At 38.4% G+C, this 288,358-nt stretch overlaps 1 protein-coding gene and 1 non-coding gene across 11 annotated transcripts; one reads left to right on the top strand and one right to left on the bottom strand.

Moving 5' to 3' along the window:
* Positions 1 to 95,691: 95,691 nt before the first annotated feature.
* Positions 95,692 to 228,344, bottom strand: HACE1 (HECT domain and ankyrin repeat containing E3 ubiquitin protein ligase 1). Of its 10 annotated transcripts, none has more exons than XM_003824349.7 (24): positions 227,623 to 228,344; positions 220,333 to 220,387; positions 218,925 to 219,014; positions 217,154 to 217,258; positions 211,229 to 211,304; positions 201,033 to 201,164; positions 179,295 to 179,377; positions 164,894 to 164,990; positions 164,620 to 164,721; positions 163,549 to 163,655; positions 158,782 to 158,932; positions 152,266 to 152,600; positions 151,697 to 151,765; positions 151,366 to 151,453; positions 144,490 to 144,601; positions 144,297 to 144,394; positions 144,025 to 144,112; positions 139,501 to 139,650; positions 138,770 to 138,966; positions 117,946 to 118,077; positions 112,116 to 112,214; positions 111,764 to 111,834; positions 97,880 to 97,993; positions 95,692 to 97,359 (listed from the first exon to the last, which is right to left on the bottom strand). In XM_003824349.7, exons 1-24 carry the CDS (start codon positions 227,696 to 227,698, stop codon positions 97,257 to 97,259), a joined length of 2,730 nt encoding a protein of 909 aa, XP_003824397.1. In that variant the 5' UTR covers positions 227,699 to 228,344; the 3' UTR covers positions 95,692 to 97,256. The 10 variants fall into 10 exon arrangements, 9 of the variants coding, with proteins under 9 accessions (XP_003824397.1, XP_034818498.3, XP_034818499.3 ...); XM_034962607.3 differs by having other exon boundaries at positions 97,880 to 98,007; XM_034962608.4 differs by lacking the exon at positions 227,623 to 228,344 and adding an exon at positions 227,435 to 227,591 and having other exon boundaries at positions 97,880 to 98,007.
* On the top strand, positions 134,402 to 134,510 carry LOC112440226 (U6 spliceosomal RNA). The gene has a single exon (XR_003028402.1). It is a non-coding gene; the product is annotated as a U6 spliceosomal RNA (small nuclear RNA).
* Positions 228,345 to 288,358: the final 60,014 nt, after the last annotated feature.

Consider the following 288,358-nt stretch of genomic DNA (forward strand, 5'->3'; position numbering starts at 1 on the left):
CCATCTCAAAAAAAAGAAAAGAAAAGGAACAAAAAGAAAAAGAAAGCCAGCTGGCTTAATCAGAATCACCTGGAGCACTGTGGCTAATACAGATCCCAGGTCCCTCATCCCTAGAAATTCCAATTCACATGGCTAAAAAATTAATAATATGTATATTATTTAAATACATAACACATATATATTTATAATACATATTTTTAAAAGTGGTACCTTAAGTGACTTTATATGTAATTCTGAGGCATAGCCAAGTTTGGGAAGCACTGATATAGAACAAGAAACAAAGCTTCTGACCATATTGATTTAGGGAAAGTGATGAAGGCTAGGCCTAGGGAATTTGGACTGGCCTGACCTGAAAGGTAGGCAGAGAGGCTGCTCAATTTAAGTCAAAATATAAGGTCCAACTGACATCTGGAAATGTTTGTAGGGACTTTGACCCCTAAAACTACATTACTTTTATATTGCTATGCTCAATGTTTGGACGGGGAGGCGGGGTGTGGTTTATTGTGTAAGGACTCTAAATGAATCTAAAAACTACCTTTGCACATCTTGGTTCCATCTGTTTTTTTTTGCTACACCCATCCCATAAGGAGAAGGCAAGTTCCACAAAGGCAGAGAACTTGCTGCCTGTTGTATTGCAGCCCCTACAGTGGTGTTGGCACAGACTAAGCAAGCAATTTCCTTTTTAATGAATGAATAAAAATCAGTCTTTTCAATCACTGAAAAAAAAGCAGCTGCCATTCATGGATCCTTGGGAACCATGTCTAAAGCTTCCATTCCCCAGGCAAAAACTAGAAAGATTCAGTGACGTCCACCATGGATTCTGAATACTTTTGTATACTCTAGAGGGTTCCAAAATAGAGAAGTGATCTGGGAGAAACTTTAAAGAAAACAACGAGGCAAAACACGGAGGCAGCAAGAGTAGCAAAATCTTTGTGGTGACCCAATTTCAGCCTGATTATAATGCATCTGCCATCTGCCAACAACATGCCTTTCTGAGGGCTTTTACCTCCTAAAGTCTACAAGAGAATTTCTGAGTCATAAAGGAATTCCTTCTCTTCCTGTATTAGTCCCTTCTCATACTGCTAATAAAGACATGCTGGAGACTGCGTAATTTATAGAGGAAAGAGGTTTAATTGACTCACAGTTCAGCATGGCTGGGGAAGCCTCAGGAAACTTACAATCATGGCAGAAGGGGAAGCCAACATGTCCTTCTTCACTTGGCAGCAGAAAGGTGAAGTGCTGAGCAAAGGGGGGAAAGCCCCTTATAACACTATCAGATCTCATGAGAACTCACTCACTATAATGAGAACAGCATGAGGGTAACGCCTCCACGATTAAATTACCTCCCACCAGGTCCCTCCCATAACAGGTGGGGATTATGAGAACTACAATTCAAAATGAGATTTGGGTGAGGACACAGCCAAACCATATCACTTCCCATTTAAGAGTTTAAGAAATCTGACAGACCATCTTCAAATGCCAAGAGTTTAGTATGTGAGAATTGGTAGGCCTTATGTATTTATTTTTCTGAAAATGGATAAGGCTGTAATGGCTATATAATCAATTATTCCTTCAATCTAGATTTTTTTAAATTATCTTAATTGGCATAATCAGTTGGATTGACCATGTTGTTAAAGAATCTGGCTATTTCCTTCTCTGAATACCTTTAAGTACATCAGCCTAACTTTAAAAGAGGGAAACTAAGACCCAGAGATCTAATGCCACGCCCTAGGTCAGTAAGGTCTTTGCATTCGAGAGTAAATCCTACTATATAATGCTGCCTCTTTTATTTTATTTAATTAATTAATTTATATGAGATGGGGTTTCACTGTGTCATCCAGCTGGAGTGCAATGGCACAATCACAGCTCACTGCAGCCTCGAACTCCCAGGCTCAAGTGATCCTCCCACTTCAGCCTCCCAAGTAGCTGGGACTACAGGTTCACACAACCACACCAAGCTAATTTTTTTTATTTTTAATTTTTTAATTTTTTGTAGAGACAGTATTGCCATGGTGCTCAGGCGGGTCTCGAACTCTTGGCTCAAGCAATCCTCCTACCTCAGCCTCCCAAAGTGTTAGGATTACAGACCTGAGCCACTGTGCCAGCCCTGCCTCTTTGAACAACAACAACAACAAAAAAGCCTAAGCTTTAATGAAGTTCAAGCCTAGTGCTTTTTATTACATCAGTTCTTTTTCCTTCAGAAAAGTAATCAAGGAGAGACACAACAAAATAACGAACTGGGTTTAGATTTGCGTGGCTAAGATTCCTAATTTTAAATAATTCCATTTTACCAAGTAAGAGAAACTAAATTGTCCTTAACATAGGTTAGAAAGGGAAAGCATAAAATGCAAAAATAAAGTATGCTGAATTTCTCCAACGCAAGTTTCTAATAGAGAGCCATTTGTCGGGAGGGGGCATCTGCCCCTGAAGGTAGGAATATTTTTATACTGGCATTGTTTAGAATCACTGGAGCATGATGACAATAAAAAGCAGACCAACCTGGTTTTATTATTGTTTTTAAATTTTCTGCAGACAATGCACCCGCTAACTGACTGTACCGGAGGCCAACAGCTCCCACCACTGCCCTTGGTGGGCCACTTTCGGGGGCCAACATGGGAGATGTACTTAAAAATAATCCTATGACACAAATCACTGCCACAAATAGTGTCACTGGAGGTAGAAATAATACTGGAGAAACATAGGAAAACATTTGAGGTCTTAGCAAGGGATACAAAAATGGGTAGCAATGAATGAAAAGCAGTTCAAAGTATTTCTGAGTGATATGGTTGGCCGAGGGAGCCCTGAGTAGATGGTACATGGAAGTCCCACAGAATGAAGAGAAGACTTTTCTGGGGGCAGCTCTTCAACCTCCTCAGACCAAAGAAATCGGCCATCAGCTTCTCCATTAGGATCAGGCCCCGGTTTGCCCTCACCATTCCTTCTTTTATGCATTAATCATCAGTTGATAGGTCAATATAAAAAATTGATACAATGTAAATACTACAGAATAAATTCTATGAAACTGAAAGGACAGCGCAAACTGTAACATGGAGGAAGGGTCCCCTTCCACCTCACCCAGCCTCTTCCATTCCTGACTTTGTGCTATTCAGAATACCTGTCTGTATCATCCATGTGTATCATCCTATGAATAGGGAAAACACTTTGGGGTCCAGGCTAGGGGTGCTGGCTTAATAGGCAGATGTCCCTTTCCTCACTCATAATTCAGGTTTTACCCTCCTCTGAGGGAGACAATGACCTTCACAAATAGGAAAATTGGTTTTGGGTAATACATTCCTCCATCCTACGGTCAAGGATTCCATTGTGCAGAGTTTCATATGTTCAAAACACTTATGGCAATGCTAAGTACCATATCTCCTTCTCAGAGAGTCAAAATGTACCCCAGTCATACTGTAGGCTCTAAGAAATGATATGTTAGAGAAACATGTTTACCTTACCTTAGTTTTTACCAGGTATTTTTGCAAAATCAGTACAGCACAGAACCCTTTTTCCTGTTAGTATCGATATACCTGGGAACCAGTATTCTGCATTCAGAATCAAGTGGAATTAGGTAATTCATCCTCCTCTGAAACATATTTCCTAGAAAAAGAATAGTCTTATACACAGCAGGGACTCACGTGTTATTGTATAAATGAAGGAATGACTTGAAATACAGAATTCCAAAACATAAAGACCAGGCTAAATGATGGCCAAACTTGAAAGTAAAAAATGTTTGTTCATGCCTGGTGTTCATGTATATGCTACATTTAATCATAGTAGGACAATGTTGTAATATTTACTTGATTGTATGTACTCAACATTCACATGGATACACAAAGCCTTTGAGTGTTCAGTGGTTCAACTCAACTTTTTTTCACCCAAGAATTCTCTTTTTATTGTCATAAAGTATCAAAAGGTTAAAAAGTGAGTTTTACTTTAATTACCAACTTAAGTCAATGGAGACTTAAGAATACAGACAGGTATTCTGAACAGCACAAAGTCAGGAATGGAGAGTTTTTTATTGTATTTGAATTTAGGGTGTCTCCATTTTACAAAAAAGGGAAAAAAAAGGCCAGGCACGGTGGCTCATGCCTGTAATCCCAGCACTTTGGAAGGCTGAGGCAGACGGATCACTTAAGGTTGGGAGTTTGATACCAGCCTGACCAATATGGTGAAGCCCCATCTCTACTATACCAAAATTAGTCAGACATGGTGGCACATGCCTGTAGTCCCAGCCACTTGGGAGAATGAGGCAGGAGAATTGCTTAAACACAGGAGGCAGAGGTTGCAGTGAACCGAGATCACTGCTGGGCAACAGAGCAAAATTCCATCTCAAAAAAAAAAAGCCATGGATTTATTCAAATGTATGCAATCATTTATTTAATAGTAAGTTTTAAAATTTTGAAAATGTATGGGCACCAATTTAAGTAGTGTACTATTTAACACATTTCTAACCACCTGTTATTCTGATACTACATTTAGTGGAAGTTACCTCCAAGGCCAATTAGGCTTTTCATCTGAGAAGGGTCTGGAAGGTGATAGATTATTGTTGCCATGTAAGACGAAAACTTACATTCATTACTATCAATTTACAACCAATTTTTTTTTTGGCACCTCTGAATGTTTTTTTGTCATATTCATTCCTTTCCCTTTAAAACAACATCCTTTAGTGGACTTTCTCTCCTTGGGGCTATTTACAAGATGCCCTGAATCAGATGTCATTAGCTGATACAACATTCATCTTCTTTCAGGACTAGAAAAATCACCAAATAATGATTAGAGGCAGCGGCTTTTAAAATATCCTAACCATAGATCTCAATTTGATATTGATTTAAGTGATTAATTTTTCTATGAGGGTACAGCATCCTGACCAATCAAATAGAATGTTTACAGGGTGCATTAATCATGGTTTACAGTTTTCTTATAGGTATGATGGATAGTGAACAGTTGATGAATCAATAAACTAGCAAAAAAAAAAAGTATTCAGGACCAGAGATATGGGAGCAGAGAAAAGACCAGCTTGATTTTTATGTTTTTAAAATTCCGGCAGTCTTTTAATTATAAACTCCATTTAGTTTAGTTTATATTTAAGGGTTTATCAGCTTGTTTTTACCATTATGATACACTGAAAAATAAGTTCAAAATGTGGAGCTTTTTCTGCACTTTAATGTGATGTCAAACTGCAAATAATGGCTAGTAGTGTGATTTATCCAGAGAAAACAATATTTTAAGTAGAACTGTATAAAATGATCTGTATGTTTCATTTCCTCAGAAAGCAGCCAAGATTTACAGATTAAACCTAAAGTACAGTAGAAAGAAATAGATCAAGATTTTGCTAAGCAGAACAGATACTGTGACAATAAAGATTTTTTCTTCCCTTCCTCAATTCTGAATTGTCATATTTCTTTTTGATGTTTTCACTCTTCAGCCTAATTCACACATATACCATTATCTTATGGCTAATCGGTTGATTTTTATTACGTCATTCTGTTTTTTGCCTCTTTCTTCTTGCATACCTTAGATCCATTTTTTTAATCCTTTCTATTAGAACCCAGGAGTTACATAGTCAGTTTCAGAAGATCTTCCAAACTCTCAGTTTAACCCCATTTCTCATATAAGGAAAATTGCCCCCACAGTTCCAATGGCTGCTCCTTCCCTGCAGAACATTTTCCAAAGGCAGAATTTTGAGTAGCAGTTCTTTCATGTTGGCATGTGCTGGACTGGAGCTTCTAACCATGCAGTGTCTGGAAAGAGGGTCTCAAGGAAAACACAGGTTCATATGTGTTTTCCCACACCCCCTAGATGGCACTGATACAAAAAAAAAAAAGCATATTATGTGAGAAAGAACATCAAGACAAAAAGTGATATATGGCGGGTCTCATATTCATGACAGTGTAGCTGCTGAGTTCCCGAAAGCCCAGGCTGATCTGCTTAGTGGGCAAGGTGGGAAACAACCTCCTCTGCCTGTCTGCAGAGAGTACGCATCTTGACGTCTCATCTAGTATCCAAGGACCAACCCTTAGACAGTATGCTTCATCTTAGGAAATAGACTCTTGGAGATTTATTTGAATTCAAAAATTACTTTTCTGAGTTGTACATTTAACTAGTTTCCTTTCAGAGTTTTAACCAAGAAATACTTCAGTTTAATCAGAAGACAGCCCAGTGCTTGAGAAAGAAGAATCTGAAAATTCTCTGATGCTCCCAATGATATTCTAAATATGTGATTCATCTAGGATACAGGATTAATGTTAGAGACAGTAACTTGAAAACACTATTTGATGACACCCTTTCATTTCTTTATTCAACAGACATGTACCTGTTATGTAACAGGCATTTGCTTTACCCTGGGCATTGATTTTTAAAAAGGATAAGACACAGTTCCCGCTCTCAAGGAGCCCAGAGACCAGTGGTGGTGGGAGTGGGGGGTGGTCCAGGGAGTAGACAAGAAAACAGATACTTTGAAATAGAAGCAATAAATGCTGTGACTCAAAAAAAAAAAAAAATTAGAAAACTGTAAGTATTTAAGATCTGAGTAACTATTATGCCTGAGGAAGTCAGAGAAGACCCCAGAGATGAACTGAATTTGAACTGAGTGCCAAAGAATTGTTAGTCTTCCAGGAGATGAGGAAATACGTTCCAAGAAGGAACAGCATGTACAACAGCACAGTCATACAAGAACCCGGTTATCTTAGGAACAATCAAAAAAGAGTCCTTGAAACAATCATGTGAAATGTTTGAGGATTAAAATACTGGCAGGAAATGAAAGTGAAGGGCAGGAAGGGGCAGATGTAAGGCCCCTGACAGTAAACATATGTTGTCTGCCCATTGTTAATTTTTTTGAAGAAGCACTCCCCTACTCCTCCTAGTTGAGGAGGCTGATAACACCCTGCTTTCAGCTTCAGCTGTGGGCAAGTGAGCCAGGCCTGGCCAATCTGAGTGCTCCATATACACTTAGATCAAATAAAAGGATCACGCATAGACGCATGACCCAAACTGGGACAATCAGAATCCCCATCAGGATTATCAGCTGGTCCAGCTTCATGCATGTGACCTGTTAGTTGCAAAGCCCCTGTGCTTAGAAGAGTCTTGCACTTGGTTCACTGCTCAGCTGATGCCATTTTGAAATTCTCAATAATTTCAGCTTGGATCTTATGTTTTGTAAGTGATGTCCAATGGGACAATAGGGAATGCACATGAGCAAAGAAATACACACCTCACTTGCAATATAGCATTTATGACACCCTGTGAGCACAGCAGTCCAGTAGACTCACTTTGCATGGAAGTACCACAAGACGTGAAGTGAGTGCAAATAAATAAGTTATATTTAAAACTGAATAAATGGTGGTGCTGACAGCCCCAAGAGGGTCATGTCTTCCATTCAAACCAGAACTTGCTTCCAATGCAGAAGACAAGCAATGGTGTTTTAAGAAACAACTACAAATAACTTTATCATATCCTTTTCTCACTTGTGTTACTTCTCTTTATTAGACAACCTCACTGAAAATGATGGCATAGAAGAAGAGAGAAAGATAGGGCCACCCATAGTTCCTTTCCCTTTCAGTCCTTCCTTACTCATCAGTAAGCTGAAGAGCACTGGTAGATGTAAGTGCATCAGGAAGTGAAACATAAACAGTTAAGTTAGTTTTGCAATCATTTCCACTGTTCTAGTAAGAACAAAATACATATGCCAAATATAAATTGTGTAACTTCAGTGATTCCATATATGAATTAAAGGCTCTTATATTTGCATTGGAAACTGGCACCACACAATATAAATGGTAAGATTCATGTTCATAATTTAAATTTTTAATTTTTCTTTACATAGATATTCAATGGGAAATTTTTTAAACACCATGACAAACTAAAAGAATACAGGAGAAAAGAAAAAACTTTCCAGTTTAGTATATTTAGTACACTTTTTTCCTGCTTTTTGAACATGGGACCCCACAACTTATGTTGCTAGCCCTGGCTATCAGGAAAGATCCTTTATTTACTTCTAGGACCCCGAGTTATAAGAATAATGTGAGCTGGAGCTGCATGTGACTATCTTGCCTGGCCAGATGGATTAAGTTATCTGTAGTAAGAGAAATCAAAGCCAGCATGCAAAGAGAAACATAGCTGAGAGAAAAAAAAGAGAGAACTAACGTTGTTGAGCTCCTGAGTGTGGCCAGACCCAAAATTGACTGCACACCTGTCCTTCTTTGTTATGTAAGTCAACAATTTCTCCTTTTCTTCTTTTTTTCTTTGAGTTGGCGGAGAGCTTAAATAATTTGAGTTGGATTTCTGTCACTTGCAACCAGAGTACTGACTGGTAGAGCCTCATATGCTAGGCATATGTGGATTAATAAGGAAGTTTTTAAATTCATACTTCTGGAGGCTGGTGAACAGAGGCTTCAGAGAGCCAAGAAGAAAAGCAATCTGGATTATTTCTAAAATCATTTTCATAATTTTAAATTATAAAATATTTTTTATTTTAAAATATGTGTAAAAGATATAAATAATATTTGTGAAATGTAGAAAAGTACCAGTAAAATGAATGTGTATACTTACTATCTGATAGAGTTTGGACATTTCTCCCCTCCAGATCTCATACTGAATTTTAATCTCCAACATTGGAGGTGGGGCCTGGCGGAAGGGATTTGGATCATGGGAACAGATTCCTCATGAATGGCTTGGGCCATCCGCTTGGTGCAAGTAAAGCTCTCGCTCTGAGTTCACACAAGATCTGGTCATTTAAAGGTGTGCAGCACCTCCCCTCCCACCCTCTCTTGCTCCTGATTTCGCCATGTGACATAGAAGCTCCCAACGCACCTTCTGCCATAAGTAAAAGCTTCCTGAAGCCTTACCAGAAGCCATGTTTCCTAGACAGCCTGCAGAACCACGAATCAGTTAAGCCTCTTTTCTTTATAAATTACCCAGTCTCAGGTATTTCTTCATAGCAACCCAAGAACAGCCTAATACGCCACCCAATTTTAAAAAATCTACCAGTGCCTCTGATGTCCCCATAAGACTTCCCCAAATTCTACAACTGCCCACACTCACTCACCTACCCCAAAGTAACCACTATTCTGAACTTTATGATTGTTTTTCCATATCATTTGGTAGCTTTTCCTGGTGGACTGTGGAAGAAGATTTGAAGGGGGCCAGGAGACCAGCTAGGAAACACAGGATAAGTCTGAGTTTGGCTGATTATCATTAATAAGTGCTTTGTGTAGCCACCAGATCATGTTTCATTAAATAAAATGTTGGCAACAGGTAAGTTTATAAAATGGCCTTTTCATCACAGTTTTTTTTTTTTTTTTCAGTGCCTTTGCCTCTTTTTTTAAATCATGGGCAACTATTCAATCAGGGCAAGAATCAAAAGCCTCACCATAACAAGACCCAATAAATAGGTCACAGAAATGAGCTTTGAATTAGGGCTAGAGGACCCAGAAGGTAGCAGATTTGCTACCTGCCTCAGCATTACAGCCAGAAGAGAAGTAGAAGAGTGGGAAACAGGAAGGAAAGAAAAGGGCGAACAATCCATATCTCCTGCTACATTATCTTCTCCCAACATGTGAAAAAGCTAATAAACACACAGTACGGTGATTCTTTTTTTTTTTTTTTGCCAAGTTTCTTTATTTATATATATATATATATTTTTTTTATTATACTTTAAGTTCTAGGGTACATGTGCACAACGTGCAGGTTTGTTACATATATATACATGTGCCATGTTGGTGTGCTGCACCCATTAACTCATCATTTACATTAGGTATATCTCCTAATGCTATCCCTCCCACCTCCCCCCACCCCACAACAGGCCCCAGTGTGTGATGTTCCCCTTCCTGTGTCCATGTGTTCTCATTGTTCAATTCCCACCCATGAGTGAGAACATGCGGTGTTTGGTTTTTTTTCCCTGTGACAGTTTGCTGAGAATGATAGTTTCCAGCTTCATCCATGTCCCTACAAAGGACATGAACTCATCCTTTTTTATGGCTGCATAGTATTCCATGGTGTATATGTGCCACATTTTCTTAATCCAGTCTATCATTGTTGGACATTTGGGTTGGTTCCAAGTCTTTGCTATGTGGAAGACAGGGTGGTGATTCCTCAAGGATCTAGAACTAGAAATATCATTTGACCCAGCCTTCCCATTACTGGGTATATACCCAAAGGAATATAAATCATGCTGCTATAAAGACACATGCACACGTATGTTTATTGTGGCACTACTCACAATAGCACAGTATGGTGATTCTCACTCTATCTGTGACTGCCCTTCTCTCCATTAATTCATGTTAAATGGATCACAAGGATAAAAATGGGAATATTTAGCCCAAAGGTATTCATGTCTAAATGTAAAACTTTGTGCAGTGTGGCACTTAGTTTGGAGGTAAGTAGTTGAGTTTCCTAGAATGTAAGGGGAAACTTCCTTTCACATTCTTACATTGCTGCTGGCTCAGAAGCTAAGAACTTCTGCTCTGACAGAAAGATTACATGGACACTGTGACTACCTGGATCCTCCTTCTCACAGGAGGAGCAATTTTTCTGTGTTGTGCTGAGAGTCTGACATCCATTGTTCCAGTTTTCTCTGTTGGGTGAATTAGGGGGCTCATGATTGTTATCCACAAATGGCCTCTCACTTAGGTTCTCTGAGCACAATGGGTGTAGGTCAGGCCATAGTCCTTCAAGAAGATGGCGAGAGGAATATCACTCTGCAGGCCCAACCCATCTCCCACGAGGATCCCACCAACTAAACTTATGGAGAAGGGGAATAGGAAGCCCATTTTGGCCCCATATCAAAGCCACATTCTTCAGTTTTAGTCATCATAAAATTCCTATGTCTATTTCTGTGTTCTAGTCTCAGTGTCTATTTCCTGTGTCAATTGGTTCAGAACTCAGAGGAAAGATGGAATGGACTAACTGGCCCCTCAAAATCCCCAAACCCAACATCCCTTAAACTATGTAATTTAGTTAACTTTTTATGAGACTGCCTTGTAAATCATAGAAAAATCTCTCTCCTTATGAAGCAAGTTAAATGGTACAGTCTGTAACACCATTCTGAGGGGAAGAAAAAAATAGGTATGTAAACTTGTACTATGAAAGTCAATTTTCTCCCTAACTTATAAAGTCTTTGATAAAACAATATAATTTTTGACTGTCCTGTTTTTCTATAAACCATAGCCTCCTCGACTACAGACTTAGCATTTGTAGTACTCTCCAGACTCCATGTAACAATCTCCAAATACTTAAATCAGCAAAACAAATTTACCCAGGAGCAACCTGGGCACTGCCAGCATCAATTAAAAATAAGTGATGTAAAACAAATTGATGAAGGATAATTTTGATGCAACACCATTTTGGCTATATATAATGCCTTCCATACCAAAAAATAAGCAGATCTGAAAAACAACAATAAAAAAATTATCTAAGAAACAAACAAACATTTGTTCCATTCAATAAAAACAAATTGCTTTTCTCTTATCTGAAAGGGGTCAGTCAAATACAAATACTGGCATTGAGCCACAACATTTGAATACTTTGGCACAAGTGTTTTTAAACCATTCCTTTGCATGATTTAATAAAAACTGTACTACCATTGGAAAAACAATGAAACAGAAAACTTTGCAACATACAATTGAATGATAATTAAGCTTCATTATAGTATGAATCGTTTATATGGGATTTATTCCTTAATGCCCTTGAGATTATATATTTGAAAAAGATTGGTTTTAAAATAACATGACTACAAAAGCTAGAAAATTTTCTACTTTAAAATTGTTGTCTCCAAATAAACAAGAAAAATCTGCTTCTAAATAAGTCATCTGAAATCCTTAGGTACTCAGTACTCTTCAGTACTCAGTTCCTTCCACCTCCACCACTGCCCCCATGTTTTTCTTTTCATTAGTTCCTATTCTGATTGTTCCAACTCTTTTTCATATTGCTCAGACCTCAGTGCTGTCTCCCACCTAACTTGCAGTGATTAGCTCATTTTACTGCCACTAACAGGCTTTCATTTTCCATTCTCTCCTCCCCAAAATCTATTTATGTCTTCATACATTCTCTTCTCCTTCCCCAGTTGTGGGTCCTTCCTGTTCCAGACTAACCTTGAGAGGCTTTTCTTTTATTCCATCTTCCACTCTGCCTATTCCCTGCCATCCTACAAAGGTGATCAGGACTTCTCCTTTCCCTTTCTGACAAACCACCTAACAGCTATTTGGATCAAGTCCAAGTCCCAAATTCATTTGCCTACCGAGGCCAGGGAGGTCGTGCAAGTGAGAGAAGTGAACTGGGTTTAAAGGATAACTTCCGGACATGGAGACTGTGTGATGAGTGGGGAGCAAGGATGTCATTCCTAAGGTGGACAACTAATTCCCTCTGGTGCCAAGAGGGGACAAAGTCCTAGTGTTGTCAGATCTCCCAGTTTTTCAAGAGAAATCAGAAATTATGTTTTATATAAAACCTCCCAATTTGTAAATGTTGATAACTAATTTTTTAAAAATCTTTGAACACTCTGTGGACCTCAATCAAAGCACATCTCTGAGGCCCGTGGTCAACCTGTCTGTTGCCGCTGCCTACCCTTGCTACCTCCGTGTCCTCAGAGTCCTACTCCTTACTTGCTTTGGAGTCCAGCTTCCAATCACACCCCCATACTGAAACCCACTGCAACCCTCTCTGGCTCCTTCTCAGTCCTTACCATCCCCAAATTGCCATAGCATTTCACATCAGTGACTGACACTCCTAAAAGTCCCCTCTCTTGGGTTCCATGACATGGTGTTTTCCTGTTTGTCTTCTTCCCTCGGAAAATGAACTCCACAGGGGAAACTTTTCAGAGGACAATGTTGTTTAAGATAAGCATCAACTGTACTTTGCCTGCAAAGGAAGAGATGTAGCAGTGTTTCTGATCCTTGGATGCGCAATAAAATCATCTGGGAAGGGGGTTGGGTTTTAATTGGTCTGAGCTATATCCTAGCCTCAGGATTTTTTAAAAGCCCCTCGGGTGACTCTTAACATGAAGCAAAGTTGAGCACCACTGGTGTAGATGGTGGCTAAGTGACTACTCAAAATTGATGAGTTCCACCTAATGCAAATTGCTGCTTTCCAGGTCTGCCAGCCAGGGCAGCTCCACTGACTCATTCAACAGTATTGTTGAGTGCTCTGATGTATCCTTGCCATGGGACTACAGGAAGGCAAGGGAACTGGCCAAGCCAGCACAGGTTGCTGAACTTCCTCTCTCAGATTGTATCTTGGATCATTTAAATAAACTCTTCCATGAAAGTAAAGTGTTTATTTCACTGTAGTATAACGTGAAAACTTTCTACCACCAAGACTCTTCTTATGGCTTCTAAATGGAAACCTTGCAAATCGGTTTCCTATCTCCCTAACTCTGCATACCCTACGAACTTTACTTCTGTGTGTCCAACTGCCCTCAATTTTCCATTACTGTATAATAATGTTTTCATTCTCCCACTCATTAAAGTGGGAAATCCTGACACAGTCCTTGACTCCTCCCTCTAGTTTCTCCTTTACAGATAATACTGGGTCTTCGCTCTCACACTCTTTCTGCCATCTGCCTGTGCCTTCCTATGTCCACTACCACCTTCCAACTTAAGACATTGCTGCTCCATGCCTAGCCCATGGCAGTGGTCCTCAGCAATCTCCCTGCTCCCAGCCTTTTCCTCAATCAGTTCATTGTACTCTGTGATTGTGTGTCTTCCTTCTTACAAACCTTTCTTGCACCCTGCAGGAATAGACTTAGAGACCTACAGCCTGAGTCTGCTGAGGTACCTCACTCCATCACCCAGTGTCTCCATTAAAGACTCAGGGATGTGCTGAGCTTGTTTTGCAATAGTTTCTTGCACCTGGTAAGCAGGTGGGGCTAGAGCCAGAGTCTTCTAAACAGTCAGGCAGGTGGCCAGGAGGCTATAAAATCCCCTGAGAATGCAAGGGTAAGCTTCTACCTCCTGGCCGAATTCTCACCCACAGAAGCAGACACTGCTGCTGTTGAATCTACTTCTGTGAGTGAGAATTCAGCCAGGAGAATCCAAAGTGCCCTTCGTATGAACTTTGGGAGACCCATGCCTCCACCTGGGCAACACACCAAACAGTCTCCAGCTTTCATAGCTATCATCGGCCCTCTGTACCCAGGATGCAGAACCTACAGATCCAACCAACCATGGATCAAACATAATAATTTTTTAAAATTAAAAATAATACCAATTTTAAACTACAGTATAACATCTATGTACATAGTATTTACATTGTATTAGGTATTATAAGTAATTTAGAGATGATTTGAAGTATATGAGAGAATGTTGGTAGGTTATATGCAAATACTATGCCATTTTATGCAAGGGACTTGTACATCTGTGGATTTTGGAGTCTGCAGGGGTCCTAGAACCAATCCCCTGTGGATACTGAGGGAGAACTATACTTCCAGATGGATATGTTTGTGGATCCTTTGCCTCTGAAGGACTTTTTATCATCTCGTCACATCTGCTGTCATCTTTCTATATGGTACAACACTCTCCCAAAGTGACGGCCCCATAGATCTGCAGTACCCAACAATTAAGACCCATACTCCTTTGGGTTGGCATTCCAGGCCTTTCCAGTTTGGCTTCATAAGTCCTTCTGGCCTTGTCTCCCTCTATACCTGTATACCTACCTGATATGGTTTGGCTGTGTCCCCACCTAAATTTCATTTTGAATTCTAGCTCCTATAATTCCCATGTGTCATGGGAGGGACCTGGTGAGAGGTAACTGAATCATGGGGACAGGTCTTTCTCATGCTGTTCTCATGATAGTGATTAAGTCTCACAAGATCTAACAGTTTTACAAAGGGAAGTTCCCCTACACAAGCTCTCATGCCTACCACCATGTAAGATGTGCCTTTGCTTCTCCTTTGCCTTCCACCATGTGAGGCCTCCCCAGCCATGTGGAACTGTGAGTCCATTAAACCTCTTTCCTTTATAAATTGCCCAGTCTCCAGTATGTCTTTATTAGCAGCATGAGAACAGACTAATACACTACCATATGCTCTAATCCTAATGGGCTGCTTGCAACATTTATTAAGACCAAGAAGAATCTGAATCACTGAGATACCCCATCCAAAAAAAAAAGAGTATGGCTTTTCTTATTTTCCACTTATTGAATTATAAAAACACAACATTTCTGAAGTTAGAACTCCAGTATGATGTACAATGTTGGAAGCTTTAAGGAAAATTATTCCTGTTGAGTTGAATAAGCCTGCCCATTTCTTACTTTAACATTATGATTATAATTTTACATAACACTTCATAGCACTTGACAAAGTGCTTTGCTTATATTAGCTCTTTAATCCATACAACAATCCTGTGAACATTTGCAAATTAGGAAATTGATGCCCAAGGATATTATTTTGACTTTCCCAAGGTCACACACATCATACAGTAAAAACTAAATCTCTTTCAACTCTTTTGCACAAATACAGATGGTTTTCAGTCCCAGATCTTCTGATTTTGAAATCCCATTAACATTTTACTACTCAGTCATGCTTTATTTACTAATGTAAACCTCCACATTGTTCACCAAAACTCACAATGAAAATTAATAAAATAAACTACCCATCTTTGAGGATTTCAGTGCAAAAGCTATGCTTCCTTGGTGATATCATTCTCTTTTAGAGCTATAATAAGGAGCATATGCCTCTCTGTAGATCAGTGTTATTATAAACTTGATATACCAAGACTATTTGAAGATGGAGAAATGAAAGCTTGTAAAAGGCACTGGAACTGAACAAAAATGATAGTAATGAAAAGGTAGGAAGACAAACAGCATTTCAGCAATTACAATGTTCTGCACAGAAAGCTGTCCTACATCAAACATTGGCCTCTTTATGTTGTCATGCAAAAATCTAACTGCACTATTTACTTTCTATAATGCTGAAGAGAGGACCAAAAAAGCCAAGCGTTGTTTCTTTATTATTGTCATTTGCCATGGATTCCAACACTAGAAGGAAGAAGTAGAGATTATAAAGCCATAAGTATCTGCTCTGTTCTGATATTGGTAAGGATAAAGTGTGTCCCTGGAAAAACCCTTGGCATCCAGATGGAATGTGGGGCTCGGTCAGCTGCAGTGAATGAAGGAGGCATAGGAGGAACTCTCAGGACCCCTCTCATGGCACACTTCTGGGAGGGCTCAAACAGCTCAATTTAAAAGTAGTCAAATTTGAAAACCTTTCACAGAAAATATGTACTCACTTTTTAAAAGGAACACTTCCCAAGGCTTTCACTCAGCTATAAGAATTTAACCCAAAAAGGAAATACACAGACACAGACACACACACACACACACACACACACACAGAGACTCACACACAGAATAACAATAGTTGAGACTGAGAAGAGCAGCAGAGGGGGCTAATAGTCAAAGAAGAGTTGAAAAAGATTTAATTTTTACTGTATTCTTTTGTACATTCAGGGTTTTTGTCCAATAAATGTGCATTACATATTCAAGAAGTCAATAAATATGAATTGCAGTTTTTTTAACCTATGCTTCAAATATGCATACCCTGTAACCCAGATATTTCTCTTTTAAATGTATGTACAAATAAATGCCAACAAGTTTATATAAGGATATTTGGTGCAGTAACGTCTGTAATACAAAAAATTAGATGGGATCTAATTTCTCTCCAATAGGAGAATGGTTCGATAAATTCTAGCACATCCATTCAATGTAAAACTCTGCAACCATGATAAAGAATACTATAGCCACAAACAAAATACTCAGCAAGATAAACTGTTTTACAAAAAAATTAAAATATATATATAGCATGTTACCACTTTTTGCAAAATGTGTATGTGCTTAGATGGATGGATGGATGGATAGATAGATAGATAGATAGATAGATAGATAGATAGATAGATAGACAGATAGACAGATAGATAGCTATAGATAGATAGGCAGGAAGACAGACAAGATAATGTATATTTATCTACTTAGAGATATTCCAGAAGACAAAGGAAACTAGTAACAGTGGTTTAGTTGGATTTCTGAGAAACTGGTAATTTTGCATAAGACAAAAATTTACTTTTTATTATATATCCTTTTTAATTTTAGTTTTTTAAATCTTGGTTCATATTAATTTTTTAATTATAGAAAGATTTTTTTAGGCCAGGTATGGTGGCTCATATATGTAATCTCAACACTTTGGGAGGTTGAGGCAGAAGGATAACTGGAAGCCAGGAGTCTGAGACCAGCCTGGGCAATATAGTGAGACCCCATCTCCACAATAAAGTAAAATAAAAATTAGTCAGGCATGGTGGCACATGTCTGTGGCCCCAACTACTTGGAAGGCTGAAACAAGAGCATGCTTGAGCCCAGGCATTTGAAGTTACAGTGAGCTATGATTGCACCACTGCACTCCAGCCTTGGCAACAGAGCAAAACCTTGTCTCTAAAAATTTTTTTTAATTTAATATTTTTTTTTAAATCAGTGTCTCATCACAGTGATAAAGAAAACTCACATCAGCTACCTATACTGATCAGCTTTGCTCTTTATCCATAAATCTGAACGATCAAGCATTAATAGTGTCTGTGGAGCATCAACAATCCAAAAGAAAAGGACCAACATGAGCAAGGAAAACAATTTACCCAATATGAAAGAAGACTACTTAACATTCCCAGTGATATTTGAGATGATAGATGATATCACACTCTCCAAAAAACTAAGGAAACAGAAAACTAAGTGTTCTTGGAAAGTAAAAATATGTTTAATAAATACATACATATTACAGAATCAAAACAAAAAGATATCAAAAATATGAAAGAAAAGTTGAAACACAGGAGATAAATCCTCAAGAACACACATTCATCAAATAAAAGTTCTGAAAAGAAAGACCAAAAAAAGAAATGGAGATGAAATAATCAAATAAATGACTGAAGAATATCTCCCAGAACTGAAGAAAGATCTCGGTCGTCATACTGAGAGCCCCAGGGAGAACCACACAGAAGACACAAACAAATCCTTGTGAAATTAAACATCCCAAAGACAAGCAAAAGTTCCAAAAGGCCTTCCTTGGGATAAAACAAGCCAACAAAAAACAGGTTTCTTACACAAGAATGAGACCCACAGTGGCATCAGATCCATTTTCTATTGCACTCAACACTAAAAGATAGCCAGCAACAGCCTCAAATTTGGAGGAATTAATTTTAAATCTGATATCCAATACTAAGGAATCCTACCAAATGTGGGGGGAAGACAGAGATATTTTCAGACATAAAACAACTGAGAAAGCTTATTTCCCCTGTACCCTCATATGTACCTAATATGGTTAGCGTACATTAAAGAAATATTGTGATTAAGCAGCTGGATACCCTTAAGATATGATATCTTTCTCATGTTAAAAAAAAAGAAAGAAAAGAAAAAGAATTAGAAATAGCAGGAGAAAAAAATGTAGAAAAATTTGTTGACCAAAGAAACAGTGGCATGATTTTCAAAAATTGATTCGATTTTTAAAAATTAAAATCTACTTGGGTTATATACTTAGAATGGTTTTTTTTGAACGACACAAGCTTTGCCACATTAAGATTTTATCTTCTCTACAGGTTCAATCATACAATTTGGTACTGCAGAGAATATTTATATAATCATAACATTATAAAAATTCTTTATTGATTTTCCATTTTCAGAATCAACCTATAAAAGAGAGAAGACATAAATAGAATTACCAGACAGAATATAAATCTGACATACCTTGACAATAGAAAAGTAATAACATAGCTAATGATAGTTGGGAATTGGTTGTAGGGGAAGGGGAATTGGAAAGAAGAATTTCCTCTGAGTATAGTGGGGAGAGAGGCTTTTGCCTAATGTTTGACACAGAAATAGGTAAGACAGACAAAGAAATATGTAAATAATTAAAAGCTACAAAAGTAATCAATTGAAAAGCTAAAATATAACAGCCCAAATGGGTATGGATATGTATAAGCAGGTGACATTCACCAATTTTTATGGCATGAAGTCAACTGACACTAGCCATAAAAAATCTTGATGTTTAAAGTTGATAAATGATCTCAATGAATGTTGGCACATACTTTGCATAAAAATTAACCTTAAAACACGTTTTAGTGGCTTCCTCTGGGAAGTGAGGTTAAGTTTGTAGGGCAACAAAGTCTTTTCATTTTTATTTTATTCACATTCATACTGCCTGAATTTTTACTTCAATGTTTGTATGCATTTTTAGAATTTAAAAAGAAATGTGCTTCTTGTATAGGTGGGCTGCTTCATAAATTCTAATCAAGATATTTATGTAAGTATTCTTATTATTAATTATAACAGTAACAATGAATAATGGCTACATTTTACTGAGGGCTTTTTATGTGCTAAAGGCTTATTGAGCACTCCCATTGAATTGTCACAACGATTATGATGTAGATACTATTATCTCCTACATTTTATGCATGAGGACATTGAGACTTAGAGATTAAGTAATTTCCTAAGGTAACATAGTTAGTAAGAAGTAGGGACACTAAGGCCCAAACCTAGGTCTGTCTGACTCCAAAGGTCATGTCCACAACCACCAAACTCTACTGCCTGTTCTATCCTGTGATTTTGAACCTGCATTATGAAGACTCTTGTCTCCATCGACTATGTCAGCTCTGACAGATCTTTAGTTGAATTCACAGGTAGCTCCTTTGACCAAAGACAATTTCGAAGACAGGCCATATATATTTATATACATATCAGTTGCACTAAATGCTAGAAGATAGCAAAACAATGGCCTCAAATTCAGAGAGAAGGCCAGGCGTGGTGGCTCGTGTCTGTAATCCCAGCACTTTGGGAGGCCAGGTGGGTAGATCACCTGAGCTCAGGAGTTCGAGACCAGCCTGGCCAACATGGTGAAACCTCGTCTCCACTCAAAATACAAAAATTAGCCTGGCATGGTAACATGCACCTGTAATCCAAGCTACTCGGGAGGCTGAGGCAGGAGAATCGCTTGAACTTGGTAGGCTGAGGTTGCGGTGAGCAGAGATCGCGCCACTGAGCTCCAGTCTGGGCAATGAAGCAAGACTCCATCTCAAACAAAACAAAACAAAACAAAACAAAACCTGCATGAAGTTTATGCCAGAAAGGGGGGAAATGGGGCTGTCTACACAATTGGGTCTCTCAAGTTGAAAAAAAAAATCTGTCATTCCTCTTTTAGGAAGTTCACAATTAGGAAAACGAAGATTAGCACTCATTTCTTCATGTAGCAAGTTACTAAGTGTCTACTTTTGGCAAATATGAATGGATTCTGATAATTCTGTCATTCAGCAAGTGTTTAGACAATACAACTGAATCACACTGCTTAGCACTGGGGATAAGAAGGCTGACACAGACCCTGCCTTTCAGGAGCTCACCATAAGCTAAGGTGTAGTTTGAGGGGTGCTTTAAACCCCAATCTCAACTAACCCCATACCTACCCTCTCTAGCATTATTTTGATTTTTCATAATTATTTTAGCATTGGGAAAACAAAACTTCAAGCCTGTACACACCCCTCCCCTTCAAATGGATTGCTGTCCCAAGCCCATCCTATATAAAAATTCAGAAACTATCATTAGAGCTTAGAGTTTGGTGGGGATGGAAAAGCAATTAAGCAAAATTATGTAATTCATTATACATGAGTGGGCAGTGAAGTCAAGAGTTCTATCAGATTATTTATGTTATTGTTATATTAAGTGGAAGAACAAGAATTATGGGCCAAGCCATGCAATACAGTTTCAAAGTAAAGGGTAAAAAGCATCAGTCACATTTCTTGTCTTCAATATACTTTCATAAGTAATGAGCTATATTTTTACACTTCAGAAGTATTTAAAATTTCCACATTTCTCATATAAGTATGTACACCAAAATCTCTTTTGGAAATACATATTTCTATTTACCAACTTCAAACGAGCCTCAGGATAGTATGTATTATTAAGATAAGACCAAACACATCATTTTTTCTAAATCCTTTTCATAAACTCCATGGCCAGATATTTTGCAGAAGGCTTTGCAGCTTAAAATAGAAAATATCTTCTAGAGACAACTAAAGAAAGATTTTGAGATGAACAAGGTTAACCGCTCTTTTGTGGGTCATAGCACTGATGTGCTTCAGCCTCAGAGCACAGCTGAACTTTAAAAAATCACTGACTGAATCAGTTCCAATTTCTTTCTTTCCATCAGTGTCTTTAAGCTGAGTTCATTTGAGAACATTAACTTGTAGGCCCATATGGCCAATTCATTTGATAGTTCTTCCTAATTCCTTCATACCAAATATTTGTTTTGTTAGAGATGAGAAAAATGAAGTTACCCATAATAGAAGAGACACTACTAACCCAAAATCCATTCTCTCTTCCCCCTTGCTAAGAGTGCCTGTGCTGTTTGGATGTCCCCCCTCTTCTATATATCCCGGTGCTCAGGAGATGGGGGGCACACTTCCCACGCCCTGATTTCCTGTTCCTACTGCCAAGGATTTGTTCGGATGTGGGCATGTAATTTAATTCTGGATACTGTGTAGGAGATATAAGAAAGGCTCTTCTTATCAACAGAAAAAAAAAGGATAATTGAAGATAAATATCCTCTGCTGCTGGATGTCATTGTGCCCATGACGATTCCCAGAGTTGTGGCAGCCATCTTGCAACCATGTGGGGAAACTAAGTCAACAAGTCTAGGATAGCAAAACAGAAAAATGCAAAGAATTTAGGGGTCTGCTAGTAATGAGCAACTGAATCAATCTGGGGCTGTTCCACATTCAGACTTTCTGTTGTGTTCGATAATAAATCTTCCTCATTGCTGAAGTTATTCTGAGTCAGGGCTTCCTGTCACTAAGCTAAACTCATCCAAACTGATACATATAGATTAGTTCTCTGTGTCACCCCTTTCTTCTTCTACCCAACCAACATTTTAAATATTCTTAACATAATTTCATTGTCACTGACTTTTTTTAATAGAGAGAGGTTAGCTTTCCTCAGTGGTAGATGTAAATTTATCTTCATGTTTTACATTTTACCTTGGGAATCTACTATAAGAAAGTGTCCTTATCAAAGATACGTGGTTACTATACCTATAGGGAACAAATTATATTTTTAAGGCCATAGAAAAATCAGTATGAGACTATAGTGTTTTATGATAGCCAAACACGTTCATTTTAACCAAAGATCCTTTTTCCCTATTTAAAATAAAGAGAAAGAAAAAAATGAGTTATAGGTGGAAGCTTTCTAATTCTTATCTCAATTTTTTTTCATAAACTTTCATTACAGCAACTCCTTGAAGCCTGACTGTTTGGCTTTCACAGTTTAATTTCTTAGCTTTGAGTTAACATTATTCCCTTAATCTCACTAATCCCCTAAGGAAGATGAACATAACGGTGAACTTCATATAAAAACATTCTATTAAATTTTCAAATGATTAAATTGTATACATAAAAATAAATAGGAATGACATTGAATTTATATAACTTCCTGCCAAAATTTCTAAATTTTATGCCATCTTTTCATCAATACCACTTCCGAATGTCTCTGTGTGTGAACTTTATGAAGACAAATATCAGAATTCATAAAATCAACTAGAGTAATTGAAAGGCCTGTGTTAATTACAAATCATAACACAAGTCAAGGTTAATTACAATTAGACTTTATATATTTTGCTTGAGGACGCTAGGCTTATTTAGGCTGGATCATATTAAAATAAAAATGAAATGCTTAAGTATGAAATATATAACAGTATATTATAGTTGCAGGGGGTTTAGGGGGCACCACTACCTAACACTATTTAAACATTACATATTCATCTCAAAAGTAACAAAAATAAGCAGTTCAAATATAAATTATTCTAAGGACTTTTTTGCTCTTAAATGAAAAAGTAAAGGCAATAATCTCTTAAGCATCCCTGGGCAATAGCTATTTTTAAAAATTCGAACTGCGAAAAAGCTGAGATGTCAACATTCATTTCTGAAGTTTAGAGCCAATTTTGTCACACAAGTGCCTTACTGATTTTTTTGTCCCTGTGTTATGCTCTAAGGGGAGTTCTCCAGAACAAAACCTTAAGTTAAGTTCAAAAGCAAATTATTCAGAACCCACCCTCTCATGTTTTTAGTGTCTTTCTAGCTCCTTGTAATGAAGAATTTGGGAGATGAGATTAGGACTTTTAGAGATAACTATGAAGATATGATAAAGAACAGTCTTACACAGGCTAGAAAGTGGCCATGAGATCTCTAAAGTACAAAATTAGCAGACAGCCTAATATGAAACTGAATGGAGCTATTCCTTAAGTTAAAAAAGAAACTATTTTCTTTAAGGACAATTTGAATGAATTTTGATAACTGTACTTCAGCTATGCAAAATGTAAACATCTGGAGGATCCAGGTGGAGGGTACCTAAACAGTAATAAAAAACAGAAAAAGCCCAGGACCAGATAGATTCACAGCCAAATTCTACCAGATGTATAAGGAAGAGCTGGTATCATTCCTATTGAAACTATTTCAAAAAACTGAGGAGGAGGCACTCCTTCCTAACTCACTATATGAGGCCAGCATCATCCTGATACCAAAATCTGGCAGAGACACAACAAAACAAGAAAACTTCAGGCCAACATCCTTGACGAACAGCAATGCAAAAATTCTCAACAAAATAGCAAACTGGCTAGGCACAGTAGCTCATGCCTGTAATCCCAGCACTTTGGGAGGCCAAGGCAGGAGGATTGCTTGAGCCCAGGATTTTGAGACCAGCCTGTGCAACATGGCTAAACACTGTCTTTACAAAAAATAGAAAAATTAGCTGGGTGTGATGGTGTGTGCCGGTAGTCCCAGCTACTCAGGAGGCTGAGAGAGAAAGATTGCCTGAGCCTGGGGTGAGCCATGATCATACCACTGCACTCCAGCCTGGGTGACAGAGTGAGACCCTGTCCCCAAAAAACAAAACAACAACAAAAAATGCTAGCAAACCAAGTTCAGCAGAACAGCTACTTTGCCAGAACGTGACCAGACTGCTTCTCTAAGTGGGACCCGGGTTCATTTCTCCTCACTGAGCAGGACCTCCCAGCCCTGACCTCCAGCCACTGCCCCACCTGTATTCTATGGACAGAGCTCTGATCTCTCCCTGGGAGGAGTGCAGGAGGAGGAGCAGGCTGCTACCTTGGTTGTTTGGAGGACTCAGCCTTCCCAGTCTGCAGGATTTGGAGAGTCCAAGCCAACAGAGGCAGAGGCAGTTCCCCAGCATGACACAGCTGTTTTGTTAAGGTGTGGCCAGACTGCTTCTTTGAGTGGGACTCCGATCCACTCCTCCTCACAGAGCAGGTCCTCCCAATCAGGGCCTCCAGCCACCTCCACCCATGTTCTATGGCCAACAGAGGTCTAATTTCTCCCTGGGATGGAGTGCCCGGAAAGCAGGGCAGGCCACTACCTTAGCTGTTTGAGCACCTCAGCCAGTCCAACCTGTGGGCATTGGAGAACCCAAACTGATCAAGGGCTGAACAGACCCTGAAAACAGCACATTTGCTCTTTCTAAAAGCAGCCAGACTGCTTCTTTGGGCAGGTCCCTAATCCAGTTCCTCCTGACTGGATGAGACCTCCCAAGGTCTCCAGATACCTCCTACAGGTGTGTGGGCCAGCAACAGGTCAGTACCCCCCTGGGACAGAGCTTCCAGAGGAAGTGGCAGGCTGCCATATTTGCTGTTTCACAGCCTTCGCTGGTGATACCTCCAGGTATGGGAAAAGACAAGGTGACTACAGTCTGGAGCGGACCCCCAGCAAACCACAGCAGCCCTACAGAAGAGTGGCCAGACTGTTAAAAGAAAAGCAAACAAACAGAAAACAGCAACAAAACACACACACACAAAAAAAAACTCCATCCAAAGGTCAGCAACTTCAAAGATCAAAACTAGATGATAAGGCTGCAAAAGAATCAACTCAAAAACTTGAAAACTCAAAAAGCCAGAGTGCCCCCTTTCCCCCAAATGACTGCAATACCTCTCCAGCGGGCTCAGAACTAGGCTGAAATGACAGAAGTAGGCTTTGGAATGTGGACAAAAATGAACTTTTCTGAGCTAAAGGAACACGTTGTAACCCAATGCAAAGAAGCTAAGAATTATGATAAATAATGCAGGAGCTGACAGCCAAATGCCAGTTTAGATAGGAAAAGAACTGACCTGATAGAGCTGAAAAACACACAAGAACTTTTCAATGCAATCACAAGTATTAATAGCAGAATAGACCAAGCAGAGGAAAGAACCTCAGAGCTTGAAGACTATCTTTCTGAAATAAGACAGGCAGACAACTATAGGCAAAAAAGAATGAAAAGAGGCCGGGCGTTGTGGCTCACACCTGTAATCCCAGCACTTTGGGAGGCCGAGGCAGGTGGATCACAAGGTCAGGAGATCGAGAACATCCTGGCTAACATGGTGAAACCCCATCTCTACTAAAAATACAAAAAAATTAGCCAGGCATGGTGGCAGGCACCTGTAGTCCCAGCTACTCGGGAGGCTGAGGCAGGAGAATGGCGGGAACCCAGGAGGCAGAGCTTGCAGTAAGCCGAGATTGTGCCACTGCACTCCAGCCTGGGTGACAGAGCGAGACTTCAGCCTGGGCGACAGAGCGAGACTCCGTCTCAAAAAAAAAAAAAAAAAGAATGAAAATAAGTGAACAAAACCTCCAAGAAATATGGGATCATGTAAAGAGACTGAATCTATGACTGATTGGAGTACCTAAAAGAGACAGGAAGAATGGAACCAAGTTGTAAAACATACTTCAGGATATCATCCAGGATAACTTCCCCAACCTAGCAAAACAGGCCAACATTCAAATTTACGAAATGCAGAGAACCCCAGTAAGATGCTCTACAAGATCATTCCCAAGACACATAATCATCACATTCTCCAAGGTCAAAATGAAAGAAAAACTGTTAAGGGCAGCCACAGAGAAAGGCCAGGTCACCCTCAAAGGGAAGCCCATCAGACTAACAGTGTACCTCTCAGCAGAAACCCTACAAGCCAGAAGAGATTGAGGGCCAATATTCAACATTCTTAAAGAAAACAATTTCCAACCTAGAATTTCATATCTGGCCAACCTAAGCTTCATAAGCAAAGGAGAAACAAGATCCTTTTCAGACAAGCAAATGCTGAGGGAATTCATTACCACTAGACCTGCCTTACAAGAGCTCCTGAAGGAAGCACTAAATATGGGAGGGAAAAATCATTCCCAACCACTACAAAAACACAATGAAGTACACAGACCAGTGACACTATGAAGCAACCACATAAACAAGTTTGCAAAATAACCAGCTAGCATCGTGATGACAGGATCAAAACCACACATAACAATTCTAATCTTAAATCTAAATGGGTTTAATCCCCCAATTAAAAGACACAGAATGGAAGGAATCATAGCCAGAAAAATGGCAGATAGGAGACAGGACTAACCTGCAGCTCCCGCTTGGACAGACAGAACTGTGGAGGGGCATGTGGAGACTCACATTGTGAACTTTTGCTCCAAGAACCACTGCAGGAACATACCAGAGAAACTGAAAAAATTCACAGCCCCTTTGAAAGCAGTGGCTTGCTGCTGCAAACTCCGTTAGCCAAAAAACTGTGAGTTCCCAAAGTAGAAGAGGGGAAATGGCTGCCTCCAAATATAATCCCCACTGGGGAACCTAAAAATCCAGATCACGAGAGAAGAATTTAACCTTACCTAGAGCTGACATGGATTTAGGGAGCCAAGCGAAATATAAAAGTAGAAGAAGCAGTGGAAAGAGGCCTGCAGGCAGTCCTGGTCCCCAGCTCGAACCCAGTGAAACCATCCCTTGCCTTATCTCACAGGGACCCTCAGGAAAGGCCACCAGTAGAATTGGGGAGGGGCCACAGGGTGAAGGAAGCTCCTAGCTGAACTTTGTAATAATTTCAACTAAGCATGAATTTTTCTGAGCAGGACCCAGGAGGCAAACTGGAAGTGCAGATATGAGCACAGAAGCCACAGCCAAAGGTGCAGGCAGGTGGAGAAGGGTGGGGCCTAAGAGCCCTGCTTCCTTTCTCAGCTGGAAGGCTTATAATCTAGGGCAAGATCTCAGCCATGCTGACCAGCTGCCCAGGTATGAACTTGGTGCTGTTCGTAGGGCATGGTGAGACTGAGACTGGCCTTGCTGGTTTCATGGCAGCTGAGAAAGGCCTCTCACTGCCAGCTTTCCCCTACTTCTCTGGTAACCTGCATGACATAGCAGAGCCAGCCATAATCCTGTGGAAACATAACTCCACTGGCCTGAAAACCACCTCCCATCCCCCACAGTGGCCACAGCAAGCCCTACCTAAGGAGAGTCAGAGCTCAGACCTGCCTAACTCTGATCCCACTATGGTTTTTTGCTACCAATCCTGGTAGCCAAAGACAAAAGACATAAACTCTTGGGAGCTCTATGGCCCCACCCATCACCTGAGAAACCCAGGTACTTAACCTGGTTAATGAAGGGCAAGAAGATATCCCCCTTCTACTACTGCAGCTGGTGTTGTCCTGAAAGCACCAACTCCTGGCTGGAGGTCAACAAACTCAGGCCATTACAGCAACTCATAACAGAACAACCCTGCTCCAAAGGAGAAAACAAGAGCTAATTCCACCACCTGCAACACCCTGACTAACCAGAGGTCCTGAATCTGTCCATGTGACAACTTCACTGCTAGCATAACCAGCATTTGAGAAAACCAGGGCACTAAACAAAACTACAACCGAGGACTCCCACAGAGTCCACTTCACTCCCCTACCACCCCCACTGGAGCAGGTGCTGGTATCCGTGGCTGAATGACCTGAAGACAGATCACATCACAGGATTCTTTGCATACATTCCCTGGCACCAGCCTGGAGCCCAGTAGCCCCGATGAATGGCTAGACCCAGAAGGGCAAAAGCAAACTCCCTCACTGAAGTCTGGCTCTCAGGAAGCCTTATCTCTGGGGGAAGGGGGAGAGCACCCCATCAAAGGATCACTCTGTGGGACAAAAGAATCTGAACAGCAGCCCTTGAGTTCCATATCTTTCCCCTGAAACAGTCTACCCAAGTGAGATGGAACCAGAAAAGTAATTCTGGTAATATGAGAAAACAAGGTTCTATGACACCCGCAAAAGATCATACTAGCTCTCCAGCAATGGATCTGAACCAATAAGAAATCTCTGAATTGCCAGATAAAAAATTCAGAAGGTTGACTATTAAGCTATTCAAGGAGGTACCAGAGAAAGAAGAAAAACAACTTAAAGAAATTTTTAAAACAATACAAGATATGCATTAAAAAGTCTCCGGAGAAATAAATGTCATAAAGAAGACAACCACAAGTTCTAGAAATGAAAGACAAACTTAGAGAAATGCAAAATACACTGGAAAGTTAATAGAATCAAATAAATAGAAGAAAGAACTTCCTAGCTGAAACACAAGGCTTTCGAATTAACCCAACCTGACAAAGACAAAGAAAAAAGAATTTAAAAAATGAACAAAGCCTCCAAGAAATTTGGGATTATGTTAAATTACCAAACATAAGAATAATTGGTGTTCCTGAGGAAGAAGAGAAATATAAACGTTTGGAAAAATTATTTGAGGGACTACTCAAGGAAAAATTTTCTGGTCTGGCTAGAGATCTAGACATCCAAACACAAGATGCTCAAAGAACACCCAGGAAATTCATTGCAAAAATATCATCACCTAGGCACATAATCGTTAGGTTATCTAAAGTCAAGATGAAGGAAAGAATCTTAAGAGCTATGGGGCAAATGCAACAGGTAACCTATAAAGGAAAACCTATCAGATTAACAGCAGATTTCTCAGCAAAACCCTACAAGCCAGAAGGGATTGGGGTCCTATCTTTAGCCTCCTGAAACAAAATAATTACCAGCCAAGAATTTTCTATCCAATGTAACTAAGCTTCATAAATGAAGGAGAGATAAAAAATACTTTTCAGACAAACAAATGCTGACAGAATTCTTGACTACCAAGCCAGCACTACAAGAAATGCTAAAAGGGGTTTTAAATATTGAAACAAAACCTTGAAATACACCAAATTCGAACCTCCTCAAAGCATAAATCTCACAGGGCCTATAAAACAACAACACAAGATTAAAAAACAACAACAACAAGGTATTCAACTAGCATGATGAATAGAACAGTACATCACACCTCAATACTAATATTGAATGTAAATGACCTAATTGCTCCACTTAAAAGATACAGAATGGCAGAATGGATAAAAACCCACCAACCAAGTATCTGCGTTCTTCAAGAGACTCACCTAACACATAAGGACACACATAAATTTAAGGTAAAGGGGTTAAAAAAAGATAGAAAATACAGTATATGCAAATAGAAACCTAAAGTGAGCGGATGTAGCTATTCTTATGTCAGACAAAACAGACTTCAAAGCAACAACAGTTTAAAAAGACAAAGAGGGATGTTATATAATGATAAAAGGATTAGTCCAACAGGAAAATATCACAATCCTAAATATACGTATAACTAATACTGGAGCTCCCAAATTCATAAAACAATTACTGCTAGAACTAAGAAACAAGATAGACAGCACCACAATAATATTGGTGGACCTCAATACTTCACTGACAACATTGAGAGGTCATCAAAACAGAAAGTCAACAAAGAAACTATGAACTTAAACTATACCCTAGAACAAATGGACTTAACAGATATTTATAGAACATTCTATCCAGCAAGTGCAGAATATATGTTATTTTCATCAGCACATGGGATACTCGCCAAGACAGACCATATGATAGGCCACAAAACAAGGCAATAAATTTTAAAAAATTGAAATTATATCAAGTACTCTCTCAGATCATAGTGGAATAAAATTGGAAATTAACTCCAAAAGGAATCCTCAAAACTATACAAATACATGGGAATTAAATAATCTGCTCCTGAATGAACTTTGGGTCAACAATGAAATCAAGATGGCAATTTAAAAATCATTTGAGATGAATGATAATAGTGACACAACCTATCAAAACCACTGGGATACAGTAAAAGCAATACTAAAAGGAAAGTTCATAGCATTAAATGCCTATATCAAAAAGTCTTAAAGAGCACAAACAGACAATCTAAGTTCCAACCTCAAGGAACTAGAGAAACAAGAACAAATAAAATCCAAACCCAGCAAAAGAAAAGAAATAACCAAGGCCAGAGCAGAATTAAATGAAATTGAAAAAAGTATATAAAAGATAAATGAAACAAAAAGCTGATTCTTTGAAAAGATAAACAAATCATAGACCAAAAGAAGAGAAAAGGTCCAATTAACCTCAATTAGAAATGAAACAGGAGATATTACAGCCAATACCACAGAAATACAAAATATCATTCAAAGCTACTACAAACACCTTTATGTGCACAAATGAGAAAACCTAGAGGAGATGGATAAATTCATGGAAGTATACAACCCTTCTAGATTAAACCAGGAAGAAACAGAAACCCCTGAACAGGCCAATGACAAGTAGCAAGATTGAAACAGTAATTTTAAAATTGCCAACAAAAAAATATCCAGGACCAGATGGATTCAAAGCTGAATTCTACCAGACATTCAAAGAAGAATTGGTTCCAATCCTACTGATACTATTCCAAAAGATATAGAAATAAGGAATCCTCCTAAATCATTCTATGAAGCCCATATTACCATAATATCGAAAACAAGAAAGGACATAACAAATAAAAGAAAACTATAGGCCAATTTCCCTGATAAACATAGATGCAAAAATCCTTAGCAAAACACTAGCTAACCGAATCCAAAATCATATCAAAAAGATAATACACCATGATCAAATAGATTTCCTATCAAGGATTCAGGGTCGGTTTAACATATCCAAGTCAATAAATATGATACATCACATAAACAGAATTAAAAAACAAAAATTACATTATCATCTTAATATATGTAGGAAAAGCATTTGACAAAATCCAACATCTTTATGATTAAAACCCTCAGCTAAATTGGCATAGAAGGGACATACCTTGAGGTAATAAAAGCTATCTATGACAAACACACAGCCAACATTATACTGAAAGGGGAAAAGTTGAAAGCATTCCCCCTGAGAACTGGAACAAGCCAAGGATGCCCACTTTCACCATTTCTATTCAACATAGTACTGGAAGTCCTAGCCAGAGCAATCAGACAAGAGAAAGAAACAAAGGGCATTAAATCAGTAAAAAGGAAGTCAAACTGTCGCTGCTCACTGATAATATGATTGTATACCTAGAAAACGCTAAAGCTCCTAGATCTGAAAAATAAATTCAGTAAAGTTTGAGGATACAAAGTCAATGTACACAAACCAGTAGTATTGCTATACTCTAACAGTGACCAAGCTGAGAATCAAATCAAGAACTCAACCCCTTTTACAACAGCTGCAAAAAATAATAATAATAAAATACTTAGGAATATAGCTAACCAAGGAGGTGAAAGACCTCTACAAGAACTACAAAATGCTGCTGAAATAAATCATAGAAGACACAAACAAATGAAAACACATCCCATGCTCATGCTCATGCTCATGGATGGGTAGAATCAATTGGGAAAATGACCATATTGCCAAAAGCAATCTATAATTTCAATGCAATTTTCAACAAAATAACATCATCATTCTTCACAGAACTACAAAAATCAATCCTAAAATTCATATGGAACAAAAAAAGAGCCCACATATCCAAAACAAGACTGAGAAAAAAAGTACAAATCTGGAGGCATCACATTACCAGACTTCAAACTATACTACAAGGTTATAGTTATCAAAACAGCATGGTGCTTGTATGAAAACAGGCATGTAGACCAATGGACCAGATTAGAGAACACAGAAATAGAGCCAAATACAGTTAACTGATCTTTGACAAGGCAAATAAAAACCATAAAGTGGGGAAAGGGCACCCTACTCAACAAATGGTGCTAAGATAATTGGCAAGGCACATAGAGAAGAATGAAACTGGATTCTCATCTCTCACCTTATAAAAACATCAACTCAAGATGGATCAAAAACTTACATCTAACCTGAAATCATAAAAATTCTAGAAGATAACGTCAGAAAAACTCTTGTACACATTGATTTAGGCAAAGAGTTTATGACCAAGAACCCAAAAGCAAATGCCACAAAAACAAAGATAAATATTAATAGATGGGACTTAATTAATCTAAAAAGCTTCTGCACAGCAAAAGAAATAATCAGCGGAGTAAACAGACAACCCAAAGAGAGGGAGAAAATATTCACAAACTATGCATCCAAACAAGGACTATATCTAGAATCTCAAGGAACTCAAACAAATCAGCAAGGAAAAAAAACAGAAAATCCCATCAAAAAGTGGACTAAGACATGAATAGACAATTCTCAAAAGAAGATATACAAATGGCAAACAAACATGAAAAAATACACAACATCACTAATTATCAGGGAAATGCAAATCAAAACCACAATGTAAAACCACCTTACTCTTACAAGAATGGCCATAATTAGAAAATCAAAAAATAATAGCTGTTGGTGTGAATGTGGTGAAAAGAGAACACTTTTACACTGCTGCTGGGAATATAAACTAGTACAACCACTATGGAAAACAGTATGGAAATTCCTTAAAGAATTAAAAGTAGGACTATCATTTGATCCAGCAGTCCCACTACTGGGTATCTACCCAGAGGAAAAGAAGTCATTATATGAAAAAGAAACTTGTACATGCATATTTATAGCAGCACAATTTGCCATTGCAAAACTATGGAACCAGCTTTAATATCCGTCAACCAAGGAGTGGATAAAGAACGTGGCATATATACACCATGGAATACTACTCAGACACTAAAAAAGCAATGAAATAATGGCATTAGCAGCAACCTGGATGGTGGTGGAGACCATTATTCTAAGTGAAGTAACTCAAAAATGGAAAACCAAACATCCTATGTTCTCACTTATAAGTGGGAGCTAAGCTATGAGAACACAAAGGCATAAGAATAATATAATGGACTCTGGGGACTCGGGGGGAAGTGTGGGAGGGGGAGAGGAATAAAAGACTACACATTAAGTGCAATGTACCATGCTCAAGTGATAAGCACACCAAAATCTCAAAAATCACCACTAAAAAACTTATCCATGTAAAACAAACACCACCTCTTCCCGAAAAACTATTGAAATAATAAGATAAAAAATTTTAAAAGACACAGAATGGCAAGCTGGATAAAGAGCCAAGGCCCACTGTTATGTTGTCTTCAAGTGACCCATCTCACATGCAAAGGCACACATAGGTTCAAAATAAAGAAAAGGAGGAAAATATACCAAGCAAACTAAAAACAAAAAAACCAGGGGTTGCAATCCTAGTTTCTGACAAAACAGACTTTAAACCAACAAAGATCAAAAAAGACAAAGGGCATTACATAATGACAAAGGGTTCAATTCAATAAGAAGAGCTAACTATAATAAATATGTATTAACCCAACACAGGAGCACCCAAATTCATAAAGCAAGTGCTTAGAGACCTACAAACAGACTTAGACTCCCACACAATAATAGTGGGAGACTTTAACACCCCACTGACAATATTAGACAGATCATTGAGACAGAAAATTAACAAAGATATTCTAGACCTGAACTCAGTGCTGGATCAAGTGGACCTGATAGATATCTACCGAACTCTCTACTCAAATTCAACAGAATATGTATTCTTCTCATCACTAAATGGCATTTATTCAAAAATTGATCACATAATCGGAAGTAAAACACTCCTCAGCAAATGCAAAATAACTGAAGTCATAACAGTTCTCAGACCACAGCAAGCAAATTAGAACTCAAGATTAAGAAATTCACTCAAAACCATACAACCACATGGAAATTGAACAACCTGCTCCTGAATGACTTTTAGGTAAGTAATAAAATTAAGGCAGAAATCAATAAGTTATTTTAAACTAATGAGAACAAAGATACAATGTTTCAGAATCTGGGACACAGCCAAAGCAGCATTAAGAGGGAAATTTATAGTATTAAATGCCCACATCAAAAAGTTAGAATGACCTCAAATGAACAATCTAACATCATAATTAAAAGAACCAGAGAACCAAGAGCAAACAAACCCCAAAGCTAACAGAAGACAAGAAATAGCCAAGATCAGAGCTGAACTGAAGGAGGTAAGGACATGAAAAACCCACCAAAAAATCAACAAATCCAGGAGCTGGACTTTTGAAAAAAATAATAAAATAGATAGACTGCTAGCTAGACCAATATAGAAGAACAAAGAGAAGATTCAAACAAACACAATCAAAAATGATAAGGGGGTTATCACCACTGACCCCACAGAAATACAAACAACCATCAGAGAATAATATAAGCAACTCTGTGCACATAAAGTAGAAAACCTAGAAGAAATGAATAAATTCCTGGACACATACACCATCTCAAGGCTGAATCAGGAAGAAATCATATTCCTCAATAGGCCAACAACAGTTCTGAAATGAGGCAGTAATAAATAGCCTACCAACCAAAAAAAGCCCAGGACCAGATGAATTCACAGCTGAATTCTACCAGAGGTACAAAGAAAAGCTGCTACCATTTCTACTGAAACTACTCCAAAAAATCAAGGAGGAGGGTCTCCTCCTTCACTCAATCTATGAGGCCAGCATCACCCTGATTCTGAAACCTGGCAGAGATACAACAAAAAAAAGAAAACTACAGGCCAATATCCTTGATTGTACATTGACGCAAAAATCCTCAACAAAATACTGGCGAACCGAATCCAGCAGCACATCAAAAAGCTTATCCACCACGATCAAGTAGGCTTCATCCCTGGAATGCAAGTCTGATTCAACATATGCAAATCAATAAATGTGATTCATCACACAAACAGAACTAAAGACAAAAACCACATGATTATCTCAATACACATAGAAAAGCCCTTTGATAAAATTCAACATCCCTTCATGTTAACAACTCTCAATAAACTAGGTATTGAAGGAACATACCTCAAAATTATAAGAGCCATCTGTGACAAACCCATAGCCAATATCATACTGAATGGGCAAAAGCTGGAAGCACTCCCCTTGAAAACCAGCACAAAACAAGGATCCCCTCTCTCACCACTCCTATCCAACATAGTATTGGAAGTTCTAGCCAGGGCAATTAGACAAGAGAAAGAAATAAAGGGTATTCAAATAGGAAGAGAGGAAGTCAAAATATCTTTGTTTGCAGATGACATGATGCTGTATCTGGAAAACCCCATCAACTCAGCCCAAAAGCTTCTTAAATTGATAAGCAACTTCAGCAAAGTCTCAGCAACTTCAATAAAGTCTCAGGGTACAAAATCAATGTGCAAAAATCACTAGCATTCCTATACACCAACAACAGGCAAATCAAGAGTCAAATGACAAATGAACTCCCATTCACAAAAAGAATAAGATATGTAGGAATTCAGCTAACAAGGGAAGTGAAGGACCTCTTCAAGAAGAATGGCAAACCCCTGCTCGAAGAAATCAGAGAGGACACAAACAAACAGAAAAGCATTCCATGCTCATGGATAGGAAGAATCAATATCAATGAAAATGGCCATAATGCTCAAAGCAGTTTATAGACTCAATGCTGTTCCCATTAAAGTACCATTGACATTCTTCACAGAATTAGAAAAAAACTATTTTAAAATTCATATGTGTGGTGGTTAATATTGAATGTCAACTTTATTGGATTGAAGGATGAAATGTATTGTCCCTGGGTGTGTCTGTGAGGGTGTTGCCAAAGGAGATTAACATTTGAGTCAGTGCACTAGGAGAGGCAGACTCACCCTCAATCTGGGTGGGCACCATCTAATCAGCTGCCAGTGCAGATAGGATAAAAGCAAGCAGAGGAACATGGAAGGGCTAGACTGGCTAAGTCTTCTGGCCTCCATCTTTCTCCATTACTGGATGCTACCTGCCCTCGAACATCGGACTCCAAGTCTTCAGCTTTTGGACTCTTGGACCTACACCAGGGGCTCTCAGACCTTCAGCCACAGACTAAAGGCTGCACTGTCAGCTTCCCTATTTTTGAGGTTTTGGGACTCAAACTGGCTTCCTTGCTCATCAGCTTGCAGACAGCTTACTGTGGAACTTCACCTTCTGATCATGTGAGTCAATATTCCTTAATAAACTCCATTTCATATATATTATATATATAATTATTTATATATAATTTATATATAAATTATATAATTTATATATATAAATTATATAATTTATATATATAATTTATATAATTTATATATAAATTATATATGATATATATAATATTATTATATATTATATTATATATATGAATTATATATAGATATATGTATATCCTATTAGTCCTATCCGTCTAGAGAACCCTGACTAATACAATATGGAACCAAAAAAGAGCTTGAATATCCAAGGCAACCCTAAGCAAAAAGAACAAAGCTGGAAACATCACGCTACCCGACTTTGAACTATACTACAGGGCTACAGTCACCAAAACTCCATGGTCCACATACAAAAGCAGACATATAGGCCAATTGAACAGAATAGAGAACCCAGAAATATGACTGCACACCTACAACCATCTGATCTTCAACAAACCTGACAAAAACAAGCAATGGGGAAAGGATTCCCTATCTAATAAATGGTGCTGGGAGAACTGGCTAGGCATATACAGAAAATTGAAACTGGACTCCTTCCTTATACCATATACAAAAATTAACTTAAGATGGATTAAAGAATTAAATGCAAAACCCAAAACTATAAAAACCCTAGAGGAAAACCTAGGCAATAACATTCAGGACATAGGCATGGGCAAAGATTTCATGACAAAGACACCAAAAGCAATTGCAACAAAAGCAAAACTTGACAAATGAGATCTAAGTAAACTAAAGAGCTTCTGCACAGCAAAAGAAACTATCAACAGAGTAAATAGACCTACAGAATGGGAGAAAATCCTAGAGAATGGGAGAAAAATTTTGCAATCTCTCCATCTGACAAAGGTCTAATAGCCAGCATTTATAAGGAACTTAAACAAATTTACAAGAAAAAAACAAATGACTCCACTAAAAAGTGGGCAAAGGACAAGAATAGACACTTCTCAAAAGAAGACATATACGTACCTAACAAACATATGAAAAAAAGCTCAAGATCACTGATCATTCAAGAAATGCAAATCAAAATCACAATGAGATACCATCTCACATCAGTCAGAATGGGTATTATTAAAAAGTCAAAAAACAACAGGTGCTGGCAAGGCTGTGGAGAAAAATGAATGCTTTTACACGTTGGTATGAGTGTAAATCTGTTCAACCATTGAGGACGTCAGCGTGGTGATTCCTCAAAGATTTAGAACGAGAAATACCATTTGACCCAACAATTCCATTGCTGGGTATACATCCAAAGGAATAAAAATCATTCTATTATAAAGATATATGCACACATATGTTCATTGCTGCATTAGTCACAATAGCAAAGACATGGAATGAACCTAAATGCCTATCAATATTAGACTGGATAATGAAAACGCAGTATATGTACACTATGGAATACTATGCAGCCATAAAAAGGAATGAGATCATGTCCTTTGCAGAGACATGGATGGACTTAGAGGCCATTATCCTAAGCAAATGAATGCAGGAACAGAAAACCAAATACCATGTGTTCTCCCTTATACCATGTGTTCTCCCTTATGAATGATGAGAACACATGGACACGTGGCGGGGAACAACACACAGTGGGGCTTGTCAGAGGGTTGTGTGTGGGAGGGAGAGCATCAGTATGAATAGCTAATGAATGCTGGGCTTAATACCTGGGTAATGGGATGATCTGTGCAGCAAACCACCATGGCACACATTTACTTATATAACAAATCTGCACATCCTGCACAGGTACCCCTGAACTTAAAAGTTGGACTTTTAAGAAAAAAAAAAGAGACAGAAAGAGAGAGAGAGAGAAAATTTCTAGCTAAAAAAAAAAAAATTACTATTTTGACATGAGAAATCAATTCAATTACCTAAAAAAAAAAATTTATTTTCTCAACAGGGTCATAGTATAGTTAAAATGGTTACTGTGCTGGAAAAAAAGCTTCCGCAAGTGGTCAGTGGCCTCAATTATCTTCTTGGTTCTCCATAGTCTTTAAAGATATCAATAAATAGATATATTTTTATTTTCATATAGCTGAGTTCCACGTAAAATAAATATTTAAAAATCCCATGGAGATAAGCCTGAGTTTGGTTATTTGAAATCTTATTTAATACATTGCTCTTTTACTTGGTAGTTTATCAATTCCTGTCAAATTACTGCATAACATTTCAACATCTGTGATTCCTTAAAAATGATTACAGACTGGAGCAGTGACTCTTGCCTGTAATTCTAACACTTCAGGAGGCCGAGGTGGGCAGATCACTTGAGCCTGGGAGTTCAAGACCAGCCTGGCAACATGGTGAGACCCTATCTCTGTGAAAAAAAAAAAAAAAAATTGCTAGGTATAGTGGTATGACCTGTAGTCCCAGTTTCCCAGGAGGCTGAGGTAGGAGGATCACCACCTGAGCCTGAAAACTTGAGGCTGCAATGAGCCATGATTGTGCCACTGCACTTCAGCCTGGGCAAAGGAATGAGATTCTGTCTAAATAAATAAACAAATAAATAAATGGGGGATTCCCGGGCAAGATGGCCAAATAGGAACAGCTCCAGTCTGCAGCTCCCAGCGAGACCAACACAGAAGGCAGGTGATTTCTGCATTTCCAACTGAGGTACCCAGCTCATCACATTGGGACTGGTTAGACAGTGGGTGCAGCCCACAGAGGGCGAGCAGAAGCAGGGTGGGGCGTTGCCTCACCCAGGAAGTGCAAGGGGTTGGGGAACTCCCTCCCCAACCCAAGGGAAGCCATGAGGGACTGTGCCATCAGGAATGGTGCACCCCGGCCCAGTTACTACGCTTTTCGCATGGTCTTTGAAACCCACCGACCAGGAGATTCCCTTGGGTGCCTACACCACCAGGGCCCTGGGTTTCAAGCACAAAACTGGGCGACAGTTTGGGCAAACACTGAGTTAGCTGCAGTTTTTTTTTCGTACCCCAGTGACGCCTGGAACACCAGCAAGACAGAGCCATTCACTCCCCTGGAAAGGGGGTGAAGCCAGGGACCTAACTGGTCTGGCTCAGCAGATCTGACCCCCATGGAGCCCAGCAAGCTAAGATCCACTGGCTTGAAATTCTCGCTGCCAGCACAGCAGTCTGAAGTCGACCTGGAACGCTTGAGATTGGTGGGGAGAGGGGCGTTCACCATTACTGAGGCTTGATTAGGCAGTTTTCTCCTCACAGTGTAAACAAAGCCGTCAGGAAGCTCAGACTGGGCGGAGCCCACCACAGCTCCACAAAGCTGCTGTAGCCAGACTGCCTCTCTAGATTCCACCTCTCTGGGCAGGACATCTCTGAAAGAAAGGCAGCAGCCCCAGTCAAGGGCTTAAAGATAAAACTCCCATCTCACTGGGACAGAGCACCTGGGGTAAGGGGCAGCTGTGGGTGTAGCTTCAGCAGACTTAAACATTCCTGCCTGCTGGCTCTGAAGAGAGCAGCAGATCTCCCAGCACAGCACTCAAGCTCCGCTAAGGGACAGACTGCCTCGTCAAGTGGGTCCCTGACCCCTATGCCTCCTGATGGGGAGACACCTCCCAGCGGGGGTCGACAGACACATCATACAGGGGAGTTCCCACTGGCATCTAGCAGGACAAAGCTCCCAGACAAAGTAGCAGGCAGCAATCTTTGATGTTCTGCAGGCTCTGCTGGTGATACCCAGGTAAACAGGGTCTGGAGTGGACACCCAGCAATCTCCAGCAGACCTGCAGGAGAAGGGCCTGACTGTTGGAAGGAAAACTAACAAACAGAAAGCAATAGCATCAACATTGACAAAAAGGATGACCACAAAGACACCATCCAAATGTCACCAACAGCAAAGACCAAAGGTAATTAAATCCATGAAGATGAGGAAAAACCAGCACGAAAACTGAAAATTCAAAAACCAGAATGCCTCTTCTCCTCCAAAGGATCACAACTCATTGCCAGCAAGGGAAAAAAACTGGTTGGAGAATGAGTTTGATGAATTGATAGAAGTAGGCTTCAGAAGGTGGGTAATAACAAACTGCTCCAAGGTAAAGGAGTATATTCTAACCCAATGCAAGGAAGCTAAGAACCTTGATAAAAGGTTAGAGTGATTGCTAACTAGAATAAACAGTTTAGAGAAAAACATAAATGACCTGATGGAGCTGAAAAACACAGCACAAGAACTTTGTGAAGCATACACAAGTATCAATAACCAAATCGATCAAGCAGAAGGAAGGATATCAGAGATTGAAGATCAACTTAATGAAATAAAGCATGAAGACAAGATTAGAGAAAAAAGAATGAAAAGGAACGAACACAGCCTCCAAGAAACATAGGACTATGTGAAAAGACCAAACATACATTTGATTGGTATACCTGAAAATGACGGGGAGAATGGAACCAAGTTGGAAAACACTCTTCAGGGTATTACCCAGGAGAACTTCCCCAACCTAGCAAGACAGGCCAACATTCAAATTCAGGAAATACACAGAACACCACAAAGATACTCCTCAAGAAGAGCAACCCCAAGACACATAATTGTCAGATTCACCAAGGTTGAAATGAAGGAAAAAATGTTAAGGTCAGCCAGAGAGAAAAATCAGGTAACCCACAAAGGGAAGCCCATCAGACTAACAGCAAATCTCTCTGCAGGAATCCTACAAGCCAGAAGAGAGTGGCGGCCAATATTCAATATTCTTTAAAAAAAGAATTTTCAACCCAGAATTTCATATCCAGCCAAACTAAGCTTCATAAGTGAAAGAGAAATAAAATTCTTCACAGACAAGCAAATGCTGAGGGATTTTGTCACCACCAGGCATGCCTTACAAGAGCTCCTGAAGGAAGCACTAAATATGGAAAGGAAAAAGTGGTACCAGCCACTGTAAAAACCAACCAAAACGCAAAGACCATTGACGCTATGAAAAAACTGCATCAACTAATGGGCAAAATAACCAGCTAACATCATAATGACAGGATCTAATTCACACATAACAATATTAACCTTAAATGTAAATGGGCTAAATGCCCAACTTAAAAGGCACAGACTGGCAAATTGGATGAAGAGTCAAGACCTATCTGTGTGCTGTATTCAGGAGACCCATCTCACATGCAAAGACACTCATAGAATCAAAATAAAGGGACAGATGAAGATTTACCAAGCAAATGGAAAGCAGGAAAAAAGCAGGGGTTGCAATCCTAGTCTCTGATAAAACAGACTTTAGACCAACAAAGATCAAAACAGACAAAGAAGGGCATTACATAATGGTAAAGGGATCAATGCAACAAGAAGAGCTATCTTAAATATATATGCACCCAATACAGGGGCATCCAGATTCATAAAGCAAGTTCTTAGAGACCTACAAAGAGACATAGACTCCCACACAATAATAGTGGGAGACTTTAACACCCCACTGTCAATATTAGACAGAATAATGAGACAGAAAATTAACAAAGATATTCAGGACTCAAACTCAGCTCTGGACCAAGCACACCTAATAAACATCTACAGAACTCTCCACCCCAAATCAACAGAATATACATTGTTCTCAGCACCACACTGCGCTTATTCTAAAATCAACCACATAACTGGAAGTAAAACACTCCTCAGCAAATGCAAAAGAATGGAAATCATAACAAACAGTCTCTCAGAACACAGTGTGATGAAATTAAAACTCAGGATTAAGAAACTCACTCAGAACCACACAACTACATAGAAACTGAACAACCTGCTCCTGAATGACTACTGGGTAAATAATAAAATTAAGGCAGAATTACGTAAGTTCTTTGAAACCAATGAGAACAAAGACACAGCGTACCAGGATCTCTGGGAAACAGCTAAGGCAATGTTTAGAGGGAAATTTATAGCACTAAATGCCCACAGGAGAAAGTGGGAAAGATCTAAAATCAACACCCTAACATCACAATTAAAAGAACTAGAGAAGCAAGAGCAAACAAATTCAAAAGCTAGCAGAAGACAAGAAATAACTAAGATCAGAGCAGAACTGAAGGAGAGAGGGACATGAAAAACCCTCCAAAAAATCTGTGAATCCAGGAGCTGGTTTTTTGAAAAGATAAACAAAATAGATAGACCACTAGCCACACTAATAAAGAAAAAAAGATAGAAAAATTAAATAGACACAATAAAAAAATGATAAAGGGGATATCACCACTGATCCCACAGAAATACAAACTATCATCAGAGAATACTATAAACACCTCTATGCAAATAAACTAGAAAATCTAGAAGAAATGGATAAATTCCTGGACACATACACCCTCCCAAGACTAAACTGGAAAGAAGTCAAATCACTGAATAGACCAATAACAAGTTCTGAAATTGAGGCAGTAATTAATAGCCTACCAACCAAAAAAAGCCCAGAACCAGATGGATTCACAGCCAATTTCTACCAGAGGTACAAAGACGAGCTGGTACTATTTCTTCTGAAATTATTCCAAACAAAGGAAAAAGAGGGACCCTCCCTAACTCATTTTATGAGGCCAGCATCATCCTGATACCAAAACCTGGCAGAGATACAACAACAACAACAACAACAACAACCTTTTAGGCCGATATCCCTGATGAACATCGATACGAAAATCCTCAATAAAATACCGGCAAACCAAATTCAGCAGCATATTAAAAAGTGTATCCACCACAATAAAATAGGCTTCATCCCTAGGATGCAAGGCTAGTTCAACATATGCAAATCAATAAACATAATCCATCATATAAACAGAACCAATGAGAAAAACCACATGATTATCTCAATAGATGCAGGAAGGGCCTTTGATAAAATTCAATATACCTTCATGCTAAAAACACTCAATAAACTAGGTATTGATAGAACATATCTCAAAATAATAACAGCTATTATAACAAACCCACAGCCAATATCATATTGAATGGGCAAAAGCTGGAAGCATTCCCTTTGAAAACCAGCACAAGACAAGGATGCCCTCTCTCACCACTCCTATTCAACATAGTATTGGAAGTTCTGGCCAGGGCAATCAGGTAGGAGAAAGAAATAAAGGGTATTCAAATAGGAAGAGAGGAAGTCAAATTATCTCTGTTTGCAGATGACATGAATGTATATTTAGAAAACCCCATCGTCTCAGCCAAAAAGCTGCTTAAGCTGATAAGCAACTTCAGCAAAGTCTCAGCATACAAAATCAATGTCCAAAAATCACAAGCATTCCTGTGCACCAATAATAGACAAATAGAGAGCCAAATCATGAGCAAACTCCCACTCACAATTGCTACAAAGAGAATAAAATAACTAGGAATACAACTTACAAGGGATGTGAAGGACCTCTTCAACGAGAACTACAAACCACTGCTCAAGGAAATAAGAGAGGACACAAATGGAAAAATATTCCATGCTCATGGATAGGAAGAATCAATATCGTGAAAATGTCCATACTGCCCAAAGTAATCTATAGATTCAATGCTATCCCTGTCCAGCTACCATTGACTTTCTTCACAGAATTAGAAAAAACTACTTTAAATTTCATGTGGAACCAAAAAAGAGCTTGTCTAGCCAAGACAATCCTAAGCAAGAAGAACAAAACTGGAGGCATCACACTACCTGACTTCAAACTATACTACAAAGCTAAAGTAATCAAAACAGCATGGTACTGGTACCAAAACAGATATATACACCAATGGAAGAGAACAGGCATCAGAAATAACACCACACATCTACAACCATCTGATCTTTGACAAATCTGAAAAAAAACAAGCAATAGGGAAAGGATTCCCTATTTAATAAATGGTGTTGGGAAAACTGGCTAGCATATGCAGAAAACTGAAACTGGATCCCTTCCTTACACCTTATACAAAAATTAACTCAAGATGGATTAATGATTTAAACGTAAGACCTAAAACCATAAAAAAACCCTAGGAAAAAAACCTAGGACATAGGCATGGGCAAAGACTTCATCACTAAAACAGCAAAAGCAGTGGCAACAAAAGCCAAAATTGACAAATAGGATCTAATTAAACTAAAGAGCTTCTGCACAGCAAAAGAAGCTATCATCAGAGTGAACAGACAACCTACAGACTGGGAGAAAAATTTTGCAATCTATCCTTCTGACAAAGGGCCAATATCCAGAATCTACAAGGAACTTAAACAAATTCACAAGAAAAAAACAAACAACCCCATCAAAAAGTAGGCAAAGGATATGAACAGATGCTTTTCAAAAGAATACATTTATGCAGCCAACAAACACATGAAAAAAAACTCATCATCACTGGTCATTAGAGAAATACACATCAAAATCACAATGAGATACCACCCCACACCAGTTAGAATGGCAATCATTAAAAAGTCAGGAAACAACAGATGCTGGAGAGGATGTGGAGAAATAGGAATGCTTTTACACTGTTTGTGGGATTGTAAATTAGTTCAACCATTGTGGAAGACAGTGTGGCGATTCCTCAGGGATCTAGAACTAGAAATACCATTTGACCCAGCAATCCCATTACTGGGCATATACCCAAAGGATTATAAATCATTCTACTATAAAGACACGTGCACACATATGTTTATTGCAGTACTACTAGCAATAGCAAAGACTTGGAACCAACCCAAATGCCCATCAATGTTAGACTGGCTAAAGAAAATGTGGCACATATATACCACAGAATACTATGCAGCCATGAAGAAGAATGAGTTCGTGTCCTTTGCAGGGACATGGATGAAGCTGGAAACCATCATTCTCAGCAAACTAACACAGGAACAGAAAACCAAACACTGCATGTTCTCACTTACATGTCGGAGTTGAACAACGAGAACATATGGGCACAGGGAGAGGACTATCACACACTGGGGCCTGGCAGGGGGTAGGGGGCAAGGGGAGGGATAGCATTAGGAGAAATACCTAATGTAGATGACCGTTTGATGGGTGCAGCAAACCACCATGGCACATGTATACTTATGTAACAAACCTGCACGTTCCGCACATGTAACCCAGAACTTAAAGTATAATTTAAAAAGAAAAGAAAAGAAAAATAAATAAATAAAATAAATCACAAAAGCTGCCACAGTGGCTCCTGCCTGTAATCCCAACACTCTGGGAGGCTGAGGTGGGAGTTTTGCTTGAGGCCAGGAGTTTGAGATCAGCCTAGGCAAATATAGCCAGACCTGGTCTCTACAAAACATTTTTTTATATTAGCCAGGCATGGTGATCCATGTCTGTAGTCCCAACTACTTGTGAGTCTAAGGAAGGAGTATTCCTTGGGCCCAGGAGTTTGAGGTTGCAGTGAGCTCCTATCAAACCATTGCACTTCAGAGCAACAGAGCAAGCCTCTGTCTCTAACAAAAAAATAAATAAAATCACAACATTATAGAACTAAAATGGCCTATAATTATAGACTCATAGACTCTCAGAGCTCAAAATGACACTAGAGATCATCCTATACTACCAGGAATGTGAAATGACTTACATAAGGCTACACAGCACAGCCAACATATCATACCACCCAACACATCACACCACACAACACAACACACTTGCCAACTGCAATGTGGGAATTTAGGACAGATTACAAAAAAAGATATTATTGTAACAATTGAAAAAAATTAAATATGGAATGTCTACTACATGATATTACATCATTATGATTAATTTCTTAGGTATAGTAAAGTATTTCCATCATATTTATTCTTAGATGATGCATGTTCAATTATATGGGACTTTACAACTCATTACTAATTTTCACATGGCACAGCACATGTGTATGTGTGTACTAATATATGCAAGGGAGACATGAAAATATGACAGGACATTAACAATTTTTTTTAGATGGAAGACACATGGATATTCAAATTTTCTATATGTTTGAATATACACAGTAGCACTGTACTTCTCTAAAAGCCACAATAGCTCTCACAAAGATTGTACGAGGGGCTTTGTTTTGAACCTAATTGACTCTTTGTAAACATACAGTTCTTAATGAAGTTTTTTCTGTTTTTCTAGAGTACAACAGATTAGAAGCAGAAAAATAAGAAAAGATAAATGGATGTTGGAGACAATCACAATTCATTCAACAAACAAGTATAAAGTGTCTGCTGGACTGGGGAAACATCAACAGCCAAAATACGATCCTAGCCTTGAAGGAGTCCACAGTGCAGATGGTGGCAGCAACACCCAAACAACCATAATGATAACTAAACACCTAATTGAGAGACAGAAGAATAAGCAGTTGATACAACTGTATTAACATCCAATACGATAAAGCTTACAGGGATGGTCCTAAGTCATAAGGAAAAGGTCAAGTTTTGTTTCATAAACTTTTGGAAAGTTAAGGAAATTAACATATTTTATAAGTATTAGCTAAAATATTGTTATATTTAAAGGTTTAAAGCTTACAGAGAAATATTTTTACACATTAAAAAACTTATCTGAATAGGAATACTCAATATTGTTAAAATGTTAGTTCTTCCTAACATACATTCAGCACAATCCCAATCAAAATCCCAACAACTTATTTTGTGTATCGACAAACATGTAAATTAAAGTTTAAATGAAAAGACAAAAGACTACAAAAGCCAATACTGAAAAAGAACAAAGTTGGAGGACTGACACTACCTGACTCTGAGACTTACTATAAAGCTACAATAATCAAAACAGTGTGGTATTTGTACAAGAACAGACAAATAGATCATGGGAACAGAACACAGACCCCAAAAATAGACCCACACAAATAGAGTCAACTGATATTAAACTAAATAGCAAAAGATAATTCAATGGAGAAAGGATAGTCTTTTCAATAAATGGTGCTGTAACAACTGGACATCCACATGCATAAAAAAAATGAAGCCAGACACAGACCTTACACCCTCACAAAAATTAACTTAGAATGGATCATAGAGCTAAATGTAAAATTCAAAACTATAAAACTCTTAGAAATAAAAATTGGAGAAACTCTAGATGATATTTTGTATGGTAATAATTTTTTAGATAAACGCCAAAAGCATAATCAATGAAATAAAAAATTGGTAAGTTGGGCTTCATGAAAATTAAAAACTCTGCTCTACAAAAGAAACTATTGAGAGAATGAAAAACAAGCCACAGATTGAGAGAAAATATTTGCAAAACATATCCAATAAGAGACTTGTATCCAAAATCTACAAAGAACTCAATACTCAACAAGAAAACAAACAACTTTATTACAAAATGGCCAATATATCTGAACAGAGCACCTCACTAAAAAAGATATACATATGGTAAATAAATATATGCAAAGATGTTCAACATGATATGTTACTAGGGAGTTGTAAATTAAAATAACAGTGGGATAGGCCGGGTGTGGTGGCTCACGCCTGTAATCCCAGCACTTTGGGAGGCCGAGGTGGGTGGATCATGAGGTCAGGAGTTCAAGACCAGGCTGGCCAAGATGGTGAAACCCTGTCGCCACAAAAATTAGCCAGGTGCAGTGGCAGGCACCTGTAATCCCAACTACTCAGGAGGCTGAGGCAGGAGAATCACTTGAACTTGGTGGGCGGAGGTTGCAGTAAGCCAAGATCACACCACTGCACTCCAGCCTGGGTGACACAGTGAGACTCTGTCTCAAAAAAAAAATAAAATAAAATAAAATAAAATAAAATAAAAAATAACAGTAGGATACTACCACATACCTATTAGAATGGTGAAAATCCAAAAAAACTAACAGTATCAAATGCTGGCAGGGATGTGGAACAATATCTCATTCATTGATGGTGGGAATGCAAAATGGTACAGCCACTTTGGAAGATAGCTTGGCAGTTTCTTAACAAAGCTGAAACCTCATCTTACCAATACAATTCAGCAATTGCACAACTAGGTATTTACCCAAGTAAGTTGAAAACTCAAGTCCACACAAAAACCTGCCCACAAATGTTTATAGTAGCTTTACTCATAATTGCAAAAAAACTGAAAGCAACTAAGATGTCCTTCAAAAGGCAAATGGATAAACAAACTGTGGTATATCCATAAAATGGAGTATTATTCAGCAATAAAAAGAAATGAGCTATCAAGCCACTTAAAGACATAAAGTAATCTTAAACTCATGTTGCCTAGTGAAAAGAAACCATCTGAAAAGGCTACCAAACTATACATATACTATACTATATGATTCAACTATAGAAGATGTTGGGGTTCAATCAGGCTGGTGGGAAAAATATTAAATACAGTTATAGTAGTAGTCAAAAACTCTCAGGCCTTTAAAGATAGTTACAGTAATAGTCAAAAACTCTCAGGCCTTCCAAGAGAGTTTTTGACTATTACTACAACTATCTTTAATATTTTTCCCACCAACCTAATTGAACCCCAACAAGAAGACACTCTGAAATAGCCAAAAGGATAGTGACAATGAAAAGATCAATGGTTGCCAAAACTTTGGAACAGCGGAGTGGGTAAGAGATGAATAAGTGGAGCACAGGGGATTCTTAGAGCACTGGAACTATTCTGTAGGGCACTGTAATGGTGGATACAGAACAGTGTACATTTGTCAAAACCCATAGAATGTACAGCACAAAGAGTAAAACCCTAAACTCTGAACTTCATTTAATAATAAGGTATCAGTATCAGTTTGATACTAACAAGTATTAGTGTACAACAGTAACAAGTGTACCCAGGGAAACTGAGACGTAGGTGAGAGGAAATATGTGGGAACTCTCTGTACTACCTGCTCAAATTCCTGTAAACCTAAAACTGCTCTAAAAAAATAAAGTATTAATTTAAAGAAATTATCTTATGTATAATGCTCATTTTCCCCAAATGCCAAACAACAAGGCTCTACTGGAATAAGCAGCTGTTGCTCACTGTTAAGGCTTTATCTACACTAAACTGGCTTTTATAAATTGTCAGTCACTTTCAGATACGCTCAAATAATGAGCCCATAAATTATGGGTAGGCTCTGGGCAGGGTTTTTAAAAGTGTGGTCCTCAAACCACCTACACCAAAATCATTTGGATGCTTGTTAAAAATCATATCCCTACTAAATCAAAACCTCAAAAGGCAACCAATCTGCATTTTTAACAAGTTCACTGGGGATCATGATGCACAATGCGTGTGAGAAGCACTGCATTAATAACATATAAGGATACTTAAGGAATACTCCTTTTATTTTACTGCTTATAAAAAGTAAACAATTAAAACATACCAGCTGCCCAGTAATTGAGAACAGGTTTTTCTTCATCTCCTTCACACAAAATGACAGTCAGTGACTTATTTGGCAATTTCAGGAATCTCAGCCATAAGGACTAAATTCTCCAGAAGCCCTTTATTATCTCACACTATGTTAAAGAAATGCTGTTTTTTCAAGAAAGAAATAACTGGATGGTGAAGACAAGAATGATGCTTATGGCCCTTTTGTATCTTTTTTCATTGAAGTCTTATGAATCACACTTTTAATAAAAGATTAAAGAAGACATTTCTGATGGTTTATCATTTACTATTACCTAAATTGAATAAACATTTTTCAATAAAATTTTCACATGACATTGTCAATTCCTTTTTCCCTCTAAGAAAATTAATTTCTATGAAATCGTTTTGGTCTTGACCTTTTCAAGAAGATATAATTTTCCTGCATTTCTATCAAAGAAGGTCACAGTGTCAGAACACAGGGCAGCCTCACAGCAATGCCCTAGAACAATCACAGAATGGACCTGAACAATCCCAGTTATCATCATTTCTTTCAGACTCTCCACCTTGTCCTTTTGTGATCATGGCAATTTAACTTTAAGCTGTATGGTATTGCTATTAGCTCAATTTATCTCACGGTCAAACTTCAAGCAATCTTTACTATTCAGTACATAGCAGACATGTGTCTTTCAAATTGTTGGCTCATATTCCTGCCTCCTTTCCCTCCAACCATCACATTTATAGGCCTTCCTTAGTGAAAATGATCTAGTATTCATCATTTATACTATAATCTAAGGCAGTGCTGCTCACATTTGAGTGTGCATCAGAATCACCTGGAGGGCTTGTTAAACTGTAGATTGCCGGGCCCACCTCCAGAGTTTCTGATTCAATGGGTCTGGGATGGGGCCTGAGAATTTGCATTTCTAATGTGTTCCCAGATGATGATGATGATGGTGGTCCAGGGACCACACTTTAAGAACCACTGATATAAGTAATTTGCCATCTTTCTTCTGATGCTTTTTCCAGATAATGTTGTGTGTTTTAATTTATATAAATTGCTCCGTGACTCATCAGAGTGAAAATCCTAATTATTAATAACAACTTCTAGACGGTGTATTAGAAACTATGCAAACTGACAACTGATGCAAATTGACAACTGCTTTTGACAGCAGCAGGGCCGCCACACAATTTATTTTCTATTTTCCCACAGAAGACTATGAAACAAAAATTTCAAGTGAGCATGTGAGAACCCTAGCCTTTTACTAACCAAATCTTAACCAGTTGAGTCACTCATCTGTCTCTGGCTTAAGCACTTCCACTCAATTTCTACTTGCCTGCCTTGTCGTCTCAGCTGATCTGTTGGATTTGGTCCCAGTCCATGAAGACCTGCCTCTTTCCACCAGGAGCCCGTGCTCCCTACCACTCTGCAGAAGCTGACCCGCCTTTCTAGGGTCGAGTCATGGGTCGTCTCCATCTTGGCTCCCTGAGGATGAGGCGCTTCTGCCTAACTTCTTCCAGGGCTCCCAGACTTCTCTTCCTCTTGGCTGCCTCCCCTGGTGTGTTCTGGAGAAGAATATTCACTTTCTTGCCAAAGGAATTTAAAGAGTGCCAGAGCTGAGGGGGGCCAGGGCCACATTGGGAACTGAGTACTTGAAAGTGCCCCCTCGGCGGATGGCAGGAAAAGGGGAGCATTCACACACAGGGGTATACTGTTGAAGAAATGCCAAGTCCTGCTTTCTTTGATTCTCTTTGAGTGTTTCTTCAAATAAGGTGCCCAGCAGAATGGCTTCTTACCTTCGTATAAGAATGGCACATTCTGCTGAAAGATGTTGCGCCAGCAAGATGGAGATAAAATCCTGAGCAAACCAAGCAACGAGAAAGCCAGGCAACTTCACCAGCAGAGGGCGCCAGACCACCAGCGGCGCCTCACAGGAAGTCCGGGTCTGTAACCACTGGTAACTCTGGGGACAATGAAGGGAGGGGACACTGGATTATTATTATTGTTCCCATGTTATTTATTAAACCTCATGGCCAGAACACTAACAAGCATTGTATAAAAAAAGAGCACAGGACTTGGAGTCTGAAAAGCCAGATTCTAGCATTTTGTAGCTTTTTGGCTTGGCCAAACACCCAGAGCCTCCATTTATTTTCTTACCTATGAAATCGAAGGAAAAAATAATAATCGTAGCAATGGTGTGTGGCTTATCAACTTCACAGGTTTGCTATGAAGGCTGATAAATAAAGGGGAAAAAAAGATCTATAAGCACAAACCTTAGTTATTTCTGGGGTTGTGAACTCAAAAAAAGTATATTAATCTTAAAGGGCAACTCACTCCTCATGCCACAGAATCCGGATGCCTTATCACGTACTTCGGAAAGATACTTATGTTGCAGCCTGCACAGATAGTGGGGATTTGTGGAGTAGGGAGTCCATTCAGAGAGGCACCAAATCCCACTGGGTAATTAATGGTACACGCCATTCCACCCCAATCTCGGGTACTTAAGTGAGGCTGGCAACAGAGAAGATTCTTCACAGTGTGAAGAATCCAGGGGGAAAGATCTAATAGAAAAACCAAATCCAGGGCTGTCCTTCTAAAACAATTACTGGAAAATTGCAGAACCAGTCTGCCCCAGGGAACCTCAGGGAAAATATTACTTCGATTGTGTGATTGCATCTTTCACAGAGCATGCAAGAGCACTGCCGGGCACTGCAAGGCAGAAGCTAAGAGCTCCAGTAGTTATATTATGCCTTTGTGGGATTGCTATGCTTAGCTTATATTGAAAGCAGCACAAAATTAAAATGCCAAAGTTAAAAATCACAAATTCTGAACTCAACTACAGGACAGAGTTCCAAGTGATTTCATTCTATTTTCATGTGACGGGCTATTAATTGCAATCACTGCACAGAATTTTTATTTAGGACAGCTAAGGTTTCTCTTGCCTCCAAGCCCCAACCAACGTAGTCCTCTCTGCTGGAGAAATTTCTCTAACCAATCTTCCTGTCATTTGCCTCGTGGGCTCGTTCAAATTGACACCTGAGAGTTAATTTACACCTTCCTGTTTTACAAAAACAATCTAGAAGGTACCTAGCGATCTATCTCATTTGAATTAAAACACTAAATTTCAGTTTTCAGTCTTATATGGATTATATAAATGGGAACCCTTGGGGAGAAGCCCAGATGAACTAGGAAAATTTTTCTGTCCTTTCAATTATTTTTTCAACACATCTGTGCTGGTTACTTTTAAATCTACCTCTATCTCTTCTTTAAAATCCAGCTAACAAACAAGTCATTATAAATAGTACCTTTTTAGAGAAGGAAAACATGTCACCTCTCAATTCTGCTACAAGGAAGTCGTTAATGTAGGTTACTGAATTAGAACAATCTCTGGAGTAGTCATGTCTTTTCTGGAATGGGTCTAGGGAACTCTTTAAATTGTAACTATTATGTATTGCAATTTTTTAAAGCTAACATGTATTTATTTTAAGATCAACATAGCTTTATTTTGGATCTACATAGTAGTGTGCCAAGTAGTGTGACATTGCTTGTTCCCTCCCTTCTGGGGATATGGCAGTACCCTGTGAAGTTGGGCAGGGCCAAGTGAAATGCTTTAGACAAGGACATGAGAGAGGAAGTCCATGTGTCACTTCCCATCAGAAGCCTTGGAAAGCCCATGCCTGATTGACCCTGTTGCCTCACCCTGTCACAGGGTCTGGCAATGTACCATATGTTGGAGGCTCCAACAGCCTGATCCTAGGGAAATCCTGAATCAGAGACACCTCCAAGTTGGACACGCAGTTTAGACAAATGACAAGCAATAAGTCTTTGCTATCTCAAGCCACTGAGATATTAGGGTTGCTTATACCACAGCATAATCCAGCCTACCCTACTGATGCCACATCAGAAATTCTTGCCTCAACAATGTTCCATGACCCAGACCTCTGTAACTGGTAGAGGTCAGGGAAGGGGCCAAGGGGCAGAGCTGTAAAGGGATATATGACCCAGATCATAGGTCAGAAGGGATATAGTTTTTGAAATATGGTGGGAAATTGTAGAAAGAGCCAGGCTTTCAGAGCAAACACAGCTCAGCATTCAAAATTTGGCTCTGAAACCACCCTTAATTACACAGACAAGTTCCTTAAACTCTCTCAATCTCAGTTTCCTCCACCATAAAATAGGAATAATAATACCTTTCTTAAATGAGCACCTACAAGCAAAATACCTTTCACATAATTTCTCAAACTGTAGCTGCTATTTTTATCATCCATTCTTATAGAAGAGAATCTGATAATGGGCAGCACAAAAGCAGAATAAACATTTTCACTTGTTCACCTTGGAAAAAGGTTATGCTAAGCCTTGCCACTTATATTTTTTGGTTAAACAACAAGCCCTGGTACAGGAAATACAAATTTTATTAATAGCAGTACTGGCATCTTACGAATGCAGAAAGTAATAAACATATAGATGTTAAGTATACAGAAAGTCAATGATAGAGAGGGATTTATTTATTTACTCAATTTATGAAATCGTGACCTTGAAACTCTTATGCAAAAAAAAGCCGTTAATCCCAATTTGTAGAGTATATGAAACTAGCAACAGGAGTTGTAATATAGATAAAAGACAACACAAGAAGAATTAGAATTGCTTTTAAAGCAACATTTGTCTGCTCCTTTCTCATTAAGCCTGTTTTAAAAGGTGAGGCATATTCCCGACCCTAAGAATTAAAATTCCTCACCCCAATCAATCTGGTTTTGTACATTGAGATATATTGCCTTTCTCACAAGCTCTAAAAGATTTTATAAACCCTGAGGTAAGCAGAGATGAATTTCTTAATAAAAATTCAATTTGTAGGGTTTAGATATTATTTACTTCTTGATTGTAGAGTAATTTGTGAGCCTTACCCAACGTGGCTACATAACTTCTTCCTCTGGCAATGGGAGTGAAATTGATTGGATCTTTTCACAGAATAACATGAGTTGACCCAAATTTTTTTCTCTCAAGTCACATATATTACCCTGCTATTTACTTTCTGTCAAAATAATCCTAGCATGCCAGCCACCAGGCAAAACATCGATGTTTATCTAAGAATTTTCATCTTTGCTTAGTAAATGATTCTGTTGGGTGACAGATTCCTCTGCTCACCAAATCTATTAAAAAAAAAAAAGTAACTCAGGCTTGTCCATTTGTTTCACCTTTGTCAAAAATTTCCTGAAACAAGTCCTTGCTTTTCATTTGTGCTAAAGACTCCTTTCTTATTTGCGCTTCCAGAGCTATTAGTTTTCTGTAGTCATCACTCAGGACTTAATTATACCCTTAAAGCCATAAAACTTCCATACACCAGCCACACCACGTGCCTGCCTCCTGGTACACAGGCCAGTTGGAGGACCCAGCTCTTTGGACTCAGCTGCATTTCATGGAGCACTGGCAAGGCAAGATGGTCCATATGGACACTGCAGTGCAGGACTTTCAGACCCCAGAGAAAAATAAATCCCATTATGTTCTCCCTGACTTGATCCGTTGAGATCATAAATACATGGACAGAGCCCCTCTTTCCAGGGAGGAAGTCATTGCTGGAATGGGAAGCTGAACACGTGAGGATCTGCAATGGAATTCCCAGTGAGTTGTGCCTCCTGAATGACCTCTCTAACCAACTGTTAATCATTCAGCCAAACTTCAATTGGGGAAAAAGTAGTAATAAAATTAAATCACTCAAATCACATAGCACATTTTAGGATAATTTCAAGCAGAACCCACAAGCCCAATAACATGCAAAGGATATTTCAAAGTCGAAAACCATATTTAATTCTCTCTGGGGCCAAGGCAGGGACACAGTAAAGGAGACATCTAACTGAAACTGCACAGAAGCCTCCAGTGCTTCAGGCTGGAAGTCACCAAACACTATATTTGAAGCTGGCTGGGGAGTCTGCATTTCCTGAGGGCCACATGCTGGGAGTCTGGTTGTAATCATCATTATTATTGATCAGAACTGAACCTTGGTTGATGGTGTATGAAGTAGTATAATGATGTGAGCTTTTGGTGTGCAAACATACACAGTTCATTGACTTTACTCGCAAATCTCCAGAGTGCTCATCAAACAGTATAGGAGCTGCCCCAGAAAGGAGTATCCATCCAAAATAGTCAGTTACAAGATAAACCAAAAAGAGAGTGGCCAGAGAAAGGAATTCCAAAATGACAGATATTTGTTACAAGTTCAGAAAAGCAGAGAAAATAAGAAACAGAAGCATAAAGCTGAGGTTAAAAAGGCTTCTCTCTCGAAGGCCTTTCCCACAAAGCAGTTGCTCAGAAAGCACAAAGTGCCATAAAGGCAGCTTCTAAGAAGACAGTCAACAAGAAGGCTTTACTCAAAATGCTGAAGACCAGAGCTGCAGGCATTTTGGGACCCAGCCTAGATTATAGGTCAGAAAGACCAGGCTGAGAAGCCTCTGGTAAGAAATAATAAAAGTTTTTGATAACATGCCATCCAGATAAAATTGTGCCTCCTCCTGCTTGAGGACCAGCTGCACTCCAGAGCTACTTTTAAAAATAAACAAAAGCCTAACCCTGGATCGTTATTAAAGATTTCCATGAAGGGGGGCTGGTTAGGCAGCAGCAGAGGTATAGATTATAATACAAAACACACAGTAAAACTTTCTAACATCCTCCTGACTTCTCTCTGCCCCCACCCTGCCCCTCCCACCCCAGAGTCCTCCCTCTTGGCACAGCTGCACCTATTCTCATTCTCTGTCTCTGAAAATATTCTGGCATCACCTGGCTGGATGTCTCACTAACCTGTCAGCATCTTCCTTTAGGCCTCAGATAGTTTCAGGCTGTTTCTTAAGTGCAATCACCAGTCCTCCGTGGCTTCTTCAGTTTTTGTCTTCAACCATTTCCCTAACTGAATACAGGCATCCTGCGAGGAAGAATCCCCACTCCTGATAAGACAGAAGAGAGGAAAAGTTTATACCAATTGCCCTTTGAATATTACTTTTCCTTTGTACACAGACACACACACACACGTGTACACCTACAGACACATACATCACAATAGGCTATATGAAGAAGACAAAGTCATTAAAGTATTCAGTATGAACTGACACTCCTCATGACAAGATTCATTCACTCCTGTGCTCTCATCAGAACTTTGGTCACTGTTTGACAGTATTAGTTTCATATTGTTGCTGAGACAAACTAGACAAACCTAGTGGCCTAAGGCAACGCAAATTTATTATCTTACAGTTCTGAAGGTCAGAAGTCTGAAAAGAATTCTAGGGCTAAGATGAAGGTATTGGCAGAGTTTGTTCTTTCTGAAAGTTCCAGGAGAGAATCTGTTCCTTGTTTCTTCTAACTTCTAGAGGCTGTGGGCTTTTCCCGGCTGATGAGAAATTCCAGTCTCTTCTGATCTCTCATTTCAATCTCTTGCTTTTATGAACACATCTCCTACTACTCATTCTGATCTCCTGTCCCCCTCTTCTAAGAATCTTTGTGTTACATCAGACCCATCTGGATAATCCAGGATAAGATCCTTAAGATCTCAAGATCATTAATTTAATCATATCTGCAAAGTCCCCTTTGTCTATAAGGTAACATTCACCAGTTCCAGGAACTAGAACATGGACATGATTGGGGGACAATTATTTCAGTTTACTACACTGGCTCTCACATGCCACAAACTTCATTTGAAAAAATCAGTACAAATTCATGCAACAAAATTGCAATGTGAAATTGCCAAACTTGCAAAAGATGAATGAATTCATAAAGTTGACCAAAGTTATGGTTGAGAGCTGCTGGAATTATGAGCAAAGCCATTGACAAATGAGGCTCCTGCAGAGACAGAACTCTTCAATCCAGCAAAGCAAGTGTTACTGAAATTCCTCCTGATGAAGAGAGACCCTTAGGAAAACTAATGAAGTGCTCAACTTTTTCCTTATGATGCAAAAATGTGAAATAAATATATATAATCATACAATTATCTTTGAAACATTTTTTACCAAAAATGAATCAATCATGATTCATTCTCTGTTCACTCTAAACTTATAATTATTGTGTTAATTTTATCCCCAAAACAGAACTTATTTTTATAAATTTTAGTTTTATTTTCCAAGATAACCAATAACCAATTAAGACATTTTTCACTATTTACTATAAAGTTTTAGTCCCTATTCTAAGTGGATTCATTTTAAATGGCTGTTTTCTAATAAAAATTAGCCCTAGAGAAAGGGTGGGGGAGCAGGGGAAAGCCTCCAATGAAGACCCCCAAAAAGCATCCTAAAGGGGCAGACAGGATGTCTTAGCACAGCTGAGTGGGGAAGCTGTGGAGAGCAAGGCCACGTGCTACCTTAAGCATAGCTTAGGTGGCCTAAAGATTATTTCCCTCTGTGGCCTAAAGATTATCCCCTTATTATGTAGCCTGAAACTTCATCTGTGAGGGAAAATCACCAGCATGGTAAGCTTAACATCACAAAGATATCACTAAGATCAGTGTCACATGGGAAAATAATTTAACGCCTTTCTCAAGGGGTCTGGGGAACATACCATTGATTGAGTGCTTCCAAGTGCCAAGTATTAGGTAGGGCATAGTCTCTTAATCCTCTGTAAATTAAATACTGTCTAAGAAAGAGTTTCTGGAAGGTCTCACAGATAGGAAATAGCAAAGTCATGAAGGAAACTGGGATCTTGCTAGGCACAAAGCCCACGCTATTTTGCCACCCCATGCTGGTTTGCCTGACTGCATGCCACAACAGGTGTGTCACTGGTTTCCAGGAGCTGCCTCTCCCTGTCATAAGGGCATAGATGAGACTGAGTAGATGGAAGATCAAGTATATAAGGGAGACCATCTGGGCCTAGGCCCTCTCCAAGGCTTGTCAGTTTTGTGAACTTGAGGAATAAGAAATGTTTTGAACCTCTCAGAAGATTTCTGCTGCCTCTGTAAAATGAGAATATTATTAATGCTTGTCCTCATATAGTTGTTGACTTCAAGAAAACTCATCTTAAAATTCAGAGGAATAACTAGTAAGACTCAATATTAAATTAAACATGTCCATTCAAAGCTATCTCAATAAAGGCACCAACAGGAATATTTAGAATGAAACCAGCTGATTCTAAGATTAATATGGAAAAATGAACTCTAAGGTTAATATGGAAAAATGAACAGTCAAGAATATTCTGAGAAAAGTGAGTAATGAGAAGGTAAGTCCAAGTAGAGAGCAAAAGATATTATAAAGCTATGCTAATTAAAACAATATGGTATTATGCCTGGAAGAACAGAACAATAGAGCACAACAGGGAGTCCTGGAATGGACTCAGATACATGCAGGAATTTAAGATATGATCAAAGTGTCATTTCAAATCAGTAGGTAAAAGATGGATTGTCCAATAACTGTCAGAACAACTGAACAGCCATCTGAGGGAAATATATTTTGACTTTTGGCCTTTCACAAAAAATAAATTATTGATGGATAGATTTCAACATACAAAATGAAGCCATTAAAATTGCTAAAAGGAAATATGGGATAAATTTTTACAACTTCAGAATCAGTTGGTCTTGAAACTATGTAGAATCTGCTGTAATATTAAAAAAATGAATTTGACTATACAATATTTTTAATTTCTACATGTAAAGAAACCACAACATGGAGAAAAATTGCCCCATGGTTCTTTCTTTTCTTCTTGTATGCCTCAAGATATTTTCATTTGCTATTCCTTCTGCCTGAAAATGCTCTTTCTCCAGCTTACATATAACAAAAAGAAAAAATTATTTGCAATATATAAAATATTCCAACAAATCATTAAGAAAATATCAACAATACAAAAGAAAAAAATGGGTAAAAATAGTAACTCACAAAAATGAAATACAAATGGCTTTCCAGCATATTAGAAAGTAGTCAATCTTACTCAAAATAAGTGAAATTCAAATAACACTATAAGATCCCATTTTTAACTATCACATTGGTGAAAAACAAAAATGTGATGACATATTAGAAAAGTGAAACAAGGGCTCTTATACAGTGTTGGTGGGAAGGTGATTAGAACAATCTTTATACAAGGAAATTTGGGAATATCTGTCAAAAATATAAATGTACATATTTTTGACCCACAAATTCTACTTACATCAAAATTAAATATCTGTGAAACCTTTACATATACATATTCTGATCCTAGTATATCTAATAAAAATATTTTCACAGTATACAAAAAAGGGAAATTAATGCAATATTTTTTGGTAATAGAAAATAATGCAAATCAAGTGTCTTTCAGTTGGAGACTGATTAAATAAGTGATAGCACTTACATGCAATGAAATATTCTTGGCCAGGCATGGTGGCCTGTAATCCCAGAACTTTGGGAGCCCAATGCGTAGTTCAAGACCAGCATGGGCAAAAAAATAAGACCCCATGTCTACAAAATATTTAAAGAGTTGCCAGGTGGGGTGGTGCATGCTTGTAGTCCCAGCACTTTAGGAGGCCAAGGCAGGAGGATCTCTTGAGCGCAGGAGTTTGAGGGGGCAGTGAGCTATAATCACACCTAGCACTCCAACCTAGGTGACAGAACAAGACCCTGTCTTGAGAGAAGAGAAGAGAAGAGAGGAAGGGAAAAAAGGGAAGGGAGGGAGGAAGGAAGGAAGGGAGGGAGGGAGGGAAGGAGGAAGAGCAGGAGTGGAAGGAAGGGAGGAAGGGAGGAAGGGGAAGGGAAGGGAAGGGGGGAAGGGGTAGAAGGAGGGTAAGGAAGGGAAGGAAAGAAAGGAGGAAGCTAGGAAGGGAGGGAGAAAAGGAAGGAAGGAAGGGGGGAGGGAGGAAAGGAGGGAGGAAGGAGGGAGGGAAGAAAGAAAGAAAGAAAAAGATTCTACAGTTGTTAATAGGAGTGAGATAGCTCTAGGTGCGCTGAATGAGCTCCAAGTTATACTGTTATGTGAAACAAATCAAGGTATAGAACAGAACATACAGTATTCTACCATTTGTGTATGTATTAGATGTATATGTATACAGCTATATATGTACATTGTAGGATCAAGGATGGAGGAAAACTTGTATTTTTTTAAATTTTTTATCATGTTCACATATTATCTATCAAAAAATTAAGAAAGAAAAAATGTTAAGCAAGGCCTTGAAATATTCGGGCAGATTATCCATTGTCAGCACCACTGAGCCTTGTTGACACAAGTAATGAAGAATTTTGCGCTGAAATTCAGTAGGCACTAGCATGATACACTGCATATGCACAGCAGGTATTTGGAGTGAGAAGATGTGCTTTAGTTCCCAGTTCCATGTCTTAAAAGCTGTGTGATCTTGAAAAGGGCACTTACACTTTTGAACCTCGAGTTTCTCAACTATCAATAGGGACAAATAAGACAGGGGTTTCTTTTGAGGTTGCAACTGGGTAATATAGCTGAAAGTATTATATAAACTTAAAGTGACATAAACGTGCTAGTTAACATCTAATTAATTTCTAAGAATTTAATGCCATGTAAACTTAAAGTGACATAAACAAGCTAGTTCATATCTAATTAATTTTTAGGAAGTTAGAAACTCAGTGGCCTGGGTGGAAGAAAATAATCTGGAAAATCTTAGTGAAGGCCATATGACAATGAAGATTAAATAGACCCCTCAGCTGCAGCAGACAAAGATGCTCAATGTGTCCAAGTAGAGGGCACTGTTCACACATCTGTCCAAAGAGTGGTGTGTGTGTGTGTGTGTGTGCACGTGCGCGCGTGCTGGGGTGGGGGTAGAACGCATACATTTTTTTCTTTTCAGTTTTAACCCCGATAAAGAAGTTATTCTTTCTCTTTGAGTAATTCAATGAATTCAACCCCTCCCTCTATACTGGCAGATGTTAAACACAAAGGGACACAGCCCAGAGGCAGCTGGCCATGGAGCAGAGAACTCAGTGAAAGGCAGAAAACTCTGACAAGCCTTTTCCAGGTAGGTGGGAAGCATTTTGTCAAGGAAATTAGAAAGTCATATTCCCATAAAGTTGTTAAAGGCTTGCTATTTAACGAATTTCATATGAAAACTAAAAAAAAATTCTGCAGATTAGTACTAAGGACCCTAATAAAGTCATCCCTCTGTCTTCTCGAGGGATTGGATCCAGGAACTGCCAAGGATATTGAAATCCACAGATGCTCAAATCCCTGGTATAAAATGGCATAGTGTTTGCATATAATCTATGCACATTCTCTAAATTAGGTATAATACCTGGAACAATGTAAAGGCCATGTAAATGGTTGTTGTATTGTTTTTGATTTGTATTATTTTTATTGGTATATCAGTTTTTTTTTTCTTTCCCAAATACTTTCCATCAGTAGTTGTTTGTATCAGAGGATGTGGAATCTGAGGATATAGAACCCGCAGATACAGAAGACGCTGGCTGTATGAGGAAACGGTAAGCCACAGGCAGCAAGAATTAATGTAAAACAGAGAATGATCAGCAGAACACAGAAAAGTGAGGTGGCGTCACAGGAAACTGGATGTGAAGACTGTAATACATCTCTGCAAAATATTCAATACTCCTGTCTGCAAAAGGCAAGTTCTCTTCATATTCTGTTGGTGAGACTGTAAATTAGCACAAGGACTATAGAGAACAATTTGGAGGTTCCGCAAACTAAAGATAGAGCTACCATCTAATCCAGCAATCCCACTGCTAGCTATATACCCCAAAGAAAGGAAATCAGTATATCGAAGAGATATCTGCATGCCCATGTTTGTAGCAGCTCTGTTTACAATAGCCAAGATTTGGAAGCAACCTAAGTGTCCATCAACAAATGAATGGATGGAGAGAATGTGGTACATATACACAATGGAGTACTATTCAGCCACAAAAAAAAAAAGATTCTGTCATTTGCAACAACATGAATGGAACTGGAGGTCATTATGTTGAGTGGAGTAAGACAGACACAGAGAGATGAACTTCACATTTTCTCATTTATTTGTGGGAGCTAAAAAGTAAAATAATTCAATGCATGGAGATAGGGAGTAGAATGATGGTTACCAGAGGCTGGGAAGGGTAATAGGGTAGTGGGAAGTGGGGATGGTTAACAGATTCAAAAAAATAGAAAGAATAAAAAAGATCTAGTATTTGATAGCACAACAGGGTGACAATAGTCAATAATAACTTAATTTCACACTTTAAATAACTAAACAATTGAATTGTTTGTAATACAAAGGATAAATGCTTGAGGTGATGGATGCCCCATTTACTCTGAGGTGATTATTACACATTGTATACCTGTCTCAAAATATCTCATGTACCCTATAAATGTATATACCTACTATGTATCCACAAAAATTAAATTTTTTTAAATGTAGGTTCTACATCCCTTCCCCCTTGAATCTGACTTAACTTTAGTGACCAATAAAGTATGGTTAGAGTGACACCATATGACTTTCATAGGCATGAGACCTATGAAATCATAGAGGCCCGCATGCTCAAAGAGCCCTGCACTTGGTATAATGCTCTGCTGTTGCAGTCTTGAGCTTCTTGATAATTTTTGAACAAGGGGCCCACATTTTCACCTTGCCTTGGGCCCACGAAGTATAGAATCAGTTCTGCTTCTGAGGCTAGGTCATAAACGGTGATGCAGCTTCCTCCTTGTTCTCTGGAACACTCATGTCGGAAAGTTAAAGCCACCCTAGGAGCACTCACATTCCAAGAGCCCAGATGGAGAAGTGCTGAGACTCCAGCCATAGTTTGACTGCAAGCACCTGAGAAACCCAGAGCCAGACCTACCCACCTGAACCCTTCCCAAGTCCTGATCAGCAGGATAATAAAACGGTTGCCATGTTCTAAGCCTTAAAGTTTTAGGCTGATTTTTTACAAAACAATAGTGATTTGGAACATGGGATTATGTCAGACCAGATTTGATTTTTTAAACCATGAGTTCTTAATCTTTTGCATGTAATAAACAAGAGAGGCGCAAGTAAGGACAGGTGGAAACACTTCTTTAGTCCATTTTCTCCAGCTATTAGCTGTTAAGCAAGAAAGGGAGATAGTTTAGGAGAGCACATAGCCCTGGGACCCAGGAAAGGAGCACATCTTGACAAGTCACTTCCTAGGGTGGAGCCTGAACCTGAAGCCAGATGAACCAATGGTGCATCAATGTGAAGAGCCTAATTGAATGAGGCACAGAGTGTGAAGAGAAACAGAACCTTATTCACCTAATTCATCTTCATTCGGTTTGTATGTGTCCTGGGATCAACCTTCAGACTGCTGAATCCTTTTGCATTTCTTTTTTTGAGATGGAGTCTCGCTCTGTTGCTCAGGCTGGAGTGCAGTGGTGCAATCTTGGCTCACTGCAACCTCTGCCTCTTAAGTAGCTGGGATTACAGGTGCCCACCACCATGCCTGGCTAATTTTTGTATTTTTAGTAGAGATGGTGTTTCACCATCTCTAACATGGTCTCTAAATACTGACTTCAAGTGATCCACCCACCTTGGCCTCCCAAAGTGCTGGGATTACAGGCATGCCATTCTCCTGCCTCAGCCTCCCGAGTAGCTGGGACTACAGGCGCCCGCCACCACACCCGGGTAATTTTTTTGTATTTTTATTAGAGACGGGGTTCCACCATGTTAGCAAGGATGGTCTCGATCTCCTGACCTCGTGATCCGACCACCTCAGCCTCCCAAAGCACCGGGATTACAGGCGTGAGCCACCGTGCCTGGCCCTCCTTTTGCATTTCTAACCTCTGATAGAGTTTGCAGGGCTAAGGAATAATGGCCACCATTCATCAAGGGCTCATCGTGAGCCAGACTCCTCACCTACACTAGCTTGAATCTCACATACAGCCCCATGGTGGGGGCGGGGGGGGGGGAGTTGTATTATGCCCAGTTTAAAAGTTAGGAAGGGAAGCTTAGAATAATGAAGTAGCTTTATAAAGGTAACATCTATTGAGTGCTGACTGTGTGCAAGCTCTGCTGCGTGTTCCATATGCATTACCCCACTGAATGCTCACAGTCATGCTCTGAAGGAGGGGATCACACCATCCCCATTGACAACAGATTATACTCTCCTTCAGAGAGGTTAGGTAATTTGCCCAAGGTCACAGAATAGCAGAGCAGGGATGCTGATCCAAAACTATACACAGAGTCTGTCTCCTAGGGCAACTCCAAAGCCCAGGCTCAGCCCAAGGGACACTCTATTGCCTCCTTGAAAAGCTCCTCCTGCAGAAGAGGAAAGGGGAAGGATTTACCCCAATGTCAGCAGTTTGGTCTTTGGAGGTCATAGGGGGACATCTCCCTCAACTCCCATCACTGTTATTAGATTATTGAAATACATGGACTTTACAGTTTGGGGGATACATGAGGCCTATTTTATAAGAGATGTCATTAAAAAAAAAACTTCAGTGAGTTTATTTTGTGCCCCATAAGGCCTCCCATCAGAGGACTGTGCCATTCTGATTAGCTACTAGCCTAAGATTTGGCAGTGACATGGCAAAAGCTCTCTGGAAACATATAGGGTCCGCTTGCCCCTACTTGCACAAAATGTCTTTATTTGTCTCTAGACCTGGCTGTCATTTGGTTCCACTTCTATCAGGCAAGAAAGGTAGACTCACTTAAAACAAACGCAGTCAACTGCACGTTCCAGGCTGGGCCATATCTTTTATGAGGGTGATGTGGATCAACACACAATCTGAACTTTTCTGTTTCTTTGGCTTATGTTCACAGGGTTTTGTGTGTGTTTGTCTTTTTGATAACTTTCAGAGCTGATTTTGCCGGCGGTTTCTAAGGTTAGCAACATCACCCCATCAGACACTTGTTTTCCTTCTCCTAGATGAGATCTTACACCATCTATTCCCAATCATGTTTTCTTGCTTATTGCGTAAATTGCATTCATCACTCTAAAAGGACTTGAAACACCTTGACTGCTTCCTCTTATGTGGAACTTGAAATGCATCGATTTCCGTTGCTACAGCCCTAGCTATATATTTATTATCTGTCAGTTCTAGTTTACTTAGAAGTTGCCTGTACAGAACCCAGCAGTCTGAAACTAGCTCACCAAAAAAGGGAATCAAAAGCCATAGTTCATCCACATGTTGACACTTGCCATCCACCCTTGCAGTTCTACTCAGTATCTTTCTCTACTGGGAAGGCCCCTGACATCTGAGGGCTCTCTCTCCTTCAGTGGCCATCAGAAAAGCCCTCTAAATGCCTCCAGCTGCTAGAAGAGAACAAAGTTGTCACTTCTAGTGATCGAATTCAGAACACCCTGTTATTGCTGCCACCATCATGAATGTATGTCACACAGCAAAGTTATGTGAGCCTCAGTTCCCAGGAATACCATAAAAGGAATATTCCTAAGTTAGGTCCTAGGGAACTACCTCAGAGGAATGACTGGTCTAGAGGACAGAGAGTGAGCTTTATTTATTTATTTTATTTTTTATGTTTATTTTTTCTTTGAGGCGGAGTTTCACTCTTGTCGTCCAGGCTGGAGCACAACGGCATGATCTTGGCTCAGTGCAACCTCCGTCTCCCGAGTTAAAGCGATTCTCCTGCCTCAGCCTCCAGAGTGGCTGGGATTACAAGCACCTGCCACCACACCCTAGTAGAGACAGGGTTCCACCATGTTGACCAGGCTGGTCTTGAACTCCTGACCTCAGGTGATCCCTCCCAAAGTGCTGAGATTACAGGCGTGATCCACCACACCTGGCCAGAGAGTGAGCTTTACAGCAAGATAGATGTAGTATTAGAAAAGTAATTTAACTTCTCTTAGGGGTAGTTTTTGTCTCTGTAAATGTTGATGATAATAATTCACTTCCAGGGTCATATAAAACTTACAAATAATGTCTGAAAAAAGTTTGTCTCCATGCCTGACAGAATGTCTTCAGTAAAGAGTAATTATTATTATGAAAAGCAAGAAACTATTAATAGCATTCTTGAAAATAATCTATTGTTAATGAAGTTATACATGCATATAGTTTAAATGGTCAAATTAGGCTGTCGGTCTTGTTATGATAGCACTATTCCTTATGTTATGCCTACTTTCCACTCCACAGGCAACGAAAAACTGTTTTCCAAATTAGTTGGAGTCCCTTAACACTCCCATGGGTCTGTGAGCTCTTGGATTCTGGAAATGCATAACCTTAAATTTAGGGTATTTTAAATTATATTTAAATTATTTTTGGTTTACATTCTGGCTGATTTCTTTAATTTTATCCTCCTTTCTTTGTTGAAACTAAACCTGGATCTTAATCATGTTATAAGCTAACAATAAACTTGGATTCTCCCCCAAGCTGGCAAAAGACTCATGAATTTGTATTGTATTTGGAGAAAATAATAAAAGGAAAAAATATATGTGAATGTCACAAACAAGTTTCCTAAGTAATGAAATCAGAATGACTGGATCAGATCAATGGCTTCCCCAGCTTAGAACTGCATCTGATGATGACATCAAGAACCATGTTGAAGAAGGGAGCAGTTACGCCCTTGACATCTGTTTCAAAGTTAGAAATTTAACATGCCTCAGCACTACTCTCCCATAGCCTATTACAGAAAAACAATTAATGGACTTACCTAAAGTGTTTTTATATGTTTGTTTTTGTAGAGATGGAGTCTTGCTATTTTGTCCAGGCTGGTCTCGAACTCCTGGCCTCAAGCAATTCTCCCACCTCGGCCTCCCAAAGTACTAGGATTACAGGTGTGAGCCACTGCCCCCAGCCTTAACATGTTTTTTTTTAATATTGTTATCTTTTTTCAGTAGATATGAACTCTTGGAAGATATAACCTCCAAAAGTTTGAATTTGAAGCATATCTTATTTATTTGTCCATAACTACATGTCTTGAATATCAGGAAATGCCCCTAGTGGTATTATTTAGACTTAGTTCAACAAACCCTTATCATTCATTTCCTAGACACATAATACTATGTTAATGTTCTTGGGGGGAATACAAAATTTATTTTAATATTTATGGTCTAGAATATAATAAAATACAGATAACTCTAAAGTCTTTTTTCAGTGATTCAGAGGGCACCTTAGGATTTTGCAATATCCCAGAGTTACCATTGTGGAGATCAGTTACTATTCTATATGGACATGTTTGTTACAGAAATGCTGAATAAAGTCTATAAGATACAAAATGTTGGCCAAATAGTGAGTTGCTGTCTTCTCTGTGCTCTCACAGCACTCTGTTTTGTATGGAACTTGGAGATTGGCAGTACAGTAACCCACATGCGGAGAGGTTGCCCTGCTGATTCTGAAGCATTCAGTGGTCAGGTCTGCATTCTGTCCATTTTTTCATCCTCAGTCCCTACACTCAGGTGAGGCACGCAATGTACCCTCAGTAACGGGAGAGTTGAATGGTTGGATGAAGGGATAGATGGCTAGATCTCTATCTCAGCCTTTTCCTTTCTATTTATTGCCCTAGAAAATAGACAGTGGTAAAGTTGATATTAAAGACATTCTACTAGCACATGGAAGCTGCGCATTAGCATTGTACATAGTGATGCTACCATTTCTACAGCAGTAGGCGTGAGTATGAATAAAGGGTTAACATCAGGTCTCCCTCGGCTGAGGCAGGCCTGCTTGAGAATGACCTCAGCTTGCATGGCCCTGTTTCCTTGGAAACAGTAGAGCTGAGATAAATGAGGGTCTCTCCCTCCTTATTGTGTGGGAAAAAAAAAAAACCCAGGTCGAGGGATCTGCGAGCTGGCATGCAGACCTCGGGCTTGATGAAAACCATACACAACATTGGTGAGGCAAAGGGACTGGCCTCTCTGTGACAAGGTTACCCCACACACCTTGGCTGTCACACCTTGGCCATGTGTGGGAGAAAAGACAGAAAAAAAAAAGAAAGCTGTCACTGGTGTAGCTGGTGGGCCTCCCCATGATGACGATCCTGAATCTTTTTGCTGTGTCTCCTGCCTTGTTTCCTTCCAGAAAGCTGAATAAAAGTGGTGTTAGATTAAAGCCTATTGTGTCTCCTGGGCCTGATTTGCCAACTCAAACTCATAACCACTACTGAACTGTCGCAGTTGGTAATCTTCATACCTGTTTCTCTTGTTCCCAAATGTCACTCAGCACAGAGAAGAGGGAGTTAAAAAAGAAAAAAAGAAAAAAAGAGAGAGAAACTAAAATCTTCCATACTGCATTCCCAAGGATGGAAAACGAAATGTTTGTAAATATTTTGGGTTGCTGTGAACCTCAGGCAAAACCCAGACTGGCTCCCAAGAGGGCAGTGCCCTTGATGGTCAGGTCCCAGCCAAGTCAGAGTGGAGGATTAAAGTTAATCCAGGTGGCCATGTCTGAAGTAGGCGCTGCACAATTTAAACCACACCACCAAAGAAAGGCTATTTGGGAAAGGAAGTGCAAAAGAGAAAAAGCAGGATGAGGGTAATTGCATGACTAGGAAAAGGTCAAAGGGGCATATTCGCTGAGGGTCCCTCTGGATCAGTGAAACAAGAGGAAAGAAAAGCATATGCATGTTCATTGAAATTAAAAACGTTTTTAGGTCGTCCTCTGCTGAATTCTAAGGCTTAGAAATGATTTTAAATTCCTGAAAGCAACTCCTTCCCCTCTGAGTGAATGTTTAGCCACTTTAATGTGCTTTACCTGGGAGTTTGGTATGTGCCTGCAAGCCAGGAAAATAGTTTTAACAGGGCCTAATGTTCCCTGCAGGCTTATGTGTTTTCTCAAGCACCAAACGAAGTGGACAAGCTAATGAAGCCTAAAGAGGTCACACAGCTGACATCAGACAGGGCAGCACCCAAAGAATCTGGCCTGGAGTCCTTAGAACTCATGTCCACCAGGCTGTTCATTTTCACTATTATTCAGTCATACCATTCCTGCTTTCCATGTATTGAGAGCTCACAGTGAGCAAATGAAATGAACCCCACATTTCTCTTATTTCAATTATTCCACACGTTTGGTTCCAAGAACAAATGCACTACAGGTTAGTTATTCTCCAGATATTTTTTAAAAAGTAAACAACCTTCAGTGGATCAATTCCAATAACTACTAATGGTTTCAGTCACATCATCATAAAATTAAGGTAGATGTCTGTGAAATTATGCATCTTCCCCTAAGAAAATCCTAAATGCAATACATTTAAAGTAGTTTATACATACTAATAATATTTTAAGTAACACTGTTTATATTCCTATAGCCCTTTCTGTGTCTAAATATTTTGCAGAAATCATTTCATTTGATATTCTCAGTAACTGTGTGATGTGGTAAGATAGGTAATATTATTACCCTTCAGCTCTCTTGGAAATAGAAAGTGGTTTAAAAATTACCGTAAGAACCCAGAAAGTTGTTAACTGACCTAGTACTACAATCTAGATATTCTGACTTCCGGCAAAATACTCTATTACAGAACTTAAATTAATGAAAAACATTTTCAGTTCATTTCTACAAAATTTCAAAGTCAGTAAAAACAAGCAGAAGTTGTTAAACATTTCTCTTTCCCTCAGTAATAAGGTAACTAGGCTATTAACTTAAAATTTCTAGCTTTTGAAAAACATATGGCCGTTATTGTGAAGCCACTGGGTGAGGACCTCATTCTATTTCTTTTTTATTTTCCAGACAAATATCAAGTTAAAAAATTCACATAGCTCAAGAGCAAGTTTAAAAATTTAATTCCAGCAATATAAATGCGTTCATTTCCTGGGAATCAAACTCAAAATTTGGACCCACTTCCTTTAGCACTTATTTCTAACAGTTCACTAAGCTCCAAATTTTGTTTCAGAACATATATAGTGAGCGTTTCAATCTATTAAGGTAATCTTCAGATTTACTTGAGGTTGTTCTGGAAGATTCGTACTTTTCTAGTTGGAAAAGGAAATTAATGACTTCTGTCAAGGATAGAAAAAAATATTTATAATGGGACTTAGGGGCAGGAGCTTTGCAATTAAAAATACCATTTAAACATTTTACTTAAATCCAACCAAACTGAAGTGTCAGCACAATTCTATTCGTTAATTTTGACATGATTTACTGAATATAATCCCCTTAAGTCAGAGGCTGACCTCCACAGCATCCAAGCTTCCTGTGGGATCAAAAGGAATAATAAGAAACATGTTACTACTGTAAAATAAGCAAGACTGGTGTTGTGAGCAGGTTTGTTCCTGTGTTGTCAAATGGACAAGCTTGCAGCAAATACTCAGCAATAACAAAATAGATGTCCAGGGACCTTTTTCCAACCGACAAGCAGACAACTCAGCAACTTCAAACAGATTTTTTTTTCTTTAGGAGCCAATTCACTTGCAGCGTAGGCTGATAAAGCAGTATTAATCTCCTGCCTTAAATCAAGTTTCTGTCACTGGGCTCCATTAATCTCCCCCCTGTTATCAAGTGTCTCCATGGCAGGAAATTATATTTCTAAATTGAATTTTGTTCTGTTTCGATGTAGTAAGAAATATTTTCCAGACTACTAATAGGACGCATAAAGATTGTGACTCTGACAATACCGTTAGATAAATAAAAGCTATAAATTAAAACCACCTTCATTCACTAGCTAGCATAATAGCAAAATAGAAAGCATTGATTACCTGGAAAGAGTAATCAAATAAAAGATTTTAAATGAAAAGTGAGGTAGCAGATGGTTAACTTTTTAATTTACCTTTTTATAGCAATTGCCCATAAAGGTAAAAAGAAAAAAAAATCAATCCAATGAGTCTCTTGGTGCTAATAAAACACATATTGATTCTTAGTGCATACGCTTACTCTACAAAATGGTCAAACTTGGGTCTACCACAGCTAATGGAGGCAGATACTGTTTATGAGCACTTCTGTGGAGGCAAATTTACAGTAAAGAAATGTCTTTGGGCTAGATTTATTATGAAAGAACGAAAACTTATAACCACAGTAAGGAAGAGATTTCATTTTAGGGGCAGAGATTCACTCACAGTAAAGCCACAGCAATTCAGCCAAGTGGCAGCGCAGTCTCTAGTAGAAGCCTTCAAAATACAGTCTACCTTTTTGTTGGTGAACAATACAGTGATTGCAATAAAGTTTAGATATTTTTTTCATTGATATAAATTGCTCTGTCCTCTCTTTTTTAACATAGGGTTCTCTTTGACAGTAGCAATTTGGGGAAAGTCTCTTCAAAGTGTAATTGAAAGCATGGCCCCAAATGTCCATTAAAACTTCCTATATTTAAAGAAACATTGCATGAAAGCAGCTTTTCATACTGCATCAGTGTAAGGAGTTGTAGAATACATGATTAATGCTACCAGTGTATCAAGATGCTTGAAGGACAAGTAGGATTTGACAAATGTACAACAGGATAGGGTTAGAAGTTTTCCAGACAGAAGAGAGACGAAAAAACACCTCTACTCCTTTCCCATTCTAACTTCTAACCTACAGCCCTTGGACTGAAGAGGTGAGATATATGGATCAAATCATTACACTCTACTTAACTTCACATTCAGAACATCTCAAAGTTAGAATTCATGGTAAACAAGCCATACTAGCTTCATCAATTTAAGTATTTTGATGCTCCAGTAAATTAAACACTTAAAAGATATTTACAACGGGCCGGGCGCGGTGGCTCATGCTTGTAGTCCCAGCACTTTGGGAGGTCCAGGTGGGCAGATCACTCACGGCCAGGAGTTCGAGACCAACATGGCAAAGCCCTGTCTCTACGAAAAATACAAAAATTACCCAGGCATGGTGGTGCACACCTGTAATCCCAGCTACTCGGGAGTCTGAGGCACAAGAATCACTTGAACCTGGGAGGCAGAGATTGCAGTGAGCCAAGATTGCACCACTATCTTCCAGCCTGGGTGACAGAGCAAGACTGTCTCAAAAAAAAAAAAAAAGGTATTTATAATGGGTAAATGAATAATAATTTGAAGTCACAGATCTCAACGTTTACGAAAATAAAACTAAGACTTCAAAATAATAAATATTCACCAGAACTGGAAAGCAAAATGAAGTGGAGTAAGTGACTTTCAGAAAAAGAGGAAATACAACATGTTCTTTGATATAAATACAAGCAGGTAATAAAAGAAAGTCGGCATTGGAAAAACATACATCCTCCTCCTTTACCCTGTGAGCAGACCTTACTTATATACGTGAGAAAGAAAGAAACTGCAGCATCCAGAAGTAGAGGTCATAAGTCACATTCCTTAAGAGCAACCAACTGAGAAAGATAAGTTTGGAAAACTATGAAGCATATTTTTTATTTTTACTGTTTAACATAATTTTGACAGGAGAGCAGACAAAAACACACTCCTGGGAGGAATGGCGGCAAAAGAGAATGACAATTATTATTTTTCTATATGCTGCAATGTGACAATGTATTTTGCAAAAACAACCACACCAGATGTCTAGCCTCTGGACTCACTTTTTACTAGGATGGCCAGCCATCTCATCAAGTGCAATGTACACATCGAGGATTTACACCATGCTCCGTTTAATGCCTAAAGGTTTGGTGGGGTTCCACATGGAATTAACTTGATTCTGAAATTGGGACTATTCACGGCAGTCCCAATTTTAAGCTGAGTCCATCTGCCAAAATGTTGCTTCAGATGTGAAATGTACTTGCTGGTGGCTAATTTTCAATAGCATCTCATAGTCACTTACTGGTATGTAAAATGTACAGCTCAATTGCTATTCATTAAGAGCGAAAAAATCAACATTGCCTAAATGGATTAAAAACAGAAGTCACAGACAAGGATGTAAAAGCACTTTGATTTTTCAATAGAGAGATTTTTATACATTCATTGGCATTCTCCAGCATCAGCCATCTCCCAGGCTGAATGTTCAAGATTTTCATTTTCACCATTAAATGGTCCCTGTTTAAATGGATCTCCTTACTTGGCAAAACATATTTACACATCCAGTTGTGCCAGCTCTAAGGCTTCTAGTTCTAAACGTCTATAGGGAAAAAAGAGAAGTGTTAGGAGGTGACTTCACCTTGCCTTTCCCTGAGATCTGATAAAAACTGCTCAACCACACACAAGAACAGCAGGATGTGGTCAGAGGCGTCATTCCTCCTCTGTGAGACAGAGTTTCCTCAGGAAGGAAATCTTAAGAAAGGTATCAGGAAACTATGGACTATGCCAGTCAGCTGTAAAGGGCTCAAAAACTCTTAAGAGAGCAAAATGTTCAACCACGCTCTTTTTCTGAATAGAGAAATCAAATCCCGAGATCAGCCAGCGAGAAAAAGAAAAAGATCAAAAGGGATATTCTGTCTCTAGCTCCAAAACAAATAGCACTCGTTTTCAGTTTTTAAAATGTGTGTGTCTTTAGTCATTTCCCAGGATGGCTTTAAACATGTTGACAGCTTTGCCTCGAACAATGGTGCTGGACTCACCATGGGCATGTTTTCCAAGCCATTTTCTTTGAATGTCAAATTGCCCAGGATGCTTCTTTATGGACACCTCACTTCCAGAAGACACCAATCCTTAAAGCTTGAGCGGAATAGGAGAACAGATGCTTAATTTTAAAGTATCACTTCAATTTCTAGCTGAGTAGAAGGGACAACTCCCAGGGCTAATATAAAGTGTCTTTGAAGATCCAACTTCATAAATGACTAGTTAATCAAGTGTAAAAGTTTAAGGAGGGAAGAAAGTTCACTCACATAGCTTCTTAATACCCATCTGGTTCCAAATAGCCTATATTTATATTAAAGGGCTGAAGATAATAACTTTTTTTTGTTTATGTCATTCTTAAGATACAGCAGGACCTATAATCTCCTAGAATTCCTTAAACTAAACTCTTCAGGAACATTACCAATCCATTGCGTGCTGAGGACAAAACAGGATACAAATAAACTAAAAGAACAGGGTCCTTGACGTTAGCAGAGTTTTAAGAGTTTTTAATTCATTGCTTTCATTTAAAAATTTGGAGGTTTCCCACGAATATCCAGATTTATGTTTGTTTGTTTGTTTTAATGAGAAGATCCAGCCACAGTAGGTTCTCATTCCCATCTGGCAACAACTGACTGGTACTGAGTGGCTGCTGCTTAATCCTGGATAACCTCTAAAATCCTTCCAGAAACAAAATCCTGGGTGTCTAAATATGATGCAGCAAGTTTGTTGTTAAACTTTGAATTCAAATGGCATGAACAAAATAGACTTCCCAAGCATGAAACTTAGAATACATCTATGAAGTAAAGTGAATTTCTGAATTGTGATAATTTAAAATAAAAAGGCTGGAGTCAGTAGTGCTACACGAGATTGGGCAAAGACACCAAAGAAACACACACAGACATTGAAATGTACTTCATTGGACCCCTTGATTTGATTAGATGTAGGAATGTGAGATCAAAATTGTGTCCTGAAGGACAGAGAAGAGGATGGCATAACTGGGGGATAAAAGGAAGGAGTAAACAATCCTTATGAGCATGGTAGAGAGAAAAGGGGGAGGTTACATCCTGGGAAGACCAAGAAATGAGAAGAAATGCCTTCAGGAATTTTTGTTTAATTCCTGTATTAAAGCAAACTCTACACATAAAAGTCCTATAGATAAATTACTACTGTAACTTTTGTGTAGACTGACAAAGAAAAAAAAAAGACTCAAATTACCAAAATCAGGAAAAAAAGAAAGATCACTATCAATCTTACAGAAATAAAAAGCATTACAAAGGAATACTATGAAAAACCATATACCAATAAATTAGATAACTTAGATGAAATGGAAAAACTCCTAGAAAATGCAAACACAAAACAAGACTCAAGAAGAAATAGAAAATCTGAGTAAATCTATAACAGATAAAAAGCTTAAGTTACTAATTTTAAATTTACCATGAAGAAAATCTCAGGACCAGACAGCTTCTCTGAGTGAATTCTACCACTCATTTAAACAATACCAATTCTTTGCAGTTTTCTAAAAAAAAAAAAACAGAACAAGGGAACACTTCCCAACTCATTCTATGAGGCCAGTATTATTGTGATACTAGAACCAGGCAAAAGCATCACAAAAAAGAAAACTATAAGCCAAGGTTCCTTGTAAATATAAGTTAGAAAATCTTCTACAAAATACTAGCAAACTTACCCAGCAACATATAAAAGGGATTATACACCATGACCAAGTGGGATTTATCCAAGTAATGCAAGTTTACAAAGTTTGTTTACAAACAAAAATCAGTGTAATAAACCATATAAACAGAATAAATGACAAAGACCTCATGATCATTTCAATAGACACAGTAAAAGTATTGTATCTAACAAAGTCCAACAACCCTTCTGGATAAAACCACTTACCAAACTGGGAATGGAATAGAAGATGCCTTAGTCTATTTGTGCTGCTATAATAAAATACCATAGACTGGGTAATTTATAAACAATAAAAATTTATTTCTCACAGGTCTGGAGGCTGGGAAGGCCTCATTCTGTGTCTGTGAAGGCCTCCTTGCTGCATCCTGACATGGCAGAAGAGGTGAACGCTGTATCCTCAAATGGTAGAAGGTAGAAAGGCAAAAAGGTCTGCTGAGCTAGATCCCCCCAACCCTTCTATAAGGCACTAATCCACTGATGAGGGCAAGGCCCTCATGACCTAACCACTTTCCAAAAGGCTTCATCTCTTAATACCATTACAATGGAAATTAAGTTTCAACATGAATTTGGGAGGGGACGCATTCAACCCATGGCAGAAGGTGTCTCCCTCAACTTGAAAAACAGCATTTATGAAAACCTACAGTTAATATTACACTTAATGATGAAAGACTGAATGCTTTCCCCATAAGAGCAAGAACGGATGAGGATGTCCATCCAAGAATAGGATGTTCACTCTCACCACTTCTATTCAACATCATAATGGAGGTTCTAGCTAGGGCAATTAGGCAAGAAAAATAAATAAGACATTCATATTGGAAAAGAAGAAGTAAACTATCTCTCTTCACAGATAATACGATCTTGTGCATATAAAATCCTAAGGAATTTACAAAAAGCTATTGGAAATAACAAATGAGTTCAACAAGTTTGCAAGACTTGAGATGAATATACAAAAATTGGTTGTATTTATTTCTATGTACTAGCAGTAAGCATTCTGAAAGTAAAATTAAGGAAAAATTCCATTTAAAATAGAACCGAAAAGAATAAAGTACTTAAGAATAAACTTAACAAAAGAAATGCAACACTTGTACACTGAAAACTACAAAACATTGTTAAAATAAAGAAGACCTAAATAAATGGAAAGACATCCTGTATTTGTGGGTCTCTAGAAGATTTGTTATTGTTAAGATGGCAATAGTCCTCAAATTTATCTACAAATTCAATGCAATCCGTGTCAAATCTCAACTATATTTTTGACAAAAATTGACAAGATAATGCTAAAATTCATATAAAAATGCAAGGGACCTAGAATAGCCAAAACAAACTTCACAAAGAAGAGCAATTTTGATGAACTCACACTTCCTGATTTCAAAATTTTCCACAATGCTACAGTAATCAAGACAGTACAAGACTGGAATAGGATAAGAATGTAGATCAATGGAATAGAATTGAGAGTCCAGAAATAAACTCATACATCTATGGCCAATTGATTTTTCAACAAAGGTGCCAAGATGATTCTATGGGGAAAGAATAGTCTGTTCAACAAATGGTCCTGGGACAAGTGGATATCCACATGAAAAGCAAAAGAAGTTGTACTCCTTCCTTAAACCACACACAAAAATTAACTCAAAGTGAATTATAGGCCTAGATGTAAGAGCTAAAACTATAAAATTCAGAAGAACACTTAGATATAAATCTCTGTCCTTGGTTGACAATGTTTTCTTAGATACAATGCCAAAAGCATAAGTAACAGAAAAAGATATAGATAAATTGGACTACACCAAATTTTAAAACTTTTATGCTGAAACCAATATCTTCAAGATAGTGAAAAGACAACCACAGAATGATAGAAAATACTTGCAAATCATGTATCTGATAAAAGGACTGGTATTGAAGATATATAAAGAGCTCTTTCAACTCAATAATAAAAACGACTCAGCTTTAAAATGGGTAAAGGATTTGAATAGAAATTTCTCCAAAAGAAGAGATATAAAATGGCCAAAAAGTACATGAAAAGATGTTCATCCAATGATATAGTTTGAATGTTTGTCCCCTCCAAATCTCGTGTTGAAATGTGATCCCCAGTGTTGGAGGTGGGGCCTGATGTGTGATATTGGGTCATGAGGGTGGATTTGTCATGAATGGCTTGGTACCTTCCCTGCAGTAATGAGTGGTGATGAGTTCACATGAGATCTTGTTGCTTAAAAGAGCATGGCACCTTCCCACCCCAACTCCAACCCCCTGCTTCCTGTCTCTTGCCATGTGACACGCTGGCTCTCCTTTGCTTTCTGCCATGATTGTAAGATTCATGAGGCCCTCACCAGAAGTAGATGCCAGCACTATGCTTCAGGTACAGCCTGCAGAACCTTGAGCCAAATAAACCTCTTTTCTTTGTAAATTATCCAGTCTCAGTTATTCCTTTATAGCGATGCAAATGGACTAATACAACCAACCTCATCGGCCACGAGAGAAATGCAAATCAAAACCACTGTGAGATAACATTTCATACCCACTAGGATGGCTATAATCAAAAAGACAGATAATAATAAGTTGGCAAAAAATGTGAAGAAATTGGAACTCTCATACATGTAAAATGCTCTAGCCCTTTGGAAAGCAGTTGGTCATTGCTCAAAAAAGTTAAATATAGGGTTACTACTAATATATGACCAGCAGTTACATTCTTAGGGATATACCCAAGATAAATGAAAACAAACTTCTACCAAAAAAAATGTATATGAGTGTTCATTGCACCATTATCCATAGTAGCCAAATAATACAAATTTTTATTAGCTGATAAGTAGATAAATAAAATGTTCTCTAATTCATACAATTAATATATAATTATTCAGCAACAGAAATGAAGTACTGCTACATTGCTAAACATGGATGAGTTATCAGAACATTATGCTAAGTAAAAGAAACTTGTATCAAAAGGGCACATCTTATATTATATTATTCCACTCAAATGAAATGTACACAATAAGCAAATCTATGGAGGCAGAAAGTAGATTAGTCGCTGCCTAGGACTGGGGAAAGGGGGATGGGAGTGACTACTAATGGATACCTGGGTTTCTTCTGGATGATTAAAATGTTCTAAACTTAGATAATCATGATGGTTGCATAACTCCATGAATATACTAACAGATGGAAAGGGTAGCAATGCTCTTCGTTGTGAGGATAATGGACACCAAATTTACTACAATTAAAATTCTGTATAACCAATGCTTTCTGTAGGCTTGGTCCATGTAAGGATTACACTCTTAGGGGATCTTATACTAAGGGGAGAGGAGCCCAACAAACCCGGCTTCTCATCTTCTTCACTTTGAGCATCCCAGTTAGCCTCTACAGTCACAGAGATCAAGAAACATAAACATAAAAGAAGGCTGTGATGAAAGTGAGGCTATGTATGAAATCTTGCTCATACTAGTTTCAAAACTCTATTTATTTGCTGATCCACCACAGATAAGTTGGATGTCAGCTTAATGTCATCTCAGCTTCCATTTCTTCTACAGCTCATGCAGGCTGTAGGAATGTAATTTCAGGCATTAGGCTTAAATTTCACTTAAACTGGATGTTCCACTCAGCTTTTTAAAACAGGAATTGGATTTTAGCATACTACTATTTCATTCCCCTTGATGCTATTGTTTCTTCTATTAAATTCCCGAGTCCATTCAGAAAGAGGAAAGAGAGAGATGCCTAGATTCCAAAATACCTTTCATTGTTCTTCCCAGAAGACAAATCTTTTCTATCCAGATTCTACTGGTGGTCAATGTTACATGAACGCAGAGCAGAGTGGTACCTCAAACATTGTTATTGACTTAGCAGTACATTGGGCACAGATCAAGTTGCTATTAAAAGCAATGTACTCCTGCCTCCTTCACATATGCCTGGGGTCACTTGTGTTTGGCACCTATGTGTCCTTATGTTATTACAAAACCATACCCTGGAGTCTTGCTAACTCAGTTTTTTTCTTCACTACATTCGATGTAATTTTCACATCAAGGTGTTTCTATAGACTAGACAGAGTTAGAGTTCAGCTTCTTCCACCCAAAGTGTTTAAATTTGACTAGACAGCAGCAATTGCTTTTTAATCTAAGCAAACTGATCTGTCAAAGACAATCAACTCAGGGAAGTTATTCCAGGAGGATCCTAATAATCCCAATGAGTCACGCTGCCCTATGTGAAACTCAGCCACTGAACTCTTGACATAGCGTGTCACAAGTACTTAGTGGAATAAGTACATACAGCTGAACTCTGTGTTGACACACACACTCTAGCCTCTCGTGCATAAGTTAATGATCACTGCATTTAGTCTGGTAGAGGAGCACACTCTTGTGTGTGGTGATGTCAATTCATGTTTAATGATGTTGCAGCAAGTGGGCTTCAAGTTGCATAACCCACTGTCCTCACAAGCACTGATCAACAGTATGCTTGATTCTCCTAGATGAAAATAAAGGGTTGTGGTTGTTGTTTATAATGACCTCCTATTTTTTTATTTATGTATTTATTTTGAGGCAGGGTCTCGCTCTGTTGCCCAGGCTGGAGTGCTGTGGTGCGAGCATAGTCTACTCCAGCCTCAAACTCCTGGGTTCAAGCAATCCTCCTGCCTCAGCTTCTTGTGTAGGTAAGATCACTGGCATGGGCCACCACCCCTGGCTAATTTACTTATTTTTTTTATAGAGACTGGGGTCTTGCTATGTTGCTGAGGCTAGTCTCAAACTCCTGGCCTCAAGTGATCCTCCTGCCTCATCCTCCCAAAATGCTGAGATTATAGATGTGAACTACCAAGCCCAGCCTCACCTCCTATCTTTTAAACAGGGTCTCCAACCTCTTAATAATACCTGTATCAATGTAGGGCTTTGCAGTTACCAAGAACTTTAAGAACTCTACCTTGTTTAATTATCACAACAACACTGAGAGGTGAGTAGATGGTTACATCATTTACATTATTAGTAAGTGACAGAACTAAGACTCAAACTTCGATCCGATGGTTTCAGGTTTTAAGGTCTTTCCAATACTTTAAATCATATTATTAGAGTTTTTGTTCTATTGTTAGGGTTATTGGGTAGTAAGATTTGACGTTTGTCCCCCCCAAAACACATGCTGGAAACTTAATCACCTATGCAACAGTGTTGGGGGTTGGAGGTCTAATGTTTAAGTCATGAGGGCTCTGCCTTTGTGAGTGAATTAATGCTGCAATAAAAGGGCTTTTGGCTGGGCACGGTGGCTCACACTCATAATCCCAGCACACTGGGAGGCTGAGGCAGGTGGATCATGAGGTCAGGAGTTCGAAACCAGCCTGGCCAAAATGGTGAAATCCTGTCTGTACTAAAAATACAACAATTAGCTAGGCGTCATGGTGGGTGCCTGTAATCCCAGCTACTTGGGAGGCTGAGGAAGGAGAATTGGTTGAACCCGCGAGGCGGAGGTTGCAGTGAGCCGAGATCACGCCACTGCACTCTAGCCTGGGCGACAGAGCAAGACTCGGTCTCAAAAAAAAAAAAAAGGCTTTTGAGGGTGAATTCATCCCCTTCTGCTCTTCTGCCATGTAAGGAACAGCATTTCCCCACTGGTGGAGGACACAGCATTCAAGGTGTCACCTTGGAAGCTGAGACCAGGACCTTACCAGACATCAAACTTGCCAGCTCCTTGATCTTGAGCTCCCTGCCCCTGTAACTGTGAGAAATAAATTTATATTTTTTATAAATTATCCAGACTCAGGTATTCTGTTATAGCAGCACAAAACAGGCTAGGACAATGAGGTAGGGAACAAGTAAAGGGATAGAGTGGGATAGCAGTGTTGAGAGTCCTGTGCCTGACTGGGGTCTGGTTGCTGGGGTCCCTCTGCTCCCACAGACAACCCTATCAAACATTAGATAAGGAAACGAAGACAGCAAATGGGGAAGCAGCTTGCTGAGTGGTGTCTGGTTGGGGGCAGGGTTGAAAATTCTCCCTAAGAGATGGGCTAGGTGTTATTTGAGAATGACCTCCTCTTATTAACAGTTGGAGGATTGTTTTAAGAGAAATAATAATATACACTTAGTTCAATCAAAGGGCAATGAAAGAGTAGATTGGCTCAAAGGTAACCTTGAAAGAATAATAATAATTATACTAGCTAATATATATTGAGCACTTAATATTTTCCATAAATCTGGATGCTTTATATATATTAATTTATTAAATGCTTATCACAAGCCTATGAAGTAGGTACTATTGTTCTGCTGAGAAAACCAAGACAATTGGAGGTTGATTAACTTACCTGTGACCGCACAGTTAGTAAATATTAGAGCCAAGTTTCCATCCTAGGCAAACTGATTAGCCAACCTGTGCTCTGATAATGGCGTGATGCTAATAATGAATTTGAGATGGCCTTCTGAATTACAGGAAATTTCATTCGTTTTCTGACAATACAATAATGAATATTTTCATTTCAGGCAGTATTACAACCTAGTCTGATTGACCCTTCCACTAAAAACACCCAAAACTGATGCATAAAATTAAAAGAAAAAAACTTTTTAAGATGTGCTGATAAGCTGGCAGGAGGTAAGGAACACTGAGATGCCTAAAATTACATGAAAATGTGGACCTAGAGAGGCATGCTCAACACCAAAGTCAGTTTTCACTCTAATGATATGCACTGATCCTTGATGACCCTGGCTTTTGTTTTTCATAAGGTCATAGGATACGGGGATACAAGGCAAAGTCTAGGGCCTGCCCAAGCCGGGGAGTCTAATAAGAGACCTCAATGTAAAGAATTCATAACAACAAAACAGACTTTCATTTGGGTTTCTAATCCAAATTCCACCAAAAATTTCAGGTTAAGAATGTGGTTTAAAATCGTTCTTTGTTGGAAATGCACTCAGATGTGTGAAAGTTGTCAATATCAAGATGGAATCGCTTGTGTCAAACCCAAATAAAATAGGAGGTTAAGAAAAGAGCCTCACATACACAAGCCTATGATAAGACTGAGTGAGGGCCCTCATGCACATATGCCTGTAACAAAAACTTTTGCCAAGGACTTTCAAAATTGCAGCTTGCTATACGTGTCACAAGGACAGAGAGCAGGATGCAAAAGAACACTTACCTGACACACCATCTCCACTAAAGAACTGACTTCGACTCTTGAAATAAGCCCCAGTAACCAATGTTCTCTTTGTTTCAAAACAAAAACAAATTACCTGTACTTCTCTCTTTTACGTTTAAAACCTTCCCCTTGCCTTAACCACTTTGGATATGACTCTGGTCCCCATAGTCCACATACCCCACACTTGCAAATCCCCTGTACATTCCCAAATAAACTGATTGTCTTTGGAGAATCTCTCTCTGCCTATTATTAGGTTGACAGACACTTGGCAGAATCAAAAAGCAAATCCACTGGAAAGGAGTCAAACTTAAAATCAGTCATCAAACAATTCCCACAGATAAACCAGCAAAGAATAAAAGCTTAGAGCAGAATAAGCTCCAATAAAACACAAATAAACAAAGCACCATGAGTGTAGAGCCAATAGAAATTATAATCATAAGAATCAAACCCCAAAAGACATCAAGTAGTGCAATTATACTATAGAGAATGAGGGGCATAACCTGGTAGTGCTTTGCACTTATTTCTTGCTCTGTCCCTGCACTTCTCTGATATCAGTTAGGAAGCCTTCAGAAATAATTTTGCACTCATACCTGTATTATCTGGAAGCACAGGGACGTTGTCATCCCTGGGGTAATCTTTGATTGATGGGATATGAAAGCTAATACGTAAGTCCCATCTTTCACTCTTGGTGGACAATTCTGAGATGTCAGCTCTTCAAAAGGTACTGATGAAATTAAGCCCCACTTGCCCATAGTGGACAATATCTAAGGCACTCTCGTGTTGGCTTTCTCTTCTTCCTTGTTTCACTTTTTCCAGTCCCCTACTCCTGTCCCCTGGGATTACTTCAAGAAACTACCTGCTTGAGAATTTAAAATATGAATAAGGAACGAGAGACTATAAAACACAAACAGAAGTATCTGGAAAATATAACCAAATAGAACTTCTAGAAATAAAAAAATCATTTTCATTTAAAATTTAAAGGGTGGTTAAACAAAAGAATAGATAGAGTATAAGAAAGAATTAATGAACTGGAAGACAAATAAAAGTATTTTGCACAATGCAGAACAGAGACATAAGCATATGTAAAATATGAAAAAGGTGGTAGAGTGCAAATATCTACAAAAGTCAAACTGGAATTCCTGAAGGACAGAATAAGGAAATTTTGAGGAAACAATATTCAAAGGAGTAATGGATGAATTTTCCCGATTGAATGACTCAAATCAGATTGACATATCCTAAATTGCTAAAGAAAACACACAGAAAAGCTGAACAAATAAAGAAGATATGGAATATAATAAACTAAGATATGGAAATAAATATAAATGTACAATAAATAAATGCAAATGGGAAAATAAACCTATTTAAAAGTTAAAATTATCAGATTGAATAAAAAATTTTAAATCCACCATTGAGGTATGTTAAAAAGAAGGCTGTGACATAAGGATAACAAATGGTTGAAATTAGAAGGATGAAAATATATACATATTTTAGAGAGAATCAGAAGAAAATAACTATTGGGTACTAAGCTTAGCACCTGGGTGATGAAATAATCTGTACAACAGACCCCTATGACATGAGTTTATCTATATAACAAACCCACAAATGTAACCCTGAACCTAAAATAAAAGTTGTTTAAAAATATATATATATTTAAAATACGAACAATCAGAGTGCAGCTGATATTACTATATTAATATCAAACAAAATAGACTTTAAGGCAAAAGACAATGAAACTAAATAATGAAAAAAGGTTAAATTCACCAGCCAGATATAAAAATTCCAAACTAAGTTCTAAATAATATAGCTTGAAGCCATAGAAAGTAAAACTTAAAAGAATTACAAGCAAAAATATATACGTACCAGTAAAGCTGAAGATTTTAACACGCCTCAGTGGTTGAAAGCTCACTCAATAAAGCAGAAAAATATCAGTAAGGATATAGAAGATTTGAACAAAACAGTTAGCAAGCTTTACGTGTTGACGTATATAGAACATTTTACTCAAAGAGTGGAGAAGCATTTCAAGCTGAAACAGTAATTTATAAAAATTGAACACATTCGGCCAGGTGCAGTGGCTCACACCTGTAATCCCCACACTTTGGGAGGCCGAGGCGGGCGGATCACAAGGTCAGGAATTCGAGACCAGCCTGGCTAACATGGTGAGACCCCGTCTCTACTAAAAATACAAAAGTTAGCTGGTTGTGGTGGTGGGCATCTGTAATCCCAGCTACTCAGGAAGCTGAGGTAGGAGAATTGCTTGAACTCGGGAGGCAGAGGTTGCAGTGAGCTGAGATCACGCCACTGCACTCCAGCCTGGGCAACAGAGCAAGACTCCGTATCGAGGAAAAAAAAAAATTGAACACATTCTGGGCCGTGAAACGAAATTCAACTAATTTTAAAGGATTGATATCATACAGGTTATATTTTTTGCCACAAAGCACTTCATAGAATGAAGCACAAATGGCCAGTAAATTATAAAAATGCTGCTTAACTTTTTAATAATTGGGAAAATGAAAATTAAAATATACAGCGATACCATTTGACACCAACTGTATTGGCAAGATTTTGTAAATCTGACAGTCTCAAGTGCTGGCAAGAATCTAGCAAAACCACATCTCTTAGACACTGCTAGAGAGTATCACCCCTTTGGAAAACAATTGGGATCATCTATTAAAGTTGGAGATGTACATTAACTATGACTCAGCAATTCCACCAGAAAAACTCTGGCACGTATATAGATGTAAAAGAATATTCAAAGCAATATTGGGTTTTTTTTTGTGGTTTGTTTGTTTGTTTGTTGAGACAGAATTTCACCCTTGTTGCCCAGGCTGGAGTGCAGTGGTGTGATCTCGGCTCACTGCAACCTCCACCTCCCGGGTTCAAGCGATTCTCCTGCCTCAGCCTCCCAAGTAACTGAGATTACAGGCATGTGCCACTACACCTGGCTAATTTTGTATTTTTAGTAGAGATGGGGTTTCTCCATGTTGGTCAGGCTGGTCTTGAACTCCCAACCTCAGGTGATCCACCTTCCTCGGCCTCCCAAAGTGCTGGGATTACAGTCGTGAGCCACTGCGCACGGCCAGCAATATTAATAGTAAAAACTGGAGGCAATCTAAATGTTTACCATAAATAAGACCACAATAAACAAATAATAGTGTCCCCCTATGAACATGTGTAAAATTCCTCTGGGAAATATGAAGCATGAGATGCTGGGTCATAGGTACATACATACTGAATTTCACTAAACTTTTTCAGAATTCTTTCCAGAATGGCCCTACCAGTTAACACTCTAGACAGCCTGGTTCAAGAGTTCTCATTGTGCTATATCCTCACTAAAATTTGGTATTTTCTATTTTCTAATACTGTATTTGCTATTCTGATATGGAATCTAATTTTTATTTTAAACTTGCCTTCTTTGATTTGCATCTTTTCATATACTTGTTAGCTAGTCAGACTTATCTTTCTATAAAATGTATAGCCATATCCTTTGTCCATTTGCCTATCGAGTTTCCTGTCTTTCTTATCACTATGCAAGATTTGTTCATATATTCTGTATGTTAACCCCTCATTGGATTTAGACATTATGGATATCTTTCCCGATCTGCCATCTTCTGTTAACTTTGTGATATCCTTCAAGTGAGAAAAAAAAAAACCCTTAATTTTGTAGTAATCAATTTTCATCCTAAGGTTTGTGCTTTTGGAGTCTTATTTATGTTTTTCCCCACTCTCAGGCCATAATTCCTTTAAGTAGTTTCAAGGTTTTATCTGTAGATTTTTTTGTGTGTGTTCTTTGAAAAGTTATTTCTTAGAAACTTTACAGCTTTAGCCCCTATTATAGGTAGCATCTAATTTCCAATTACATTTTCTGCTTGGTTACTGCTGATAAAGATGAATGCTATCATTCTTATCTCCCAACAGTTCCAACAGTCTGCTCATTCCACATATTTCTTATATATATAAAATCATAACATCTGCAAAGAATTTCAATTTCATCTCTTCGTTTCCAATCCTGATAACTCTTAATTCTTTTTCTCACATCATAGCATTGGTCAAACCTTCAGTATTATGTCAATTAGTAACAATCTTAAAGAGATCTTAATGAGAAGGGCAGTTTCCCCATTAACAAGATATTTGCTGAAGAATTTGTGATATATTGTCTTTATAAAATCAAGGAAATGCCTTTATATTTTGAATTTTATTATAGTTTTTATTAACAAGAGGGGCTGAAGTTTTATCAAGTGTTTATTTCTACAGCAATTGATGTAATCATAGGATTTCTCCCTATTCCAAAAATGTATCAATAACAGACTACACTGATTCTCCAATGCTGAACCATCACATACTTCTGAACTCAAACCTAATTCATCATTGTTGGATTCAATTAGCCAATATTTCACTAGAATTTTCATAAGCATATCTGTAAGTCTAATAAGCATGTAGTTTTTAAAAATTATCCTATTGGAATTTGAATCAGAATTGCCCTAGCCTCATAAAATGAGTCACCACTTTTCTACATCCCCTCTTTTATGGAATAACTTGAATTGGCTGTTCGTTAAATGTTTTGTAAGTCTCAGTGTAAAACAGGATCATTTGTGCAATTTTGCAAGCTGACTCTAAAATTTCTATGGAAACGCAAGAAGTCAAGAAGATCCCAAAAAGAAAAAGAAGACAAGAGTATTTGCACTACTAGATATCTAGACTTACTTATGGAGCTATAGTAATTAAGAGACTATACAAGGACAATAGACCAAGGCAGCACAATAGAAACAGACTCATGCACAGATGGACACTAAATAGATGACAGGTCAATCAATCAACAGACAGGAAACATGCTCCTACCTCACAAAAGATATAAAAATACCTATTCCAGGTGGATTATAGATCTAAATGGGAAAACCAAAAATGTTTGAGAAGATAATATTGGAAAACATTTTCATGACTAAATGTTTTAAAAAAGATTTCTGCCATAGGACAAAAAAAGCACTAACACGGGTGAGGGGTATGTGGAAATCATGGTCAAACGGTATAAAGTTTCATTTATGCAAGATAAATAAGTTCTGGAGATCTACTAGACAATGTAGTGTCTATAGCTAACAGTATCCTATGTATACTTATATTTAGTAAGAGGGTAGAACTTAGGATAAGTGTTCTTACCACAAAAAATAAAAGTAATAATAAAGAGACGGCAGGAAACTTTGGGAGGTAATGAACATGTTTAAAATCAATTGATTATATGTGTGTAGGTCTCATTTCTTAAAGAGATTGCTTTACTTAATAATTTTATTAACAAGGTGTTAATATTTTATGCACAGAAATCCTGTCAGACAGATGTAACAAACTTCCTTTTCTAGCTTATGGCTCATGTTTTCCCTCTGTATACCTCTGAAACTTCCAGGCCTTTTCTGTGAATTGAGTAGATAGATTTTTCTTTTCTTTTCTTTTCTTTTTCTTTTTTTTTTTTTTTTTTTTTTGCTTGAAGTGTAATTTATAGAAATCAACTTTACTTTTTTTTTTTTTTTTTTTTTTTTTTGACGGAGTCTCTCACTCTGTTGCCCAGGCTGGAGTGCAGTGGGGCGATCTCGGCTCACTGCAAGCTCTGTCTCCCAGGTTCACACCATTCTCCTGCCTCAGCCTCCCGAGTAGCTGGGACTACAGGCATGCGCCACCACGCCCAGCTAATTTTTTGTATCTTTAGTAGAGACGGGGTTTCACCGTATTAGCCAGGATGGTCTCAATCTCCTGACATCGTGATCCACCCGCCTCAGCCTCCCAAAGTGCTGGGATTACAGGCGTGAAGCCACTGCGCCTGGCCAGAAATAAACTTTACCTTTTTAAAGTTTAGTTTGATGTCTTTTTACAAAGGCACACAGCCATGTGACCAGTACTACGATCCAGATACAGAACATTTTCATCATTCTAGAAAGTCCCCTGTGTCCTTTTGTAAAGTACTCCCCTAATCTTGAGCCCCTGATGACAACTGATCTGGTTTTTGTTCCAGTAATTTGGCCTTTTCTAAAATGTCATACAATATGCTGTCTTTCGTGTCTTGCTTTTGAGGTTCTTTTATGTTGTTGCCTGTATCTTTATATTGCTGAATAGTATTCTATTACACTCGGTATCTGTGGGGGATTGGTTCTAGGACCCCCAAGGATCTCAAAATCTGTGAATACTCGAGTTCTGCCGTGGGCCCTGTGGAACCTGCGGATATGGACTTGGTGCGCAGCAAATGCACTGCAGTCTTTGGAGTGAGCTGCAGTCAAACTCTGAAATTCCCGGGCAGCCACGCTCTTCCCCGCCCCCCTCCCCCCCCCCGCCCCGCCCAGACGGAGTTTTGCTTTTGTTGCCCAAACTGGAGTGTAATGGCGAGATCTCGGCTCACTGCAACCTCCGCCTCCCGGGTTCAAATGATTCTCCTGCCTCGGCCTCCCAAGTAGCTGGGATTACAAGCGTGTGCCACCACGCCCAGCTAATTTTTTTTTTTTTTTTTAGTGGAAACGGGGTTTCACCATGTTAGCCAGGCTCATCTAGAACTTCTGCCCTCAGGTGATCCGCCTGCCTCGGCCTCCCAAAGTGCTGGGATTACAGGCCTGAGCCACCGCGCCCGGCCCAGCGACTCTCTTATACAAACATATTTGCATTACTAGCCCAGGCACCTTCATTCCTAAGTCTCTTTACCTGAGGCCTTGGGCAAAGATCTTCTTGTCAAAGCCTCCCTAAGAAGGGAAACCTTGGACCGGGCGCGGTGGTTCACGCCTGTAATCCCAGCACTTTGGGAGGCCAAGGAGGCAGATCACCTGAGGTCGGGAGTTTGAGACCAGCCTGGCCAACATGGTGACACCTGGTCTCTACTAAAAATGAAAAATTAGCCAAGTGTGGTGGCACGCGCCTGTAATCCCAGCTACTCCAGAGGCTGAGGCAGGAGAAACTCTCGAACCCGGAAGGCAGAGGTTGCAGTGAGCCGAGATCACCCCACTGCACTCCAGCCTGGGCAATAGAGCAGGACTCCTTCTCAAACAAAAGGGGAGGAGAGGGGAGTGATGGTGGGGAGGCTTGAAAACACGTTTCCCCACTTTGACTCAGTCCCCAGTAGTTTTCAACTCCCAGCTCTCCCCCCTTCACCCTCCTCCCCAACTTCTCATTCACTGTACTCAACCCGAGTCCATAAAACCACAGGGGTTCCTTCAGCAATGAGATGATCCCACGTCTGTACTTATCTGCCTAATCCTCAATCAGTGCACAGTTCCTTGGGGGACATCGAACAGGAAGTTGGTGCCTTCTCCCCTTTTAGCCTCTTGCTTATCCCATCACAGCGATTTAAGACTTAACTCTTTCATTTTTGGCTTGTTTTAATTGGCTACTCCAACACCTAACAGCTCATCTCTCTCCCAGCTCAGCTGAGCCCTTGACAACAGCTAATAGAGTCAAAGCCGGAGTTCAAATCCAGGTAGTCTAGCCCCTCAGTCTGTGCTCCTAGCCACAGCGCTATATTGCCCTCTTTTGTGTTAGACTATTGCAGTCTGAGAAACTGAAGGTGGGTGGCTTGGACAAGGGTAATAAAAGTTGGCTAATTTAAAATATATACTAGACAGGTAAGTTCAACAAGACTTGGTGATGGGTTGGATATACTAGATGAGAGGAAGAGAAGATGTCATCATCTCAGGTTTTGGCTGGAGCAATTAAGTGGTACCCATTTGCTGAGACAGGAAAGACTGGGATGGGGTGACAGATGGCAGCTGACCACAGGGAAACAAGAGCTCCTCTCTGGACATATTTAAAGTTTGAGATTCCTAAAAAAACATCCAAGTGAAGATGTAAAGTAGGCCACTGTATATAGAATCTTGGAATTTGAATACCAATTTATTTTTTCTCTATTCCTAGATACTAGGAAAACAGAAATATTATATAAAGGAACACTGTACACATACCATTTTAATTAATCCTCCCCACTCCTACAATAAGCTTCTTTCAAGAAGCCAATCTTCTGAGAAAAATGTAGAGCCATCTCCAAATATGATTGCTATATGAACACATAACAGTCTCCAAATCATGAAAACCACCAGGATATCGAATTCTCAAGGAATGCCCAGAAGCTGGAACTGAGCAAGCTAATAATTCACCAGTGAAAAATTTGAGAACAATTTAATGAATGACTGCCACGCATTAGCCTTATTTTACTATGGTTAGCATTTTTTATCCTTTTCAGTTATTTGCTCAATCAACAGGTTGGTCAACTTACTTGTCTCTAAATCTAGAGAATAATGTAGTAATTCACTTAAGCCAGATACCTGAAGCTGCACTGGACACAGAGCTTACATCAAGCCGCCGCGCCAATGTTTCTGTAGCTGGTTTTTTACACCTAAACATATGCTATACTGCACAGTTTTTAAAACTGTTTCAAATGTACTTTTCACCTACCCAGGTGAATTTTATTTCCTTTAAGGGTAAATACTGGGTCATAGTCCCTAAACCACGGTTAAGTACATGGGAGGCAGTCAATGGAATTTGTTGATTTGAAAAGTTTTCTGCACTAACTATATATCCAGCGCCCGCTCAGGACCACTTTCCTCTATTTCAGTCAAACAGACTCGATTCACTCACACAAGTACTACATATAGTAATAGTCATTAGATTCTCAGTTTATAGTTCAATGGTTTTGCAACATTAGATGCACAATATATTTTGAAGCACCAAGTATGCTTGAAATTGAACATTTTTATAAAGATAATAAAAGTTAATGACTACCCATGATCTATGATCTGACAATACATCTAATTTTGAGATGATAAAATACCCACACTAGCTTGTTGTGGCACAGTGAGAGAGAAGAAATACAGTCCTATTAATCACTCTTAAGTATCAGCTTATTAAGTTATAGTTTCTCAACAGGCTTGTCATACATGACTATTAATAGGCTGCAGGTGTTTCTCTAAAAGTCTTTTTATAATGCAGTTATGTCATAAAAAGACAGCATGGAATAACAGAAACCCTAGTGGACTAAGAATCAGAAAGTCTAAGTTTTAAATTCTCATTTGGTTAACAAGTATCCCAGAAACCTTGCACAAGCCACCACCTCTCTGGGTCTCCAATTTTCTCACCTGTAAAGTGAAGGGACTAATTATAAATGGAAGAAATAAGTATGTGCCAATTTACACCATACCGGTAGGCAGGTTACAATAACTCAGTACCTAAGACTTTTACCAAGGACATTCTAACAGAAATCTGCTCACATTAAAATAGCTTAAAACAAACCATAACATTGGAATTTCTGTTGCTATTGTTAACCTTAAAAGTGAATTTTGTTGTCTAAGAACTGTGGAAGTGCAGGAGAACAGAGAAACATGTTTCACATGAAAAAATCTTGACTGCTGATACACACTGACGTACCTTAAATTGTGGTAAAAATAACCAAATTTTTATATTTTTTTATTTTACAGAGACAGGGGTCTCACTATGTTGCCCAGGCTGCTCTCGAACTCCTGGCCTTCAGCAATCCTCCTGCCTTGGTTTCCCAAAATGCCAGGATTACAGGAGTGAGCCACTGTATCTGGCCTCAAAATTTCATTATTAGCTAAGCACCTATTCATAAAGACAACTATTACACACTCTGCAATTGACAAAAGGGTTGCACTCCAAAAGCTTGTAAGTCTAAGTTTTGGAAACGTTATAAATGAAGGCTAAGTTCCTAGTTCAGCTCACAAGAGCATAAATGATCCTTGACATAGCTGAACTATACAATATATTATAATAGCAAGTGCTCAAATGCTGAGTCCTGTGAATGGGGCTTGTGTCATAAAGATGAGTTTCCTCCCCTGTTCTTGGGTAGGAGACAGGAGGTTGGCAATGATTAAAATAATTTACTTTCATCACACAGCTTTGGCTCCCTTTATAACTTTTTACACTCTGGTAGGGCGCTTAGCCCTAACTGTGCTGCTGTCCTACCTACCAAAGGGTTCCTCCTTCCAACACCCCTTTCTTGAGCCTTCAAGCAGTAATTCTATGACCACAGAGCAATTGATGGACATTTCAACAAATAACCCAGACAATATTATCCATCCTAGACTATAAGCAGTTTTTAAGAGGCTACCTGTTATTTATAAAAGCAACAATATTAGAAATCTAAATGTTAATTTTAAAGACATGGTCAAGTAAATTAATGATGAATCCATACAACAAAACATTATGCCACCATTCCACAAAATGTTTACAAACAAGCCAGGCACAATAGCATGCAGCTGCAGTCCCAGCCACTGGGAAGGCTGATGTGGGGGGATCGCTTGAGTCCAGGAGTTCGATCGAGTCCAGCCTGGGCAACATATACAGAGAGACCTCCATCTCTAGATAACGCATTTTTTTAATTAAAAAAGTTTTAATGACATGAAAAATGTTTAAAACAAAATGCTAAGTAAATAAAGAAGATACTACGTGCTATATTCTTTATGAACTCAACTGTGTAAAAAATGAATTGCTATAGAAGAAAATATAACACAATTGTTGGGTAGTAGAATTATAATTTATTGCTTTTTACCAGTTCATACACTAATCTACGCTTTGCAGATGTTCCCATATTAAGTACCCCTTTTGTTATTTAAAAAAGTTAAGGGAGAGAAATGTTCATAAATCTCTAATTGGTAGAATTATAGAGAGCTAAAAACAGTGCTAATTATCAGGCAACGTGGAAACAACTTTGTGGGCAAGAGAGCATTCCTTTTTTTTTTTTTTAACTGTTTACAAAGAGTTCAATTAAACTTGTTTTAAATTAAACACACTAAACAAAATTATAAGTTTTGTGATTATGAAAATACTGTTTATCACTACATAAAATACTGTTTATGGCACTTTATAGATTCAAAAAACCTATTAATGATACTTCTTTTCTGGATTAAAGATAGTGGATGTTTATATATATGTGTGTGTATATATATACACACACACACATATATGTAAATGTATCATACAGAAAATAACATAGGCATATGATTTGGAGAAACAGGGAAAAAAAAGTTACAAAGTGGGAGAAGTCCATCCCACTATACAACTCATTCCCAGATACAGCAATAGTCTCTTATTCACCTCCTCAGAAATTTTTGTTGCACGTAATCCCATATATATTCTATTTCACATTAGTCATTCTTCTATACACTTTATTTCACTAACACCTTAGAAACATTTACATATCAGTATGTATTGATACATTTCATTCTTTATACATACTAATTAGTATTCTATTCTAGGGTTGTAACACATTATTAGTCAGCCCCCTACTGATAGACACTGAAGTTATTCTGTTTTCCTCTATCACGAACAAGGCTTCAGTGAATATCATTGGACAAATATCCTTATATACATGAACAAGTGGATGCCTAAGATATAAATTCTTAGAATTTTTGTGTCAAAGACTATGCGTACATTGAAAAAATCTGGTGGTGCTACCAAATTGCCTTCCAAAGAATCTGTACCAATTTACAATCTAAGGGAACATTTCTGATCAACATAGACTCTTTAAAGCAGACTCCAATGCTTTCAATGGCCAGGAAGATAACATAGAGTAGTGAAGCATGCTGGGCTAAGAAAATGGCGAACTGGTCCGATGTGGTGACATAATCCCAGCACTTTGGGGAGGCTGAGGCGGGTGGATCACTTGAGGTCCCTAGGGGTTCAAGACCAGCCTGACCAACAAGATGAAACCCCGTCTTTATTAAAAATACAAAAATTAGTCGGGTGTGATGGTGCATGCCTAAAATCCCAGCTACTCGGGAGGCTGAGGAGCAGAATCACTTGAACCCAGGAGGTGGAGGTTGCAGTGAGCCGAGATCATGCCACTGCACTCCAGCCTGGGCAACAGAGTTAAAAAAAAAAAAAAAAAAAAAGAGGGTAGAAAAAAGAGGGGGGAGGGAGGGGGGAGAGAGAGAGAGAGGAGGAAATGGCAAACTGGAGAGGGCATTTAGTTATTCAAAGCAGCAGCATTTACTCAATTCCAGAGTAATAATAATGCTTTGCAGGAATATGCACCCATGCACCCAAATTGTCAGATTGTCTCACTGCTCAAAAGGACCCAAAACTCCTGACTTCCGCATGAAATCTTCAGGTTTTGTAAAATGTTGGTAACTCATTCAAAATTTTAGAAACAGTATGACAAACAAAACATGTGAGTAGGAATCATCTCCTGGGCCTCCAACTTGTGAGCTATCCTTTAAAGCTTGCGTTTCCCGATACCCAAAAGACTGCCTGAATAGTAGAGACTGTGTTCAGTAGATTATTTCCAAGCTGGGATTTCCTTCTATTACATTTTGTTTTGGGGTTAACTTGAAAATGGATTTTATTAACTACGTGGTTAATAACTATCTCCTCAAACTATTTGGATAACTTAATCTACTCTGCCCAGATAGTTTCATTAATCAGTTTCCTATAATACATTCCCTTGCTTTATATTCGAGTGTTTTATTTCTGTTTTCTTCCTTATATGAAACTACCATGTTTTAAGAATTGAGTCATTTTCCTATTAATATAATCTTTTTCCCAAAGGGGAAAATCTAACCATTTTTCTATACTACCTTGCATTCAACATATCCATCTACATATAGAAGAAATTGTGGGAATGGAGTAAATTAGAAAGATGCTACCTCTAAATAGTATTTTTAATCTTTGTAAAATCTCTTTATATTAACTACACTCTTATTTTAAAAATGTGAAAAAATAAATCCTAAAATAACCAGATCTATATTTTAAAATATTCAAATTCATGGTTAAAATACTATTTTATATACATGCATATGGGTGTGTGTGTATATATATGTATATGGGTATATATATGTATATGGGTATATATATACACATATATGTATATGAATATATACACATACATATGTATATGAATATATATACACATGTATGTATATGAATACACATGTATGTATATGAATATATATACACATGTATGTATATGAATATATATACACATATGTATATGAATATATACACATATATGTGGATATGGATATATGCACACATATATGGATATGGATATATGCACACATATGTATATGGATATATATACACATATATGTATATGGATATACATACACATATATGTATATGGATATATATACACATATATGTATATGGATATACATACACATATATGTATATGTATATACACATATGTGTATACACATATGTATATACACATATATATGTATATACACATATATGTATATGAATATATATACATATATGTATATGAATATATATACATATATGTATATGAATATATACATATATATATTTTTTGAGACAAAGTCTCACAGGCTGGAGTGCAGTCACATGATCATGGCTCATTACAGCCTCAATCTCCTGGACTCAAGCGATCTCGCACCTAGCCTTCCGACCACAGGCACATGCCACCATGCCCAGCTTATTTTTATTTTTTTGTAGAGATGGGGTCTGCCTATGTTGTCTAGGCTGGTCTTGACTTCTGGGCTTAAGCAATTCTCCCACCTCAGCCTCTCAAAATGCTGAGATTACAGACAGAAGCCACCACACTCAGTTATTTAATATTTTATTGTCTATCTCTTTTACATAACTACTTGCAAAAAAAACTAATATGACAAAGCCAATGTATTGTATGGTTATAAACAGAAACATATCTGTAAACATTAGTATTATAAGCAGTGTAATATTAAAGGTGGTTATCTATTTGAAAACTCAGAAGGCAGTGACTTCTACAATTAAATTTCAAAAATTCAAAACATAAAACATTATTAGCTTCAGTTACTATAAATAAAGCATCTGAATCTTAATTTTAGAGCTAATGGTAACTTTTAAATAATTCCTAAATTTCATGTAATCTGTTAAGATATATTTTGTTAACATTTAGAAAAGACAAGAGAACAAGAGAACCAAAACCAATGAATTAAAGGAGCTTTATAATTTAGCAAAACTTTCAACTTACATGTCTCTCAAACATTACTGGCAAACATAATGACTGCTTATAAGAAAATCTGCATATGTCATTCTACAAACAGTAATGTCATTAATATTCTATTTTTAGTTTCCAAGGGAAGATCCTAAACATTACAAATCCTTCCGTTAGCATTTCTTCGTGTATGCATGTTCCTACTTCCTGTTCAAACATATGCTGTAACTTTTCAAGTACGTCTTTTCAAAATAAAACTGATTAACCACCCAAAAATTCAAAAACCCACCAACATCCAAGTGATATTAGGCACATATCACTTGAACTTGACATTTTAATGATGAAAAGCAAATTTAAGAAGCAAAAAAATTAACATATTTAAATTATAATTTGCACATCAGATTACTTTTTCAGATGTGTCAGAGCTCACAGATAAAAGTAATGAAAAGAAATGTGGTAAAATACATTTTAATTTTACCTTCATTATAAATTAAAATGAGGCATAAGAAAAACATTGAGACCATAATATATACATATGGAAAACTGGCCACTGAAAGATGCAAGTAATTCATACAATATAGTGTAAGCTTTAATATATAAATTATATGTCATTTCATCAACTGTTAGTATCATCAGTCTAAATTTTACAATATATATTAAAATATTAAAATGCTAAAAAAATCATTGCAATATAGAATACACTGTGGCAAAATACGTATTTGTGGCTTTATAGACAATCTAAATCCATTCTATACAATAGTTTTCTAAAATATAAATGGCAGTTTACATGCAAAAGAACATACCAGCTGGATGACCTCATATAATATATCAGAAATTAAGAGAAAACACCCTTTTAACAAGACAGTTACATAGCAGAGGTGGAATGTAGAATCAGATTTTGCCTTAATACAATCTTGGATAAAATTAATTATGAAAAAGGACAGTCTCTATTACTTTCAGTTAGCATTTAAAAAAATAAAATCTACCGTGATTTTATATTTTCTAATTGTATCACAAACAGAGAAAACATAAAAGGGAAAAGAGAGAAACAGAAAACCTGATGATCCTTTATAAATTGGAAGCATCAGCCCTGCCTATGGGTTGCATTTAGGCTGCTTTTTTGTTGACATTTTCCCAAATTACTTCTGCCATTCTGAATTGTGCATCAGTAGTCAGAGGAGTTTTCCAGACTTCATTATGCCATTGTGTAACCATAGCTGCCACAATGTAGTGCCACAAGAAGTCTATCCTTGAGTATTTCTTTACTTGGGTATTCAGGTAACTTGAGCATGTTGATGCTTTAAAAGAAAAATACACCACCATTAAACAGGAAATCTATAAAATTTCTGATTGTTTTGTCTAGCAGTGAAAACACTACTCATAATTAACATAAAATCATCCTCCCAAATTTGCATTCAGATTGAAAAACCCTAAAGTGGTATTTAAAAAGAAGAAAAAATCTGCTGCATTGCAGTTTCTTTCAGCATGCAAATGCAGTGGAAGAAAATACGTTCCTTTCAGCTTAAAATAAATAAGCAATAGGGCAATTTAGTTTGAAGTGATGGTGTGTAACTCAGTGCTACTTACGATAGTGTAACTTTAGTGATACTTGAACTATGAGTTAGGGCTTCCTCAAACATTTTCCCTACCAAAAACAGGGGCACAAAAAACTACATAATTACTCATCAGTGATTCCAAAATCCTGGAGAGAGATCACAGCTGAGGTTTTCCTCCCAATGCAGCAACAGTTAGACCTCTGATCATTCAAAATTAATCAAAACAATTTGTAAAGCATTTAAATAAACCAAGTCAACATACCATGTGCTTGAAGTTGGTAAAAGATTTGGAGTATATGGCACAGCAGCGATTGTAAAGTTTTGCAATCCACTTCCACCCATGATATTAGCAAACCCACCATGTGGGACCCTGGAACTAAGAGTTTATATCTTAATACATTGTAATCATGAAAGAAAGATATTTGTGACAGATAAATTTCAAGTTCTAAGTTAGGGTAGGAATATATCCAACTCTAGGACAATGACAACACGACACTTTTTAGTCTACAAAACTCCAATTCATTACTGTAAGTTGCTTTGTGATTAGTTAGCAAGCTTCCATGGAGACACCCCTCCACATTTCCATAAGCTATACTATGCTTGCAACTGGCCACAGCACATACCTCAATATTGCATTTAGCATGCTACATTTACAATTATTTGCTTTCATGTGGCTCTCTATTGAAGTGGGGCTGATTTGAGGGCCCAAACAAGTCATATTTACATCTATATCCCTGGGGCTAGCAAAATGCCTGGAGTAGACATTCATTAAATGTTTGTTGAATAGATTAATATTCGATTGACTAATTCAAGCAATAAATGCTCTGACATGTAATCCAAATGATTTCCTTGTTTGTGAAAAATATCTAGGCCCTAAAGGTTTGTTTTGTTTTTTATAGTGGAAAAACTGAAAAATTCTTTATGTTCCTCTTTGATTTGATATTCAGAATATCAAATATATTTTTCAAACATCATCTAACATAATGAGGCCACAGGAAGGCTAACATATAATGCATAACACATCAGTAGAAAATTTAATCTTGGGTACATGGCTGTAGAGGATGTAATTACAACTTCTCAAGTTCTATACACATCAAAAAGAAAATTAATATTTCTTCTAAAGTTTGCCCGTGTATGTATCATGATTAAACTGATACAAAAAAAAAAATTCTATTGCTTTTAAAATGAGGTGCTGTAGTGCTTTTTGGATAAATTAGAAAAATGACAAAGGAACGTTTAATGTATAGATTACTAAATACATACTTGCAAACATCTGAATAAAATTTAAAATGCTTTCTTAAAAATATGATTTATAACATAAAGCATAGTTTAGGTCACTGAAAAAAAAAGTTGAACCTCAAATAGCCTAAACAGTCTAGAAAAAAAAGAACAAAGGTGGCAGACTCACATATCCTGATTTGAAAACTTATTACAAAGCTGTGGTAATTAAAACAGTGTGATACTGCCAAGAAAAGAGACATATGAACAAGTAGAACAGAATAGAGGCCAGAAATAACCCCTCACATGCATAATGAAATGATTTTCAACTAGAGTGCCAACAACATTCAAAGGGGAAAAGACAGTCTTTTCAACGAAGTGTGTTGGGAAAACCGGATATTCACTACAACGAAAATGAAGTTGGACCCTTACTTTACACTAAGTTACTTAAAAACTAACTCAAAATGGATTGAAGACCTAAATGTAAGAGCTGATACTATAAAACTCTTAGAAGAAAATATAAGGGAAAAGCTTAATAATACTGGATTTGGCAATGATTTATTGAATATGACACCAAATTGATATCCAGAACATACAAAGAATTCCCATAGCAAAAAAAAAAAAAAAAAAAAAAAAAAGCCCGATTAAAAATGGGCAAACAATTGAAATAGACATTTCTCCAAAAAAAAGATAAACAAATGCCCAATAAGCACATGAAAAGATGATCAACATCACCATTTACTAGGGAAATGCCAATCAAAACCACTTCACACTCATTAAGATGACTATCGGCAAAAAATCAAAAAAACAAAAGACAGAAAATTACAAGTATTGGCAAGGATGTGGAGAAATTGCTGCTGGGAATGTAAAATGCTGCAGCCTCTGTGGAAAACAGTATGCAGGTTCCTCAACAAAATTAACAGAATTACAATACAGAATTATCATATGATCAGGCAATTCCACTTCTGGGTATATATCTGAAAGCACGGACTCAAAGAAGTATCTGCGCATACAGCAGCATTATTCACAATAGCTAAATGGTAGAAGCAACCCAAGTGTCCATCAACAGATGGCTGGATTATTATTTAGCCAAGGGAGTATTATTTAGCCTTAAAAAGGAAGCAAATTTTGATATGTGCTACAAAATGGATGAATCTAGAAGACCTTATGCTAAGTAAAATAAAGCAATCACAAAAGGACAAATATTGTATGATTCCACTTATACGAAGTTCTTAGAGTAGTCAAATTCGTAGACATAAAATTGGTGGTTGTTAGAGGCGGGTGGGAAAGGAGGATGGGGAGTTAGTGTTTAAAGTACAGTTTCAGTTGGGAAAGATGAAAAAATTGAGGAGATGGATGGTGGTGATAGTCACACATTAATGCGAATGCACTTAATGCCACAAAGTGTACACTTAAAAATTGTTTAAATGATACATTTTATGATATGCATTTACACACACACACAAATGGTTGAAAATATGCACCAGGATTGTCTATTTGAAATCACTTATATGTATACATCCACAGGGAAAAAAACATTTAACAATCCAATATGAAAGAATCCCTAAAAACAGCAATTTTCTCTTCTATCTGGGAAGTTGTCTGGTTTGGTTTACTGATGAAATTCTTGAGCTTACTTTAATAAACCAAGGCAATATTAAAAGTATGCCTGAAACTTGCTTATAAGACACTAATGCATAAACAATTCCTATTAACAGCAAGAGAATATATACAGAAGACCTGGCTATATCTCCTTGTAAGTTTAAATAAAATTCAACATTAGTTAATTTATAGATTTAACTTTTGCCTAAAAAATTAATAACGTGACCAAACATAAAAAGGGATAAAAATCAAGCCGTTCTGAATTTCCTATGATGTCGAATTTCAAATTAAATGTAACTATTTTATCAAGGCAAGATGAGAAAATAAATGTTGACATTGATTTTTATACAAATTATAGCACAGTATTTCAATATCAATATGATCAATCTAATGTCCTCCACACAAGTAAATTTTGAACGGTAAGTTAAAAATTCAGAAGATCCTCTAGTTTTAACATCTTAATTAAAATTATTCTATAAGCTGATAAACCATTCCTGAAACCTTATTCCTCTTTTCCTACACTATGAATAAATATGGCTGGCCCCATACTTATATAATCAGATCTGATCATGTTAAGATCATAATTCATCAGGCATAAGTATATATGAGAAAAATAAATAAAACAGTCTTTGGTTGAATATTATGACACTTAGATTATACAGTATAAAATTACAGTAAACAAAAATGGCATATTTCTATTTTATTTAAAAAGTAATTGGCCAGGCGCGGTGGCTCACGCCTGTAATCCCAGCACTTTGGGAGGTTGAGGCTGGTGGATCACTTGAGATCAGTAGGGACCAGACTGGCCAACATGGTGAAACCCCGTCTCTACTAAAATTACAAAAATTAGCCAGGCGAAGTGATGCGTGCACCTGTAATTGGAGGCTAAGGAAGGAGAATCGCTTGAACCCAGAAGGTGGAAGTTGCAGTGAGCTGAGATCAACCACTGCACTCCAGCCTGGGCAATAGAGCAAGACTTCATCTCAAAAAAAAAAAAGAAAAGAAAAAAAAAAAGAAATCAGCCGGACACAGTGATTCGCGCCTGTAATCCCAGCACTTTGGGATGCCGAGGCAGGTGGATCACTTGAGGTCAGGAGATCAAGACCAGCCTGGCCAACATGGTGAAACTCCATCTCTACTAAAAATACAAAATCAGCTGGGCATGGTGGTAAGCGCCTGTAATCCCAGCGACTCGGGAGGGCTTAGGCAGGAGAATCACTTGAACCTGGGAGGCGGGGGTTGCAGTGAGCCGAGCGAGATCCAGCCTGAGAAACAGAGCAAGACTCTTTCTCAAAAAAAAAAAAAAAAAAAAAAAAAAAAAAAAAAAAGAAATCATCAAGTCTGATTCCTAAGGGATAATGAAACAGTAAAACATTTAAGATGGCCTTATAGAGCAACAAAATATTGATGTCAATACTATAAAAATATTTAAAAATCACTTTTTGTATTAATTCTTGGTTCAACAATTGGAACACATTTGATTTTTCAGTAAGCTTGCACTAAATTATACTACAGACCTGTAGAAAGATACTTCAGTATCTAAATATAAACTAATACAGAATACAGAACACAGAATCCAAAAATTAAAAAAGAAAAAAAATTTATACTTTCGGTTTTGAATGACAAGTACTATACCTATACTAATGACTGGGAGTTCGAGGTAAAATTTAAGATTTTAAAAAGCTTAAAACTTTCTCAGTTTGAACTCAAAATATAGAGCTCTAATTACACTCAATGTTGAAAGGTGAATTCTTCAGTCCAAGGGTGAAGCTAGCTCCGTGTTGTTTCCCCTCAGCTTCCTTGGCTTCTACTCTTCACCCACATCTTTCACCTCCATTCAAGTGTGGATTTGCCACACTTCATAACTAAATAATAAATAGCACACCTCTTTTTCAGCATTGCTAAGAATGACTGTACTATTTAAAGTGGAGAAGCCTTGCATATTACTAATTCTAGTGTTTTACTCTATAGGAGCAGCCACCTAAGAGACAACTTAGTACTAAAAAACTTGAATAACTGATTTCTGCATCTTAAAGACTCATACTGACCAAATCATGGGGAAAATATAGTAATTCACTAGATGGTGTTGAAGTATAAACCATTTAGAAAAATATACTTGACAACATAAACCAAAATAAGGTCCGGATGGTTTAAAAATTGGAATGTAAAAACAGAAATTATAAAAACTTACATTAAAAAATTTATATAAACATATATATAAAATCTTAGGAGTAGGGAAGGATTTACAAAAACCACAAAGGAAAGTAATGATAATCAATTTGGCAATACGGTAATTTAAAACTTTCAAGTTATAAATTTAAATTACATGGAAATCTCTATATTTAGCTTTGATACACCAAGAAAACTATTTGCAGAGTTAATACCCTTAATATATAAACAACACTTAAAACTGAATTTTTAAAAATGATTGTGGAATACCAAATAATAAAGATAGGTAATTCATACCACACACAAAAAACTATATAAAATAAATTACATGAAAGTAAAAATGGGCCGGGTGCGGTGGCTCACGCCTACATGTAATCCCAGCACTTTGGGAGGCCAAGGCGGGCAGATCACAAGGTCAGGAGATCGAGACCACCCTGGCTAACAAGGTGAAACCCTGTCTCTACTAAAAATACAAAAATTAGCCATGCATGGTGGCGGGTGCCTATAGTCCCAGCTACTTGGGAGGCTGAGGCAGGAGAATGGCGTGAACTCAGGAGGTGCAGCTTACAGTGAGCCAAGATGGCGCCAGTGCACTCCAGCCTGGGTGACAGAGCGAGACTCCGTCTCAAAAAAAAAAAAGTAAAACTGACTATACCCTGTGCTGATAAAAGGAGTGCGTTCTCTCATTCTCTACTGACATCAGTACCCTTCTAGAAGATAAATGAATATATATCGAGATTATAAAAATTTATATATTCTCATACACAAAAATATCCTAAGAATTTATCCTCTATAATCAGACTGTCCCACAAGGATAGAAGCACAAAATATTCCTTATTCATAAATAGGAAAATTTAGCAATAAAGAATCAATTAAAGGAAGTCCCTAAAAATAAAACTAGATAGCCATTAAAAATTACATAGATCTATAAATTGAACAATTTAGTAACATATTGCTAAATTCAAAAAGTTATAAAATAACAATGGTTTTAAAAGTAAAAATTGTATATGTGTTAAAAATTCTAGAAGAATAACAAAAATGTTATCAGTGATTATTTTTAGGAATAGAGATTGGAGTGGTTTTTCTCCTCCTATCTGAATTGTCAAATTATCAACTTTCTTACATAAAAAATATAATTATTTTTTCATCCTTTTTATTAAGTTATTCAAGCCTCTGAGTATTTCTTGGCATTCAGAGGCAAAAAACAAAAACAAAAGTTGTTCTATTTTTAGTCTATAACCTGTTAATAGTTATGTCTTATTTATTTATTATTTATTATTATTATTATTTTTTTTTGAGACAGGGTCTCACACTGTCACCCCAGCTAGAGTGCAGTGGCGCAATCTCGGCTCACTGCAATCTCCACCTCCCAGGCTCAAGTGATCCTCCCACCTCAGACCCCTGAGTAGCTGGGACCACAGGCATGTGCCACCATGCCCAGATAATTTTTGTATTTTTGTAGAGACGGTTTCGCCATGTTGCCCAGGCTGGTCCCAAACTCCTGAGCTCAAGTGATCTGCCCACCTCAGCCTCTCAAAGTGCTAGGATTACAGGCACTACTATAAATGTCTTATCTTTAATACCAAAACAAATCTTTAATACCTAAAACAGTGGGAAGGGTGGTAAGTTATTGACAATTCAGAGTAATAATTCCTCGTTTTAGTTATCTCTAAGCCACAAAAACAATACATTAAATTATTTCCATATTATCATAAAAATACTGCTTACTTGCCAGTAACAAACTGCAAGAGAAGTACCGTGCCCAGCCTATTTATTCTTTAAAATTAGATTTATAGTGTGAGTCCAACTATTTTTCTAACTATACAGTAAAAAGAATAAAAAAAATAAACAAAATGTTAATTGTATATATCTCTGAATAGTGGGATCACTTAACATTAAGGATTTTAATTTTCTTCTATTTTCTCCATTTTCCAAATTTTCTACAATGATTAAACACTACTTTTAAAATAAAAACCACGGTTTTTAAAAATTATAGGCCGGGCACGGTGGCTCACACCTGTAATCCTAGCACTTTGGGAGACCGAGGCGGGTGGATCACCTGAGGTCAGGAGTTCAAGACCAGCTTGGCCACGATGGTGAAACCTCATCTCTACTAAAAAAAAAAAAAAAATACAAAAATTAGCCAGACGTGGTGGCAGGCACCTGTACTCCCAACTACTTGGGAGGCTGAGGCAGGAGAATCACTTGAACCCAGGGGGCGGAGGTTGCAGATCGGGCCACTGCACTCCAGCCTGGGGGACAGAGTGAGACTCTCTCAAAAAAAAAAAAAAAAAAGAAAAAGAAAATTTGGGGGAGGAGCCAAGATGGCCGAATAGGAACAGCTCCAGTCTACAGCTCCCAGCGTGAGCGACGCAGAAGATGGTGATTTCTGCATTTCCATCTGAGGTACCGGGTTCATCTCATTAGGGAGTGAGAGACAGTGGGCGCAGGTCAGTGGGTGTGCGCACCGTGCGCGAGCCAAAGCAGGGCGAGGCATTGCCTCACTTGGGAAGCGCAAGGGGTTAGGGAGTTCCCTTTCCGAGTCAAAGAAAGGGGTGACGGACGGCACCTGGAAAATCGGGCCACTCCCACCCGAATACTGCGCTTTTCCGACAGGCTTAAAAAACGGCGCACCACGAGATTATATCCTGCACCTGGCTCAGAGGGTCCTACCCCACAGAGTCTCGCTGATTGCTAGCACAGCAGTCTGAGATCAAACTGCAAGGCAGCAGCGAGGCTGGGGGAGGGGTGCCCGCCATTTTCCAGGCTTGATTAGGTAAACAAAGCAGCCAGGAAGCCCGAACTCGGTGGAGCCCACCACAGCTCAAGGAGGCCTGCCTGCCTCTGTAGGCTCCACCTCTGGGGGCAGGGCACAGACAAACAAAAAGACAGCAGTAACCTCTGCAGACTTAAATGTCCCTGTCTGACAGCTTTGAGGAGAGCAGTAGTTCTCCCAGCACGCAGCTGGAGATCTGAGAACGGGCAGACTGCCTAAAGTGGGTCCCTGACCCCTGACCCCCGAGCAGCCTAACTGGGAGGCACCCCCCAGCAGGGGCACACTGACACCTCACACGGCAGGGTAATCCAACAGACCTGCAGCTGAGGGTCCTGTCTGTTAGAAGGAAAACAAACAAACAGAAAGGACATCCACACCAAAAACCCATCTGTACATCACCATCATCAAAGACCATAAGTAGATAAAACCACAAAGATGGGGAAAAAACAGAACAGAAAAACTGGAAACTCTAAAAAGCAGAGTGCCTCTCCTCCTCCAAAGGAACGCAGTTCCTCACCAGCAACGGAACAAAGCTGGATGGAGAATGACTTTGATGAGCTGAGAGAAGAAGGCTTCAGACGATCAAATTACTCTGAGCTACGGGAGGATATTCAAACCAAAGGCAAAGAAGTTGAAAACTTTGAAAAAAATTTAGAAGAATGTATAACTAGAATAACCAATACAGAGAAGTGCTTAAAGGAGCTGATGGAGCTGAAAACCAAGGCTCGAGAACTACGTGAAGAATGCAGAAGCCTCAGGAGCTGATGCGATCAACTGGAAGAAAGGGTATCAGCAATGGAAGATGAAATGAATGAAATGAAGCGAGAAGGGAAGTTTAGAGAAAAAAGAATAAAAAGAAATGAGCAAAGCCTCCAAGAAATATGGGACTATGTGAAAAGACCAAATCTACGTCTGATTGGTGGACCTGAAAGTGATGGGGAGAATGGAACCAAGTTGGAAAACACTCTGCAGGATATTATCCAGGAGAACTTCCCCAATCTAGCAAGGCAGGCCAACGTTCAGATTCAGGAAATACAGAGAACACCACAAAGATACTCCTCGAGAAGAGCAACTCCAAGACACATAATTGTCAGATTCACCAAAGTTGAAATGAAGGAAAAAATGTTAAGGGCAGCCAGAGAGAAAGGTCAGGTTACCCTCAAAGGGAAGCCCATCAGACTAACAGCGGATCTCTCGGCAGAAACCCTACAAGCCAGAAGAGAGTGGGGGCCAATATTCAACATTCTTAAAGAAAAGAATTTTCAACTCAGAATTTCATATCCAGCCAAACTAAGCTTCATAAGTGAAGGAGAAATAAAATACTTTACAGACAAGCAAATGCTGAGAGATTTTGTCACCACCAGGCCTGCCCTAAAAGAGCCTGAAGGAAGCGCTAAACATGGAAAGGAACAACTGGTACCAGCTGCTGCAAAATCATGCCAAAATGTAAAGACCATCGAGACTAGGAAGAAACTATATCAACTAACGAACAAAATAACCAGCTAACATCATACTGACAGGATCAAATTCACACATAACAATATTAACTTTAAATGTAAATGGACTAAATGCTCCAATTAAAAGACACAGACTGGCAAATTGGATAAAGAGTCAAGACCCATCAGTGTGCTGTATTCAGGAAACCCATCTCACGTGCAGAGACACACATAGGCTCAAAATAAAAGGATGGAGGATGATCTACCGCAAATGGAAAACAAAAAAAGGCAGGGGTTGCAATCCTAGTCTCTGATAAAACAGACTTTAAACCACAAAGATCAAAAGAGACAAAGAAGGCCATTACATAATGGTAAAGGGATCAATTCAACAAGAAGAGCTAACTATCCTAAATATATATGCACCCAATACAGGAACACCAAGATTCATAAAGCAAGTCCTGAGTGACCTACAAAGAGACTTAGACTCCCACACATTAATAATGGGAGACTTTAACACCCCACTGTCAACATTAGACAGATCAATGAGACAGAAAGTCAACAAGGATACCCAGGAATTGAACTCAGCTCTGCACCAAGCGGACCTAATAGACATCTACAGAACTCTCCACCCCAAATCAACAGAATATACATTTTTTTCAGCACCACACCACACCTATTCCAAAACTGACCACATACTTGGAAGTAAAGCTCTCCTCAGCAAATGTAAAAGAACAGAAATTATAACAAACTATCTCTCAGACCACAGTGCAATCAAACTAGAACTCAGGATTAAGAATCTCACTCAAAACCGCTCCACTACATGGAAACTGAACAACCTGCTCCTCAATGACTACTGGGTACATAACGAAATGAAGGCAGAAATAAAGATGTTCTTTGAAACCAATGAGAACAAAGACACAACATACCAGAATCTCTGGGACGCATTCAAAGCAGTGTGTAGAGGGAAATTTATAGCACTAAATGCCCACAAGAGAAAGCAGGAAAGATCAAAAATTGACACCCTAACATCACAATTAAAAGAACTAGAAAAGCAAGAGCAAACACATTCAAAAGTTAGCAGAAGGCAAGAAATAACTAAAATCAGAGCAGAACTGAAGGAAATAGAGACACAACAAACCCTTCAAAAAATTAATGAATCCAGGAGCTGATTTTTTGAAAGGATCAACAAAATTGATAGACCGCTAGCAAGACTAAAAAAGAGAGAAGAATCAAATAGATGCAATAAAAAATGATAAAGGGGATATCACCACTAATCCTACAGAAATACAAACTACCATCACAGAATACTACAAACACCTCTATGCAAATAAACTAGAAAATCTAGAAGAAATGGATAAATTCCTGGACACATACACTCTCCCAAGACTAAACCAGGAAGAAGTTGAATCTCTGAATAGACCAATAACAGAATCTGAAATTGTGGCAATAATCAATAGCTTGCCAACCAAAAAGAGTCCAGGACCAGATGGATTCACAGCCAAATTCTACCAGAGGTACAAGGAGGAACTGGTACCATTCCTTCTGAAACTATTCCAATCAATAGAAAAAGAGGGAATCCTCCCTAACTCATTTTATGAGGCCAGCATCATTCTGATACCAAAGCCGGGCAGAGACACAACAAAAAAAGAGAATTTTAGACCAATATCCTTGATGAACATTGATGCAAAAATCTTCAATAAAATACTGGCAAACCGAATCCAGCAGCACATCAAAAAGCTTATCCACCATGATCAAGTGGGCTTCATCCCTGGGATGCAAGGCTGGTTCAATATATGCAAATCAATAAATGGAATCCAGCATATAAACAGAGCTAAAGACAAAAACCACATGATTATCTCAATAGATGCAGAAAAGGCCTTTGACAAAATTCAACAACCCTTCATGCTAAAAACTCTCAATAAATTAGGTATTGATGGGATGTATCTCAAAATAATAAGAGCTATCTATGACAATCCACAGCCAATATCATACTGAATGGGCAAAAACTGGAAGCATTCCCTTTGAAAACTGGCACAAGACAGGGATGCCCTCTCTCACCACTCCTATTCAACATAGTGTTGGAAGTTCTGGCCAGGGAAATTAGGCAGGAGAAGGAAATAAAGGGTATTCAATTAGGAAAAGAGGAAGTCAAATTGTCCCTGTTTGCAGATGACATGATTATATATCTAGAAAACCCCATTGTCTCAGCCCCAAATCTCCTTAAGCTGATAAGCAACTTCAGCAAAGTCTCAGGATACAAAATCAATGCACGAAAATCACAAGCATTCTTATACACCAACAACAGACAAACAGAGAGCCAAATCATGAGTGAACTCCCATTCACAATTGCTTCAAAGAGAATAAAATACCTAAGAATCCAACTTACAAGGGATGTGAAGGACCTCTTCAAGGAGAACTACAAACCACTGCTCAAGGAAATAAAAGAGAATACAAACAAATGGAAGAACATTCCATGCTCATGGGTAGGAAGAATCATTATCGTGAAAATGGCCATACTGCCCAAGGTAATTTACAGATTCAATGCCATCCCCATCAAGCTACAAATGACTTTCTTCACAGAATTGGAAAAAACTACTTTAAACTTCATATGGAACCAAAAAAGAGCCCGCATCACCAAGTCAATCCTAAGCCAAAAGAACAAAGCTGGAGGCATCACGCTACCTGACTTCAAACTATACTACAAGGCTACAGTAACCAAAACAGCATGGTACTGGTACCAAAACAGAAATATAGATCAATGGAACAGAACAGAGCCCTCAGAAATAACGCCACATATCTTCAACTATCTGATCTTTGACAAACCTGAGAAAAACAAGCAATGGGGAAAGGATTCCCTATTTAATAAATGGTGCTGGGAAAACTGGCTAGCCATATGTAGAAAGCTGAAACTGGATCCCTTCCTTACACCTTATACAAAAATCAATTCAAGATGGATTAAAGACTTAAACGTTAGATCTAAAACCATAAAAACCCTAGAAGAAAACCTAGGCATTACCATTCAGGACATAGGCATGGGCAAGGACTTCATGTCTAAAACACCAAAAGCAATGGCAACAAAAGACAAAATTGACAAATGGGATCTAATTAAACTAAAGGGCTTCTGCACAGCAAAAGAAACTACCATCAGAGTGAAAAGGCAACCTACAAAATGGGAGAAAATTTTCGCAACCTACTCATCTGACAAAGGGCTAATATCCAGAATCTACAATGAACTCAAACAAATTTACAAGAAAAAAACAAACAACCCCATCAAAAAGTGGGCAAAGGACATGAACAGACAGTTCTCAAAAGAAGACATTTATGCAGCCAAAAAACACATGAAAAAATGCTCATCATCACTGGCCATCAGAGAAATGCAAATCAAAACCACAATGAGATACCATCTCACACCAGTTAGAATGGCGATCATTAAAAAGTCAGGAAACAACAGGTGCTGGAGAGGATGTGGAGAAATAGGAACACTTTTACACTGTTGGTGGGACTGTAAACTAGTTCAACCATTGTGGAAGTCAGTGTGGCGATTCCTCAGGGATCTAGAACTGGAAATACCATTTGACCCAGCCATCCCATTACTGGGTATATACCCAAAGGACTATAAATTATGCTGCTATAAAGACACATGCACACGTATGTTTATTGCGGCATTATTCACAATAGCAAAGACTTGGAACCAACCCAAATGTCCAACAATGATAGACTGGATTAAGAAAATGTGGCACATAAACACCATGGAATACTATGCAGCCATAAAAAATGATGAGTTCATGTCCTTTGTAGGGACATGGATGAAATTGGAAATCATCATTCTCAGTAAACTATCACAAGAACAAAAAACCAAACACCGCATATTCTCATTCATAGGTGGGAACTGAACAATGAGATCACATGGACACAGGAAGGGGAATATCACACTCTGGGGACTGTGGTGGGGTGGGGGGAGGGGGGAGGGATAGCATTGGGAGATATACCTAATGCTAGATGACGAGTTAGTGGGTGCAGCGCACCAGCATGGCACATGTATACATATGTAACTAACCTGCACAATGTGCACATGTACCCTAAAACTTAGAGTATAATAATTAAAAAAAAATTATATATATGTATTTTATGTAGATATATATTCACTATTATGCTTTTTAAATATGCAGAAAAAACATAGAAGTAAATATATTAAATTGTTTATAGTGGTTATGGCTGATGGGCTATGGTTTTTCTTATTCTAATTTTCTATTTTCTAACTTTCCTAGGAGAAATATGTACATTTATAATGAAAAAACCGAACTACATTTTCGTAAATAGAAGATAAAATTCTGTTATCCAAAATGAAAATCAGACTTTTTTTACATCTTTCAGAAATACAAGCTAAAAGATGGTTAAATCATCTAGTTTTCTAATATCTATTATATTTAACTGGTTCCAAAAGTGAACTTTTCAGAGAAGTGTAGTACTACAAATTATTTTTTAGGCCATGAATCTTGACACTTTAAAGTTTACTTTGAATTACAGAAAAACTGTTGTGTATGGGTAATACAGAGTTAACCAGGATAAACTGAATTGCCTTACTATTAAACCAAACCAGCAATATACAAATATTAAAATATTAAAATAATATACAAATATTAAAAATTTGGCTACTATCATTGACCTACCTGCAGAGCGAAAAGATTTCCAAATTATAAAGTACAATATACTGATAATCCTAATTGGAGATGCTTTTTAATATATTAAGTAAACATGATTGCTCACTACTATAAATGTCTTATCTTTAATACCAAAATAAATCTTTCTTTAATACCTAAAACAGTGGAAAGGGTGATAAGTTACTGACAATTCAGAGTAATAATTCCTTATTTTAGTTATCTCTAAGCCATTAAAAGCAGAATACATTAAATTATTTCCATATTATCATAAAAATACTGCTTACCTGCCCGTAACAAACTGTAAGAGAAGAACTCTCTCCTCTTGAGTAATGTCTTCTACAACTTCCCAGAACCACTAACAACAAGAACAAAAAACTTAGCTCATATTTCAGAGCAACTGTAGACTTCTCAATACCAGAGAAATATGCAATATTCATAAAGCACATTTTATTCTATGAAACTCGTTTACCAAAAATGATTTCATGCAAAGCTTTCATATGCACTATTCCCACAAGAATAATTTGGGTAAACACTTTACTTTGTTAATTAATGTAAGTTTTCATCCAATAGTGCTGAAAAGCTTACAAAATTAAACGGCAAAACTTAACTTCATTCTAAGCTCTAGAGAAATTTTACCTGAATAACTGGATCTTCTCTTTCATAGCCACTTGTGTATTCTGTATTTTTTATCCAATCACTCACATCAATTTCTGGCATGCCAGAAAGCAGTAGCTCCTTGGGGGAAGAAGAAAAATATTTCAATAATTTTCTTTAGGGAATAAAGTTATTATATTTAAGTGGTAAATTTGCCTTAATTAGAAACTAATCCCATGTAAAACTGATATATTTTTGTGACAGTTCCTGCATGTCATCAACAACAAGCATTACATGAGAGAGAATCCTTGACGCTGATAATCTCAAATATTATAAGATGTGGAGATGTTTCCACATTGATACAATTTCATTAAAACATAAGAGATTATAGTTTATATGTTTATGTGTGAACATATGCAACAACAGTTTATATGTGCAAAAGTTTTATGAACATTATCTTTGGTTTACTTTATATTTTTACAATTTTTTGCAATTTTGTTAACTTCTGTAAGGAGACAGTATTCTCAACATGAAAGTGACAACAAAGACCTGAATAAATACTTGACTAAACAAGGGGAAAATCATCAAGAAATCATTATCATGAGGAAAAAGGAGGTAATATAAAAATAGTTACGATTTTTAAAAAATATTTAGGCCTTTTAGGAATTCAATTCTGGAATAATTTGGATCCTGTAAAGTCAATTTTCTCCAAAGTCAAAAAAAATGCAATTTTCCTAATGACTTGATAGGTTTATTTTATCCAGGAAGATCATCAAAGACACAAAATCTCAATCGTATAAGTAAAAATGAAATTAAGAATGGCAAAGTATTTACCTTTTTGTTTTCCAAGGGAAAAGAGGACATGAAAAGAGCTTGTCCACTTCTCTGAATCAGTCCATATATCACAGTTAGAGATGCTTACATAGTCAGGGGAGGCAATGATTGGCCTACACTTTACACTGATGATTCAGAATATCAGGATTTCCTTTTTTTTTTGAGACCGAGTCTGGCTCTGTCACACAGGCTGGAGTGCAGTGGCGCTGGCGCGGCTCACTGCAAGCTCCACCTCCCGGGTTCACGCCATTCTCCCACCTCAGCCTCCCAAGTAGCTGGGACTACAGGCACCCGCCACCATGCCCGGCTAATTTTTTTGTAGTTTTAGTAGAGATGAGGTTTCACCATGTTAGCCAGGATGGTCTCAATCTCCTGACCTTGTGATCCACCCACCTCGGCCTCCAAAAGTGCTGGGATTACAGGCGTGAACCACCGTGCCCGGCCAGGATTTCTTATTACAGGGATGTAGATACCCTGTGATTCAAAATCATGTCTCCTATAGTAAACTACTCATAACATATACCTGACCTTGTACCTTAAATAAGATTGATATAAGGCAACATCTGAGAACTCTTGAGGGTTTCCGAGATCTACTCAGTGGGTCCATGAGGTTCTCCCTTTTCCAACTTATCTGTATGAGGTTGAGTTTTCTTCATATATTTCAACCAAACAACATACCAAAACAGATTATACACAAAAGCAGTTATAAGGGCCCATTTGTCTTCTACTAAGCTAGACATTAAAGAAATTTGCAAAACTGTAAAACAGTACCAGTCTTCCCACTGTTTCTGTTTTGTTCTGGAAAATGCAATTTTAGTTTTTCAAATGTTCTCTATGTTAATATAATAATGGATTATTTTATGTGAATAAAATATTTTACATTTGTTTTAATTTCAAGTAAATATCCATTGAAATAACCCACATAAACAAAAACTCTTTTGTTTTAAGGGGTCCTAAGACCAAAAAGTTTTACAACTGCTAGTATAGGGTGTGTTTTAGTCCTAGTCACAGTGTTATAGAATCCTTTTCCTAGATGAAGACAGTCTAGTCTACATTGACCACCCCCAAATACATTCTCTAGCTTCCTTTGCGCTGCAGACTGGCTGCTTTGCCTGCTGGCTGTCTTGCCAGCTGGCTTTGGTTTGGGTTTGGAGCCTGGGAAACATAGGCAGTTAGTCTGGAGGTGAGGGTACTCTCTGCTCCCCCACTGCTTCAGCACCTCTTTGCAGTAGCTATGGCTCCTCAAGTATGTATGGCTACCATCAGGTGGCCCCTCCTTGGCGGTTCAGGCTCCCACGGGGCTCTTCACAGTAATTCCTCTACCTGTCTCTTCAGTCCTAGGGATGATAAAGGCTTTCCCTGTTGCCAGTCTGTGGATGTCTCACTAGACATTGCTTATTCTTAACACTGCCCATACCTCTGTCACAGTCTCTTTGTTAAAGTTTCGATATTTGAACCATCTGGAGAAATTCTGTTCCCTGGCAGGACTCTGATATAGGTTTGCTAAAAGGGAGTGGGACAGGCTTTACGCATGTCTTACAATTCATGAGTTTAATCCTTTTCCCTTCTAGGCTGAAGATAAGCTTTCAATATTAAGTATGCTTTCATTATTCATAATTATGAATAAAAATGACTAACATTATATTCTCTCAAGAAATTTGAAGCACTTCATGAATATCACATTAATTGTTATGATTTTTTTTCAAGAAGAAGAAAAAGAAAGGATCTTTATTATCCCATCTGGTTACTAAACTGACCAAAAACAAACAGATGAAATGAGAATTCCAGAATAAAATGTACATATTAAGAAAAATATTTTAAGTCCCAATCAATTTTTTTAATACAACAAAATAATTGAATTCATCTGTTGGAACTATGTGTAAGGTATATAACTCATACTAATAGTTAGAAACTGAATCATGAAAGTATTCATAGGCATCAGCTTACCTAGCATCACACGATTCAGTGTTTTTATATTCTGGTTCTATCATGGATAAATTCACAAGCAGCACAGTATGGAAGAACAGTCCACAGTCATCTCTTGATGCCTTCTGTCTACAATGGATGACCACACCTCCAGTTCAGTACACTGGAGCTACTCGATACCTTCTCCTCACTAAAACTCTAGAATTTAACCTGAATCCTTTAACTCAGATGCACATCCAGTTTAGACGTTTGCACCAAATTTTTTAAAAGTTTCCTTTCTCAGTGCAGCATAGCCCTCCCCTATGAAAGACACAAAGTCACACAAAAAGTTCTAAAGCCAAGTCCCTCTGATTACTCATGCCACCAAGCAGCAGACTGGCAACAGTGATGGTATCTGGGGTCAGGGAACATGAGTTCATAGCCTACCACTAACACATGCTCTATGACCATGAACAAGTTCCATATCTTCTTTGGCCTAGTTTTCTCATCTGTAAAATGGGGACAATAGTACTCACCTCAAGAGATTTTTTGTGAGCGTTTTTAAAAGTAATACATATAAAATACCTGGCAAATACTAAATGCTTAATAATTATTATTATCACTGTATAAATCAAGACCATGCCTACAATGTTGCTCTTCCCAAATGTGAATCAGCTCAACTTAGTAAAGTCAGAGTCCAAGACAAACTAGGAACCTGATCTAAATTTTAATGTAAGAGCCACAGTTAAAAACTTACCAGTAACAGACCTAAATGTGAAAGATAAAGGAATAAAGCTTTTAAAAGAAAACACAGAAAAATATCTTCACAGCCTTGGAGTAAGAAACAGTTTCTACAACAGGACACAAAAAGCTTCTTCCATCAAAAAAAAACAAAAACAAAAAAAACTGATAAACTGAACTATGTTAAACCCCAAAATTTTTATTCACTGAAAAGACCTGAGTAGAAAATATTCGTAATACATATATCTGATAAAAGACTCTTATAAAAGAATACATAAAGAGTCCTACAAATCAGTAAAAAGAAAAAAAATAGAAAAGTGGACAAATTACTTAAATAGACACTTCGAAAACAGTACACAAATGGCTATAATCATGAAAGGTGTGTAACTTCATTAGCTATCAGGTAAATACAAATTAAAATCTCAAGGAAAGACCACTACTGAATTACCAGAATGGAAATGAAAAAGATGGGAAATTATCAAATGCTAGTGAGAATGCAGAACACCCAGAACTCTCACACACTCCTAATGGGAGTGTAAACTGATGCATCACTTGGGAAACTATCTGCTCCTATCTACTGAAATGGGGTACATGCACAGCCTATGTCCCAGCAATTCCACTCCAAGGCATATAACCTACAGAATGCAAACTTATGTTTTCCTAAAGGCATGATTATAGCAGCAGTACTTGAAAGAGCCTGAAACTGAAAAGTACCCACTAAATGTTCATCAAGAGTAGAAAAGACTAAAGGAAACTGAAATGCTATACAGCAATTAAAATGAACAAATTACCAACTGCAGGCAACAATATGTATGATTCCCACAAACAAACACTTGAGCTAAGAAAGCCAGATACATTCTATTTACATAATTCTAAAATAGGCGAATCTCGTCTATGATTTTAGAAGTCAGGAGAATGGTTACCCTTAAGGTGGGAGAATGACTGGAGGGGGATGACAGAGTGACATATGGGGTGCTAGAATTTCTGTTTCTTCATCTGGGTGTTAGTTTCATGGGTATGTTCAGTTTGTTAAAACTTATCAAGCTATACATTTATGATGTGTGTCCTTTTCTGCATGTATATCATAACCCAAAGTTTTATAAACTTATTGATATCAGTAAATTACAAGGCAAAGTTTTCATCAATTATTTTTGTTGTTGCTATTTGTTTTTTACATACATATAGGTCCAGCAAATAACTAATGCTCTGTTTTGAATTTCAAAAGGCTAATTTAATCCAAGCACAGTACAGGAAAAGCCATATTTCAGTCAGGTCTAATAATATAATAGCTCAAATAGTCCTCCATTTTTAAATGCTGAAAATCACTTCTACTGTTACATAAAAACTAGACAAATCTATGCTAACTGAAGCCATTAACTGTACAGCTTAAAAACAATAAAAAAAAAAACCTCAAAACTTACATTTAATGAAACTAAATCACAATGGACTTCAAAATTAATTAGCAAATTTTATTCACTATTATACTAAGATATACTATGAATGATAAATTAAAAATACTGATACATATGTAAAATTAAAGGTATATATCCGTATCTGTATCCATATACTAAAATGAAAGGCATGGGGTAAAACTAATTTTCTGAGACAGAATAAAAACTAAATAAAACATTTCCACTGATCTGGAACTTACTATTCCAAATTATATACTTTTAGGTAAGAAAGCAGCTATATGCTATTTAAAATACTGTGCTTTATTAAGATTTAGACAACTCAAAGAGTTTAAAAATAATTCTCCAAATTACCAAAACTAAAGAGAAAAAGAAAATGGAGAAAAATGCAGACATAAATCATATAAAATTGGAAATCCTGTTGGATTACAGTACAATAAAGGCAAATTAAAGTAGCAAAACCAAACATTCATTAGGGACTAGAGGATGGCAAAGACGATGGACTCCATAGGTTTGAAATAAAGAATTATAAAATTATATATATGGCAATATAAGAAACTGGAGAAGACAATACTATACAATAAGAAAAACCTTCTGAATTCTTTTTAGAAGTTTAAGAAGTTAGTATCAGCGCCCTTTACGTCATGTGGTCAAATAAAAAATTCAGAAATAATGTAGAATACTGTGTATATAGGAAGACTGGCCTTCAACATCTCCCATATAGAAGAAACAGGAATATATTCCATTTTGGTTTGTCACCACCTCACCTCACTTCACATTAAGGAGCTGCTTATCTGGTTATTAAGCTTAAGAGATGCACATCCATAAATTTTATATCAAATCCCTAAAAATGGACATTAAACCATTTTGTCTCATTTATACATTATTTCATTCATCATAGTACTCCACAATTATTTCTGAATTACATCAACTAGAGTTTTGTGTTGTTGTGTTACAACATAAGAACTGATGTTTTTCCTTACCAATTCATATTCATCAAAAAGCTGTATGAGGGAGGGTGGAATGAACATATGAAAGCCCTGTAAAAAAGCATTGATCTGAGGCTGAATGGCTCTTGTCATTCGAAGTTCAGTAACAAGCTGGACGTACTCCGCCTGTTGAAAAAGAAGTTTTCATAATGACTTTTCAGAAACGTTTTACATACTTAATGTTAATATAATTATTTCTTATTTAAGAGGTAAAGGTTTAAAATAAAATTGACACCAACACTCATACATCTCAGCAAATCAGCAAGCCACTATTCACTAAGCTGTTGAGGAAAAAATTCCAGGGACTCAATCATCCATGACTTCTCTCACACCCTATTTCAGCTGATACTATCAGATCTACCTTAAAAAAAAATTCTCAATCTTACCTTGTCTCACTACCTCCATTTCAGCACCCCAGTCCAAGCTATCATCACTTCTCATCTGGATTACTGCAACATCTGGTGTCCCTGTTTCCATTTTTGCCCCTGTACTGATGCTTCTCCACACCTTAGCCAGAGTGATTTAAAAATATATATATGTATATATACACATAGATATATATGTATGTGTACGTACATGTAAATAACTCAGATCAGGCAACTCTCTTGCTCAAAACCCTATAATGACTTCTCATGACATCTGGAGTAACATCCAAATTCCTTTCCTGGTCTCTAAGGCCCTAAATGATCTGGCCTCTGCCTTGCTCTCTGATCTCACTTCTTTCCATTCTCCCCCTAGTGCATTCATTCACTCAATTCTAGTTTCACCGGCTTTCTGGCTATTCCCAAAACACAAGCTTGTCCGGGCCCCAATGTGTTTATACTTCTAGATCATTCTCACTGAAATGTCTCATTAGAATGTAATCTCTCTGCAGACAGGAACTTTGTTTTACCAGGATATATACCAACTCCTAAAAAGTGGCTGCCACTTTGAAAGTATTCAAAAAATATGTGAAGAATGAATGCATACCATCATCAAATTCACTTAACACATACTTAGAACTCGGTAAAATCATTCTTTGTAGCATAGTCAATTCAATTCTGAGTTAAGGTAATCTATATATTCACCCATTTTATTTTAAAATACGTGATAATCATAGAAAATATTGTTACTTAAAATTTAACTGGTAATAAGCAGAGGGCATGGTGGCACATGCCTGTACTCCTAGTTACTAGGGGAGGCTGAGGTGGAAGCATTGCTTGAGCCCAGGAGTTCGAGTCTGCAGTGAACTATGACCGTGCCACCACACTCCAACCCGGGCAACAGGGCAAGATCCTGTCTCTTAAAGAAAAAAATAATAATAATAACTGGTAATTTAAAAAATGTATTTTGGCTTAGAACAAAATGAATTATATACAGAGAGAGAAAGAGTATGTGTCTGTATACACATATAAACTATTAGGTTATCATTTATATATTTTTTAATTAGTTATAAGTGAAACTTTGTGAGTTAAGAACAATATGCTATAGCAGGTATATAGCTCCTACCTACTAGGAATTAATACTCTAACAGGGAAGAAACTCTGTTTTAGCCCCCTTCCTTTATTTATTTATTTTTTTTTTGGCACTAATCTGATGCTCTGTTCAAAAACAAACAAACAAAAAAAACCAAACAAAAAAAAAAAAACAGGGGAAAAGACCAAAAAAAGGCACTGAGCCAGCAAGTTCTATATGACTGCTAGCTATGAATTCTTCACAGCTCTCAGAGCTACAGAAGTGTCACAGTAGATTCCATACAGCTCTCCCGAAACCCTGTGTGGCTCCTTTTACAATTTAACACAAGGAAAGCTACCATCTCTGCTATTCAATCTAGTCTCACCCCAAATCCCACTTCCCACCAACCAAAGGTGCAAGTTTTTCTCTACTATATAGGAATTAATCAGCTACAAGTCACATACAGGTACTTATTATAGAGAGGGAGACAGAAATGTGTACCCAACAGTCAAACAGAAACATACACTAAATTTCCAGAGTCCAACCCGGGAAATAACATATATAAAATATTTCATAGTGATTACAGCAGTGATACCTGCATTAGCACATGACTATATTTCAGTTTATGTCTACTCTCACTAAAATTGTTCACTGGATGTACTAAAAGTTTTCTGCCCCATTCATATAATTAATTAATTATATATTATATTTTTTAAGATGCCAGGAAAGACCCTATTCTTCCCTAAAGAGACTTTTTCCCAAGAGGTTTTGGCTTTACCATCTTAAAGTGTGACTCAATAATCTCTGTGGAAGACCTTAACAAGTCATGAAGCAAGAAAATAAAAGATTTATGACTTGCTCATGTGAACATTACCTATTTTAATTGCATTCCATATCTATCAGAATAGTATATACTCTATTTTTTACCAATTAATTCCTATTATTTCCTCCTACATTTTTTAAAATTAATTTTTACAAATATAATACTCTTTATCACACTTTTCCTTCCATTTATTTTAATATTTATTATTTTCCACATGTATTTCAGTAACCCAGTTCATAGTTATTGATACCAATTTTTGAAAATCAGCTCCTTCACATCCCAGTCTTCATGCTAATTAAGTAATTCAAATGTGGATGGCAGTTGAACTAAATTATTTTTCAATAAAATAATGAAATCCTAGCTATCATAAACACTTAATTTTTCAGTAATATAAGAGTTTTTCAAATACTTGAAAGAGCTGTGTTTAATGGAAAAATCTAAGTCGAACTGCTTCTAAAATGTTTCCCTGCCTCGCTAAACAGTACACCTTCAAACAGAATAAAACAAATTAATATTATCTTGACAATATAAATTTTACTATGAACACCCACTACTGTTACCCAGTAACATTTCAAGTGTTCATGTTGTGTAGAAATACACTGGCTAAGGGTTCTAAGGACAGAGCTTTGGTATCTCACTGGGACTGAGCTCTGGGGACGAGGGGTGACCGCCATGTCTGGGGTTCAGTCAACTCAGCTGCTCCCACCTGCTGGCTTTGGAGAATACAGGCGGTCCAGACAAGGTAGGGTCCCCCTTCAACACAGCACATGTGCTCTACCAAAAAGCAGCCAGACTGCTTCTTTGGGCAAGTCCCTGATCCCATTCCTTGTGACTTGTTAAGATCTCCCAACAGGGGTCTCCAGCCACCTCTTATAGGTGCATGCAGGCCAACAACAGGTAAGTACCTACCCCCTGGGACAGAGCTTCCAGAGGAAGGACCTGCCTGCCATCTTCGCTGCTTCATGGCCTTCTCTGCTGGTACCTCCAGGTATGGGAGAAACCAAGGCAACTGGGGTCTGGAGAGGACCCCTGGCAAACCACAGCAGCCCTATATACAGTAAAGTGGCCAGATTACTAAAAGAAAAACAAATGAACAGAAAACAACAATAATATCAACAAAAAGACCCCACAAAAACCTCAAAGGTCAGCAACCTCAAAGAACAAAGGTAGATTAAGGCCAAAAAGATGAGAAAGAATCAACACAAAAATGCTGAAAACTCAAAAAGCCAGAGTGCCTCTTCTCCTCCAAATGACCGCAACACCTCTCCAGCAAAAGCACAGAACTGGTCTGAGGCTGAGATGGCTGAATTGACAGAAATAGTCTTCAGAAGGTGGGTAATAATAAACTTCACTGAGATAAAGGAGCATGTTTTAACCCAATGCAAAGAAGCTAAGAATCACAATAAAACAATACAGGAGCTGACAGCCACAACAGTCAGTTTAGAGAGGAACATAACAGACCTAATGGAGCTGAAAAACACAACATGAGAACTTCACAATGCAATCACAAGTATCAATAGCAGAATAGACCAAGCAGAGGAAAGAACCTCAGAGCTTGAAGACTATCTGTCCAAAATAAGACAGGCAGACAATAATAGAGAAAAAGGAACAAAAAGGAATGAATAAAACCTCCAAGAGATATGGGGTTATGTAAAGAGACCAAACCTACGACTGACTGAGGTACCTGAAAGAGACGAGGAGAATGGAACCAAGTTGGAAAACATACTTCAGGATATCATATAGGAGAACTCCCCCAGATTATCAGGACAGGCCAACATTCAAATTCAGGAAATGCAGAGAACCCCAGTAATATACTCCACAAAAAGATCAACCCCAAGACATATAATCAGATGTGTCTTCACATCAGATTCCCCAAAGCCATCAGATTCCCCAAGGTCCAAATGAAAGAAAAGCTGTTAAGGGCAGCCAGAGATAAAGGCCAGGTCACCTACAAAGGGAAACCCTTCAGACTAATAGCAAACCTCTCAGTGAAAACCCTGCAAGCCAGAAGAGACTGGTGGCCAATATTCAACATTCTTAAAGAAAAGAATTTCCAACTGAGAATTTCATATCTGGACAAACTAAGCTTTATATGCAAAGGAGAAATAAGATCCTTTTCAGAAAAGCAAATGCTGAGGGAATTTGTTACTACCAGTCCTGCCTTACCAGAGCTCCTGAAGAAAGAACTAAATATGGAAAGAAAAAATTGTTACCAGCCACTACAAAAATACACTGAAGTACACTGACCAGTGACACTATGAAGCAACCACATAAACCAAGCCTGCAAAATAACCAGCTAGCATCATCATGACAGGATCAAATTCATACATAACAATACTAACATTAAATGTAAATGGGTTAAATGCCCCAATTAAAAGACCAAGAATGGCAAGCTGGATGAAGAGCCAAGACCCATCAGTATGCTGTCCTCAAGAGACCCATCTCACATGCAAAGACACACACAGGCTCTAAATAAAGGGATGGAGGAAATTTTACCAAGCAAATGGAAAGCAGAAAAAAGCAGGAGTTGCAACCCTAGATTCTGACAAAAGAGACTTTAAACCAACAAAGATTAAAAAAAGACAAGGGCATTACATAATGGTAAAAGGTTCAATTCAACAAGAAGTGCTATCATAAATATATATACAACCAACACAGGAGCACCAAATTCAAAAAACAAGTGCTTAGAGAACTGCAAAGAGACTGAGACTCCCACACAATAATAGTGAGAGGCTTTAACAGCCCACTAACAATATTAGACAGATCATCAAGACAGAAATTTAACAAAGATATTCTGGACCTGAACTCAGCTCTGTATCAAGTGGACCTGATAGATATCTACAGAACTTCCCACTGAAATTCAACAGAATATACATTCTTCTCATCACCACATGACACTTATTCTGAAATTGATCACATAATCAGAAGTAAAACTTTCCTTGGCAAATGCAAAAGAAATGAAATCATAACAAACAGTCTCTCAGACCACAGCACAATCAAATTAGAACTCAAGATTAAGAAATTCACTCAAAACCACACAACTACATAGAAATTGAACAACCTGCTCCTGAATGACTCTTGGGTAAACAACAAAATTATGGGAGAAATCAAGAATTTATCTGAAACTAATGAGAACAAAGAGACAATGTACCAGAATCTCTGGGATGCAGCTAAAGCAGTGTTAAGAGGGAAATTTATAGCACTAAATGCCCACATCAAAAAGCTAGAAAGATCTCAAGTTAACAATCTGACATCTCAACTAAAATAACTAGAGAGCCAAGAGTGAACAAACTCCAATGCTGGCAGAAGACAAGAAATAACCAAGATCAGAGGTGAATTGAAGAAGACAGAGACACAAAACAACCCTTCAAAAAATTCAATTAATCCAGGAGCTCATTTTTTGAAAATATTAACAAAATAGATAGACCTCTAGCTAGACTAATGAAGAAAAGTGAGAAGAATGAAATAAACACAATCAGAAATGATAAGGTAGATATCACCACTGACCCCAAAGAAATATAAACAACCTGCCAGGCACGGTGGCTCATGCCTGTAATCCCAGCACTTTGAGAGGCTGAGGTGGGTGGATCACAAGGTCAGGAGTTCTAGACCAGCTGGGCCAGCATGGTGAAACGTCATCTTTACTAAAAACACAAAAAATTAGCCAGGCATGGTGGTGCATGCCTGTAGTCTCAGCTACTCAGGAGGCTGAGGCAGGAGAATTTCTTGAACCCAGTAGGCAGAGGTTGCAGTGAGCTGAGATCACACCACTGCACCCCAGCCTGAGTGACAGAGCCAGATTCCATCTCAAAAAAATATATATATACACACACACACACACACTTATTAAAGTCACAAACTAGTTATAAGAATTGATAGTCTGATAAAAATCCTATTACTTCAGCTTCCTTGAGACAAATTCAGTCATTGAAAATAGTGATCGAAGAGTCATTTCCAAGATGGCCGAAGAGGAACAGCTCTGGTCTACAGCTCCCAGCGAGACTGACACAGAAGACGGGTGATGTCTGCATTTCCAACTGAGGTGACTGGTTCAACTCATTGGCACTGGTTGGACAGTGGGTGCAGCCCACGGAGGGCGAGGCAAAGCAGGGCAGGGTGTCATCTCACCTGGGAAGCGCAAGGGGTCAGGGGTTTTCCCCTTCCTAGCCAAGGGAAGCCGTGACTGACTGTCCCTGGAGGAATGGTACACTCCTGCCCAAATAATGCACTTTTCCCACAGTCTTCGCAACTGGCAGACCAGGAGATTCCCTTCTGTGCCTGGCTCAGAGGGTCGCATGCCCATGGAGCCTTGCTTGCTGCCAGCACAGGAGTCTGAGATTGACCTGGGTCGCTGGACCTCGGCGGGGAGAGGGGCGTCCACCACTGCTGAGGCTTGAGTAGGAGGTTCTATGCTCACAGTATAAACAAAGAGGTGGGGAAGCTTGAACTGGGCGGAGGCCACTGGAGCTCAGCAAGGCCTACTGCCTCTCTAGATTCCACCTCTAGGGGCAGGACATACCTGAACAAAAGGCAGCAGACAGCTTCTCCAGACTTAAACATCCCTGCCTGACAGCTCTGAAGAGAGCAGTGGTTCTCCCAGCACAGTGTTTGAGCTATGAGAACGGACAGACTACCTCCTCAAGTGGGTCCCTGACTCCCGTGTAGCCTGACTGGACACCTCATACAGGCGGGTGCCCCTCTGGGACGAAGCTTCCAGAAGAAGGTACAGGCAGCAATATTTGCTGTTCTGCAGCCTCTGCTGGTGATACCCAGGCAAACGGGGTCTGGAGTGGACCTCCAGCAAACTCCAACAGACCTGCAGCTAAGGGGCCTGTTTGTTAGAAGGAAAACTAACACACAGAAAGGAAGAGCATCAACATCAACAAAAAGGACATCCACACCAAAACCCCATCCACAGGTCACCAACATCAAAGCCAAAGGTAGATAAAACCACAAAGATGGGGAGAAACCAGAGCAGAAAGGCTGAAAATACCAAAAACCAGAACACCTCTTCACCTCCAAAGGAACACAACTCCTAGCCAGCAACGGAACAAAACTGGATGGAGAATGAGTTTGATGAACTGACAGAAGTAGGCTTCAGAAAGTTGGTAATAACAAACTTCTCCAAATTAAAGGAGCATGTTCTAACCCATCACCAGGAAGCTAAAAACCTTGAAAAAAGGTTAAGCGAATGGCTAACTAGAATAACCAGTGTAGAGAAGAGCTTAAATGACCTGATGGAGCTGAAAACCACAGTATGAAAACTTCATGAAGCATACATAAGCTTCAATAGCCGATTCGATCAAGTGGAAGAAAGGATGTCAATGATTGAAGATCAAATCAATGAAATAAAGTGAAAAGATTAGAGAAAAAAAGAATGAAAAGAAACTAACAAAGCCTCCAAGACATATGGGACTATGTGAAAAGACCAAATATACATTTGATTGGTGTGCCTGAGAGTGACGGGGAGAATGGAACCAAGTTAGAAAACACTCTTCAGGATATTATCCAGGAGAACTTCCCCAACCTAGCAAGGGAGGCCAACATTCAAATTCAGGAAATACAGAGAACACCACAAAGATACTCCTCGAGAAGAGCAACCCCAAGACATATAAAATGTCAGATTCACCAAGGTTGAAATGAAGGAAAAAATGTTAAGGGCAGCCAGAGAGAAAGGTCGGGTTACCCACAAAGGGAAGCCCATCAGACTATCAGCAGATCTCTCTGCAGAAACCCTACAAACCAGAAGAGAATGGGGGCCAATATTCAGTATTCTTAAAGAAAAGAATTTTCAACCCAGAATTTCATATCCAGCCAAACTAAGCTTCATAAGTGAAAGAGAAATAAAATCCTTTCCAGACAAGCAAATGCTGAGAGACTTTGTCACCACCAGGCCTGACTTGCAAGAGCTCCTGAAGGAAGCACTAAACATGGAAAGTAACAACCGGTACCAGACACTGCAAAAACAAGCCAAACTGTAAAGACCATCGACGCTATGAAGAAACTGCATCAATAAACGGGCAAAATAACCAGCTAGCATCATAATGACAGCATCAAATTCACACATAACAATACAAACCTTAAATGTAAATGGGCTAAATGCCCTAATTAAAAGACACAGACTGGCAAATTGGAGAGAGTCAAGACCCATCAGTGTGCTGTATTCAGGAGACCCATCTCACGTGCAAAGACACACATAGGCTCAAAATAAAGGGATAGAGGAAGATCTACCAAGCAAATGGAAAGCAAAAAAAAAAGGAGGGGTTGCAATCCTGGTCTCTGATAAAACAGACGTTAGACCAAAGAAGATCAAAACAGACCAGGAAGGACATTACATAATGGTAAAAGGATCAATGCAACAAGAAGAGCTAAATGACCTAAATATATATGCACCCAATACAGGAGAACCCAGAATCATAAAGCAAGTCCTTAGAGATCTACAAAGAGACTTAGACTCCCACACAATAATAATGGGAGACTTTAACACCTAACTGTCAATATTAGACAGATCAGTGAAACAGAAGGTTAACAAGGTTATCCAGGACTTGAACTCAGCTCTGGACAAAGCAGACCTAATAGACATCTACAGAACTCTCCACCCCAAATCAACAGAATATAGATTCTTCTCAGCACCACATCGCACTTATTCTAAAACTGACCATATAATTGGAAGTAAAACACTCCTCAGGAAATGTAAAAGAAAAGAAATCACAACAAACTGTCTCTCAGAGCACAGTGCAATCAAATTAGAACTCAGGATTAAGAAACTCACTCAAAACTGCTCAACTAAATGGAAACTGAACAACGTGCTCCTGAATGACTACAGGGTAAATAACGAAAGTAAGTCAGAAATAAAAATGTCATTTGAAACCAATGAGAACAAAGACACAACGTACCAGAATCTCTGGGACACATTTAAAGCAATGTGTAGAAGGAAATTTTTAGCACTAAACGCCCACAAGAGAAAGCAGGAGAGATCTAAAATCAACACCCTAACATTACAATTAAAAGAACTAGAGAAGCAAGAGCAAACAAATTCAAAAGCTAGCAGAATACAAGAAATAACTAAGATCAGAGCAGAATTGAAGGAGACAGGAACACGAAAAACCCTTCAAACAAATCAATAAATCCAGGAGCTAGTTTTTTGAAAAGATCGACAAAATAGATACACGGCTAGCAAGACTAATAAAGATGAAAAGAGAGAAGAATAAAATACATGCAATAAAATTATTAAGGGGATATCACCACTAATCCTAGAGAAATACAAACTACCATCAGAGAATACTATAAACACCTCTATGCAAATAAACTAGAAAATCCAGAAGAAATGGATAAATTCCTAGACACATACACCATCCCAAGACTAAACCAGGAAGCAGTTGAATCTCTGAATATATCAATAAGAGGTTCTGAAATTGAGGCAATAATTAATAGCCTACCAACTAAAAAAAGTCCAGGACAAGTGGATTCACAGCCAAATTCTACCAGAGGTACAAAGAGGAGCTGGTACCATTCCTTCTGAAACTATTCCAATCAATAGAAAAAGAGGGAATCCTCTCTAACTTATTTTACGAGGCCAACATCATCCTGATACCAAAGCCTGGCAGAGACACAACAAAAAAAGAGAATTTTAGACCAATATCCCTGATGAAAATCAATGCAAAAATTCTCAATAAAATACCGGCAAACCAAATCCAGTGGCACATAAAAAGCTTATCCACCACGATCAAGTCGGCTTCATCCCTGGGATGCAAGGCTGGTTCAACATACACAATCAATAAATGTAATCCATCAAATAAACAGAACCAACAGCAAAAACCATGATTATCTCAATAGATGCAAAAAAGGCCTTCGAGAAAATTCAACAGCCTTTCATGCTAAAAACTCTCAGTAAACTAGGAATTGATGGAATGCATCTCAAAGTAATAAGAGTTATTTATGACAAACCCACAGCCAATATCATACTGAATAGGGAAAAAAACGGGAAGCATTCTCTTTGAAAACTGGCACAAGATAAGGATGTCCTCTCTCACCACTCCTATTCAACATAGTATTGGAAATTCTGGCCAGGGCAATCAGGCAAGAGAAAGCAATAAAGTGTATTCAAATAGGAAGAGAGGAAGTCAAATTGTCTCTGTTTGCAGATGACATGATTGTGTATTTAGAAAACCCCATTGTCTCAGCGCAAAATTTCCTTAAGCTGATAAGCAACTTCAGCAAAGTCTCAGGATACAAAATCAATGTGCAAAAATCACAAGCATTCCTATACACCAATAAGAGACAAACAGAGAGACAAATCATGAGTGAATTTCCATTCACAATTGCTATTAAGAGAATAAAATACCTAGAAATACAACTTACAAGGGATGTGAAGAACCCCTTCAAGGAGAACTACAAACCGCTGCTTTAAGGAAATAAGACAGGACACAAACAAATGGAAAAACATTCCATGCTTATGGATAGGAAGAAGCAATATCATAAAAATGGCCTTACTGCCCAAAGTCATTTATAGATTCAATGCTATCTCCATCAAGCTACCATTCACTTTCTTCACAGAAATGGAAAAAACTAATTTAAACTTCATATGGAACCAAAAAAGAGCCCGCATAGCCATGACAATCCTGGGCAAGAAGAACAAAGCTGGAGGCATCATGCTACCAGACTTCAAACTATACTACAAGGCTACAGTAACCAAAACAGAATGGTACTGGTACCAAAATGATATATAGACCAATGGAAAAGAACAGAGCCCTCAGAAGTAACACCACACATCTACCACCATCTGATCTTTGACAAATCTGACACACATAAGCAATGGGGAAAAGATTCCTTTTTAAATAAATGGTTTTGGGAAAACTGGCTAGCCATATGCAGAAAACTGAAACTGGACCCCTTCCTTATACTTTATACAAAAATCAACTCAAGACGGATGAAAGACTTAAACGTAAGACCTAGGACCATAAAAATCCTGCAAGAAAACCTGGGCAATACCATTCAGGACATAGGCATGGGCAAGGACTTCATGTCTAAAACACCAAAAGCAATGGCAACAAAAGACAAAATTGACAAATGGGATCTAATTAAACTAAAGAGCTTCTGTACAGCAAAAGAAACTATCATCAGAGTGAACAGGCAACCTACAGAATGGGAGAAAATTTCTGCAATCTATCCATCTGACAAAGGGTTAATATCCAGAATCTACAAAGAACTTAAACAAATTTACAAGAAAAAAACAAACAACCCCATCAAAAAATGGGCAAAGGATATGAACAGACACTTCTCAAAAGAAGATAATTATGCACCCAACAGTCACATGAAAAAATGCTCATCATCACTGGTCATTAGAGAAACGCAAATCAAAACCACAATGAGATACCATCTCACACCATTTAGAATGGCGATCATTAAAAAGTCAGGAAACAACAGATGCTGGAGAGGTTGTGGAGAAAGAGGAACACTTTTACACTGTTGGTGGGAGTGTAAATTAGTTCAACCATTGTGGAAGACAATGTGGCGATTCCTCAAGGATCTAGAACTAGAAATACCATTTGACCCAGTGATCCCATTACTGGGTATATACCCAAAGGATTATAAATCACGCTACTATAAAGACACATGCACACATGTTTACTGCGTCACTGTTCACAATAGCAAAGACTTGGAACCAACCCAAATGTCCATCAATGATAGACTGGATTAAGGAAATGTGGCACATATACACCATGAAATACTATGCAGCCATAAAAAATGGTGAGTTCATGTCCTTTGCAGGGACATGGATGAAGTGGGAAACCATCATTCTCAGCAAACTATCACAAGGACAGAAAACCAAACACTGCATGTTCTCACTCACAAGTGAGAGTTGAACAATGAGAAACACATGGACACAAGGAGGGGAACATCACGCACCAGGGCCTGCTGAGGGTGGGGGGCTAGAGGAGGGATAACATTAGGAGAAATACCTAATGTAGCTGACGGTTTCATGGGTGCCGCAAACCACCATGGCACGTGTATACCTATGTAACAAACCCACACATTCTGCACATGTAACCCAGAACTTAAAAGTATAATTAAAAAAAAAGGCCGGGCGCGGTAGCTCACGCCTGTAATCCTAGCACTTTGGGAGGCCGAGGCAGGCAGATCACAAGGTCAGGAGATCGAGACCATCCTGGCTAACACAGTGAAACCCCGTCTGTACTAAAAGTACAAAAAATTAGGCTGGCATGATGGTGGACACCTGTAGTCCCAGCTACTCGGGAGGCTGAGGCAGGAAAATGGCATGAACCTGCGAGGTGGAGCTTGCAGTGAGCTGAGATCGCGCCACTGAACTCCAGCCTGGGCAACAGAGTAAGACTCCATCTCAAAAAAAAAAAAAAAAAGAATCAGTCAAATAAAAAATAAACAAATTTCCCAGCAAATAAAAAGAAAATACTGATCATTCAGGTTACCATTTTATAGGTTTGGTAATTTTTAAAGTTAATTTCTAGAATATACTATCTAAAATGCAAGGAGAAGTGTGTTTTCATGTTTTCATTGTTGACAGGAAGATACCAAAAAGATCATTCAAACCCACCTAATAACACACATGTATACTCAACATGAAAAAACTGTAGACTTACACTACCTGTTTTAAAAGTTTTCAGAGTAGTAAAAAAACAAATCTCATAGTACAGATTGAGTATCCCTTATCCAAAATGCTTGGGACCAGAAGCGTTTCAAATTTCAAAGTGTTTTAGATTTTGGAATATCTGTACATACAAAATGAGTTATCTTGGGAATGACACCCAAGTCTAAACATGAATTTGTTTCATTGAACCATCAGAAAGTAAAGGGATCACTATCTCAGCCACCCATGTAGACACAATCTGTGGTTGTTTGACATCACCATTATTCCTGACCAAATTTACATGTTACCAATAAGCAACCATTTTCTTACACTTACACCTAACTACTTAATGGTTAAAAAAAAAAAAAAGGAGGCATACCATTAATACAGTGAAAAAAATCGCATGTTCAGGGTAGCTACAGCAGCACAGAGGCATCACCAGAATATCTGTGCCAGCTGTTAAACAGAAGCAACAAACAGCAGGCTTTCCGTTTCCACCTGGAATGCTTTGTTTTGATTAAAAGGTACTGTAGGCCAGGCTCAGTGGCTCACGCCTATAATCCCAGCACTTTGGGAGGCCGAGGTGGGCAGATCACTTGGGGTCAGGATATCGAGACCAGCCTGGCCAACATGGTGAAACCTCATTCCTACTAAAAATACAAAAATTAGCCAGGTGTGGTGGTGGGCGCCTGTAATCCTAACTACTTGAGAGGCTAAGGCAGAGCTGCTTGAACCTGAGAGGCAAAGGTTGTAGTGGGCCGAGATCCCACCACTGCACTCCAGCCTGGGTGACAGAGCAAGACTTTATCTCAAAAAAAAAAAAAAAAAAAAAGTACTGCACACTTTTTAATTTTTGTGAGACAGAGTCTCACTCTGTTGCTCAGGCTGGAGTGCAGTGGCACTGTGATCTTGGTTCACTGCAACCTCCACTTCCCAGGTTCAAGCAATTCTCCTGCCTCAGCCTCCCAAGTAGCTGGGATTACAGGCACGCACTACCATGCCCAGCTAATTTTTGTATTTTTAGTAGAGACGGGGTTTCACCATATTGGCCAGACTGGTCTGAAACTCCTGACCTCAGGTGATCCACTCACCTCGGCCTCCCAAAGTGCTGGGATTACAGGTGTGAGCCACTATGCCCGGCCTGTACATTATTTTATGTTTTAAGGTGAGAAGAAGCAGTTGAGAGGACAGCAAGTGGGTCTTCTAGGAATGAAGAGTCATTCTGCTGGATGGATTTTTAAATGTTTCCTCCAGGGTTATCTGCCTCATTAACAATGGTGTTTGCCTTAGAAATCTCTCTTTGATTTTATAAACTAACATGATTTCTTGTTCTGTTGTGAATGCCATATTTTCACCATGTCATCTATAGGCACTTCTTCTTCAGTTTTAATGTTATCTTCATCATCACTATTATCACCATCACCTTCATTCAGAACCATTTTGGCTACTTCATCATCAGTGAATGAGCAATTGGAGCCTTATAACCAGTGTTGCAGACTTTTTCAATATCCACTTCTTTCAGTTCACTAACAAACTCTGAAGGTATATTTTTTTGCATATGTAAGGCAGTCAAACATCATTTCTTTCACTTGACATACAGAATCCTTCAAAGTCACACCTTTGCTCGTCACCATCACTGAACATAGTTGCAGGCCAGAGGTTGTGCCAGGCATGCACAATTGTGTCTTTACTCACTGTGTTCCAAGCACTGGCAACAGCATACACAACATCCTTCATATTAAACTCCCTTTGATAACCTTCCACAATTACAATTCTGTTCACTGATGCTAGCAGTCTATGCAACGAAGTGTTATATTTATTCTTCATTGATCTAATGTGACTGATTAATTCAGTCACATGGCTGAATTAATGAAGTCACGTTTGAGGGAAAATACATGGCAAACACATTATTTTTGATGAGAATTTCAGCTGGATGATGAGCAGAGCAGTTGTTAGGGAATAACAAAGTCTTGCAGTCACCATGCAGTAAACACAAGCCACTGGTATAAAATATTTTCCCTGGTGATCCATGCCTTTTTGCTAGCATAATAATGGACTGGTAAGAAATTCACTCCTTGAAGAGATTGAGAACACAGGCTTTTGCCTATCATGGCAAATTTACATTTACACTTGCCTGTTGCACTAGGACATCCCTGCACATTTATTCTGTCCTTGGTAGCCTACCATAGGGGCTGTCTCATCAGCTGTAGTCAGTGTCTTTCTGAGGCAACGACAACAAAATAGTGATATTTTAACAGCAATATAGACTTGTTCTAGCATCAGATTTTCATCAGCAATGACCTTGGCAAATTCCTCACTGAATTTCACCACTGTTTTGTGATCAGCAGATGCTCTATTGCCATAAATCTTTAAAAAATGAATATCATGTCTCTTCTTAAATTTCTGCAACCAGCCTGTTGAAAAGTCAGAGTTCCCTTCAATTTTCACTTCATTATGATAGATCTTTGCTTGTTTATGATCGGCATACCATTAAGTGGCACGTGTTCACTGTTAGGCTGACAAATCCACTCTTTAAATACACAATTGAGATCTTCAGTTTTAGCTTTATGCAGTGTTATTCTATTTTTCATTAACTTCTTTTCATCAGTTTTGGCACAGAACGTCAACAGTTTATTCTTTTGTTTCTTCAAGTTATATAGTGTGGTCATTCCAACACCATACTCTTCTGTAGGACATTTCACATTTATATTGCTGTCCAGTTTCTCCAACAGCTTGACTTTCTGTGCTACGGATAAAGACAAATGCTCCCTCTTTTCCCTGTCACTGTTACCCACAGGGGTATCTGCAGGCCTTTTTGACATTCCCAACAATACCTCTGCACCACAGAGCAGAAAATAAGCAAAAGAAAAGAAAAGACATGAGTAATGCACAAATGCACATAGGCCTTGGCCCCACGTGGGGCACAGTGGGGAACCTGCTCTTGGCATATGCGTCCTGCACATGTCATTTTATTACCCTTGTGGGCATGCTTGCATGATGGAATCTTGGTGTGTTGAAGAAAAAATATATATGCAGCAGAAGGGGGCTGGGAGGGTCTTTTTTCCTTTGGGGATGCTGAAACAACTGTATGTTTTATGCTTGTGTTCTGAGTGCCCCCTGGTCATATGAGATCAGGTATGGGATTTACCACTTATGGCTTCATGTCAGTACTCGAAAAGTTTCAGACTCTGGGGTACTCTGAATTATGGATGCTCAACCTGTATACTTTTCTAAAGATGCATATAAAGAATCCACTTTAAGTCAATAATCTATGGATAAAAGTCTGTATTTTGTGCTTGTATGTGCATTAAATGTGTATGTTAAATAAATCATGCAAAGCTAGCACTAAAAATTTAATCATATAAGACTAGCAATAAAACCATATTACAATGAAATCGTTAAAACATACTAAATTTGTATTTGCTACTTTGTTCACATTCACTGCCTTAGTAAATGAGAAGCCTAGCAGTTACACTGTCTTGTAGATATCCATTTAAAATAAGAAAACATCAGTTACAAGTTTTGTGCCCTCGGGCAGTTATTTAACGTCTAAAGAAATGCAGTGTTGTAGTTACAAGCAGGCTCAAGTGCTTGTCTCAGCAGCACGTATGCTAATATTGGAACCATACAGAGAAGACTGGATGGCCCCTGCACAAGCAGGCTTGAAATTTACAGACTGCATGGAGAAAGCTACTTAGCTCCTATATGCTTCTGTTTCCTCACCTGTAGAAAGGGGTATCTCCACCTCACAGAGTTAAGTATAATACCCATAAGGCACATCAAACAGTGCCTAGCACATCATAAAAACCTAATAAATGTCAAATGTTTTAATACTAAGGCTGTTTCCACACTAAATAAAGAGAAATAGCTATCTCAAGAGGCTGTTACAGGAAATGAGAAACATAAAGAACATGGTTCAGATACATGAAACACAAAGTACTCAATAAGTAGTAATTATTATCACTAAAAAACAGAATTAATGATAATGAGGTTGATGAAGAGTATGATGGCAACACTATCAGACATTAGGTGGCCCAATCCACAACAGTGGCAGTTATCCTTGAGTCCTTCCTCTTTCTCATCTTCCCAATTACCAAGTTCTATAAATTCTATTATCCTCAAAAGCTTAAAAGCTATCCCATTTTCTCCATCTTCACTGCCACTTGCCTTACATAATTCCTCATGCATGCTTCCCCAAACCAAAATGCCACAGCCTCCTCTCAGTTGTCCTGACTCTAGTACCGCCCCATTTCAACCCATTTTTCACACTCCAAGCTGAGTTTGGTTGCTTCTTTTTGTTTTCTTAACTGAAATTTGATCATGTCATTTCCCTCTTTAACATCTGCAATCATCTCCACAGACTTCAGAATAATTTTCAAAGTACTACTTATGGATGCAAAGTCTTTCAGAATTTGGCCACTTTCTCCCTTCCCCACATCATCTTTTTCTACTTGCTTACTTTTCCATCTAAGCTAAGCTCCACAACTCTGATCTACTTGTGGTTTCCCAAAGCATGCTCTGTCACCTCTGTGCCTTCCTGTAAACCCAGAACATTTCCTTCTTCCCATCCTTACTCCTACTTGACCACTTAATGCTTCACCTCTATAATTCAACTTCCATACCACTTCATCCATTCCCTGATACCTGCCCCATCTTACTCTTATCTTCTTTTTTTTCTCCGAGCCTGGATGAACTTTATGACTAATATTATAAAAGTGATGCAAACATTTAAACCCCTACAGCTTCAATTCTAAATGCTAGAACTGAAAATATGAGCAAAAGAGGCCATATCTAATTTAAGAGTATTATATTTCAAATGTGGAACTAATATATATACATCTGCCTATATTACTTGTATTTATTTAACATATTGCTTTTTAAATTAAAGGTATTTTCATCTATTTGGTTTCACTTTATAATCACCAAAGCCTTTTAATAAAACTTGGGAATAAGTGACTCCCCCATGTGGAGATCAGTTTACAAAGGCCCTCTAACAAGTTTAGCAAGTCATTTAAGTTTCAATAGTTCAAAATTATAAAGTCGAAATTTAAACATGACAAAAAAACTTTCTACCTATAAAGTAAAAAGCTGACTCTAAAGTAACAGAAAAGTTCATAACAGAATGTATAAGCAAAAAAAAAGAACAAACCAAAAATCAATAGTATTTCTAAGAAACAGGGTTTGAAAATTTTAAAGTAACATTTTGTAAACTGAATATCTTAACAATTTTAAGCAAGGTAAAATGTGATGTGTTTCTAAAGATTTTTAAGAGTTTTATATGAATCAGGTTACTTATTAAATAAGCATTATATGTTGAAACCTCAACAATTTGATACACAATTACTATACTGGTAACATTAGAAAAAAAAGGCTCAATTTATTGTGAGAAATGTTTATATAAAAAAAATGAAAGCTGAGAATGTATAACATTAATAATCAAGACCCTGCTATTAACACTCCTAATTACTTAAAAAAGTTAGCCTCTAATCAACCAAGCAATTAAACAAAATGTAAATATATAAAGTATTAAACTGAGAAACAAAAGTTTCAAGCTCTTTAATATTAAAATAGTATTCCCACCTCTGGTGAGATGCACAATGAAGGGTATATCCTCAATGTGAGCATATTCTTACTTATTCTTATTTATTCAATATTTTCCATCTTTCTAGATTTCATTAAAATACACAAACACAAAAAAATTAATAATATTTTAAAAATCTAAACAAAAATCATGTCATAGTAAGGGGGGGGTGCTGCTAGGAGATGCAAGCATAAATATAGATATACCTCATACACATTTTTTTTTTCTTTTTTAAGTGATAGGATCTTGCTCTGTCACTCAGGCTAGAGGGCAGTAGTGTCATCTCGGCTCACTGTAGCCTCGACCTCCAGAGCTCAAGTGATCCTCCCACCTCAGCCTCCAGAATAGCTAGGACTGTAGCCACACAAAACTAGGCCTGGCTAATTTTTTTATTTTTTATAGAGATGAGGTCTCACTATGTTGCCCAGGCTTGTCTCGAACTCCTGCCTCAAGCAATCCCCCTGCCTTAGTCTCCCAAAGCACTGGAATACAATTGTTACTGGATCTTTCCACTTTGTCATATATATCTGAAAGGAGTGACAAACCTCACCAGATATAGTATTCACAGATAAGAATCATGTTTATGGTTCTCTTATCAAAGGCAATCATTGCTTAATAAAGATTCTATGACTTCATTACCCTTAATTGAGGGTAGGTCTCCAGTGTAAAATAAAATAATAAACATGCTACAAGGTGAACAATCTAAAAAAAGATTCTAAAAATATTTTCACTCACTGGCAAATCATATAGGTTTAAAAATTAAGTGTTGTACTATTATAATCTTCTAGAGTTTAACATGACTTACATTAAAAATCAAGTAAGTTCTTCCTCGACACAATTAATTTTGCATATAGTATGAAGAACATTAGACTTGAAATTAGGAGGCTTGGGTTTTGGTCCCAGTTTTGCCATTAACTCTTTAGGATTAGTGTCATTTCATGTAAAATGAGAGGGTAGAATTTAAAATTTCTAAGTATGAATGTGTAAGAACTCAACTCCTGACTTTATTTCCAAGAATTCAATCTCTTTTTTTTGTACACTATAGTATCTTAAGTTTCAAAAGGTAAAATTATGTCGCTTGCTAATAAGTTTCCAATTCCCTTTATATATCTGAAACTAAGAACCTATTTTTATAGAAAACTACCCAATACAACTAACTTTTGTGCTGTGTTTTTCATTTTACAAAATGCTAATAACAATTCTGTATGGGAGGTATTATTATTCCAATTCTACAGAAAACTGAGTTCGAAGAATTGTTAAACATAACCCTTTTTAAAATAATCCACATTTTACTAAATCTATAGTTTAAAAAATGGCTCAGTGAACATTGTTTCTTATAGTTAAATTGATTCTGAAGATGTCTTGGAATTATAATTCAGCTAAACAAAAAGGGAGGGGGGCAGTTTAGTATTGTTCAACCAGAAGCTGCTACTTGTAAGCAACAGAACTAGAATTCATATGATATTTTCTAACTCCAAATACCTCATATAACATATTAAAACATCAAGCCATATTAAATCTTAAAGTCATATTATGACTTTGAACAGTGAAATTTAAAATATATGCAAAGATTTTTAAATAATACATATAGAGGAGAGGTAATAATAAATAAAAATAAGGCCGAGAGTGGTAGCTCATACCTGTAATCCCAGCACTTTGGGAGGCTGAGGCAGACAGATCACCTGAGGTCAGGAGTTTGAGACCAGCCTGGCCAACATGGTGAAACCCCGTCTCTACTAAAAATACAAAAATTATCTGGGCATGGTGGCGCACCCCTGTAATCCCAGCTACTGAGGAGGCCAAGGCAGGAGAATTGCTTGAACCCAGGAGGCAGAGGTTGCAGTGAGCCAAGATCATACCACTGCGCTCCAGCCTGGGTGACAGAGTGAGACTTCGTCTCAATAAATAAATAAATAAATAATCAAGTTATACAGTCAAAAAAATATCAAAAGGTCGAACAAACTTACTGGATCCCAAAAGTATGTGGAAAGCTTAAACACTGGCATTTCTTTTCTCTATTAGAATTCTTTAATATTACACTTTAAAAACATGAAAGAGCAATTTTTGCAAATATCTTCATTTAAGCTTATATTTCTAATCAAATTTCTCAAAATGCATATGCCCAATTTATACTATCAGCTGAAGTGCTCTAGATTTTTTAGGAACCACCTCAGCACAGCTAGCACAATTATCAAAATAATCCTTTCTAATTCAAAATTTAACATTTGATGGTTTTATTAACTTAAACGTTTTATCTGTTATGATACTGTAATAGTAAAAGTTTTTCTACAAGTGCCAGAAGAATTTAGAGTAACTAGCAAACTATCAGGGCCAAGTTACAAACAATGGTTAAGGTAAAAACTGAAATACTCACTTTATTATTTTGTGTCACAAGAATACTCCCACCCCCAGGTTTCAAAGGCACCTCTTCCATTGCTCCAAACACATCAGTCTCAACAGAAAAAGTTAGTTCTAGACCCAGATCACTTATATCATTATCTAAAATCCATTGCAAATTTTTCGCATATTCTGGATCAATGGATGCCACATCTTGGTAATTTACAGGAATACCTAAAAAATGCAAACATACAGCAGTTATAGTCTGGTTTTGCCTTCCCTTATCTATTTAATGGTAAAATACTGCCCTCTACAGATATTCTGAAAAACTGCAAAATATAATACAATCCTACTCACAGCATATTTTAAATGGATTCCTGAATTTGAAAGTCTGTTAAATTAATTCTGTGTTTCTTTCACATTGTTACAATGTAATCTTTCTTTGAAATAACTATTCAGGAAGTTATTATAAACTTCAAAAATGCCAATTATCTTAAGTATACTCATACTGAAATGTATTCTTAGCATAAAAATACACACACTAAAATTGAAAAAAAAAAAAAGGCTAACTTAACTAGAGGTGTTTGGGAAAAAAAAAAGGTAGGTCATTTTTTTCTCCTTCAAACCCCGAATGGCTTACATATACAGATGGGCTCCAATCAAAATAAAAATTATCTCATCCAAAATACTACTGCTTATCTAGTTTTCCTCAAACTGAAAGAAAAACAATATAAATAAATGTCTGCAGAAATAATAATAGAGCCATACCAAGAATGTGCTTGTAGAAGGATCGTGTGAAGTAAATATTGACCAGCTGCCTGTGGTTCAACGCTAATCCCAAGATCTGCCCAGCAAACCGAAAATAGTTCAAGTGATCAGGATTTACATAAGAGTTGCTATTAGGCTGAAAAGTTGTTCCTATTGAAATAAATACAAAATAATATATTATTAAGAATCTATATGCAGAAGAAAGATTACTTCGATGCAGATAAACTAATTCACATACAACTTCAGCAAAGCTAAGGTTACATTATGTATAAACTTCCAGAGAAATGTTCTTTGTGGAAAATATAACAAGTGGTAAGTAGAATTGGAAGTATAGATGATAATCATTTATTCATACATATTTGTCACAGTAATCTATGGCAGAGAGAAAATTTTAGAGTACTTTTGACAGAAATTAGTTGGAAGATCATCAGAGACACTCTGGAAATAATACAGCAGAGGATCATATACACATACACATACACACACACACACACACACACACACACACACACACACACACACGCACATATACACAGTTTCCTAGGCAGTATGGCAATAGGCTGTTCGCTAGGACAGACATTATCCCATTCATCTGTATGTGCCAGTGCAGTAAGTATTTGCTAGTTTTTGCTTCTTCAGGAGTAGAACACTATGAGAATAACTAAAAACTGTAAATGTACAACTGCTCTTAAGTGACAGGCCTAGTCAATGAACTTGATGCCTGTTAACAATGATTAGAAAATCACCTCAGTCCACAAAGTAACCAAGTCTTTCTAATGGCAAACAATTAAGTTTAAACAATTACCTCTGAGGTGAAAGTAAAAATGGCAAGGGCAATAAGTTACCAATTACTATGAAAATCCAGTGCAATGGAATATGAATCCACTTTTATAAAATATCTAGAATAGGCAAATTTATAGATAGGTAAAGTAGATTAGTAGTTACCTAAGGCTGAGGAAAGGGGATATGGGAGATATTGCTTAACAGGTACAGAATTTCTGCTTGGGGTGATGAAAAAGCTCTGAAAATAGATAGTGGCCGATGGTTGCACAACACTGTGAATGTACTTAAATGCCACTGAATTGTACACTTTCAATAACATAAATGGTAAATTTACATGTGTATTTCACCACCGTAAAAAAAAAGTCTCAAAAAAAAAAAAATACTACTAGTTAAAAGTTAAAACCTAATGCCAAAACCTCAACTTTAAATAACTTTCTTTTCCTATTTTTCTGTGATGGCCACTAATTCATATTACAAATTTACTCATCCATTCAACAAACACATAATGAGCTCATGCTATATACTACTATTGTAAATGCCTGGGCTAAAAGAAACAACGGATAAACCTAATGAAATAGCATCAAAGAAAAATAAAAGGTAAAAATGTATTGGAAAGTGAAATCTTTAGTCATTTTGACAATAATTCACTCTGTGTTTCACTGGTCTTTGATTTCTCGGTGCTGACACCAGGTTAACCTGCTGACTAGTTTATTTAGATATAAGGTATAAATTTGCAAGCCTATGGGAATAACCTAAATAAGTCATGTGAGTCTCATCATTCACTGTTAAGGACCTTTGGAGAATAATTCACTGTCATGAAGCAAGACCTGGTATTAAAAGCCAAAGCAAAGCTTTGTGAGATAAAGGCAGACTTCAAAGACAAATATAATCATAATCCCAAAAATATAATATTCTGAGAATAATCACAAATATTTTTTACCTGTTAAAATAATGAATGATTACGGCTATGGACCAACAAAGATTTCTGATGATTCTACTTTCCTCCCCTAGCTCTGTGTTTAATTCCTTCTCTAATTACTTTCTGAGAAATCTAGATGCTTAAAAAGAATAGATAAGGAGACTTTAAAAAAAAAAAAAAAGGAAACATATAGGGAGAAAATCTTCAGAAAAGGAGTAACAGTTTTTAACTTGAAAATTTTAAATAGAATTAAAAGTTTATGATAAATTTTAAGTTCAAAAAATATATATAGCTGTGACTCCCCCAACTATTTTCATGCTCTCAGAAAAATCCTAGTATACAATAATATCATTTTCATGTAATAATAATAGCATATAATATTTATACTTTCTATATGCCAGGCACCAACTAAGCATTTTCACATATCAGCTAACTGAGTTCTTACCACATTACAAAAAATAGGTTATCATCTTTTCTCTTTTTTTCTTGAGACGGAGTCTCGCCCTGTCACCAGGCTGGAGTGCAGTGGCGCAACCTCAGCTCACTACAACCTCCAGCTCCTGGGTTCAAGAGATTCTCCTGCCTCAGCCTACCAAGTAGCTGGGACTACAAGCACATGCCACCATGCCCAGTTAATTTTTGTATTTTTAGTTAGAGACGGGGTTTTACCATGTTGACCAGGATGGTCTTGATCTTTTGACCTCGTGATCTGCCCGCCTCGGCCTCCCAAAGTGCTGGGATTACAGGCATGAGCCACCGCGCCCGAGCAGGTATCACCATTTTTAAATGAGGACACAAAGGTGCAGAATAGTTAAGTTTACTGGCCCCAAGATTGTATCAAAAGAATAGCAGTCAAGATTCTCACCATGTATAAACCCAAAGGACAAATTCATAACAAATATACTATTTCACTACAGTAAGCATCTTAATTTCATTAGAAAACAAGTTCTTTAAAAAATTATTATAGATATCGGGTCTACCCAAACATTCCCCACATTTAGAAATTCTTGATTCCTATATGTAATTCTCTTTGTCAACTAAACCTGAGAACGTGAAAATATTTCAGCTTGATTTTAATTTATTAATACTATGACCCCAAAGAGGAGACTGATACGGCTTACAAAAAAGATAAATCAAAATATTTGGCCAGATGTAGTAGCTTACACCTGTAATCCCAGAACTTTGGGAGGCCGAGGCGGGTAGATAACCTGAGCTCAAGAGTTTGAGGCCAGCCTCGGCAGCATGGCGAAACCTCATCTCCACAAAAAGAATACAGAAATTACAAAATACAAAAACTAGCCAGGCGCCATGGCTCGTCTCCCAGCTCAAGTGATCCTCCCACCTCAGCCATACCAGCTACTCGGGAGGCTGAGGTGGAGGGTCCCTTGAGCCCGGGAGGTCAAGGCTGCAGTGACACAAGATTGCGCCACTGCCCTCCAGCCTGGGTGACAGAGCGAGACTCTGTCTCAAAGAAAAAAAAAAAAAACTTTATGGGTCTATGTACTTCAACATTTGCTCTGCTATAAATCTGTAACATTAAGGAAGTACCTCAACTAATGATTCCACACCAAATCTGTTTTTCAGATATTAAGCTAAGTAGACTTAGAATAAAGGATATAAAGAGAAGAAATAAGTCTAAAATACAATGCTAGATCTAGCTTCAAAGATTAGGCCTAAATAATTAAACTCATGACTTCACTGAACTCGTCATTCACAAAGACACCAAATTCACCTCAGAGCAAAGAATTAAAGGTTACAGAGTTAAAGCAGGCAGTTCCATGTTCCTACGTAATTTCAAATACTCAAAGTCTATCCACGAAGCCCATCACAGGGATGAATGCCTGCAGCTGCCTAGCTCTACTGCAGCCCACTCCCACTTGCCTCCCCTAAAATCATCCTTCTGATCAAATAGGGATTTGCTGCTAGTTTGGTTGGAAGCAATCAGAAGCTACAATTAATGAAGCATTCTCTCCTGATAAAAGAATGTAAACATTTGGGGAGAGAAAAGATTTTTAGGAAAAACAAGCGACTGTGCAAAGCATTTGAAAACTGAAATCCCACCTTCACTTGGAATATGTCTTTATTAAGTTAGAGAGCTCTCAAATATGCCTCACACAAATGAGGTGATAACTAATTCCATTTAGTCTACAACAGCAAATTACGACTCTATAGGGCACAAGCACCATTTCAACAAGGAGAGTTAATTATCTGTTTTACATGGTTAAATAAGAGCTTTATAGTAGCCAGGTCTTGATCTCTCAAAATGACTGAAAATAAAGTTAGTATACATAAATAGATTAAGAGTTGAAATTTTATATCATGATTTCTAGACTTGGGTTTTCCTAACCAATATATTTTAAAACTTGGAAACTCAAATAGAGTTAGCAAATTTTTATTTTTCCAAATAGAGACTTTTATTTGTTTAAGGCCATCTACAAGCACCATTAATTTATGAAATAAAACATTTAATTCAAAAAATGTAGACTCAAGGATAATCCTTAAATTGAACAAATTTAGTTTTATTTTACAAAGGACTGATAAGAAACCTCCTTTGGGCCAACACTAGTCCTTGAGACAAGCATTTGGGAACCAACTGTTTAGAGGAACAAATGTTAGACTGAGTCAGGTTCCACTTATGATTCTACTACTTATTAACTGTGTGAATGCAGATAAAAACTCTGAATTTCAGTTTTCTCATCTATAAAATAAGAATATCCCACCTAGCTCACAGGTCTGCTGTGGAAATCAAAAATAAAATGTACTGAAATAGTGTGAAAAATGTGACAAGTTGCAGAAAAAGTCATCTAGACTGTACAACTTACCATCAGCTGACTGGGTAAACAATGCATAATCAGGATTGACTATCTCATTGGACAGAATATCAAACCACTCACGCACAACACCTTGACCCTGAATTCAAGAAATAAAATTAAGCATCAACAGAAATATGTTATATTGGGAAATTTTTTTCTAAATAACAAAATTTAAACATAAAGTTTCTTCCTTTATCAACTAAATATTAAACTTTATTCAAAAGGCATTTCAATCTTTCTTTACATACAGTGATTTCTATATCATCTTCTTTTATACCCACCATGCCTTCTTCTCCATGGAACCGTACAGCAATCCCTTGCTTTAGCTTTGCACAATTTGCTTTTGACACAACTTCACAGCTACTCCTAAAAATAGAATCTAAATATGTAGCATTGGTTAATTTTACATATTAAAATTTACAATAAAAAGCACTTTGTGCTTCACACATATATCAGTTTCTTTGTTAAGCATACCTCTGTGAACCAGCAGGATATCATTTTCATTCACTGGCCTGTGCACCATGTCTGAATCTGGCTGTCCTGAATGCAAATGTTCATAGAACCATTCACAGCGATCTTTAAAAGGCTAGCTCAAAAAATAAGAGTAAAATATGTTAGCAGTGTATCAGTCATCTAATTATCAGATTTACTAGCTTGCTAAATGCCTTTTCTACAAATAATCATTCTTAGATCTTTATTTACAATAAGGAGTTAATGGGTAATGTTTGAACATTTCAATAACTATTTACAAAAAGACAGAACTTAGCTGAAATAGTTTGACTACCTAGAGAAATGTATTTTTTTTAATTCCTACATTTTCAACACAAAAGACTTGATAAATTTGGTTATGTCTCAGAACTTAATATCAGACATGTAATTGAATATATTTATTCTCAATTTCTTTTAAATCCAAGCCTTATTACAATGAATTTTCACACCCAGAAAAATTACGTTGCATGTTCCATTTAATTTTTCATGAAAATAATCTCTTACACCTAATCTTATTTATTTATTTTGGTTTATTGTTGTAGTTGTTGTTGTCATTTTGAGACAAAGTCTCACTCTGTTGCCCAGGCTGGAGTGCAGTGGCACGATCTCTGCTCACTGCAATCTCTGCCTCCTGAATTCAAGTGATTCTCCTGCCTCAGCCTCCCAAGTAGCTGGGATTGCAGGCACGCACCACCACGCCTGGCTAATTTTTGTATTTTTAGTAGAGAGAGGTTTCACCATGTTGGCCAGGCTGGTTTTGAACTCCTGACCTCAGGTGATCCACCCATCTCAGCCTCCCAAAGTGCTGGGATTACAGGCATGAGCCACTGCGCCCGGCCTCTTACTCCTAACTTTATTCTTACTTCTATCCTTTAGAATACATGCAGAAACTGGAATGTAATTTGTTATCCCTTCCCATTCTCCACCCTAAAAATTGAAGAATAAGATCTCTTGAATAGCAAAGAGAGTCTCTCCCTTTTGTTCATCTGCCAGGTAAGCAAACTGTGAGTTATCTACAATTTTTGATTAATCAGAAAGTATTGAGTACTTACTATGTACCAACACTGCATGTAACATAAGAGCAGTAAAAACTCCAAGAACTTGCTAAAAACTGTTTAATAGAGTTAAAGAGATGTGACTAACACAGAGTAACACAATATATATATATATAAAATATCAATTTCTCAACAATGAAGCATGAGCTATAGAAGTCCTGGTCGTGGTAGCAAAGAGGAACAATGAAGCCAATCCGAGAGATACTACTTCTTTGAATAAGCATTAAAAGTAAGAGAAGAGGCTGGGTATGGTGGCTTATGCCTGCAATCCCAGCACTTTGGGAGGCCAAGGCAGGAGGATCGCTTGAGCCCAGGAGTTTGAGACCAGCCTGGGCAACAGTGAGACCCTGTCTCTACCAAAAAAAAAGAAATGTTTTAATTAGCCAAGCGTAGTGGTATGTGCCTACAGTCCTGGCTGCTCAGAAGGCTGAGGTGGGAGAAACCTTGAACCCAGGAGTTCAAGGCTGCAATGAGCTATAATTGTAGTGTGCTCACTTTGTCACTCCAGCCTGAGTGACAAAGTGAGACCTTATCTCTACAAAAAAAAAAAAGTAAGGTAAGATCTCTGCAAGATAGAACTTATGAATAGAAATAACTTAAAGTGGAAAAGCCCTTTCCCCATAACCTACCCCCACACTCCTAGAAGGTACTGGTGGAAATATGAGTAAGATTTTATGTATCGTGAGTTTAAAGATATAGTGGGGTGTAACTATTAGGGATTTAGGAGGAGATACTGGACAGTGATGCAGCTGAGACACTGAAAATAAAGCCATGAACAAAGGTAAAGTTGGAGACAGGATAAGGTTCAAGAGATGAAAGATACAGAGAACAAATACCAAGAACAAAGAAGTTTATGATCACAAGTCATGACTGAGAATTTGCTTAGCAAATGATACAGACGGCAAGAAAAGTCAAAGGAGAAGCAAGGTGGTGCAATACCATCACAAAAGCTAAGAGTTTCAAGAGATAAATATGATAAATACCATCCAACACCACAAAAAGGTTATCTTCCGGGTGGCTTTTAGGACACCAATAAATTTCTTCATCTGAGCTAAATTAAATAGGTTTGTTTTAAAAGATTCAAATATCACTTGTTATTAATTCTTAATAAAAACAATACGATTGATGAGAGATGAACTTCTGCCTTTTAATATTTGCTTTCAGTAAGAAAAGAATAAATGCTACCTTTTTAAAGTTAAATGTGTAATTTTGTCCATACTTCTAACAGTCTTCCACATTTTTTATAAAGCACTGGTGTTATATGTTATATGCATTACTGTGCATATAAATTAAATATCTCATTTTCAGTTAACAAGCTGGAATATAAAGTACTTGAAATTCTAATGCTGACTATTTCTAAAAGTTTGGTTTAAGAGGAGAGAAAAAACATTACACAGAAGCAATTATTTAAGTATGGGCTTTGAAGTCAGATAAACATGGTTTGAAATCCTCACTCTGTGACTTACTAGACTTATCTTAAGGAAATTATTAATCCTCACAGAACTTTAGTTTTCTCATCTGTAAAACAGAGAAAAGAATATACCTACTTCAAGAGCTAACTGTTAGGATTAAATTAAATAATTCAAATAAAGAACATAATTATGATAATTATAATAATCATAATAATAAATTAGCAATCATTTATTAAGCACCTATAAGCCAGGTACTTTTCGAAGCACTTTACAATGCATTACCACATACAACCCTCACAACACTATGAGAAAAAGGAACTTTTGTCCCCATTTTACCAAAGAGAAAAATACATTAAAAGCATTTATACTAATGCTCTAATACTCAATACCTAGAATGCTCAATAAATATTGTTCTTATTGTCATTCACAGCAATGTTAAAATTATTGTCAATAACTATTTAAAAGAAAACTTACTGCCCATTATAAGATATTAAACTATATCATTTATCTATGAAATGTGAACCAAGAAATAAAAACAAATGGAACCTTTTCAAGTAATTCAAGTGGAACATTAAAAGGTACAAACTGCTACCTTCAAAAGCTAATACAATCAGATCAAACACACACACACACACACAAACACCTACACAGCCAAATGGTACATTTTTGTATGTAAACTTTCTAGAGTACCTGCATTTCCATAAATAATTCACAAAACAGGACTGATTATAGAGGCTCCTCTTAATAGCATTTGTACAGCAATACAAAATGTTTCTCCCTTTAACTACTGGCCACCTGAAAACCACCAACAGAAGAAGAAGTCAATCCCTTAGCAGAGGTAGTTGTTCTTTTTAACTTTCTAGAGGAGGACAAACTCCAAGTTACAGAAAACTTCTAAGTACAGTAGAGTACAAAGTATTTTTTTTTCCTCTGATGTGAGAGCAAGTTGCCAATATAATGTCCAGTCCCCTATAAACACTTAGGCATTTATTTCCTACAAACAAGGGAATTTTCCTCTATAACTAGATAACAACCATCAAAATCAGAAATTAACTCTGATAACACTACTACATCAGATCCCATTTCAAGTCTTGCCAATTTTCTAATAATGTCCTCTTATTGCAAAATGATTCATGAACTGCCTTTAATTGTCCTGTCCTGTCTCCTTCACTCTGGTACATTTCTTCAATGTTTTCTTAATTTTCATAACCTTGATAGTTTTAAAGACTGCAGGTCAGTTAATTTTGTAGAATGTCCCTCAACTGTATTTAGTCTGATGGTTCCTCCTGATTAGATTTAAGGTGTGTATCCTTGGCAAGAATACCACAGAAGTGATGCCATGTTGTCCTCAGAGCATCCTATCAGCTGGCACACTGCTATGTCTGCTTTGATCACTGCTAAGCTTCTCTACTGTAAGGCACCCTTTTTCTCTTTGCAATTATTCTGTTGGGAGATAATCTGAGACTGTGTAATCATCCTACCCTTCATCAGACTTTCCATTTATTCATTAACTTTTTTCAGCACAGACTCATAGATTCCTGTTTATGTTGCCATCATTATTTATTTTGATGCTCAAATTCTTCCAAATTTGGTAGTGGGAGTCCATTCAAGCTGTCTTCTGAGTCATGTTAACATAACCCCATCAGTCTTTGAACACTTCCTTACTTTCTTACACAATAAGATGTTGCAGGCTTATTTTATACTTTCCCTGATCTAGCCCTGGAATTAGCCATTTCTCCAAGGAGCCCTGGTTCATTGAGAATGGCACTGAGAGACCAAGAGCTAGGTGCCAGGTTTGCTACATGTATCTATGTAAATTTAAAACTAAATTCAAACTGGTAACTCCAATTCAACACAAGGTTCCTTCTAATTTCCTCCATTTTGTAACTCCTTTCTCCAACAACGAGAAGTTAGACTCTCATACTTGCTTATTTGATCAACCTGCAACCCCACTCCCTTGGTATGTAACCAATCTCCAATCACTGACATGGCCCCTGCACCCCACTGAGGCTCCATCAGACAGCACAGATCAGCTGCAACCACCGCCAACATGGACATCCTCCTTATGCCACTCTAACCCACATGACTCACACTGGGACCCTCTTCTACACAGACACACTTCTTAATCACATCCAAACTCCAAAACCCCACACTAGGCCACCACTACACATGTAGACACCCTCCTCACCCTAGTCAGGCAACAAACACCTCCCTCTCTGGGTCAAGAAAGTGGATACCTAATACAGATGCTTTTTGACTAAATTGTCCAGGAAGGGAAGAAGGAATAGAAAGTAAAAAGCAGAGACAGTATTAGGTTGGTGCAAAAGTAATTGCGGTTTTTGCTATTTTAATTTGACAATTTTAATTTGGCAATTAAAAGTAACTGCCAAAAACCGCAATTACTTTTGCACCAACCTATATTAAAAACAGCAGACTATCTCTCAAAAACTAAAATCTTCTTCCACCTATTATCTCATTTGCCCCAGAACAGTATCATATAGTGTAGGCTAAGAAATTGAACTTGGCCGGGTGTGGTGGCTCATGCCCATAATCCCAACACTTTGGGAGGCTAAGGCAGGTGGATCACTTGAGCTCAGGAGTTTAAGGCCAGTCTGCGCAGCATGGCAAAATCCCGTCTCTACAAAAAACACAAAAATTAGCCAGGTGTGGTGGTATGCACCTGTAGTCCCAGCTACTTGAAAGATTGAGCTGGGAGGATCGCTTCAGCCCAGGAGGCAGACGTTGCAGTGAGCTGAGATCAACTATACTCCAGCCTGAGTGACAGGTAAAACCCTGTGTCAAAAAAAAAAAAAGAAAGAAAGAAATTGAACTTGAGAACCAGACAGACTTTTAAATTCTGGTTCTCCCATTTAGTAGCAGAATGACTTAAACAAGTTACTTAACCACTTCAGCTTAGAAAAAAAAGAGTAGCCATCTTATACAATGGTTAAGAAAATAAAGTCATTCATAGAAGCAAATACATAGTACCTGACCTAAAATCAGTAAATGTAAGTCATTATTACTGCCTTCTCTTTCACATTATCATTATTAAACAGATGTCAAAAGATCCCTCTATATACTTATGTATAATTTTATAAAAATTAGTTCATAGCTTAACTTCTGAAAGGACAAGTGTCCCTAAAGACATTAAAAACCACTTATCATATTTATTATCTTACAACTACTAACCAAACCATTGCCTACAGTCTGTCCTACATATCTGGCAAATTATTTTCTAAAACTTTGCCAGAATTATGCCATTCTCCTAAAGCAAGGGTATCAGTGGCTCCTAAGAGCCTAGCAAACGAAGAAAATTCTTCAATCTGGAAATCAAGGCTCATCATTGGATGACCTCAATCTACCTTTCCAGAACTCTATCTTGCTCCTATCAACACAAAATTTCTGCTGCAATACTGCAGTTTTACATACTTTTCGGTCTACATGCTCCAGCCCACATGCTGGCTAGAAAGTTCTCCCTCTTTGTTTACTCCCATCAAAATGTTGCATAGTTTTTCAAGCTTTCTCAAGGTAACTTAAAATCTGCCTCCTCTGAAATGTCCCCTGACTACAGATGCCAGAGCCAGCTCTTCCTCCCTTAAACTCCTAAAGATCCAGGTTATGTTGTAGTTACTATTTTATACCTATGTTTATTATCTCCCCAGCCAGACTGAATTAGAATCCTCTTAGAGAAAGGAAGTAAGTTTTCTATCTCCAAAACAACTACCATTTATTGAGCATATATCACAGTCATTCTTGACAATTTATTCTGGACAATAGTTCTATGAGGCTGCTGTCGTTATCTCCATTTTGTAGATGAAGAAACCAAGGGCTCAAGGATATTAGGAAACGTGCCCAAAGTTCACATAGCTGGTAAGGAGCAAAACAAGCTTTCCTCCAGCTAGCTTCATGTAACATGAGATGTATGGAATGAACAGGTACACATCTGGTAGGGGAAAGGTGGTCAGGTCAAATAAGTTAGGAGGATTAACAAAGCTAAATCACTATTTTTACTAAAGGGCTTCTCAAAGCCTTTTAACATGTGCCAATGTGATTTATAAATTTCCAAAGGGCATATGTTATGTAATTTCCCAAATGTATTTGGGGGCTAAAATCCTTTTCAAAAGGACAATCAGCGTTATAGAACTAAAGAGTTTCATTAAGCTCCTTTCAGGCAATGTGGCAATGTGTTCTGTTGTTTTTGTACAGACCTCTGTACATAGTAGGCACTCAGTACATATTTCTTGAAGAAAACTTACTCCTCATATTAAAGTAACATGCAATCATTCCTCTTACAATAGAATGTCTGAAGTGTAATAATTATTCCACTAAACAATATTAGAATTTTAGAAATTAATTTCATTAGATAGACTAAAAAGATGAAGAAAAATTTCTACCTGTGCTTTTATGATATGCATGAATCTTGACATCAACTCAGGACATTCAAGGAGAAAGTGAAAGTGGTCAAATATAATTTTGGGATTTCTAAAAGAAAAATATTTTGTTTAAATGGACAGGAAGAATGAGTAGCATTAAGTGAAATGCAAATTCAGATACACTGACACTGAAACAGAAGAAAAACACATAATAATCCATATCTATTAAAGTTTCATTTGTTATTGAGCATATTTTGAATAGTATGAGAAATAGTATTTTTTCTGTTTAGATGAAACTGTAAGTAAAGAGAGGAAAGGCTAGCAGGGTACTCCACAAACCCAGAAAGCTTACCTATTAACAAAGCATTTTAAAACTTCATCATGTTTGCAGACAAATTCAATGAAACGAGGTGAAGTCATTCTGTGGGGGGTAAATATCAATCAGAATACACAGGCAAAAGTTTGTGATATAATATAGCAAACTTGATAAATATATATTGAACTGGACTGGCTTCTAAACCAAAAAAAAAAAGAATTTGGTTTTGAATCTTCTTTGTAAGTTTAGGAAACTGAAGTATCCCTAGCCAATTTGTAAAATGATTCTAACTTCTCATCAGCAGACGATATCAACAAGTGACTTTTAAAAAATCTTGAAATTTGGTGCATTTCTGCTCTACACATTTCAAATACATAATTAAGAGATCCTATACAAGGTGACATTCACCATTCTACAAAGTAATAATATATACTGCTTAATATTTAAATATTCCCTACTAGATCTAGATTAGTATGAGTATCTTAAAACAAGGAGAAAACTTCAAATCAACAAATTATTATTTGTTGTTTTTGAAATTACAAAAGTATCACTGCTTTTCATCATCTATCAGAGAAAAAAAAAATAATAAGCCAAAACTTTCTTACCCCGGAGGCATCTGACAAGAACAGCACATGTAAAAAGCTTGAATGACAGCACTTAGCCGGTTAGCTGTCATAGAAATAACATCCTGACAATCTGCACTGGCTTCCTGTCTCCCTGCAAGAGCATCTGGTTTAGATTCCCTTGTGCCAGTGGACAGATTTTCATAGCTCCCAGGTCCTGGAGGTTCAAATGGAGGAATGGAAGCAGCATCTTGATCTTGGCCTTTTTGTTTCAGTAAAATAGAAGTGATCTCTGTTGAGTCTCTTTTGTTTTTCATCAATTCTGTGGCTATTAAAACTAGCCATTCATCTAACGAGTGCCAAAGCAATTCCAGAGGCTGAGAGAAACAAAAGTGTTTTTTAAACATCATTCTTAAACTACAGGATTAAAAAAAAAACAAACAAAACACAACTAGACAAATATTATAAAAGAGAAAATTTACTCTAGTCATTTCTATCTTCCCAAGTTAACGTGATAGTAATGCCTAAAGGTAAGTAATAAAATTATACAAATGCTACATAAATGACAATTTCTTCATTTACGGCAATAATTTAATTTGTATGTATGTATTCCTTGTAATAAAAAGGAAAAACTAAATCTAACAAAAAATTCACAATCTTTCTTCTTTTAATTTTCAAATGTTTAGTTTTAAAAGCACACATTACTACTATATATAATCACCCTTAACATTTACTGTATTAATATGATCAATGTCAACACTTTCAATTAAACAAATAAGATTTTTTCAATTAAAAAATGAGAACCCCTAAGTATAATCACTCAACATTTTCTGTATTAATATGATCAATGTCAACAACTTTCAATTAAACAAATGTCTTTTTTCAATTAAAAAATGAGAATCCCTAAAGAACCTAATGAACAGCTTTTTTACTGTGCTCCTTTCATTACATATAATTCCTAGAATTTGGATAATTTTTGACAAGAAATTATAAAATGTGGCATATTTATGTATATACATACACTTACAGACACAATCCATTTCTAATAATTAGTGTTTTTTTAAAACAAGAGATACAATTACCAAACTTCTATTAAAATACTGACTAGCAGGCCAGAGATGGTGGCTCACGCCTGTAATCCCAGCACTTTGGGAGGCCGAGGTGGGTAGATCACTTGAGGTCAGGAATTCGAGATCAGCCTGGCCAACATGGTGAATTGAAATCCCATCTCTACTAAAAATACAAAAAATTAGCCAGACATGGTGGCACACACCTATAATTCCAACTACTCGGGAGGCTGAGGCAGGACGATCACTTGAACCCAGGAGGCAGAGGTTGCAGTGAGCTGAGATCACACCACTGCACTCCAGCCTGGGTGACAGGGCGAGACTCCATCTCAAAAAAAAAAAAAAAAAATACTGAGTAGCAAATTCTTAATTCCAAGTAAAGATTAACACCTTTCTATTAAAAAAAAAAAAAAGATGAGGAGAGAATAAACTATTTCCTATTATTATTCTAGCTGGGTACAGAGGCATGCACTTGTAGTCCCAGTTACTGAGGAGGTTGAAGGGGGAGGATTGCTTGAGTCTCGGAAGTCAAGGCTACAGTGAGCTGTGATCATGTCACTGTACTCCAGCCTGGGTGAAAGAGTGAGATACTGTCTCCAAAAAAAAAAAAAAAAAAAAAAAAAAAAAAAAAAAAAAAAAAAAACCTGCTAGGATATTTTTAATCCCAAATAAAGATTAATAGTTTATAAGTGGTACAGTGGTTAAACAATCCCTTCATCCTACACTATTTTAAATATTCTTATTGAGAATGATTAGCTATCCTTCTGCAAATAAATATAAAAGTTAATCTCACTTTTTGAATCTGACATGATTACAGAATGCTACAAACTACACCATGTGCTACAGAAAGACTCACCTTTAAAATATTTCAAGGAAAGAAATAATCTTTCTTTTAAAGACCGCCATGGAAGGAGATTATACAACCATATTTGGAACCTTAGAAAATGTTTGAACTATTCTGCCAGGAAATTCTTCCCAATTATTATCTAACAAATACCTTCACTGCCACTTTCAGCCTTTCTTCAGATTTCCGTAATATTCTCTTTTTGAAAATATTTTACTTACTGAATTTGCAAATAATTAAATCACCTCAGGCCTTCATTTACACGTTCAACCAAAAAGCAGAAAAACACAACAAAACCAACAAAACCACCACTACTACAATCAACAAAAACCTAGTTCACTCACTCAACCAGTACTATGCACTAGGTAGTCGGGTTAAGTACAATGTTTCCTTTTTTAAGAGAAATTATACCCTCCTTTGAAGTTAAAGTAAGCATCTCTCTCACCCGTAATGAGGGCTCTTCCATACTCACAACGGTTGACAGATTTGGAGTCCCTGAACTGCTTAAAGAAGGGCAAGAAGCACCCAGCTGCCATAAATACTGACAGATACCTTCACTGAAAATTCTAATCATGATCCAAGTTGAAACTATAGTTTCTCTTTATGAGCAAAACACTGAACCTGCTGTAGAAGATGAAAAGAACTTATGTCAGCAAAACTATTTAGCTTTATATCAGAAAATGAACTTCTGAAATGGAAAGAACAGGTGGTGATATAAAACTGCTTGAAACAAAAAGAAAAAAGAATAATTGGCCTCTAAATGAGAAAAGATAAAACCTAGAAAATCAACACACTGAAAGGAGGTAAGGCCTAAGGCAAGAAATGACACAGGCTGATCATGCAGATGAGCACTGAGTCTAAACCAACAGGGATCCTATTTTCAAATACTGACAATGTGTAAAAAATGAAAGACAAATTTTCAGTGGTGCAGAAATAACACCAAAGAAAAAAAAATGGATATGTGTAAAAGTGACAACAAAGATGTCGAAAAGCCAGAGTTTTTAATAAAGGAACACAGCAAATAATTAGAAGAATGAGAAAAAAAATAAGTAATACACCACATTGGACCTTTCTTTACTTTTCTCTCTTTTCTTACCTTTTATTTCTTCAATCATACATACATTAAAACTAAATCCCAACCTTGAGGTGAGTTTACCTAGGAAGTTTTCTCTTTGAAGATCTATTCAGAAAATTCATTCTTCAATCACAAAAAAGAATACTATGAAAATAACTTTAATTTCTAACTATGGTAGCAGCCACCAACAAAAAGGATTCAAATAAATTTTAAAATTAAAAATAAACCATTGCATACTATATCTGATACTTTCTATATTCATAAATAATAAAATACATTAAATAAGAAACACCATACATACCAATTGTTACCGAACAATGAGTTAATTACTACTGAAAATATTAGCAGGTTTCTTGGTACTGTGAAAATACTGCTTCATTCATTATTATTGAGTGATCCTTACCGAAGAATTATATTCTACATATAGTAACAATGATATGACAATCATACATGATTTATAAGCATTTTAAGTCGTATTTCAAAATATACAATCTCGAGCTTACTGAATGATTTTTTAAAATTTCAAGAAGTGCTGAAATGAGGAATAAATTTGGCAGAAAAGTATTATTAACTTAATGTTCATTCATAGTACATTGATATCCTGTTAGTCTGACTATTCTTAACCTAATGTCAAATGCCACAACCCACAAGATAAGATCTTGAAGTTAAAAGTTTCACAATCTTTCTTGGTTACCAAAATTTCCAAATTGTAAGTCTATGAAACCATTAATAGTCACAGCTTACTATTCACAAAAAAAGAACACAGCAAGACTCAGGAAGCCTAAATTGTCTTCCCCATGTTCACTGTGCTTCAAAAATAAAAATGATCTTCTCCTTCAAATGCTCCAAAGTTCCCAAGGCACTAGATAAACATCTCTTAATGCTGAAAGAATGGCTACGTGTTAAGACTAACTTGAAGAACTTCTAAAATAAATCAGAAAACTAATAACAGGATGTTAAACAATTTCACCTACTAAAAACACATGGCCTATAAACCCACTCATTCTTAATGGAAAACCCATTAGTTAATTTGAACAATAAAGTAGCATTAGAGTACCTTGTTAATGAAATGGAAATTAGGGATCAATTGCTACCTCAGACAAAATGTGGTAAGAATTAAAATGGTATTTCCAGTCTAACATCACAGCAACTCAGTAACTAGCAAAGATTTTTACTTGAAATCACCCCCACAATGAACAGGAGATCTGATTCCCATGGATGACAATGTACAGTTTCTATTTTTATCCTTGTAAATGGAAGGGCAGATCATTTTGCCAATCCCCAAAGATTCCATGTTTCATTCATAAAACTGAATGAAAAGAGACTAATAAATTCTTTAACAGTTAATACTTATTAATGTGTTTAAAAACTAGCTGAGTTTTACAATTAGTGTTTTACAAAATGGAAGTTCAAAATTTAAGAGAAAATAAGTGATGAGAAGAAATAGTAGTTGTCAATGCTGTAGAAAGCACCACCTTAAAAAAATGAAACAAAGATACCAACAAAATTCTTGAAATAAGAAAGTATATATATATCATAGACACATGACAAAACATAAAGTCTGGGTTCTATTTTTTAAACATAAGCTAAAAAGGAAAAACAGATATCCTTTTCTACTCTATTATGTCTGTATTGACTGTGTAGGTAGAACACTAACATTTAAATCAATATTTAAATCATTTAAATCACCTATAGAGAGGCTACTTAACACATATTTTCTGATATTAGCTAACAGGTAGCAGATCGAAATTTTAACCAAAGAAATCAGATAAAATTAAATATAATCTAACCCAAATTGAATAATATTGACCACATCTATACCTGATTTGATTTTATATTCATCATTACTGATGAGTAGAAAGTATGAGTCAAAGTCAAATCATGGGTAGATTCCGTCACTAACAAAGTGAGCCACGCCAGAACACATTAAAAACAACTTTGTGTGATATGAACGTTTGAAGCAGTAAAGCTTGCTTAAAACAGCCCTGACAAAAAGAGTAGGTCAATAATGTAGATCAAAATTTTACAAAGACAGTAAGTCGTCACTCCTAACTAGAGCTCAAGGAAGTGGTACATGAAAAGCCACATGAATTACAAGAATGCATAACTTCATTCTTCCAGGAGGTGGCACAATAAGAAAAAAAAAAAAGAAAACAAAAATACACACTCAACGTGCACACACACACGTACATATATGGCTAAAAACTTTCCTTCCTAGACTGATTTTTTTAAAGAGAGTAAAACAGATGGACAGACATTCATACATAACCTTTCTAAAAGACTACCATATCTATTCTAAGTATTAATCTACTAGTGTCAAAGTTCTTGCAAACTTTATTTTTATCTTTTTGCAAAAATTTTCCATGTAAGGAAAGAACCATTTAGTATAGGACACTAGTTTAGCTTTGAATTTTAGAGACAGCAAAGCTTTCAATCCTAACTAGTTTTCAAGGAAGTGGCACATAAAAACATTTATATCACTTTTTTGATAAATAACCTATATTTTATACTCAAACCATTGTTTAAAGAAATGTAAGTTGGCTGGGTGCAGTGGCTCACGCCTGCAATCCCAGCACTTTGGGAGGCAGAGGCAGACAGACTGCTTGAGCCCAGGAGTTCGAGACTAGCCTGGGCAACATGGCAAAACCCCATCTCTAACAAAAAATACAAAAATTAGCCAGGTATGGTGGCATGCACCTCTAGTCCCAGCTACTGGGGAGGTTGAGGTGGGAGCATCACCTGAGCCCAGGGAGGTAGAGGCTGCAGTCAACCATGATTGTGCCACTGCATTCCAGCCTAGGCAACAGAGTGAGGCTCCATTTCAAAAAATAAATACATGAATAAATAAAAAACACAAAGTTATTAAATTACACATTTTTCTAAAATCTGTTACTTTAAAATGTCAACCAAAAAAACATTAACAAGAGCAATTATAGTCCTATTCATTTTGTTTACTTCATAAAATTATAATTTAACATGAGTAGCAACACTCCCTTGGTTTTTACATGAATCTTCCAAGGACTTCATCCATATGTGCTTAGAAAGGCAGCTGAAGCAATACAAAATATTTTAAGAAAATATCTCAACAACTCTTCCTTGCAGTTATCTCAGGAATTAACTGTTAGCAAACCCAGTAAATGAAAGTACCTTACTTTGAAAACACATACAGACACACATCTAACACACATATCATATTAAAATCTAAATAAAAACTGTGCATTTTATTTCCTTACTAATAAGAAATACATTTCTTTCAAAAGCATGCTGGCTGCATACTACATTAAAAACCTATAATTTAATAAAATTAATTTTAAACACTAAATATCTCTACCATTAGAATAAAACACCAATGGAATAAAAAATTTTATTTGTAAGAAAAATACAGAAAGCTCACCAACTTGCTGTTGATTAGACAGAGTTGAGAGGAGAAAGGTGTGCCTAATTTTGAAAGTGATATGGGTATAAACCAAACTTACAACCTGTTCATGAGCTTTCTGATTAATGAATGCATGCTTTGTCAAATTCATCTCTTTTACGTCTATCTTCCTAACAATGCCATATACTTTTCTCACCTTGAACACCTGGCTTCTTGGAGTTTTATTCCCATTGTAGCCCATATCAATTCCATTACTGGGGGAGGATGGACCAATTCGAAAGACGTGACAAAACATTCTCACAATCCTTAAAAGGCTCTTCATTTGAGCATCATAATTGCTAGAGAGGCTGAAAATAAAAATTAAAATATGAGATTAGATGGAGTAAAACAAATTACATATTAAAATACTTATTTTAAAACATTTTCATCCCACTGACCATCTGTTTCATATTATAATGTAACTGGAGTACAATTCCTTTCCTATCATGATAGGAGATAGAATAGTTTAACAGGAAGTTACATTATTTAACTTGCATATAAATGAATTACTATTTCTTAAGCACCCAGAATATAACCAATGATCAAAGCATAAAACATGAAGAAAATCACTCCTTTAGAATAGTTGGTTTCTTGTGGCAACAACTTCAAGGCAACTCCTAAATTTTTACTTTCAGAAGTATATTTGTAAATTAAATTTATACTTTAGAAGTCTGATTGTATTTCACAGAGAAGCAATGGTATAAATCATCATATTCTTAGGCCAACCCACAACTGTTTTAACGAAGAAGCTAAACTAAACTCTGCCACTATATCCATAATCCCATATCCCCTTCCCACCACAGAATAGTGACAAATTATTCACATATAGAACATTCACAAATTGAAAAATTTAAAAGCTGCTATCTGCATTAGGTTTGTTCTCTACATAACGGGCTGCCTTATGACTATACACAAATATAGGAAATATTTGCCTACCATGAAAAAAGAAAAGACTAAAATTCAATTAACACTAGATCATATTAAATTAACATAAACTCACTTTTACTGATCAGAAAGCCCTTCAGAATCCCACAGTACCTTGGTATTGGTCAACATCATGAACACCAATAATTACCTTTCCACAGAAAAACTGTACGAGTTAGGTTAAATTTGTATTGAATCTAATAATATATCTTTAAACACAGTATTTTTGTTGGTTGATGGTGGTTTTATTTTGAAATCTCTAACATCAGTTATCTTGTATTACAAATGTCGGAGCAAAGCAAAGAGTTGCATGAACTTCTGCGCAGAACAGCAGGATTAGCTTTGTATGTTGGAGGCCAAAAGGGTGAAGGTCGTGATCAACTCAGTATACCACTGGAGGCTATATGAGTAAACAGCCAACTGTTCTCATAAATGCAGGATGTTGGCAAACTGACAAACTGCGTCTGCCACCCAGAAGGAATGCTAAGGGCAGTCACGACCCAGGCATAAGTGTTTCTTGTGATTAGGTATATCTGAAGCCTGTTAGCAATAATATGAACCTCTGATCAATCAAGCAGCTGACCAATCATTTGCTCCTCCTCCCTGCTCTTTCTACCCAATAAATACCAAGGGCTGCAGAAGCTCAAGGTTGTTGCTGCCTTTGCTCATTAGAAGCACGGAGCTCTCTTCTTCCCCGGCCCCTTCCTTTAAAATAGTTGCTTTTGCCGGGCGTGGTGGCTCACGCCTGTAATCCCAGCACTTTGGGAGGCCGAGGCAGGCAGATCACGAGGTCAGGAGATTGAGACCATCCTGGCTACACGGTGAAACCCCGTCTCTACTAAAAATACAAAAAATTAGCCGGGCGTGGTGGCAGGCCCATGTAGTCCCAGCTACTTGGGAGGCTGAGGCAGGAGGATGGCATGAACCCGGAAGGTGGAGCTCGCAGTAAGCCGAGATCGCGCCACTGCACTCCAGCCTGGGCGATAGAGTGAGACTCCGTCTCAAAAAAAAAAAAAAAAAAAAAAAATTAATTTCCTAACTCAAACCCCTATCATTGTAAAATCCTCGCCTTTGGTTTATATGGGTATATTCTTATTCAGTGTCTTACTTAGCATATAGCTATGATTTCTCTGTTCATTTCCACATTGTTAACTACCTTTACTTTCAATCATAAATATACAGAAAGGACGATAAAATTTCATTTCAATATAAACATAACATTATGTGCAAACGCCTCAGTAAATGTTTATTATCTTTAGCAAATATTCCTGAAATCAGTTAGATAATAGGCTACAAATTTTTCCAAAAGTGTGCTGGATAACACCTTAGTTGTCACTAATTAACATATATTTGAATCAGTTATTTTCTTAATGAAAATTTCTATTAAAACAAGGGTCAACATTACTTCACATAATGGGTTAAGAAACATAAAATGATTCACAAATAAACACAAATGAGATACTCTACAAAAATACCATTAAACATAAATCAGCAGGGGGAAACAATTTGTATTTGAAATCATCTTAAGAATTACCTTTTTACAGTACAATAAATTCTAACTAATAACCAATACTCACTACCAACCCCAACAATGAGATATTTACAGGCCAAAAATGGCCATAAAAATAAGATTCTATAAAGCACTTGGAAGGTAGCACCGTAAGTAGTGAGAGAGCACAGTTTAGCAGAGTAATTTTTTAAAAACTACTATTGTTTTGGTCATGGGTTCCTTTTTCCTACCCTGTTTCTCCTGTCCCACCAACCACCCCTGTCATTTTTAGAAGCTAGATTAGAACCTAGAATCTGCTATTTACTAATGAGGATATAAATCCAGGTTTATTTATTAGCTTGGCAAATCATTTAACTTCAATTTTTTTACATGTAAAATGGAGATAACATCTAAATTATAAAGTTACTGTAAGGTATAAATGAAATAATATATTCGAATGCTCCTTAGCTTGGTACCTGCTTAATAAGTGATGAAGGTAAACTTAAAAACATAGATACATCAAAACATAAATGCTTTCTAATTACTGTGGAAGTATATATAATATGACAAATATTTAAGAAGAAAAAACAAGTTTTTTAATGTAGGAAAACAGGCTAAATGGTATTATAGGGGTACTTAAAATTATAACCATCATCACCTCTACTATATACTGGACCCACTGTTTTGCATTTTACAGAATTATCTTATTTCACTCTCACAACTCATAAAGATATTGCCAGTTTCCAACAAAATGGAATAAAATCCAATAAAATCCTGATTAGACTGTAATTTCAACATAGAGATCTTGTCTGTTTTATTCATGATCACCTCACAGATGGCCTAATGGATGGTACGCCCTCAAAAATATGTATTTGGCCAGGCGCATTGGCTCACGCCTGTAATCCCAGCACTTTGGGAGGCCGAGATGAGCGGATTGCCAGAGCTCAGGAGTTCAAGACCAGCCTGGGCAACATGGTAAAACCCCATCTCTACTGAAAATACAAAAAATTAGCCAGGCGTGGTGGTGTGTGCCTGTAATCCCAGCTACTTGGGAGGCTGAGGCAGGAGAATTGCTTGAACCTGGGAGGCGGAGGTTGCAGTGAGCCAAGATTGTGCTGCCTGGGCAACAGAGTGAGAGCGAGACTCTGTCTCAAAAAAAAAAAAATAATTGTATATATGTATGTGTGTGTGTGTGTGTGTGTATACATATATACACACACACATATATACACATACATATATACACATATATATTCGATGGATGGGTGGATATTGAAGGGAAACTCCAAAAAGTTAGCTGCTAAGGTCACACAGTAAATGGTGATGTCTGGATATAAGCCTGAGTCTGGCTGACTCCAAAGCCCATGCTTTTAATTAGTACATCTGAATCTTACAAGGGTTCCATGAAATACATGGATTACTGGGAATTACTAAGTAAGAGCATTATGGAAAGCTGGAATTCAGTGACTGTTATAGACAGAGTCTATGAGTAGTCTCAAAGGTAGAAATAGAATAATTTTTAAAATGAGCAAATGGTATATTGAGTAGAATTGCTGAAGAAAGACTAAAAGGTTAAAAGAACGTAAGAAGGTGATCTTGGAATCATGAAGCATAAGGAACCTAGCAAAGGGCCTTTTAAGTAAACAGTACAGAACGTGATTCTGATCTGAAATACATGAAATGTCCCAAAGAAGACTGAAACAAATGGCTAGAATAATAAATTTAATAACAAAGCTGATTTAAAGAAGTAGCATGGTGTTGGGTGGAAAAAATTTCAGTTGCAACTACAGAGATGGGAGAAGATCATGACCTATCAATCTACTAAGAGTGGAAGTAATTAGTAAAACGAATAATATGAAGGGGGAAGCATCCAAATTAGAAGGGGGTCAAATTTGCAGGCTAAGAAATAATAAGACAATAATCATTTCTCAGTGGCTGCTTATTCCTAATTGGGGTAGCCAGCCACATAGAAAGAAGTGTAGCTACAGGAAAACACTTCATATATAAATTCAAGTAATATAAGGCATTAACTCCATGAACTTAGTGATGATAAAACCACAGGATCTTTTAGAAATAATAAAGAACTTAACTGAGGGGGACAGGTCAGAGAAAAAAACTTTATAAGGAGTCATGAAAGTACAATGAAAGGTTAAACAGTAGCTTGTACCTAATTTTATTTTATTAATTAGTGGTCAAGATTCCTGAACTTTCTCAATTCTTCTTCATGTACATTTACTTATATGTCTAGGTAAGTAATCATTTCACAAAATTCTAGACACATATGCCCAAATTCACTGAAGTATGCTCTATTTTTAGTCTCTTTAGAGAGACTAAAATCTCTTTAGCAATAGTTGATTACCCCGGTCCTTTCAAACAAAACAAACCAGAAGTCAGCAAATTTTTATAACATCGTTATCACTGACAAAAGGTATCCCGCAGAATAAACTACTCAGGAGGTGAAGCCAACAGACACTGCTACCTATTGATTTCCTCTTATTGCGAAACACTTACCTAAGCAGTTTATGACCATTTGTTGTAGCAACTTCAGCAAGGCTTGTTAGAATCTTTAGGTACTGGCTTTCACTTTGCTGAGACAAATGCTCCAAAACTTGCCGTAACTAAATTTTTTACAAATAAAAAAATGTGATTACATAGTAATCCATTAAATCTTATCAAACAATTAAGTACCTATTAAGTATCTTAAAGCCAATTAGTCTAAATCAAGTCCTTTAGTTATTTTGTCTTGCATAAGTTTAAAAGCTAATATAGAGATATGATGATACATAATAAAATCTTTGTTGAAAATCACCCAGTTACAAAACAATAGTAAATATAGATAGAATTTAAAAATCACCAAGTATAGTTTTGGAAATTTAATTCTAAACCTCTAAAACAAAAGAGAAATTTAAACTCCGCAATTTTTCTAAGACTAAAACTATCACAAACACATAGCTGAGTAAACTAGTGATTACCAATCATAATGATATTCCTCCACAGCGTCTTTTCCTCTTGCCATGGGAATATTATTATTATTTTTTTTATTTTTTTAAAGACAGAGCATCACTGTATCGCCCAGGCTAGAGTGTAGTGGGCAGTGACATGATCTCAGCTCACTGCAGGCTCAACCTCCTGGGCTCAATCCCTCCTCCCAGCTCAGCCTCCCAAGTAGCTCAGACTACAGATGCATGCCACTACACTTAGCTAATTTTTGTAATTTGTTTTTAAGAGACTGGGTCTTTGTTGCCCAAGCTAGTCTCAAACTCCTGGGCTCAAGCAATCCACCCACCTCGGCCTCCCAAAGTGCTGGAATTACAGGCGTGAGATACCACGCCCAGCCTATTCTAGTTATCTTAAGGAGAGACCAAAGACCCAGAGGGCAGAAGATTTATATGGCCAAATATTAGCAAAAACTGTATTAATTATTATCTAATTCACACTTATCCTATAATGCAGATAAGCTAATTATTAAGATATTTGTGACAATAAGCAAAATTACTAAGCTAAGCACATTTGTAAAATGTCATATATGCTAAGCAGGAATAAAGCTTCTTCATTTACAAGCTACTATCACAAATACATTACCATGTTTTCTCGGAGGTCTTCATTCTGTGTCATTTGAATAATAGTCTGAAAAAGCCTCGGGTGATATTGAATTAATACTTCACAAGTCTCTCCATATCCACCCTAAAAACAAGATCTAAAATTATCCAGGTTTAAAAACAGTCCCTTTTAAAGTTCATATTCTTCACACAATAAAAATCTTTGCACCTACCCTTTCATTGAAAAAATAATAATTTTTACCATTCCAGTTTCTATTATAAAGATAAGGGGCTCAGAATATAAATGAAAAACACACCTGTACACATAAATCCAGAGGAGTTACTCCATTTTTATCTGGCAGATATTTGGCTCCTCGTAATAGTAGGATCTGTGCTGTATCTCTCTGACCATGACTGTGTGGAAATAGAAACAAGTTAAAAATACAATCTTTTTAAAGTCTTTCTCTATGAATTATGGATAGTTAATATGAGTCAATGGAAGAGTATCACTTTTAAAAATTAAGACAAGAGGATGTGAAATACATCTTCATAATCACAAAAACTTTTCTCAATGTTAAGCCATGCTTTCACTACGTAGACCAGAATGTGACCTATTAAATTTTAGAATTGAATTTGTGTCACATTTCCTAAAATAAGTCATAATATTTTGGGGATAAGTAACTACTAGTCAGGCTTCTGCTTTTTTTTTTTTTTCTTACATTCACTTCCTAATCCCTCTCTCCACCTTAACTTGACCATTTGCAACTTTAGCCTGACCTTCTTCCTACCACACACATCCAAGTCTCTAGGCTTCTTAATCCAAAAGAACCTGAAGAGTCAGAACAAAAGTACATTTTATGGCACACTTGTAATACTTTGTAAAAAAAAAAAAAATTAAAAGGAAGGAAGGAGAAAAGTAAAACCAATGTAAGAGAATCTGGGGAAAAAGGGAACATGAAGTGGGGTTATTAGCCAAAAATACTATCTAGCTTTCGATCTTCATTTTATCAACCCACTCAGTTTGGCTTCTGCAGATAGGTATTCAATCTGCCCTAGAATGAACTCTCCTATCCATATGCCTCATTCCCTGATTGCCCTCCTTCTTGTAGAAGTAGAATTGTGTAACTATCACTCCAGGGAAATTAATGTTAACGGCTGATTCTTAAGAAATGCCCAGGGCCAGGCATGGTGGCTCACACCTGTAATCCCAGCACTTTGAGAGGCCGGGGTAGGTGGATCACCTGAGGTCAGGAGTTCCAGACCAGCCTGGCCAACATGGTGAAACCCTGTCTCTATTAAAAATACAAAATTAGCTGGGCATGGTAGCCGGTGCCTGTAATCCCAGCTACTTGGGAGGCTAAGGCAGGAGAATCACTTGAACCCGGGAGGCAGAAGTTGCAGTGAGCCAAGAATGCCCCACTGCACTCCAGCCTGGGTAACAAGAGCAAAACCCCGTCTCGAAAAAAAAAAAAAGAAAGAAAGAAAGAAAAGAAAAGAAAAGAAAAGAAATGCCCAAATAAGTTGTACAGTTTGGAAGAGCATGAATCCAAAAAGAACTCTGTAGATGAGAAAAGCAAGTAATCTAAGCACAGGTGAAACTAGAACTCAGGTACCTGGGCTTCTAGACCTATACTCTTTCCACAATAACATTACCTAAAGAGGCATGTCATTTCACAAAGAAAAACACTACACAGATTTCTCAGAAACTTAAAAAACAAAACACTATTCATTCTCTTTCACAAAACGGCACTGTATGAAGAATAATTTAAAACCAATTGGAATTAAAGTTTTTAAAAAAAAAACTTAATAGTATCCTACTACGAATCTAGTGCCAGAAAACTCTGCAACGTTATTATACGTCTATCACTCTCTTGATACTTTATTATTATACTGATTATCTTCCTTAATACCAATAAGCCCTAACTTAAGAATAATATCTAATTTATTCTAGAAAAATCAAAAAATAAATTAGCAATCCCTTTGAAAGCAACAATAATCAGCTTTACCGGCATCAAGCAAGAAGTCCTCATCAAGCATCGCTTGTCATTAAGCTCAAAGTGTTGGTCAAGATGTTATAAACAATAGCTAACAGTGGTTAATGTTTCATTTACACTGTTCCATTCTTTAACATGCCTAAAAATAGAGGCCAAGTGAAAAGCAACTAACTTGAGCTTAATTTATTTAGGGATATAGTGATACTTTTGCTAGTAGCCAAGGTTCTGAGGAATCCATCTTATAAAACTGCTGAGTTCAATTTTAATGATATCTCTTTTACAGTTCTTTAATATCCCTGTGTCCAATTTTTTCCAATTAAATTGTAAACTTCCTGACAGTAGGCTTGTTCCATAGCACCAAGCATGGCAGTTGTCTTATAACATGTACTGAATACATTCAATGAATTGTATTATAGGCTTTAATTTCAGACACCATTCATTTGACAAATAAGTATTAAAGACAACGCTGCACTCTAGAAAATAACAAGAGACCTGAAACACAATTTATTTAGGATATACTAGGTAACAAGCATTATGCTCAATCCTCTGTGCAAAGTCTGACTTAATGCTGACACTGTTATAAGCATTGTTAAATTAAGCAAACAGGAGGCCATTAGCCTGAGACTGTCACTATACTTTTGAGTTCCTCTGTAACAAACTTCAACCTAACTTGGGAGTATATATTTTGCAACAAAGAGCAGTTTCAATGAATCAGACAGCCAATTCTTCACATCATGACCAAATTAGGCAAACACACACATAAGGGTAGTCAGTCGGGTGATTTCTCTACTTTGCTTCCGTATTCAGCCTACAAAAGCTCATTACTTACAAATTGCTGGGAAGAGCTCTCTCACCCGCTTCTGATTCTGAGTGCTGCCTGATTCATGAATTGTTTTTCATTTAAATAAACTTTAAATTTATTTTTTCTAAGATTTTTATTTTAACAGTATTCACCCAATTTATCAGATGAGAAAACCATGGCTCAAGAGTATAATGGAGTTGCTCAAGATGAAAAGTTACATGGCAGACCAGAATTTGAATCTGCATCAGTCTGACTCCAAAATCCTTCAACAATATCATGCTGCTCTAGCAAGATAAACAGAGATTGCCCTTTATGTTTTATAACCTTTAAAAGTAAACAATTTAGTCTCAAGACTCCCATTCCAAGATGGCCGAATATGAACAGCTCCGGTCTTCAGCTCCTAGCATGATCGACACAGAAGACGGGTGATTTCTGCATTTCCAAATGAGGTACCTGGTCGATCTCATTGGGACTGGTTGGACAGTAGGTGCAGCCCACGGAGGGTGAGCCAAAGTAGGGCGGGGCATCGCCTCACTTGGGAAGCTCAAGGGGTCAGGGGATTTCCCTTTCCTAGCCAAGGGAAGCCGTGACAGACTACCTGGAAAAACGGGACACTCCTGCCAAAATACAGCGCTTTTCCCAAGGTCTTAGTAAACGACACACCAGGAGATTCCATCCCGTGCCTGGCTCAGCGGGTCCCATGCCCACAGAGCCTTCCTCACTGCTAGCGCAGCAGTCTGAGATAGTCCTGCCAGGCTGCATGCAGCCTGGCGGGGGTAGGGGCATCTGCCATTACTGGGGCTTGAGTAGGTAAACAAAGCGACTGGGAAGCTCAAACTAGGCGGAGCCCACCGCAGCTCAGCAAGGCCTACTGCCTCCATAGACTCCACTTCTGTGGGCAGGGCATAGCTGAAAAAAAGGCAGCAGATAACTTCTGCAGACTGAAATGTCACTGTCTGACAGCTCAGAAGAGAGCAGTGGTTCTCCCACCACAGCCTTTGAGCTCTGAGAACGGACAGACTGCCTCCTCAAGTGGGTCCCTGACCCCTGTGTAGCCTAACTAGGAGACACCTCCTAGCAGGGGCCAACAGACACCTCATACAGGCGGGTGCCCCTCTGGGACGAAGCTTCCAGAGGAAGGAACAGGCAGCAATATTTGCTGTTCTGCAGCCTCTGCTGGTGATACCCAGGCAAACAGGGTCTGGAATGGACCTCCAGGAAACTCCAACAGACCTGCAGCTGAGGGACCTGACTGTTAGAAGGAAAACTAAGAAAGGAGTAGCATCAACATCAACAAAAAGGACATCCACAACAAAACTTAATCTGTAGGTAACCAACATCAAAGACCAAAGGTAGACAAAACCACAAAGATGGAGAGAAACCAGAGCAGAAAAGCCGAAAATTCTAAAAACCAGAGCACCTCTTCTCCTCCAACTGATCACAGCTCCTTGCCAGCAATGGAACAAAGTTGGATGGAGAATGACTTTGACGAGTTCACAGAAGTAGGCTTCAGAAGGCTGGTAATAACAACTTCTCCGAGCTAAAGGAGGATGTTCTAACCCATCACAAGGAAGCTAAAAACCTTGAAAAAAGGTTAGACGAATGGCTAACTGGAATAAATAGTGTAGAGAAGATCTTAAATGACCTGATGGAGCTGAAAACCATGGCTAGAGAACTTCATAATGCATGCACAAGCTTCAATAGCTGATTCGATCAAGTGGAAGAAAGGATATCAGTGATTGAAGATCAAATTAATGACATAAAGTGAAAAGACAAGATTAGAGAAAAAAAGACTAAAAAGAAATGAACAAAGCCTCCAAGAAATATGGGACTATGTGAAAAGACCAATCTATGTTTGATTGGTGTACCTGAAAGTGACAGGGAGAATGGAACCAAGTTGGAAAACACTCTTTAGGATATTATCCAGGGGAACTTCCCCAACCTAGCAAGGCAAGCCAACATTCAAATTCAGGAAATACAGAGAACGCCACAAAGATGCTCCTCCAGAAGAGCAACCCCAAGACACATAACTGTCAGATTTATCAAGGTTGAAATGAAGGAAAAAATATTAAGGGCAGTCAGAGAGAAAGGTCAGTTACCCACAAAGGGAAGCCCATCAGACTAACAGCGGATCTCTCGGCAGAAACTCTACAAGCCAGAAGAGAGTGGGGGCTAATATTCGACATTCTTAAAGAAAAGAATTTTCAACTCAGAATTTCATATCCAGCCAAACTAAGCTTCACAAGTGAAGGAGAAATAAAATCCTTTACAGACATGCAAATGCTGAGAGATTTTGTCACCACCAGGCCTGCCTTACAAGAGCTCCTCCTGAAGGAAGCACTAAACATGGAAAGGTACCAGCCATGGCAAAAACATGCCAAACTGTGAAGACCATCAATGCTATGAAGAAACTGCATCAATTAACGGGCAAGATAACCAGCTAACATAATGACAGGATCAAATTCACACATAACAATATTAACCTTATATGTAAATGGGCTAAATGCCCCAATTAAAAGACAGACTGGTAAACGGGATAAAGAGTCAAGACCCATCAGTGTGCTGTATTCAGGAGACCCATCTCACCTGCAGAAACACACATAGGCTCAAAATAAAGGGATAGAGGAAGATCTACCAAGCAAACGAAAAGTCAAAAAAAAAAAAAAAAAAGCAGGGGTTGCAATCCAGGTCTCTGATAAAACAGACGTTAGACCAAGGAAGATCAAAACAGACAAGGAAAGACATTACATAATGGTAAAGGAATCAATGCAACAAGAAGAGCTAACTATCCTAAATATATATGCACTCAACACAGGAGCACGCAGACTCATAAAGCAAGTCCTTAGAGACATACAAAGAGACTTAGACTCCCACACAATAATAATGGGAGACTTTAACACCCCACTGTCAATAATAGACAGATCAACATGACAGAAGGCTAACAAGGATATCCAGGAATTGAACTCAGCTCTGGACCAAGTGGACCTAATAGACATCTACAGAACTCTCCACCCCAAATCAACAGAATATACATTCTTCTCAGCACGACATCACACTTATTCTAAAATTGACCACATAATTGGAAGTAAAGCACTCCTCAGCAAATGTAAAAGAACAGAAATCACAAACTGTCTCTCAGAGCACAGTGCAATCAAACTAGAACTCAGGATTAACAAACTCATTCAAAACTGCACAACTACATGGAAACTGAACAACCTGCTCCTGAATGACTATTGGGTAAATAACGAAATGAAGGCAGAAATAAAGATGTTCTTTGAAACCAATGAGAACAAAGACACAACATACCAGAATCTCTGGGACACATTTAAAGCAGTGTGTAGAGGGAAATTTATAGCACTAAATGCCCACAAGAGAAAGCAGAAAGATCTAAAATCGACACCCTAACAGCACAATTAAAAGAACTAGTGAAGCAAGAGCAAACACATTCAAAAGCTAGCAGAAGGCAAGAAATAACTAAGATCAGAGCAGAACTGAAGGAAATAGAGACACAAAAAACCCTTCAAAAAAATCAATGAATCCAGGAGCTGGTTTTTTGAACACAGCAACAAAATAGCTACACTGCTAGCAAGACTAATAAAGAAGAAGAGAGAGAAGAATCAAACAGACACAATAAGAAGTGATAAAGGGGGTAACACCACCAATCCTACAGAAATACAAACTACCATCAGAGAATACTATAAACACCTCTATGCAAATAAACTAGAAAATCTAGAAGAAACAAATAAATTGGACTAAACCAGGAAGAAGTTGAATCTCTGAACACACCAACAATAGGCTCTGAAACTGAGGCAATAATTAATAGCCTACCAACCAAAAAAAGTCCAGGAACAGACGGATTCACAGCCGAATTCCACCAGAGGTACAAAAAGGAGCTGGTACCATTCCTCTGAATGGCTGATACCATTCCTTCTGAAACTATTCCAATCAATAGAAAAAGAGGGAATCCTCCCTAACTCATTTTATGAGGACAGCATCATCCTGATACCAAAGCCTGGCAGAGACACAACAAAAAAAGAGAATTTTAGACCAATATCCTTGATGAACATTGATGCAAAAATCCTCAATAAAATACTGGCAAACCAAATCCAGCAGCATATCAAAAAGCTTATCCACCACGATCAAGTCGGCTTCATCCCTGGGATGCAAGGCTGGCTCAACATATGCAAATCAATAAATGCAATCCATCACATAAAAAGAACCAACGGCAAAAACCACATGATTATCTCAATAGATGCAGAAAAGGCCTTCGACAAAATTCAACAGCGCTTCATGCTAGAAACTCTCAATAAACTAGGTATTGATGGAACGTATCTCAAAATAAGAGCTATTTATGACAAACCCACAGCCAATATCATACTGAATGGGCAAAAACTGGAAGCATTCCCTTTGAAAACCGACACAAGACAAGGATGCCGTCTCTCACCACTCCTATTCAATGTAGTGTTGGAAGTTCTAGCCAGGGCAATCAGGCAAGAGAAAGAAATAACAGTATTCAATTAGGAAAAGAGGAAGTCAAACTGTCCCTGTTTGCAGATGACATGATTGTATATTTAGAAAACCCCATCGTCTCAGCCCAAAATCTCCTTAAGCTGATAAGCAACTTCAGCAAAGTCTCAGGATACAAAATCAATGGGCAAAAATCACAAGCATTCTTATACACCAATAACAGACAAACAGAGAGCCAAATCATGAGTGAACTCCCATTCACAATTGCTTCAAAGAGAATAAAATACCTAGGAATACAACTTACAAGGGATGTGAAGGACCTCTTCAAGGAGAACTACAAACCACTGCTCAACGAAATAAAAGAGGACACAAACAAATGGAAGAACATTCTATGCTCATGGATAGGAAGAATCAATATCGTGAAAATAGCCATACTGCCAAAGGTAATTTACAGATTCAATGCCATCCCCATCAAGCAACCAATGACTTTCTTCACAGAATTGGAAAAAACTACTTTAAAGTTCATATGGAACCAAAAAAGTGCCCTCATTGCCAAGACAATCCTAAGCAAAAAGAACAAAGCTGGCAGCATCACGCTACCTGACTTCAAACTATGCTACAAGGCTACAGTAACCAAAACAGCATGGTACTGGTACCAAGAGATATAGACCAATGGAACAGAATAGAGCCCTCAGAAGTAACACCACACATCTACAACCATCTGATCTTTGACAAACCTGACAACAAGAAATAGGGAAAGGATTCCCTATTTGATAAATGGTGCTGGGAAAACTGGCTAGCCATATGCAGAAAGCTGAAACTGGATCCCTTCCTTACACCTTATACAAAAATTAATTCAGGATGGATTAAAAACTTAAATGTAAGACCTAAAGCCATAAAAACCCTAGAAGAAAACCTAGGCAGTACCATTCAGGACATAGGCACGTGTAAAGACTTCATGACTAAAACACCAAATGCAATGGCAACAAAAGCCAAAATAGACAAATGGGATCTAATTAAACTAAAGAGCTTCTGCACAGCAAAACAAACTACCATCAGAGTGAACAGGCAACCTACAGAATGGGAGAGAATTTTTGCAATCTACTCATCTGACAAAGGGCTAATATCCAGAATCTACAATGAACTCAAACAAATTTACAAGAAAAAAACAAACAACCCCATCAAAATTGGGCAAAGGATATGAACAGACACTTCTCAAAAGAAGACAATTATGCAACCAACAGACATGAAAAAATGCTCATCGTCACTGGTCATTAGAGAAATGCAAATCAAAACCACAGTGAGATACCATCTCACGCCAGTTAGAATGGCGATCATTAAGAAGTCAAGAAACAACAGGTGCTGGAGAGGATGTGGAGAAATAGGAATGCTTTTACACTGTTGGTGGGAGTGTAAATTAGTTCAGTCGTTGTGGAAGACAGTGTGGTGATTCCTCCAGGATCTATAACTAGAAATACATTTGACCCAGCCATCCCATTGCTGGGTATATACCCAATGGATTATAAATCATGCTACTATAAAGACACATGGATACATATGTTTATTGCAGTACTATTCACAATAGCAAAGACTTGCAACCAACCCAAATGTCCATCAATGATAGACTGGATTAAGAAAATGTGGCACAGATACACCATGGAATACTATGCAGCCATAAAAAAGGAGGAGTTCATGTCCTTTGCAGGGACACGGATGAAGCTGGAAACCATCATTCTCAGCAAACCATCCCAAGGACAGAAAACTAAACACCGCATGTTCTCACTCATAGGTAGGAATTGAACAATGAGAACACTTGGACACAGGGCGGCGAACATCACACACCAGGGCTTGTCGGGAAGTCAGGGGGCTGGGGGAGGGATAGCATTAGGAGAAACACCTAATGTAAATGACGAGTTGATGGGTGCAGCAAACCAACATGGCACATGTATACCTATGTAACAAACCTGCACATTGTGCACATGTACCCTGGAACTTAAAAGTATAATAATAATAAAACAAAAAAAACCAATTTAGTACTCAAAAAAATTATGGTATCATACACAGGAGGATATGTGCTATGAGAACAATGGACTGGGGATCAGACAGGATGAACAGACAAGATCACCATGTATAAGCAGGACAATGTTCAATACACAAGGTAAATAATAAAGCCTCAAAATAACTCTGTGCCATATATAACAAAAAAGGATAATCAGCATGAAGAAAAAGAAATACTACTATAACATTTTTAGAAAGCTGGAGTAATTTCTAAAACTACACAGAAATCTCATTTATGTTCAGTTGGCATTTCATTTCAAAAACAGATTAAGGGCCAGGTGTCGTGGCTCACATCTGTAATCTCAGCACTTTGGGAGGCTTAGACTGGAGAATCACTTGAGGCCAGGCGTTCAAGACCCGCTTGGATGACATACCTTGACTTTATTAAAAATAAAAATTAAAAAATTAGTTCAGTATGGTGGTGCACATCTATAGTCCCAGCTACTTGGGAGGCTGAGATGAGAGAATTGCTTGACCCAAGGAGTTGGAGGTTGCAGTGAGTTATGAACACGCCACTGCACTCCAGCCTGGGTGGCAGAACAAGACCCTGTCTCTAAAAACTAATAATTTAAAATAAGAATAATTTTTAAAATAGATTTAAAAACAATAAATAGCTAATAACATACAAAATCTGCACAACGCAGTTAGGGGCTCAACTGCCTCACCTGTAATTCAATTACAACGATCCTCTTTCAGACTGCTCAGAGTGTTGCATAAAAGATTTTTCAGTTTAAATAACTAAAAAAAAGTACTCAACAAATAATCATTCTTTATAAATGAAGTTAATTGTTTTTGAGATAGTCTCAATTTTTTAATATTGATTGAGATAATACTCTCTTCAAGAAATTGCCAATGTATTTTATGAAAACTAAGAAGTCAACAAAAATTTAACTAATAAGAAACTTGTGGTGGCTTCTAAAGCACTTAGATCTGATTTCTCAAACACTTTCAGCCCCCTAACTTTGGACTCTTTCATCCTTATAAATTTGAGAATTTGGCATAAGTATAAATAGTCCAGACAGTTGTAATATTATTGGGAATGGCGTATGAAACAGATTGTATTTTCTAAAGGTCCGTTCCTATGCTGAAAGTTTACAATTTAAAGTGTAAGAATTCTTTTTTTTTTTTTTTTTTCTTGAGATGGAGTCTCACTCTGTTGCCCAGGCTGGAGTGCAGTGGTGCAATCTCGGCTCACTGCAACCTCCGTCTTTCAGATTCAAGTGATTCTCCTGCCTCAGCCTCTGGAGTAGCTGAGACTACAGGCGTGCGCCACAACGCCCAGCTAATTTTTGTATTTTTAGTAGAGACGGGGTTTCACCATGTTGGCCAGGATGGTCTCGATCTCTTGACCTCGTGATCCACCCGCCTCAGCCTCCCAAAGTGCTGGGATTACAGGTGTGAGCCACTGTGCCTGGCCAAGTCTAAGAACTCTTTTATATGGCTACTTTGATTTTGAATACTCTAACTGAAACGAGTCGCTTCGCAGTAGCTACAAATCCATGTTCTAAATCTTAGCCCTTTCTGACTCTAGTAGAGACCTCTAAAACTCCATTAACATCTTACTAATTTACTGTATCTATACAACTCTAACTAAACCTTGCTTTTCCTAATAGAATAAAAGTTATCTACAAACACAGAAAATACCTGAAAACCATTATACATCCCAACCTTTATTTGAAGAACTCAGTTGAAGGAACTGAGAACATAAGGATTGAATATAAAACCAATCTAATAATTTCAGGATTTGAAATATTGGTAGAAGTCATATAAAAGACTTAAAGGTGTGTAAAGATGGCAGGGGGAAAAAAAATCAATGTGTGCCTATATTTTACATGATAGAAAGAATGAGTTAATTAGTTATATAGTTTACATGAGTTATAATGTCCTGTCCAGAGTATCCAGAGAAGAAAACTGGCTGGAAAACCCTTTCTATCATAATTTTAGGTCAAAATCCATCTGAAAAAGACTCACAGAAACACTACATTATAAAACAGTGCCCAGGGCCAGGCACGGTGGCTCACGTCTGTAATCCCAGCACTTTGGGAGGATGAGACAGCCAGATCACCTGAGGTCGGGAGTTCGAGACCAGCCCAGGCAACATGGCAAAACGCCATCTCTACTAAAATATAAAAATTAGCTGGGTGTGGTGGCGCATGCCTGTAATGCCAGCTACTCGGGAGGGAGAGGCAGGAGAATCGCTTGAAGCCGGGAGGCAGAGATTGCAGTGAGCCAAGATCACGCCACTGCACTCCAGCCTGGGCAACAGATTGAGGCTCTGTCTCAAAAACTTAAAAAAAAAAAAAGTGCTTAGAATTAGACAAGAAACAAAAGAAAACCCTGTAGAGCAATTAAATTAAATGAGGACAACACGACTTTATGCTCACTGAAGAGTGAAAGAAGTATGTCAGAACTTAGTGAGCACCTATCAACTACTAAGTGTTGAATACTCTACAGCATGCTTTACAGAAGCCATCACATTTAATCTTCACAATAATCTCACCAGGCAGATATCAGCACTTCCATTTCACAAACAAACAAAGCTTCAGGGATCAAGAATTTTGACTAATGTTTTATAGCTCTGGTGCTGGGATTTGAACCTGCCTACACAAACTAGTTTCTTTCCCCTGTATCTTAATACCATTCTAAATTTAATTGCAAAATTCAAATACAAAGAAAACAGTTTCAGTAGTTGACCCTTGAATATGATATATTATATTTAGTAATACTTCTCAACCAATAAAAACTATACATTCCATTTAACCTTTATCTTAGAGCCCTATAATTTGTCCTGGGGGTTAACTTGTTCTATTTCCTATATTCCTTTCCCTTTCATTTATCAGAAATAACACATTGGGAATAACTTATATTTTTAATTTATACCTGTATCAAGATATCACAAGTAAAATTAAAAGTGTGCCTGCAGAAGAACCATGTTCCATATCTATTATTCTTCTACAACAATGATTTTTTGGTGTCACATTTCATCACAGACTTGCTTAACCATCTTTGTTCAAAAAGATCTAATATTTGCTAGATTAAAACTAAATGATGGGAATACAGTACTAGGAGAAAGTATTTCTTAAAAATCCTTCTGCCATATCCCTAAGCTCAGACTAACCATAGGGATATCCCAGTTCTGCACAACACTAACATGTCTCTATTTTAACTATTATAAATGGCATTGTTTTTTATAAGATATTTTTCATAGTGATGCATTCATTCAAAAACATCTACTACGCATCTAAGTGCAAAACACTGTACTACACTTTGGACATAAAGTGGTAAAATAAACACTATTCTTGCTTTCACTGAATTTTTAGGCATGTAGGGGAGACAGACTATAAGCAAGTAAATAAACAACTACAAAATAGGAAGTGCTATGAAGGAAATGACTGTGATACTGCGATCAAAAATCTGGGGAACGACCTGCTTAGATTGGTCAGGAACTGCCTTCCTAAAAAGTTACTTAATTAAGCAGTAACATGAATAAGAAATAGCCCTGTAAAAAGCCTAAGGAAGAACATTTCAGGCAAAACAAATACCATGTAGAAAAGCCTGCTGAAAGAGTTGGTTGCATTTAAGGAACGCAAAGAGAATCACTGTGGTTCAAGTACAGTGAGCTAAACAGGAGTGAAATCATGGAGGTCTCACAGGCCAAGGTAGAACTTGAATTATATTTAAAATGTAACAACGAGGCATTGAAAAGTTTTATATACAAGGCTTAAACACAAAGTAACAAGAGCAGATTTTTTTTTTTTTTTTTTTTTAAGATCACTTTGCTGAGGAAAGAAGAGATTGGAGGGAAACAACATAGGAATCAGGGAGACCAGTGAAGAGATTACTGCAGTACTCTAGGCAAAAGGTAACAACATTAAGGTGGTTTTGGTTGAGTTAGAAGTTCAGATTCCAAACATATTCTGAAGGTAGAATTTACAGAACTTACTAATAAATTCCAAGTTCACAAAGAGAGAGAGAGAGAGAAATAAAAAATAACCTAATTATTTCTAATTTAAACAACTGAGACAATAAGGTTTCTATTGATTAAGATGAGGAAAAACTGGGGGAAAGGTTTGAGGAAGAAAATCTGAAGCTGTATTTTGACATGTTAATATGTGAGATTCTGTGGTACTTCTAAGTGATGATGTTAAACAGGCAGATGGACATTCAAATCTGGAGGTTCAAAAAAGGTCTGATCTAAAGATAACCCTTCAAGATACAACATGATTACAGGGAATCAAATGATGATATTATTCATAAATTCAGGACACTATGGAAAGAACTGGTTTTCTAGCCAAGCAACCAAATCATAAATATAATGCAAGAAAATGGCTGGAATCAGAAAGATCTGGAAGTCTAGAAACCCAGAAGCCCCTGAATTCTAATACAGGGTTGTTAAATAGATGATCTGAATTGGTCTCATCAAAGGCACATCAGAGACCCCAACAAGAAGCTAAACAAGAAAAAAAGCTGGTCTTTCAACCTAAAACCAACTTCCAATAAAATGATATAAAACAGAAAAAAAGAAGAAGAGAGGAACTTTCTGGAGAGCTCTATATCGGAATATGAAGGCCTAAATAAATATTACAATTCATACAATTTAAATCAAAAAGAAGAATCACTATAGTATTCTATGAACTGATGCTAATTGCAAACTACATTTACATAATACATAATATATAGGTGTGTATATATTTTTACATATGTGTGTGGGTGTGACAGCATGTGTATAATTATACTGATAGCTCCTTAGGGACTAGAGTTTATTTATTACTGTATTACACACCTACAACAATGCATGACACAGTGAGCGTTAACTAAACATTTGCCGAATACATGAATAAGTGAACAAAATGTACACGTCAAGAAAATGAACCAATAAAGAAATACAAAAATAACTTAATGTATAACAATATCTAACAAGACTGACTCAAGATTTTTTTTTGGTTATAGATACAGAGAAAGAAAAGACATGGCTCTGGATCAAGATATATTCCAACAGCTTATCCCACTGGAAATGACCTGGTTACATAACACAGTAAACGATGGGAATTACCAGATTACTGATTTATCTTTTGTTAATAAGTACTTAGTCTAAAATTGAAGTAATCAAGCAAATCAAGAGCTCCACATGTAACATAAAAGCAATGGCAATTAAATATAACAGAAAATACTTTTCCTCATACAGTTAAGTAATAGAACCATAATACTTCATCTTAAAAAAGAGATTGTACTTCCTCTTAAAAGACAGCATATTTGTGGGAAAACAAGAGAGCTTTAGAAAATACACAGAAACGTGTGTGTCTAGAAATAGAGTATATATACATCTGGAAATATATATATTTCTTTATATATATATATATCAGTATATATAGCATCTGGAAATATAAAATATCATACCTGCAAGCAAAGTACAATGGAGTTGCTCCTGATACATTTGGCCTGTTAATATCAGCACCACTGTCTAGCAAGCACTGCACTGTCTGAGGGGGAAAAAAATAATTAAAAGTAAAGCCAGAGGAATCAAACAAAAGATACAATTACCACAATTTTAATCCATATAAGGGAAGTTCTTCCCACAACTTGAAGCTTTACATAGGAACTGAGTGGGCACGTGACAATTACTATGGCTGAGCAAATTCAACTTTTTGTAAGCTCTAAGTTTCTCAGGCACAACACACATATATGTGGAATTATCAGTGTAATAGAAACTGTGTTAATCTGGGAGTCTTTAGAGCAGCACTGTATCAAAAGTAGTCAGTAGTTACATATTGGCTACCAAGTACTTGAAATGTGGCTAGTACAGCTAAGGAACTAAAATTTTAATTGTATTTAATTATAGCTCATTTGAATCTAAATAGCCACATGTGGCTAGTGAATTGGACCCTATTGCTTCAGATACTTGAATTTAAATTGCTTTAAATACCAGAACTTTTCACCTCTAAAAAACTAAGCACCAGAATAATAACTTTCCCAAAGTCAAGAGCATAATTATTAAAATATAAAATTTTAAAAAGCTAAGAAGCCCTTTTGCTATTAACAGTAGCATATACAGGCTCAATTTCACTGATTGCCATTAATATATACTTAGTCCCCTAAGCTCTACTCCTCCAATCATTTGACTCATACTAAGAGAGAGTACGCTACTATAAAATCTTAAAAATACATATCTGTTGATTAAGGACAGGACAGGGCCCAGTTGAAAACCTTTAAAAAAAAACTTTCATGGTTTTATTCCTAAAATCCTCATTTGAGTTTTTCCTGCAAAAAGGAAGAAAATGTAAAAACATAAAATATGAGGCAATAGGTGGCTTGAGGCCAGTAGTTTGAGACCAGTTTAGTCTACATAGTGAGACCCCATTTTTACAAAAACATTAAAAAATGAGCTAGTCATGGCAGCACATCATAGTAGTAGGCCTAGCTACTCAGGAGGCTGAGGTGGGAGGATCATTTGAGCCCAGGAGTTCAAGGCTACTATGAATTATATTACACCACTGCACTCCAGCTTGGGCAACAGAGAAAGACCCCATGCCTAAAAAAAAACAAAATAGTTTGAAATTAGACGCTTATTACTTCTGGATTGAACACATCTGTTCATCTTTTTTGCCGCTTTTAAACAAAGTACAATGTCAGTAAAATAATAAAACTAAACACCCAAAGGAAGAACAAGAAAGAAAACAACAGCATACTGGATAAGTCAGTAAGTTTTGGAAAGATAGCAAGCAAATGGAGAAATAGTAACTGACTTAGCAGATCAAAGAAAGCTGAAGTCTAACTGCCCACAAATGGGGATTCCAACAATAAGCAACTCAATTCTTACTACAGAACACACACATTAAGAAAACAAAAAAGGAATAGAGGAATTGGAAGTACCAGGTACCTTGGAATATAGGAATGGTTATGTAGAGCTAAAAATAGGAGGAATAGTTGAAAGTCAATAGAAGAAACAGACTCTCCCCCTAGGACCTTTCTTCCCATCCTATCCAGTTAGTTACTATCCCTCTTTACACTGTCTCAGAAGATGGGAAGTTTATTCTCTGCACAAAGTGAACAGGGAGGCTCTGGACTGGGAGACAAGACACACAGGTAGAGCAAAGATGAGGAGCCATCATGAAAACAACAAATTAAGTGAAAACCTCCAGCCTCCATGTTCCAACTAGGCTCCCAGAAATCCAGCAGGCAGGCTTAAAAACCTCAAGTAGAAGGAATTAAAAGCGTCCTCTCAAGACTTGCATCAGAAAAGAATCTTACAGATATTGGCATTAGAAAGTCCCCAGTGAAACAGCTCAGTTCAGCCAGACATGGTGGCTCATGCCTGTAATCCTAAGACTTTGGAAAACCAAGGTGGAAAGATCATTTAAGGCCAGGAGTTCAAGACCAGCCTAGGCAATTTAGAGAGATCCCATTTCCACAACAAAATTTTAAAATTAGCCATGCATGGTGCTGCATGCAAGACGCTATCTGTAAAGCAAGACCCTATCTCTAAAAAGAAACAAAAATTAAAAATAAAGAAACAGCCCAATTCGGGACAATGGGTCTATAGCAGTCGTCCCCAACCAAGGTTAAATTTTGCCCTGGGAACATGAGGCAACTTTTTTATTTTCATGACCAGGGAAGGGAAAATGCTATTGGCAGCTAGTGGGTAGAGGTCAGGGATGCAGCTAAATATCCTAAAATTCAGATGACAGCCCCCACAACAAAGAATTATCAGATCCAAAATATCAACAGTGTTGAGACCAAGAAACATTGGTGTACAGTCAAACCAAGTAGTCAACAAACTCAACTCATGTACACAACGCTTCCAGCCAACATTTGAGTGCCTCACCATTACACATGAATGAACAGACAATATTAAAAATACAACTGAAGCAGGCCTCTAACCTGAAAAACAAAAATTACAACAAACCGAAAAATGAAACTCAGAATAACAAAGACAGTAAAGGGAACCAAAGAAAACAACAAAAATTAGAAAAGTAACTGATAACCTCGAACAGAAAAGAAATTATACCATGGAATGATAAAAGGATGTTGGGTAGAAAACATTTAGGAAATGAGAAATCAAAAATACAATGCAATAAATAAAAATTCAACAGAAGTTTAAAAAGAAAATGTTCAGGAATTCTACAAAGTAGAATAAAAAGACAAAGTAGAAAATAGGAAAGATGAGAAAATTTGTGAATCAATCAAGGGAGACATACTGCAGAAAATAAGAATAAAGAAAAGAAAGGGGGTGAGGGACCAAAGGGGAATAACCAAGAAATAATACCAAAAAAGTTCCCAGAACTGAAAGACATCAGGTGCCAGGTTTAAAAGGCTCAACAAGTGTCTTGTCTATTAAATTAAAAGACCTTCAACGAGGCATGTCAAAGTGAAATTTCATGATAACATCAGGGATAAAAGATTCCAGAGATAAACAGAAATCATGTGGGCATTAAAACTTCTCAACAGCAACACAGAAATCTAAAAGGTAAAAAGCCTTCAAAATTGTAAGATAAATTATATGCAGAATTCTATAGCCAACTACACTATTATTCAAATAGATGGTTATAAATAAAAAACATGTTTAACTATTTAATAAGATTTTTAAAATTACCTTCAATGCACCTTTTCTCAAGAAGCTACTGAAGCATATCCTCCTCCAAAGAAAGAGAATAAACCATAATAGAAGATATGGAATCTAGAATATGGAGATCAAACATGGGAGAGACACTAAGATTATTTCTAGGTTTAGAGGGTGATATGGTTTGGATTTGTGTCCCTGCCAAAATCTCCTGTTGAATTGGAGGAGGGACCTGGTGAGAGGTGACCAGAGCATGGGGGCAGATTTCCCCCTTGCTGCTCTCATGAGAGCTCATGGTTTAAAAGTGTGTGGCACATCCCGCCTCACGCTCTTTCTCTCTCTCTCCTGCCACCATGTGAAGAAGATGCTTGCTTCCCCCTTTGCCTTCCACCATGATTGTAAGTTTCCTGAGGCCTCACAGTCATGCTTCCTGTTAAGCCAGCAGAACTCTGAGTCAATTAAACATCTTTTCTTCACAAATTACTCAGTCTCAAGTAGTTCTTTATATCAGTGTGAAAAATTGACTAATATAGAAAATTGGTACCAGGAGTGGGACACTCCTATAAAGACACTTGAAAATGTGGAAGCGACTTTGGAACTGGGTAAGGGGCAGAGGTTGGAACAGTTTGGAGGGCTCTGAAGAAGACAGTAAGATGTGGGAAAGTTTGGAACTTCCCAGAGACTTGTTGAATGGTTTTGATCAAACTGCTGATAGTGATATGGACAATGACGTCCAGGCTGAGTTGATCTCGCACGGAGATGAGGAACTTAATAGCAACTGGAGTAAAGATCACTCTTGCTATGCTTTAGCAAAAAGAAACTGGAAGCATTTTGCCCCTGCCCTAAAGATCTGTGAAACTTTAAACTTGAAAGAGATGAATTAGGGTATCTGGTGGAAGAAATTTTTTTTTTTTTTTTTTTGAGACAAAGTCTCACTCTGTCTCCTAGGCTGGAGTGTAATGGCATGATCTCAGCTCACTGCAACCTCCACCTCCCAGGTTCCAGTGATTCTCCCGCCTCCCAGGTAGCTGGGATTATAGGCGTGCGCCACCACACCCAGCTAATTTTTTCTGTTTTTAGTAGAGATGGGGTCTCACCCTGTTGGCCAGGCTGGTCCTTAAGTCCTGATGTCAAGTGATCCACCCACCTTGGCCTCCTAAAGTGCTGGGATTACAGGTCTGACCCAGCATGCCCAGACTATGGTGGAGGAAATTTCTAACCAGCAAAGCATTCAAGATGTGACCTGGCTTATTCTGAAAGCATTCACTTACATGCATTCACAAAGAGATGGTTTGAAATTGGAATATGTTTAAAAGGGAAACAGAGGGCCAGGCACAGTGGCTCACACCTGTAATCCCAGCACTTTGGGAGGCTGAGGCGGGCAGATCACCTGAGGTCAGGAGTTTGAGACCAGCTTGGCCAATACGGTGAATCCCCATCTCTACTATAAATACAAAAATTAGCCAGGCGTGGTGGCAGGGACCTGTAATTCCAGCTACTCGGGGGGCTGAGGCAGGAGAATTGCTTGAACCCAGGAGGCAGAGATTGCAGTGAGCCGAGATCACTGCATTGCACTCCAGCCTGGGCAACAAGAGCAAAACTACAACTCAAAAAAAAAAAAAAAAAAGGAAACAGAACACAAAGTTTGGAAAATGTGCAGCCTGACCATGCAGTAGAAAACAAAAACCCATTTTCTGGGGAGAAATTCAAGCCAGCTGCAGAAGTGTACATAAGTAACAAGGAGCTGAATGTTAATAACCAAGACAACAGGAAAAATGTCTCCAGGGCATGTCAGAGACCTTCACTGCAGCCCCACACGTCAGAGGCCTGGAGGCCTAGGAGGGGAAAATGGCTTCACAGGCCGGACCCAGGGCCCCACTGCTCTGTGCAGCTTCGGGACTTAGTGCTCTGTGTCCCAGATGCTCCAGCTCCAGCTCCAGCCATGGCTAAAAGGGGCAAAGGTACAGCTCAGGCCACTGCTTTAGAGGGTGCAAGCCCAAGCCTTGAAGCTTCCACATGGTGTTGGGCCTGCAGGTGTGCAGAAGGCAAGAGATGAGGTTTTGAAACCTCTGCCTAGATTTCAGAGAATGTATGGAAATGCCTGGCTGTCCAGGAAGAAGTCTGCTGCAGGAGTAGAGCCTTCATGGAGAACCTCTACTAGGGCAGTGCAGACAGGAAATGTGGAGTTAGAACCCCACACAGGGCACTGTCTAGTAGAGCTGTGAGAAGAGGGCCACCACCCCCCAGACCCAAGAATAGGAGACCCACTGACAGCTTGCATAGTGCACCTGAAAAAGCCACAGGTACTCAATGTCAGCCTGTGGAAGCAGTCTAGGGGGCTGTACCCTGCTGAGCCACAGGGGTGGAGCTACCCAAGGCCTCAGGATCCCAACCCATGCATCAGTGTGCCCTGGATATGAGACATGGAGTCAACGGAAATTATTTTGGAGCTTTAAGATTTAATGACAGCCCTGCTAGGTTTCAGACTTGCATGGGGCCTGTAGCCTTTGTGTTTTGGCCAATTTCTCCCACTTGGAGCATTCACTCAATGCCTGTACCCCCACTGTATCTTGGAAGTAACTAACTTGTTTTTGATTTTACAGGCTCATAGGCAGAAGGGACTTATCTGTCTCAGATGAGACTTTGAACTGTGGACTTCTGAGTTAATGTTGAAATTAGTTAAGACTGGAGGACTGTTGAGAAGGGATAATTGTATTTTCCAATACGAGAAGAACATGAGATTTGGGAGGGGTTAGGGGTGGAATGATATGGTTTGGATTTGTGTCCCCGCCAAATCTCACGTCAAATTGGAAGAGGGGTCTGGGGGGAGGTGACTGGATCATAGGGGCAAATTTCTCCCTTGCTGCTCTTGTGATAGTGAATGAGTTCTCACAAGACCTGTAGGTTTAAAAGTGTGTGGCACTTCCCCCTCGCACACACTCTCTCTCTCCTGCTGCCATGTGAAGAAGCTGTCTGATTCCCCTTAACCTTCCACCATGATTGTAAGTTTCCTGAGGCCTTCCAGTCATGTTTCCTGTTAAGCCTGCAGAACTGTGAGTCAATTAAAACTCTTTTCTTCATAAATTACCCAGCCTCAGGTAGTTCTTTATATCAGGTAAAATGAATTAATATAGAGGAGAAAGAAAGATGGAACTGATAAACTATCTAATGAATCTGTCTTTGTAGAGAGTAGGAAGAGATATTTTATAGGAGCATATAGATGAAGAAACGCTGATTCATACAAAGAAAACTGAGCAAACCCAATTATTAACTTCAAGAAAAACAGCCATCCTCAAAAAAGAACGTTATTACAGTTCACTACTTGACTGAGCAGTAAACAATACTTTCTTAACTATATATAACCAATATTGTCTAATCAAAACTTATAAATCATCATTTACCATAACAAGAAATGATTAAATAATATCTAAAAGTCATAAACTGAGAAAGAGCCATGGAAGCTTGTTATTTGGAAATACATATTAAAGGAAAAGTTTAGAAAGTTGAAAATTGTTGCCTCTGGTGATCATGACTTAACAAAGAGGACGGGTGGTTTAAGGGACTAGCATTCTTATCAGAAGATTTTAATACTAATAAAATATTTTTAAGACATAGTATTCACATGTCTATTTAAATTTACTTCTACCCCAACATGAATTCTATAATCTATGTAATAAAAACACTGTTATATAAAACTATATTATAATCTATGTAATTCCTCTAAACTGAAAACAAGTAGTCAACTATAGCTTTCAAATATAAGAAAAACAAGTATTTCGGTCACTATTTTATAAGAGAAGGACTACGTGGGCCTTCTAATCATGGCTTTCCTCTGATCATTGACCTAGAAGTGGTGTCTGTAACGTCCCAAAATAGGAATGAGATGGAAAGTAGCAACGGTGTTCACTACTGTTATAGAAATTACAGAAAATAAGCCTGCCAACCAAAAAAAGCCCAGGACCAGATGAATTCACAGCTGAATTCCACCAGATATACAAAGAAAAGCTGCTACCATTCCCATTCAAACTATTCCAAAAAATTGAGAAGGGACTATTCCCTAACTCATTCTACAAAGCCAGCATCATCCTGACACCAAAACCTGGCAGAGATACAATAAAAAAAAATGTCAGACCAATATACTTGATGAAATTGATGCAAAAATCCCTAACAAAAACACTGGCAAGCAGAATCCAGCAGCACATCAAAAAGCTCATACACCATAATCAAGTAGGCTTCAACCTAAGGATGCAAGGTTGGTTCAACATACACAAATCAATAAATGTGATTCAGCACATAAGCAGAACTAAAGACAAAAACCACATGATTATCTCAACAGATGCAGAAAAGGCTTTTGATAAAATTCAACATCGATTTATGTTTTAAAAAAAAACTCTTAAAAAACTAGGTATTGAAGGAACATACCTCAAAATAATACGAACCATCTATGACAAACTCACAGCCAGTATCATAATGAATGGGCAAAACCTGTAAGCATTACCTTGAAAACCAACATAAGACAAGGATGCCATCTCTCACCACCCCTATTCAACACAGTATTGGAGGTTCTGGCCAGGGCAATCAGGCAAGAGAAAAAAACAAAAGGCCAAACAAATAGGAAGAATAGAAGTTAAACTATCCCTGTTTGCAGATGACATAACACTATATTTGGAAAATACCACAGTCTCAGCCCAAAAGTTTCTTAAGCCAATTAACAACCTCAACAAAGTCTCAGAATACAAAACCAACGTGGAAAAATCACTAGCATTCCTATACACCAAGAGTCAAGCTGAGAGCCAAGTCAAGAATGAACTCCCATTCACAACTGCCACAAAAAGAATTAAAAACCTAGGAATACAACTAAGTAGGGAGGCGAAAGATCTCTACAAGGAGAACTACAAACCACTGATCAAAGATATCAGAGATGACACAAACAAATGGAAAAACATCCCATTCTCATGGACAGGAAGAATCAGTATCAATAAAACGGCTACACTAACCAAAGCAATTTATATAGATTCAATGCTATTCCTATTAAACTACAATTGATGTTCTTCACAGAACTAGAGAAAACTATTTTAAAATTCATATGGAACCAAAAAAGAGCCCAAATAGACATGGCAATCCTAAGCAGAAAGAAAAGTTGGAGGCATCACGCTACCCAACTTAAAACTATACTACAGGGATATAGTGAGCAAAACAGTATGGTACTGGTACAAAAACAGACACATAGACCAATGAAACAGAATCTAAAACCCACAAATAAGACCGCACTCTGACAACTATCTGATCTTCCACAAACCTGACAAAAACAAGCAATGGGGAAAGGATTCCCTATTCAATAAATGGTGTTGTAATAACTGGTTAGCTATAGGAAAACAACTGAAACCCTTCCTTACACCATATACAAAAATTAACTCAAAATGGATTAAAGACTTAAATGTAAAACCCAGGCCAGGTGCAGCAGCTCACGCCTGTAATCCCAGCACTTTGGGAGGCCAAGGCTGGTGGATCACTAGGTCAAGAGTTCGAGAACACCCTGACCAACATGGCAAAACCCCATCTCTACTAAAAATACAAACATTAGCCGGGAATGGTGGCACATGCCTGTAATCCCAGCTACTCAGGAGGCTAGGGCAGAAAAATCGCTTGAACCCGGGAGGTGGAGTTTGCAGTGAGCCGAGATTGTGCCACTGCACTCCAGCCTGGGCAACAGAGCGAGACTCCGTCTCAAAAAAAAAAAAAAAAAAAGTAAAACCCAAAACCATAAAACCCTGGAAAACAATGTAGGCAATACCATTCAGGACTTAGGCACAGGCAAAGATTTCCTGACAAAGATGCTAAAAGCAATTGGAACAAGAGCAAAAATTGAAAGTTGGGATCTAATTAAACTAAAGAGTTTCTGCATAGCGAAAAAAAACTATCATCAGAATAAACAGAAAACCTACAGAACAAGAGAAAATTTTTGCAAACTATGCATCTGACAAAAGTCTAATATCCAGCATCTATAAGGAACTTAAACAAATTTACAAAAAAACAACAACCCCATTAAAAAGTGGGCAAAGGACATGAACAGACACTTCTCAAAAAAAGACATATAGGTGGCCAACAATCATGTGAAAGAAAAGCTCAACATCACTGATCATTAGAGAAATGCAAATCAAAACCACAATGAGATACCATCTCACACCAGTCAGAATGGATATTATTAAAAAGTCAAAAAACAACAGATGCTGGCAAGGTTGCAGAGAAAAAGGAAGGTTTAAACACTGTTGGTGGGAGTAAATTATTTCAGCCATTGTAGAAGACAGTGTGGTGATTCCTCAAAGACCTAAAGACAGAAATACCATTTGACCCAGCAATCCCATTACTGGGTATATACCCAAAAGAAATATAAATCATTCTATTATAAAGATACATGCACACATATGTTCACTGCTGCACTATTCACAATAGCAAAGACATGGAATCAACCTAAATGCCCATCGATGGTAGACTGGATAAAGAAAATGAGGTACATATACACCACGGAATACTATGCAGCCATAAAAAAGAATGTGACAATGTCCTTTTCAGGGACATGAATGGAGCTGCAGGTCATTATCCTTAGCAAACTAACACAGGAACAGAAAACCAAATACCACATGTTCTCTCTAATAAGTGGGAGCTCAGTGATGAGAACACATGGATACAGAGGGGAACAATATACACTGAGGCCTTTCAAAGGGGTGGAGGATGGGAGGAGGGAAAGGATGAGGCAAAATAACTAATGTATACTAGGCTACCTATGTGATGAAATAATCTGTACAACAAAGCCCTGTGACACAAGTTTACCTGTGTATCAAACCTGTATTTGTACCCCTGAACTCAAAATAAAAGTTAAAAAAAAAAGAAATTATAGAAAATAAGTCTTCAACTCTCAACTGGCTCAGGAGAGATGAAAGCCAATACACTGAAAATATATATTAGCATGCAATTAAAACCTAACAATCCAGAAACTGTAATAAAGAAATTTTAACAAAATATACTATTTATAAAAACTATACTGTTAAAACTATGTAATGATATAACGTAAATAACACTAATATGTACCCAGACAGTGTGCTAATAAGCATTTATCATTTCATTTAATGCATCTTTCGAGGAAGGTGATATTCTCTTCACTTTTATAAGCAGGAAATTGAGTGTCAAAGAGATCATGTAATTTGTACCCTAACACATAAGTAAACAGTGAAGCAGGGATTAAAACCCAAGTCCATGTTCATAATCACTATTCTATTTATCAAAAAGTAGGCATTATAATTCTTCTGAATTCAGATTACTAAATAGTATTTATTTAGTACTAACGGCTAATCTGACACATCTTCATAAACTACATTAATCACAGATAATCTAGTAACTTCCTACTAAATAACTATTACAGAGTCAAGCTTAAGTACGTAGACAGCTACTTGTGTATGGTTTTAAAGTAATGCTATTTTCATGCCTGTAACCGCAGGGCTTTGGGAGACCAAAGTGGGAGGAGTGCTTGAGGCCAGGAGTTCAAGACCAATCTGGGCAACATAGTGAGACCACCATTTCTACAAAAGAAAGTTATAATTTTTTTTTTTAATTATCCAGGCGTGGGCCGGGTGCGGTGGCTCACGCCTGTAATCCCAGCACTTTGGGAGGCTGAGGCAGGCAGATCACAAGGTCAGGAGATCAAGACCAGGAGATCAACACGGTGAAACCCCGTCTCTACTAAAAAAAAAAAAAAAAAAAAAAAAAAAAAATTATCCAGGCGTGGTGGCAGGAGCCTCTAGTCCCAGCTACTCAGGAGGCTGAGGCAGGAGAATGGCGTGAACCCAGGAAGCAGAGCTTGCAGTGAGCCGAGACCACACCACTGCACCCCAGCCTGGGAGGCAGAGCAGGACTCCATCTCAGGAAAAAAAAAAAAAAATTAGCCAGGTGTGGTGGTGCGTGCTTGTAGCCCTAGCTACTTGGGAGGCTGAGGCAGAAGAATCACTTGAGCCCAGGAGTTCAAGGTTACAGTGAGCTATGATCGCACCACTACACTCCGGCCGGTTCAACAGAGTGAAACCCTGTCTCTAAATAAAAAATAAAAAAAGTAGGCCGAGCGCGGTGGCTCACACCTGTAATCCTAGCACTTTGGGAGGCCGAGGCAGTCGGATCACTAGAGGTCGGGAGTTCAAGACCAGCCTGGCCAACATAATGAAACCCCGTCTCTACTAAAAATACAAAAATTAGCCTGGCGTGGTGGTGCATGTCTGTAATCCCAGCTACTCAGGAGGCCGAGGCAGGAGAATTGCTTGGACCCAGGAGGCGGAGGTTGCAGTGAGCGGAGATCGCGCCACTGCACTCCAGCCTGTACCCTGTCTCCAAAAAAAAAAGTAATGGTATTTTAAACCATGTACTTTTTATACTGCTTCGCATTTCTATTTATACTGTAGCGCTTACAATATAAAAACAATTTAGCCATTAGACTAACATACTCCTCTACTGTTCTCATCAAACTGGTGAGACAAACTTGAAGCAAATCATAGAAAAAAAGCATGATTTACAATATAAACTGTCATAGCCTTGTATTTGGTTGGTGAAAAAGTAATTGTGGTTTTTGCTATCACTTTTAATATATCCTACAAAGACATTAATTTTTTTTTAAGAGAGAAAAACACTTGATTAAAAAATCGGAGGCTGGGCACAATGGTTCACACCTGCAATCCCAGCACTCTGGGAGGCCAGGTGGATCACCTGAGCTCAGGAGTTCAAGATCAGCCTGGCCAACATGGTGAAACACTGTCTCTACTAAAAATACAAAAATTAGTTGGGCATGGCAGTGGGCACCTGTAATCCCAGCTACTTCGGAGGCTGACGCAGGAGAATCGCTTGAACCTGGGAGGCAGAGGTTGCAGTGAGCCAAGATCATGCCACTGCTCCAGACTGGGCAACACAGCGAGACTCTGTCTCAAAAAAAAAAAAAAAAAAATTGGAAATTACTTGTTCCAGCATTTTATTTTCCATTCATAAATCCTTCTGCTTTTCTATTTTTTTAAAAAAAACAGCCCAATGAAGATCCTCAAAATATGCAACTATTAAAAGAAACATATTTTTAAAGTTTTCAATAGCGCACTTGCAGATAAAATGTTGCTCCAATCCCCCAATAAAAACCAAAAATCAAAAAACAGAGAAAAACCTACTTCCCTTAGAATTAGGATAAAAATGTATAAAGGAATTTTAAAGAATAAAAAATTGCCTTGCAGCACTGAAATGAGTGCAAAGTCATCTATCTTTGTGAATTAAAAAAAAAAAAAGATGTTTGCTGGCGGTTTTCTTTTTGTAAAAGCTCTAAAATAGGAAGGGAAAGGAAAATGCAGAATTCAGTCAATTATTGATTAAATGGCATAATAAGAAAAGCTGCTAGAAAGTCACAGACAACCTGAATCACAGTTTTAAGAAACTCTCCAGTCATTTCTCTGAGGACAGCAAGTAAAGACAATTCAAGTACAGAAGAAACCTTAAATGTACTCACCTCAACAATTAGCAGACTGCACAGTGATGAGCAGTAAGGATAATAAGGAAGGTCTACTTAGTGTTAGGCGAGGGGACAGAGGCTGTTAACACTTATCCAACCCATCCCATTACTAGTCTGGCTGTTTCTACTGAGGCTTGTTCGGAAGGTGAGCCCTCCCAAGTCTCTTACTACTCCTTAATTGGACATACAGTAGTGTGCAAAATGGAGTCTCATTCTCAAATAATCCAGAGTAACAATATTTCAGTGGTAAAGCAAAAGGTCTAACCACAATAACAAATTATTTTCTTGTTGACAATACACACATACGATATTGAAATATCATGAATGATAAATAGCTATGTAGAACTATAATGATGTATTTATTGCCTGGTCTTAACAACTGGAATTTAACAACGGAGTTTCAAGACTCCACATACACTCTTCCAAAGTGCTACAAGATAATCAGTGTTTTCAACTATGTGAAAACTGTTCATGTGTGCCCAAAGGTTAAAACTTAGATGAAAATGTACTCTGAGCATTTATTAAGTTAAAATAAATACATAAAGGCTCTTGAAGAAACAACACTACCTGAGAGTTTTAAATTGTATCAAAGCATAAGGCACAACATAATTCAAGAGAATAAATTCTGGATTAAACTTTTAAAATCCCTAAGGATTCTCAAAAGGAGAAATTTTCAGCAATAGATACAAACAGATACAACCTTTTGTAAGAATCAGCACTATCAATATACACTCCACTTAAAGATACAAAAGGAAAAAAAGTGACAAACATTTAGAAATGCAAAGAAGGCCGGGCACGGTGGCTCACACCTGTAATCCCAACACTTAGGGAGGCCGAGGCGGGCAGATCACGAGGTCAGGAGATTGAGACCATCCTGGCTAACACGGTGAAACCCCGTCTCTACTAAAAAAAAAAAAAAATACAAAAAATTAGCCGGGCGTGGTGGCGGGCGCCTGTAGTCCCAGCTACGCGGGAGGCCGAGGCAGGAGAATGGAGTGAACCCGGGAGGTGGAGCTTGCAGTGAGCTGAGATGCGCCACTGCACTCCAGCCTGGGCGACAGAGCAAGACTCCGTCTCAAAAAAAAAAAAAAAAAAAAAAAAAAAAAAAAAAAAAAAAGAAATGCAAAGAAAATGGCAGAATATATGGATCAAAATGATCCTGCATTTGAGTGGTTTTGAGGCAGGAGAATAGGGTCTGGAGTCAGGGAACCTAAGGCCACTTCACCCTGACTTCCTAGAAATAAATTGGAAGGAAAACCCTAACTTTCCACGCCTAAGTAACAAAAGGACCAGCGACCTTTGCAAACCCCCACCTCTTTGCGAGGCAGATGGGAAATTGAAAGTACCACTGATTGGTTGTAAAAAGCAACCAATCAGACGTTTGCATAGGAGTCTAACTCTGTAACTTCACTTCAGCCTCAGATTGGTTGCACACAGCAACCAACCTCGGATTGGCTGCACATAGCAACCAATCAGACTAACTGAAGGTAGTTATGTGCAAGCAATCAGACTGAGGGCCAAGTCTTCAAATGCACAGAAGTGCAACTTTGTAACTTCACTTTAGCCTCTGATAGTTGCTTCCCACAACCAATCAGCTGTTTGCATAGGGGTGTGACCTTTGTAACTATAGCCTCTGATTGATTGCAGGCCACCATTTCATTTACATGAGGCGAACACCAAGTGGCCAATGGGAAACATATATGGGGTATTCAGACCCCAGAAGATTCTGTATCCAGAACCTTGAGCAGCTGCTGGGGCCAATTCCCACCCTGTGGAGTATACTTTTGTTTTCAATAAATATCTGCTTTTGCTGCTTCATTACTTGTTTGTGTATTTTGTCCAATTCTTTGTTCAAAATGCCAAGAATCTGGACACCCTCCACCAGTTTCTTCCATCTTTCAACAAAAATCTATACCCATTATGTGCTATGCCCTCCTCTAGATAATGTGTTATGCACTACTCTAAATCAGGAACCAGGCCACACAGCAGGAGGTGAGTGGCAGGCAAGTGAACATCACTATCTGAGCTCTGCCTCCTGTCGGATCAGCAGCAACACTTGATTCTCATAGGAGCATGAACTCTATTGTAAGCTGCCCATGAAAGGGATCTAGGCACAAGTTCCTTGTGAGAATCTAATGCCTGATGATCTGAAGTGGAACAGTTTCATCCCAAAACCATCCCCTCGACTTCTGACTGTGGAAAACTTGTCTTCCATGAAACTGGGCCCTAGTGCCAAAAAGGTTAGAGACCACTGCTCTAAATTATGTGCTATGCACGACTCTAGATACTCGAGTTACAACAATGAACAAAACAGACAAAAAAACCTGCCTTCAAGAAGTTTATAGTAGAAAGGGAAGATAAAGTGACAAGATGTAAATAAACAAAATTTGTAGTGTACTAGATGGTGATCAGTGCTATCCAGAAAAATAAACCAGGATTTTCTATGATTTGGATTCAATTTATTTTAGCAAATTTCTTGCCCCTAAAATCCCACAAATACTTCTGTGAAAAATGCACTGATCTATAAGCCATGAAGCCCAAAAAACCTAACAATTGTGATTTACAATGATGGTCATACCTTCTATTTTTAAAATTACATGGCTTCTCATTTACTTGCTAAAATTAAGCACAGTGGCTTACAATTTACTAAATGCAAACACGTAAAAGCATGCCAACATAAATAGGTGACTGATAAATGATTACCTATGTATTTTTCAAGTTAATATACATAATTTTAAGAGCTATGCTACATTAATATACATAATTTTAAGAGCTATATGCCTAAAACTGGATCGACAAAACAGACTTTTAAAAAAATTTAGAATTGCAAATTCCCTGCCCAATTCCGCCCCTTCTCTCCCCACCAAAAAAAACTATCTATTCCCCTAGTCATTGATTATCTAGAATGCGGTTCCCTCCTCCTTACAGAATAAGAAACTATTGAGGAGGAACTGCAAAAGAAAAGCATAGGGGATTTTCATATGGCCTTCAAGAGATCCTTAAGAAGAAATAACATATTTCAACAGACTTCATAACCTTTCAAGTGATAAAACAATATCCTGAGTGGAAAACGAACATACAAACCTAATGTGTAGGTCAATCTCAAGTCATTTAATTGAAGGCGGTGACTAACCAAGACCACCTGTGCCCAATACACTGATAAATTACAAAGCAAGAAATCCAAGGCAGCCCTACTTTATCAATGTTAACTCTCAAAACACTGATCAAAGTAAAAAGGAATAGATATTCAATAATAAAACTCTAAGTAAAAATCAAAGTTGTGGTATTATCACTAGCTAAAAGGAGACCAAACAACAAAAAAAGTGTCCTTACTTTTTTTATTAAAAATAATTCTGATGACATGAGATATGGCAATGCACAAATAACTTATACACTAAGTAAAACTCCCAACTCACTAATCAGTGACTGGTTTACACACGTCTTCTCTAAAAACCTGTCCACCTTCACCTATTGAGAACTTTGAACTCTTACATAGTATCTGGCAAAAATCATTATCATCTGGTTGTGTTATAAAAGTAACAGTGGTAAGAGAACTTTCTACTATTTGTTTCAACTTCTTAGAAATGATTAAAGGAGAATTCTAGCATTAGAATAAATACAATTACTCTGACCCTAGGAATATACTCTGAAATGTTAGTCTACCTACCTTTGTGCCGCAAGGCTGAATCTAATTAATGTCTGGAAAATGTATTCAATTAAGTTTACATGGCTGTCCGTAACTGGATGAAAAACTTGGAAGCTGGCTAAAGATACCAAGAGAGCTGACTGAACATTGTTGAGCACTGTTCCTTAACAAGTCTATGATTTTAGTAAAAAAATGCAGTCAGTTCTATCTAATATAGTCTATTATACTAAGGGTTCAACTATCATTTTATGTTGTTTGTGAAGCTTTGTGTTTAGTTACATAAACTTAATAAGGTTTATTCTGATAAAAGTGAAAATTATTTTTAAATAAATTACAAATTAGTCCCTAACTAATCCTGCCATGTAATCTAACTTACAGAAATTTAGACTGAACTATTTGACAGTTCTCTACGGTTTCTAAATCCACGTTATTCTGAGAAGACTGTAATTAATCATTTTTGGCAATTCAACACATTTATAAATCTTAAAGAAAAAGTTACCAAAAACTAGGTTTAATTTATGGTCCAAAAAGTGTTAATAAATTATACCTACAGAGAATAGTGTTAGGTTTTACTCAACTTGCTAAAACTGAAATTAAAAAACAACACACTGGGCCCAGCTTCTTGTATAAGCATAAATAAATAAAGGCTCTAGACACTGATCTGTGTACTTTTACAGAATCACATCACACATATTAATAACAATCATAATAGCAGTAGGTATTATTGCTGTTAAATGCCTTCCAAAGTGTTCACATTTTCCTTAATTATATCACCAGTAAAATTATATCTCCAGTTGAATAACCAAACTTTGAAATGATTTTTTGAAATCAGTATCCAAAGACATACCAGAATTCTGGTATGATACAGCTAAGAATGGAGTTTAACAGTTGATCTAAGAAAAGTTATATAAAAATAAAATTATTAAGAAGTTGTTATGATTCCTTTCATCTGATCATTATTAAATACGGATAGAAGTAGTTTAAAATCATGGTGCTATTATGCTACAATGACAAAAAACAGAGTGCACTCTTCAACTGCCCAAACCACTTCCTTCCAAGAGGAAAATGAGACCTTTATCATGTTTACCTCTAATGCAACAGCTGCATCTATATGAAATCATATTTAAGATTACTCAATTTCTTAGTTATGACAAAAATGAATCTTCCGAATCTTTTATCCTTAAAAAATGTAATATAAATTTGAAAAAGCACTTCTTGTAATTGAAGCAAGAATATAGCATTTAGCTATATATTCTACAAAGTTTTAGGGCGCTTAGCTAGTTGCTCAAAATGTTTTCATGCACTCCTCAGATTTACTCTAAGATGAGATTAGAAGGCGAATTTCAGAGGATTTATCATCCATGCCTCTTTGAAAAGAGCTCATGTGCTTTATTTCTTAATGGAATTTTTTCCCCATTTAAAGTTTTCTATTTTATTCTATAAAATATATATAATCAGAATTATGTAAGCTCCTAAGCTTAAAAATAAAATATTGAAACTTACATGCACTGGTATATGTCTACATGGACACCAGTTCTGAACAACAAAAAGGCCATTCTGACTTGCCACTGAGTCACTAGGATACCTGACAAAGCATTATACACTCAGTGTTCAACTTATGGAAAGATATACAAATGGTTTTTAATAAATCAGTAAACTTTATCCTATAACATCATATTTCATAGCCCAGTAAATCACATGCAACTCAAGACAATACACTTATACACTGAGATGTGAATGTGTCCCAGAAATATATGAGTAATTCTGAAACAGGCAGTATTAGCACAACTATGAACACAGATTTGTAGAACTATACTTCAGCCAGGAGGAAAAGAAATAGACTAATTTTTCAAGATTCCCTCTTGTCCTAATTGAAAAAGGAATAAAGATACATACAACGATTCAGAAAATAATCAGTGCTAAGCATTCCCTTTATGTTTATATGATCATCATAGGTAACGATCCAGAAAATAATCAGTGCTAAGCATTCCCTTTACCTGTATATGATCATTGCAGGTAACTATAATTGACCAACTATGACAGAATAAATCCCGTTGGCCATTACATAATCAACCACAAGTCAACATGACTTTTTGTACCCCTCCTCCTCTACTCTGTCTGCAAAATCTCATTCTGTGAAACTCATCACCACAATGAAGTCAGACTCCCTATAAATCTTCTGAGAATACAATTGTTCAAAGGCATCTGACTATGAGGAATTCTCCATTATTTTACCACACTTGCTTTAGGTTGTAAACCATATGGAGTATGTTATACTTATACCACCTAATTTTCAGTAACTTCAGAAGGCAATTCTAAATTTTTAATGCAGCCTGTAATGCACATGTTTTGAACAAGGTTTTCTTAGTAATTCTTGCTTCTATACTGGTTCGAAGCAGCTAAAATTAGCTTTTATAAATCTTTTTCTAATCTGAATCCCAGTATTTTCCTATCCAAGTTCCTGGGCAACAGGTAGGGTGTGCAAGTCTTAGTAAATGACACTCTGCTCACCTGTTATAGCAAAGGGTGTTTATATTAAAGTAGGTGCTCTTCTGTCCTCTGAGAGCTATCGGCTAGACTCATTCTCTAATATGCAATAGTGCCTTAAAAACCTGGGTCACTCAAGATTAGGACATTTCACATCTTTTTTTCCCACATAGAATACGTTTTAAATTTAATAATATTGACTCTAAGTAAAAACTAATGAGAAGAATATACTTGAAAACACTGCATTGGTTTTCAGATGATAAAAGACAAAAAATGCAAATGAACAATGGTGTCCAGAAAAAATTCCAGGAAACAGAAAAAGGATCCTATAACCCTCCATTTTTCCAACACCATATTAAACATAAGACAATGTCACCTTTGCCTACTATCTTGAAGAAGTCCAATATTCTGTGAATTGTGATCATACATCCTGAAACCAGGTTAAGGAAAAAGTGTTTGAAGAGATAAAAATCCAGATTCCACTAGGAATTCTCCCTTCTCCCAACAAGAGATAAGACTCAGAAAGTTTGTAACCAAAAAAATAAACAAACTTTGTATCCTTGTAGTTAATGGTACTGACTTTGAGTTGGTTTTGTTGTTGTTATTATGGTCAGCAAGAAAATTAATTACCTTCTTTTTTTTTTTTTTTTGAAGAGATGAGGTGCAGTGGTAATTCACTAGCATGATCCCACAAACAGACCAGCATGGGGGTTGTGACTTGCTGTTTCTGACCTGTTCTGGTTCACCTCTCCTTAAGCTATCTGGCATCCTGAGAGGCACCATATTCATGCCAAACTTAGTGTGGACATCCAAGCAGCATAGTGCACTACAACCCACAACTCCTGGGCAAAGGGATCTCTCCACCTAATCTTGACCTCTCCACCTCAGCCTCCCAAACAGCTGAGACTACTGGCACACACCTGTACATTCTATTACCAATAATGTTAAATGTTAAAAAAAGAAAAAACTTAAAAACATAAACAAGGTAGAAAATTATAGCAAAGCAGAAATTCAATCTAAAATCTTAAGCTCTCCATCTTTATATAAGGCAGTAAAGTCTCAAATGAGAGAGAAATAGCAATTTCAAAAGCCAAATGTCTGGACACAGGAATAACAGGAAAGCATTGTCATAAAACAAATGCATGATTTTAGAAACCTAGAGTAAGAAAGAAAATAGCCAGGCACGGTGGCTCACACCTGTAATCCCAGCACTTTGGGAGGCTGAGGCAGGCAGATCACTTGAGACCAGGAATTCAAGATCAGCCTGGCCACCATGGCAAAACCCCATCTCTACTAAAAATACAAAAAGTAGCTGGGTGTGGTGGCACACACCTGTAATCCCAGCTACTTAGGAGGCTGAGGCACAAGGATCACTTAAACCTGGGAGGCAGAAGTTGCAGTAAGCTGAGATTATGCCACTGCACTCCAGCCTGGGTGACAGAGCGAGCCTCTGTCTCAAAAAAAAAAAAAAAGAAAGAAAGAAAAAGAAAAGAAAGAGGCTGGGCGCGGTGGCTCACGCCTGTAATCCCAGCATTTTAGGAGGCCAAGGCAGGCGGATCATGAGGTCGGGAGATTGAGACCATCCTGGCTAACGCGGTGAAACCCCATCTCTACTAAAAATACAAAAAATTAGCCGGGCGTGGTGGCCGGTCCCTGTAGTCCCAGCCACTCGGGAGGCTGAGGCAGGAGAATGGCATGAACCCGGGAGGCGGAGCTTGCAGTGAGCCGAGATGGCGCCACTGCACTCCAGCCTGGGGAACAGAGTGAGACTCCATCAAAAAAAAAGAGAGAGAAAGAAAAGAGAAAGAAGAGAAGAGAAGAGAAGAGAAGAGAAGAGAGGAAGGAAGGAAGGAAGGAAGGAAGGAAGGAAGGAAGGAAGGAAGGAAGGAAGGAAGGAAGGAAGGAAGGAAGGAGAAAGAAAAGAAAAAGAAAAGAAAGAACTGTTACTTGTACCATACACAATGCAAGTAGAAAAATAGGATAACCTGACTCATACTATTAACCAGTGTCATTGCTCACTTTCCTCACTATCTAATCTCCAAAATTGAGGCTTAACAGCAAAAGATAAAATAAAATATGAAGTTTTATTTGCTAAAACTGAGAACAGAATGAACATTATAAATGTTAAAATTAAGTGTGAATATACTACATTTAAAAATTTAGTATGTTTGGCTATTAAAACCTATGAATTAGAAATAAAATCAAAATGCAAATTACAAATATTTTGAACAGATATAAAAGCACTATTTTCCTGTTTTTTGTTGTTGTTGTTGTTGTTGTTGTTTGATACAGACTCTCACTCTGTCACCCAGGGTGGAGTATAGTGGCACAATCTCAGCTCACTGCAACCGCTGACTGCTGAGCTCAAGCAATTCTCCCACTTCAGCCTCCGGAACAGCTGGGACTACGGATGCAAGCCACCATACCCAGCTAAATTTTTTTGTATTTTTAGTAGAGATGGGGTTTCGCTATGTTGCCCAGGCTGAACTCCTGAGCTCAAGAGATCCATCCATCTCAGCCTCCCAAAGTGCTGGGATTACAGCTGTGAGCCACGGCTCCCAGCCCAAAAGCACTATTTTCTATTTCTTCTAACCATACAGAATATATTTATCAGAAGTCCATATAGGCCAGGTGCAGTGGTTCACGCATGTAATCCCAGCTACTCGTGAGGCTGAGGTGGGAGGATCACTTGAGCCCAGGAGTGTAAGGCTGCAGTGAGCTAGGATCCCACCACTGCACTCCAGCCTGGGCAACAAAGTGAGACCCTGTCTCAAAAAAAAAAAGTCCATATGATGCAGAAAATAAGATTTTGCTATAATGCTTCATGTTCCCAAATATGCACAGTGAAAAACTTTTCATGAAATCAATTTTAAAAAACAAACACATGCAGCTTAAAGTCCTCATGGCTCAACTTACCGTCTTGTGACCGTTCTGGCAGGCAACATGCAGTGCTGTCTGCCCCATGGCATCCTCAACATCAACATCACTGACATGCTGCACAAGGTCATGGAGTAGTTCTGTCCGCCCATTCACAGCCAGCCAATGTATCTGTGAAGTCATTTAGTTACTTAACATTTGTGTAATAGTGTTTTATATAAAAACAGCAGATAAATAATGTTATTTCTCAGCTGGGCGTGATTTGCTCATGCAAATCTAAAGGTGTTTTAAGTCCATGTAATGGTTTAAAACTAAAGGTATTTTAAGTCCATGTCATTTTTTTCCTTTTTTTAATTTGTTTAAGTTTTATTTACAGGTTTGGGGATTTTTAGAGTTGGGGTCTTGCTATGTTGTTCAGGTTGGACTCAAACTCCTGGGCTCAAGTGATCCTCCTGCCTCAGCCTCCTAAATAGCTGAAATTAGGTTTTATATGAGGAAAACTTCGGTATCAAGATGCAGATTACATTACCACAGATTTCAAAATCAAGAACTCAGTGGGGCTCCAAGTGGTGACTCACGTTTGTAATCCCAGCACTTTGGGAAGTTGAGGCAGGAGGATTGCTTGAAGCAACGAGTTCAAGATCAGCCTGGGCAATGTAGCAAGAACCTGTCTCTACAAAAAATTTAAAAATTAGCTGGGCAGCCGGGCACGGTAGCTCAAGCCTCTAATCCCGGAACTTTGGGAGGCTGAGGCAGGCGGATCACAAGGTCAGGAGATCAAGACCATCTTGGCCGACATGGTGAAACCTTGTCTCTACTAAAATACAAAAAATTAGCTGGACGTGGTGGTGCGTGCCTGTAATCCCAGCTACTTGGGAGGCTGAGGCAGGGGAATCACTTGAACCCAGGAGGCGGCAGTTGCGGTGAGCTGAGATCGTGCCACTGCACTCCAGCCTGTCAACACAGTAAGACTCCGTCTCAAAAAAAAAAAAAAAAAAAAAAATTAGCTGGCCATGGTGGCATACACCTATGGTCCTAGCTTCTCAGGATGCTAAGGTGGGAGGATCCCTTGAGCCCAGGAGTTTGAGGCTATAATGAGCTATGATGGTGACACTGCACTCCTCCTACCTGTGTGACAGAATGACAACCTATCTCCAAAAAAAAAAAAAATTGTTTTAAAATAACTCATAATGGTTCAAAACAGTAAGTATACTAAGCTCCCAATCATCAAATACTCTGCTTCTCAGATAATCCTGGACTCTATGCATAGTTTGTCTCTGGAGAAAAGGTGTTAGATATTTTTCTTTTCCCAGAAGCAAACATAAGTTAAAAAGTAATTAACATAGCAATGCTATATTCCTTACTTCCTGTATTTTACAAGTAACACATGTATCTTACATAAATAAAAAAAGGAGGGTAAAAAATATATAAAACACCTATAAGTCTACCACTCAAAGATAATCAATGTTAAAACTTTGGACTATGCTATCCATTAATTTTTCACATGATTTTTTTTTCATTAAAAAGAAAATCATGAAATCCCTGTTTTAAAATGGCAGGTTTAATCCATGCATCAGTCTCTACTTCTTCCCTAAACCCCACGGAAATGAGAGTAAAGAGTATTTCCTTAAAAGACTAGATCCATAAAGATACAGAGGAGAGAACAGCAAGTTTTAGAAGCAAAGAAAGTAGATGATGCTTTCTATCTTGTCAGATTATACTTGTTGACTTGTCAGAATGCTACACCAGTATTAGAGAAACCCCCCAAAAAATGTGATTCAGATCACAGGACTCCCAAAAGGCTCAAGAATCAATAGTAAGTACCATGCACCTCTTGAAAAGAGGTTGAAAGTTTATTTAATAAGATTTAGAGCCTCATATCTCTACCCCTCCCCAACTGTGCAAGGCCAGTAATGGCCCCCACTCAACCAGATAGAATGCAAGAGGCTTGAAAACAGTCTCTAGGTAAGAGACAACAGGCACATTGAACAAAGAATACCACACTAAAAAGGGGAGATTAAGTGCAAGTTTAAATATTGAATATTGATTTTACAAAGCATTCTTCTCTATCCAGCACGCAGACTGTTAACATCTTCCGGGCAGTTGGAAGAGTCTTCTCTGAGGAATATGACCAGCTCAAGAGTAAATGCCTAAAGAAATCGACACTGCAAGGTCTAAGAGGCAAATGTCCAAGGAGATCATCCTACACTGAAGCCTCTAGTGAACAAAGCCTCACTCATGCTGACAGCCTTCAAATAGCTTTTTCCATTTCCACCAAACATCTGATAAACGCATCTAATTTGAAAGACAAACTACAAAATTTTTTTAAAGCAAAAAGTAGGGGGAAAAAGGAACCATGAATATTCAAGAAAAAACTATATTTAATACTGTCAGAGGGAGAACATACTGATTGCATCCCTGAAATGAGAAAAGGATACTATTTTTTGAAAGAGACAAGGAAAAAAACTCTTGGAAATTAATACTATGATAGAGACGTGTAAACTCAAAAGAAGAATTAGGAGATAATATTGAGGAAGTCTCCCTAAAAGTACAAAGAAAAGAAATGAGAAAAAGTAGGAAAATTAAAGGGCTAGTGTGAATAGGTCTAACATTTAAATAATAGGAGTTGGGGAAAAAATAAAACAGAGAAAAGACAGAAAAAGAAATCATGAAAGTAATAATTTATGGATATTTCTCATAAGTTCCCATTACATGAGTTTCCAGGTTGATAGTGTCTCAATATTATCCATCGAAATGGATAAAATAAATCCAAAGCAAGACATAATAATCACAGGATTTTAGAACACTAAGGACAAAGTAGATTCTATAAGTTTCTAGAGAGAAAAATCAAAACAGGTTTCATATAAAGAATCAAGAATCCAAATAGCACTAAACTTCAAAACAAAGCTAGAACACAACAAAGCAATGCTTTCAAAATTCTAAGGAAAAATGATGTCTTGTCTAGATTGTCAGCTAAACTGTCAATTACATAATCAGACTCAAAGACTCAAGTCATATCAAACATGCAAGGTGGCAACACATCTCCCATGCACACTCTCAGGAAACTCTCAGGGTTGTGCTCCATCAGAGTGACAGAATAGTTATCAGAAAAGATGGATATGAGACCCATATAACAAGAGAACCCAAAGCAAGAAAAAAGCAAAAGGAATCCCCAGATGATGAGACATTCCAAACAACTGTGCAGCAGACCTAGGTATCAACCAATCCAGCCAAGAGAGCACAGAAGTCTCCCTAAGAGACTCCTTCAAGACATAATCAAGCACATGAAAGGTACTGAATACGTATTAAGAGGATATTTACAAAGCTGAGGGAGACCTTGGAATTGAATTAGTAAAAAGTTATAAGAAAACTTTAAAGTAATAAAGTTGCAGTAGGGCAAGAAACAAATACAAAAGACATACAAACTGCGAAGAAAGAAATAAAGGCCTGGCGCGGTGGCTCACACCTGTAATGCCAGCATTTTGGGAGGCCGAGGCGGGTGAATCACCGGAGGTCAGGAGTTCAAGACCAGCCTGGCCAACAAGGTGTAACCCCGTCTCTATTAAAACTACAAAAATCAGCTGGGCATGGTGGCACACACCTGTAATCCCAGCTACTAGGGTGGCTAAGGCAGGAGAATTGCTTGAATCCAGGAGGCAGAGGTTGCAGTGAGCTGAGATTGCGCCACTGCACTGTAGCCTGGGTGACAGAGTGAGGCTCTGTCTAAATAAATAAATAAACAAATAACTGTCTCTACGTGCAGACAACATGACTGTCTATGTAGAAAATCTCAAGCAATTTGCCCAAAGTCCCCCAGAACTAATAAGTGAGTTCAGCAAGATTGCAAAACCAAAAACCAATTGCATTTCCATCTGAACATGCATAAACTCAAATTAAAAACACAAGGCCATTTATAATTATGCCAAAGAAAATGAAACAGTTATATGCTTACCAAAACATGCACAAAATCCCCACTGTGCTGTACAAAATTCTAATGAAAAAAATCAAAGACCTAAGTAAGTGTGGAGATATACTGTGTTTATGGATTAAAAGACTCAATCAACACAGTAAAGATAACAATTCTCCCCAAATTGACCTATCAGTTTAAAGCAACTCCAATCAAAATCCCAGCAAGGTTTTTTTGTAGACACAGACAAGTTTATTCTAAAATTTATATGGAAAGGCAAAGGAATCAGAATGGCTAACACAATCTTGACAAAGAAAAATAAAGTGAGAGGAATTATTCTACCTGGTATTAAGACTTACAGCTACAGTAATCGAGACAGTGTGGTATTAGCAGAGAGATTAGCAGAGACACACAGATGAGTGGAATGAATATAAAGTCCACAAGTGGGTCCACACAAATATGCCCAACTGATTTTTGAAACAGATGCAAAAGCAAATTCATGTAGGAAGGACAGCCTTTTCAACAAACAGTGCTAGTACTGGACATTCATAGGCAGAAAAAAAAAGTAAACCTTGACCTAAGCCTCATAACTTATGCAAACAGTAACTCAAAAGAGATCATAGACTTAAATGTAAAACACAGAAACATAAAACTTGTAGAAAAAAATATATGAGACAATCTTCAGGATTGAGTGCTAGGCAAAGAGTTCTTGATACCAAAAGCATGATCCATAATGCGAAAAACTGATCAATTTGACTTCAAAGTTAAAAAACTTTTGCTCTTCAAAAGACCCTCTTAACACCATTATTAGAAACAGTACTGGAAGACCTAGCTAGAGCAATCAGGCAAAAGAAAGAAATAACGGACATTCATATTAGAAAGAAAGATGTCAAATTATTCTTGTCTGCAGATGATATGATCTTGTATTTGGAAAAACCTAGACTCCAACAAAAAACTGTTAGAACTGGTAAATAAGTACGTTGCAAAATACGAAATCAACATGCAAAAATCAGTAGCATTCTGATGTCAGCAGCAAACAACCTGAAAAAGAAGTAAAGAAAGTAATCCCATTTATGACAGCTACAAATAAAATAAAATACCTAGGAATCAACTTAACCAAAGAAGTGAAAGATGTCTAAAAGAAAACTATAGAAAAAGATGCAAGAAACTGAAGAAGACACACACACAAAATGGAAAAATATTCCTAAGGGTTGGAAGAATCAATACTGTCAAAATGTCCATACTACTCAAAGCAATCTGTAGATTCAATGTAATCTCTATCAAAATACCAATGACATTCTTCACAGAAACAGAAAAGATAATTCTAAAATTTATATGGAATCACAAAAGATCTAGAATAGCAAAAGCCATCCTGAGTAAAAAGATCAAAACTGGAGGAATATCATTACCTGACTTCAAATCATACTACAGAGCTATAGTAACCAAAACAGCATGTTACTGGTATAAAAACAGACACACAGACCAATGGGACAGAACAGAGAATCCAGAAATAAATCCACACATCTACAGTGAACTCATTTTCTACAAAGGTGCCAAGAACACACATTGGAGGTAGGGACCATCTCTTCAATAAATGGTGCGGGAAAACTGGATATCCATACACGAAAAATGAAACTAGGCTCCTATATCTCTTGCCATATACAAAAATCAAACAAAAATTAATTAAAAACTTAAATCTAAGACATGAAACTACTAAAATAAAACACTGGGGAAACTCTCCAGGACATTGGTTTGGGCAAAGCTTTCTTGAGTAATACCCCTTGAGCAAATTTCTTGAGTAAATTTGCTTTTAAGTAAAAGCAAAAGTAACCAAAGCAAAAACGGACAAATAGGATCACTTCAAGTTAAAACACTTTTGCACAGGACAGGAAAAAATCAACAAAGTAAAGAAACAACCCATAGAATGGGAGAAAATAACTGCAAACTATCCATCTGACAAGGGATTAATAACCAGAATATATAAGGAACTCAAACAACTCCATAGTAAAAAAAAAAATTTTTTTTGATTAAAAAAAGAATGAAAGATCTGAGTAGACACTTCTCAAAAGTAGACATACAACTGGAAAACAGGTATATAAAAAGGTGCTCAACATCACTGATCATCAAAGAAATGCAAACCAAAACTACAATGAGGTATCATCTCACCCCTATTAAAATGGCTTATATCCAAAAGACAGGCAATAAGAAATGCTGGCAAGGATGTCAAGAAACAGGAACTATCATATGCTGTTGGTGGGAATGTGAATTGGTATAGCCACTATGGAAAACAACTGCATTCCTGGACATTTATCCCAATGTGTACCCTGATGTTTTTAACAGCTTTACTCATAATAGCCTCAAACCAGAAGTGAACCAAATGTCTTTTAACAGGTGAATAGTCAAACAAATGGTGGTATATCCACTACTGGATGGAATACTATTCAGCATTATAAAGGAACAAACTATTGATAAGTATAACCTAGATAAGTCTCCAAGGAATGTGACAAACAAAAAAAGCCAATCCCCAAAGGTTCCATACAATATAGTTCTATCTCTGTAACATTCTTGAAATGACTAATGGAGAACAAATTAATGGTTGCTATAGGTTAGCCATGGGATGTGAAGGACAAAGGGAAAGGTATGGTTACAAAAGGGCAACATGACATATCTCTGTGGTGTTAGAAATGTTCAGAATATTCACTATGGTGGTGAAAACCTACCATGTACACAGGTAATAAAACTACACAGGTAACCTACACAAGTAATAAAAATGAATAGAACTTAAAATACATAAACATACACACACACATACAATTAAAACTGAGGAAGGCCAGGCGCGGTGGCTCACACCTGTAATCCCAGCATTTTGGAAGGCCAAGGCGGGTAGATCACCTGAGGTCAGGAGCTCAAGACCAGCCTGGCCAACATCGTGAAACCCCATCTCTACTAAAAATGCAAAAATTAGCTGGGCATGGTGACGCACACCTGTGGTCCCAGCTACTCGGGAGACTGAGGCAGGAGAATTGCTTGAACCCAGGAGGCGGAGGTTGCAGTGAGCTGAGATTGCACTACTGCACTCTAGCCTGGGCAACAGAGTGAGACTCTGTCTCAAAAAAATAAAATAAAATAAAACTGAGGAAATCTCAGTAAGACAGATTGTATCAATGTCCATGTCCTTACTGTAATATTATACTATAGTTTTGCAAAATGTTACCACTGGAGGAAACTCGGCAAAAAGTGCAGGGCAACTCTCTCTCTCTATTATTTCTTAGCACTGCATGTGAATCTACAATTATCTTAATCTCTAAAAAAAGACAATCATTAACTACAGGGAAAATAAAATGTTATGCAAGAAAGGAAAGCAACTATAACCAACTATTTGGCTTAACTATGAATAGTTTTCGTGTACTCAAAAAAATAATAACACACAAAAATGATCTAACTAAAATTACAATAATTGTATTGGAGGGATACAAGGCTAATGTGCTTATACACCACAGGGTGGGAGGAGTGGCTGAAAAAGAGAACAATAGCCTCATCTTCCAGAAAGTCAACAGGTGATACCTAAAACCAAAAAACCAGGAAGTAGCATTTAGCCTGCTATTTATATATAGAGACAACATTTTAAAATCCATTAAAATAGCTGAGAGAGGCCCGGTGCGGTGGCTCACACCTGTAATCCGAGCACTTTGGGTAGCCAAGGCGGGTGGATCACCTGAGGTCAGGAGTTCGAGATCAGCCTAGCTAACCTGGTAAAACCCCGTCTCTATTAAAAATACAAAAAAAGGCTGGGCGCGGTGGCTCACACCTGTAATCCCAGCACTTTGGGAGGCCAAGGCGGGCAGATCACCTGAGGTCAGGAGTTCAAGACCAGCCTGACCAACATGGAGAAACCCCGTCTCTACTAAAAATACAAAATTAGCCGGGCGTGGTGGCACATGCCTGAAATCCCAGCTACTCAGGAGGCTGAAGCAGGAGAATTGCTTGAACCCGGTAAGTGGAGGTTGCAGTGAGCCAAGACAGCACCATTGCACTCCAGCCTGGGCAACAAGAGTGAAACTCTGTCTCAAAAAAAATTAGCTGGGCGTGGTAGCAGGCGCCTATATTCCCAGCTACTCGGGAGGCTGAGGCAGAATCACTTGAACCCGGGAGGTGGAAGTTGCAGTGAGCTGGGATTGCGCCATTGCACTCCAGCCTGGGCGACAGTGAGACTCTGTCTCAAAAAAAAAAAAAAAAAAAATAGCTGAGAGAAGTTGTTTAGGGAGTGGGAAGTTTGGAGGTTGGGGAGGAAGGCCAAGAGACTGTTTTCTACAAGCCAGGTAGAATATTTGATTCTTTAAATACATACATGAATAATTTTGTTAAATAAAAATTTTATTTTTACAAATTTTCTATTCCACCTCCCTTAAAGTACAGGAAGGAAGGGAAGAAATTAACAGAAAACATCTTATGCAATTAAAACAGATTATATTAACACTGAACCATCATGCCTAAACTGGTTAGTGTCCTAAGGAAAGATCTATGTCATTTCTAGGGTTTCATAATCCTCTGTTGCACGTACCGTGTCACTAAGCATCCTACGGATATTCAGAATACAGTCTTTCCTTACAGAATAGGTGGTATTATATTATTAATACATAACAAAATCTGAATTTTTACAGGAATTGTAGATTCCATATAATAATCATGATTGAGTTTATTCTATAATAAGCCATTCAAAATTTTAGGAAAGTTGTTTTTCTATACCTCATTCCCCAATTTTTAATCATAAAGGCCTTGAAAACCAGCATGGTAAGTAAATATTCAATATTATTCTTTATTCAAAAATTAAAAGATTCAAAATATAAATACTATCAAAGGAATGTATAATTTAATAAATAAAACTTAACATTTTCTGCCATGATTTCAAAACAACTGCTCAACAGTAACATAATTCTATGTTATCTCTACTTCTAAAATTAATAATGCTCCATTAAATAATGACAATTTGGTTAAAACTTTGGGATTTCAACAATCTCTTCAGCAATATCCCATACCACCTCCATGTGATTCAAAAATACATAAACTTATTTTTGCAAAGAAAGTGGTATGGCAAAATGGCCAATACTACTTTATATAAAATATAAGTCTAATAACAGGACAAAATGTTAACAGTAATTTTATCTTTGGGATGCAGAAGTGAAAGGACTGCTTAAGGCCAAGAGTTCAAGACTAGCCTGGGCATCAAAGCAGGACCCCACCTCTACAAAAAAATATAAAATATACTAGCCAAGGGTAGTGAGACACACCTATAGTCCCAGCTACTTGGAAGGATGATGCTGGATGATTTCTTGAGCCCAAGAGTTTGAGGTTGCAGTGAGCTATGATCATGCCACTACACTGCAGCCTGGGTGACAGTGAGACCCTGTCTCTAAAAAAAGGTTTTATTGGCCGGGCACAGCGGCTCACACCTGTAATCCTAGCACTTTGGGAGGCCGGCGGGTGGATCACCTGAGGTCAGGAGTTCAAGACCAGCCTGGCCAACGTGGTGAAACCCCGTCTCTACTGAAAATACAAAAGTTTTTTTTTTTTTTTAACCGCGATTATCTCAGAGTGCAAGGAATACAGGGAGTGCTCATTCCCTCTGTTACCTTTTTTCTTCCTTTCTGACTAGCTATCTAATTCTACAATGAACATACTAAAAGTATTTAAAAGAACATAACGAAAAACAGCTCTCCAAGAATGAACACATAACACACCTCAGCAGAGATGCTCCTAAGAAGTCCCTTAAAAGTCAGTGACAAAGGCTAGGGGAATAAGCTTCAAAATAAACAAAAGTCATAAACTTAAAAAGGAGAAGAGAGAAATATGGTAAGCCATAACTTATCTTAATATAGCTTAAAACTTTATCTCAAATCATTCTACACCTTCTTAATCCCTATAAAGAAGTAACACAGGCCAGGTGCGGTGGCTCACGCCTATAATCCCAGCACTTTGGGAGGCTGAGACAGGTGAATCACTTGAGGCCAGAAGTTAGAAACCAGCCTGGCCAACATGGTGAAACCCCACCTCTACTAAAAACATAAAAATTATCTGGACATGGTGGCGCATACCTGTAATCCCAGATACTTGGGTGGCTGAGGCACAAGAATCGCTTGAACCAGGAGGCAGAGACTGCAGTGAGCACAGATTAGACCACCTCACTCTAGCCTGAGTGACAGAGCGAGACTCTGTCTCAAAAAAAAGTAACTTGCAGAAACACTTGTACTACACTTTGCCTAACTGTCACATTCAATATCATTTTCTAAAACATACTTTTAAAACATCAGATGAAATTGATAGCACTTACTGCTGTAAGGCCTTCATTATTACAAATGTTGACATCAGCGCTATATTCTAATAATTTACTCATACATTTCTTCTGCCTGAAAAGAAAAAAGAGTCATGGATAACTGGTACTTAAAAAATATATGCAAATGACAATTAATTTACTGAAATATTAGCAACAATCAATAACAGCTGATGACATCATAACATCTTTATCTGTAATATCAAGCCATATCTGCAATATTTAAACAAACACTACTTGACACAAGATACAAAACTGCTTCTATGACTCAAAGATAACAGGATAAAACAATGACACAGTCAGGTTTTCATATCATTGGGACAAATCACATTCAAACTGTAGAGAAGTTTCTAGTATTGACTAAGTTCATGAAATAGTAATATTCATTGAAATATAACAAAATACAAGTCTAATGGAAGGGGAATGGATAGAGAAAAATGATGTCTCAACATTGTATCTTACATTCTTGACAGCAAAACATTTAAAACATAACACTAAGATGTTACAAAACCATACTCAGAATATCACTAAAATGCATGTCTATGCATCCCTCTACTCACTGGAGGGTGAGGAGGGGGATGTAGAGATTCTTTTTTTTTTTTTAAGTTATTTGTATTGTGGTAAAATACATATAAAATTTGCCATCATAACATTTTTTTTTTTTGAGACAGAGTCTTGCCAGGCTGGAATGCAGTGGCACGATCTTGGTTCACTACAACATCTGCCTCCCGGGTTCAAGTGATTCTCCTGCCTCAGCCTTCCGAGTAGCTGGGACTACAGGCGTGTGCCACCACGCCAGCTAATTTTTGTATGGGTTTTTTTTTTTTTTTTTTTTTTTTTTTTTTTTTCTGAGATGGAGCTGCGCTCTTGTTGCCCAGGCTGGAGTGCAGTGGCAGATCTTTGCTCACTGCAAACTCCGCCTCCCAGGTTCAAGTGATTCTCCTGCCTCAGCCTCCCAAGCAGCTAGGATTTCAGGCGCATGCCACCATGCCCAGCTAATTTTGTATTTTTAGTAGAAACGGGGTTTCACCATGTTTGGCCAGGATGGTCTTGATCTCTTGACCTCGTGATCTGCCCGCCTAGGTCTCCCAAAGTGCAGGGATTACAGGCATGAGCCACCACGGTGGCCCATCATAAACATTTTTTTTTTTTTTTGAGACGGAGTTTCACTCTTTGTTGCCCAGGCTGGAGTGCAGTGATGCGATCTCGGCTCACTGCAACCTCCGCCTCCCAGGTTCAAGCAATTCTTCTGTCTCAGCCTCCCGAGTAGCTGGGATTACAGACATGCACCACCACGCCAGGCTAATTTTTGTGTATTTTAGTAAAGACAGGGTTTCACCATGTTGGACAGGCTGGTCTCGAACTCCTGACATCAGGTGATCCACCCCCACCCCCACAAGCCTCCCAAAGTGCTGGGATTACAGGCGTGAGCCACTGCACCCAGCCTCCATCACAACCTTTTTTTTTTTTTTTTGAGACAGAGTTTCACTTTTGTTGCCCAGGCTGGAGTGCAGTGGCACAATTTAGGCTCACTGCAACCTCTACCTCCTGGGTTCAAGCAATTCTCCTGCCTTAGCCTCCCAAGTAGCTGGGATTACAGGCGCCCGTCACCATGCCCAGCTAATTTTTCGTATTTTTAGTAGAGACTGGGTTTCACCACGTTGGCCAGGCTCATCTTTAACTCCTGACCTCAGGCAATCCGCCTGCCTCAGCCTCCCTAAGTGCTGGGATTACAGGCGTGAGCCACCACACCCGGCCCCCATCACAACCATTTTTAAGTGTATAGTTCACTGGTAAATAGTCCAGTGAGTAAACAGTAATACATACAATACAGTGTGTATATGTTAAATACATATGTATTGTATACATATTATATAATAAATATAGTAGTAATATGAGGTTGGTGCAAAAGTAATGGTGGTTTTTGCCATTACTTTGAATGGCAGAGTATATACTATACATGAATATATTACTATTTATTCAACTAGATCATAAACATCTTCATACCATGGATTATATCATATTTCTTTAATCAACTCAGTAGTAAGCATAGCCAGGCTCATAGTAGCTCTCAATAAAACTTTGATTATTAATATTCAATCTTGTAAGTCAATAGCTAAAATTCTCATTGATTGAATAAAACTTTTTAGAAAAAAACAACTGACAAGTTACTTTTCTTGCTTTTTGTACTTGTAATGAAGTTAAATATCACTTAAAATTAGCATTATAATCAAAGAAACTGAAGAAAATAAAGCTCTGGGTAAACTTTTTTTTTTTTTTTTTGAGACAAGAGTCTCACTCTGTCGCCCAGGCTGGAGTACAGTGGCACGATCTCGGCTCACTGCAAGCTCCTCCTCCCAGGTTCACGCCATTCTCCTGCCTCAGCCTCCTGAGTAGCTGGGACTACAGGCACCCGCCACCATGCCTGGCTAATTTTCTGTATTTTTAGTAGAGAAGGGGTTTCACCGTGTTAGCCAGGATGGTCTCGATCTCCTAACCTCGTGATCTGCCCACCTCGGCCTCCCAAAGTGCTGGGATTACAGGCTTGAGCCACCACACCCAGCCAACTCTGGGTAAACTTTTAAGATAAAACATTTACAAAGTTCCTTTATCTAACACACTGTTAGGAAAACCTTAAGAAATAAATATTCAATAATCATGAGACCACAAACCAGACAGTCCCATTAAAATAAATACATTGTTTAAATGTGTGTTCGTGTGTCTATACCTATATGGGTGGATTTCTAAAACCTTTCAGAAGCCTATTATGGACCACTGGCCTAAGCCAATAATGCCAAAATAAATCATTAGGTAGGAATGAGCCAGGGAAATAGGCCCAAAAAAGTGTTTATGGTAGGGGTTGTTGAAGAAAAGCAGTAATCTATAATGCTTCCCCTTCCAAAAATGAATTGCAAAAGGTACAGGGAATGTAGGAGAGAAATATATCCTATCTTTCTATTGAACAACCATTATTACTATTTTCCAGGGTCTGAATAAGTCAAATCAACCCAATAAATAAGTAGCTATTTTGCTAACAGAACTAAAATATTATGTAACACATGGGCCCTACCCTTTATGAGCTCATAATCACCTAAAAAATAAAGAAAAACTCTTCTTTCAAAACTGACCAAAACACAACCTAAGAACACACAATAATTTTAAAGCCTCTCCTTCTAACATTCTCACATAAGCATGAGCAATGCTGAATCCCCCTGTACAAGGAAGCAACTATATTCCTGCTCAGATATTGCCCCAATTATAGGGAGCTTATGGCAACCCAAATTACATAGGGACCAGTCACCCAAGTGCTCTGTGGAAGCTTAATGGGGCTTCTTTTGGAAAGGAGGACAATCCAATACAGCACTAATGGCAAAGAGAAAAATGCTAAAGCAAGCCAAGAGAAATATAGCAGCCATCTGATGACAGCTGAGGGAACAAAACAAAAAGCTGGCCCCAAAACGCAGATTGACCAACAAAATGGGAAGAACTCTACTATGACTTCTACTTCAGTATGGATAAATGTGAACTCATAAAGAAATTACAGTAAAAAGCTATTTCTGAAAACATCAGCCACTACAGGAAGTACTCAAGTCACTTAGCAAACATTGAGCACCTCTAAGTTGTACAAGGCTTCCACTCAATAAATAATAAAAACCAAAATATTTAAGTATTGAATATCAAGAGTAATCTTTATAGAAACAGAAAAGTATCCAAATTAAAGACAGGGTCATGAATTCTTTTTATTCCTTTTCTTCTTGCTGAATAGCTATGTGAATCATGTAATATCTGCCATATTTCTTCACCTTTAAAATGTAATGGTCTTCAATCACTGTTGACAAAAGAGTGATCAAAACTATTTCTTTTCTCTGTGCCACTTTATTTGTTTCTGAAAAACAGTACATGAAAATTCTTTTCAGCAGACCAAGAACATCCTGCCTTTCAAGTCTAAGACTTATTTCTTGCTCCTCACACTGAAGTCTTATGACTAAGTCGCCTACTGAAATGACAGCAGAGTTTTTATCCCTGCTCTGCACTAATCTCTCCTTTCATTAACATAGTTGTTGAAACAGAGTACTGATATTTTTCTACATGTAACCTTTTCAAGACCTTTGTCAATACCCTATCAACACGTGGGATAATATACCTAGACCTGAGATCAATTCAGCAAGGGAATGAATGATTTACTCTATGACCTTGGGTGTGACACATTACAAGATACCTAACATGGCTAATTATAAAAACAACTGTTTAATCAGCACATTGTTACCTATGAGAACAGTGGACAATTAAACTGGCTCACATGCTAAATCAGGAAATGGAGCAGATCAGCAAGAGTCAAAGGACTATGCCCTTCCCCTGTCCAACCTAGGCAACACTATTGTTGTCTTTTTTGCTCTGTTTTAATCTTTATACGCAAAAATTTGGCCTTGGATTGATGTAATGGACAATTTTTAGCTCCATATCCATCTTATTAGGCAGTCAACTCAAATATCTAGAAGCACAGTTGAGAACAGGAAACAAAAACATCTTCAAGAGTAATTAAAAAAAAAAGACACAATGCATTTGTATACCGTGTCCATAGAGAAGTTTTTTGGGGTTTTTTTGTTGTTTTTGTTGTTTTGAGACAGAGTTTCCCTCTGTTGTCCAGGCTGGAATGCAATGGCGCAATCTCCACTCACTGCAGCCTAGCTCTCCCGGGCACTCAAGCGACTGTCATGCCTCAGCCTCCCAGGCTCAAGCAATTTTCATGCCTCAGCCTCCTAAGTAGCTAAGATTACAGGCATGCGCCACCATGCCTGGATTATTTTTGTATTTTTAGTAGAGACAGGGTTTCACCACATTGGTCAGACTGGTCTCAAACTCCTGACCTCAGATGATCCGCCTGCCTTGGCCTCCCAAAAGGCTGGGATTACAGGCCTGGACTCGGTAAAGAAGTTTTACAGTGTTTGAAAGTGTTTAGGCTGGGTGCGGTGGCTCACGCCTGTAATCCCAGCACTTTGGGAGGCCGAGGTGGGCGGATCACCTGAGGTCAGGAAATCGAGACCATCCTGGCCAACATGGTGAAACCCCGTCTCTACTAAAAATACAAAAATTAGCTGGGCGTGGTGGCACGTGCCTGTAATCCCAGCTACTCAGGAGGCTGAGGCAGGAGAATCACTTGAACTCGGGAGATAGAGGTTGCAGCGAGCCGAGACTGTGCCACTGCACTCCAGCCTGGTGACGGAGTGAGACTCCATCTCAAAAAATAAAAAAAAGAAAGAGTTTATAAAATATAAGTTCTTCAAGTCCTGAATCAAAAAATACTTATTTTCATTTTAAACATAATTCCAATCATTTTGGTCTGATTTCTCAGACTAAATAAAAACTAATGTTAGCACTAAAAGGAGTAAACTACCCTAGTATCTAGGAAGATTAGTCTGGTACAGCTCATTCACAATAATTACAAATAAACTGTGTACAATATATTAAGTCTGTGTATAATTCCATTAATAAAATTAGCTAAACAAGCAATTTGCAAAATGAGCCATGGAGTTAGGAGTGGCAAAAGATTAGCAGAAAAAAAGCACACTAAAATAGAGATGAAAATTATGCTTTTCAGAAAATACAATGTCACTATAATACAAGTAATAATGAACTTCCACATATATTTTCAAGAAGAAAATTAGTAAGAATCTAATAAATTAATAAATATGATAGCTATTTTTAAATTGAATATAATGACCCCAGATCCACTAATAAAGAAGAACAATATCATCAATAATATCTTTGAGATACAAAAAAAATATAGAAAATAAAATTTGCACCATTATTGTAGTTTTTCCCAAGGTAAATATCAGGGATGCGGGAAGAATCATCAAACGAAGGCAAAGTGCCTTGAATAACTGATAATACAACTTAAGCCACTTAAGAAAACTAAATAGTTACCCATTTCTTGCTGCCAAATGAAGGGGTGTACAGCCTGAAATATCTTGATAGTTAGGATTTGCTCCTTTCTTTAACAGCAAAACCAAGCATTCCACCGATCCACAACTAAAACAATATTAAAAGACAGTTCAGATACATTCAACATACAGCCATACTTGATGTAGTTTAATTAAAAAACAAAATATTCTATTAAACACAATTTTCTTTTTGTTTTTCAGACAGAGTCTTGCTCTGTCGCCCACACTGGAGTGCAGTGGCACCATCACAGTTCACTGTAGCCTTGACCTCCTGGGCTCAAGCAATCCTCCCACCTCAGCCTCCCAAGTAGCTGGGACTTACAGGCATGAGCCACCACAATTGGGTAATTTTTTTTTTTTTTTTTTCTGTAGAGAAGAGACCTCATTATGTTGCCCAGGCTGATTTCAAACTCCTGAACTGAAGCAATCCTCCTACCTCAGCCTCCCAAAGTGCTGGGATTACAGGTGTGAGCCTCCATGCCTGGCCTTAAACACATTTTTTTTTTTTTTCTTGAGACAGAGTCTCGCACGTCACCCAGGCTGGAGTGCAGTGGTGCGATCTCAGCTCACTGCAAGCTCCGCCTCCCGGGTTCATGCCATTCTCCTGCCTCAGCCTCCTGAGTAGCTGGGACCACAGGCACCTGCCACCATGCCAGGCTACTTTTTTTTTGTATTTTTAGCAGAGACGGGGTTTCACCGTGTTAGCCAGGATGGTCTCAATCTCCTGACCTCAAAATCCGCCTGCCTCGGCCTCCCAAAGTGCTAGGATTACAGGCGTGAGCCACCACGCCCGTCCATTTTTTTTTTTTTTTTTTTGAGACAGAGTCTTGCTGTGTCACCCAGGCTGGAAAGCAGTGGCACAATCTTGGCTCACTGCAACCTCAGCCTCCAGGGTTCAAGCAATTCTCCTGCCTCAGCCTCCCAAGTAGCTGGGATTACAGGCGCACGCCATCACGCCAAGCTGATTTTTGTATTTTTAGTAGAGATGGGGTTTCACCACGTTGGCAAGGCTGGTCTCGAACTCCTGACCTCAAGTGATCTACCCACCTCAGCCTCCAAAAGTGCTGGGATTACAGGTGTGAGCCCCTGTGCATGGCCTTTTAAACACATTATTTTTACCTATAATTTGATTTAACTTCTGACACAAACAGTAAACATTCTCTACTTTCAAGATGGTCCATTCTACTATGAAAATTATAAAGTATTTGAGAAATTCAAATACTTCAAAGAAACCATATGATACTTTCAACTTTCTGGCCTTTCATAAGCCAAATTATTCATGAACAATTAATTTCAACACATCTACCTAAATCCTGAAAAGAGGATAGGTACCAATTAGTTAACTGATTGATTACATACCAGGAAACTATAGATAAAAATCATTCTCCACCTATGTAAAAAATATAAAGCCAATGACTTCATCTGCAGACAGCATATAAAATCTCATATTGCTGGGATAAAAAGAAAATTTTGGTGAACTGTACCAGTAAGTACATCCAGGAAAGACAATCTCCATGTCTAACCTACTCTCATCTGATATAAAACAAGACAAGAGGGACATGAGATTTACATACAATCCCAAAGTTAACAGTTTAGAGACAGAACGGATAGCACACCACGCCCTCAAACAGGATAAAGAATTACTCAGCTGTCTGTTCTCATCTCTCCCCAGAAATATTGTGTGATAATGCTGTTCAAAGCTTACTGATCCTTGCCCTAGATCAGAGTTTAACTCAAAATATCTTTAGTCTTACTTTGCTGCAATGTGAAGCAAGCTTCTTTTCACACGTCCGAACGCATAATTGACATCAAATTTTGAATTTGATAGTAGTTCAGAAACAGACCTATGCCAAAATAAAAATGAGGAATCAACGTGTAAAAAAAGTTTTTAAAAACATAATAAATCAAGTTAACAACTCTTTAGCTGCTCTGTTTGTTTGTTGAGACAAGAGTCTTGCTCTGTCACCAGGCTGGAGTACAGTGGCGAGATCCTGGCTCACTGCAACCTCCACCTCCCTGGTTCAAGCAATTCTCCTGCCTCAGCCTCCCGAGTAGCCGGACTACAGGCGCATGCCACTACACCCGGCTAATTTTTGTATTTTTAGTAGAGAGGGGGTTTCACCAAGTTGGCCAAGATGGTCTCAATCTCTTGACCTCGTGATCTGCCCGCCTCGGCCTCCCGAAGTGCTGGGATTACAGGCGTGAGCCACCCCACCTGGCCTAGCTATTCTTCTGATTCTTCCAGTTTTGTCCCACACCCACCACAAAATACTGTACTATTCTCTTAGTATGTTAGCCAGCTCAGTATCATCCAAAAACCAAACGCCTTGACCAATAAGCAGGTGCTGAAGGTTTCCTCATCTGCCACTTGGATAATCCTATGTTACCTGCTCTTAGGACACACAACAGACTAAGCTGGCTTTAGCTTTCCTTAGATTCTTGAGAAACAAAGGGTGTAGGCCTGGCTGCTCCCCTTGCCAAAAGTTGAGCCTAGCTATATTAATTTTGGCCAAATAAAGAAAATCAGACAAAAAACATTTTTTAATTATACCAGGTAGGAAATTAAAAACAAAAAAAAATTTTTAAACTTGTTTCAAAATAGTTTCTCTTTACATTCTTCTTCTTATATCAAAAAATTCAATGGCTAGCCATGGCAGAGCTGACTGGTGTAAGTGTAAAGACCCCCTCACAAAGCCAAATAATTGTATTTCATATATGGCCCTGTAAAAGAATGTCAACACTACATCAATAAAAGGAACACAAAAGTAAGTAGCACATAAGGGAAATAAGTTGTCCCTCAGCCATAATCTTTTACTATAAAGATCAGTAGTGACCTCTAAAAGAAATCATGACAATGTACTTTTCTATGTGAGTGACCAACCAAATACTTAATATTTCAATATTCATTAAGAAAATCTATCATAAAATGTTACAGCTCATATAGATCTTGGAAAATCTTATTCCTTATTTCACACACACAAAATTATAACAGAAAAGTTAAATAACTTGCCCCAGAACAACATCTATGTCCAAACTGTCTCTGTGTGTGTGTGTGTGTGTGTGCGCGCGCGCGCGCACGCGCGCGCATGCGCAGGCATGCAGTACACATTTAGAACAATGTATGCTTCTTAAAAAGCAAAAATTTTTGAAACAAGCACTCACCTGTGTTGATCAGCCATAACCATTGGCATTAATGTATAAACAGCAGTTTCATTATCTGAGTAAAAAAAAAACAGAAAGAGTTCATTTATCCCCTACTTTGTCCAAGGGGTGATACTTAAGATTAGTTTAGAATTTTCCTAACTCTATACAAAAAGCGAAAAGGAGAGGAAGAAGGAGGAAAGAATAATGCAGAATACCAGAGGTATTTCAGAATTTACGATAGTGCAGAATCTTTCATCCCCTCCACTGCTTATCCCTTTTACATCATTACAAAAGAGCTTAGCTTCTGGATGTAAAAGGAAAATTAAAGACTGATTCTTCAGAAGGTTTTGTCCCATTATCCACCAAAAAACAATTCTCTAAGCGTAGTATGGTAGCCCGCGCATCATCATCCAAAAACCTTTCTGTAGCTTTAACAATTGAAATTTCTTTTACTTCCAAAGAGGTATTTATAGGCATCATGTTTTATCATACTTACATGTAGTTTGGGGGAATTTTAAATATATATGGATATTAAATATATATATGCTAAAATAATTTTAAAACCTTAAATATACACAATACTGGCTTCTTGTCAATATTATTACAAAAGAAATTAGTTTAGAAGCTTTTATGAAAGAGCACTGAAGTCTTCATTGTACTTACCACTTTACTCACAACATTTTTATTCATATGTGCTATGGTTTGAATGCATCTACCAAAAGTTCATGTGTTGGAAATTTGGTTGCTATTATGGCAGTGTGAAGAGGTGAGGCTTTGGGGAGGCAATTGAGCCATGAGGGCTCCTCTTTCATGAATGGATTAATTCTGTTAATCCAGGAGTGGGTTAGTTATAATGAAGTTCAGCACCCTTCCTCTCTCACCGTTCTGCCTTCCACCACGGGATGACTCTTACTCGATGCTGGTGCCACACTGTTGGACTTCCCAGCTTCCAGAACTGTGAGAAATACATTTGTTTTCTTTACAAATTATCCAGTCTGTGGTATTGTTCTATCAGCAGAAAACAGGCTAAGAGAGACCCTTTACACAATAAATTCACAAAAACATGACCCAAAAGGTTAAAAATCAACATCTATGATGCCATATTATACTTATGTACATTTTAGCTAGTGTTTTGAATTGATTTTTATATATTACTAAGGGTCATTTCTCAATTCAATGTATTTTGGAGGTTTATGTTTTTTAATAAATTATTTACAAAGATGAAACCCTGACAACCCCCACTCAGCCCTTTTAAAAGTTAATGCTGATGCTCAGTTAATAGGTTAAAGTTTAAGGAGAAACAGGATATTTACACAGTATCAAGTACCTCTCAAAAATATTGACTAATTACAAAGGAAAAAGAAAATGTATAGTGAAGAACCCAGCAGACACTATCTTAATCAACTGACAAAGGGTAACATCACCAAAAATAATATATGCTCAATATCATATAGTTCCTGATATGATCCACTGAAAAGGACACATCACTTTTGCAGTACAGCAGTCCCCACTTATCCGCAGGGGATACATTCCAAGACCCCGAGTCAATGCCTAAAACCATGGATAGTACCAAACCCTATGTATATGATTTTTTTCCCTACATGATAAAGTTTAATTTATAAATTGGGCACAGTAAGAGATTAACAACAATAAATAATAAATTAGGACAATTATAACACTATACTGTAATAAAAGTTATGTGAATGTGGTCTCTCTCCCTCTCTCTCAAAATATCGTGCTGTGCCTCCCGCAACTGAAACCTCGGAAAGCAAAGCTGCAGATAAGGGTGGACTACTGTTCTTGCCAAAAATGCATAACTTCAATCTAATCATGAGAAAATGTCAGAAAAGCCCAAATTAAAGGGAATTCCACAAAACACCTGATCGGTCCTCTTTAAAAGTCTCACGACCGTTAAACACAAAGAAAAACTAAAGAACTATCACAGTTTGGAGGAGACTAAAGAAACATAACTAAAGGCAATGTGTTATCCTGAATTGGATCCTTAAATGACATTAGTGGGAAAGCTGGTGAAATTTTAACAAACTCTGTAGTATAGTTAATAATATACACAAATGTTAATTTCTTATTTTTGACAACTGTACTGTGGTTGTACAAGATGTTAACCTTAGGGAAACGTGAGTGGAAGTTACATGGGAGGAACTCTGGGCTAATCATGTAAGTTTTCTGTAAGTTTAAAATTACTTTAAAAAATACTTTTTTTAAAAGGAGGAGGAACTGTCATACATTAAGAGTCTTAAGAGACACATCAACCATACGTAATATGTAGTCCTTATCTGGATAGTGATTCAAAAAAAAAAAAACTGTAAAAGGACATTTTTGAGACAATTTTTGAGATGAGGACAAACTGTATATGGACTTGGTATTTTATTTCAAGATAATACAATATTACTGTTAATTGTATTGGCTCTAGTAATGGTATTATAATTGTGTTTGAAAAACATAATTCATATGTTTAGAAATATAAACTGAGCTATTTATAGGGGAAATGGAAAAAAGTTATCAATATTCCTTCACATATTTGTTCATTATTTTACTGTGAGTGTATACATGAAAAACAATTTAGTCCTTGGCAACATTCACAAGTTCAGTATGCAGATGCAACAACTTTTTCACTATAAAAGTAAAATACTAATAAATCCTATTAATAACATTTAAGAACCATTATCTTAAAGGCACTTTTCTAAACACTTTGCATGTATCATTGCTTTTCTCCTCACAACCACCCTATGAAGTAGGTACTATTATCCTCATTTTACAAATGAGAAAACTGAAGTACTAGTTAAGTAACAAGCTGTGTAACAGTGGCATTATGTGGCTGATTCCAGAGCCTCTACAAATAATATATCCTGGCTGGGTGCAGTGGCTCACGCCTGTAATCCCAGCACTTTGGGAGGCCAAGGCAGGCAGATCACAAGGTCAGGAGATCAAGACCATCCTGGCTAACAAGGTGAAACCCCATCTCTACTAAAAATACAAAAATTAGCCAGGTGTGGTGGCAGGCACCTGTAGTTCCAGCTACTCGGGAGGTCGAGGTAGGAGAATGGCGTGAACCCAGGAGGCAGAGCTTGCAATGAGCTGAGATCGTGCCACTGCACTCCAGCCTGGGCAACAGAGCGAGACTCCATCTCGGAAAAAAAAATAAAAAATAAAGATAAAAAATAAAAAGATAATATATCCTACAATGCACCCAGTATATACCACATAACCAGAAGGTCTACAATAGAATACTATTCTTAATATGTAAAATAGACTCTGTTTTATCCTCTTATATTTCTTTTTTTAAATGCTGACTGCAACCCACTAATTGCTCTCAGAAACTACCAATGAGTCACCACCAGGAGTTGAAAATACTACACTAAGCCTCCCTTGGCATGACAACATTCTTTATCGTTCATATAATAATACATGTCCCAATAAAAATCTGAACTTCTAAACCATGAGAATTTCCATTAAGTCACCCCATAATAAAGTCATAAAAAAACACTTGTTATTTGTGGGTTTAAACTTAAATCAAGATAAACTTTAAATCAAGATAGTGCATAATTTTAAGTGAGCGTTAGTGAGCATAATAAGGTTCACAATGGTTGTATTTGTAAGGTTTTTATTTTTTAGATAAAAATTAGATTTACATCTTAAGTCACATCTAACCTAAAGAAAAAAGTAGGTCACATACATTAACAGGTAAGTATGAAGAAATAAATCTAACCACAACTGTGGTGCTAGAAGGAGACTATCCAAGAAATACTATACTAAGAAAGGACAGAATACAATTTGTTGCCAGATACTTCCTTGTCTACTCTTGAAGACACCTTCAGGATTACGTATGTAATTAAAGTCTCCAGGGTGACAAGAAAAGTTTAATCTATCACTTTATTAGACATGTTTGCCATTTTTATCACTACAGTTTCAAAACCCAACTGTTAACAAAAAAAAGGTGCTCAGAGTAATTAATTATATACAATTTCTCTTCAAACCATCACATGGAGTAATTTTTTTAAACACAATTATCCCAATCACATATGCTAAAATGGGCTCAAATTTTATTATTTTATTAAACAAACTGCATTCACTATATAGTAGTTCAAACTTTACATACACTAACAACATACACCTTCCTTTTATTTATGTGGTTTTTTTTTTTTGAGACTGAGTTTCGCTCTTGACGTCCAGGCTGGAATGCAGTGGCGCGATCTTGGCTCACTGCAACCTCCGCCTCCCAGGTTCAAGCAATTCTCCTGCCTCAGCCTCCCAAGTAGCTGGGATTACAGGCACCCGCCACCACATCCAGCTAATTTTTTGTATTTTTAGTAGAGCCGAGGGTTCACCATGTTAGCCAGCTGGTCTCACACTCCTGACCTCAGGTGATCCACCCACGTCGGCTTCCCAAAGTGCTGGGATTACAGGTGTGAGCCACTGCGCCCGGCCTCCAACTTTTAAACACTACTAAGAATCCATATCCCTAAAGTAATTTCTTACTCTTCACCTCTTTTTCTCTCAAGAATATTCCTGTGTTAGGCCTGCCTAGGAGGACTCAACTACCTGCACTCCATTACTTAGGGTAATACTCAGGTTTTCATCATCTCAAGGAAACATAGCATCCAACTCAGTTTATCAAACATCTATAGTTTCAACCTTTGCAACAAAATTAATTTTAGAGTACAAGCTGACTAAAAAGTTTACAAGTTTAATAGTTTGTTGTAATTAGATGCTTATTGATTACTGAATTCTAACAAAGCAAAAAAAATCTGATTATTTTCTAAATTTAGAGAGATCTCAGAGTTTCCATTCAGCCCTTAAAATGTAAGCACAAATGTGGATTTGTATCAGTAGGAATGTTATATATATATTTACATATATATTTACATATATATTTACATATATATTTACATATATATATTTACATATATATTTACATATATATTTACATATATATACACATTCCTATATGTATGATATACTTTAAAGAGCCAAGCTCAGAGAATTCAAAGACTCATCAGAGCTTAGAGACAAAGATAAATTAAATTCAAGGAACAAAATGAACAAATTCATTATAATCAAAGAAAAGCAAATGCAAACAAGATGCCATTTTTGCCTATGTGGAAAAGTTTTACTTTTACTAATCATACTCTAGTTTCTGGGCACTCTCAGACTGCTGGTGGAACTTTCCAAGGAGTAAGTTGAGAAACTGATATGTTGAGCCTTAGAAATGTATTGTAGATATTCTTCTTGTAAGAATTAACCCTAAGGAAGTATTTAGAGGCAGACTATGTCTTAAATACAAAGCTGTTTCTCATAAAATCAGTTTAAAAACAGTATTTAGATTCAACATTTGTTACATGCATCCTATGAAATTCTGAAGTCATTAAGCCTATTGAAGAATACAAAAAAAAACAACATTTGGGGCGGGGCATGGTGGCTCACGCCTGTAATCCCCCAGCACTTTGGGAGGCCGAGGCGGGCAGATCACGAGGTCAGGCGATCGAGACCATCCTAGCTAACACGGCGAAACCCCGTCTCTACTAAAAATACAAAAAATTAGCCGGGCCTGGTGGCAGGGGCCTGTAGTCCCAACTACCGGGAAGGCTGAGGCAGGAGAATAGCGTGAACCCCGGAGGCAGAGCTTGCAAGTGAGTCGAGATGGCGCCACTGCACTCCAGCCTGGGCGACAGAGTGAGACTCCGTCTCAAAAAAAAAAAAAGGATGTTTTCTAAACACAAAATAAAAGACTATATGCAACATGATTTTAACTTGTTAGGGAGGGAAAAAGAAATAACAATGGTAACACTGTTTATAACTGGATGGTGGAATGACATTTTTTTTGTTTTTCTTTATTTTCCAAATTTTCTACAATGAAACTATATTACTTTTAAAACCAAGTAACATTATCAAAGTCTTCTAAATCACATTTATGTAAAAAATATCGGGATTCAAACTAGACAATATAAATTATACATGTAGTCTTCATAAAGCTATACCAATAATTCGACTACGAAAAATAAGTAAGAGTAGCACTTAAGAAATGGATTCAAAGGTGGAAGTTGGAAAGAAAATATACAAAAAGTTGAAGCTAGAATCTAGTTACCAAAATCTGAATTCTAAATAGAGACTAGAGACCATTTTTTCAAGAAGATTATTCCCAGGCCAGGCGCGGTGGCTCACATCTGTAATCCCAACACTTTGGGGGGAGCAGGGTGCGGATCACTTGAGCCCAGGAGTTCAAGACCAGCCTGGGGAACATAGTGAGACCTCATCTCTATAAAAGAAAGGAAAGAAAATTATCGCCAAAGTACCCAATCCCACGTTTCTTTCATGACCGTCTGCCAAGGTCTCCTTCCCTATCCTACAAACCACCCAGCAGCAATTCAAAGAGAGTTTTGAAAAAGTAAGATAAAGTACTACAATTAAGAAAAAAGCTATTCACCAGCTACAACCTCCTCCCAACCCTTCTCTCACTTGGGCATAAAGAGCCAAAAGCTTCTTAGAAGCAGCACTGCTGTCTCCCATCACCACTAAAATGTCTGAATTCCTGACGCTGCAAACAAAACTGCTTATTTTCTCTCCTTGTTATTAGCAGAGTTTTACCTGTCCTGAGGGAACCCTGGCACGGTGAACTAAAAGTCCTGATCCTCAGGGACCATGCCTTATTCCTCTTTGCAGATGCGTCCTAGTTACCAGCTAGCCCACTCAATACTAGTCTGATGAATAAATGAAGAATGAAGGCAGGCATGCATATTAAAGAAAAACATATTGTGTTTACCCATACAGTACTTTAAGAGTACCTGTTTGATGTTTGACAACCCTTTGTTTGCCTGTTATCAAAACAAGGCAGTGCCCCACGTTTTAAAAAATAACAAAAATAAAAGCCCGCCTGGCCCCCCGATGCAGCTTAAAGTAAACACTATCTTTGGATCATCTCTATCCCCAGCTACTGTTAAATGACCCGCAATTATCATGTTTTCTGACTCCGGGTCTCGGGCCTCCGGCTGGTATTCCTGCCCCTTTGCCAAGACCCCTAATCGACAGACGTTGCGAGACCTTTGTCTCGCTCCTCCCAGCAGCGGAACCCCCACCAACCCAGTTTCCTCCCGAAAACTCCCACCTGCCGGGGTGGGAGCGTCGGGCCACGGGAGTTCGGGGCCCGGGGCCGCCTCTCAGCTCTGGAAAGTAAAAGTGGGCGTTTTCTCAGCTTTCAGTTAGTTTTTCCACCCGACCTTGACGCGGCCGGAGCTCCTGCCCCACTGGCCGCCCCCAGCCCCGCGGCCAGCCTGGCCCCGCGACCCGGCTCACCCTCGGGCAACTCCACGGTGCGCGCGCGGCGCAGCGAGCGCGTCAGGCGGTTGAGTTGCTCCATCGCTCTCTCCATCCTCGGCGCGCCCTCCGCGATCCTCCGCGATCAGCCGCCCCACCGGCGGCCTCCGCGCCCAGAGCCCTACATCTCGCCTGGGCCCGTCCAGCAGGCGGAGACGCGGGCTTGCCCCGGCTAGAGGACTGAGCTGCGAGGGCTGCCTGGGGCCACGTCCAGCGTCCGGGGTCCGGGCTGCTGCCGGACCGACCACCTACGGTACACCCGCCGCCGCCTCTGCTCGCGCCTTTCCTGCAGCCCCCGCCGCCGCGTCCCTCCCGGGCTCGCGTGGCCTTCTGGGAACTGTAGTTTCCAGCTGGCAGAACGGAGCGCCCTGGGCGGAGTCACGTTGGGGGCGCCCAGGCCACGCCAACGCGGGCGCAGGGCTGAGTATGCGGGAAGCCACGCAGCGACTGGGCGTACTCCTAAGTTCCTGGAAAGGCATTCTCACGCCCTGCTCCTCCTACCCTCGTCCAAAGTTGTACAGGAGCAGCTTCCTCCAATTCTATAACTTTACTATAAAACAGATTAGAAATTGGCACAATTGTTCTTAAATCCGTCACCACCTTTCTAGTACTGTATTAGTGCCTTTGTTTCAGGTACCCTACATGAACTGTTTAAGTATGGTATTTTCATATGTCAAACTTAAAGAGTAATAAAATCAAACAAATCCAAAAGCACAATATGCTTTTGTCTTCATTGTAAATAACTTGACAATAGCTTAATTAGTTGTTTTTCCTGCCGGGCGGCTTTATGAGAGCAGGGACATTTAATCTTGAACTGTGTTGTATCCCTGTATTTAACAAGGCACCTAGCACAAAGTTAAAGCTCTGGGGAAGATACGAATGATGACAACCTGAAAAAATTTTTTCATTTATTTGGTACAATGCTAAAGTGTCTATGTGATGACACAGCCTAGTGGGAAATCCAAAGGATTTGACTTTGTAAGTTACAAAAAAATTTGGATACCTACATTGTGGAAGAAATGAACTCAGTGGCGAAAAATCATATTCATAAGCTCTGCACAGAAGTTGAACACTTGAAACTTGAAACAACAGAAGTTGGAACTTGAAAAAATTAACCCAATCAAAGGGGTAAATGTGAGCCTGGCTAACACCAATATATCTTGGATATATTACCAGTGCCAAGATGATGCTGGAGTGAGAGAGAAACAAAAGGCTTGTCTTTTTCAGCTTCTCTTCCTCAAAGAGACAAAGCTGTTCCTGAAATGAATGGGCACATGTACGTTGATGATGTATGTTGGCTGGCCAAGAGAAAGAGAGTCTCACCTGCCCATTCAGGATATGAAGGGGCAGATGGTGGTTGGCATGTGTTTTCCCTGCCAGTGCCGTCCTAAATCAGTTCCAGCTAGTGACCATTTGTGCCAGTGGTGCCACAGGCTCGGGGAAGACCTCTGTAATCTTCACCTAATCAGATGATACCTAAACCAGTCTGGCAACAAGGTGGTAGAGGTCAAAGTTTCAAAAGAATACCAGAGGCTGGGCGCAGTGGCTCATGCCTGTAATCCCAGCACTTTGTGAGGCCAAGGCAGGCGGATCACTTGAGGTCAGGAGTTTGAGACCAGCCTGGCCAACATGGTAAAACCCTGTCTCTACTAAAAATATGTATATACAAAAATTAGCCGGGCGTGGTGGTGTGCCTCTGAAATCCCAGCTACTCGGGAGGCTTAGGCAGGAGAATCGCTTGAACCCGAGAGACGGAGGCTGCAGTGAGCTGAGATCCTGCCATTGCACTCCAGCCTGGGTGACAGAGCGAGACCCTGTCTCAAAAAAAAAGGAAAGGAAGAAAGAAATACCAGACGTTATGGACCAGTCTAGCCCAGGCTCAACCGTTTGCAACCTGGCTTCAACTAAAAATGTTCCAGTCTTGCTTGGCCTCTTATGCTATTCAAAAAGTCAGGATTCCCACTGCTGTACAGAAGTTGGCCCCTCAGCTTCTCTCAGCTGCTGTTATCACCATTGCTCTCTAGGCTGTTGCTCCATATAAATTACCTCCAACGTCCTGTGAGGACCAAGCCTGGAGTTTGTGGGCAGGGGTAGGAGCCCCCAGCAGCCTCCATGGTGGGCATTGCATCTCATGCTGGTCACTGTTCACCACAGGAGCAGAAGATAATGGAACAGGTAATGCTGATGTAAATTGTCAGTTCCAAATTCTGCAATATGATGCAGTCTCCCAATAGCTCTGCTTCAAAATGTATAAAGCTGCAGTACTACTATCAGCTTATCACCTCCTGTCCAACAGAACTTTCTACAATGATAGAAATATTCTATAATCTGCAATGCCCAAAATAGCATCCACTAACCAAATGGGGTTACTGGGTGCTTGAAATGTGGCTGGTGCAACTGAATTTTAAATTTGTATTAAAGTATAAGTAATGAAACTAATTAAGTTAAATAGCTGTATGTGCCCTGTGGTTACCGTATTAGACAGGGCAACTTATCACACCAAGAAGAAAGCTGCCCAGGAGAACACCAAAACAGCTAAACAGCTTCTTATAGATTATTATTAGCTAAAGAGTAGATTTTCTCACCTGTCACCAACACCAAAAACATCAAGTGGAAGTTTCAAAAGGGCACTTTGTATCATAAGTTCCATTAACAAAAGCGTAGAGTTTTTCACTAATGATAACCCAGGTTCTTCTGTGGCCCAGACAGTTTTAACTTTCTTTTTTGTATATCTGGTATTTTTTTCTTCCTGGAAATTGGTTTTATTGAAGATTCCCAAGCATTAAGGGAAAGAGAAGAGAAAAACAATCTGTTCAACAAAAGGCAGGAAATGGGTGGGAAGCAAAGAAAAATGGTCATAAAAACAAAACATAAAGTAGCGGTAGAAATAAATCTAAATATATCCATGGTCACAGAAAATATAAACAGAGTAAACTCAATGTTTACTCTAAAACATAGAGGTCTTAGACAGTGTGTTAAAGAAAAATAAAAATGGAGGCCACAGTTTAGATATACCCAAGTCCAACTGTGTATAACCACAAACCAAAACTCATCATCCTCATTTCCCCAAAACACCATCTGTAATAATAAACACAAAACGCAAGGTTTACATCCTTGTCAGCATGATTCAGTGAAACTAAGCCAATCAGCTATAGACAAATCAGCTTAAATAGTTTCCCTAAAAAAATTAATGTATAACAGACAATCATGAAAAAAGGCCAAAGTACTTCATCTTTACGCTTTATAAACTGTACGGGAAATGCAGTAAGGCAAGCTTCTCAACACTGACTCAAAATATCCTGGATCGCAATTTGTACTTGATCTGATTTATTTCTTACATCTGAAAAGATCAAATAAAACAGCTATTTGCTGTTTCTAAGGGACCACCATTTCCAAAAGGAAATGGAAAAAAGGGATACCATAGAAAATATTAGCCAAATAAATGTGATATAAAAATATATCGGGGTTCTCTAGAGAAACAGAACCAGTAGAATGTGTGTATATATATGGAGAGAGAAAGAGATTTATTATCAGAAATTGACTCACGTGATTATGGAAGCTAGCAAATCCAAAATCTACAGTTTGGACCAGCGGTCTCAATACCCGAGAGACCTGATGATGCCATTCCAGTCAAAGGCCAGGGCAGCTAGTAAGACAGATGAAGTCTGGAGGCAGTCTGCTGAAAAATTCCCTCTTGCTGTTTCTTCTATTCAGGCCTTCAGCTGATTGGATGAAGCCCACCCATATTATGGAGAGCAATCTGCTTTAACCAATTTAAATGTTCATCTCTTCCAAAAACACCCTCCAAGTTGGCACAGAAAATTAACTATCATGAACAATATTAATATCAGCAAAATAAATTTTAAAGGAAAAAACATTATTAGAGTCAAAGAGAGTTACCAGAAAGTTTATACTAGTCCTGAACCTACACCTAAAGACATAGACTAAAAATAAAGCTACACTTGACAGAATTACAAGTATAAGTTCCACACCATGGTGCTAGATTTTTCACACCCTTCGCTCTGAAACGAATAAAGCTAGCAGAAAAAGACAGTTAAAGATACAGAAGATTAAAAAACTTCAACTACAAGTCTCATTAAAGGGCACGTGTGAACATTCACTTCACTACTAATGAAGAGGGAATACACATCCTTTTAAAGCACATATATTACAGTTACAAAAATACAACGCATCCGAGTGCCCTTCCTCAGAGCAGTGTCACTGAGGTGGCAACTAGGAAGACCATGGCCAAAGCCAGGGTAGGGTAGGTTGAAAATCCCAAGAAATGGAGTGGACGGAGGAAGCTATCAAAGGAAAAACAAAGCAGACTGTAGGTCTGGAAGTAGAGGCAGGAAATGCAGGGGACACATAAGCCAGTAGAAGGGACTTTGGAGTTAGCAATGAGAGGCAGCCACGGGTCTCACTAAACTACACTTTCATCCAGTACCCATGCTACAGAATTTCTTAATCAAAGTGAAGGATCCTACATTTGTCCTGCTGGATTTCATCTTGATTAGTTTTTGTTGTTGTTGTTGTTGTTATTGTTGTTGTTTTGAGATAGGGTCTTGCTCTGTTGCCCAGGCTGGAGTGCAGTGGTATGATCTCCACTCACTGCAACCCCTACTGCAACCTCCGCCTCCTGGGTTCAAGCAATTCTTGTGCCTCAGCCTCCGAGTAGCTGGGACTACAGGTTAGCGCCAGCATACCCGGCTATTTTTTGTATTTTTAGTAGAGACGGGGTTTCACCATGTTGGCCAGGCTGGTCTCAAACTCCTGGCCTCTGGTGATCCACCCACCTCAGCCTCCCAAAGTGCTGGGATTACAGGCATGAGCCACCGCACCCAGCCTGAGGTCATTAGTATAACCTGAAAAGATATTGCTGGGTCCTGCATCTATTAATCAGTTGTCTGGTATCTTCTGTGCTGTGTATCATGTGCAGACTTGACAAGCTCCCTCTCTATATAGGGATTGAAGTCACAGATTAAAATGCTGAAACAAAAGAAAGCAAAAAAAAAAAAAAAAAAAACCTCATTGAAATTACAACCTAAAACTTTCCCAAATTATCTTTGATTCATTAATGGGTTCTTTAGGGGAGAATATGTCATCGCCTATTAACACATCTAACTGTCTGTGTACTGAAAGCCATTAGAAATGTTGTGTACAGGCTGATTGCGGTGACTCACACCTGTAATCCCAACACTTTGGGAGGCCAAGGCGGGTGGATCGCGAAGTCAGGAGTTGGAGACCAGCCTGACCAACATGGTGAAACCCTGTCTCTACCAAAAATTAGCCAGGTGTGGTGGCACGTGCCTGTAAACCCAGCTACTCAGGAGCCTGGGGCAGGAGAATGGCTTGAACCCGGAAGGCAGAGGTTGCAGTGAGCTGAGATCGTGCCCCTGCACTCCAGCCTGGGCAAAGACCCAGACACTCCCTCTCAAAAAAAAAAAAAAAGAATTGTTGTGTACCTTTTGATTCATTCAATTCACCTCTGGGCATATAGTCCAAAGAAACAACCTGAAATAGAAACAAAGATGTATAGATAAATATAATATTTATTTATACAGAAGTATTACTAAATTCCTAGTAAACAAAAAAACATACTGCCTGTAGGAGGGGAATAGAGATATTTCTTAAATAATGTTTTTCAAATAATTATGCTCATGGATATATAATTGTAAGTAGAGATAAGTGTTCTGAAAGGCTGGAAAAAACATTCTGTGAAAGGCTAGGAACATCTAGAGAGGATTTCCAAAGAAACAGACACTTAACCTAAGAATCAAAAGATGAATAGAAGGTATCTAGGCAAAGGAGCTAGGGTGATAAAGAATATTCTTGGTGGGGCGCAGTAGCTCACATCTGTAACCCCAGCACTTTGGGAGGCTGAGGCAAGAGGATCGTTTGAGTCCGGGAGTTTAATACCAGCCTGAGCAACATGGCGAGACCTTGTCTTGACAAAAAAATTTAAAAATCAGCCAGACATGGTAGCGTGCCTCTGTGGTCCCAGCTACTCCAGAGGCTGAGGCAGGAGGATCACTCAAGCCTAGGAGAATGAGGTTGCAGTGAGCCATGTTTGTGCCACTGCACTCCAGCCTGGGTGACAGAGTGAGACCCTGCTTGAAAAAAAAAAAAAAGAGGCCGGGTGTGGTGGCTCACACCTATAATCCCAGCACGTTGGGAGCCTGAGGCAGGTGGATCACTTGAGATCAATAGTTCAAGACCAGCCTAGCTAACACGGTGAAATCCTGTCTCTACTAAAAATACAAAAATTAGCCGGACATGGTTGCATGTGCCTGTAATCCCAGCTACTCAGGAGGCTGGGGCAGGAGAATCGCTTGAACCTGGGAGGCAGAAGTTGGAGTGAGCCAAGATTGTGCCACTGCACTCCGGCCTGGGTGACAAAGCGAGACTCCATCTCAAAAAAAAAAAAAGTGCTCAATGGAGAGAATGGAATTTGCAAAGATCCTATGGTGCATGAAATGTTCAAGGAATCTAAAGAAAGTTGTATTTTGGTTATGTCATTGAAAGTCAAGGAGCAAAAGGGAGTACACTACGAAATGGTGAGAGAGGAAGCAGTCCATGTGGGGCTTTGCTAGCCATGATAGGGCCTTTAGCATAAGAGCAGTGGAAAGGCATTAAAGGATCTTAAGCAAGTGGGAATAATATGATCAGATTTGTGTTTGGAAGGAAAACGTTTACTCCACCTGAAGGATGAAGAATGAATTAGATTGACAGTTGAATAGATAAGCAATAAATAGTTTGTGGGCTACTTACTATTTAGTCCAAAAGATGATTGTCTTTTGGACAGCATAGTGGTTATGTCAGTAGAGTAAAATGTTTTCAAAATAACATTGAGAAATATTTTTGTAATAAAATAAATAACACCTAATGACGGACTGCGTGTGGGAAATGGGAAACAGAAAATGGATTATGCAATTTTATGTATGATGGCACCATTCCTGGGAAAAGAGAACACTGAATAGAACCAGGTATGGAAAAGGAGATTGTGTCATGGAAAGTTTGAGGTGCCTTTGAGGTACTGAAGTGGAGATATCAAATAGATGACTCGACATACATGGCTATTCTGGGCTTACAATATACATTTGGAGATATAACTCTACAGATAGTGTTTGGAAACTAGGGAGATAATATAAAGTAGAAAAGAAGCATCAACTTGTTCAAGACTAATCCTTGCAGGTTGACCTCCCAAAGGGAGTTCGCTTCCTGAAGGGCTCAATTGTTCAGGCAGTCTGTCCTGGTAAAATATTGATAGTTGAACCAGGCTGTGGAATAAAAAGAGCAACAGAAAGGTAGCTGGAGTGGGATTGGGGTTGAGAGAAAGTTTTGGGGTTTTTTTGTTTTGTTTTTCCAAGTTAACAGGTAATTGAGGATTTTTTTTTTTTTAGATGGAATTTCGCTCTTGTCACCCAGGCTGGAGTGCAATGGTGCAATCTTGGCTCACTGCAATCTCTGCCTCCTGGGTTCAAGTGATTCTCCTGTCACAGCCTCCTGAGCATCTGGGATTACAAGTGTGTGCCACCACGCCCAGCTAATTTTGGTATTTTTAGTAGAGACAAGGTTTCACCATGTTGGCCAGAGTCATCTGCAACTCCTGACCTCAGGTGATCTGCCCCCCTTGGACTCCCAAAGTGCTGGGATTACAGGCGTGAGCCACCTCGCCCAGCCAAAGATATTTTAATTAATTGAATATTTCAGAGAAGGAGAAATTATTGATAGTGTAAGATCTAAAAATACAGAAAGCTCTCTAAGTAAGAACGACATAAAAGTTTAACAATAAGAAAATTGCTCAATAAGTTATGGTATGTTTATATATGCAATATTTTGCAGCCACTAAAAATGGTGTATATGATAAAAGGATAGCACTGATTACAATAGAAGTGGAGAGGGCAGCTATGGGGACGGAAAACGAAGTAACAAGGGCCCCGCATGAGAGGGAGACTTCTTACTGTATATCTTTTTAGATCCTTCTAATTTTTACCTCTGTAAATTCATTGCTTATTCAAATATGTAAAAATAAATAAAATAATTTTAAATAATCAGAAACAGTAATATAAATGAAAAGGATCAATAGAGTGGGAATTGCAGTTGCCTCCAAAACATTGTCTCCCTATTTTTGGTGACAATCCCTATTTTCATTTTTTTAGGTAGATGGTTTTAAATTTTATTAAGGAATTTTCTACATAAAAGTAAACAAGGCCGGGTGCGGTGGCTCACGCTGTAATCCCAGCACTTTGGAAGGCCGAGGCGAGTGGATCACAAGGTCAGGAGATCGAGACCATCCTGGCTAACACAGTGAAACCCCATCTCTACTAAAAACGCAAAAAATTAGCTGGGTGTGGTGGCAGGCGCCTGTAGTCCCAGCTACTCGAGAGGCTCAGGCAGGAGAATGGCGTGAACCTTGGAGGCGGAGCTTGCAGTGAGCCAAGATCACGCCATGGCACTCCAGCCTGGGCAACAGAGTGACACTCCGTCTCAAAAAAAAAAAAAAGTAAACAAAATAGCAAAAATGAAATCTGATATGCTCATCACCCAACCAATCTTATTTTGCCCATATCCCAATACTCTCACACTGGGTTATTTTAATGTAATTCCCAAACATCATAGCATTTCATTTGTTACCATTTCTTATGTATCTCTGTAAGATGAGTCCAAAAAATAACTACAATACTATTACTACACATAAAATATTTAAAAAGATGTAATGATATTGTCAGATATCCAGAGAATGTTCAAATTTTCCCAATTGTCTTAGACATTTTTAATAACTGGTTTATTTGAATCAGAATCCAAATAACACCCACATATCACATTTTGTTGTTATGATTGCAAAGCCTCAAGCCTCTTTTATTCTATAAAATAGCTCTCCTCTTCCCTAACCCTCTTTACATATATTTATAAGTCCTAGTTTCATTCAGGTGTCTACACTTCCGCGCTGCCCATATGCTGACTCTAACTCTGACTCTAGGGTCATGTGGCTAAGGTGTAATCTCATCCCAGGCCACTATTGATAGTAGATAGTTCAGAATTCAGATCAATGAGAAATGGAGAGAAGTTGCTGAGAACTTTCTGGAAAACAAGCTTTCTTACTCTTCTGAGGACCAGAACCTCTCTCTCTCTCTCTCTCTCTCTCTCCACCCCCCGCTCCTGTCTCTCTCTCTATGCATTATATTTATGGTAAAATATTGATTGCTTTCTTTCTAAAACCAGGAATAAGGCAACAATATCTGTTTTCATTACTTCTATACAACATTGTACTGGAAGTCCTACTGAGTGAAAATGATTGTGGAATAGTTGTATATTCATTTGGGAGAAGAAAACACCTCAATTCCTATATCACATCACACACAAATTAATTCAAAAAGGATCATAAATCTGAACATAAGAGCTAACTATAAAGCTTCTAGAATAAAGCATAGGATACTATTTTCATGACCTGGGAGAAGTCAAAGACTTCTTACAGGACACAGAAAGTAAAAAAGCATAAAAGCAAAAACTTTATATTCGTCTTAAAAACTTCTTCTCAGCAAAATATACCATTATGAAAATGAATAGGTAAATTCTCTCAAGGAGAAAATATTCAGAAAACACGTATCTCATAAAGAATTTGCGTACAAAGGATTCCTATCACTCAAAAACGACCTAGTAAATTGAAGATGTTCATGCTACTCAGTAAATACAGTCTCTGAACAGAAAGACATCCGAATACCTCTCATGACACACAAAGTTAATAAGTGCATATTTTATCAATGCAAAAGTTTCTTCTCTGAGACCATGATGAAATAATATACAGGGATAGAATAGAAGATGTTCACCCTTGCAGAATTCACATATTGCTTAATATGTAGGAGAGATTTCATACTGGAGAAATCTCACTGCACTAAAATATTCTTTCGTTTTCTTGAGTCCTGAGAAAACACACTACAAATACTGAAGACAAATAAATTTAAAAATCCTTATCTAACTCTATGTATTTAGAGCATGATAGATGTCAATCTTCTTTCCTGTATATCAACAATGGGAAGAAGTACATGCTAACTAACCGCAGCTGTTCCTCATGGATATAAATTGCAAGCCACCAGAACTTTCTCAGGAGTAGATTATTGCAACCCTACATGCATCTTAGGTTAGGATTTAAAGTGTATTAGTTCGCAGGAGAAATGTAAATTTTGGTATTTCCATGAATAAAAATTCATAAATTGTGATTGCCTGAAGTAGAAGCTTTTGGCTATGCCTAAATAAGTTTGATGTTTCAAATTTTCATATATCTATCGCAAAAGTTTCATGTTTTATGCTAATATTAAAAGCAGTGCTATGTTTTCCAAAGTGAGGCATTAGGATATCAATAGATAGACAACATACAAAATGCAACTCATACTGAGAAATTAAACATTTTAAACCATTAAAACATTTGTAGAAGTCTGTGACTTTCATAATAAATGAGATAAAATCAGTAATTAGTCCTATGAAAGTGTTTTCTGAATTTTGTAGTAAGTTCAATGACCTTAGTAATCACTTCAGGGAGCAGCGTGAAAGATCATGTTTCCTACATAAAAAGTAATAGTGTCAAGAAAAACAGTATGGGCCGGGCGAGGTGGCTCATGCCTGTAATCCCAGCACTTTGGGAGGCCATAGCGGGTGGATCACTTGAGGTCAGGAGTTTGAGACCAGCCTGGCCAACATGGTGAAACCCCGTCTCTGCTAAAAATACAAAAATTAGCCAGGTGTGGTGGCATGCACCTGTGATCCCAGCTCCTCAGGAGGCTGAGGCAGGAGAATCGCTTGAACCCAGGAGGCAGAGATTGCAGTGATCTGAGATTGTGCCATTGCACTCCAGCCTGGGGGACAGAGGGAGACTCAGTCTGAAAAAAAAAAAGAAAAGAAAAGAAAAGAAAGAAAGAAAAATAGTATCATTTAGCTTGTGTATTTAAAATTATTTTAATTTGTGTTGTTTATTTTTCATTTCAGTGAAATGCTGCCTGCCTTAAACATTCCGTTTTAATTAGATAAAGGGTGTCAGTGACTTCATTCCATCATCAGTAACTTAGTTTCAAATTCAATACATACATGTATGTTCAAAATGCAAGGTAGAAGTACACTGAAGAATAAAAACTTGCACATGCACCCCCAGAATAAAGACATTTTTTTCTTATGCTCAAGAAGTTCAACTTCCAAAAAGAGAGTTAAGACATGTACAAATCTGACAGTAATACACAGCAAACTGTGGAGAGTCCTTCAAGTTGTACCAAAAACCCTGAGGAGGTGAGAAAGAGAATCATCACTTCAGTGTAGTAAGGGAGTAGAATCAGGGAGATTTCATGCCTGAAAGACGTCATATTTACACATGGGGAATAGAAACAAGCAGGACAATCTGATTAACAACAAATAATAACAGCTGATACTTGTTGAGCATTAATAGCTGATTTAGCTGAGGCTCATGGGTAATTGGGGAATTAAGGCTAACATATGAGTCAGATTTCAGTTAGCCTTGAATGACATGCTTAGCAGCTTGAAGCCAGTTCTATAAGCAGTGAGGAGCAACATAATTAGGTGGCAGTGGGAGAGAGTGGCAACAGCTGGATGAGTTAAGAGGCTATGGAAATTATACAAGTGAGTGGATACAAGACACTGTATTAAGGTGAGGGTGAAAAAGAAAGATGTATGTGAGCATACTGTAGATGGGCAGGATGCAGAATCTGGAATCTAGATGATCAATGGGATAAATGGGTTAGAGTGATTTGGGATGACTCCAAAGTCAGTAACAGGAGTAGAGTAGTTCTTTTGAGGGAGAAAGATTAGTTCAAAAGTTGTTAAGACCCTTTTTAACAGATTTTTATGGAGAAAAACAATTATTTTAACTTGAAGTCATCCATTTCTCATAAAGCTAGGTTATAGGCATTGAAATTAGTATTATGTATGTTTGGTTCTGTCTTTCCTCCACTTTGGTGCAGTAGACTTATTCATGAACATGTGTTACTGTGTATTTCAGTATTTCACTATTTATGTGAACATGTTATGTTTCTTTCTTTCTTTTTTTTTTTTTTTAAGACAGAGTATTGCTCTGTTCCCCAGGCTGGAGTGCAGTGGCGCGATCTCGGCTCACTGCAAGCTCCACCTCCCAGGTTCACGCCATTCTCCTGCCTAAGCCTCCCGAGTAGCTGGAACTGCAAGTGCCCACCACCACGCCCTGTCATTTTTTTGTATTTTTAGTAAAGACGTGGTTTCACTGTGTTAGCGAGGATGGTCTCGATCTCCTGACCTCGTGATTCGCCCGCCTCGGCCTCCCAAAGTGCTGGGATTACAGGCATGAGCCACCGCGCCCAGCCAACATGCTATGTTTCTAACTCCAAATCATTAGGTAGCAGAATTCTGAGGAGCCTTGTCAAGCCTGATCTGAAGCATGGGATGGTTCTATACCAGATTCATTTAACAAATGCACCTGTCATCTGAGTACTGGTTTTCCACATCTATTAGTGTGGAATTAATTTACATAAAATCATCACTTTGAATTGCCTATGAAGAATTGATTTGTTCACTTTTTCTTCAAGACAAATAGTGCAGTGAAAAAGTAAAAGGTCTAACTGCCCAGGGTACAGTGGTTTAGGAGAGTGGGGACATGGACAGTCTAGTGCTGACCTTGACACCAAAAAACTGTGTTTCACTTATACTGTCTAGTTTTAAGTTTCCTCCTCTGCAAACTGAGATTTATTAAACAGGATTTTTTCAGCTTTAACTGACAGAAACGCAATTTCAGCTAGCTTATGTTAAATAAGAATTTATTAATACAGTAAGATGGCTCACGAATGCCAAGGGCAGGGGGCACCTTCAGAACTCTCTGGTCTCTGTCAGAGTTATCTTCCTATAGAACCACTTGAAGCATTTCATTTCCCACCTCAGAATCTCTGCAGCTGTCCCTTTTTCTCCAACATTTAAAAATCTAAACTCCTGGCCAGAACTTCCAATACTATGTTGAACAGGAGTGGTGAGAGAGGGCACCCCTGTCTTGTGCCAGTTTTCAAAGGGAATGCTTGCAGTTTTTGCCCATTCAGTATGATATTGGCTGTGGGTCTGTCATAAATAGCTGTTATTATTTTGAGATACGTCCCATCAATACCTAATTTATTGGGAGTTTTTAGCATGAAGAGCTGTTCAATTTTGTCAAAGGCCTTTTCTGCATCTATTGAGATAATCATGTGGTTTTTGTCTTTGATTCTGTTTATATGCTGGATTACGTTTATTGATTTGCATATGTTGAACCAGCCTTGCATCCCAGGGATGAAGCCCACTTGATCATGGTGGATAAGCTTTTTGATGTGCTGCTGGATTCGGTTTGCCAGTACTTTATCGAGGATTTTTGCATTGATGTTCATCAGGGATATTGGTCTAAAATTCTCTTTTTTGTTGTTGTGTCTCTGCCAGGCTTTGGTATCAGGATGATGCTGGCCTCATAAAATGAGTTAGGGAGGATTCCTTCTTTTTCTATTGATTGGAATAGTTTCAGAAGGAATGGTACCAGCTCCTCCTTGTACCTCTGGTAGAATTCGGCTGTGAATCCTTCTGGTCCTGGACTTTTTTTTGGTTGGCAGGCTATTAATTATTGCCTCAATTTCAGAGTCTGTTATTGGTCTATTCAGGGATTCAACTTCTTGCTGGTTTAGTCTTGGGAGGGTGTATGTGTCCAGGAAGTTCTGGCCAGGGCAATCAGGCAGGAGAAAGAAATAAAGGGTATTCAATTAGGAAAAGAGGAAGTCAAATTGTCCCTGTTTGCAGATGACATGATTGTATATTTAGAAAACCCCATCATCTCAGCCCAAAATCTCCTTAAGCTGATAAGCAACTTCAGCAAAGTCTCAGGATGCAAAATCAATGTGCAAAAATCACAAGCATTCTTATACACCAATAACAGACAAACAGAGAGCCAAATCATGAGTGAACTCCCATTCACAATTGCTTCAAAGAGAATAAAATACCTAGGAATCTCCTTAAAGGACCTCTTCAAGAACTACAAACCACTGCTCAACGAAATAAAAGTGGACACAAACAAATGGAAGAACATTCCATGCTCATGGATAGGAAGAATCAATATCGTGAAAATGACCATACTGCTCAAGGTAATTTATAGATTCAATGCCATCCCCATCAAGCTACCAATGACTTTCTTCACAGAATTGGAAAAAACTACTTTAAAGTTCATATGGAACCAAAAAAGAGCCCGCATTGCGAAGACAATCCTAAGCAAAAAGAACAAAGCTGGAGGCATCATGCTACCTGACTTCAAACTATACTACAAGGCTACGGTAACCAAAACAGCATGGTACTGGTACCAAAACAGAGATAGAGATGAATGGAACAGAACAGAGCCCTCAGAAATAATACCACACATCTACAACCCACTGATCTTTGACAAACCTGACAAAAACAAGAAATGGGAAAAGAATTCCCTATTTAATAAATGGTGCTGGGAAAACTGGCTAGCCATATGTAGAAAGCTAAAACTGGATCCCTTCCTTACACCTTATACAAAAATAAATTCAAGGTGGATTAAAGAGTTAAATGTTAGACCTAAAACCATGAAAACCCTAGAAGAAAACCTAGGCAATACCATTCAGGACATAGGCATGGGCAAGGACTTCATGTCTAAAACACCAAAAGCAATGGCAACAAAAGCCAAAATTGACAAATGGGATCTAATTAAACTACAGAGCTTTTGCACAGCAAAAGAAACTACCATCAGAGTGAACAGGCAACCTACAGAATGGGAGAAAATTTTCGCAACCTACTCATCTGACAAAGGGCTAATATCCAGAATCTACAAAGAACTCAAACAAATTTACAAGAAAAAAAAACCCCATCAAAAAGTGGGCGAAGGATATGAACGGATACTTCGCAAAAGAAGACATTTATGCAACCAACAGACACATGAAAAAATGCTCATCATCACTGGCCATCAGAGAAATGCAAATCAAAACCACAATGAGATACCATCTCACACCAGTTAGAATGGCTATCATTAAAAAGTCAGGAAACAACAGGTGCTGGAGAGGATGTGGAGAAATAGGAACACTTTTACACTGTTGGTGGGACTGTAAACTAGTTCAACCATTGTGGAAGACAGTGTGGTGATTCCTCAAGGATCTAAAACTAGAAATACCATTTGACCCAGCCATCCCATTACTGGGTATATACCCAAAAGATTATAAATCATGCTGCTATAAAGACACATGCACACGTATGTTTATTGCGGCACTATTCACAATAGCAAAGACTTGGAACCAACCCAAATGTCCATCAATGATAGACTGGATTAAGAAAATGTGGCACATATACACCATGGAATACACTATGCGCCATAAAAAAGGATGAGTTCATGTCCTTTGTAGGGACATGGATACAGCTGGAAACCATCATTCTCAGCAAACTATCCCAAGAACAAAAAACCAAGCACCGCATGTTCTCACTCATAGGTGGGAACTGAACAATGAGAACACCTGGACACAGGAAGGGGTACATCACACACCGGGGCCTGTCGTGGGGTGGAGGAAGCAGGGAGGGGTAACATTAGGAGATACACCTAATGTAAATGATGAGTTAATGGGTGCAGCACACCAACATGGCACATGTATACATATGTAACAAACCTGCACGTTGTGCACATGTACCCTAGAACTTAAAGTATAATAATAAAAGAAGAAAAATAAATAAATAAATAAGTAAAATAAAAATCTAAACTCCTAAGAATGCTATTCAAAGTCTGGCACTCTCTGTTTTCAATAAACCTTTTCAGTCTTATAATAATTGCCAGTTAATTGAGCCCTTTTGGTTTCAGAGGAAAACAACCTGAGTTAGAATTCCTGGTTCTGCCCCTACTAACCTTGTACTTTGGAAAAACTTCCTTAACCTCGGGAAGCTTCCATTTTTGTCATTTGCAAAATGAGAATAATAACAGTATCTGTCTTATTTCCCTTATTTCATTTTGCATTTCATGGTGACAAAAACAGTCTCGCATTGTAGATCTTTTCTTTTTCTTTTTCTTTCTTTTTTTTTTTTTTTTTTTTTTTTTGAGACGGAGTCTTGCTCTGTTGCCCAGGCTGGAGTGCAGTAGCACGATCTCAGCTCACTGCAACCTCTGCCTCCTGGGTTCAAGTGATTCTTCTGCCTCAGCTTCCCAAGTGGCTGGAATTACAGGCACGCACCACGACATCCAGCTCATTTTTGTATTTTTAGTAGAGACAGGGTTTCACCATGTTAGCCAGGATGGTCTCCATCTCTTGACCTCATGATCTGCCTGCCTCAGCCTCCCAAAGTGCTGGAATTACCGGCATGTGCAGATCTTTTCTTCATTACCCATTCTTGAACCAGAGTGCAAGATCAAACTATTTAAATAAGCTCCTCTCTTAGGAAACATATGCCTGAGAGATGCAGTTCCTCAAAAGCTGGGAGCCTAGACTTGTAAAATAATTTGGCTAATGCAGAGGATATGCACTTATTTATTCAATTCTAAAAGTCTGTGTCTAGAAAATAACATCCATATTTGGCACATTCTTCTTCTTCTTTTTTTTTTTTAAGACAGGATCTCACTCTATCACCCAGGCTGGAGTGCAGTGGCAGTCATAGCTCACTGTAACCTTGAAGTGCTGGGCTCAAGCGATCCTCCTGCCTCAGTCTCTCAAGCAACTAGGGTTACTGACATGGGCTGTCACACCCAGGTAGTTTTTTTTTGTTGTTGTTGTTGTTTTTGTAGAGACAAGGGTCTCAATGTGCTGTGAAGGCTGGTCTCAAAATCCTGGCCTCAGGTGATCCTCCCACCTTGGCCTCCCAAAGTGCTGGGATCACAGGCATAAGCCATTGCACCCAGTCTTGACATATTTGGCACATCCTTGACATCTATCATGTTGAAATCATCTGCTAATTTTTTTGCTTCTTTTATTTATCCTTCCAGCCTTGCATTTATCCCCTGAATCCTTCATTTTTAGCTCCCAGGAAGTCTCAATTAAATGAATATCTTAGCACTTGTTGCTTTTAGGAAAAAATAAGCTGATGTAACAGAAGTTGCCATCTCCTCTGTCCTCTGCAGCAGCCACCATAGAAGGCTGTGCTTCCCCACAACTGTCTTGATCCAAATTGGCCATTTCAGACAAGGTCAAGACTACCTGATCAGCCTCCCCACTCTGAGCTTTGGAGGTGGTAAATTTCGGGTGATCAAAAATGGAGAAATTTCCTTAATAGCTTTGTTTCAGCTAGATATATCTCACTATTCCAAAGTCCTTATTTAATCTCAGCTCTACCATAATTATTGACTTCTGTTCCTTAACCTGCTCCCTGCCTAATCCCACACTTCGAGTTTAACCCCGACATTTCAACATTTAGGGCACTTGTTCTTTAAAATTTCACCTATGACTTAATATGCCTACAGCATTTACAAAGGTGGGGGCTCAACTTCTTATGCAAATCCGTGTAGAAAGACAACAGAGATAGTTGGATCTCTTTTCTCTACAACTACCTGTAACATGTCTACCTGGGAATGCAATTACACAGATTTATAAGTAGAATTTAGCAAAGCTTTGATACTTCATGGCACTTTCCTGGTTGAGCACTAAAGATAAGTGATTTTTTCTCTCATCTTCCTAAATAATCTATACAGAATCTTTAGTTTCTCTCTCCCTGAATTTCAACACAATAGATCCACTTATACTTCCTGAGTCATTGTGGGGAGAGTTTAGGTAAGGATGGGGATAGGAGGGCAGATGAATGGAGAAGCGGATGCTCTAGATCAAATGCCTGTGCAACAGCAGGAGTAATAATCAGCTGCACTCCTGTGCTCATATCTAGTGCTGCTTGGAAGAGCTTTCTGTCAGAGGATTCTATGATCCTGACCACCCTGTTTCTGGAAGGAAATGTGCCCAGGAGCATTGAGGGTGGGAAGGGGTCTGATTCACACTCAGGGACCACAAGGCCATGTACTGCATACCCTGATACTCAGAGAAGTGCTACTAGGCTAGCACATGGGCTTAGGGCAACTGCATAGTTATTCTATTCCTGAACAGCTTTTTATAATCATATTGATTTTAACTTTAAATATTTTTGGAAGATATAATCGGACTGCGAGACTAAAAGAAACGGGATTTCATCCTGTTGACGCCTCTTTATTACTCCAAATCTTTATTTCATCATGTAGTCAACGAATGAAACAGGTGCAAAGCCTGTGTTTCAGGCTGAAAGAGATTCTGATACATATAAGGTACTGTCCTTGTCCACAAGAAAATAACAAATCAGAACTGGTGGTGCAGATGGGAAAGAAGCAAAGATACCACAAAAACAATTAAGACGTGTACATTTTTATTCACTGAACACATATTTATTGTGCATTTCATTCCAGATACTGTTCTAGTTATTGAGAATATAGTATTAAATAAGACAGATGGCTGGGCATGGTGGCTTATGCCTGTAATCCCAGCACTTTGAGAAGCTGAGGCTTGCAAGTCGCTTGAGCCCAGGAGTTTGAGACCAGCCTGGGCAACATGGCAAAAACCCATCTCTACAAAAAAATAATAAAAAATTAGCCAGGCATTGTGGCACCTTTTGTACCAGCTACTCGGGAGGCTGAGGCAAAAGAGTCACTTGAGCCTAAGAGGTCAAAGCTGCAGTGAGCCATGATAGTGCCACTGCACTCCAGCCTAGGTGACAGAGTGAGACCTTGTTTCCAAAAAAAAAAAAAAAAAAGACAATATCCCTTTCCTCCTGGGTTTACATTCTAGTATAGAAAACAGAAAAAGAAAAATAAATAATATAATTTTAGCTACTCAAATGTACTGTAACTAGTTAAATAGTGATGTATAATATGCTTCCATGTGTGATAAAAACAGTGAGGAATCTATTTCTTTATATGACATGGAAGTCTTCACTGATCCAAAATAATTTCCAAGACAGATTAAGTGAGAAAAAAATCAAGGTGCAGAAGAGAATTTAGAATATGTTAACATTATAAGAAAATAAGGGCCAGGCACAGTGGCTCACACCTGTAATCCTAACACTGGGAGGCTGAGGCAGGTGGATCACGAGGTCAGGAGTTTGAGACTAGTCTAGGCAACACGGTGAAACCCCGTCTCTACTAAAATACAAAAAATTAGCCAGGCATGGTGGCATGCACCTATAATCCCAGGTACTTGGGAGGCTGATGCAGGGGAATCACTCGAACCTGGGAGGTGGAGGCTGCAGTGAGCTGAGATTGCACCACTGCACTCCAGCCTGGGCAACAGAGCAAGACTCTGTCTCCAAAAAAAAAAAAGAAAGAAAAAAGAAAATAAGGATAAGACTACATATTTGCTTGTATATGCTATATGCTTGCACAACTGCTGACTGACATTAATTGTCTCTAGGTTGAAAGATGACTTGCTTGAGAGACAGAAACACTGTGTGCACTCTTTTAGCTTCTGAATTGTGAACTTATATAAATTTATTGCCAGGGTTGGGTGCAGTGGCTCACACCTGTAATCCCAGCACTTTGGGAGGCCGAGGCAGGTGGATCACCTGAGGTCAGGAGTTCAGGACCAGCCTGGTCAACATGGTGAAACCCCGTCTCTACTAAAAATACAAAAATTAGCCGGGTGTGGTGGCCTATAATTCCAGCTACTTGGGAGGCTGAGGCAAGAGAATTGCTTGAACCCAGGAGGCGGAGGTTGCAGTGAGCTGAGATCACACCATTGCCCTCCAGCCTGGGCAACTAGAGCAAAACTTCATCTCAAAAAAAAAAAAAATTAATTTTTAAAAAGTATTGCCTAATGACTTTTAAAATAAAAAGACAGGGTGAGAGGTGAAGTAGTGGCAGACAGAATAAATAATTCTTTTTGTTGTTGTTGTTTCTGAGATGGAGTCTTGCTCTTTCACCAGGCTGGAATGCAGTGGCGCAGTCTCGGCTCACTGCAACCTCTGCCTCCTGGATTCAAGTGATTCTCCTGCCTCAGCCTCCCAAGTAGCTGGAACTACAGGCATGCACCACCACACTTGGCTAATTTTTTGTATTTTAGTAGAGACAAGGTTTCCATGTTGGCCAAGATGGTCTCGATCTCTTGACCTGTGATCTGCCTGCCTTGGCCTCCCGAAGTGCTGGGATTATAGGCGTGAGCCACCGTGCCCGACCCAGAATAAATAATTCTTTCACAATTTGTTTTATTTTATTTTACTTGAGACAGGGTCTCCTCTGTCGCCCAGACTGGAGTGCAGTGTCACGATCTCGGCTCACAGCAACCTCAACCTCCCCATGTTCAGGTGGTCCTACGTGTGCCTCCCAGGTACCTGAGACTACAGGGAGGCACCACCATGCCTGGGTAATTTTTGTATTTTTTGTAGACACAGGGTTTCACCATGTTGCAGGCTGGTCTCGAACTCCTGGGCCCAAGCCCAAACAATCTGCCCTCTGTGGCCTCCCAAAGTGCTGGATTACAGGCATGAGCAACCATGCCCAACCCAATTCGTTTTATTTTAAAAGGGACTAGAGGAATGGGGATAGCAGGTAGGCTCAATGGCAGGAGGAGGCAGCAGCAGGTAGTTTTTTTTAAGTTGGACAATATTATAACATGTTTGTATACTGATAGAAATAATAAATTTAGAGGGAAAAAATGGATAATACCAGAGAGAAGGCAGTTACCCTTTGTGAACAGGGAAGTGAGGATGGAGCCCAGTGCTTAAGAGAGGCCTCAGTGAGGAACATGAACAGATACCATATGTAACAGGAGGGAGGGGGTGCAAAATTCATCAGTATAGGAGCAGACAGTTAGTAGATGTGATGTTGGGAACAGTCAGCCATTTTCTTCTTATTACTTCTATTATGTCATTGAATAAATAGCAAGCTGAAAGTGGAGCACAGTAAACAGCAGTTAGTAGATGTGATAGTGGGAACATGCAGATATTCTCTTATTACTTCTATTATATCATTAAATAAATAGCAAGCTGAAATTGGAGTGTGGTAAACAGATGTTGGGGCTAGTAGAAAGAGAAGACAGTATGGAGATAGTTGCTTAGGAGAATAAGAGCAGGAATCAACTAAGGAAGTGTACTAGTTCTGTTAGGACATACATTTAATGTGAGATCAGTCAGCATAGGGTTGTATTTTTATCAAATTCAGGGGCTTGGGTGTAATTTCAGAGCAGGTGGAAAGTTGTATTTAATCAAGCCTCAGGTATTGCCGGTGAGAATGATGAGGGAGGAGAGGGGCAAAGAAGTTCAAAATAGGTGCAAGGGAGTATCTATAGTGATGAACCAAGGAGTGAAAACCGAGTAAGGAGCTTGGCTGTCTAGCTCCCACCAAACCTACATTCCTACAGGAAATGGTGGAAAATATATATATAAAAAAGCTACCTAAAGGCACTAGAAAGGGAATAAACCAGGCAGAAATGGAAAGGGAGTCAACATTTGGAAGAAGAGATCAAAAAGTGAGTTTCCTGCCCTTGAAGGAACTGAAGCAGATTCCAATTGGCATGAGAGCTAAAACTAAAGTAGAAAATCACTGCCTTACCAGCTTGAAGAACCAGAAAACAGATTACAGGCAAGCTCAGCTGTTAGAAAGTGAGTAGGGATATTCTGGAAAGGATGAGCCAATGCAGGAGAGCCCCAATTTGTATTTAAATTCTGCTCATATCTCTGGCTGGTCCATGAGCCATATACAAGGGTCAGAAGCCAAGCAAGGCTAAGGTTAAAGGAGCTGAACTGAACTGGTTACTTGTGATGCTCCACAACCTTTGGAAGCATGAGGCTCCTTCTGAAGTTGTTTGGTTGCTGTATGTGTGGACTGTCTTCAGTGAAAAGCATACTCAGTGAGAAACAGTCCTTGGTGCAATTTTTAGTAGTCGTATTGACCCAAATGGAATCACAAAATTCACGTGTCAGCCAGGCACAGTGGCTCACATCTGTAATCCCAGCACTTTGGGAGGCCGAGGCAGGCATATCATGAGGTCAGGAGTTCGAAACCAGCCTGGCCAACATCATGAAACCCCGTCTCTACTAAAAATACAAAAATTAGCTGGGCATGGTGGCGCACACCTGTAGTCCCAGCTACTCGGAAGGCTGAGGCAGGAGAATCGCTTGAACCCAGGAGGCAGAGGTTGCAGTGAGCCAAGATTGCAGCACTGCACTCCAGCTTGGGTGACAGAGCAAGACTGTGTCTCAAAAAAAACAAAACAACAACAAAAAAATACACATGTCTGCTGGTTAACTTGGGTATTCCTTTTTGTTAATGGTGTAATCCTCTTCCTCTTTTTCTCCACCATCTCCCCCATATTTATACATACAACATCGAATGTAAGTATTGTGGCTCGTGGACCACAAAAAAGCAGCCAACATATGTTAAATGTGTTCACTGTCCCCAGTACAAAGAGCCCTGAGACTACTGACTAGGAAACAAAATAAGATTAAGGTCAAAGATATTTTAACTTTGCATTCTTCAAGGCATCCTCTCAGTTCTCATATACCTGAGTTTACAGTTTGCCTTACCAGCCCAGGCTATAAAAGCACATATGTGTGCTGAGTAAGGGAGAGAATCCCATCAGCAGCCAGCCTGGGTGATGAGCACAGATCCCAGAAAACAGACTCATTCTCTTCTCTTATCAGACTTTAAATGGCAGATAAATTTCTTTTCTCTCCTGCACGCAGAGAGGATGTCTCCCAGCACAGACAAGAGAATGATGACATTGGAGGAACTCAAATCACACCCCTGACATTTAATTGGAACAGAGGTATCAAAAAAGTTTGTGAACAAGTGTTTTGTTTTGTTTTGTTTTTTCATTTTTCTGAAGCTTTCAGCTGGGGTTCACTCTATGCTCCCAAATGGTGCTGAGAGCTACTATTATCCTGTCAATCTCTTCTTGCTCTGCCCCAGATGTTCACACAGCTTACTTTCTCACTTCCCTCAGGCTTCTGCTTAAATATCTCCTTATCAGAGAGATCTTTCTTTCTCTCTTTTTAAAAATTTGTGGCAAAATTTATATAACATAAAATCGACCACCTTAACCATTTTAAGTGTGCAGACAAGTGGTATTAAGCACATACACATTGTTGTACAACCATCACCACCATTCACCTCCAGAGCTTCTTTCATCCTGCAAAATAGAAATTTACCTATTACATACTAACTCCTTCATTTCCCCCTACCTGTAGCCCCTGGCAACTTCCATTCTACTTTTTTTCTTTTTTTTTAAGACGGAGTCTCGCTCTGTTGCCCAGGCTGGAGTGCAGTGGCGCAATCTCAGCTCACTGCAAGCTCTGTCTCCCAGGTTCATGCCATTCTCCTGCCTCAGCCTCCTGAGTATCTGGGACTACAGGTGCCCGCCACCACACCCAGCTAATTTTTCTGTGTTTTTAGTAGAGATGGGGTTTCACCATGTTAGCCAGGATGGTGTCGATCTCCTGACCTCGTGATCCACCCACCTCGGCCTCCCAAAATGCTGGGATTACAGGCGTGAGCCACCGTACCTGGCCTTTTTTTTTTTTTTTTTTTTTTTTTTTTTTTTTTTTGAGATGGAGACTCCCTCTGTTGCCCAGGCTGGAGTGCAGTGGCACAATCTCGGTTCACTGCAACCTCCCTCTCCTGGGTTCAAGTGATTCTCCTCCCTCAGCCTCCCGAGCTGGGATTACAGGTGCCCACGACCACGCCTGGCTATGTTTTCTTCATATTTTTAGTAGAGACAGGGTTTCACCATGTTGGCCAGGCTAACCTTGAATTCCTGACCTCAAGTGATCCTCCTGCCTCAGCCTTCCAAAGTGCTGGGATTACAGGCGTGAGCTACCATGCCTGGCCTACTTTCTGTCTCAATGATAGACAGATGTTTCTGGACCACTATCCTATATAAATTAATACTACTCTTTCTTCCATCTGACTACTCCTGTCATTTTCTGGACCTTTCATCCTGTTTTATTTTTTCCAATTATATTTATCTCTACTCGACACGTATAGTTGTATATCTGTCACCTCCCACTGAAATGTATGATCTTTAAGAGCAGGACATTTGCTTATTTTTGTTCACTGCTATGTCTTCAAAATGTAACATAGTACCTGGCAAGTGCAGGAACACAAGTATTTGTTGGTATGAATGAGGTTCAAGAGGAAAAGTCTTCATAGTCTGATTTCCTGGTTATTGGATTAGATCCAATAACCTTAAGGATGTGTATTCCCCAGCTGTTGAACTCTCAGTTCTTTGCTCCCGTTTCTCCCCAACTATCAGTCCTCAACCAGTACAACTTTTTTCTTAGCACAACTTTGATCCTATTTCTTCTAGTTTATTACCACTCCAAATTCTTAATCTCAGTTTTAGTCTATTTTGTGTTGCTATAACAGAATATTACAGACTGGGTGATTTACAAAGAAAAGAAATGTATTTCTCACAGTTCTGAAGGCTGGAAAGTCCAACATCAAGATACCAGCTTCTGGTATCATTCTTACTGTGTCATCCCATGGAATTCTCTATTTAATTAGCCATAAATTACTTTTAAAGCTTGTTAGAGCCAAGCTTCAGTGATATTTGCTGTGCCCTCATTGTGCAAAAACAAAAATATTTTATCTGCAGCTCCATATCATTTACTCTCCAAGTTTTCTAGTATCTGTTAAAAACATCATTGCATGCAATGGAAACTTACTCTGACTGACTTAAGCTGAATAAGAGTTACAAGGAAGCCTAGACAGCCAGGCAGGAGAACCAGGTATGTCCCAGGAAACTTGGACAGCAGTTAGGGTTACAATGAGGATTACTCCACAGCAAGTAGCTGATGGAACTGATGATGAATGCCAGCTACCAGAGCCACAAGGCAGCTATCAACTATTACCTGCTGGCAGCAACCCTGGGTGCTATAGCAGAACTTCTACTACTGCTACTGCCACCACAAGAAGGGATTGGAGAACTCATCCTTTATATCATTGGTTTTCAGTGTAAACTCTGGGACTAGAGCGTCTGATTGGTTGGGCCTAGGACACATGCTTGTGCCCTACCTGCATAGGAGGCCAGGAAAGTGAGACTTTCTTTTTAGTTTCTACAGTGGGAAATGAACTCTGACTATAGCTAAGACTTATATATACTATGGAGAGCAAGCAAAAAAAAAAAAAAAAAAAGGATTTCAGATGCCAGGTAGCCACAAAAATAACAAATGTTCACTTTATTATTTTTGCTACTCTATCTGTATTCCTTACCTCAGTCTTTATGTACATCCATCCAAATGTATAAGCCAGAAATCATGGCATCATCACTGAATTGTTCACCCCTACATACAATAAGTCTCACAGTTCTCTTGCTTCCATTGGCCCCCCTAAGCATTTATTTTATCTATTTTTTTATCTCTGTCCCCATTACTATGACCACAATTGGGCCTTTATCATTTTCTCCTTGGATAATTGCTATTGTATCCTACTTTGTTCCCCTGAGCCAGGCCTCATGCCCTGCAATCATTCTTCCACACTGCTCTCACATAGATGCCTTTCTAATATTTGATCATATTGTTCTCCTACTTTGTGAGTAATGCTCTTCATCACATTAAGAACAGAATTCAGATGACTGGAATGGCACAAAACATGATTTTGATCCACTCTTCTTTCAGCTTCATCTTCTTCCAATATTCTACTATGTGAACCCGTCATTCTCATAGTGAAAAAAATACTTGTTCTCTAAATTTATAATCCTCTCTCACACATCACATCTGTGTATGTGCTGTTATTGCCTCTCCCTGGAATGTCCCTGCACTCTCATATATGTGCACAACTCCTACTCTTTCTTCATGACTCAACTCATGCTACCCCCGGAGGAGTTAGGGGGCGTAGCCTCTTCTGATGGCAGCAGCGGCCCATTTGGAGTGGCTGCTGCAAAGACGCCGGCTACAGCGGGGAAGGCGTGCCCGGGGCTGCACACTTTATGGAGCTGCACGCTTTATGGAGCTGCATGCTTTATGGAGCCGGCAGGAGCCCGGAACAGATGGGAGACCCTACCCCTTCCGAGTTGGTGGGGCAGGAGCCCCAGGCTCCCGGGCACAGCTGCAACCAGCCAGCTGCAGCTGCGGACCCAAGTATCCCTGCTGCCCCCGCAGGTTCCGCAGTGCCTGCTTCCGGCTGCCTGGCCTCTCCCCACTCCCGGTGCCTGCTCCGATTTTGGAGCAAGGTTATGGCTGAGCCCGGGTGCTGTCACGACCCGGCTGGGTGAGCTGCACTCCGAGTGGCACTGACACACCAGCCCCCTGCTGCCTCGGAGCCCTTCAAACTTTGGGCACCGACAAGCACAAGAGGGAGGCCAAGGTGGGGCTGAGGGCAGCTCAGCACAGGCCTGCAGGTGCCCGTCAGCACAAACAGCCTGGGCACCATGAACGGCAGCAGGAGGCAGGTGCGAGTCCCAGTGAAACCCCACCTTCAAGCCAGGGATGGCCTGAGGCCTGGGGGCCAGGCTGTTAGCTCTGCAGACCAGAGTGGGAACTTACGATGCTTTTACCAGGCCTGCCCATGGACGCCCAAGGACCAATCAGCAAGCACTTCCTCCCGTCTGAAGACCATAAAAACCCCCGGACTCAGCCAGACTCAGGCAGACGATGTCTTTTTAGTTTCTACAGTGGGAAATGAACTCTGACTATAGCTAAGACTTATATATACTATGGAGAGCAAGCAAAAAAAAAGAAAAGAAAAGAAAAGAAAAGGGATTTCAGATGCCGGGTAGCCACAAAAATAACAAATGTTCACTTTGTTATTTTTGCTACTCTAACTGTATTCCTTATCTCAGTCTTTATCTACATCCATCCAAATGTATAAGCCAGAAATCATGGCATCATCATTGAATTGTTCACCCCTACATACAATAAGTCTCACAGTTCTCTTGCTTCCATTGGCCCCCCTAAGCATTTATTTTATCTATAAAATAAATAGGCAGCCTCTCCTATATATTTTTATCTATAAAATATCTAGGCAGCCTCTCCTCAGGCTCCTCTCCTGCCTGAGGAGAGGAGCTACCCACTCTAGGTCTCCTCTCCTCTGAGAGCTGTGCACTCGCTGGGACAACCTGCCAGCAGGTAGGAGGTACTCACCTCAGGTCTCCTCTCCACTGAGGCTCTTATTGGTGGGAGCCAACTCAGCTCCACAGGAAAAATTGTCCAGGTTTTATAAAATTGATACACACAGGCTGGGCGCAGTGGCTCACGCCTGTAATCCCAGCACTTTGGGAGGCCGAGGCGGGTGGATCACCTGAGGTCAGGAGTTTGAGACCACCCTGGCCAACATGATGAAACCCTGTCTCTACTTAAAATGCAAAAAAATTAGCTGGATGTGGTGGCAGCTGCCTGTAATCCCAGCTGCTCAGGAGGCCGAGGCAGGAGAATCGCTTAACCTGGGAGGTGGAGGTTGCAGTAAGCTGAGATCGTGCCATTGCATTCCAGCCTGGGCCACAAGAGTGAAACTCTGTCTCAAAAAAAAAAAAAAAAGAAAGAAAGAAAGAAAGAAAAGAGAGAGAAAAGAAGAAAATTCCCCTTCCATTAATGACATGGTTATTTATCAGGGTTTTTCAATCATCTGTGGCAAACTTATTTAAAATCAAAGTCTCCTAAGATTTTCTCTGTCTCTGTAACAACTCAAAAATATAAAATTCCTAGGCAAATAATTACAATGATAGTCATATATATAAAGCTGTCAGGGTGCATTGACAGATAGTTAAATAGTTGGATAAAATAGATAGGATCAGAAAATAAAACTTGGAAAAAAGACTTAAAAGTTGTGTCCACACTTAAAATTCTTCTTTGCATTCTAAGCATCTTTTGGCCAAATGAAAATAACTCAAGTGGCAGATGCAGGCCCAGTTCACTATTTCAATGTCTTCACATAGGATCTTCCTGAAGTGCTTTACAACTTAAAATAGTGCTCTTGTTCAATGTGTGGCACAGCAGAACTCAGAGGCCAGGAACATGAACCAGCCTGGAAAACAAGATGATTGGAGTGTAGGCAGATCAGAAAAGCCAACACCACTGCAGTGTTTCAGCAAATTCAGGACCATGGACAGTAATGCACGTGCCCTCACCTCTCTTATCACTCCACTGTGCATAATTTGCTCATACAGTCTGTTACGGTGTATCAGGAGTGTCTGTGAAACCCATCCAATAGACCCATTAAAATTTTTTTCTTTTGTTTTTCTTTTTTTTTTTCTGAGACGGAGTCTCGCTCTGTTGCCACGCCAGAGTGCAGTGGCGCAATCTCAGCTCACTGCAACCTGTCTCTCCCGGGTTCAAGTGATTCTCCTGCCTCAGCCTCCCGAGTAGCTGGGGCTACAGGCACATGTCACCACACCCAGCTAATTTTTGTATTTTTAGTAGAGACGGGGTTTCACCATTTTGGCAAGGATGATCTCGATCTCTGGACCTGGTGATCCGCCGGCCTTGGCCTCCCAAAGTGCTAGAATTACAGGCATGCACCACCATGCCAGCCTGAAAATTGTTTTAAAGAAACATAGAAATTGACCTTTACATTTGTTTATCTGAGTTGCTTCCTCAGAAAGGACCCCCAGACCTCTCAGAAAGTACTGGAGAACTGAAACCAACCAGATCACAGCAACTAAACAATGAGATGCCAGACTGCTCATTTTGTTTCCTTACCCGTCCCTAGTTCCTGTTTTCTAACACATTATTACATTTCTTCCCTGCTACATAAACCCCTAATTTTAGTTGGTCAGGGAGATGGATTTGAGACTGATCTCCCATATCCCTGGCTGCAGCACCCGATTAAAGCCTTCTTCCCTGGCAATACTTATTGTCTCAGTCATTGGTTCTCTGTGTGATGAGCAGCAGGACCCAGACAGAACCCCTAGAGTTTTGGTAACAGCTTGAGCAAGACGCAGGCAAGGTTCAGAGGCCAACTGTAGAGGCCAATGTTGCAACCACAAAACTCAGGCAGAGGCATGATAAAGCTCATAAAATCCAAAAATTGGTATCCAGGGTCACACTCAAGGAAAAGAAAAATCAAATCTGAGAACAAAAGAAAGGACTGGGGTAGAAGCTAATGCTGAATAAAACAGAAAAAGGAATGCATTCGGACTTAAGGACTAGAAACAGCACTTTCATGTGCAGAAACAGGCAAGCAGGTCCACACAACAGTGCAACCAGAGTAAGGTCTTCCTGCCCTTTGATCTGAATTTAATTCCATTTAAATTGATTGAAATCCACAAGCACTCAATGCATGTCAATAATAGAGAGATCATGATGTTAAGCAGTAAGCTCAGTGTGGACAGATAAGAGCTAACAGATTTGCAGTGCTCACAGGCATAGCAGGATTGAATAGATGCTATTGATTATACCTGTGGCCTATGTCCTCTGGAGCCCTCACGATATTGACATTTGGAAGCAGATATCTTAATTCACTACCAATTCTTCTGCACTAACCCAGAGATGATAAAGAAAACTGAATGAGAATAGGAGTGAGGTGGTTTGGAAAGGGAAAATTGATGAGTACTGACATGATTATTCTCACCCTCATCTTAGTTCTTTCCCTTTAACATTTTAAAAAATCTCTCAAGACCAAAAAATGGCTTTATATGAACCTGGTTTAGGGAGAAAACTACAAATATGTTTGTGTGTATGTACATGTGCATATATGTTGAGAGAAACTTTTGTCTTGATTTTATCCAAAATGGATAAAGGGGTGCCAACACAGTTGGGAGAAAGAACAAGTAAGCATGGTGTATACAGAAAAGTTTTTTCTATTCAAGAATAAAATTACTTAGGACAAGAAGAGAATCTTTACACCTTCCTTCTAAATATTTCACATAAAGGACAGTCTCCTTAGTAGAAACAAACCAAGAGTACTGTAGATAAGATTCTTAACATCAGAGAATCCTTTCTCAGAGATTAACAATGCTGCCAATCTAGTGGGAAGAAATGGTAAACAGAAGTACAAGAGTCTGGCAAATAAGCAAGAAGAAGTAGCCGAGGACCATATACCCACTTCATTTTGCTGCATAACTGGCACAATTATCATGGATGCAAATATCTTCTGGCACTAGCATATGTCTCTCCATCTACCTCTATGGATGGAATTGGTATGACATAACTATGTGGATGTCCTCAAACTTCTTTGATGCTCCATGTGTTCCTCAAATTTGTGTTTTGTTGGTTATAGAATATCTTCTTAGATAAGAGTATCATTTGCTGGTTAGTGATATACAGAAAAATATACTTCTTCTAAAATCATATTCAGGTCTTGCCTAAAATCTAGGGTTAATAAGAGCCAAGCCTAGACCATTTTTCTTCTGCGGATGCTATGATTAGGGGCTTTGAGTCGACTCCTAGAATAGGGATCAGCAAACTTTTCCTGTAAAGGGCCAGATACTAAATAGGCTTTGTGGGCTACATATTCTTCTCTGTCACATGTTTTCCTTTTAAAAATTCTTTTAAACAACTATTTTAAAATGTAAAAAAGTATTCTCAGTTTATGGTCTGTCTAAAAACAGACCACAAACCATATTTGGTACACAGGGCATAGTTTGCCAACCCTTGCAAGGAAAAAGAGTAGGGGAAGATTAAAGTAGCTTGGCTCAAAGGAAGTAGTGGGGTGAGGATACATCACTGAATTCAGGGAAATAGAAATAACCTTCTAAATAAGATATGATACTCCTTTTCTCGAAGGAATGGTATGGCCACACCATCTATATGTTGTTTCTTTGACAACTAAAATTATTTTGTTCCTTAGAAAAGTATATGATTTGTCCTTTCCATAAGGGCAATGACGTTTGTAGGAGTAAACTAATAGACTGCTGACAAAGTCAAGTGGAGTATTCACCATCCTTCTTGATGTTATTCCCTGACATCAGAGCTATGTAAGCAACAATCCAAAAGAAGAAAACTTTCCTTCTATATTATGCTGTAAAATACACATGTATGTGTTTTTATATATGTGAAATATGTAAAATATATGTGTTTATGTATGTTAATGATATATAAAATATGTATAAATAATCAATATATAAACACATATATTTCCTCTAGATTATAGTTCCTACAACTGCAAGCCTGTGTCACTGTGCCTGGCTTTTTTTTTTTTTTTTGTAGAGACAGGGCTTCACCATGTTGCCCAAGCTGGTCTCAAACTCCTGAGCTCAAGTTATCCACACACCTCGGCCCCTCAAAGTGCTGGGATTACAGGCGCATGAGCCACCATGCCTGGCCTCATATATAATTTCAAAAGATATATAAGGGTGCTAATATAGTATAATGGATAAGTGGGAACAGCCATCTGGGTACACCCCCATAAGGTACTGGACATACCCGGTGATGTAGCCAAAAGGTCACTTATAGAGCAGTACTCATGTCTGGAGTGAAAGGGGCTCGCATTTGTGTGATCACCATCACCAAGGTATTCCTTACCCATTGCCATGTAATCAATCAGCTACTCCTTTTGGGGAAGGAAGTTTTTTTTATGAATGTATATATTTGGATTAATTAAACTTATTGTCAAGGAAGTAACACTGCCTGCTATGAATGGATCCCATATGTGCTAATTACCTTACAGAACACAGAAGCTATAGAGAGATTAGGGTAATGACTTGGATGGATGAACAAATAGGTCAGCTAGAGATGAGTGAGCTGATTTGTCTAATATTAGAAGTGAGCCCTATAAAACCCCTGACTGGACTAAATTATTCAGTTGCTTCTGCAGCTTTAGAAATTCAAGTATGTTTTAAATCTTCAGCATTTAAAATTTTCATCTCTTTGCCAGTCTTCTGTCTCTAGAGAACTACAAGAGATGCAAAAACATACTCTTTCACAAAACTACATTTCTAGAGGTTTATGATTTGTCAAAAGATTCTCTATCACCCTGTAAGGCTTTCATAATTTCCCTAATAATATCTGTTGTAAAAAGGCTCCAAAAATGAAAATCTCCATCAACTGCATGGACTGCAGTCATGAATAAATGCCAAAAGTAACATAAATATGTTCTTCCAGCTGGGCTCAGTGCTCTCTCGCCTGTAATCCCAGCACTTTGGGAGGCTAAGGTAGGAGGATCGCTTGAGCCGTGGAGGTCTAGACTGCAGTGAGCTGATATTGTGCCACTGCACTCCAGCCTAGGCAACAGAATGAGACCCTGTCTTGAAAAAAAAAAAAAAGATGTTCTTCCATAACATTTATCAAGAGATTGGATTTTGTGATTTGAATGGATAATACAAGATCATAAGTTAAGCAGTCAAGATAGAGGGTTTGTTGATCTAGGAATCAAAGGACACAGACTCAGTTCATTTTTGCCCTAAGGGGCTGTGTGAAGACATTTAACCCCTCAGCACCTCCTTTTTCTCCTTTTATAAAATTGATTTCAGATGCTAGTATCTGTATCTTAGTTAACACTAAAGTTATCTAAAACAAGGAAAAGAAGAGGGTTCTTTATGTTGCATTCTCTCTCTCTCTTTCTGTCTCTCTTTCTCTCTTTCTCCCTCTCTCTCTTTCTTTCTTTCTTTCTTCTCTTGTTCCCCAGGCTGGAATGCAATGGCACCATCTCAGCTCACTGCAACCTCCACCTCCCAGGTTCAAGTGATTCTCCTGTCTCAGCCTCTGGAGTAGAGGGATTACAGGCATGCACCACCACGCCCAGCTAATTTTTTGTCTTTTTAGTAGAGATGGGGTTTCACCATGTTGGTCAGGCTGGTCTTGAACTCCTGACCCCATATGCTCTGCCCACCTCTGCCTCCCAAAGTGCTGGGATTACAGGCTTGAGCCACCACACCTGGTCTTCTCCCTGCCTTTCAAATGTACCCATCTCAATATTTATCTGAGACCCACAAAAATAAAAATACTAGATTCAGTTCCATTATCAGAAAGAACATGAACTAAACACATTGGTATACTATTTAACTTAATAGTTTCATGGAATTTAAAATTTACATATAATTAATTATATATTTTATCATTGGTCAAGCAAATAAGATATACACCCATCTACATCCATGGATATAATTTGATAATTTGTTTACCTATCCAACTATTGATATTTGGGCTGTTTCAATCCCAAAATTCAATGATGTTCTTTCCATTAAAAAAAAAAAATCCACGCTAGGTGCAGTGGCTCACACCCTATAATCTCAGCACTTTGGGAGGCTGAACTGGGAGGATCACTTAAGGCCAGGAGTTTGAAAGTAGCCTGGGCAACATAGCCAGACCCCCGTCTCTACAAAAATTTTAAAAATTATCCTGATGTGGTGGTGTGCACCTGCAATCCCAGCTATCTGGGAGGCTGAGGCAGGAGGATCACTTGAGTCCAGGAGTTCGAAGCTGTAATGAGCTGTGCTCACACTGCTGTGTTCCAACCTGTGTGACAGAGTGAGAACCTGTCTCAAAAAAAAAAAAAAAAATTGTTTTACTCTTTGGGTTTCCTTGTGGATAGTTTCTATTGCTACGTTGTTAAGTTCATCAGTCTTTTCTTCTTCAGTGTCTAATCAATTATTAATCCAATCTAGTGTATTTTTTCACCTCAGACACTATAGTTCTCATCTCTAGAAATTCTATTTGGGTGTTTTTATACCTTCTATGTTGGTGCTTAAAATGGGATATAGTTAAAATAACTGTTTTTTGTTTGTTGGCTTGTTTGTTTGTTTTTGAGACAGAGATTTGTTCTTGTTGCCCAGGCTGGAGTACAATGGCACAATCTCGGCTCACCGCAACCTCTGCCTTATGGGTTCAAGCACTTCTCCTGCCTCGAGCTCCCGAGTAGCTGGGATTACAGGCATGCGCCACTGCACCCGGCTAATTTTGTATTTTTAGTAGATACGGGGTTTCTCCATGTTGGTCAGGCTGGTCTCGAACTCCCGACCTCAGGTGATCTGCCTGCCTTGGCCTCCCAAACTGCTAGGATTACAGGCGTGAGCCACCACGCCCAGCCTAAAATAACTGTTTTACTATCTTTTTCTGCTAGTTGTAACCTCTATATGTGTTTTGAGTTAGTTTTAATTGATTGATTTTTCTTATCTTATCTGTCTGCTTTATATTCCTCATAGTCTTAGCCTGAATACTATATATTTTACCTTGTTGAGTGTTGCATTTTTTTTTCATTCCTATAAACTTTCTTGAGCTTTTTCTGAGATGTAGTTTACTTGAAAACAGTTTGTTCTTTTTGGGTCTCCATTTTAAGTTTTTTTTTAAGATGGGGCCAAAGCAGCATTTAGTTTAGGGTTAATTATTCTTCACTACTGAGGCAAGACCCTTCTGAATATTCTACCCGAATTATGAATTTTTCCTGTCTGGCTGGTGATAACTGGCACTATTTCAGTCCCTGTGTGAGTATAGAATACTATTCCCTCTAATCCTTTCAGATAGTTATTTCGCCAGCCTCAGGTATTTTCTTTATATGCATGTGCTGATCAGTGTCCTGCTAACTACTCCAGAGAAGCTTTTTGCAGAACTCTGAGGTTCTCTCTCAGCGCAAATCTTTCCTCTGTGCTGCTTTGTCCTGAGAACTCTGTGTTGGTCTTCGTGGGCTCTCAGCTCTATCTCCTCAATTCTCAGAGTTCTGGACTCTGCCTGGGTTCTCCCTCTTTGCTCCATGGCCTGAAACCTTTCTCAAGGCATTAAGCTTGGGCAGTTACAGGGCTTGCCTCATTTATTTCTCTTCTTTTAGGGATCACTGTCTTTTGTTATCAGATATCCAGGGTCTAGAAAACTGTTCTTTCTTATGTTTTATCTGAGTTTCTGATTTCTTTCAGGTGGGCAAGTAAATCCAGTTACTTGGAAGCAGAAGCAATTACTTTTAGTTTTAGTAGAACTTATTTCATCATAAATTTACATAACAATTTTTAATGATGGCTGTGCAAATCAGCTCCCTCATAAGACTCCTGAAAATTTAACAATTGACACTCACAAGCCAGTATGAGCCACCTCCAGCAGACCTCTGCTAGAGCTTCACTTTTTACATTTGTAAGACAAAGAAATTGGTTTATGTGATTTAGGTGTATGTTTAGTTTATCAAGTCTAAATTCTGTGGCCTTAGGAAGAACTGCTCCGATCAGATACATTCAATAATTTTAAAACACAAAGCAAATAAAATAAAACTAAAAAATCCTTAAGGATTCAGACCCAAAACTTTATTGTATTGCTATCTCTTCTTTTTTATTTTCATTTATTTATTTTTATTTTTTATTTTTTGAGATGGAGTTTCGCTCTTTCATCCAGGCTGGAGTGAAGTGGCATGATCTTGGCTCACTGCAACCTCCACCTCGTGGGTTCAAGCGATTCTGCTGCCTCAGCCTCCTGAGTAGCTGGGATTATGGACACCTGCCACCATGCCCAGCTAATTTTTGTATTTTTAGTAGAGATGGGATTTCACTATGTTGGCCAGGCTGGTCTCGAATTCCTGACCTCAGGTGATCCACCCAACTGAGCCTCCCAAAATGCTAGGATTACAGGCATGAGCCACCACATCCAGGCTATCTCCTCTTTTTTTAATAGAGTCTCCTTCATCTATGCATATATGGTGGGCAGGGGACGTTTCCAGTTCAGACCTTTGTTATCTATAGACTAAGAAATTACTGCAACTGATATTTTTGCTTCTAGTCTCTTTCCCTTTCAATTCTACCTTTCATGGTATCAGGAGAACCAGCTTTCTAAAATCACAGATTTGGTCAGGTCTTTCCCCATTGCCTGTGGAATGAAGTCCAAGCTCCTTAGGATGATACATAAAGCTATTGTGATAAAAGACATATTACAAAATAAATCATCCCAAAATCTTATTCCCCTTGGTAGCATTGTCTAAGTATACACCACGTGATGGCTCTAGGGAGGTAGAGAGCACTTCCTGGCCCTTTGACTTTGAACTCGATCGATCATGTGGTTGCTTTGACCAATGGGATGTTAGCGATGTGACATGAGCAAAGACTTGAAAGGGACTTGCATGGTTAGACCTTTTGCTTCTGCCATTACCATGAGAAAAACATACCCTGGTAGTCTCTGTCCCTACAGTCTGAGCCCAGAATGAGATAAGTGGGCTAGACCCACAACCTAAAGCAGAATCCTGTAGCCTAGCCAACCCTAGCCTAGATCTGTAGTTGGCCTGCAAATCAATGAGCAAGAAAATCATACGACAAATATTTTTCTGGTTGTTTATCAAGTAGCAAAAGCTGATGGATACAATGACTAACATTTTAGTCTTTAATCCACACAAGGAACTTTAACATTTATTAGCTCATTTAACTTTCACAATAACTTGTAAAACAGTCTTGCATTGTACAGATGGGGTAAATATTTTGTAAGCCTATGTTACTTTCTTAGGTTATATAGCAAGTAAGTGTGGTAGATATTAGATTTGATATCAGATTTGCCTTTCTCCACTGCATACCTTCATCTCCTACTGCTCCCCCAATTTCTTCTATTTGCTGCTTTAGCGATAATATGCTCTAAAATATCATTTATATCTCTAGCCTTTGCACATTCTGTACCCCATGAGGCATATGGTAGGTGCTCAATAAATATTTATTGAGTGGCTAATGAATAAGTGACTGTCTAGAATGCCTATCTTTTGTCACCTTGGTAATTCATGATCTTCAAGACCTGGTTTAGAGATCGCTCCTATGTGAAGTTTTTCTTCTTCCCTCCAATTTCTTCCTATATGTTTTACATTTCCTTACCATAGTTCACCTATTCTACCTGTCATAATAAATTGCAATTATTTAATGACATTTGTTTTTCTTACGTTAAAATTGGTCAACAGTAAGATTCACACGAATTCATCTTGTGTCCCTAGGGCAAGGCTAGGAATGGCACATGCCTAATAAGTATGTTTTCATTCTTTTTTGGGTTCTTGCTCTGTCACCCAGGCTGGAATACAATGGCACAACCTTGGCTCATGATTCACTGCAGCCTCAACCTCCTCAGCTCAAGTGATCCTCCTGACAGCCTCCCATGTAGCTGGGATCACAGGCACACACACCACCATACCTGGATAATTCTTTCTCTTTTCTTTTCTTTCTTTTTTTTTTTTTTTTTTTTTTTTTTCAGAGACAGGGTCTCACTTCACTTTGTTGCCCAGGCTGGTCTCAAACTCCGGGGCTCAAGCAATCCTCCCTCGGCCTCCCAAGGTGTTGGGTTTACAGGTGTGAGCCACTATGCCTGGCCTATATCTTTTCATTCTAAATGCTCTTTGTGATTATCAAATGATACCAAAGCTAAGCTTCCAGGAAATCCCAATGAATTTAAGCATCATGACTAGCCAGTGATTCTATCTGCCTTCCTAAGCAGACACAAAAGAAAACTTAAAAATAGTAAGTTTCAAGGGGTTTGGACAACTTCTTACCCATCTCTTAGGACTTCTCATCTGTCTTCCAGGCCCTTGTTGAAAACCACTGCATGCAGCAGGACGTTATCATGGAAGAGTACTGTACTTGTGAATCGCATACTTGCAGGGGAAAAAAGTTTGAAAACTCTGTGTTTAATTCCAAAGTTTCAGAATGATTTTTCTTAACCAAAGTATTTCAAATGCATCAGTTTTACAAAGAGAAATAATATGACCTAAATTTTGAAGTAAATACTTTTAAATCAAGTATCACGATGTAGCCAGCATCATAATACTGTACTACCTGGATAGTACTTTATTAAAGAATAGTAACAACCACTAGATGTCAGCACTTATGAATTGTAATCCAGCCAAATGCTCCGATGGTTTAATTTTTTCTTTATTTTTAAGATTATGATTTATAATAAAAGATCATTAGAAAATAAATACAAGGCCAGGCACAGCGGCTCATGTCTGTAATCCCAGCACTTTGGGAGGCCGAGGTGGGTAGATCACGAGGTCAAGAGATCGAGACCATCCTGACCAACATGGTGAAACCACGTCTCTATTAAAAATACAAAAATTAGCGGGGCTTGGTGGCGCGTGCCTGTAATCCCAGCTACTCGGGAGGCTGAGGCAGGAGAATCGCTTGAACCCAGGAAGCGGAGGTTGTGGTGAGCCAAGATCGTGCCACTGCACTCCAGCCTGGTGACAGAGCGAGATTCCATCTCAAAATAATAATAATAATAATAATAATAATAATAATAATAATAATAAATACAAAATGTTTGCTTGAAATATATATTTAGAAAATAATAAACTCCGTTAAAATCTCATTTAAAATGACCATTTTGCAAGCCCTGGAGGTCCACAAACTGGTACTTTGACAACACAGGACCAAAGTAAAATTCTACGTAGAAGGATTTTCCATAGGTAACACCCTATCGTCTCAAGAGCTGAATAAGTGGACTTGAATCTATGTATTCGGGATTTTCTTCAGGTCATGAGAGCAAGATACTCCTCTTCACAAAAGAGCCACATGTTATAGTCCTGAAGTATGCTCTCTATATACCTCCTTGCCACCTACCCAACAATTGACTTGAGGTTCTCCTTTTAAGTTTAAGCTGTGGAATCACTAAATTTCCTAGCACTCCTCTTTTGAACATATTCAACAAAACAAATCAAAATCAGTGCATGGACAAGGCTGCTTAAAATACTTTTTTTTTTTTTTTTCTAGGACACAAAAATCTCTCTTGAGCTGCCTCTGAATAGCAAAATGAAGTGAGATGCACCAAGAGCAAGGATCATGCCAAAGGTTTGTCCATTGGGTGGGATCCGTGAGCCTGTGGCTGAGAGTAATACAAGCCTAATTAGCTGCTTAATGAACCATTATGAAGCTGTCTGGGGTTGAGTGAGGAATGTATACACTTGGCTCAGCTGACTGGCATTATTTTGATCAGAGTTTGAAATGAAACAATAGAATGCGTTAAGCTATTAAATATTTTCATAGATAGCCTCAGATATTTCTTCCATAGCTGAGGTTCCATAACACCTTGAAGCTAAGAAGCCCCACTTTCTTGTACCACCTGAACTTAGTTTTAGAAAATGAAAGTGGTTTTGTTCATATTTTACTCATATTTAAAAATAAAATTATAGTAAAATCACATCACTGAATTAGTATTTCTATTCTATTCTATCCTGTGTTTTCTGACAGGGAATACGGCTCCTAGCTTTCCAACTTGCAATTTTTGTTTGCATGCTCTGAGAATTTTGTCCTAGACTATTACAATAAAATGATTATCATTATACACTAAGATTCTTCTCTAAGAGTTACAAGATTTACATTCTTCTCTCTCACCATTTACCAGAGTTATATAAGTTTAATTCTGTGTTTAAAAAGATTCAATATATATCACTAGTCCTTTCCTACATAGCATGAACATTCATTTTCGTTTATCCCTTAAAGATGATGAAAAAAATTATTAAAGTGCTTTTTTTGTTTTTTTGTAGAAGTCCTATGTAGGTGTTTCTTGGTATTTGTCAAAAAATATCAAGATATAATTATCTTGCTATTTTTCTTTTCTTTTTTTTTGAGATGGAGTCTCACTCTGTCACCCAGGCTGGAGTGCAGTGGTGTGATCTCGGCTCACTGCAACCCCCGCCTCCCGGGTTCAAGCAATTCTCCTGCCTCAGCCTCCTAAGTAGCTGGGATTACAGGGGCCCGCCACCACGCTTGGCTAATTTTTGTATTTTTAGTAGAGATGAGGTTTCACTATCCTGGCCAGGCTGGTCTTGAATTCCTGACTTCGTGATTCACCCGCCTTGGCCTCCCAAAGTGCTGGTATTACAGGCATGAGCCACCACGCCCAGCCATATCTTGCAATTTTTCCATAGAATCATCTTGATGGGTGTTTTTTATTTATTTGGGGACCATTTGAATTCTTACCTTATAATATGAGCTAGAGGTTTCATTTTAATGCTTTTTATTCTTTAGTCCCTTCATTGCCTAAGAGGATTAAGTAAAATGTCTGGGGTTATAAGTAATCACAGTATTATGACTTTATGTTAAAAAACATCTACCACTTTCCAGTTATGCCAAATTATGAAAAGTATCATTCGTATCTTTCCTATTCAGCGGGATGTCCTTAGGTGTTGGTTTATTCTTTAGCTTCAGAATGAGTTATATACAGTTTTGTGAAAAATCAGGTTAGTGTGACATCCCATGATTTATTAGTTGTGTTCTTTTTCTTCCCCCCGCCCCCTTTAGCTTTCCCTTTCTTTTTTATTGAGTGGGCCAACTTATCTTTTCTCCATCTAATCATTTTTGTTCCTTTGCAGCAAATGTGGATCCTAATATAGAATCCCTTGTCTTTTCCCCTCTAGAGCTCTCACTGTGATTAAGGAGTCAGATTAGAGAATGTTTAATATGGCAGCTAGTCATCACAAAGTCTATTACAACTGACCAGCTGCATTGGGGGAATGGCCTCCAAGTGGCTTGTCTTTGCCTTTCTTGTTGCCTCTCCAGGCTTTCAGCCTTTCATCTTCAAAATAGGGGATCACAGTGGGTGCCTTATTACCTTGTAGTCCTACAACACTACAAAATGACTTCAGGTAGGGTAATGCTTTGTTGATGCTTTGGAAAAGCCCATATCAAAACAAACCCTTAACCCTGTGAATTCTATTTATTACTTTCTATACTCCATCATGTTCTAATTTTTTTCAATAAACTTATTTCATTTCAATAGTTTTAAGATCAAAGGTTAAAAAAAATTTTTTTAAGAAATTATCTCTTGCTATATTGCCCAGGCTGGCTTTGAAATCCTGGACTCAAGGGATCCACCCACCTCAGCCTCTTGAGTAGCTGGGCCTACATGCACACATCACTGCACCTGGCTTAAGATTCAAGTTTTTAAAAAATCAACTTTAATATTGCTGCAAATAAAAATTCAGTACACTGGAAATTTAAATGCAGAATAGCTATGCGCAATACTTTGCAAAAAAAATTGGATAGAATTATGACTGAAGAAGTATCAGTAATGGACATTATCCCAAATGAAGATAAATATACTAGAGCAAGTACATAGACAGAGGACAGGCACTAATTGTATTGTACTGAAAATTGTATTCAATATCAATATAAAATTGAAAAATACTGAAAGAAAGGGAGGCTAGAGGTTATTATTGAGTTAATTGATTTACTTTAGAAATTTTCAAACTTTTGAGGATGCTGGAGGTATTTTTGCTTTATGGACATGCTCTGATTTCCCCAATTATCAATGAAAACTATTTCAGCTCAGTAGATCACAGGCATCCATCATAAGCACTTGAAACAACCTGACAGGTGTTTCAATGAAATGATGGTTACATTATTGATGCTCTCTCACACACAAGGATACTGTAATATGAACCAGGCAATTTCCTCATAATGCACTAATTATTATCTAAACCCCTTGCATGTCACCAATTCAACTACGTGTGGCTGTGTTTCAAGCCCTTATGGAAACCTGCAGAAATCTGAGAGTAGGAAACTTGAGTATCTCCACACCACTCTGAATCAACTATTTATTGTATGGCTAACTGCCCCACGGGTTTGCTTTGAAGACAGACTATCACTATAGTAGAGTGAGTTGTTAAAAAAAATACTGTTCTGCTAGGTGCAGTGGCTCATGCCTGTGGTCCCAGCTAGTTGGGAGGCTGAGGCAGGCAGATCACTTGAGCCTAGGAGGTAGAAGCTTCACTGAGTCATGACTGCATCACTGCACTCCAGCCTGGGCAACAGAGACCTTGTCTCTAAAAAAAAAAGAAAAAAGAAAAAAAAACCCACTGTTCTATGAAGCAATATCATAGATAATATATTTTTAAATTTCTTGCCATCTTTTTAAAAAAGACTATTTTTACAGCACTTTTGGTTTCACAAAAAAATTAAGATGAAGGTATAGGCTGGGCACGGTGGCTCATGCCTATAATCACAGCACTTTGGGAGGCCGAGGTGGGTAGATCACCTGAGGTCAGGAGTTCAAGACCAGCCTGACCAATATGGTGAAACCTTGTCTCTATCAAAAGTACAAAAATTAGCCGGGCATGATGTTGGGCGCCTGTAATCCCAGCTACTCGGGAGTCTGAGGCAGGAGAATCGCTTGAATCCAAGAGGCAGAGGTTGCAGTGAGCCGAGATCCCGCCATTGCACTCCAGCCTGGGCGACTGAGCAAAATTCCATCTCAAAAAAAAAAAAAAAAAAAAGATGAAGGTATAGAGATTTCCCATATATCCCCATCACCCTACAAATGCATAGATTCCTCCATTATCAATATCCACCACCAGAGTGACATATTTGTCACAACTGATGAAACTGTGTTGACACATGATAATCACCCAAAGTGCATAGTTTATATCAGGGTTAGCTCTTCGTATTTTACATTGTATGCCTTGGAAAAACGTTTAATGTCATGTATCCAACATTTGTATCAGAGTATTTTCACGGTCCTAAAATTTTCTGTTCTCCACCTATTCAACCTTTCCTCCCTCACTAACCCCTGCCAACCACTGATCTTTTTAGTGTCTCCAGAGTTTTGCCTTTTCCAGAATGCCCTATAGTTGGAATCATCCATCCATCCATCCATCACACATTCTATGATGTGTAGTTGGAATTATACATCAACATTTTCAGATTGGCTTCTTTCACTTAATAATACGCATTTAAAGACCCTTCATGTCTTTTCATGGCTTGATAACTCATTTAATTTTAGTGGTGAGTAATATTCCATTGTCTAAAAAACTACAGTTTATTTATCCATTCACCTACTAAAGAATATGTTGGTTGCTTCCAAGTTTTGGCAATTAAGAATAAAAAATGCAGTAAACGTGTGTGCATATAAGTTTTCAACTCCTTTAGGTAAATGCCTTTAGGTAAATGCCAAGGAGCATGATTTGTGGACAATATGTAAGAATATGTTTAGTTTTGTAAGAAACAGCCAAAATTGTCTTCTAAAGTGGCTGTACCATTTTGCATTCCCACCAGCAATGAATGAGAGTTCCTGTTGCTCCACATCCTCACTAGCATTTGGTGTTGTCAGTGTTCCAGATTTTGGTCATTATAATAGGAGTATGGTAGTATCTTATTGTTGTTTTAATTTTAATTTCTCTGATAACATGTGATGTGGAGCATCTTTTCAATCTTTTCAATATGCTTATTTGCCACCTACACGTATTTTTTTATGAAGTCTCTGTTCAGGTCTTTGGCTTTTTTTTTTTTTTTGAGACGGAGTCTCGCTTTGTCACCCAGGCTGGAGTGCAGTGGAGCGATCTCGGCTCACTGGAAGCTCCACCTCCCGGGTTCACGCCATTCTCCTGCCGCAGGTGGCTACAGAAATGCTGAAACAAAACCAGACTGAAATAAAGGATACAATTTGCAGGTGAAGGGCACACTTGGGAAGAAGAAAATTTTACATAATTGCTTTGATTCTCAAGGAGATTAAAGAAAACATGGGCTCTACAAAAACAAGAAAAAATGTCCAATAACCCTAACTCTATCTCTAATTATCCATGTAATCTTTACTAAAACAAATGAACAAAAGACGCACTTTAATAATTCTCCTGCCTGGCTAATTTTTTTGTATTTTTAGTAGGACAGGGTTTCACCGTGTTAGCCAGGATGATCTCGAGCTCCTGACCTCGTCATCCGCCTGCCTTGGCCTCCCAAAGTGCTGGGATTACAGGCGTAAGCCACCGCGCCCGGCCCATTTTTTCTTTTTTAAAGGCAGAGTCTTGCTCTGTGCTAGAGTGCAGTGGCTATAGTAGAGTGCACTGCAACCTCTGCCTCATGGGTTCAAGTGATTCTCCTGCCTCAGCCTCCCAAGTAGCTGGGATTACAGGCATGTGGCCACCATGCCCGGCTAATTTTTCTATTTTTAGTAGAAGCAGGGTTTCACCATGTTGGCCAAGCTGGCCTTGAACTCCTGACCTCAAGTGATCTGTCTGCCTCAGCCTCCCAACGTGTTGGGATTACAGGCATAAGCCACCACCCCTGGCCACCCAATTTTTTAAATTGGGTTATTTTTTCTCTTATTGTTGAGTTTTAAGAAGTATTTGTATATTTTGGATAGCAGTCATTTATCAGATGTGTCTATGCAAATATTTTCTCCCCATCTATGGCTTATCTTCTCATTCTCTTGACCTTGTATTTTGGGGGCAGAAGTTTCGATTTTTAACTAAGTCCAGCTAATCAATTAGTTCTTTCATGGATCATGTCTTCAGTGTTGTCCCTAAAAAGTCATTGTCATATCCAAGTTCATCTAGATTTTCTCCTATGTTATCTTCTAGGAGTTTAAAAATTTTGCCTCTTATATTTAGGGCTATGATCCATTATGATCCCCCCCCCTTTTTTTTTTCTTTTTTTGAGAGGAAGTTTCTCTCTTGTCACCCAGGCTGGAGTGCAATGGCGTGATCACAGCTCACTGCAACCTCCACCTCCCAGGTTCAAGTAATTCTCCTGCCTCAGCCCCCCAAGTAGCTGGGATTACAGGTACCCACCACCATGCCTGGCTAGTTTTTATATTTTTAGTAGAGACAAGATTTCACCATGTTGGCCAGGCTTGTCTCAAACTCCTGACCTCAGGTGATCCACCCACCTCAGCCTTCCAAAGTGCTGGGAATACAGGGCGAGCCACTGTGCCTGGCCTCTATAATCCATTTTTTGTTAAATTTTGTAAAGGGTGGAAGATCTGTGTCTGGATTCATGTTTTTGCTCATGGATCATCTATTTCTCTATTTTTTTCACCAATACCACACTGTCTTGATAACGGTAGCTTTATGGAAAGTCTTAAAGTCAGGTAGTTTCAATCCTCCAACTTTGTTCTTCTTCAATATTGTATTGGTTATTCTGGGTCTTTTGCCTTTCTGTATAAAATTTAAAATCATCTGGGTGCGGTGGCTCATGCCTGTAATCCCAGCACTTTGAGAGGCAAAGGAAGGCAGATTGCTGAGTCCAGAAGTTCGAACCCAGTCTGGGCAATGTGGCAAAACCCTATCTCTAAAAAAATAAACAACTTAGCCAGGCATGGTTGCATGTGCCTGTAGATCCAGCTATGTGGGAGGGTGAGGTGGGAGGATCGCTTGAACCTGGGAGGTCAAGGCTGCAGTGAGCCACGATTGTACCACTTCACTCCAGCCTAGTGAGACCCTGTCTCAAATAAGCAAACAAACAAATAAATAAATAAAATTTAAAATCACTTTGTCAATATACACAAAATAACTTGCTACAATTTTGATTGGGATTGACTCTATAAATTTAGTTGGGGAAAACTGGGATATTGAAAATATTGAGTCTTCCTAACCATGGACATAGGATATTTCTCCATTTATTTAGTTCTTCTTTGATTTCATTCTTCAGAGTTTTGTAGTTTTCCTCATAAAGATCTTTTACATATTTTGTTAGATTTATACCTAAGTATTTCATTTGTGGGTGCTAATGTAAAGGGTATTTGTATTTAATTTTGAATTCCACTTGTTCATTGTTGGCATACAGAAACGTGGTTGACTTTTGATATTAACTTTTGAATCCTGCAACCTTGCTATAATTGCATATTAGTTCAAGGAGTTTTTTTGTCTATTCTTTTGAATTTTCTACATAGATGATCATATAATCTGCAAACAAAGACAGTTTTACTTATTTCTTCCCAATCTGTATACCTTTTATTTAATTTTCTTGTTGTATTGCATTAACTAGTACTTCCAGTAAAATATTGCAAAATATTGAAAAGGAGTGGTGAGAGGGGATGTTCTTGTCTTGTTTATGATCTTAATGGGAAAGCTTTGAGTTTCTCACTATTAGGTATGATGTTAGCTGTAGATTTTTATAGATATTCTTTATCAAGTCAAGGACACTCCCTTGTATTCCTACTTACTGAGAGTTTTTATTATCAGTGGTTGTTGAATTTGTCAAATGCTTTCCACATCTATTTATATAATCATATAATGTTTCTCTTTTTTTTTTTTTTTTTTTTTGAGACGGAGACTCACTCTGTCACCCAGGCTGGAGTGCAATGGTGCAATCTAGGCTCACTGCAACCTCCGCCTCCCAGGTTCAAGTGATTCTCCTGCCTCAGCCTCCCAAGTAGCTGGGATTACAGGCACCTGCCACCACGCCCAGCTGACTTTTGTTTTTTTTTTTTTTGAGACGGACTCTCGCTCTGTTGCCCAGGCTGGAGTGCAGTGGTGCGATCTCAGCTCATTGCAAGCTCTGCCTCCCAGGTTCACCCCATTCTCCTACCTCAGTCTCCTGAGCGGCTGGGACTACAGGTGCCAGCCACCACGCCTGGCTAATTTTTTTTTTTAGTTTTTATTTTTAGTAGAGACGGGGTTTCACCATGTCAGCCAGGATGGTCTCGATCACCTGACCTTGTGATCTGCCAGCCTTGGCCTCCCAAAGTGCTGGGATTACAGGCATGAGTCACCACACCTGACATAATTTTTCTTTTTAGTCTTTTGATGTGATGGATTACATTAATGCATTTTGAAATATTGAATCAGCCTTAACACCTGGAATACATCACAGTTGGTCATGTGTATAACTCTTATACATTGTTGGATTCCATTTGCTAATATTTTGTTGAGGGTTTTTGCATTTACGCTCATGAGAGTATATTGGTCTGCAGTTTTCTTGTAATACCTTTGTCTGGTATTACAAGAAAATCCTAGTGTAATCCTGGATTCACAGAATGAGTCAGACAGTATTCCCTCTGTTTCTATCCTCTGAAAGAGATTGTAGATAATTGGCATAATTTTTTCCTTAAATGTTTGGTAAAATTCATAGGTGAACCCATCTGGGCCTAGTGCTTTCTGTTTTGAAAGGCTATTATTGATTCAATTTCTTTAACAGATATAGACCTATTCAAATTGTCCATTTTTTTCTTGTGTGAGTTTTGGCAGATTGTATCGTTCAAGGAATTGGTCTGTTTCATCTAAATTTGTGGGCATAGAGTTGTTTATAATAATCCTTTATTATCCTTTAATGTCCATGGGATCTGTGGTGATGCCCTTTTTTCATTTCTGATATTAGTAATTTGTGTCCTCTTTCTTCTTTCTTGTTTTCTTTTTTTTTTTTTTTTTTTTTTGAGACAGAGTCTCACTTTGTTGCCCAGGCTGGAGTGCAGTGGTGCAGTCTTGGCTCACTGCAAGCTCCACCTCCCAGGGTCATGCCATTCTCCTGCCTAAGCCTCCCGAGTAGCTGGGACTACAGGCGCCTGCCACCACACCTGGCTAATTTTTTGTATTTTTAGTAGAGATGGGGTTTCACCGTGTTAGCGAGGATGGTCTCGACTTCCTGACCTCGTGATCTGCCCACCTCGGCCTCCCAAAGTGCTGGGATTACAGGTGTGAGCCACCGCGCCCAGCTTTTCTTGTTTTCTTTCTCACTTTTTTTTTTTAAAGATTTATTGACTTTATTGATCTTTTACAAGAAACATCTTGGCCAGGCATGGTGGCTCACACCTGTAATCCCAGCACTTTGGGAGACTGAGGCAGGTGGATCGCTTGAACCAGGGAGTCAGGTTGCAGTGAGCCGAGATCGTGGCACTGCACTCCAGCCTGGTGACATAGTGAGACTCCATCTCAAAAATAAAATAAAATAAAATAAAATAAAAATAAAACATAAACATATTTTGGTTTTGTTGATTTTCTCTATTTCCTATTTTCAATTTCTTTGATTTCTGCTCTAATTTTTTTTTTCCCTGCTTACTTTGGATATCATTTGCTCTTATTTTTCTAGTGTCCTAAGACAGAAAGTTTGATGGTTAATTTTAATCTTCTTTTTAATATATATGCTATAAATGTTTCTGTAAGCACTGCTTTCAGTGCATATCACCATAGATACTTTAGTATCAACCTTATTTTTAAATTATTATTATTTTTAACAGGCAGACAATATATTTATAACTGAGCCAGGGGGGAAAAAAAAGAACATGAAGTTTTTAATAATAGAAACATGGAGAGGCAGAGCAAGATGGCTGAATAGAAGCCTCCACTGATCATCCTCCTTGCAGGAACATCAAATTAAACAACTGTCCACACACAAAAAAGCACCTTCAAAAGAACAAAAAATTAGATGAGCATTCACAGTACCTGGTTTAACTTTATATCACTGAAGCAGGCATTGAAGAGGGTAGGAAAGACAGTCTTAAATTGCTGACGCCACCCCTCCCCCATTCCCCAGTGGCAGTTGCATGGCATGAAGAGAGAATCCGTGCGTTTGGGAGAAGGAAAGCACAGTGATTGTGGGATTTTGTATTGGAACTTAGAGCTGCCCTGTCACAGCAGAAAGCAACACTGGGCAGAACTCAAGCAGTGCCCATGGAGGAGCATTTAGACCAATTTTAACTAGAGGGGAATTGCCCATCCCAGCAGTCAGAACCTGAGTTCTGACAAGCCTCACCAATGTGGGCTAAAGTGCTCTAGGATCCTAAATAAACTTGAAAGGCAGTCTAGGCTACAAGGCCTGCAATTCCTAAGCAAGTCCTGGTGCTGTTGTGGGCTGGGAACCATTGGACTTATGGGGTACATGGCTTAGTGAGATACTAGCCAGGGCAGCCACGCAAGTGCTTAAGCCATGCCTCCCCAAACCTCAGGCAGCACAGCTCACAGCACTGGGAGAGACTCCTTCTTTCTGCTTGAGGAAAAAAGAGGGAAGAGTAAAGAGGACTTTGTCTTGCAACTTGAATACCAGCTCAGCCACAGTAGGATAGGGCACTGGGTAGAATCCTGAGGCCCCCATTCCAGGCCTTAGCGCTCAGATGACATTTCTAAACATACCCTGGGGCAGAAGGGAATCTGCCGGCTTTAACTTAGTACTGGCAGGATTCATCACTTGCTGACTACAGAGCCCTTAGGCCCTCAATAATATAGCCAGGCAGTACTTGCCATGGGCATTGGGTGTGACTCAGAGACATGCTAGCTTCAAGTGTGACCCAGCAAATTCCTAGCTGGGGTGCTTAAGGGAAGAGGCTCTGTCTGCTTAAGAAAAGAAGAGGGAAGAGTAAAGGAGACCTTGTCTTGCAACCTAGGTACCAGCTCAGCCACAGTGGGGTAGACCACCAAGTAGGCTCTTGGGCTCCCTGCTTCCGGGCCTTAGTTCCTGAACAGCATTTCTGGACCTGTCTTGGGCCAGAGGGGAGCCCACTTTCCTGAAGGGATAGTCCCTGGCCTGACAGCATTCACCACAAGCTTACTGAAGAGCATTTGTGTGAACATTGACAGTAGTCAGGCAAATAATGGCCCTTGGGCAGTGGTGGTCATAGGGAGGGACTTCTCTGCTTGTGGAAATGGGAGGGAAGAGTGGGAAGGACTTTGTATTGTGGGTTAGGTGCCAGCTAAGCCAGAGTAGTGGAGGATATGGTAGATTCCTAAAGTTTCTAACTCCAGGCCGTGGCTCCTCAATGGCATCTCTAGATCCTCCCAGCGCAGAGGGATCTCACTACCCTGAAGGGAAGGAAACAAGCCTAGCTGGTTTTGCCACCCACTAATTGCATAGCTCTAGGGTCTTGAGTGAACACCGGTGGCAGATGAGAGTGGTTACTGTGGGCCTTGGGCAAGACTCAGTGCTGTGCTGGCTTCAGGTCTGACCCAGCACAGTCCCAGTGGTGGCAGCCACAGGGGTGCTTTACACCTCTGCCTGAGCTCTGGGCAGCTCAGGACAAAGAAAGAGACTCTGGGAGAAAGGAAGGGAAGAGCACAAAAGTCTATACCTGGTAATCCAGGGAATTCTTCTGGATCGTATCAAAGAACAGCAAGGCAGTACCTCTACAAGTGTGCAAGAGCCATAGCTTTACTGAGATTGGGGTGCCCTATAATGCAGATATGACTGCAGTGACCAAAAACTTAGATCACAACACCCAAGTAACTTCAAATACCTGGAAAGCCTTCCCAAGAAGGACAGGTACAAACAAGCCCAGACTGTGAAGACTAAAATAACTACCTAACTCTTCAATGTCAGACACTGACAAAATCCACAAGCATCAGAAGCATCCAGGAAAACATGATCTCACCAAATAAACTAAGTAAAGCAACAGTGACCAATCACAGAGTGACAGAAATATGTGACCTTTGAGACAGGTAATGCAAAATAGCTGTTTTGAGGAAACTCAGTGAAATGCCGACAGAAATTCCGAAGATAACACAGAGAAGCAACTCAGAATTCTATCAGATAAATTTAACAAATAAACTGAAATAACTAAAAAGAAGCTGAATATCTGGAGTTGAAAATGTAATTGACATACTGAAGAATGCAACAGAGTCTCCTAACAACAGAAGTGATCAAGCAGAAGAATTAGTGAGGTTGAAGACAGAATATTTGAAAACACACAGTCAGAGGAGACAAAATAAAAAAGAATAAAAAAGAATGAAGCACACCTACAAGACCTAGAAAATAGCCTCAAAAGGGCAAATCTAAGAGTTATTGGCCTTAAAGAGGAGGTGGAGAGATAGGGGTAGAAAGTTTACTCAAAGAAATAACAGGGAACTTCCCAAACCTAGAGAAAGAGATCAGTATCCAAACACTAGAAGATTACAGAACATCAAGCAGATTTAACCCAAAGAAGACTACCTCAAGGCATTTAATCAACAAATTCCCCAAGGTCAAGGATAAAGAAAGGATCTTAAAAGCAGCAAGAAAAAAGAAATGAAGAACATACAATGGAGCTCCAATACATCTGGCAGCAAACTTTTCAATAGAAACCTTATAGGCCAGGAGACAGCGTCATGCCATATTTAAAGTGCTGAAGGAAAGACTTTTATCCTAGAATAGCATATCTGGTGAAAACATCCTTCAAACATGAAGGAGAAATAAAGACTTTCCCAGACAAATAAAAGCTGAGGGGTTTCAACACCAGACCTGTTCTTCTACAGACCTCTACAAGAAATGCTAAAGGGAGTTCTTCAATCTGAAAGGAAAGGATATTTAATGAGTAATAAGAAATCGTCTGAAGATACAGAATATTATAACACTGTAATTGTCATGTGTAAATAACTCATATCTTAAATAGAAAAGATTAAAAGAATTAAATAGAAAAGATTAAAAGATTACTGACCAAAAATGATAAATATGACAACTTTTCAAGACATAGTACAATAAGATATAAATAGAAACAACCAAAAATTTAAAAGTGGGGAGACAAAGTTAAAGTGCAGAGTCTTTATTAGTTTTCTTTTTGCTTATTAGTTTATGCAATTAGAATTAAGTTATCATCAGTTTAAAATAATGGTTTATATTACTTGCAAGTCTCATGGTAACCTCGAATCTAAAATCATAAAATGAATGCATAAAAAATATAAAGCAAGAAATCAGTGTATATACATATATACACTATATACACACACATATACGTACACACAATGGAATATTATTCAGCCATAAAAAAGAAGAAAATCCTGCCTTTTGCAACAACATGGATAAAACTGGAGGACATCATGCTAAGTGAAATAAACTAGACACAGAAAGACATATACTGTATGATCTCACTTACATGTGGAATCTTAAAAAAGATGAATTCATAGAAGCACAGAGCAGAATAGTAATTGCCATGGGCTGGGGGCAGGGAAATGAAGTGATATTGGTCAAAGGGTATAAACTTTCAGTTATAAAATGAATAAGTTCTGGTGGTCTAACATATGGCATGGTGACTATAGTTACTAATAATGTATTGTATACTTTAATTTGCTAAGAGAGCAGATCTTCAGGGACCTCATTGCTGTCTCCCTGCCCCGAAAACATGGTCAGTAAGTGTGATGATAGATGTGTTCACTTGATTGTGGCAATCATTTCACAATGTGTATGTATATCAAATAATCATGTTGTACACCTTGAATATATACAATTTTTTTTTGAGATGAAGTTTCGCTCTTGTCGCCCAGGCTGGAGTGCAATGGCGTGATCTCGGCTCACTGCAACCTCCCCCTCCCAGGTTCAAGTAATTCTCCTACATCAGCCTCCTGAGTAGCTGGGATTAGAGGCATGCGCCACCACACCCAGCTAATTTTTGTATTTTTAGTAGAGACGGGGTTTCACCAAGTTGGCCAGGATGGTCTCAATCTCTTGACCTCATGATACGCCTGCCTCAGCCTCCCAAAGTGCTGGGATTACAGGTGTGAGCCACCATGCCTGGCCAAATATATACAATTTTTATTTGTCGAATATACCTCAATAAAACTGGAAGAAAACATAATCAAGACATTGAAACATACAACCAGGCCGGGCACAGTGGCTCACGCCTGTAATCCCAGCACTTTGGGAGGCCAAGGCAGGTGGATCACTTGAGGTCAGGGGTTGGAGACCAGCCTGGCCAACACGGTGAAACTCCATCTCTACTAAAAATGCACAAAAAAATTAGCCAGGCAATGTGGCGCATGCCTGTAATCCCAGATACATGGGAGACTGAGGCAAGAAAATTGCTTGAACTCAGGAGGCAGAGGTTGCAGTGAGCTGAGATTGTACCACTGCACTCCAGCTTGGGTGACAGAGACTCTGTCTCAACAACAACAAAAACAAACAAACAAAACAACAAGAAAAAAACATATAACCGGAGAAAATCACCTTCACTCAAAGGAAGACAGGAGGGAAGGAAAGAAGGAAGAGAAGACCACAAAACAGCCAGAAAACAAATCACAAAATGGCAGGAGTAAGTCCTTACTTATCAATAATAACATTGAATGTAAATGAGCTAAACTCTCCAATCAAAAGACACAGAGTGGCCAAATGGATGAAAAAACAAGACTCAATATCTACTGCCTACAAGAAACACACTTCCACCTACAAAGACACATGCAGACTAAAAATTAAGGGATAGAAAAAGATATTCCATGCAAATGGAAACCTAAAAAGAGCAGGAGTAGCTACTCTTATATCAGACAATATAGATTTCAAGACAAAAACTATAAAAAGAGACAAAGAGGGTCATTACATGATGATAAAGGGGTCAATTAAGCAATAATTTTAAATATATATGCACCAAAAACTGGAGCACTCAAATATTTAAAGTAAATATTAGAGAGAAAGAGAGAGATAGACCCCAATACAATAATAGCTGGAGATTTCGACACCCCACTTTCAGCATTGGACAGATCATCCAGACAGAAAATCAACACAGAATCATTGGATTTAATCTTCACTATAGACCAAATGGACCTAGTAGATATTTACAGGACATCTCATCCAATGGCTGTAGAATACACATTCTTCTCCTGAACACACAGATCATTCTCAAGCTTAGATCACGTTAGATCCAAAAACAGGTCTTAAAACATTGAGAAAAAATTGAAATAATATCAAGCGTCTTCTCTGACCATAATGGAATAAAACTAGAAACTAAAAACAAGAGGAATTTTGGAAATGATACAAACACATGGAATTTAAATAATACACTCCTGAATGAGCAGTAGGCCAATGAAGAGATTAAAAAGAAAATTGAAAACTTTCTAGAAACAAATGATAATCGAAATGTAACATACAAAAACCTGTGGGATACGGCGAAAGCAGTATTAAGAGAGAAGTTTATGGCTGTAAGTGCCTACATTTAAAAAGAAGAGGCCAGGTGTGGTGGCTCACACCTGCAGTCCCAGCATTTTGGGAGGCCGAGGTGGGTGGATCGCTTGAGGTCAGAAGTTTGAGACCAGCCTGGCCTACATGGTGAAACCCCATCTCAATTAAAAATACAAAAAATAGCTGGGCATGGTGGCAGGCGCCTGTAAACCCAGCTACTCAGGAGGCTGAGGCAGGAGAATTGCTTGAACTCAGGAGGCGGAGGTTGCAGTGAGCCAATATCACACAATTGCCCTCCAGCCTGGGCGATAAGAGTGAAACTCTGTCTCAAAAAAAAAAAAAAAAAGAAGAAGAAAAAAAAATTTCAAATAACCTAATGATGTGTGTTAAAGGCCTAGAAAAGCAAGAGCAGGGCAAACCCAAAGTTAGTAGAAGGAAACAAATAATAACGATCAGAGCAGAAATAAATAAAATCAAAAAGAACAGAAAAGAGCAATGAAATAAAGAGTTCATTTTTTGAAAACATAAACAAAATTGATAAACGTTTAGCGAGATTATGTAAGGAAAAAAAGAGTAAAAATCCAAATAAATAAAATCAGAGATGAAAAAGGAGACATTACAACCAATACTGCAGAAATTCAAATGATCATTAGAGGCTACTATGAGCAACTATATGCCAATAAATTGGAAAACCTAGAGGAAATGGATAAATTCCTAGACACATACAACCTACCAAGATTGAACTATGAAGAAATCCTAAACCTGAACAAACCAATAACAAATAATGAGATCAAAGCTGTAATAAAAGTCTCCCAGCAAAGAAAAGCCTGGGACCTGATGGCTTCACTGCTGAATTTTACCAAACATTTAAAGAAGAACGAAGACCAATACTACTCAAACTATTCTGAAAAAATAGAGAAGGAGAGAATACTTTCAAACTCATTCTATGAGACCAATATTACCCTGATAGCAAAACCAGACAAAGATGCATCAATAAAAGAAAACTACAGGTCAATATCCCTGATGAACATTGATTCAAAAATCCTAAACAAAATACTAGCAAACAAAATTCAATAACATATTAAAAAGATCTTTCATCATAACGAAGTAGGATTTATTCCAGGGATCATAGGATGGTTTGACATATGCAAATCAATCAGTGTGATACATTATATCAACAGACTGAAGGACAAAAACCATATGACCATTTCAATTGATGCTGAAAAATCATTTGATAAAATTAAACACCCTTAATATAAAAACCCTCAAAAAACTGGGGCTAGAAGGAGCATACCTCAACATAATAAAAGCCATATATGACAGGCCTGCAGATAATATCATACTGAATGCGGAAGAACTGAGAGACTTTCCTCTAAGATCTGGAGCATGACAAGGATGCCCACTTTCACCACTGTTATTTAACATACTACGGAAGTCCTAGCTAGAGAAATCAGACAAGAGACAGAAATAAAGGGCATCAAAACTGGAAAGGAAGAAGTCAACTTATCCTTGATTGCAAATGATATAATCTTACATTTGGAAAAACCTGAAGACTCCACCAAAAAAAAAAATTAGAACCAATATACAAATTTAGTAAAGTTGCAGGACACAAAAATCAACATACAAAAATCAGTAGCATTTCTATGTGCCAACAGTAAACAAATGGTAAAAAAAAAAAAAAATTAAGAAAGTAATCCCATTTACAGTAGCTACAAATGAAATTAAATATCTACAAATTAACCAAAGATGTGAAAGATCTCTACAATGATAACTATAAAACAATGATTAAAAAAATTGCAGAGGACACAAAAAAATGGAAAAAATATTCCATGTTCATGGATTGGAAGAATCAATATTGTTAAAGTGTCCATACTACCCAAAACAATTTACAGATTCAATGTAATCCCTATCAAAATACCAATGACGTTCTACACACACACACACACACACACACACACACACACGCTAAAATTTATATAGAACCACAAAAGACCCAGAATAGCCAAAGCTAATCTTAACGAAAAAGAACAAAACTGGAGGAATCATATTAGCTAATTTTTTTTTCTTTTTTCTTTTTTTATTTTCTTATTTTTTGAGACAGAGTCTTGCTCTGTTGCCAGGCTGGAGTGCAGTGGCATGATCTCGGCTCACTGCAACCTCTGCCTCCTGGGTTCAAGTGATTTTCCTGTCTCAGTCTCCCAAGTAGCTGGGACTACAGGTGTGTGCTACCACAGCCAGCTAATTTTTGTATTTTTAGTAGAGATGAAGTTTCTCCATGTGGGCCGGGATGGTCTCTATCTCCTGACCTTGTGATCTGCCCGCCTAGGCCTCCCAAAGTGCTGGGATTACAGGTGTGAGCCACCGCGCCTGGCCCCTAATTTCAAATTATACTACAGAGCCATAGTAACCAAAACAGCCTGATACTGGCATTAAAGCAGACACATAGACCCATGGAACAGCAGAGATAACCCAGAAATAAATCCATACATCTACAGTAAACTCACTTTCTACAAAAGTGCCAAAAACATACATTTGGGTAAGGATGGTCTCTTCAATAAATCGTGCTGGTAAAACTGGATATCCGTATGCAAAAGAATGAAGTTAGACCCCTATCTCTTGCCACATACAAAATCAAACAAAATTGATTAAATATTTAATTACAAGACCTCAAACTATGAAACTATTAAAATAAAACATGGGGGAAACTCTCCAGGACACTAGATGGGGAACATTTCTTGAGTAATATCCCACAAGCACAAACTATCCAAGCAAAAAATGACAGATGGGATCACATCAAGTTAAAAGCTTCTGCACAGCAAAGAAAACAATCAACAAAGTGAAGAGACAACCCACAGAATGGGAGAAAATATTTGCACACTATCTATCTGACAAGGGATTTATAACCAGAATGCATAAGGAGCTCCAACAACTCTACAGGAAAAAATCTAATAATCTGATTTTAAAATGGGCAAAAGATATGAGTAGACACTTCTCAAAAACAAGACATACAAATGGAAAACAGGTATATGAAAGGTGCTCAATATCATTGATCATCAGAGAAATGCAAATCAAAACTACAATGAGATATCATCTCACCCCTGTTAAAATCACTTATATCCAAAAAACAGGCAGTAACAAATGCTGCTGAGGATGAGGAGAAAAGGAAACCCTTGCACACTGTTGGTGGGAATGTAAATTAGTATAGCCACCATGGACAACAGTTTGGAGGTTCCTCAAAAAACTAAAAACAGAACTACCACATCATCCAGCAATTCCACTGCTAGGTATATATTCAAAAGAAAATAAATCAGTATGTAGAAGAGACATCTGAACTCCCATGTTTATTGCAGCACTATTCACAATAAAGATTTGGAAGCAATCCAAGTATCCATCAGCAGATGAATGGATAAAGAATATGTGGTACATGTACACAATGGAGTACTATTCAGTCATAAAAAAGAATGAGATCTTGTCATTTGCAACAATATGAAAAGAACTGGAGGTCATTATGCAACATGAAATAAGCCAGGCAAAGAAAGACAAGTATCACATACTCTTACTCATTTGTGGGAGCTAAAAATTAAAAAACCTGAACTCATGGAAAGAGAGAGCAGAATGATAGTTACCAGAGGCTGGGAAGGGTAGTGGGGTGGGAGAAGTGGGAACAGTTAATGGGTACAAAAACATACATAGAATGAATAAGATCTAGTATTTGAAAACACAATGGGGTGACTGCAGTCAACAGCAATTTATTGTACATTTGAAAATAACTAAGAGTATAATTGGATTGTCTCTAACACAAAGAAAGGATGTGATTGAGGTTATGAAGACATCATTTACCCCGATGTGATTACTATGCATTGTGTTTACATCAAACTGTTTCCTGTACCCAATAAATACATATATATACTATGTACCCACAAAAATTAAAAATTTAAAAAAAATAGAAATGACCATGCATGCTTGTTCATTTATAAATAGATGAGTTATCAATGAAAATACATCATCAGGTCTTTTGCACACTGATTATCATAAAACCATAAATATGAAACAATCCAGCATTGAATTTCGTGCTAAGAGAACATCTACCCTCTTACCTCTCATTGTCTGTTGAATGTCTGTTTCTTTTTTTTTTTTTAATTTTAACTTTTATTTTTGATTCAGGGGGTACATGTGCAGGTTTGTTACATGGGTATACTGCATGATTCTGAGGTTTGGGGTATGAATGATCCCATCACCCAGGTAGTGGGCAAAGTATGCAATAGGGAGCTTTTCAACCCTTGCATCCCTCCCTCTTTCCCTGCTTTAGTAGTCCCCGGTGTCTACCGTTCCATTCTTTATGTCCATGAGTACTCAATGTTTAGCTCCCACTTATAAGTGAGAACATGTGGTATTTGGTTTTCTGTTCCTGCTAATTCACTTAAGATAACAGCCTCTAGCTGCATCCATGCTGTTGCAATGGACATGATTTTGTTGCTTTTACGGCTGCACAGTATTCCATGGTTTATATTACCACATTTTCTGTATGAGCACCTAGGTTGAGACCACGTCTTTCCTATTGTGAATAGCACTGCAATTAACCTATGCGTGCATGTGTCTTTTTGGTAGAATGGCTTATTTTCCTTTGTTATATAACCAGTAATGGGATTACCGGGGTGAATGGTCATTGTTTTAAGTTCTTTGAGAAATCTCCAAACTGCTTTCCACAATGGCTGAACTAATTTACATTCCCACCAACAGTATATAAGCATTACCTTCTCTTGACAGCCTCGCCACATCTGTTAGTTAAAAAAATTTATAATAATAGCTATTCTGACTGGTGTGATATGGTATCTCATTGTGGTTTTGATTTGTATTTTTCTGATGACTTAGTGATGTTGAGCATTTTTTCCTATGCTTGTTGGCAGCTTCTATGTGTCTGTTCATATCTTTTGTTTTTTAATGGGGTTATTTATTTTTTGCTTGTTGAATTGTTTTAGTTCCTATAAAGATTCTGGATATTGGACCTTTGTTGGATGCATAGCTTGGGGAATATTTTCTTCCATTCTATAAGTTGTTTGTTTACTATGTTGACAGCAGGTTGGTTTTTCTTTTTTTTTTTTCTGTGCAAAAGCTCTTTAGTTTAATTAGGTCCCACTTGCCATTTTTTTAAAGATTGTTGTTGCTATTGCTTTTGAGGACTTAGTCATAAATTCTTTCCCAAAGCTGATGTCCAGAATCCAGAATGTTATTTCCTAGGTTTTCTTAGAGGACTTTTATAGTTTTAGGTCTTACATTTAAATCTTTAATCCGTGCAGTGGCTCATGCCTGTAATCTCAGGGCTTTGGGAGGCCAAAATGGGAGGATCACTTGAACCCCGAGTTCAAGACCAGCCTGGGCAACAAAGGAAAACCCCATCTCTACAAAAAAGTACAAAAATTCGCCAGGTGTGGTGGCATGCACCTGTAGTCCCAGCTTCTCAAAAGGCTAAGGTGGGGGGTTGGCTTGAACCTGGGAGACAGAGGTTGCAGTGAGCTGAGATTGTGCCACTGCACTTCAGCCTGGATGAAAGAGCAAGACCTGTCTCAAAAAGAGAGTGAAATCTTTAATCCATCTTGAGTTAATTTTTGCAGATGGCGAAAGTTAGGGGTCCAATTTCATTCTTTCTCATCTGGCTAACCAGCTATTCCAGCACCATTTATTGAACAGGGAGTCCTTTCCCTATTGTTTATTTTTGTCGACTACATCAAAGTTTTGTAGTGATGGCTGTAGGTGTGCAGCTTTACTTCTGGGTTCTCCATTCTGTTTCATTGGTCTATGTGTCTGTTTTTTGTACTTGTACCATGCTGTTTTGGTTACTTTAGCCTCATAGTATAGTTTGAAGTTGGGTAATGTGATGCCACCAGCTTTGTTCTTTTTAACCTTGTTTTTCATTAGTTGTGTGAAATGCAGCCCTAGTTATCTTGTGTTCATGTTTCCTATTATTGTCCAAAGAATCCTTGTGATAGTCATACCATTTCCTACATCTCTGTTCAATGTGGTTCTGGGAGGCAATGAGAATTGGCCTGAGCCTCTACCCACTATCAATTCCCTTGACTGGTCAATGTCGCTCATGTTCTTCATTGGAAAACATCACAGCATTCTATTTTCTAATACTGCTTTCTGGGCTACTGCTTTCACTATCATCATGGTGTTGGCATATTTCTTTATATTTCCAGTCATAGTGTGCTTCTGCTCTCTGTCATATTGCCCCCACAGTGGAAGACTGAAAAATGATAAGGTGCTCTTTTCTGTGATACCCTTTTGGCCTCCAAATAGAATTCTTCCCACTAATAATAATTCCACACTCTACTGATTTCTCCCCCTGCCCCCCTCAAAATGAGGGCAGAAACCATATCCATCTTGTTTATTTCCATATCTCTGGCACACTATCTGCCATCTAGTAAGTGTTCAATAATATTTGTTCAATCATTTCAAGTCCCTCAAAGATTGGTTAGAGTGTATTTAAATGACAACGCTGTATTACCTTTAAAAATATTCTTTCTGAGCTGTGCCAATGGCTTGCATCTATAACCCCATCTACTCAGGAGACTGAGGCAGGTGGAATTGCTTAAGCCCAGGAGTTCAAGGTTGCAGTGAGCTATTATTATGCCAATGCACTCCAGCCTGGACAACAGAGAGAAACCCCTTATGTGGCAAAAATAAATAAATAAAATAAAATAAAAATCCTTCTAGTAGGCTTCCTTTCCAGATAAGATGGCATAGACTTGTACTTCTTTGTTCCTGCCAAGAACAACTATAAACCCTGGAAATAATGCATGATGCAACCACAGGAGCACTCTGAAGTTAAAAAGTGGAAGGCAGGCTGGCTAAGAATATGAGAGGTGAGGAGCAGCACAGTGGCCAGGTATCTTATGATCCTCTCCACTCAGCAGCAGAAGACAGCCCAGTCCCTGTTTTTCATGAATTCTAATCTAGTAGCAGAAGATGGCCCAAGTAGGGTTATTCCTCCCCTGGATTTAATAGGACTTCCATTGACAAGAGGGATAGAGTAGAAGCTCTTCTGACAAGTCACCCTGGGAAACTACTTTTTCTTCCAGGGGGCTGGACACTTCCTTCTCCCATGTACAGGCACAGGTGGCCTGGACTGGGGAAGTCCCTTTTGTCCCCACATGAGGTAACTGCAGGGATCAGTGGGAACCCTGGTCTCATCAGAGGAACTAAGCAGATCAAAATAGCACAGCAAAGGCCCTGAAAACAAAATTAAATTGTCATTGGAACCGCAGTCTACAATTAGACCAGGACCTGCAAGCTAAACATATGCAGAATGACTGCTTGCTAAAATAGAAGATTTAAATAGGACCCAAAATTTCCTAACACAATAGCCCAAATGTCCAGGATACAATAGAAAGTCGCCTATCATACTAGCAGCCAGGACAGTCATAACTTAGATGAGA

This window comes from Pan paniscus, chromosome 5 (genome assembly GCF_029289425.2).
Source record: "Pan paniscus chromosome 5, NHGRI_mPanPan1-v2.0_pri, whole genome shotgun sequence".
In the NCBI taxonomy this organism is placed as follows: domain Eukaryota; kingdom Metazoa; phylum Chordata; class Mammalia; order Primates; family Hominidae; genus Pan; species Pan paniscus.

Bases quoted from the DNA above. Each gene is read 5' to 3' on its own strand.
- HACE1 (XM_034962607.3), bottom strand. From the start codon at position 227,698: ATGGAGAGAGCGATGGAGCAACTCAACCGCCTGACGCGCTCGCTGCGC. The intron at 220,388-227,622 runs GTGAGCCGGGTC...TTTTTTACTCAG, and splicing joins CACCGTGGAGTTGCCCGAGG to ATAATGAAACTGCTGTTTAT. The intron at 211,305-217,153 runs GTAACTATTTAG...TTTTCTTTTCAG, and splicing joins CATTTGGCAGCAAGAAATGG to GCAGAAGAAATGTATGAGTA.